General features: G+C 46.8%; 4 protein-coding genes across 6 annotated transcripts; 2 read left to right on the plus strand and 2 right to left on the minus strand.

The window, feature by feature from the left end:
- Positions 1-6,163: 6,163 nt before the first annotated feature.
- pappaa (pregnancy-associated plasma protein A, pappalysin 1a) lies at positions 6,164-66,707 on the plus strand. Of its 2 annotated transcripts, none has more exons than XM_029837690.1 (22): positions 6,164-7,473; positions 11,580-12,687; positions 17,702-17,847; positions 18,015-18,308; positions 18,384-18,576; positions 18,721-18,842; positions 24,650-25,151; positions 31,172-31,300; positions 31,383-31,474; positions 33,337-33,533; positions 40,517-40,627; positions 40,938-41,073; positions 41,168-41,381; positions 43,688-43,862; positions 48,780-48,963; positions 49,437-49,638; positions 49,722-49,956; positions 50,469-50,616; positions 50,803-50,918; positions 53,255-53,326; positions 54,392-54,490; positions 61,082-66,707. In XM_029837690.1, exons 1-22 carry the CDS (start codon positions 7,083-7,085, stop codon positions 61,184-61,186), a joined length of 4,971 nt encoding a protein of 1,656 aa, XP_029693550.1. In that variant the 5' UTR covers positions 6,164-7,082; the 3' UTR covers positions 61,187-66,707. The 2 variants fall into 2 exon arrangements, with proteins under 2 accessions (XP_029693550.1, XP_011602829.2); XM_011604527.2 differs by having other exon boundaries at positions 6,165-7,473; positions 49,722-49,926.
- A 2,519-nt stretch (positions 66,708-69,226) lies between these two features.
- Positions 69,227-222,172, minus strand: LOC101070809 (astrotactin-2). 2 transcript variants are annotated; one of them, XM_029837360.1, is made up of 24 exons: positions 221,585-222,172; positions 198,334-198,521; positions 182,204-182,621; positions 180,430-180,582; positions 166,424-166,576; positions 150,194-150,301; positions 148,580-148,726; positions 145,755-145,922; positions 140,331-140,415; positions 139,843-139,917; positions 138,598-138,735; positions 134,633-134,783; positions 127,360-127,526; positions 125,138-125,326; positions 108,386-108,510; positions 107,422-107,526; positions 107,045-107,224; positions 99,621-99,943; positions 92,842-92,975; positions 90,622-90,770; positions 78,534-78,675; positions 72,956-73,056; positions 72,489-72,672; positions 69,227-69,907 (listed from the first exon to the last, which is right to left on the minus strand). In XM_029837360.1, exons 1-24 carry the CDS (start codon positions 222,003-222,005, stop codon positions 69,673-69,675), a joined length of 4,239 nt encoding a protein of 1,412 aa, XP_029693220.1. In that variant the 5' UTR covers positions 222,006-222,172; the 3' UTR covers positions 69,227-69,672. The 2 variants fall into 2 exon arrangements, with proteins under 2 accessions (XP_029693220.1, XP_029693221.1); XM_029837361.1 differs by lacking the exon at positions 180,430-180,582 and having other exon boundaries at positions 221,585-222,171.
- Positions 101,758-106,685, plus strand: LOC105416529 (E3 ubiquitin-protein ligase TRIM32). Its single transcript, XM_011604528.2, is given in 3 exon segments — positions 101,758-101,871; positions 102,460-103,548; positions 103,550-106,685. Coding segments are annotated over 2 exon segments (2,016 nt in total). The 5' UTR covers positions 101,758-101,871; positions 102,460-102,471; the 3' UTR covers positions 104,489-106,685.
- A 44,605-nt stretch (positions 222,173-266,777) lies between the features above and the next one.
- Positions 266,778-267,789, minus strand: cmlc1 (cardiac myosin light chain-1). Its single transcript, XM_003965158.3, has one exon. It carries the CDS (start codon positions 267,690-267,692, stop codon positions 267,084-267,086), a length of 609 nt encoding a protein of 202 aa, XP_003965207.1. The 5' UTR covers positions 267,693-267,789; the 3' UTR covers positions 266,778-267,083.
- Positions 267,790-288,358: the final 20,569 nt, after the last annotated feature.

A 288,358-nucleotide genomic window follows, 5' to 3' on the forward strand; every position in this document is an offset into this window, starting at 1 on the left:
GTATAACTCTTCCCCACAAAGCGGCAGTGTTAAACCGAGGACAAGCCCCGGTCGCCGCCGGGGAGCCATAATGGCTTATTGTTTACCGCACAGCCCAGAATAGCGGTGAGGATCCAGGATGTGGGGATGATGATGATGAGGAGGAGGAGGAACACACTCCTCGTGCAGACACTGACGTCCCTGCTGCAGGTGCGGAAGCGCTTTGAGCAGCATTTCAAACTGAGTTTGTATCCTATGTTTAGCATCACGCTGCTCCATGTTTGTGGGACAATCTGAGGTTCCAGTGCACCGCCCCGCTAAGACAACTGGGCACCCATATCAAACGCACCCGCGGTTTGCTTGATTTAGAGGTGAAGCTGGATTGGAAAAGAATCTAAATTGCCCAGAGTGGATTCTTGGTAGCGTTCCTGCATTTGCTTTTAAGATGATGATTTCTACCTTCGCTGAGGTGGCAGACGGGTAACTTGGACTGGAGAGAGAGGCAATTAAACTGGTTATAGTGGGACAGAAGGGCCCCTTTGGTTAAATACTACGGTGGAGTACTTATTCTGCAGCATTCCTACTTGTAGTACTTTTTACACCTCTGTCTGATGCTGTTGTGTTTCCTCAGTGTCTGGGAACCATGTGTGAAGGCCGAGGTCGAGGCGGCTGAGAAATGTGATGTTTTTTTGTTCTTTCGTTCTGTCTCTCTCGCTCTCTGTTTTTTTAAATTTGTGGATTTGTTCGACAGAAGCGTTGGATCTGTTGAGAGTTTCTCTGGCTCATCACGTTGGATCAATGTTAAAATGCCAGCCTCGCGATGCAGCGCGGACTGGAAAGTATGAATTTCGTGCCGCGGAGCTTTAGAAAAAAGAAAGAAAGACAGAAAAAAATCCCGACACGCTGGTTTTTCCCAGAAATAGAAAGCGACCAACTTTCTGCCACCTCCAATACTATTATACATTTGCTAATTTGACAGCAGCGAAATCAAGACAAACGAAGGTGACAGAGGAAATAACCTGTAACAGAAATGAGGTAAGCGAAATGCGTCACAGGCCAAGTTTGTCAAATAAATCGACCCATTTAACCACACAGCTTACCAGAAGCTGGCAATAAAGATTCATGGCGTTGTGTTTAATCGAATTGAACTCAAATACAACGAGGAACTGAAGACAAAAAAGGGATTGTTTTGATCTCGAGTACAGGCAGGATCATTTAAAGTAAATCGCATTATGAATTAGTCCGCATAGCTCTCTCATTACGGGTGTGGTTTGCTTTTTATTATCTATGAGTGGAATACACGTTGGCTTGTTTTTTATGGGCTGTTATAATTGGTGCTTTGTGGCATAAGCGCATAGAAAATCCAGCCTGATGCCAAATATTAACTATAGTGATGTGTATGTCATAAAAACTGACAACTTTATGATTATAATGGTGTATTTTTAATCTGCTTCTGGAGGGTTTTGATGCTTTGGGTGACCTGAATTCTGAATCCTAAATCCACATCCTGTAGTTATGGCCTGAAGGTCGAAAGAGTGGGATGTGGGTAAGCTTTTCGACCTTCGGTGGAGGACGGAGCGCTCCGTTTTCCCGTCTTTAATGGGTGCAGCTTATCAAAGCAAGGTGTTTATAAAATGCTCTTGACTCAAGTAAAGGTTACTTTTCTCCAGCGCCATTCATGCCTCTGCAGCTGTGATGATTGCCTGAAAACGACCTGCCATCGTGACACTGCCTAAAGCGATGACGTCTCACGTTTAAGTACTGATGAACTGGTATTTAGAGTAGCTCCCCTGGTGGCCAACTGGAGTAACTGCACCCTCTGCATGATCTGATGCCAACTCTGTTATTGAATTCTGTTCCCTGTACAGTTTCAGCACAACACCAGGCGTCCACTAACCTTCCAGGGGCTTGATCTTCACGCACCGGCGCTGTGTTAACGTCACTGAGGAGAGTCGTGACATCCAGTTAGCAACCGTGGTACATGCGTAACGTTACATGTGGTTTGTGGAATCAACAGCTCTGTTACCCTGGCTGCACGTGTTTTCTTTGCGCCGCAGGGTGCGGAGTTCTCTCGGCCGCCATGGTAACCCCACAGATAATCGGGCTGCGTCACAGATTAAAGGAAGGATCTTGAGAAAGTCGGGACCCACTGACCGCGTCTCGACTGAAGCCTCGCGGCTGTAATCTGGTTTCTCCCTGCTTTAAATACTACACACGTGCTACCACGCTGCTTTGGTGACACAATAACAGCCTATTTTCCAGTTCAACGTATAGCACGGCGCGATCCAGCTGCGCATATGAATGACAGCTGTGATAAGCATTAGGCCAGATTAAGCCTGATTTAGGAGAACATATAGATTTTCCTTAATCTTTGCACGTATTTGCTGGGGGAAAAAATACCAAAAACCTCCATTGCGGGCGAGCCCTGGTTCCGCCTCATGGAAACACTCCAAGTTTAACCTGGGATGAGGTTGTAGGTAGCCTGGGATTATTTTCTTAGGGGTGATTAATGGTGATTCTGTAACAGTATTATGTTTCAAAAGAGCCACTGCTTCTAGAAGTTCCGCCCACCGTGAAAATTCTCTTAAATCTCTTAGCAAAATCCCTCCTTTTGCAAAAACTTCCCCGTATATATTTCCTGTATATATACCCAACACGTAATCGGCATTATTCTCTAATGTCCTGATGTTATTTTTGTTTGTATATATCGTTCTCCTCCTCCAGAGAGGGGAAAAAAAGCATTTAGCTTTTTACTTTAGCAACAGCCACAATCACAGATTAAGCCGGGTGCATTAATGGATTATAGGACATTGTTTTTTTTCCCACTATCTGACTCACGCTGCTCCAGAGTCGCAAAGATAACGCGGCGGGATTATTGCGCTCTGTTCCAAACAGAGATGATGGGGAACAACAATGGTGGCGGCGCCGCGGCCGCATAAAGGGGAGGTTCGAGGATGCGTCCTGTTGGACAAAGACAAACAACGGGGCAGCTCCCATTGCTCAACGCCGAGCTCGTGCGAAACGCGCTGGGGTTTTCAGCCATTCGCACCCAGGTGGTATTTTTAGACGCTGCAGATGTAATCTTTCTGGATCTAACGTGAGTGGTGAGAGATGAAAATAAAAGCCCCAAAACTAAAATGTTTGCATGCATTAAGATGATGAACGCAGATAATCCCGCGTCCTTTATTGGCGCACCCCTGCGTGTTCTCCTCGTGGCCCTGTTCTGCCAGTCCGGGCCTGTTGTTGTGCGTCTCCTGTGTGCGTGGCGAGGGGAAATGTCTGGCGTGACTCACGCCGTGGTTGGTCTCCTGCGTTTTCTAAGACAGATTAGAGATTTTGGCTGCGCGGACATTTTACGCCAACGTCAAAGCTTTTGTGCTTCCGCCACCGACCTCACGGTGCCCTTCTGAACCCGACGCGGAGGGTTCCGCTTACAGGCCCGACCCAGCTTTGGGGTGGGATTTGCAGAATGGCACAGGGGGGCTCTGCCACACGAACCGTCACAGGTCATCGGGTTAAGATGGGATGTTGTCTTCCTGGACCGTCAAATCCAGCAATGGCTGGAAATCTGTTTGGGCAGAAAATAAATGGTGGGGGGGTGGGGCGGGGTGGGGGGTGGGGTTCTGATGCTCCAGGGTAAAGGAAGACGGCTGTGTTACCTTTATGTGAACATGTTTTTGACTGTTTCTTTTTTCAGGCAGCACATAAAGTACCTGAATTCTTCCCATTGTGTGCCAACCTGATCCAGCTTCATCTGTGCGCCGCATTAGCTTCGCTAGCAGAAAAGGACGGAGCGTTCTGATTGTGCTTTGATCTCCCTTTTTATGATATCTGCCCATTTTCTGGACAAAAAACATCCCCTCGGACGTTTTGTTAAAAAATCTCGGACTGAGTGAAAAACAAGCAATCTGGCCGTGAACGGGGTGGGGGTGGGGGGGGTCTTTGAGACAAAGACCCAAACCCCCCAAAAAAAGTGTTGCCGCACAACCGGTCGTGAGAGGAGAATGTGACGTTAACAACCTGTCATGTGAAGGTTCGGACACATAAAGTTCCCCCTGAGGGCTAAACTCAGATGTGTGGTCCATGTGAGACTCCGTTCTCAGGAACTTTCAAGGTCAAACACCTCTCAATGTATTGCCCCCCCCCCCCCTTCCCCCAAACACACACATACACACACACACACACTCACAAACACACACACACACACACTGCTGACACAAAAGGAAATATGCGGCCCGAAGTGGCAACACACTATGAAGAAGGAGGCAAATATTGAATGTTTGTTCTCTCTTCCCTTTATTGTAGGTGGCAGACCCCTTTATTTTGGGGCCTGCCTAAACACACATTTACCACAAACAACCATGGGAGAGTGGGAACGCCGGCATTCCAGCCCGCTCTCTGCGGAGCACCATTAATTGCAAAAATAAAAATAAAAATCAGTCTCCTGTCAAAATACAGAGGGTTAGGGTTAGGGTTAGGGTTAGGGTTAGGGTTAGGGTTAAGCAGCAGAAATGCCGAGAGGAGGACCGTTGCCGTTCCCCTCGGCGGCAGAGGGGATCTCGGGGGGCGTCTCAAACCTGCGAGGGCCACGCGGTTCTGAAATGCATCCATCTGTGGCGACAGGGTCGGCAAACAGCATAATACGGGTGAGTCATCATGAAACTGCCGCCTCCTTCAAAGTTTTTCCCTTTTAAGTCCCTTTTGATGGCAAATGGCTGTGTGGTGACAGCAGGGCCGCCCAGATGCACATCTGGGCCCCGGGAACAGGCCCCGGTGTGGAGGTCTTCCCTCACTAGGACTAGCTGGTGGTGTTGGGGCAGATCCGGCAGTGGGACCCTGTCGGTCATCGGATTGAGCGGGTCTGTGATGTGATCGGACCTGTTGCCAAAGATTTGAATGCTGTTTCCATCAAAAGTTGAAGGGATTCCAGTCATTTCCAGGAAGTCTCATTAACAGGAGCCCGGATCAGCTGCTGCACAGTGAGAACACTTTAAAACACATAATAGGAAGAACAGTGCCACAAAATACCCCCCCCCCCCCCAAGAAAAAAACATTTTTGCTGACTTTTGTTTACCTAAAGACTTTCCAGGAAGACAGGTTCCATTTGTCCCATTACCCTGTTTCAAAACAAAGTCAATACATCAATTTTCAAGACTGCAGGGCATCAAAGACCCTAAATCAAAGCTTCCTGATAACTTTACTGTCATTTGGGTTATTTGGGATATCATGTCTGAATTTCCTCCCACAGTTGAGAAAATTCAAATGACGAGACTCAGTTAGACCTCAGAGGACCCTCAGTATGAAGCTCTTCTTGGCAGTTCATGATAACGTCACGCTAAAGCTGCCCAAAGCGATCTAGCTAACCCTTAGGGCTGTGTTTTAAATAATAATGAAATATTATGATTACTACTACTACTAACAGTATTACTACCATCCAACCCCCCCCCCGGGGAGTTGGCCCCCAGCACGCGTTCTTTATTATGAGCAGCCCTGGGCAACGTCACATTTGAACTTTTGATTTTTTGATTATATTTTGTTGATCTTTTCAGGTTAAATCAAGATTCTCTCGCTTTCGTTACCTCACACGGTCGAGCTGAGTCTTTATTTGGCCTGAAAAGGTCCAATAATATCGATGTTTGATTGAGTAAAGGCAGGATGAGATCAGCTGCTGCTGTCCTGTTACTCTCTTATCTGTCGCTGCCTGAATGTGAATGAGGACTTTGACAGGCCTGTTTCCTGTATTCAATCACGTTAGTCTCACATTAGTCTCTCGCCATGTTAATCGCATTTAAAACGTTTTTATTTCCGCTGCTGACAAACACAAGCTTTGTCTTTACATCCCAGCTTCGGTTGCTTCTGGTAGTGACGGAAGGCAGAATGCAAAAAGCCTAAGTCTCTAAAAACGGGCTGAAGTTTGTTGCACAGCTCTCGGGGTGGATTCTGACGAAGAGCCGCCGGAGCTGGAATCGCTCCGTCCTGGTTTCGGGACGCTTGCTCGCTCTCTGGAAGTGTGGAATTGTTTAAATTGTAGCCACTAGAGGGATACATATGCGCCTTTCCGACTCCGTAAACACCATCCTGCCGGTGTGTGTGTGTGTGTGTGCGCGCCGTGGAGGGAGCCGCCGTCAGTGAGAGTTGCCTACCTGTGCGACTTCCCACTTTGAGCAGCGCATACGCACGCACGCATACGCGCAAATGCACCCACGGCCCCCGAACATTTGAAACATGAGTTGCTCTTTAAAAAAAAAGACTTGGAAAGAAACTGCCTCTAAAGCGGACGGCCAGCTCCGACTCCTCCAACTGTTATCTGCTCCAGGCAATCAATGAAGACCGCGATGCTGACTTCTGCAGCGCTCTGTCCCTCTTCCTCTCACTCGCCTCAGCAGATATTATAGTGCATTTCAACTTTTGTACAGACACGGGGGGAAAAAACGCAAGTTTGGATTCCCTATTTTTTCCTCCTTTTTGCAATTTTTTTTTCTATTTTTATTTTTGTTTTTATTTTTGCACATAAATTCACCTCTGGGTTCCTGTAATAAACATGAGCGGCCGCTTTGTTGTCACTTTACTTTGGGATTGAATATGTGCCATTTTACGGGTAGGGTAAGGAAACAACAAAAAGGTGTGACAGGAGCTTTGCGGACAACTGTGGATTTCTGCGAGTAACTCCAATCGTCCAGAGGAGATGAGGGGGGCATCGGCCGGACCCCCCTCTTGATTGATCACTTATTAGTCATCCCTTTGGCTAAATGGGACCCACTGAAAAGGCACGGTGGAACATATACATGAATCAAATATTCCCGTGTCCCCTGAATGTCTCCAGAGTAGTTTTGCTTAAGAGAGGGGGTCGTGGCTTAGCATTATGAAGAGAGAAAACAGCATAGCTTTATAGGTTTATTTTGCAGTTTCTGCGCTTTGACATTGTATCGCTGTTTTTATTTAATTTATTTTTTTTTTCCCAGAGAGACTGAAGGAAAACTCGAAAGGATTCCACACAGGATTTGGACTTACATTTTCAGTTATTCAGTTGTTTCTTTTATATTTACCCCCCCATTTTTTAAAAAAAAATTTAAAATATTTTTGCCGATTGTTCTTCTGAAAAAATGAAACTTTGGACATCTCCCTGGGTGTTTTGCCTGGTGATTCTGCTCTTGTGTTTTGGATCAGAGTGCGGGACTGTCCAGAGAAAGGGGAGATCCAAGAGGGAGTTGGTGCGCATCAGGGAGGCGAAAGCCACCATCCCTGGGGCTTGTGCCACACGCCTGCCCCGGGGCAAGCGATCTTTGCCCGGCTTGGAGCGACGCGTCCTTCCCCACCGTCGGCGTTCCGCGCAGGCGGTGGAAAACTCATCGGATCGGGGGAAATCTGTCTACTTCACCGGCAGGGGAGACCAGCTGCGTCTGAAACCCGGCGTGGAGATACCAAGAGGAAATTTCACTCTCGAGATGTGGATCAAACCGGAGGGAGGTCAACGATCACCCACCGTGATTGCAGGTAGGCACGGCTCAGTGCTACGCATCCCTGATCCAATTATCACCGAAACTCTTTCATTTGGCTATAAGGACAGTTGGAGTGGGGACATAACCAGTGGGTATGAGGATGTGTGGTGTTTTACCGAACCGCGGTGACTATCTAACAAAGCAACATGCAGTTTCTGCGAGTTGAAAATGAGTTCATCTACCAGACTAGACAATGATGTAATGCTCTTAAAAGTATAGCGGATATTTTTGGTAGTGCAAGATTTTGGGGAGGGGGCGGTGGGGGCTGTTGAAGGTTTGATCATATTGAAGTAAATCACGTTGTGGAGAGGAGGGTAAAACAACGCGATGGCGTTTGAATTGTAAATAATTTGATTTGGCTTAAAATTGTGACTTGGGCATGTTGTCTGTTTTGAAGATATACATTTATTTTATTTGGTAGCAAGTGTTGTTTAAAGGCACATCTAAGATGGGCTACTGCATCATTAGACCCGCAGCTGATGTCACCGCGCGTAAAATGAATTTTCGCTTATGCGCCCCGGCTATTTTAAAACTATGATGTAATGTCCAAAAGTTTGGGAGCGAGCACGTCACGTTAGGCACAGTGCGCGACAGATCTGGTGTGGAGGCGCTCCGAGTGCGCCGCTCCAGCCGCAAAGATGGTGCGTTCCCTGAGAAAAAAAAAAAGTCGACACGCTTGGATTAGGCTACCTGACTTACGAGGCGAGAGACGAAGGGTTTCCCCTTCAGAACGAAAAATCTGCTGCGTCGCTGTGCTTTTTTTTTTGGCGCGGTGTTTTTTTTTTTTTTTCTTCTCCAAAACACATAAAACTACGTCGTATTCGGTGATTGTTTCTTCAACTAAACGCGCAGTCAGATCGTGGTGAGGCGCGATTCCACCCCGTTAGACCTGTGACAGCTCGGCACTTGGCTGTCTGTGCGCAGCCTCCTGTTTTTCGCCTCTGCAGCCGCGCGTAAAGGAGCGGGAGGGCTGTTCCGCTTCGCCCGTTTCGACCAGTACGGATTTCACAGTGGGACTCGTTGCTTTCTCTTGTCGACAGGGAGCGGTGCGCACACTGCTCACCGTCTTCTCCAGCTCTTGCGCAGATGGCTGCGTTTGAACTGAACTGAACTCCTCCTGTGTGCCAGTCTGCACAGTTGGGGATTTTAAGAAACCATATGAGTAAATTTACACCCTCTTTTATTCTCTATCTGTTTATTGGCTCCCTCCAAACTCCCCTCTGTCTCCCCCCTTTACACACACATACAGACACACACTTATGAACGTGTGTTTACTGGGGGGTGCACTTTGTTGGAAGGGGACTTGCTCTACAATAAGTGTGTGTGTGTGTGTTGGGGGGGGGGGGGGGGGGGGTTAAAGGGGACCCCGGAGACTGCGGGACTTTGATGGGATGACAGAAACAGGCGCACTGCATAACACAAATGGCCCCTGCTGGATTCCGACCACCACAGATTGTAGATTGACCCCCATCACCCTGCCAGCAAGGGCACAAATATAAAATGACCAAACAAATTCAATAAAGCCTAATCTTTTAAATCCAATTCAGACCTCAAAAATCCCAGAGCTTCAAAAAAAAAGCTCCATCCCCCTGTTTTGATCTAGGCAGTGTTGTTTGCTGCAGATGTTTTTTTCTGATGTTTTGACCACTGCTCTCTGTCTCTCCCTCTCTTTCTTACTCATTTGTTCCCTGCATTCTTCTTTGTACGTTTTCTTTTTTTTTTTTTTAAACCCACCCCTTTATTTTATTTTTCAGTGTGAGTATTGGGGACTCATCAATTAGGAATCAATTAGGAAATAAATACCTCCCCCCAAACAAATTGTGATACACCTGTACAAATGTTATAAACTTAAACTTAAAATATCTTTATTAATAAGATTTTGCAGCTCATAAAGCCTGTAATCTACTACAAATGGAGACGCCTCATGCGTAATTAACTTTAACCACAAGCGTTCATGCTGTCACTTCCCAAATGCAACAGTTCCATGTGTTCGGAATTGATCCCAGGTTTTAGTGTTTTGGAACGCCTTAGCTCTTGTAGACACGCCCATCTGTGGCCGCAAACAGCCGCAGTGTCAGAACATCCAGTTCTGGGTCCAAACATGATGCAAACTTTGTTGTGCCTTATTCACTCTCGCATCCGGGTTGTGTTGTCCCACATCCCACGGACAAGGAAAACAAGCGGCAAGCAGAACGCAGGCTCTCTTCCATGACCGGGTGAGAAACGGCGGTTTGCAGACGCTGGCAGAAAAGCGGCGTTTTGTGACTGTTGTCACGATGGGATTCTGATATCAGCCCTGAGATTGAGACCAATTTCCCTGAGATATCCTGGAACTCGTGACCTTTCCTGGTACGGGACTGCTGTCTGGGTTCCTCGGGTCATCGGATTCTGATCCGGAGAAGAGTCTGTGAACAAATCTCTGCTTTAGCTGCGGATCATTTATAATCCGGCCTTCATTTGGATCGATTCACAGACGCTTGACGCCCAACTCAAAAGCTAAGTCTTTTGGCGTGGCGCGTTGACATTAATACAATGAATATCAGTGTTGGGCTCGTAAGGTTTGTTTTTAAAATACCTGTGGAAATTTCCATTGTCTCCTTGGGGACGTGGCCGCGGAGGTCACCTCACTATGACTATGTCAAGTGCTTCACTTTGACCTTTCTGAGCCAGAACAGCTCAAAAGTAAACTGAGCCCTCATTGTTCCCTTCCTCCCTGCTTTTTATCAAGGGCTTGTGACATTTTTCTTTGTGTGTTTATGTGCTTTTCCTAACCTTTTCTTTTTCCCATGTGTGTACGCGACTGTGTTTTTTCCTTGGAAGATGACAAATGGCAAATGTGAGAACGGTTCACTTTGAACCTGAGGGTGCCACGCTCTTCACACATGTGTGCAGCGGTCTTTCAGAGAGTATGTGTATTTGTTCGTCAGCATGAATGCTCTTCTGCACGTCTGTGTAGGTGTATCGGTGTGAGCCGGCAGAGGTACAGCTGGGGGTCTGGAAAAGCGTTGTGCGTTAGATTAATTGAGCATGGCAGAATTATGACAGCTGTTTACACGAGGAGTCCTATTAGCATTTTAGCACACCTTTTAGCCTTGAGTGCTCTAGCTGACAGATGGAAGCCTTTTTCCTTCCAATGTAGTGGAAAGTCCGCAGACGTCATCCGCCAAAGTCCTGACCTTGACGCTGAACCCGGCCCTCGCTCTTTGAACATCAGTCTACTGAAATGCCAAGTTAATGACTGCATGCAGAAGTGTGCATCTAATTAGAAACGGGTCAAAGTTAGCAAGATGTCCGCGCAATCACCATTAGCCGGCCACTTAACTGCCGACTCAGGTACCTAATCGATGGGAATAAAAAGCGTCTGAGTGGATGCGATGTATGTTGATGCAACGATATGACGTTAGCAATGCTAAGCAGCTCATAAATCCAAGGCAATAACAAACATGAAGGTTGTTTAGGGCTACACGATCCCTGCAGCTCACTCTTTTTGGTGGATTTAACAATTCACAGAACAGCGCTATTAAGCTCTTTGCGTTGACTTATCCAATTATCTAAACACACAAGCTTTCATTGGCCAGGTGAACCTTGTGTGACACGTCAAGGTACTTTGGAATCTTTGCACATTTTGACTGGCCGACGTGGGTACACGCACGCACTAGCATACACAAACACACAAAGACGTGAACTTGTGCGGCTACGCACATGTACCTCAACAAGCGCTAAACAAACAAACAGTTACCATTCAGAGATCTCCTTAGAAGCAAAAACACATTACCATGCTGACATACACGCTCCAAGTTAAACAGGAAAAAGGTCTACAAAAACAAGACTTTTGCTGAAAACTAACCTTTTCTGGCTACCCCTCCGGCAAGGGACATTTACACCAGCAGAGCTTAAATGTGCTCACTGTTCACGAAACAGTTTATGCAGAGAGATTTCCATGGGGTCTCCCTTTGCTAAATATGCACTTCAACCGAGTTCCAAGGATGACACTCGCTTTCATTTCAGCTGCCTTTTACTCTTGTATCGTTTTCAGTGATCAACATTTCCACCTGGAGTTAAAAGAAGCACGCAATAACTGACCTTTTTCTTCTCCTCCAGGATTATACGACAAATGTTTCTATGCCTCCAGCGACCGGGGCTGGCTGCTGGGCATCGAGGCCGTCAGCGAGCACGGGAATCGTGACCCTCGTTTCTTCTTCTCCCTTAAAACTGACCGCGCACACAAAGCGACCTCCATCCACTCCAACGCCCGTTACGTGCCCAACCAATGGGCACACGTGGCAGTCACTTACGACGGTGTGTACATGAAGCTTTTCGTCAATGGGGCCCAAGTAGGTGTCAGTCGGGAGCAGTCGGGCGATGTCTTCAGCCACCTAACCAAAAAGTGCAAAGTTCTCATGATTGGGGGCAACGCACTCAACCACAATTACAGGGGGGCAGTTGAAAGGGTGGGTCTGTGGAGGCAGGCCCGGGGGCAGAGGCAGATTATCAGGGATATGCAGGGCCACGAGGACCCCCAAGATCTACCTCAGCTGGTGATACGCGAAACATTTGAGCACCCAGGAAGGAAGTGGCTGACTGTAAAAGATGGTAGCTTTCCTCAGCCAGAGCAGGGAGGAGGATGGCGGGTAGGATTTCAGGGCCTTGGTGGCGGGATTGGGAATTCAGAGGGATTACTGGACACAATGCTAGAACCTCCACCATGTGGCCAAACCGTTTGCGACAACATTGAGGTCATCAAAAACTACAACAACCTCTGGAACTTCCGTCGACCCAAGAAAGTGCGGTATCGCGTCATCAATATCTGGGACGACGCCCGGACGAGGCCGACCGTGACAGACCACCAGATCAGCCTGCAGCACCAGCAGTTGAACGATGCCTTTAGCCCCTACAACATCACCTGGGAGCTTAGCATTTACAATGTCACCAATTCCTCCCTGCGGAACCGCTTGATTCTCGCAAACTGTGATATCAGCAAAGTGGGCGATGACGTGTGCGACCCAGAATGCAACCATCCACTTACGGGGTATGACGCAGGCGACTGCATGTCAGGCCATCGCAACCGCTGCCCCGAGAGCAAGCAGGGGAATGGTGTGTGTGACCCCGAATGTAACTGTGAAAACTTCTCCTACGATCTTGGCGACTGCTGTAACCCCAACATAACAGATGTGACCAAGACGTGCTTCAACCGCTCCTCGCCATACAAGTAAGCTTGTTTTCTTCACTTTGTGCCTTTTATCATGTTTTCAACATAAGTAATCCCTTAAGTAGCTGTTTATTAAACACGGGACGTTACCCAAAGCTTTAAATAACCACAACATTCCTTGTTAAACATGATACAGTTTTTAGTTGACATGATTGATTTATCCTTGGTAAACCCACTCTACGCTGTGCTTTGAGTAAATCCCACACTACATTTTCCACGCATGTGTCCCGGGGGAATGATTTTGATGCCTGGTCCTACTGTTTTCTGACCGTTTGGGGCCCAAAATGGTGAAATATAACCTCCAGGCAGTGTGGTTGGGAAATCCACCGGGAGCAACTATTCCAATCTAGTCTTGGCCTGGTTCAATCAGTCTTCCACACTTTAGTCAGAGCAAAACAGATGCAACCGGAGGGCTCTCTGGTAGCCATGGCAGAGGCCTGAATGCTCGTTTTTGTTCAACACCTATTCTTTCCCTCCGTGTCATCTATCCTCAGCGGTCCCAAGAAAGTTAGCTTAGACAACAGGATGAAGAAGTTGGTTTAGAAAAACTTATATTCTGCACAGAGTGTAAGGGTTAATAACTCTTTGGCTTTAGCTTAAGCAATGGAAAATAATCCAAAGACATAATGGTCCATCCAGGAAGCTGCTGAAAAGACATGTTTCCTGGAGAGGCAGGTATGGGTTCCAAACGTGGGTGCCTGAATGCATTTCCCAGGAAAAACCCTGAAGAAAGTTCACGTCACTTGCATATGAATAAGAGATTTACAGAATCCTCCAGGTTTACTTTACATCAAGTGTGACACTGTGTGCTTCATGCTCACAGGAGGATTGGGGGGGGGGGGGTATTCTTCTTTTTTGTGGTGATCTCACTGTGAACAAGCCACAGTGAGTTAAAGCTGGTAGGAGAAATAAATCTTCTGAGGTCACCATAAAAATATAGAAAAGAAAAACTTGACCTCCACCCCCAGACCTCCAATAGCAGAAATGATTGTTTCTTGGCACATGGAAACTCAACACAGTAGACTCAAATATTTCTGTCGACGATCCAAGAGGTTTTGATTCTTGCAGTTGGAAACAGAGCAAAATGTCTGAAATTCATCAGTTTTTCAGCATGTTTTTAGAAGTGTAAAGACAGTCAATAAGATTTCCCCTGATGTGCAGATCGCTTTAGCGTGTTTCATGACTGTCCTGTGCTCAAATTACTGTAATTGTGCAGAAGCATTATTAGAAATTGATAATCACACTGTTACTGGAGCAGTTTAAATGTTTTGCTACTTCCACTTTTCCAGTAAATCAGTAATTATGAGTGAGGTTTTGCTCCGTCATTGTAAAGCAATCTCTAATTTATCTCAACAATATAAATAACAGCTGGAGGCGGGGTTTAAAGCACAGGTTCTACCTGAGTATGTGATTTAGTCCACTACTTCATTTCATACTTGAGTAAAGTGGCATAAATCAGCGTGACAGTTAAGATGAACACCACATCACTTCCTGCAGAGTCATCATTAAAGCTAGCCAAGTGGGCTGCATTCCACTGAGACAGCAGCCAGTTTGAAACCCTTGCAATGTTCCGATCTCCCTGTAGGTGGTCCGAGAACTGGTTTATGAATGGCGGGTTCCCATTAAGAGAGAGGAAAAGAGATACAGACAAGCAATTTCACAGTCATTAGAGTTTTACATTTGATCACCTCAAGCGTTAGCTTATTTAGCTTTGATTATGGTTTGTGTGGACAGCTGCAGTTTGACATTCCTTCTTAATTATGGAATTTGAGTTGGACGAGGCGCTGAGGAACAATGGCTGTTCTGTAGCTTGTTTGAGTTTTGTTCTGTAGCAGCGCTATGTAGTCCTGAAACACGTTTTTCCTTCCATTGCTAGGTGTCTCTCCAATTTGGGAAGTTTTCACGGCTCTTTGTTGCAGATCTTTTTGTTTTAGGCCATTTGATGCAGCCTGTCAGTATTTGTGTAAAATCTGGTGTTAGAGACAGTTAAGTGAGAATTCTACACTAAAATGACAGCGGATGAGTTACGAGGTTGATGCCTGCGTATGTATTTTTAGCAGCCAGGGAGTGATGGATCCGTTGTCTTGAGCATGTGAAAAGAAGATGAAAATAGCCAAGCTCCTTTTTTAAATAAACACCTCGAGGAAAGCAAGATGGATGTGCATAAAAGATACTGAGGGCCATTTCAGCCTCACAATGTTGTGGGGAAAGTTTTGGCTTTAACCGAAGCTCACTCCCAGTGACGGGTTTATGGATGGGCCGCTCTTTTCTCTTTCCTAAGTTGTTGTGCTCTTTCCTAGACCAGAGCAGGGGGGGAATCCCCAAGGCCCTTGACTTGGGTGTTTTACAGTTGGTCGTCTAAACTTAAAGCCCCCATCCCATAAAACATAATGGAGTGTTTGGGTGTAAATACCAGGACTTTGCACTTCCTCTTTAAAGGCAAAGTACACAAATTAAAGCACCTGTTGTCAAGGTTTCACCTGCACTTTAGCGGGGGCTGATGATGTCCTGCTGAAGTGGGGACGGGGGTCCATTAGGTTGATCAACGCCTTACCTTACCTTATCTTACCTGACCTGCCTTTACCTTAGAAGTCAACCCTTCTCTCCAATGTATTCCCAGATTGTGTTTTCTTTTGTTTTCCCTTTCAATCTTTGCCTCCAGCAGGCAGCAGCCACCGCAGCATCTCTGGAATCTAAGGTTTTTGAAATGTTTCCAGTCCATGTGTCCTTTTTGGAAGAGGTAAAAAAAATATTCAGAGTCCAGTGGAAGGTTAAAGAGGAGAGCCCAGACACTGCAATAAAGGCAGGAATGAATGAGCGTTTTAGAGGCTGCGCCGTTGACCGGCTTGATGACAGAAGAGCTAAGGGCTCCCTCCAGTTTAAAAGGGTTCTTGGCCATGAGACCTTCATTACCATGCCAACTCACCCCAGCCTGTGCTTCCCCAGACATGGGGTACAAGGCAGATTTATAGGCTTATATGACTCGTATAATGTTGTAAATGGATCGAGTCATAATCCTGCTTTTAATGTATCAGATATAAAAGCATTAACATGGACCTTTGAGCAACGTTGTGCATGCACCTCTGGATCTCCCATCAAAGGAAAACCTCACAGTGGTGTTTTGATTTAGAGATTCTTCCATTTCTGGCACTTGCGATGCCTTTATTTCTCTGTCACACACATTTTGCAAGTCCTAAAAAGTAATTTTTTTCCCCCAGAACAAGTCCAAAAAGCGGTGCTGTTAAACGCATGGAAAATCCATATCTTTCCCAAGTGGCTCATCTCTGCTGAAAAATCGAGGCAAGAGAGGGTTGACGGGGTGAATGGAAGGAAGTAGAAGGAGAGAGAGAGGTGAATGAAGAACTACTGTCTGAGAGAGTTTAGAATGGAAAGGACCGCTACAGCTGATGTCAGAGGGCAGAAAAGTGGCGTGCGTGCGTCCATTTATGCGACTGATCTCAGCCGGGTCTGTGACCTTGCAGGTTCAGCCACCACATCATCGAGCCCTTCTGATCGCGCACTTCCATGTCCAAACAGTGTGCAAATATTTTCTGAGGAAATAATGAAATTCCAGAAATGATGAGGAAGAGATACCTTATATCATCTCTCCTCCCTCCCTCCGTCTCTTCTTAGCCCTGGCCCCCGTGAGTGCCCCAGTTGTTCTTATGTTGGCTTGAGGAAAGCTCCTGCAACACCGAAGCCTTTATTCAAACCGTCTGTTTCAAGGGAGTGCCGCATCTTCACTGAGCGGCTCCTTATCCAACTTTGGATTTGAAGCCAGGACGTTCGCCTGGAAAAACCTCACACGGATGGTTTGAAACGTTTTCCTGCATTTGTGGTAGCTTTTGCGGGCTGGTCGGCGTTAGGGTATCGCCTCAGTAGTTCACGTAACTTTATTACCACCTGCAACCAAATTTCCAACTGTGATACTGTTGATGGTTCAAAAAGTGTCCTTGCCTGCTCCTGATTCCATTTCTACGGCTTCAAACGTGTTTTTCAAACACAGGGTAGCCGTAAGGGCAGCGGTGTGAAGGTTATTCGCTCCGCTGAGAGATTACTGTATGTTATTGTATCAGTTATGCTCAACACACCCCCAGAAAGAGGGCCAGAGAAATCACTTAGCGAGTGTTTTTCCTGGGAGGTAACTCCCTGCTGCATGGAGCTAGGTGCTTTAAAGCCATGTTGTTTTATCCTGAGTGAAAAATATCAGGCTGGCAATTGGGTTACACAAACTAGGTCAAAACGGCCAAAGAGGATCTAAACAGCCGCAGTCGAGCCGATGTCGTGTTTTTAGTCTGAAAAAATATAGAAGTCAACGGCATTTAGAGATGACTGAACTTGTTGATGCTGTTTTAGGGCTGTGATTCATGGAAGAAAAAACCCTCCATCCATCCATCCATCATCCATCCATCCATCCATCCATCCATCCATCCATCCATCCATCCATCCATCCATCCATCCATCCATCCATTTATATTAGACAATAGATTTAAAGTGTAAAGTTCAGGGATTAACCAAGTAAGACACAAATAGTATCAAAAATCTGAATCTGCCTGGTGACAAAAATCCAAGTTTTTACTGGATTCAATGTAATTTTGACAAACGAATCATTCGGTGCCATGGATGTAATGGTTAATTTGCCATATTTAAGGCCAACAAGAAGAAATAGTATGATGAAAATTAGCTCAGCTTTTGTGATGACAGATGTGTGAAGCTGAGGTAAATCTCACCCTCCTTGTGTGGCAACTTTGTCTTCTTTTAATGGGAGTTAGCGTAGTTTAAACTGGCCATTTTGCAGGGAGTTTTAAACTGAAGCTAAACTTGCATTTAGGGATCTAAGTAATGCATGGAATCACTTAATTGATTGAACGGTGTTTTCCGGGGACAGACCTACAATAGTTAAATTCAAATCAAACCCATTTCGGAGCTTTCTGGAATTTATAAATCACCGAAAATACTAAATTGACGACCAAGTAAATCAATATTGATTTATTGTTCCCTCTTTTTATCATAGAGCCTATTTAGATGTGAAAGAGCTGAAAGAGATCCTGCAGCTGGACGGCTCCACTCACCTTAACGTCTTCTTTGCCAACTCCTCTGATGAAGATCTGGCAGGGGTTGCCACTTGGCCTTGGGACAAAGAGGCCCTCACGCATTTGGGTAGAAGACAAAAACACGCGCACATGCATGCACATACCCGTGCACAGACACTTATGTGCACGCGCCTCTGATGTGGTAGCCAAGGCTGTGTGGAAGGTCGAATGGCCTCTTCAATGTGCCATTTTCTCTATATTAACACATCATGTGTATTTCTTTATGGTCTCCAGGTGGAATTGTGCTGAATCCCTCCTTTTATGGCACGTTTGGTCACACTGACACCATGGTCCACGAGATCGGTCACAGTCTCGGTCTTTACCATGTGTTTCGAGGCATATCGGAGGTCGAATCGTGCAACGACGCGTGTCTGGAGACTGAACCCTCGATGGAAACCGGAGATCTGTGTGCAGACACTAACCCTACTCCAAAGTACAAAGGCTGCCACGATCCTGATCCAGGCAATGAAACTTGTGGGTGCCGGGACTTTACGCACACACCTTTCAACAACTACATGAGTTACGCAGGTGAGCCATAAACGGAAAGTTCACGCCTTTTCTTGAACATCCAGAATCACATTTAACCAGATGTGTTACTTTCAGATGACTCCTGCACGGATTCCTTCACCCTGAACCAGGTGGCGAGGATGCACTGTTACCTGGACCTCATCTACCAGACCTGGCAACCTGCGTCCAAACCTCCTCCGGTACCGATGCCACCACAAGTGGTGGAGCAGCATCATAATTCCATCAGCCTGGAATGGTTTCATCCCATCTCGGGACACTTTTACAACAGGTGAAACGAGCTGCATCTGTTTGAGGGAACGGACCAAGAGAAACCGTCGGCAACTGGCGGCACCTTGAAATTTTGCGCAACCCACCTGACACACATTTGGCCTGTATCTAAGTTGTTTGCTCTGCCTGTCTGTTGGTTTCCTAGAGAAGTGGGATCAGTGTGTGATAAATGCACTGAGGGGAGGGTTCTGCTCCAGTATGCCACCAATTCCTCCTCCCCCCGGCCCTGCGCCCCTTCTGGACACTGGTCCCCTCGAGAGGCTGAAGGTATGATAGTAGACATACTTGCAAATGTTACTTTAATACTGAATTCCAGCCGTCCCCCCCCGTACTGTCTAAACGTATCCAATATTTCCACACTGTTGTAAAATTCAGAAAGCAAAATTTATTGAAAAACAGAAGTAATCTTTTCCCAAACTTCACAACATGTTTTTATCAAACCCAATCTGCTGTTTTGCCTTTTAAAAACATCATTTTTCTCTATTCTCGCGCCAAACAAGCTGGGGTATTAAAAAGGCTGCCTCAAACCATTTTAGCAACGCCATAAATTAAGATTAAAACACCACAATAACAAAAAGAAAATCGAAAACCTTTGTCGCGTGGCAGGCCAGTATGAAAAAAAATGCTCCACAGCCTAGAGCCTAAAGGGCTTCTCTTTATTTATTTTTTTATCTTTGTTATGCCAAAGCAAAAAAAAAAAAGCAAACCAAATTTTTTCAGGCATGCAGTCAATATAGCTGTGAGTAAAATCTGGCTTTATTTGGTCTAAGGACTTCCAGATTTTCCTGTGAGAGCCAAAAAAACAAAAAAAGTCTGCAGCCTTGATAAAGTCCACCGCCCGCTCTCTGATGGCTGCCTCATGAATGAACCACACGGAGAGCAGCATGTGTGCTCACATGTTGCAACAACTTTACTTCTGTAAAGAAAATACCTGAAAAATCTGCAATACACTTGACAACGGTGACAGAAGCGACACGGAACGGCTCCAGGTAAGGATGCATACTGCCCCCGCTGGTCTGGAGGCCTGTCCTGCAGACATGCTCGGTTAGCCTTACTGCTCAGGTGCTGATGTCAGGTCAGTTTCTCAGAAACCAGCTTCAGTTTAAAGTGTTAACACTCAATCAACCATCACTTTCAAAACCACTTGTCAGTTTTCAGCAGCAACACCCCAAATTCCCTTCTGCTCAAAATGATCCTATTTTTTACGGTGCATAACCGATAATAAAGTGGTCCTAAAAAAGAAAACTTTCGATAAGGCCTTTTTTAAAATGTTTTTATGCCTCATACTTTTAGATAAGTTCAGATAACAGGTTTTAAAGTGCCAACAGTTGAATTTCTCAGTGAGTGCTCCAACATGTAAATATCTGTGGCTGACTCAACCTACAAACATGCACATGACTCATTAGATCAACACTCGGGCTGGGGGACAACCCCAAACCATCAAGATGTGCTCGTGAGTTTATGTTCCCTGCAGGCAGCATCGCATTTATGAATTTTAGGCTTTGTTTGGAAATCTGTCGATTTCCGGACTTTAAAACTGTCCTTTAAATTCTGCAGAGAGTCTAATTCCAGACATGATGAGGTCACTTTTTAGTTTTTCAGCACCAGACTGCAACCCACTAGCAAATAACAAAATTTACAGTTTAAAAATAAATATCCTCTTCAGTGGACTAAACAACTCAGCAAAGGATTTAAAGCTTTACCTTTTAGATTTTTGGTTTTCGTAGCTTTCAGTATTTTTTGTTGACATGCAAGACTTTTGTTGAAACATTTTTTTCTAAATTTCTATTTTATTTTATAACTATTATTCTGTCACTTTAAGCCACAGTTTTGACCAATTATCACAAATACAAAACCTCCCTTCTCATACAGGATTAATGTAACACAAACATTGGTTAGCTTGTCTTACTAGCTTGCAAGCTATTCAATGAGACTACTAGTAGATTATTAGTATTTAAGATCCAATTTCTTGCATGTATACTTTAAATGCGAGTAAGTAGTAACAGGATGGAAGAGAATGGGAAATCTACTCTCAGTGCTTTTGTGCTAAAATGCACTTGCCTGGTCCAAAGACAGAGAGTTATGAAGTTGAACAGGAAACGCTGACATCTGTATGGCTGTTTGGGATTCCATGTGTTTGAATAATTTGCACAGTAGTGAACAGTAATGGCAGCGTTGTGTAGACTTTTATATTAATTAGATATTTGATTTACATTTCATTTATGTTTATGTGTTTGGGATAGCTGCCTTTCACACATCTCTTGCTGTAAACCTCCCACAGTGTTTGCAGGTTGAAGTGTTGGACCTCCAGTTTTCACAACAGATTCCAGAAATCTGGAGAGCAGATGTTTTTGTGCTTGTACTAAAGTAAATGCTAACTGGTGCTAACTGAACTTGCTTAGCTGGCTGCCAGTAGGTTCAGCTGGACTGGCACTGGACTGTGGTGAAGACCAGTTTGATAGGAATTTATGCACAAAGGTTCTTTGAAGAACAACACGGAATGTTCCGTGTGATCTATTGTGGCCCTGTGTTACATTGGTGAGGTTTAATCACGCAGATACCAGATAATTGAGCTTGATTAGTTTAAGAAAATGGCTGTTTTCAACTGGATATGGGTAATTAACACCTTGTCAATATTGCACTGAAGGATTCTTTGTCATGGTCAGAGCGAAATGCGTTTAAAGAAATACCACAATCACACAAACAAGCTGCAATCTGTCGAAATCAATCATTAAAGTCAACCCCATCACCATTTCTATTATTATTATTATTATTATTATTATTATTATTATTACAGCTGGAGTTTGTTTTGCCCCTTGTCACATTTAGTGTTTGCTTGCTCAGGCACTTGTGTGTGTTTGTGTGGGTTTGGACCTTGCTTTCACATTGACTATAACGTACTGTACTTACTGCAGGCAAGTCTGGGCTTGTCTGGCTCCGTATGTGTGTGTGTGTGTATGTGTGTGTGTGTGTGTGTGTGTGTATGTTTAAACTCTACCTTATTTTCCGTCTTGGAAAAGGTCGCTGTTCGTGGCAGCTCCCCCTCTTCCCTGTTAACTGTTGTTGGAGCAGCTTCTTCTTAGATATCCCAGCTGCCTTTTTCTTCTGTGACAGTTAATTTGTATTAAAGTAACGAAACACACTCTTGTTCGGTTACTGAATTCCAGTAGATGTCGCAAGTTGCTGACTGAGATTATGTAAAGCACTGGGAAACTCATATCCTTTATACCATCCTAATAATGGAAGAGAATGCGTTCGCACATGACTGCATGCTAACATTTATGAATCGTGGCAGCCTCATTGGCACATTGCAGCGTTTCAAAAAATTGCTGTTTATCAATCATTCATTGATGTAACACACAGACAAATAGTTTCTGTCATGACGGACTGTCACTCTGATGAACATGGCAGCGGCTACCTGGGTTAAATGTTGGAAATTGTGACATATAAATCATTGAAATGCCCAGAGTGCAATGTGATGTGACACCGGTTCCCATCCGGGAGGGTATCGTTTGCCTTAATGCAGTGTGCCTGCGAAGTGTCTCTCTGTTTGTGTGTCGCAGCAGAAGGTTTGGGGGGTTGAGGTCTGCTTTCAGAGTGGGAAAGTGTGTAACGCCGTGTGACAGCGAATCATTGATAGTCAGAGCCAGAGCCAGATGCTTCTTAGAAAGCATAAAGCGTGCATGCCTGGGCATATCCCGCTCTGTTTATCGGTCCAGCATGATGAGCCTTCTGTGGGTATGAAGTGGGAAGATTGCGATGGGACCTGAGCCAAGGACCAGGAACCATCCTATCATGCTGAGGACTTGTCATTCTTCAGCTGATTTTTTTGTGGGGGGATGTGAGCGTATGATGTGGGATCCGGTGGCCCTCTGCGGCCCGTTCAGACACAGAGAAGACCTCTTTTTTCCATCAGAGAGAGCTGCAGAGGGATTGTGTAGCTGTCATGAGTTTCAGATGACTCCAGCAGATGATATAGTGTCATATAGTCCAATAACAGAAGTGCAGGGACTGGTGGGTGTTGGGGTCGAGCCCAGGATCACATGTAAGTTTTTGCTAGAAAGTAGGAGCTTGTATCCCAAATCGTATCCTTTTTGAAGTGTCATCATAAATTTCTGAAATTTTCCAACTGTTTGCACCTTCGTTTAAGAAAATCAACCATACTATTAGCAATTAGTGTTTGTTGTGACCCTTTACGCCACTCGATGATGCCTTAAAAAAGTACAGTCATCATCGAAAGTGTGTTAAAAACAAGATAAATAAATGATGGCAGCAGAAAAAGTCTGATTGGCCAGTAGTAATGGGATCTTGAGGTTGGATTGGAAGGTTTTAAGAGTGATGCGGGTTCTTGGGGTCAACCTCTAAGAAGGTGGGGGGTGGGGGGCGGACTGAAAAAGATCAGGAGAGTTTGCATGAATTTAGCCTCAGAAAAGCAGCCATATTACATACAATACATTTTTAAAATGATAAAGTCAAAGGGGCCTGAGAGGTAAACCATAGAGGATTATGGTAATCCATACAGGAAGTAATGGGCAAACGAGATTGGTGGTGCTCTGGTGTGTGAGTGGCAGGCACAGATCTGGTGCGTGAGGGAGGGACCCACGTGTCAACCTGTGTGTTGACCTCTGATCCTCAAGGGGAGGCTTAGTGTGTCAGCTACAGACACCAAAGGGCCTGTTGTGCTTCAGTGAAGGCTTTGTTCACTCACTCGTGACACCAAAGTCTGGGCTCAGTATCTAGATGTGTTGGGAGGGTGGGTTTGAAGTAGCAACAGCTGACAAGAAGAAAATTCTGAACTTGCCCTGATATCTCAACTGCTAATCCGATCACGGTGCACTCTATCCCTCTTTTTGTTACCCACCAAAGATTATTCTGATAAACTGTATTAAAGGTCCTGATCACATATTTAATCCCATTGTTTCCTCTCATTTTGCTAATCCATACATTTATTCTCCAATGGGATCCGTTCAGCACCAGATAATAAATGTTCAGGTCTTGTAAGGTCTCAACCCAGAAAGTGTCTCTTTACCTTAATTAAATAATACTATAGCATAATTAATGCCACATCTTCACATCTTTGAAATACAGTTTCCGCTGCCTTGGGTTACACAGTGGATGACACCGCTGTTCTCGCTCCGCTTAAATCTCCGACCGCATTAGCAGCGGTGCCAGACCAGAAGTGGAGCCCATCATAACAGCTGACATTACAAAATATTTTCAGTGGCTGCAGCTCCTTTTCCTTGCAAACTCAATGAAAATCTACCCAGAAAGTCAGGTCTACATGAGCCTAGTACATCCCCTACCACACACACACACACACGCTTACAGTACAATAATAAATGTGTTGAGATAATGTGGCTTGGAAACGGTATTCAGTCCTCACTTGATTAAACACTGGAATTTTGCACAGTGCCCAGAAATGAGGTTAGCAAATGGCTTCATTGGTTGCCAGCTTGGAAATGCACAAAAGGAAATCGGGGGAGAACATAGTGTCTGCTGCTCGCTGGCTTCTAAATGTGCTTGATGAATGTTAGTGTACGTCACTCGGGATAATGTGAGTTAGCTGTGTGGACTCCAAATAAGGCTGAAGTGTGACTGTTTGAGGTTGTAATGACTGAGTGAATGAGAACCCTGCATGGGCCCCTGTCAGGATCCGCACACCTCGGCCCCATGGATGGACTCACAAATGAGTCTACCTCAATGGCACCATAAATGCTTGACTAGATGCCGAGTCCAGTTTGTTATCTAATTTTCTTAAACAGAAGTACCTTCGTTTTAACATTTACCATTCCCCAATTTCATTATTTAATCATCTCCAAATTAGTCCATGTGTGAAATCACATATACACTGTCATTACTCGATATCTGTCGCATTTTAGGTATAACTGTAAGTGATATCACCTAAATGGAGTGGCCAGTAAGATGGCTTTGTCACAAAAATGTTTGGGTCTTTCTCCATTTTTGTGAGTCTTCGGTAAAATTAGCCAATATATGTCAACGATGAACTGTTATTGCTCTAGCCCTGACTAAAAAAGACCCTACGCTAAAAATTAAAGCCTTTTGTTATACCACAGGACCTCCAGATGTGGAGCAGGCCTGCGAGCCAAGCGTGCGGACTTGGAGCCCCAACGCAGGGATCGAGCAAGGTGTTGTTGGCCTGTCCGAGTGCCCCCTCCAAGGCTGCATGCTTCAGCTTGAGTTCCCCTACCCGCTAGTGCCGGACTCACTGACCGTCTGGGTCACCTTCTTCAGTCCCGAGGAAACGGCCCTGCCGGCGATCCATAACATTCTGCTGCTGACCGTCAGTGGGAACAACATTTCTTTAGGCCCCAGCAACGTGTTCTGCGACACCCCGCTGACCCTGAAGCTGGACACGGAGGAGGAGGTGTTTGGGGTGCAGTTCTTCACCATGGAGCAACACCTTGAGATTGATGCCACCCTACTGGCATCCAAACCAGACTGCCAGCTTTGTAGACATTGCCAGCCACTTCATTACCGCCTGTTGCGTCACCCACTGTTCACCCATGCCCCCCATGGCCTGATGCTGAAGGAACCCACCCGCCGTTATACAGACAGGTGAGTGACCTGGCCCGTGAGTATTTTTGTAAGATAAAACACCACATAAATCTAACCTGGGATTCCCATGTTGGTAGAAAATCAAATAACATGTTGAACAAGAGGTTGTTTTTATCACTTATCAAGAAAGGCAGGTTTTTCCGACGAGCAGAGAGAAGGAGCGATGATACAGCGAGTGTTCACACTCAAAAACAATGTTTCTTCTGAAAATATTTTCTTTTACAAGATTAGAGCATTGATTGTGGGATTATTCTTGATACTTGACTGTGATGTAATTATTTTTGTGTGGTCAGTGAGAAGGTGTTTATCTGTCTGTGTGGAAACTGTTCACAAAAATACTGTCTGCTCTTGTAATAGCAGATATCCTTTTCAATACCCAGAGGAGCACTAACAAGCCGCCGCTGCTTCTGTAGTTTTAAATCTGCAGCCTGACATTTGTTTCCTGAGTCACAGGTCAACTGTTGCCCCCTTTTGTTTTTTTTCCCCTCATGTTCCATGAAGTCGAAGCAAACACATGGCTTGTTAAAGGTACTATCTGTGCACCTTGGCGTGGGTTACCGCTCTGCTTTTAACGGAATGTGCTGACTCGATAAAGATTGGGCCATACGTGGCGCTACCATGTGGGTTTTGCCATGTTGCTACCATCCTGTCAGCACGGTTCACATGAGAAGGAAACTGCGTGATAAGAGACAAAAGGGTGGCTGTGCATGTTATGCAAGATAGAGCGGTGATACCCACGCTCTGCGGAAGAGCCCAACTTCCTGGTTGAGCTGCAGTGTCTGTGGAAGACGGTCTGCAGTACAGATGTAGTTATTTGGGGGGTTTGGCACGCTCTGGTGATTATTGATGTACTGTGGGTAGTTTCGCTGCTGTGGTATATTTCACTAGCTGCGGTTACATTCCAGTGGTGGTGGTCAGTGGCACCGCCAGACTACTTTCTGTTATGCGAGCATATTGGATTATGCCTCCGTTAGACAGCCAGAGAAGTTTCGTTGCAAATAAGCATTTAGACAAAACAGGCTAAACTTCTCATTTCCAGTCACTCTGTTATTGATCACCGAGCAGACATTAGCCACGCCGAACGACACAAGGCCAGAGAAAACATGCTGATTCAGGAAGAAATACGTGTTTTACTTTGCTTTGGGGTTGGTTTGCATGCAATTTCACTCTGAATAAAAGTGGTTTACAAGGACTACACAGAATATTCCAGCGCATTGCACAAGCATTGCATTCTCTAGAAAGATGATGTGTCAAACCTGAAAACCGAACGTCAGATTTCTTTACGCATTCTCGATGTTGAAGGCAATTCCCCGTCTCTTCCAAACAAACAGTGTTTGACACTACGAAGAACAGAGCCGTCCTCTCAGATGTTTTGGCACATCTCAAATCCACAGTTAAATGCTCTGTTTGATCTCCACGGTCCAGCTGCTGAAATGCTTTTGTTGACCACACAGTAAGCTGATTCAGCTCACAACCTGTTTTCACGGAGCGGAGGGCTTGATGAGGGTGGAGAATGACCCCCCACTGTCAGGCCAGCGGCCTTCTCCTAAGCAGAAGCAAACTGAGTTAAAGGACAACTGACATCTTGGCTTCATCTGTGGGTCGTGGTTTGTTTGGAATGGCAAAGGCCTGGAAGGTCAGTGTGACAGAGTAAATTATGGCGGTAAATTAGAAGGGTGAAGTGAAGAGGAGAACCAGGGGTGGAAGGTGGGACTAGTCGGTGGTAAATCATTGCAAGTCTCCAGGAGGGGCAATAGGTGATGGAGGAGAACATTAGGGGGTCAAAAATGTATGAAGAGAGAGGTTAGGAGATTGGAATGGTTTGACCCCATTCCACTGAGCTGTGCCAGCCCATGGGCTAATCCTCTTCCTGATGTGGACTTCAGAGCTGTCATTCAGTCAAAACCTATCAGAGCCAGTGTGAGGAGACCTCCCAGCATAAAGAGAGAAACAGCAGTTACCCAAGTATCCCACCAACCCCCTCCAGCCACCACCACCACCCCCACCCCTGTAATCTGACCCTACTCTGGTCCTGCACAACTCTAACACATCATATCCATATTTTAGCAATTCTGCTGCCATTTGAGAACACAGGTTTTTTATTTTTTTATTTTTTTTTTTTTTTTTACATTTCTCCCAAGATGTCTGTGTCTGTGTCTGTGTCCCCCCTGTTTTTCCACCACTCGTTCACCCTCTTTTCTATAGGATGCTTGGCTTCAGGTCCCCATTTTTGGTGTGGTAATTTGAACCCAGGCCGAGTGTTTGGACTGCGCAACAAAACCTCTCCAGCCTTTTTATTCCGGGAATGGGGGAAAACATGTTGTAAAGAAAAATGTAAACAGAGACTACTGTAAATCTGTGGTTTGGCACAACTTTAAGATGGATGCTGAGGAAGAATCTTAAGTTTTTTTTATACATATTCTATAGAGTTGAACATTTCTTTTTGTAATATGGCTTAGAAAGTGTTTCTAGAGCTTCTACAAATGTGTATACTGGCTATCGAAACAGCTCTTATGTTGGTCCAAAGCGCTAATGCAAACATATACAAGGTGTAAAATGGTAAGTACCTTTACGGTCCTGACAGCTGCTGCACTGACAGAAGTGTTTCCCTCAATTGTTGATCTTGCAGACTTGATCTAAGATATTGTCTTGCTTGAATTTGTCTGGAATTCTCATAAGGATCTCTCAGCCAAGAATAACAAGCAGTTACAGAATGGAAACACATCCGTGCGCATGCTCGTGCATAGCATCGCGGCAGGGATAACACGCATGAACACAGATGCATACATGCATTCATCCTGGTCTCGGTAGCGGGCGCACATAGGCCATGTTTCCTTGGCAATCACTTGGGACTATCAAACGACCTTTATATCACACATGCTACGCTATGTTGCGGCTACTGCTGACCATAAAGCAATGTGGGAACTTGATAAGAATGTCTGATTGTCTGGATTTTATGATGCGGTGTCTGGTATGTGTGCATCAGTTACTTATATAATTATTTGCAGATGAGACTGTGGTTTTATAGGGAGCCATTGGCAAAGCCCTAAGTCATCACTGGATATTAGCGGTCACATACACACGTGTCAAATAATGTACCACTCCAAGTGACATCTGGAGACAATACAGGCCATCAGACATTGTAAATGTTTTTAATACAGCCACCTCATCAAGATCTTAGCAGGAATAGAGAATCTCCCTAATTAGAACAGGGTGAAATGTTTAAAAGGTTGTTATCAGGCTATTAGGAGTAGCCTTACTTAACCCATGTAGCCAGAGTTCTACTTTGGCTCTGATTCAACATACTTCTACAAACAGCCTCCCAGTCTGCATTGCTGCTGCACTACATTTGAGCCAGAAGCCTCTCAACTGCAGGAAATTCATCCACTTCCTCAAAGATAACGTCTGCTGGTGCTTGAATTTCTGCCTGGATATGCTAACTCAACCTGATGGGGCAGTTTAAAGTTTACCGCGCAGCTGTGCCATGCAACATAACACAAGAAAAGGTTACGCTGGATGATAAAGGAGGCTCTGCCAGCAGAAAAAATGCTCCATCCTCATTTTATGACTCCAACTTTAAGTCTGTTTTATTTTCGGGAAGGCACAGTCTCGGACCATAAATGGGAAATGGGGTCATCAGAGTACTTAACACCCGCTCATTGATGGGAGAAAGAATTATCTGAGGTGTCTCCAATTCATCAGGAGCGATGTGCAGTAACTGTTGTTATGCCCTTGGGAGTAATTTAGGTTCACCAACTCTCCAACTGCTTGAGCCCCAGTCCTCCATCAGCAGACATCTCTTCAGTCACACACACTGTCCTCTGTTGTAATCAGCGGTTTGAGTCTCTGTCAATATATTCATAGTTTAAATAAGTTTCTCTTTCCATGTTGAGGAGCAGCTGATCAAGCAGTATGGATTTTTCAACACGCTTGGCCACTTTAGCATTGGCATTGGGAACAACAAATGCTGCTGAACTCAAGGCAGTTACGATGTGGGTGGTAGGAATAATGGCTCTTGGCTGTGCAGTTCATGTTTAAGTTGAATCTATAGCTGGCTGGCAGCACGTTACTAATAAGAAAATGATTATGTGTGTGTGTGTGTGTGTGTGTGTGCGTGTGTGTGTGTGTGTGTGCACAGGCGCCCTCCATGCCTATCACTTAAATCACTGCTGAAGGCATTTAAAAATTAAGTTTATGGTACTTGATGGTCGACATAAAATGATCTATGGCTCGAGTCCAATTTACACTAAAATTTTGTCTTGCACTTAACCAATAGGATTCCATACAGCACTTATTGTTCCAACACACTTAATATTTAAATAACACATTGAATCAATCACGCGCACTCAAATTCACAATGGTGCCAACAGCCATATATTTTAACTTTACAAGTCATCAAGAGTTGCTCGAAATGAGTTTTTTTTAAAAATGAAATAACCACTAATGTTCAGATAATATTAAAGTGCTAATGCAGCACACAAATTCAAAAAGCAAACAGTTAAAACTGCAAATTTTAAAGTCATTTTAGGAATAAATTGGAAATTAACACCATTTAGTTTTAAAAGGAAGTTAAACTTTCATATTCCAAAACAACAATTCAGTTTATTTTCCTAAAAAAATTAACAACAACATGCACGCACACACTCAAAATAACACAGAAAGACTACAGAGAATAATTAAAGAAGACTGAAGAGGACTTTGGATGATGAAGGACCACAGCGAAGAACGAGTCCAGGAAGCAAGTTCGGATCACACCGACGGAACCAAAAGAAAGTCAGAGAAGTCACGGAAAACACCCATAAGTGCCCAACATCTCCAAATAGATCCGAGACATCTCCATCAACTCTTGACCCTAAGGACATATTTGTTACTAAGGCAGTTTGTCAAAATTTTCAGATACAGGCAAAATTGAACCCCTCCCCCCAACACAAACGAGTAGTTATGGACCTGAATGCATCACGCAGAATTCTCAAATCCACAGAGCAACTCCAAAGCATGATTAAAGAGTGTGCGCCAGAATCATTAAACATCTGTATATAATGTAAAGAAATACATTAAAATCTGCAGTGGTGGAGATTGAAAAAATCGGGAGAGGAAGGCCTCGAAACCTAACCTACAATCAGAAGACAGGGGGACGTCAACATGGAAAGAAACCAGTGGACAGTAGAACTGCATGAGAAATTTCTGATTAGTTAGAGTGCGTGAGCATTAAATCCAGTCTTCCCTCCGAAGTGCTGTTTTCAGTTACGTTTCGGGGCTTTTTTTTTTTGTTCTACATGAAACGGGACGTAATGAGGATTCATAAAACCGGCTACTTTCCGCCGCTCCACTTTTCTTCCTGGTCCGAGCAATTAAAACAGATTTGTTTGACGGTTCTGAAGAGAGCCATGATGTCATTTGCTTGAACAGTGGTTTACAGGAACCAGTAATCCTGCCCATTAAAGCAGGGCCGGCATCCAGCAGAAACTATTAAGTCTGCCGGTAATTAATGTAAAGGCAAACAGGCGAGCGCGAGAGAGAAGTAAGAAAAACAATAAAAACGGAATCGCTAATGTAATGACAGCGCCCTCACCCACACTTTTGATTTCCTATCCTTTTTTTCTCCCTTGCTTATGGCTTTGGTTTCTCATTTGTAGCTCTGAGTTTTTTTCTTTTCTTTATGGTTTTGGTTTTCTCATTCATCTTTTTTTTCCTTTCAGACTTTTATTTCAGACTTCCTTATCATGGTGACTCAAGAAACCATCATGGCGACTTAACACCGGCAAAGTGAGTAGTCCCAACAATATTTCTGCTGTCCACTGTGTATTCATCATGATGGTTCCTTGAATCGCAATGATAAGGAAACACAAGAAACCTGGACCCTAACCGGGTAAACGCGGCCGCGATAGACCCATGTTTTCCTTCTCCCATGACTGCAGCGTGCGTCACTGACATGTCTCCGCAGAAAAGGCCTTTTTAAGAGTCTTGATTGCAATAGCATCAAAAATTCATGCAGGTCCTTCCTTTGTCTGCTGATACAGGGATGTGGTGCCACATGTTGCGTACACCTACCAGGTCCAAACGGTCTCTGGCCGGAGCGATAGCGAACCTTCTCCGCCTCTGATTCACGAATTGGGGGCCCCCTACTGTGGCGACGGGCGCATACAGAGGTGAGATGAGACGACGATGCTAGCATGCGCAGTCATTTTGAGAAACAAAGGGTTAAATCTTCCCAACGACCCCCACCAACAGCTCCAAAGGTGAGGAGTGCGATGATATGAACACTGTGAACGGGGATGGCTGCTCCAGTCGGTGCAAGAAGGAGCCCTTCTTCAACTGCGTAGGTGAGTTTTGGGGCTGGTTTATTTACCTTACGAGCACCATTCAACTGTAAATGAATCCTTCGCGGGATTTAGGTTTTTCTGGCGCCGTTGCAGCAGTGGTTTTACATCTGCACATTGATGTGTTCGCACTCATTCCCATGAATGGATGAAATCGACATCAGACACATAAATCAGCAAACAATCTGGAAATCATTGCGCTTAAAGAAGTGACTGGCATCTTCTTTGTAGTTTATTATTTTGAAATTTGGGAATAGATGGTTTCCTGCCCCTGCTCCGACATCCATCTCTCCTGCTGCGATAATGCGTGTGTGCGCTCGCACAGGCTCGCTCACATGTGCGAGCCTCTGTGAAGTGGCCACTTAATCCCTGTCAGACTGCTGGATGACTGCATTGTCCGTGCTGTTTTTCCACCAACTGCAACCCTCAGGAGCGCGCATAAATCCCCCCCCCCCACCCCCCCTGTCTAAGTTGCAAAGAAATCCAACACTGGAACTATTAGGTCTACGCTGCAATAATGGGAACTTCTTTCCATCTGTATGTGTGAGAGAGTTCCCGCCTGTCAGGGTGTTGGATGGAGACAGAGAGAATTGGATGGAGAATTGACACTAAGTATACAACAGGGTCTGGTCGGGACATTCTGGATTAGCTTTAATGGGCTGTTCACACGATTGAGCCGAATTATTGCGGGAATTTATGAAATCAACAAGTTCTTTTCACATGACCCGGCCTGGCATGGCCACCCCGGCAGATTTTTCTCAATAGTACGGGGGGGGGGGGGCGGAGAATCATGAATGAAATACAATATTGTTTTAAATGTTCTGTAGTAATCACATGTGGTCCTGCTTTCAGGAGTGTAAAACGAACTGGGAGTTCATATTTTTGCCATCAGTGGACCCTGACAAGCTCTGTTCACCCGTTTCTCTCTCTTTATTCACCACCAAACCACCTTAACCCTCCTGCTACCTGCCGGTTCTGTTCCTTTTTAGATTTTCTCTTCCTTCTTTTATTGTTTTAGCTTGCTACTGTTCTCTGTGGCCACCGCCTGAGCTTCCTCCCACCTCAGACCTGCTCTTTTCCCTTCTTCTTCGTATCTGTTGCCTGAGTGAGTGGTGGGAGTGTTTCCCTCGTGCCCCCTCAGTAGCCCCTCGTTTCTGCCTTGCCAGAGCACAGAACTGACTTGAGATCTTGGCTGCGCTGGTTGAGGGCTGGAATTTCAAGGAGGACGTCTCGGCCAACTTGGCACACAGTGCCGCCTACCCCTCCCCAACTGGAACCCCCCTGGCTGACACTGCTTTAACTGAGAGCAGTGAGGCCCAGACAACCTCCCAGCCTCTCCCTGCTCTTCCACTCCATAGGTTCCAGTTCCAGACCTTAGGTCCAGCTGGGACGTCTGTAAAAGTTCGGCTTCTTTCTTCTCTTGCCTCTTGACATTGTCTGGCTTCTCCCCAACCTGTTTTCATTCCTGTTGCTCTCCTCTTATCTCTCTCTCAATATTTATCCTATTCCCATGTGTTATTGATAATTTCACTGTCTGCAAATGGAAACTCCTCATTGAGTTTATCCACATCTTCACCCACCTACAGTGACATTTCCCTGTCTTATATTGCAAATTGAAGAGTTATTTTTGGTCCAGAGCTGTGTTTCTCCTCCATTTCCCAGCCGGCCATCATCAAGAGCGCCCCCCCCACCCCCACCCCCCACCCCCCATCCTAAACCTGGTTTTGCTCAAGATTTTTCCCTGTTAAAGCGAGTTTTGCGAGTTATTTGTTTAGGGAGCTTCTGTAAAGCAGAGACAATTCGTACTTTAACAACCTCTGTATAAATAAAGTTTTGTTTTCCTTCCTCTGGCTCTTCACCTGCAGAGGAGCCAAGCATGTGCTACTACTACGATGGGGATGGCGTGTGTGAAGACTTCGAGCGGGAGACGGGAGTGAGAGACTGTGGCCTTTACACCCCCAATGGCTTTCTTGATCAGTGGGCCGCCACCGTTGAGGTGTCCCACGAGCAGAAGCCCTACTGCTCTGGTGAAGTGGCTGCTGGGTACCCGGCTGTTACAAAGGTAAGCTTCAGCCATCATGAATGAAGCTCCCAAACGCCCCATTTAATGCTTTACCCCATAAGAATAAGTTACTTAATTGCAATTAATTGTTAATTACATCATTACTGATGATTCCTGCGACAATCCATGATGCTCCACCTCAATAGATGTTTCCTTACTGATTATTTGAGCCATTCTGGATGTGATTTGAATGATGCTTCCCTTTTTTGGGGAACCCTTGCAACACCTTTTCTTTGGCTTCTTTGTCACTCAAGTCATTCCATAAATTGGGATATGTAATTAGACGTCCTCCGTGCTGGCAGGGAAGTTCTCTCCTCTCATTAAAGTAATGCTGATTGTAGTCCGACGAGGAAGCCATTGATTCCAAATAAGCTGCTTGCCGGCATCGATCGCTGAGTCACAAAGGGAACAGTTGCCCAAAACATTAGCAGGAGACTTACGTCCATGTTCAAACACAAATCTTGAGATGCAGATTAGTGCATTATGCTTAATCTGCTCGCTCTTATGTTGGCAGTCAAACCTAAGGAAAGTTGAACTTTTCCCGTAAAGCTATTGTGGCAGTGTCAATTTGTTGATGCCATTTGTGGAGCATTTTAAAACAAATATCAGTTCCTTACTAAACTCTGAAGTACTCTGACGCTGCATATCTTAAACATTTCTAATATTCTTCTTAGCGCTTACCTAATAGAATTGAACGAGTCAATTTTAGATGGAGAAAATGCAATTTGTTTTGTGGTTTTAGCCACTTTAATTACCTATTGCAAGATCACGCAGTGGCAGAAAACAGTGTGGGTGGATGAACTTGAACCACTTGACAATTAATTGTGACCACTTCAGAACAAATCCCACAGTGGACGATCAGTAGCAAAACTACGTTATTAATCTTAAAAAGGCTAATGATGATGGTCGGAACTGCTATTTATTTATTTATTTTTGTCTGTGAGCTCTCTGCTTTGATGCAGACAACGAACCGAATGCTAAATGACCACTAAATGATCCATCTGGGTCGCATTTTATGAAACGAGTCTTGTTTTTCATGGTCTGTAGGTGTTTGCATGCATGAGTTGGCACCACCTAATGATCATTTTTGGTGATTATTGATACACTATCAGAGATGCTGACTTTGAGATCATCCATGTCATGTTGTTCTCTAACTTGGCTGCAATTTCTGTGGACTTTTTAATAACGTCAGTGGTGCTTAGTGGGTCCACACTAACAAAATGTCTTAGACACTAAAGTAGAATTCCATTGGGCCAACAAATAGCATAAGATCTTTGTAATGACATTCAATCAAGGACTTCTTTCGTTTTGGACAGACAAAACTAAATACTGTTATAACATAATTCCTTTGGTGAATTTGCTGTTTTTTTTACAGTAGAAAGTTCAGATTTGTAGCAGCAAGACCTGGATGAGCAATAATTTCTACTAATCCAAATGTACAGAATGATTGACTGATCAAATCTGTGTGTTTTGGTCCCTAAAAATAACTTTGTGTATGTTAGAAACCCTGTGAACTGCATTAGACATGTGCCTGTCCTTTTGCTTCTTAAGTTGACTGTCCTGGTTTTGATTTACATTCAGTACGTTAGCAGCTTGTCTCGTTTCCCACCTCATGTTCTTTTATGTGTTGGTTAAATGAGTCCTAAATCTAAACGCATGTTAAAACCTGTTGCAACAAAGAAATCAGCTCAACAGAACTCATAAAAGAAAACACACCATTTGAAGTCTTTTATCAGTCCCTCTTTGCTAAGTTTGTAGCTCACATCCCATGTAATCCTGTTTGATCAAGTTGGGCCAAAGATGACTTTCCTGATAGAGTTTGAAAGTGTTTGTGAGCGCTTTGTGTCGTGAATGCGTTGGCAGTGGGATGGTGGATCGTCATTTCCTCTAAACTAGCAAACAAGGCACGCACTGGATTTGTGTATCAGTTCTGTTTGATGTCTAAAGAGAGCCTTGATTTTCTGCTGGCGTGCCTTTGTGTCTGGGAGAAGTGGGCATCGGTGATATGGATCTCTGCGGATTCAAGGAGGCAACGACGGCACGAGAAAGAGGCTTTAGCCAAAGACGGCTAAACCCTGCGCTAGCTGCTCTTACATCTGTGGGGGGAGGGGAGGGGGAATCTCTGTCCCTGCTGAAAACAACAGCCATCAAAGCAAAAAAAAAAACCAAACAGTAAAAACATTTTGCGATCATGGAGGAAAGGTTGAATCACGCAGTGCACCGTCAAGACAATCTGATTTGCAGGCAAATACGGAGTATTGAATCCATGCAGGATTAGACGGCAGCTCCACAGGGGACAGAAGTGTTCTGCTGCCATCTTAGCAAAAGAGAACATAATGTTCCCCAACTCAACACTATGGAATATGGTGAACCTGCTCCACCTGCTCTGGGGACATTAAATTGGAGTACCGGCCCTAGCAACTAACCTACGTTAGGGTTTGTGTGTGTGTGTAAGCTGTTGAATACATGTGTAGGTGAGTGTAGTGAGTGCGTGTGGATTCAAACTTTAGGATCAAACAGTAAACCAGGTGATTTCTCCAGAGAACCCTGCTGCCCTGGCAATCTCTGATGCAACCCCTGGGCACCCCTGGAGAACACTCCTCTTAATTATACATAAGCAACAGAAGGGAAAACACTTTACTCCTCTCATGCTGCAAAGATTGCCTGTAGATGTGTGTGTGTGCGTGTGTGTGTGGGCATATGTTTTAACACACGTGACAACGAATATCGCAGAAAGGAGAGGGAAAAGAAATTATTGTGAAAGAAAAGGGCCAGTTGATGAGGCTAAGCCTTAAACCAAACCAATGGCTGAACCTGAACCGGTTTGACCTCAACATAAACCAGACCATCAGAGGCGGCGTACGTTAGGTTTACGGGACTCTTTTTCCACTTGCGTGGTGTATATGCCCGCATAACTACAGCAACACACACACACACACACACACTCGGAGTTCATACGGTAGCTGAGAAGAGCCAGAATTTTTGCCTCTCTGGTGACGTCCCTCTCACCATTTCTCCAAACCACACAGCCCCTCCCCTCAGCCCCAACAACACTTTTCCGTTTCCTGCGTCCTGTATTCTACTTTCTGGGATTATCCACCCCTCGTGTTTGTGGTCCCTGTCTTGTTCCACCCATTCTGGGATAGGTAAACTGCATAATTGCACCACTCACTTGACTTTTATTGCCCCATTATCACCAGGTCATTTTAGTGGTCTAACGTTACCAACCGGAGACCAATGGGATGCTGAGTTTGAGTGTTTTTCGGGGAGGAGCTGGGTGACAGGACATTACCTCACACACCCGGCTCTCACCAACATTCCAGTAAACCACAGGATGCTTGGAAATTCCAACTGCTTTTTCTCTCTTTCTTTCTATCCAAACATGCCTCGCAGATGCTCGTTCCTGCGTCCCGTGCTCAGGTTTCCAGTTTGCATGTTGGTTTTGCAGCCCCCAAGACAGGTACATAGTGGAACTCCATCAGAGCGATGAAAACTGGTCTGGTTGAAGGGTCGAAGAAAGCTAAAGAAGATCTACACTCAAGGACCCTTGTCCCGGAGCCTGGGTTAGGGAAAGTACTCAAGTAGTTTATGGTCACCCGTTGGATCATGGATCGATGGTGCCAAGTCTTTAACATCCAGGGCCATGAGGTGGTGGTTGGAGTACATTACGCTCATTAATGTCACTATGCCTCCCATCCCCTTCTTTCAGGTTTATGCCCACCTTTATGCCACCTTTCATAACAAACAGTGCACCACATATTTTCAGGGCAGAGAGCAGGCAGTTGTGCCTTTATCTTCCACCCCTCTGTTCCACCTTTGGTTTCCACTTGGCTCTGCTTTTATCTGAGGTGGTGAGTTACAAAACCGGTTTCTGTCTGCAGATCAGGGTTTGGCCGCCGTCTGGCCAGGGTCGCTTGCACCGGCGAGGAGCGCCTCAGCTGCCGTTTCTGCTCTTTTAAGCCGAGTGAAAAATGATTTTCAACGCGCACTGGCTTCCCACTGATGATATTTACACATGCCCACTTGATCGGGCAAAGGCAAACTCATTGAAAAAGCATCAAAGCATTAGAACATCAAATATTATTGACTCATAGCAAATAATTTTTTTATTATTATGTGGAAAAAATCGTTAAAAACCTGTTTTTACTGATCAGCACAGATGTCAGACTTAGCAAAAAAAAGGATTATACATAAAAAGGAAAAACACAGTCGGAAAAATTATTGGCTTACATAATATTCTGTTCAAATATGTCTTTTTTTATGAGACAAAAAAGCTGGCAAAGAAATAGAGAAATCTGTGGAATGTGCCGTTGGAGCACACCTATCTTAAAATCTGAAATGACGGTGCTGTTTTATTAGCACTTGTGTTTCAGATTTAGCTAAAATGAGGAAGCTCTAAAACTGAAAATGATGTTCGGAGTTCAAAGTATCACAGAAAATAAAAATTTATCTGCAGAAGCACTGCGGTTGGATGTCCGGCGGTCTTGGCTGACAGCAAAAGGTCTTGTTTCTGTTGGAACGCCCGGAGCTTTTCATCAGCTTCCACCAACTTTGCTGCTTTTCTGCTGAGGACTTTGTTTTTCTCCAACTGTCCAGGTTCTCCTCGCTGCAGGTGTAGACGCAGATACCTCATTCGACACACATTGCTTAGCATCTTTTGCATGTGGACTGGGGCTAATTTAAGCATTAAGAAGTGCACACTTGTTTTAAAGAGTATGGACAGTTTTACTTTTGTATCACCTATTAGAGTGGCGGGTGTTGTATTTCGTTATATGTACACATGCGTTTATCCCCTAAGGTATTTTTTAAACTGCATTCAATGTTTTTTGGCTAAATCCCCCCTCTTTCAGCGGCTTTAAAGAGAATAAACGAGCACTAAATGACAAAATTACGCGTTCTTGCGCGGGGCTTTGAATAGGCCCTCACATGCGCTACCTTCACCACCCTCACACTTTTAACGACTAAATCAAATCAATAACAAGTCTATTAGAGGGCTTTGACTCTTGCCTGGAACTGGGAGGAGGTTGGAGGAAGTGTAATGAGCCATGGGAGACTTGTGAATTGCATCCTACTTGTGTGATGGTTTATGAGGATAGAGGTGGGGGGGAGGGTTTTGTGTGTGTGTGTGGGGGGGGGGGGGGGGGGTGTAATTGCCCCAGCAGAAGGGCTTTGGCATGCCAAGCAGTGTTTGTCTGTCTTGAACTGTGGTTTAAGTCACCTCAATGCCGCAGCGGGAGATAGGGAGCACATGGGAAGAGGAGGGGGTGTTGATTATGGCGTCCGCTCGTGCCACCTGTGTTCCATGAATAAATCATCAGTTTGCACCTGGAAAGTGTTATGTCACCTGTATAAAGGACAGAACCCCCCCCCCCCCCCCCCCCCCCCCTCCACCCCCCCATTTAAGATGAGCTGTTATCTGACTTATTAAAACATGCATCAGCAGTGAGATTTGAGGGTTTTCTGGTCGAAGCGCCGACCCACGTAGGACAGAAAGAAAGAATATTGGTTGAAATTAAGCTTCTGCATTTATTTATTCCGCGTTTAACATTGACTGGCGAAGGGTGAAGCGCGATCTCAAGTGCTTCTCACCTGCGTTCCTGATTTCTGCCGCTTCAGCTGGGAGCAGAAAGGTCACATCGACAGATCCAGGGGACAGATACGCAGACAAATAGCTGCTCTGGCCTCTTTTCCATGGTGGCAGGCTTTTACAGTAGCTTCTCCAGCAGATCTCTCAGGTTACTGGTGTCTGATTTCACCAGCTCAGGGCAGCGGGTGAAACTTGCTGCCCTTGTGCCTGTGCCCTCTCTCCCCTTTGTCCGGGTTCTAGCTGTTACTCAGTGGTATTTCACCATCACTTCTCCCTCTGTTAGATTATTTTAACCATTCGCACCATCTTATCCGGGTTGTTTCCGCAGCCTGTCGTGATGTGAGATGACACATCTAATGGGGGGACGGGGTCCTCACTTTGATCTTTTGTGTGTCAGTAAAGCTAACGTAATGAGGAGACTTTGTCACTGGGGAATTTATGGGGGCTGGACACCACCGACTGCATTCCTGGTTCTTTTAAAGATCTCTCTTTATTTATCCCTCTGACAGAATGATAGAGCCGTAAAACTGAAACCTTGAGCCGCTCATTCGTGCCGGTTTGGGCTCGGGCGTTCTCCAGGCTCTGGCGCAGGTGGCCTGCAAGAAATATCGTCTGTGGTTGAAGCGAGACTGTGGTTGGGCGTCTGCGCGTATGCTGAGAGTAACGCGCCTCCGATAAAGATCGTCTGTACTTTTACAACTGGGCGCAGAGGAATCGGAGTGGTCAAGGGCTGCAGCCGGTGGTCTGAAGGGATCGGTAGGCCCCTTCTCTGAGCAACTTCCACTCAGCAAAATGTGCCTCCCGAATGTGATATCCTCCCTTTTCAGCCTGTTGTATTTTAGCCGCACGGTTTGCAGTTACACGTAAAAATGCAACCGTCCCACAAGCCATCGCTTCAAAATTCGTTCCAGAGACACGGCGAGTAGCTGGGGCAGCTCCTGGTCCGTTCGTTTTGCTGCAAGAGGTGGAATTCATTGCAGTTTTGTGTACGTTACGCAACATGACAGCGCTGTCAGCTTTGAGGTGAATTAGATGGGTACTGTATCGCACATCCTGTTTCTCCAGCTAACTGAAGAATAATGTCAAGATGCGACGGCTGCAGTGAAGCGTGCAGACCGGCAAAAGCAAAGAGGACAGAACTTACGCGAGCATCCGCCAGTTCTTTGTCTTTAACCGATGCCGTGCACACACCACACAAGCCTAAAGTCTTCTAAGGCTTTTAACGGAATAGCTCGGACCTGCGGTTAAGTGCACACGTCACGTAAAGCTTGGCCGCAACTTGGATTTTTTATCACGCGCTAAAAATAGGAGGTATCGGAGGCATGAAACAGAAGTTTAACAACAAAATGGGAGAAATGCATTAGAAAATCCACCATTTCTCCCCTTGTTTCCACAGACCTGTCAATCCAAGGTGTTTGATCTGTCCGATGGGGTGTCCCAGTATGCCTGGTTCCCGTGCCAGGAGGCTCACGCGACCACCATGGGTTATGCAAACTACTGGCTGAAGGTAACACCTTTTGAATAAAGTAGAACCAGCCTGTCATTTCCACTCTATCAGCTTTGTTTACTCCTTTTACGGGCAGTTTCCGTGATTTATGAACCTTTTTGTTTTTCTGCTTGGGGTGATTAATTCTTTAAGCAGCCCGAATTTACTGGAAATTCACTTATGCATATCAACAGCATTTAATCAAGAACAAGTGCACTCAAACGCTGCAGTTTACAGCCGAGAATTACAGAAGACCAGCTGTCAACGCATCGTTTCTCACAGATTTCAGCGGATTGAGACTCGGTACCGGATGGCTTTCTTTCGTTTTCAGGCCCACTTTTCTCATCCCATGGTGGCAGCAGCGGTGATTATCCACCTCGCCACGGATGGGACGACGTACATAGACCAGACCCAGTGCAACATCACTGTCCGGCTTGTGGACACCAAAGAGGGTATCCACAGTTTGGGTGAGAACTAAATGATGCAGAAAGCGGTGCGGCACCCCGAGTACGCTGCTCTCTGTGCAAGCTGGCCGGTTGTCCTTTACCCCCCCCCCTACAGGTGAGTGGCGCCTCAGCTGCCGCAACAACCCCCTGGTGATTCCCGTGACTCACGACCTGTCAGTGGCCTTCTACCACACCAAGGCCATCCTGGTCACGTTCGTGTCTCGCCTGGTGGCCATCTCCGGCGTCGGTCTGCGCTCCTTCCAGTCCTTTGACCCTATTACAATAAGCGGTTGCCAGAGCAACGAGATCTACAACCCCACTGGCCAGAGGTGAGGCAGATTGTCACCCAGGCACCTCATCACCGGCAAAAATCTGCACACAAATGCATATTTTGCAACATATGTTTGATTATCTAAGTCAAACTTGTTGATTTGGAAAACATTTTAGAAAAAAATGCTCATTATTTGCACATCTTTATCCTAATGGGATCAGTTTTATGTTACCAAAACCAAAGTGGACGTACGTTCGGGACATGGTTTTGTATTTTATTCAGCCATTTCCTGAGACATTGAACACATGGCCCAGAGCAGAGCTGCACTGCATATTTTGGCAATGTTCTCTGCATGGTGAAACATTTAGCTGCAAATACAGAGGAAAAACTCTGAAACATTAAAAACCGAACCCCCTTACTCAACAGAGTTCCCCGAGCCAAAAAGCAATTACATATTTAGCTGCAAATGTTCAAATTTCTACCATTTCTGAGCCTTTGGAACGTTTCATTTCAACTACCAAATGTGCAATTTCAAATCGCTGCCCACAAACGTGGCTGAAGCGGACCGCATAGGCCCGAAGGGTCCCAATCTCCCAATTACCACGCCACTGTCACACATGAGACGCCCCTCGCTCATGAGGCTCCCGCAACACTTTCAACACAAAAGGCACCAATAAACAACGGAACGCACACAGTCAAGGGGTCTGTGCACGGAGATAGAGCTTTCTGTGGCTTTTGTTGCGTGCCAGCGAGACGTCCATGAGAAATGGAGGAGATTAAGACTCCCGAGTATCTGCAGAAGCCGGGAATCTGTTACCTACCACACAGACTTCCTCTCCCTTCATTCCCTTCACACCTCACCTCTTTATTACACTTTTTTGGGCATTATCCAGTCTATCATTTGATGTTTTCTCATTGCCAGAAGCGTGCACGTCTAAATAAGTCATCATTTATTCAGATTTTTGGGGGGAGTCATTGCGGAGGAAACGATTTTGCAAAATTGGTTTCAGCCTTTAACTTTTGTTGAAGAGCAGTTTCTGTTTCTAATCCTCACTAATAGAGCAACAGTTTCTTTTTTTAAAAAACAAATCTGAGAACTCCTTTGTCGCTGTAATCTTTTTCCTTTCAAACTTGAGTTTGTCTTCTGCGTCATCAGTCGCTCACCCTCCAACTTTATTCCTGTGTTTTTTTAATTTTAACCCTCCCCAGCTCTCCTCGTTCCTCTTTCCCATCCCTCCTCTCTCCCCCTTCAGCAGGCCTTATCCCGAGCTGTCCAGTCATCTTCCTCTCCCTCCTCAGAGTTTGCCATCTTCCCCTTTCTGTGCCTCCTGGTTCTCCTTTCCTTCTCCTTCTCCTGGGCTGAGCAGCACATTTCCCGTAAGATACGTCTGCCTCCCCAAAACACCACGTCCCCTTTTTCCCTCTCACTTGTTAACAATGGGAGCTGCTAACATGGCTAACTTTCAATGTTGCGTGCAAGGCTGCAAATGCATGCGCCTCTTTCATTCTCCCTTGGTTCTGGTCCACTTAAACTGCTTTAAATTTCGATCCCAGTTTTGTTATGTTCATCCTTTCCTATTATTTCTGTTTTATTTAACTCTATTTTCTTCTCATTGTCACAGCAGGACGATAGTTTTCCAGGTAATTAAATAGACGAGTGGAAAACCACAAGGATTTTTTTCCCCCTTCCTAAATGTCCACAGAGGCTTCTAGATTTTCTAATTTGTCTCCAAAACAGACTGCAGATACTGAAGGACAACACTTGTGCTTTATAAACAGTCGTTACCCGTTTGGCTCAAAAGCTTTTTAGGATGAGCTGAGAGGAATTACAGTCAGATGAAGAAACAAGGAGAAGGACGGTTCGGATTATGAACAATTTCAGGGAAAAGCTTATGGCTGATGTAGAAATGGGAAACCAAATGGATGAAACAGAGCAAAAGCCAGATCCAGCCGCAGAAGAGAGTGTAACAGGGGCTCATTTGACCTGTGTTTCCTTTCATTTTTCCCTCCCTCCCTGTGCTCCCAGACCTCCCCTCTCCTCCGCCGTCGGCTTCAGACGGGAAATGTCAGATGTAAAGGGGTGCCTCTGCTGCTTCAGGACAATCTTGCGCTTTCAATTCGTAAATTACACTGGTTCAGCCAGGAAGGGAGTGCGGAGACCCTTCCTTGATACGGTTTATTGATTGGTTATGTTAAGCAGCCATTGATGGATGGACGCGCCTGCGTGTACCTTCACCCTCCACTAATTAATGCTTTCAGATTCAGCATTTGTGTTGTGTTCCAACTTTAAAAGGGATTTTTGGTTTCTTTCTTCCTGTCTCTTTCCCTGTCCCCCCCCCCCATCCCACACACGCTCACTGGTAGTTGTGTACATTATTCGTGTGAAGCCATCGACTGCCCGGAACCCTTAATCCGCAATGCAGATCTGAGTTGCAGCAGCCCCGGACGCCACTTCTACAACGGAGACCGCTGCACCATCTCGTGCCACTCTGGCTACGTCCTGCAAATCCACCAGGACGATGACCTCATCAAGAGCCAGGTAAACACGCCGCTGCCATACGTGCACGTGCACAAACACCTGAAGTGCGACACGCGCTCGGTGAGACGCAGGCGATGGGTGTCGGTGAGGGGGGGGGCTTCTCTCGGCTCGCTGTCCCTGCATTTATTTTGCCACCTGCAAACAGGAGGGGAGGAGAGGCGAAGCCTCTGGGGAGAATGACATCATCAGCATCCAGGTAGATGAGTGCAGCAGTCCCGGGCTGGTGCACGCCTGCTGCAAGCGTGCTCCACGTATGACGCACATTTATATTCACACAAGTCTGCAGGACTGCTCACACACACACACACACACACACACACACACCTGCACACACACATGGACTCACCATTTTCCCTACATGCAGACATAATACCGATGGGTCTCAGGCTGCACCAGCACCTCAAACAGTCACTTTGTAGCGCTACTCCACAGGGACGATGACATCATCGCATAGTGTCTGCTCCCTCGCCCCTCTCCTCCCTCCCTCTCCTCCGTCTCTGCTCCTTTTCACACACATTGAAGTCTCTGTGAAAGGCCAGAGATTTGCTACCGCTCCCTCACACAGCCGAATATGTTAAACGCTTCCATACCGATGGACGGACAGCGAGGCAGGAACACGGGACACGGGTGCAGACGCACACAGAATAGAAACAAACAAACACGGGGCCGGATTGTAAACCTTTTGGACCGGGGCCACATTGCTCCGAAAGGCCACATAAACACTTTATTCTTCTCCGTGGCTCTGTAAAGCAGTCCACAAGACAATCTATTAATGCTCTCGCAGAGCGACGGCGGATCAAAGATCAAGCTAAATTTGTTTTACGTGCGTGTCTTTCTGGAACCGGCTGTGTTTGAGAGTAACAGACAAACACATTTACGAAAGAGAGGCTGGGACGGCGCCTGTGTGTGTGTGCGTGTTCTCTGTTATCTCTCACATTGCTGTTGCTAGCTCTGTAATTGTCATGACTGAAGCCGTCCTAGTACACCTAATTCAGTTAGCTGTACTGTCTGCACGGGAAAATAAAGGCACAGACTGTGCTTTTGCATGCACAAAACCTTACATATATATGTATCGCTGCACGCTGCCTGCACAGCTAGCGTCGGAGCAGGTCTAGCCTTGAGTCAGTACATACTTCTAATTGCATTAGGCTGTGACAGAGCACTATAGGGCTGTTCGTCAATGTGACATCATTTAGTGATAAATCATGCTTTTGAGCGAGGATGTTAGCCGAGAGTATGTGAGGAAGCGCGGACAAAAGAAAGTGAACCGGCTGCTGCCAAAACATTTTGGAAAGTTTGCCAGTCTTTTTGGCCACCTTTTTTTGCATCCAGCTGCTTCACTACAGGCTTGATGATGAAGATGCAGGTTTTTCAAGGTGCGCGGCTTGTTTTCCAGGCTGCGATCCTCCCCCCCAACCCCTCCCGGTGAGCGCTGAAAGTGGCGGCCTAATGCGGCCAACAGGACCGCATTATCTGTGAAATCCACAGATGTAATTTCACGGTTTCCAAGCTGAACTGTCTCCTGATTCAGATTCGTTCTATGAATATCACTAACAGGATTAGAACCAAAAGCCAAACCTGGGCAGAACCCAAACCCAAACCCTGAAAATGTGCGCTGAGTTTATGCAGGTCATTCTGGTTATACATGGACCAGATGGCTCACGCTGTAATGGACCTGGTACAATTATTTGGGAAATTGTTTCACCAGCGGATCCCTCCGGGGGCAGGAGACGTCTCCTCCCCGAGCCTTTGTACGATGTAATGCTGAAAACTCCCACAGGGGCAGCGTTCGCCATTAGCCTTTTTTTTAATGCGAGCGCTGCAATCCATCATTTTCAACATCAAGTTTTCTTGAGAGTTGAATACAAGATTAAACTCCATCAGGAAACAGCCTCAGATTACATCATAGGCTGCAATAACAGGGCAGCCGTGACTGACTGCTGGTTTTAACGAGGGTTATGCTAATATTTTTTATAATAATAATCCTAATAATCCTGTGTGGCAGTTTTCTGGTTGGAGGTGCAGGAGGACGTGAGATCTTGTCTGCTTTAATTAGCTGACTGCAGTTGCTTTTCAGGGGTTGTCAAGGTGGTTCTGGAACGCCCGAGTCTGGGCTTCAGATAATGCTATCTTTGGGGGGGAAAAAAGAAAAAAGTTTTCCCCATCGGCTTGATTTATATACTGTATGTGTGTTCTATTACAGACTGTTTCCCTGAGAGAACACTGTCTTCTGGCACTGGAAAAGGCTCTGCTTTATTTCACACAGCTTTATTTTAGCCAACCTGCCACCATTACCTGGCCGTGCCATCAAAGCGGCAGCAGTAAACCCTCAGACGTTGATAAATTATGTCCAATTAAGACCATTAAGAGCCAATATTGGTTTGAATTTAGGACTTCTCTAAGGAAAAGCTTTTAACACCAGCTGATCTCCGCTCCGGGGTGGTTTTAGACGGACTGGATGGTGTAATCGTTTGGTGAGTCCCCCGATCGCCTTCATGCCCAGATCAGAAAGCATCGGCCATGTGCCGTGACTGCATTCCCTGCCGGTTTCCTTTTGATGCCAGGTGTAAAATGGCTTCAGAACCAAGACCTTTTGGCGTTAAGGTCTATATGCTGTAGCTCTGGTCCCAGGTCAGATGCTGCACCCAAAAGTCAGCCTTTCATATCTCTTCTCATCCAGATTACCTGGTGGTATTTACGTTTCTGTGGTTGCGAACTCTGGTGGCTGCAGCTGAGGAAGCAGCATGGTCCCCCGGTGGGTCCCGCGATGCTGGCTACTCTTCCTGCTAACGGGACGGCACGCAGCCAGATAAAAGGATCATCCTGTACTCCGCGCGTTTGTGAGCTCTATCTGGAAGTCGAATCTATCCGAGACAATGGGATCCGACCCTCCTGGAGTTCGTGCTCACAAACATGTCACGACGAGGACCGAGTGAAGCTGATTATAAATTAAAACAGCAATAACTGTCATTATTTCTTGGCAAAATAAGCCGAGCCCTGAGGCCCTCAGCCTGTCGCTACCTTCGTCTCTTCTTCTGCCTGCTTCGAATTAGCTAAAGTCCCCCCCCCCCCCAAAAAAAAGTGCTCCTGAAAGTTGTTTTTAAATGAAGGGAAAATTTCCATACGTTTACTCACACTCACACAGCCGTATACACACTCACTCAGGCTGGGGAATACATGCATGATTAAATATAAAAACACAGATGTGCATGAAAGTAAATGAGCGCGAGCCTCCTCCGACCTCCTACTTTTTTGGACCGGGCAGAACTTGACACAGGCATCGAGTATTTCACAAACGTACTTAACAGTTTATTTGCGGACATACCTGCATTTACTGTCAGCCACTTTCCACCGGAGAGACCTTCCATATTTCTTCCAGGCAGATGTTGCTCCTAGCCCTGCACAACTGACGCATTTAACTCCATTTTTCAGCAGGCACACACATGTTACGCATATGTTACTTTGTAGGATATCCAAAATATGAATAGAGCTTATTTATTTTGCAGGAACCCGATACTGTTTGCAGTTTGGTATAATGGGATCAAGATGAATAGCAATGCATGGGAGTCAGGGAGCAGCTTATAAAGCATATGTAGCGCTAACGGGGTCCAGTTTAGCCATGGGGTAATATGGTAAAACACAGGTTTGCCTTTTTCTTTTATTTTGAGAGGGAAGAATCAAAACGGTTCAGCTGTCACAGCTGCGCAACATGATTTCGTAGCGCTGCTATTAATTTGAACATTCTTGTTGAGTTACACGCTTTTATGGCAAAGCATGAAAACAGTTGGGGTTTGGAGAGTGGTGGCGGCTTGCGCGCACGCCAAAATAATTTGCTAGAATCAGAGCTAATCGGAAATGCGATCGATTGTTTTTTTGGGTTTCTTTTTGAACCTTCTTATGGGAAGGAAACCCTTTTCTTTTCGGAACTTTCTGGAAGTTGGCACAGCAGCGCCAGCACTTGAGTAACAGTGCGTGTTTGGGTGTATATGCAGGATGTGCGCGTGCTGAGGGAGCCTCGCTCGCAAGGTCGTAGCTCCTTCAGCAGGAACCTGGATGACTGCTGTTTCTAATCAAAGGGGTGTGTTGGGGGGGTGTGGGGGTTCCACTGGGTCCCCGACGGCACTGGGCGGATGTTAATCCGTTATACTGGGCCTTTTATCTACTGTAAGAGCCCTGCTTGTGTCATCATGAATGAATGGTGTTGCCACCGTAACGTCTGACTCCCGAATCTGTTTCTTGTGGACTTTTCGTGTTCTCTTCAAATGTGGATTTCCTCTGGGTTCTCCAGTTTCCTCTCACATTCCAACCACTTGTAATGAGCCAGTGGCGGAGGACGCAAGGCGGGCTTGAAATTATTTTCTTTCTTTCTTTCTTTCTTTATTTCACAAGCCCGCATTGCAGCCGTTGGAAAGGTCTCCCTGTCAGAAATCGGGAATCACATTTAGGGGCTTGGGGGACTCGTCACTTTTCCCCGAGCCTCTGCGGAAAGCCCACCTGCATATTGATCTGCTCACAGAAAGGCCCGGTTTGGAGGGATAAACGAACAAAAGGCTCCAGCAAAGGATACCGATCCAGATGTTGGAGATGCTGTCGGTATTCCAGATGTCCTCTCCTCATGTGTGCAAGCGTGCGCGCTTCTCAGGCGTTGTCACATTTCCACCAGAGTCAATCTGTTTTGTGTTAGGGCTGATTGTGCAGTGGGTGGATATCAGTTGTCTGGCTGGTAAATGCCATCAGCCGTTACTTGAGCTGCCGGGTATCCTACAGTATAGATTTTACCGACCTGCATTAGACGAGGCCCGATGGAGCTCTGTTATCATCCTCGCTGATTGGGGCTGATTTGCATGGAACATCTCATCTCGCGATCATACAGTAGTGATGTGCAGAATCCTACGTAACCCTTGTCTTGTTTTCCAGTCGGACTCTTCGGTGACAATAACATGTGCAAATGGGAAGTGGAACAAACAGATATCGTGTGAGCCCGTCGACTGCGGCCTGCCTGACAAATACCACGTTCACCCTGCCCATTTCACGTTCCCCGAGGGCACGACCTACGGCAAAAAGAGCACTTTTCAGTGTCGGGAACCTGCACAGCTCGTAGGTGAGTTCCGTATTCACATATGTGCGTCTGCAGTGGGTCGCAGGTTTCAGGAGAAGGAAATAAACGAATCTGCATCTGCCAAAGAATTTTTGCCCTACTTGGCTCCTGTGTTTGTCAACAGGATTATATGAAAAATTTACACAATCCCTAAATCAGATTTTCACGACAGCTACTAGCATAGCACCGGCGAATAATAATAATAATACTGAAAAATCCATTAAATCGATGATTCTGAATGTGATTTATCCAAATTGCCAACCATATCTAGAAATATTAATACAATAATTCTACGCTTCTGTTTAGATTCAGTATTAAAATAAGTGTCGAAATTATTAATTGTGTAGGGTTTTACCAAGAGTTCATGCTGAAGTTCACTAAAAGCAACTTTGTCTAATGTTGCAGCCAGACTGTGCACAAGGACTATCTTTTATTAATTGATTTTGTCCTTTCCATCGCCATCCCTTTTCCCACAGGTAAAAATAATACCCTGACCTGCATGGAAGACGGTCTCTGGTCTTTCCCAGAAGCCCTCTGCGAGCTCCGCTGTCTGGCCCCACCCCCGGTACCGAATGCTGTGCTGCAAACGAAGCGCTGCAATGAGACGGACCTCAAGGTGGGAACGCTCTGCAAATACAAGTGCAGGCCGGGTTACCACGTCACCAACAAATCCAAGAGGTAAATGGAGAAGCGAACAGGTGCTCCGACTGAATGTGTGCAAATTAGAAACCGTAGGTATAAACGCTGCCGCTCCCCTTCAGGCGGGCGTTCAAACGCCAGTGCACTGAGGACGGCAGCTGGCTGGAGGGGGCATGTGAGCCGGTGACCTGTGATCCCCCGCCTCCCATCTTCCACGGGTCCTACCACTGCACCGACGGCTTCCGCTTCGACAGCATCTGCAGACTCAACTGTTCTGATCCTGCCGGTAATACCGCTAACACCGCCGCAGGAGGCTCTGCCCATACGGTGAGGCTGCTGCACGCTCCATGCAAGCAGGTCTGTCCATCTCTTTCCTGTCTTCCTATTCTTGCTTTGCCTATGTGTTTATCTCTTTTTTGGTGTTGTGCGTTGAAAGTTTTTCCCTCTTTCTTCCTCTCACTTTTCAGCTTAACTTGTCAAAAAAACAGTGGATAGCTTAGTGTATTGTGATATATCCAGCATCCAGTTGATACTGATAATACAAAGCGAGCTAAAATATTGATGTCATATACCTGTGATAGCTGAGGAAGACTTCCCTCTCACTGCCTGTCTCTCTGTCTCTCTCTGTCCTACTCAATTAGCTGTCGTGCTAATAAGGTTGACATTGATTTCCAGAATAGTCCACCTCCTTCAGACTTTAAAATGTATACACCTTTTAATCCATTCTGCCTCTCAGGGATTGTAGGCGGGATACCTGAGTAAAATTAGATCATATCCTCTCCCTTTCGCAGCAGTATACCGCTCTCTTGTCCTTGGACTGCTGGTATCTGTGCACGTGTTAATGCTGTTGACGTGTGCCTTGTTTTCAGGCTGCGGTGTCCAACGTGATCCGTTGTAGGAAGGATGGAAACTGGACAGGGTCCTTCCATCTGTGCCCACACATCACTGGCCAGTGTTCTTTACCTCAGAACCTCCATTACAGCCTTCAGTACTTCTGCCACCGAGGACACGGCATAGGTACGTGTGCACAGACACATTTATCTGAACTTTGTGCGTATTAACTTGTTCTTAACTGCGCTCCAATGCTGTTTTTTCATACTAATACACTCTGAATAGAGGGAATGATTACACCCAACATTTTTTTGAAAATATCACCCTGCTTTTAATTTTCTCCTCTGTGGTTCGACACACAACGGCCTCTAGGCGAGGAGTGTGAGCTGACGTGCAGAGAGAATAGCAACGAAGTTGTGATCCTGCCTAGCAACATGACAGTTGACGGTGTCCTCAAGGAGCACTGGAGGAACCCGCACAAAGTCAAGGTAGGTTTGCACGTGTGTTTGCGTCCACACCAAAGCTCTTCACTTCGCGACGCTCTGCCACCCACGATTTCCCTCGGTGGAATTTCACGCTTGGCGTCGACATCCAGGTTAGGCTGCCCACAATGCAAAAGTCCGGCTTGTGCCTGCCAAAGGTCATTCAAATGTTTGTCTTCGAAGCATGGCAACGCTTCCAACATCTTCTATTTTTGGTTTGTTAGCAAGAAAACAGGCCGGTGAACCTTTCTGTCGCAGTCACCAACAAAATGTTTGAAATTAGCAAGCGAACCTGCAGGAATGCTATTGCAGATTAATAATTTAGGATATTAAGGATGGGGAAAATAATGGGATTAAGGTTGCTTTGTGTACACCGTCTCCTTGTAACTTTACTCTCTCTGTTTATCTCGAGAAATGTCACCCAAGCGCAATTTGCTTGAAATGTTTTTATCATCTTAATGTGCTTTTATCTGTGACGGTCGGCAAGTGATCCTACTAAACAGCATCAAGTTTTGTAACCAGAGAAGGAGAAAAGCGAAGCAGGGGCCAAGTGAAGGAACAGAGTGTGTTTTTCCCCCCCTACAACTCTTTATTTTTGTTTCATCGTCACACTGAGTCAGCAGCTCTCTGTGGTGGAAGCCAGGACAAAAGGGTGGCTTGGGTCGTGTGGACGTGAAATGATCTGTTTTCCATGGATCTGAGTAATTGATATGATTTGCGCTTTGCAGTAATTTGAGAGGTGAAGATATGCACTTGGAGGCAGTGGGAGGGAGAGGCGACTGTGCTGGAATGTGTTTTTGGAGGTACCGTCGCATGTGCTCCTGCCTCCATTAGCAAATAATAAGAAACATTAAGTAATGAGAGACAATATAACAAGAATAAGGAATATAACAAGATGAAAGCAAATAAGAGATAACTTTAATATAATGGATCTAACAGTTAGCATGGCTGGAGGATGTAGTAACAGTGTGGAGTAGACCTGAGTAGGAGAACAGGGTGCAGTATTTGGAGTATTAAGGGTCCTGGATCTGTTTTCCACTTTTTGTGACTTCCGCTGAGTTGCAGGTTAACGTTTCCCATCCTAATAAGCAATGTTGATTTATTACCTTTAAACTAGATGCATTTCAGGTCTTAGTCTGACCCACTTAGAATCCTCCCCTGACTAGCTACCTCTACCTCCTCTCCTCCCTCCCATCCCTCCATCTCTAATGATTCTGCACCCCCAGCGCCTTCCTCCCCCTTTATCAGCAAAATTACCCTGTCGGCCTCGCTGTGGAATTAGTCATTTTCTACATGACATAACCTTCGTCTGTGGTGGCGCTGAGATAGGGATCTATTTTTATGTGGCATCAGCGCCCCAGAGGGTGAGGATCCTATACGTAGTGAAGGGTGAGACCAGGCTACGATCATGGATTATCATGATTTACGGCCCTGCAGAGAGAAGGGAGAGGGAGTGAGGGTGACAGAAAGGGGTTTCTGGATGACATCATCATCACAGTGGAGCATGGGAAAACGAGTCTGCAAGTACAGAGGCTGCAAAAAGTTTCCCCCTCTAAGCAAAACAACAATCATTTTCGACCTGGAAGGAATAACCACGGTCACCCTCGGGGTGCCCATGTGCGTGCGCAGGAGCAGAGCAGAGCCTCCTGCACCGCCCTTGTTCCCTTATTTATTAAAGGCTTCATTCTGACCACCATCAGAACTCCGGCCTTCGTATTCAGTATTGATTTGCTGACGGTGGCGAAATGAAAAACCTCAGTTTGCAGCACCAAAAGAAAAGTTGCGTTCACGTTGTGAGATGCTGGGAGGCAATGGAGGGGTTTGGAGAGTGTGTGTGTGTGTGCGTGTGGGGGGGGGGGGGGGGGTTCTGGGGTCAGCCCTGCTCACTGAAGAATGAAGTTTAGGCTCATTCCAAAGCTTCAAACAGTATATTTTTCTGCAGGTGCAACCAGGTCACCTTTGTGTGCCACACAGGCCCCCTGAATGAATGGTCTCCGTCCCCTGGATGGACCTGCCCGTCTTCAAATAGATTCCTTACACCTTAGTCCTGAATGTTGCTACTCTTGTGATGTTTCACTTCAGTTTCTAACCCTGCTCCACCTTTATCCAAACTCACGGACTTATTTGTAGCAACTGGAGGTTAGCAGGCTACAGTTGACCTCATAATTCTGTTATCTGATCGATCATAAAATTGGTTAAAGATGTGTAAAAGATGAGGGATTCTGCAGTAAAAAAGGCCTTAAGGTGTGTGTTATCTTGCCAGATCTGTGAAGACTGACACACATACGCAACCTGAACCAATAGCCTGAGCGGTTATGGATTTATTACATGTTCTCTTCCAGAGTATAGTATGTACCATGGGGCTGAAGTGGTATCCACATCCCGAATTGCTCCACTGCATCAAAGGTTGTGAGGTGAGTACATTTTTATTTTTGTTCCTCTTATTCTGAGTGAAATATGTTTGAACAACAACACACGCCCTCAGTGAATATGTAACATAAAGGTTGAAACGATTCCAAATACCTTGCTTGTACCTCAGAAGGGTACAGCGCGCAGCACATCCTGTCTGGTGGATGAATCTGTGTGGATCTTTCTAAATTTACATCCCCTGAGGGCCAAAATGTCGGGTTTTTGAGCAGTATTCTTGATGCCAGGTTAAAGAAACCATTAAAATTCCAACATGATGATAAAAAGTTTGATGGAGCGAGTTAACAACCGCACGCGTTGATAGCAGATCTTTCTGTCCAAAAAATGTTGGTTTTGAACCTTCTCAAGTCCCACCGGTAGACAAAGGAACTATAAAGCTGCTTCCTGTTTTCCTGCTCAGCTGTGGCTGCAGTGCCAGGAATCATTTTCCATGAATATTCTTTGTTGGTGGTAAAATGGCGAGAGGCAAGTATGAGACTTCATCTGATCTGCTCGAGACTCTACGAATAAAAGTTGCTCAGGTTACGCTACAGGTTGCAGGACCTGAATACATGCGTAAATACTACAAAAATGGGTCCTAGCCGATGGAGATTCCTTAAAAAAAATGCGAAGGTTTATGAGATGAAGGCCTCAACAATATCAAGAAACACTATAAGAAAGTGCACATTTGCATTAAATAGTTCAGCCACTATAACCCAAATATTACGTATACGTATTCGCAAGTATGTAATTCAACTTCGTATCACGAAAGAAGCCTTCGATAAACCTGATTGGTGGTCCAATATATATGCGGTGGTTGGGGTCAGCCCAGTAAATCAGCACGCTGGGGTGTTTTGCGCAATGCATAGTTTATATAATCCTGGCTTTGATTTACAGTTTGGGGGTTTTAAAAGTCACTCTGAAAGATGAGGGAGAATGAATTCCCATGATTCACTGGCTCGTTTCGCCAGAAAACCCCAAAGCGCTCCAGTCGGGCTCATTTGGTGACCCTAATTTTATCCATTCCCGAGCGGAGGAACGGTCCCACTGAAGTGAATGTGTCTTCTGTGCAGCCGTTCATGGGGGACAACTACTGCGACGCGGTCAACAACAGAGCCTTCTGCAACTACGACGGAGGAGACTGCTGTCAATCCACCGTCAAGACCAAGAAGGTAAGTGGTGCTGCTCCAGGGATCACGCTGGCTTGGGTCTGATGTGGAGTCTGTGTTAGCTCCCCGAACGTGGAGCTGGGAAAGAATTCCGCGGGGTGTGTTTTCTTCACGCTTTCTCGCCGCTGCACGTCCATCCCGGGTTGAACCCCGACTCATAAATGATCGTCTCAATCTTCGCGAGGTTAGCGCAGTAAGCTGGAAACCACAACTGAATATACTGTTGAAGACAGCTGGATTTCACCTCTTGGAACATCTCTAAAGGGATTCTTCAAGTCTTTGCTTTTAGTCCAGGTTTAAATTACTTGTGGACAGATTACTGATTCTACATCCAAGACAGTGGGTGTTTTTATCCTTCATCAATAGGCTTTGTTTTTCTACAGTATTCAGTTTCCTAATGTGTCAGACGTCTACGCCTGGCTCGGTGTGCCTGAAATTGCCCACCAATCAGAAAGTCAAATATAATTTTTTGCTAAAGTTTCAGCTTTAAGGTAAGCGTGACCAAAAAAAGAGTGCAGCGATAGCTGACTCTACCGCGCTTGGTCTGGGGGGTTCCTTCCAACTGCTGGCGCGGCCCTCCTGCAGGTCCTAAACTGCAGCATCTGGCCGGGTCCTGAAAATCCGCCGAGGGTGATTTTTGAAATTCACATCTGACTGCATTAAATGTGTGACTGCTGCCGTGCAGAAATGTCCCAGTGCGTCCCCTTCCATCAGGATCTGACAGGCCGGCTCCTCTGCACTAAGCTCCTTTGGCCTGCATGCTCTTACTTAGGCTGGCAGCACACTCAACGACTAAAAGCCCGATTTTGGGCCCCGATTTGGGGCAGATTCGAGGCTTGTCGCCGCCGATTATCTGTCCCCTTATATAAATACCAAATGTCTTTGATATTCATAATTCTGGAGTGAACAGACTGGTGGTGCTTACGTTATATGACTGTACCAACCACCTATATGATATCAATTCAACTTTTCCCAGTTGTCTTTCAAAACTCTTGGTTTGCCCCATATAAAGTAAAATCCTCTCATTACTGATGACCTAAACATATATGAGAAAGGTTTTTCACACTGAAACACACTTATGAGTGTCGGACGTCTGTTGATCCCTGAATCCTTTGGGAAGAATAACACATCGTTACACATGGATTTTACATCGGCTGGGTGTTGTTGCCCATAGAGAGTTTGCATCATTTAACTTGGAAGCTTCGTCCCATTTGAAGGATTGCAAATGTGAGTGGATTCACAACAAATGAGGTCTTTTAGTTCTTCTTTCTGACTGGTTTTGTGAACATTTGAGTCTACACTAAAACACTATTCAGTCAGTGGGGGTAAATATGGATTCAGCTCTTGCGTGAATCATAAATATTAACAATTTCTGCACCAGATCTGTGACCAAACTTCTCAAGTCAAACACGCACACACACACACACACCTTTCCCTCACACCTTGAATCAAACTAATGTGCCTGTTTTTGTGACGTGTGAGGAAACCAAATAAAATCTGACTCGGGCGGGACAAGCAAACCCGACACAGAAACAGTCCCGAGCCGGAATCAAACCCAGAACCTCCTCGGTCTGACGCGACTGCTCCAACCACAGCCTGCCTGTCTTCGTTTAAACCGCTCTTATTTATTTGCTCTAATCCTCAAGAACTTCCTTTTTCATGACTCCCGATGAACACATCCCCCGCAAACGAGGCACAACAGCTTCTGTTTTCCTTAAAAAACAAAACCAGGCGTTGGGCATCTGCTTCTCTGAGACCACCTACATGTCTCCTCCTCTACCTTGCTGTTTATTCCGAGCTATTCTTCTTATAAAGGAACCAATAAAGGTTTGTTTGGAATCCTTTTCTCCTTTGCAGTTGTGTTGCGGGGTGGATGAAACAGCCCTGCAGGCTCCAGACGGCCGGACGTTCCCTACCTCTTCTGGAGAGGAATCTGACCTGGGTTTACATGCCCATGGTCAATAGTAGTGTCAGCAGAACAGGTGTCACCACTTCAGTGAAATCATCAGTGCACACAAATGGAGGCTCGCATTACCTCCCTTGTCAGCAGAGACGAACTGAGTGAGGAGCAGTCATGACAGACAAGAGCTGCTACTGTGCGATATCATACGGAGGTCCCAGGGGCCCAGGTCCGGGTCCGGGTCCAGGTCTGGGTCGCCAGTCCATATTCCCCCTGGCTTTTTTGAGGGGGAACCACGAGATGATTCTCTGGAAAGTATTTAAGAAGGCTGATTTGGAATAACGCACGCACACACAGAGGGATGAAAGTGATATGTGTAATTGCCAGATGTCTTTTTCGCTTTGTTTGTGAGTCAGATGCTGATTTCCTGCATACTCACGATCTTTAATTGTGTGGCCAGCAGAGTCTTTTGCGTTGCATGAAATCCAAATGATCTTGTCAGTGTTGAGTAAGTCGTCGACCTTCCTGCAGACTTCTCATCCTGGTATTGCTTTATACATGATTTATCTCCGTGTTTATTATTGTTTTAGCGCTCGTGTTTAGCTCAGCTTATGGGGTTTTCGTTGTTTACTCCTTGAGGGGAAAGCTCAGCCTTGCGGTCATCTCCATTTGATCAGCAGAGGGAGAAGCCCAGAATTTTGCACCTGATTCTGATTTTCGGCAAACGGAACACATGCGCGCCAGACGACCAAGGAAGGAGACGCACAAAACATTCGGCAAACAAAACACAGTGACACAAAAACAGAAGGAATCTGTAACTAATTTTTGCCCCTCGTTTCTTCGAGCTGCAGGATGACACGCTTGCTCTCAATCAGCTATGTTCTCCAGACAAAACCAAATGAAGACTTTGTCCCAGCTTGTTATACGCATCCAAACAAGCTGCTTTCTTGTTTGGTCCATTTGCAGAAAGTCCGTATCTGTTTGTGAAGCTTAAAAAATGAGCTCTTTAAACATCGTATCGCATCGTGTACAGTGTTATTGATAGGGTTAGCGATTTGCTATCCACCGCTATGTGGGATTGATGATTTCGAAAGATGTCTGCTGAACTGACTCTTGGGAAGTGCGTCGTGGGGCCTTTCCAGGTAGGTCCACGGAAGGTCAGAAAGGGTTCTCATATACGTGGAATGGCGGAACGTTTTCCAGTTGGCAGAAAGAAAAGCAGGCATCCAGAAAGTATGCAGAGTATTTAATAAGAAGAGGCAGAGGTTGATTTTAACAGTATGAAAGATCTTATCTTGTATTCATCATTATTCCCTCCAAAACCAATATATCAGCGCAGAAACACTCATCCACTCCACTCTATCGGTTGTGACTGCTTACGTCTCCCTTTTTTAAATTCCATGGGGGCAGCTTGATGTCCCTACTGGATGCTACTGTAAGAATGCAGCTATGGGGGAGGGATGGTGAATCACAGTGGAGCAGACCTGCATATTTACTTTTACCCCTCTCCCCAGCACACGCGCCTCTTGTCCTTTATTTTGGTAGACGTTTGCGTATTAGGGAGTTCTGGATGACTTGCTGTGTATTATTCCACCCCGGGAGCCTTGAAGGTGCAAGGACTGGCTGCACGTAAGGTCACCGCAGGATCTCCCCTTAATAGTTGCAAGCTGTCGGCTGGATTTCGGAGAGGCGGGGGGTTGGGGGGTGGGGGTTGGGAGTGCGGCTCATGGCTTTGGGAGGATCGCCTGCACGGGGCTCTTTTTGTAAATACCCCCCTCCACCCCCAGTTTGGAAGGAATTCTTTTCTTGGATGCGGGAAGCGGTAGAGGGCAACGATTATATAGTTATACGGCCTGGCCTCTGTAAAACAGCTCGCCTGTTGGTTTTTCTGCTCGCGTTAGTGGCGGGGTGGTAAAGAGCTCAAACCCCTTCCAGTCCTCGCAGTCTGGCACAAACACGCTTGATACGTGACCAGCTGCGTGTTGCAAAGCCTGTTTGTATGCAGGCTGGTTATTAGAACGTGTTGGACATTAAGGAGGAAGGGGGGGGGGGTACATTCACATTAAAAAATATGACTTTGAAATTGGCTTTGAATCCCGTGAAGTCTGACTTTCGGATCATCACTAGTTACAACACAGTCTAACAGTTGGTACAGTGTGTTTTACATTCAGAGACTCCCCCCCCCCCCACCCTCCTTTCTTCAGACTCGCAACCCCTCTTACGGTTCATGCACAGTCTGACGTGCGCACTCCGAAATGAGAGGACCTCTGTGTTATTTTGACCTGTTCTTGGGATGGAAGGATGGGGCTCCAACAAGGTCTGTGTTTTTCAGAGGGGCTTTCATGTTGGTGTTAGTGGGTGTCCTCCCTCCCCCCTGACCCTCCTCCTGCCCTGGGACATGGGGCGGCGTGAGGGCCTCATAGGCCCACAAGACCAGCCAAGTCCCATTTCCAAGCCACCCTGAGAGAACCTCAACTCGGGGCCAGATGTGACAGCTGGGCCAGCCACCCTTGAGGTCAAGGTCAAAGGAAACCATGTCAGATTTGCCACCCACCATCATCTTTCCTGCTAGGCAGATGAACAGAAGTGGCCTTGGAGGGGGAACGAGGTACTGTAAGGGAGGGGGAGTATTCCAGGTGAGACTCTGAAGAGATAAGAGAAGGTGACAGCGTAATTAAGCTACAAAGAGTCAAACAGGAGCGAGGAGTTTTCATGCTCTCCAAACACAGAGGAAACAGTGTCCATGCGGCCCACAGCTGTTCCAAAGTGTGTCCGGCCCAGCGCTTGTAAAGTCATTGCATGCAGGCCTCATTTTCTCAAAGGAGTCTGGGCACTACCTGGCCCTCGCCATATTAACACCCCCTGTGCACAAACAGCTCACTTTATACTCCTTTTCAAAGGGGAGTTTGCGTCACTGCTCCTCGGCGACTGTGCTCCCCTGTGTCATTTCAAAGACCCGCTGCCTACAAATGAGCGGCTCTCACACGCTGTTGGCAGCGTTTCCTGTGCTTTGCAAGTCCACCACCTATAACATTTTACGCAGTATCACAAGGGGCTCAAGCCATGAGCTTATTATTGATCTGGTCCATTTGAAATAAACACTTAAAATAAGAGATGCCGTCATGGCGACGGTGTTTTTTGCAGGTCAGATTTCGACTTCAGTTGGGCGGTTTGGTAGAAAACACCTTGTTGTTAATTGAAGTCCTCTTTTCTGCCTCTTTTTCATTTTTTTTGCTAATGCATTTACCAACTATATAAAAAAGCACTCGGACAGTGCAGACCTCAGCCAAACAGCTCATTTCCCTGCACATTGTGACTTACATCATCGTATAGTTTATAGCTAGGCGGTAGCAATACAAGGTTACATAACATGCTAGGTTGTATTATGATCAATGGACAAACTCCCTCCGGAATCTGGAACATTGCCAAAATCGAATGAGCTCTTCCTTGGTCCATTATCAACATCTACTGAAAATTTCATTAAAATCCATTCATAACTTTTTGAGTTACTTTGCTAACAACAAACAGACAAACAAACAAACATCGGCTGTCACATACCCTCCTTGGCAGAGGTAATTTCCTAGCTAACCCTCCCTTTAAGCACTAGCTCAATTCCCTTTGTTTGATGGCATTTCTCTAATTCAGCTGCAGACACTCCATTTTCAGATAACAGCGCCGCACCTCCCCCTTCCCCTTCCCAGGCTTCCAAACAGCTTTCATTAATAGCACTGAGCTAGAAGCTGCTCGGTGACATCTGTATCTGTGGCTTTTGCAGTGGCGCTGTAGTGCAATTTACTGTGTACACACACATCCATTGTTTGGAGGAGGCATCGCCGCTGAACCTTGACAAGGAGAAGTAAAATTACACCCCTCAGATTAATCTGATAAGCTACCAGGACACAGATGCACACAGGCCCCTGGCTCGGACCTCATGTGTTCCTTGTTTGGCCTGGAGAATGGGGACACATCTTTGTGTACCCAGACAGCTGAAGCCGGCCCCTGAGAGGCGAGCAGGCTGGGCCGCGACAGCTGGTGCTGATGACGCAGTGCTAACGTTATTCAGTGGCGTCAAAAGCCAGGGGCAATGACTGCTAATCATCCTGTTCTGCTCGAGCTGCTAATATTTAACATCATACTCTCAGAATAACACTACCATCGGTGTCTGCGGTCTCTGGGGGCACTCTATAAATGCCAGATGCACCCGGACTTCTCCTTGGATGACAGGTGTCTTTTATTTATGCTAGCATCTGCACAGACTAAATCAATTTCTTGTATTATTGAGATAGCACCCTGTTGTACCCTTTAAGGTGTTTGTTGCTGAGTCCAGGTACATTTTGTACGCTGGGTTCTTCTACCTCTTACAGGACGGCCTAATGAAAACCAGCCTCCCATATTCACAAATCTGTTTGATATTTGAAAACGTCTGGTGCGTGTAGACCACGAGGAGAGGGAGGCGGGCGAGCGCGCCCGTGCATGTGTGTGTTTTGGGCACATCTGGCAGAGAGGCAGACAGGGAAGGCCAAGTCGTGCAGGTGTCCGTTGAATTATCATCATATCAAACACAAAAAGAGCAACATCAAATGGAACAGAAACGTCTCCTTTCTTGGCCATTCGCTCCCCATCTGCGTGATCTTGAAATATACGTCAACCCATGAGTGTGTTTCCATGCTGACGCTTCTCTTTTCTTCTCTCAGGTGATTCCTTTCCCCATGTCATGTGACATACGCGATGAGTGCTCGTGCCGGGACCCCAACGCGTTCGAGAACAGAAAGGACGACCACGTCCACTCCCTGGGGTGACCAGACAGACCTCTCTCCTCCCTACAGTGTCCCTGGACGCTTCGCTCCTGCATGACACAGCCAGTGTGACAGGAGCGGACTCCTCCCATCCTCCCTCTTGGCCTCCAATTTCCTGCACATGCTGCTTAACAGGCATACCTCTCCATCTGTACCGCGACCCCGACAAGCTGAAAAGCCTGCTCCTCTTCCTCCTCCGCATCACATAAAGATCTAGAGAGGCCGGGACTCATGAGACACCACAGAAACCCTCATTTCTCAGCTACAAGGAAAGTAATCCTGCAATATCGTAAAATATATATACACATAGCAATGGGGAGGGGGCACAAATCAGACTATTTCGAAGGATACATGTAAAAAAAATCTGAGAAGAAAAAAAAAACCCAAGCAAAAACCTAACCAAGCTTCGGTAGCATGCCTTTAGTTCGGTTTTGTGACTTCAGTGTCTATTTTAGTGACCTTGCTCTACAATCACATTATTGAACCAAAGGTAAACCAAAAGAGATTGTGTTAACGTTTGCAAATACGAAGGAAAATCAGACAAATGTACAAAAAAAAAAGAAGATTCCTCAGACATTTGGAAGGCATGTTCAACTTTTTTCTTTGCATTTTCTGAAGAGGTTTCCGCTCCGATCATTTTCGGTTTTCCGACCGGTCCGACGTTCCGTGTCTGTCCTTTCCTTTTCAGTAAAGTGTGTTTCTTTATCGGCACATCAGAGGCTGGAGAGGTAATTCTCGGCTGGTAGGGAACGAGACAGCCATATTAGCCAGATTCAGAAAGCCAAAATAGAACGCACAAACACACAAGATAAACGTCAACTAACTGTTGGCCAATTACAGACACAATTTCCTGAGATGATTTTATACTTAGCGCAAAATCCTCACTGCATAATTGAACCATTTTTAGCACGGCTTCTGCTACTGTGTTTGCTGCTATTCACATCACCCTCTCTGCCGGGCCGGGGCAGCTTTGCCTGCCTGGCTGCTTACAGTACCTCTTCACAGCAGCCGTACAGAACATCTCCAGAGAATACCAGGACACAACGTAACCCAGAACCTCGTTCGACATTCCCGTTCAAACCAGCTGCCCGAGAAAAGTACTCCATTGACCACGACTTAAAGAATGTCAGCGATATCACCTCACTACGGGTTTGGGGAGATGTGGTTTCAGTTTCAGTTTGAACTCGGTCCCTCACGGCGCTGGATTAGAACTCAGCTGATGGCGCTGATTTTGAAAAGGTTTCAACTGGAAGTAAAACAACCCTGGCCCTGTTCAGAATGTAGGCAATGCCCCCCCCCCCCTTATTATTATTTGATTGCTCGAGTTCCGTCAAAGCACGCTCACAGAAAAGTACAGAAATAAAGGGCTTGGATGTACGTTCGTGAGAACGAGCGTAGGCGTGAGGGGACCACATCTGACACACACGTATGAACAAATGCATCCACTTTACTCTGGGCTGTTAACTCCGCGGGCTACAAGAAAATGACATTTGGATGTATACGCCGGCGCATTTGCAGTCGATCTTAACAAAAACGGTCCCCGAGACTCTCAGCCAGCTCCAGTGTTGAAGGAATGAGTTCAAATGTTTGTGTCTGCAGTAAAAATCGAAAAAGAAAAAAAAAAGTGCACTTGGTCGTTGTAATCCGCACTTTTCAGTATCGTCAGTATTGGGAGTCTGTCTGTGCGTACGAACTTTACCCGTTCGTACGGCTGCTACAGTAGTTTTGTCTTGTGTTAGTCGTCATTCCGGACACTCAGATTGTCCTTTGGCTTCTTTTCGGACTGCAACCATACAGCGCTCATGATTATGCCTTTAGATTTCATTGGAGCGGATGGCGCAGTCCCTCTGGCTCGGTCTCAGCTGCTATAGCATCCTACATCCTCTCACCACAGTTTCAGTAGTCGTTTCACCAGTTTCACGTCTTAAAAACACAGCATAAAGGTATTATTTTCCACCAAATACAACGGAAGTAAAATGTAAATATTGCTTGATGTCCCTGATGGTTTTGGAAATGTTTTGTTCTTTGTGTTTATCCTTTTTTTTTAACCAGACGTCATATTTAATCAGTGTTTGTAATATTGACCTCAGTTACTGCACTTTTGACTTTCTGTGTAAGAAGGAGGATCTTTCAAAGATGTGTAGAAGCTGCTATTATCACAAGCAAAATTTGATGCTCAGTCGATACCCTGTGTTGCCGTCAGCTTTTCCTCTAGATCTAAGGAATATATCTCCACACATATTTAATTATTCATCAGCCTACATACATCACCGGTGAAAGCTGTAAGTTATGGCAGATAAACCCAGGAAGAAAGGTATTGATTCTGTCTTTTTTTTTTTATCCTGGACCCTATATTCTAATGGAAATGACACATTAGCATCCGAATTATTGACAAAATGTAACTGCAATTAAACATTTCATTCTAATTTTCCTTAATTTGAATGTTTTGCTCACGGGTGGGGGGAGGGGTCATTCTCACGAGAAAGGATCAAAACTGTTTTCATTTGCAAAAGCTTCAGCCAAGTAGTAGTTTTAAGGGTTCAACCTTTGACCTTTCCCAGCCTGGAAAAAAGGGGCCTGGAATCTGTCAGCGTGCAGGACGTGTCCGTAGCGCATGTGTAACACATGCACACTACTAAAATGCTAGCACATGTACACGTGTAAATATACTGACTAGCTATCAGTTGGGCTTCCTGTTACCTCTGTAGGGTTAAGTTGTATCTGCAGCAGCAACAACAAACACAAGCTACTCTTCTTCCGTACTTAAAATCAAAACTGATTGGGGCTCCAACAACAAACACTGACAAAAACATTAGAAAATAATGTCCAGGTATAAAAAAAAAAGGTTCAAAATGTTAATCAAAATGATCCCATTCGACACATTATATCTATAAAATGTCACAACCTCAAAAAAATGCTTTATATTTGCTCCCCGTGGAAAAACCCGAGCCGTTGAGACCATTTCAGCCGCAGAACACGCTGCGGTTCGCTCATCTGCCACTTTCACTTGAAATCCCTTTTTCCTCCCCATCTTTCCTCTGCAAACTCCACCTGCTGTTGCTTCCTCGACATTTAGCCACAACAGAAATCTTCCGCACGCGTGCTATCAGCCAACGTCTGGACGCTAGAAGACTCTCAGAAAGGCTGCAGAATCGCGTTAGATGATGTGACATTGCAGATGGTACCTACATGCTATAGCGAGCATATATATTCACAGACAGAAGTATGGAATTATGCATTAGATGACGACACCGTTCTACTGTAGTCATCACAGGATCCCTCGCTGTACCTCATGCCTGTAATGTTTGCTGCTTCTATATTTTTGGTATTTTAGTGAAATTTCTGCGTCTCATAACAATGGTGTAAATAGTAGAACTATTTATTGAGAGTGTTATACTTTTTTAAGTTATATTTAATGTCCATGTAAGTTATTTTTTACATTGTTCTTATATATATATATATATATATATATATACATATATATATATGTGTGTGTGTGTGTGTGTGTGTGTCAGTTGTGAGGAGAAGCTGGCGTTTTGTTGTCATCACCTTCTGCTCTGGTCTGTGGCGGCGAGCAGAAGTACAGTAACACACGCTGATGGGTGCGGGGGTGGGGGGGGGTGGATCTGGGTTAGCGTTGATGGACCCTGCTCGCATCCAAAGAGAGTATCTTCTCTTTTCCGTACCAGAATGTAAACTCTTTTCTTCTTCTTCCTTTTTTATTCCATTTATAATGCACACTTTTAAAGAGTTGTGAAGATGGAACCGAGCGCACGAAGGCGTCCGTGCGTGGCAGAGAGCAGCGCGAGGCTCTCGGAGGGCTGAGCGGAAAAGGTCAGGAGGCAGCCGATGGCGCCCCAGATAGCGTGTTTTTTTGGACTGGGGGAGGAGGAGGGGTGAAGAAGGTGGGTAGAGATGGGTGGGCTGCTTTCCCTGGCGTGTCTCGCTATTTGTCCAGGTGTGAAAGTGTGTACTCACAGAGGCCCCCCCCTCCTTGTGCCCTGGCCAGGGGGTGCCTCCCCCTGACTGGCAGAGAGCCGAGTCCCCAGTGAGTCAGAGTTTCTCAGAGTTTGGGTTGATGGCCACCCCTCGCTCGGGACTCCCCTCCCTCCCCCCGGCCTCCCCACTCCTCGACACACTGCCTCATCTGTCACTGTCAGGTACGCCTGTGCGGGGGCTGCCAGGGTCATGTTGGTTTGGTGCAAATGAGCGGCGGTTTGCCCAGCCTTGAGAGTCAGGCTGAGGGAACAGAGTTCACCCGGAGCCCACGCTCATCACGTCCCATCATTTCTGCAGCTTCTGAGGAGCCTCCCTCGGTTGCTCGGGAGACTTTGTAGCATCCAGCTCATTGTGCAGCGACTAGGTGTGTCAGGAAAGAGTCTGATATCTTCTGCTCAGATGTTTGTGGAGGAAAAAAAACAAACCAACTGATGTGCCATCTTATTGTAAACCTTTTCTTTGTGTATTGTAACACATGAAGTACTTCTCACAGACCTCCTGGATATAGAACGGTCCACCTCTGTCTCAGTCCCTCAAAAAATTATAAAAAAAAAACAATAAAAAAAAGATGTGTCGTCCTTTTTCTTTTTTTTCCAAGTGGGAAGTACATTAAAAAGTGTATTTACATATTACATGGATATCTAGTGGTATTACTGCGATGTTTCGTACCCAACTGCTCAACAAATATATTTTAAGATGTAAATAATATATGATGATTGTATTTGCAAAACCATGTACTAACTGTTTGAGAGTAGCTCTTGGATTGATTTTTCTCATAACTATTATACAAAGATGAACCGTGAAAAATGTTGTGCATTGTGTCAAAGTATCACCTGCAAGGCATAAAAAACAAAAAAAAAAGAACAAAAACATCCCTGCGACGCTTCACCACGCCACTTCGCCGACAGCGTTTCACGTGTCCGTCACGGCTCGGTCCGGGCGCTGTCTTCAGAAGTCTCGGACCGCCCCGCGATGAGTTCTTTAGTGGTCATCAAAGGCAAAATGAGGTCGTGACCTCCGGGTCCAGAAGTTCAGACTTGAGTGGCACCACAACTGCTTTCCCTCCATACCGTTCAATGTTGACACGATCCCGATGCCTTTGTTTTTGGTTTTGGTTCTTTTTATTTTGCTGGAATCTTCACCGACACTGTAAAGGTCGCCATTGGACCCCCTCTCTCCCTCCGGTGGCTGCCTCTCTTTTTGGTTTTTTACACAGTACGCACTTTTTCAGGCACATATACAACTTCTGTTACAGTTGATGTCTCTCTGTTCTTCACAGTTGCAATTATATATATTTTTGGTGCTCTAGTACATGGCAAACATGTCTGATGTGTACTATATTTTCATAAGGAAGAATCATAAATATGAGTATCATGTTCATTTTGCTGTCATTTATTGTGTAGAAATAAAACACTGGTTAAAGTGAACAGAAGCCTGGGAAGTGTGGTCAGTTCTTTGCGCTCCAAAAACCGTCCCTGGAAGTGGCCGAGGCTCAGACACTCCATGGTGATCCTCCTGCAAACAAAGAACAAGAGTGGTTTCAGGAGAGGAACTCATTCCTTATGCCCTCATTGATAAATTGGCATCAAAATGCAAGGGCTGTTCCTGGCACAGCGGCGACACTAATGGCCTAATTTGTGAGAATAAGCATCAAACTACTGATTTTTAAAGTACAGTTAATGTTGCATGACTGGAAAGAAACTGGATCTGAGCTTAAAGGAATAGTTTGTTGAGGGAGATGGAAAAAGAAAATGCTTCCCAGCCGCTCACATGCAGAGAGGCATAGCCACCTTCAGCTAATGATATAAATTAGAGTAATTCATAGGGAATAGATCTGTTATTTTGGTATTACTGAATTTCCCCACATTCGTGCTCGGTGTTTTCAGCTGAGTCATGTGGTTAATTGGGCAAAAAAAATATTGCCAATCTGAGGATTGCCCTTACCTTACGCTTTAGGCATTGCGTTAGCGCTATAATATTTTGTCATATTCTAGTATTTTACAAAATATATACTAGCTTTCGTTCATACTGCATCATGAGTTTTACCTGTGATGACCCGAGCAGCGTTTAGATGAAGTACTGTCCTTAAAAACCACCAATAAGCTAGGAAAAAATGGGATAGCAAGCTAGCACATTGGTGCTTTGAGCTGTTTCTGTTGGGAAGGACGGCACATCTCCGGCTCCCCCTGTTGGCTGACTTCGGCAGGAAAACAAGCTCCGCCCCCAGCATTATTTTAGCTGACGCTAGAAGTAATGTTTTTTTGACTTATGAAACCTGACCTGAAATTTCACAACTAAAATATTTTACAAGCAACATTGATGTAATGTATAAAACTGTTGTCAGACTTCATGGAAATGCGTTTTTGTGAGGTGTTTTATTGTTTAGAAAACTCTGAAGTAAAGTTGTTTGACTTTCAAGCACTTAACTAGAACCTTTCATCTAAAACAGTTGCTATTACGATGTTCTTTATGGTCAATTTACTAATTTTTTTTTATATATTTAAAAAAATATATTGGTATCAAAAAATGTTTTCAGCTTTACCACAGTGGTTGTGGAAATTATCATTAATAAAAGGTAATTCAATGTTTATGAAATAAAATATATGCAAAAAATAGAGAAAACAAACTTGTAGTTATGAATGTCTGACTTCTGACGGTTAGGAACATATTTAATTTTGACGTTCTTCAGGAAAAGAAAATCAGTGCTACATCAAAGTACATCTCTTTTTACAGTTCAATATTTACAATACAATTTACAACTACAATACCTGTATACTAGGATTAAAAACATCCTTAAATCCATGATTTAATGACACATAAAGGGTTTACAATGTGAAATAAAATCATAAATTCTTTATAATGTAGTAAGGTTTCCTCAGGTTTACAGCTGACTGAGTGGATGAAACGATCATTCATATCATAGTTAGATGTGCATTAATAGACTGTACGTAGATTATGTTTGTCCAAACAGCTTCTCCCTACCCAAAGCTGGCTAAGGTTCATACATGAACATAAACAAACATTTGTTTTTCTAGCTTTGGGAGGACTTTCCTAGCCCTAACCCAACCCCAAACCTAACTAACTACAAAGCTCAACCCTAACAGATAAGCACAGGACAAGCCTCGCCTTGCCCTAACCCCAACAGCTATAACCCTAAACCCTGACATAAACCCTAGCCTATTAACCATAAACTGAAACCCCAGTCATAACCCTTCAATAAGCCTACCGCTGTGCACTTTAAACGTTGGCCCAACCCTAGCTGTAAGCCTAAAATGATTTGGTTGAACCCCTAACCCTAACTAACCCTAATATTCACTAAAAATGTCCAACCCTAGACAGAACCCTAACCCCAAGCCCAGCCCTAACTCAACCCTTCCTAGGCTAACCCTAGCCTACCCCTAACCCTGGCCACTCAATAGCTAACCCTACTGTTAAGGGACAGCCAAAATATCCTCCCTTTGCAACTAACATCCTGATTATGAGCTATGTATGCACACACACTTTTAAATAGTCAAGGTAATTCTTTAAACAATGGAGCCCAATAATATCAAAAACAGTTGCCTTTCCTCCATATTCTTCTTGGTCCTTCTGTTCTCCTGCTCTAGTTCTCTTCCAATTTTTTATCAAGTTCGCATCAAATGTGACTTGTGTGGACTTGGGAGAGCTAGGTATCCCACAATGCATTTCAGAATGCACAAAAATTCAAGATTCTGGATCAAATCGCTAAGGTGTGGTGTGTGAATGTTAGCTTTTATTTTCCTGTAACTTTAAAAAAGAAATAAGACAAAATGACTGCACCTCCAGTAATAAGCACTGTTTGCATAAGGGCGTCGCATTTGTCGTTTCTCTTCCCCATAAAGCTCCACGGCGCCCAGCTGGTTCGGCTTCAGGGAGGGCAGTCGGTCCGGCCAGGAGGCAGAGGTGATCGGGAACCGACGTCACCAAATCCAAGTGCAACAGGGAGGCAAAAAGTTGACGCTTCCACCAAAACAGGCACACGAAGTCAGGGTTCATTTCAGCGGAGCCAAATGGAAATAAAGAATGTTTACTGAGATTACATTGTCACTTTAATGGTATTTAGAGAGCAAACATGAGTTTCAAATGGCTTGAACACATTTCAAAATGTCCTTAAACAACGGTAGTAAAGGCAAATGATTGATACTGTTTTTATTCTTTTAGTTAAGCACCAAAGCACCAAAAAGGAACTAAAATATTACATTCAAAAGTACTTAAGCCAACCGTTTCTCCTCTCGTGGCAGAATAATATCTTACATATGTTTACTGTTGATATGTGCAGTCACTGGTATGTTGCATTTGGGAAACAACTTCCATTTGTTCCCATCTTTTGTGTTCTAATAAAAGTCAGTCGCACAAAAATACGCTTTCTCGACGTCCAGCAAGTTCTGAGGGCCACAGGCTCTCTGGTGCGGTACATCAATCACCGGCGCCAGGGGAAATAAGAGAGCATCGCCAGTCTCCGAACTCCTGTCTCACCGGAGTTTGGTGTTGCTGTACGTGTTGCGCTGGACGGAAATGAGCTTTTCCATGCAGGTGGTGCGACTCTGGTGTAGCGAGCCCTGCCTGTTGCTAGGGGGCCGGCCCTCGTCGCTGCGGCAGTAGACGTAGGCCATGGTGTCGGTGCGGCTCTGGATGTGGGTGCTGTGCAGGAGGGACCGGCAGTAGTGGCTGATCTTCTCCGCTCTGTGCAGTATCAGGTTGGCTTTTCTACAGTGGGACAAGAAGAGAGAGGGAAGAAAAAAAAAAATCCTCAACGCCAACCTCACATTTACACAACGCTGCAAACCACATCATTTCCGGGCCGCATGGCCTGTACTGCTGTAGCGGTGCCCCACTTTTCTGTTTCCACACGCTGCATTTCTAACTGCAAGTGCAGGTGTGTCGCTAATGGCTTTTTCCGCCATGCTTGTGCCAGGTTGCTACTGGCAACCGTGGCACAACAAACTGCGCACTGGCAAAGATTTGCTGATGCGGGGCAATTTTGGCCACATTCTTCCACCTCCATCAAGACAAATATACCCTAAGCCCAGCGCCGTTTCGGGTATGACCACAAAAAGTCCAAATTAATCCATCTGTTTGATGAAAGATGAAACATTTATGCCATTCCAGAAGGTACTTAGATCTATTTGATTGACACTTATTGGGATACGCCTTCTTATTTGCTGCCACACTTACTTCCACTAGGGGAAAGAATCAACAGCCAAAACAGTTTAGCAATGTGTTAGAGGCAAAATAAGTGCAATGTTTAGTCATTACTTTGCACGATTGATGGCGTAAATTAGCCAAGAGGATAAAGCACGCAACGATAGGAGTCCAAAGAGGAGACCACTCAGCTTCCCCAAACAGCAACAACTTTATTTTCTCCTCATGAGCGGATTCTTTTTTTTTTTTAAGCAGAATTTGGATTAAAGATAATAACACGCTGGGCATAAACAGGGGCAGGGGGGTTTATTTGGCCCAAAAAACCACCAGAAAACTGCGGTTTCTCTTTTGTTCATCCCTAAATCAACAGAAACGTGAGCAGAATCAAAAGAAGCCTAATTGCGCCCCCCCCCCCCCCCCAGTCACTCTGACGGGAATGTCGGGCCTGGGTGAAAAACCTCAACACAGGACTAAAGGGCAGCTGTCTGGGGCAGGAGTTTGGTTCCCAGGTCTGCCGTCGGCGCTGCCGTCCCTGACAAAAGGACGCCTGGCGAAAAACGCGTGTAAAGCGGCGTGTTCTGGAATCACACCAGCAGAAACGCTCCCGAGGTACGAGCGCTAAAGGTCGATAAGGTCATACGGATACTAAAATGAGGAAAACACACACGGAGAAGGGCAAAATTCCATTTGTTTTGAGAAGCAGTGTCTGCAGAGCATCAACATCTGTCTTTAGTTAAGCGCGGAGTACAGACATCCTTTTCACTTATTTGCCGAAAAAAAAAAAAAAAGACTGTGTGAGACAGTGTGTGTGGTGGTGGTGGTGGTGGGGGGGGGTTGCATTTTCTCATTTCCCTTAAATTCTTACATCTGAAACAACAGAACACCAAACACGGTCAGGGAGGCCAGTTAGATGGGGCAAATGAAATGTGCTAAATATCACCGAGGATGACAAAGGCAGAAACACCTTCCAGCCCTTTAAAGTCGAAAAACAGCCACATTTCTGCCCCTAATGTGATTTAATGACGCAGATTCTTGAACAGAAAAGCAGCCCTGAATTAAAAACAACATCGGCGAAATAGAATTAGGATCATTTATCAGAACCTGTCCAAGATATCAATAAGAAATGGGAGCGTTTGCAGTCGCGGTGCCAAAGGATATTTGGGGGCTCCTGGGATCCTCGGCTCTTGGGGGAGTGCTGATTGTGCTTACGTTTAACTTGGCCATTCTGCTACCTTTTAAAAAGGCAACACCAATAGAGCCTGCTTGTAAATTACCCCAAAGACGCTCGACCCTGCCAACTTTAGGCAGTAAATAATCAGCGCTCAGCCCTCCCACAGTACACACACACGCACACACACAGCTGCCCACACACAATGGCCAACCCATGTCTCCCACACCCGCTCGCCAATCAGAAACAGGCACAATCATCCTACAAACCAAAGTTATTACGTTATTAATGGCTCGAAAGCGCTGCTTCCAGACAAACCAAAACATGTTGGCGGTAACAGCGGGACGCGTGTTGCTCTCCTCGCCGCTACTGCCTTGTCACAATTTACGCTTCTGTCTGCGCCGCGCTTCCTGTCACAAGTGACCTGCTCGCTCAGGTCGCCCGTCCGCGCTGGGCCGTCGCAGGTGAGGGGACGCAGGGGCGGCGGACTGCGGACGCAGCACAAACCTATTTTACGACGGAGAAAAAGGAAGCGGAGCTGAAAGTCGAGCTAGTGTTAGCATACAATTAAAACTAGTGTTTGGCTTGGCTCGCCATCGCCATGGTTATGTGAGGAGCAGCTTTAACCCCGCAGGGTTCACAGCGACGTTGCACACTTGGTCGCTAGCAGAAGCAGTTTTGGGGGGGGGGATTGCGCAACGGAGGTCTTTCTTAGAGGGGGTGCAGACAACATTAGAGCTGGCTTAACAGTCTGAATCTGGCAGCTGCAGCTCAGACTTTGGTTATGTAAGAAACCTCAGGAAGACCCTAATTGATCCTAAACAAGACAACAACGTCATCAAACAGCATGACACGCATACTTGAATAAATCGTGGCCGGCCGGGGAAAGAAAAGACTCCTTTTCCTCCAAATTTATAACATTAGTTATGTAAAATCTGGAAATATTTCAAAGCTGAAAAGCTGCGTTACGGGTCTCACCTCGGGCCCAGCTCGTCCTCGCTGCGCCAGACAAAGTCTCCAAACTTGTCGTAGAGGGAATTGTAGTGGTGCTGGACTCTGTATAGCAGCGGAGGAGGTATTTCCATCAGGATGTTGTAGGCCATCTGCTGCTCCTTGCCACTGGTATAACCATTGTACAGGCTGTAGAGTTTGTCTGCTATTTCTGTGAGGTGGGGAGAGACGGAGATGAGACAGAAACCTCGCAGCTCTTTTGGTAGAAAGACCCCCCGAACATGAGCATGACGGGGGCACAACCGCACCCGCTTTTCATTCATTTCTGAATTAATATATCCTGTTTTGCCTTCACGATCCATGTTTTTGGGACTTTGGCACACTAAAAAAAATGGTTTCGGTTTGAGGCCAAATGACAGTAGCTCGATGATCCCAGATGAAGCACAGATGAGACGCTTTTGTGTTCATATTTACAGTAAAACTCGAGAAAGTACCTTCGGCTCGGCTGTCATCCACCATCGGACAGGACGTCCGCACGGAGACCTGGCTGGACTCAGAGTGGCTGCCTCGGCTGTCCACTGCATGCAGAGTAAACCTGAATACGAACAAAGAAAAACAACGGAGGCATTTCATTAATTTACTGCCATCCCATCACCAAGTAAGAGTCGCAGCATTTATTAATAAATATGCTGACGCGGCTTTTCAAAAGGTCGTAATTTAATAGCACCTCTTTCAGCTACGGTATATATTTTATTTGGCTGCGAATACATGAAATATTGTAAATGTCGTAAGTTTATAGAGCAGCGCGCTTGATGGGCCGGTGGTCTTTCTTAGGGAGATTATGTTTCATAATATATAACCACATGCTGACATCACTGTTTCAGGAAATGTGAGCAAGGAGCCAAGGTTTGTGGTTTTTAATTATATCTGAAAATAATTTGCCAGGACCACAACAGCAGAGAAGCAAGGGCCCATTTGACCTGACTCCAAGGACAAACATTCCTCTCTCAGAAAATGTCAAACATCTTTTCTCCCCCCTTTAACTTTCCACAACAGGGTGTGTGATACTATGGCCAAGAGCAGACGCTGCGGTGGACGAGACCCTCTCTGGAAACGGAACGCACGGCGGCTAGCGGAGGGCCGCGCGGCGTTGACAAGACGACGAACGCCCTTTGCGTGTCCTTTTCAAATGCCACTCTGCGTAGCGTTGAGGACGAAGGCGAAACGGTCAATCTGAAAGAGGATCAAGGGCAGCGCAGATGAGGGCACCGGTGTCCTCGCCGAGGAAGTCGGGGGAAGGGCAGCGATAGCTCCCGTGAACGTGCACCTCTGTCATCTCCGTGATGGCTGAACTTTTAACTGGGGGCTGCGGCTCTCGCGTGACCATGGCAACCGCCAAATCCTCACCGTGTGGCACATATGCGCAACTTTGGCTGGCGCCTGAATGGCAGAGATCATTCCCAAGCGGTTAGGCTGGATAAAAACGGGAAAGCTGAATTAGGGCCAAAAAAAATGTAGCATTTTATCGAAAGTGAAATCAGAATATCTGCAATTTCATTCATGTAAAACGGTGCCGCTGTTGGTGTCACCTAATATTCCAAACGTCAATATTAGTCCTGGTCCACCGTTGTTTTTAAAATACGTCCGATAAACGAAGAATGCTAAGAAAAATGCACACGTCTCCCTCCCTGGCCCGCATGCACTGTTTTCTCTTCCTGCGGGGAAAGTTTTGAAGACAGCAAATTTAGTATTGAGAAATGTTTGCAGCGAGTTATGAATAGCTGCGCGCTTGTATTTCGACAGCATCACCACTGTAAAAACAACTGACAACAGGGAGACCACAAGACACAGCGAGACGAAAGCATCGGCCGCTATGGCATTCCAGCGCTAAGCACGTTAAGGGATACGGCAAAATTAGGATGTTATTGTTTTTGCAAAATTTGGTTTAGACCCATTTGCCCTTTTCATAGATTGCCCCCTGGGAGGTGTCCCGATGTTGTCGAGTGATTCTTTTGTTTGTAACGTGACCTGTTTGAACATTGCTCGCATACTTTGTCTGGTCTTGTTATTCAGCGGGTGGATGCGGTACTCCACGGACCCCACCGGCTCCCCTGACAACCAAAACAATGTCAGCATGGAGTGGGTAGGGTTGGATTTATATCAGGACCATTTGTTAATGGTCCCGTTTGGACCTGGCGGCGCGATGACGTCGGGCTTTTCCTGCTGCTGTCGGTTGTTTCATCGATTAGCATCGATGACAGGTACCGTTTTCCATCACACGACTCGGTTACAAGGCTCAGATGCTGCAGTGGGACTGTTGCTGCCAAGGCGACAGAGCCCGTCGGAGTTGAGGTCTGGAGATCTGCGTTGCATTTGGGCCGGCGAGGGATAGCGTGCCTGTTGACGTGAGGGAACCCGACGCAGTTTGCAGAAAACGTTAGTGATTTTCATCCTCTACTGGGCGATGATAACGATCGCCTGGAAGAACAAAGGAACCACCCATGGTCTGGCATGCCTTGGGAATGTCAAAACACCAAGGAAGAGAACTGGCAAGGCACACAACCGCCGCGGCCACCCGCCCACCCACGCACACAGGATACACTTTCCATTGTCTCCCTATTTTCCTATTTACATTGCTTGCATATAGACCGGCTCGGCGCGTCTCTCTCTCCCCAACTCCTCGTGTCTCACGTCCATCCCAAAGCTGCACGCTGCTGCCTTGGATGCGGCTCGGTTTTGTCCGCCCACCACAGTCCTGAAAGCTCAGCAAACAATGGAGCGGACAAATGGCAGATTAATGTTTGGGGAAATTAACAATGTTGCCATTAAAGTAACCATTGTTGTCTAATTTAATGAGACAGCGGAGAGACGGCCGAACAAGAGATGACAAGACGGACGTGGCGAGGGGGGGTTACAGAAAGTGAGAGTGATGGAGGATCAATTAGGGTAGTATTTCTGGCATGCTAAGATGAGCCAGGGCTGTACGGGGATGCCTTTTCCATGATGTCAGCATTTGGACGCACATCAGTTGAGCCAGTCCACAAATCAATCAAGGCCACATGCGATCATTCCTGAGCGCCCAAAAGAATCTCTGGCAGCTTCCAGCATCTCATGACTGAAAATCCTCAGATGTAAGCGGCATTACGCCGGAACGACGGCGCTAAATAAAATCCAAGCCGGTGCGATGACCAGTCATTCAGCAGATGGAGGTGTTTTCTGGGAAGAAAATTAGCGTCGAAAAATGTGTTCTATTTCGAAGGGAATCAAAGGAAAAATGGCAGCCGTTGTGCTAAGCTAACCGCATATTATTGTTACAAAAGCATTTGCCTCAAATGAAGACTGCAAGAAAAAGCAATATTTAGCAAATAAGCATGTCAAGTTCTTTCTTCCTTTTACATTAAGGAGCCCTGAATCCCTCGAAGGAAATAAAACCAGGAATTCCATGTTTATAAGCTCCTTCCACATGACCTCCAAGCTGGTAACAATTTGCTTTAGCTCACTTTATCATATAAAGCACGGGATCCGAGTGCCTTCTGTCAGCTATGGATGGAATAAGCTAATTCATATTGTTGTCCAGGACCTCCTGGAAACACACTCAAGGCTTTGGAAGCATCCTGTTTTTTGTAAATGTTTAAGAACTTGTGCAGCATTAGATTATAGAAGATCCTGAGAACTTTAGCACCCCTGCTAATGATCCCCTGGTAGGGCAGAGGCCTTATCGGTCTCCCCATTGAGAGCTGCAAACAGGTGTCCCCTCGGACGTAAGTCTGACGTAGATTCGGCCTTATCAGGAAAATATAACAAGAGTGGAGAATGCTTAAACAAAGATAACGCCGATACAAAGTAGGAAATCAGGCTTGTGTTTCAGGTCTTTGTTGGTGGAAGTTAATCTTCTTACTCTCCCACTGAGTTCCAGTGACGAAATGTCCAAGTTCTGCCTCATTTGTTGGCTTTTGACGGCGGCTTTAATCACTTATTGTCCATTTAGATCCAGAGAAGCTTCAACATTCACTTCCTCTGGTATCCATCATCTCGCGAATGTGTTTTATTCGATTTACTTACAAAAACACAATTTCCTCGCAACATTCTTTTTTTTTTTGCGACCTTGGCTGGATTCCCGTAAATCTTCCCTTTGTTCTTTACGATGGTCAGCTTTCAAGTTCCCAAAACAAACCAAGGCCACAAAATCACAAGCACTACAAACACGAGACACGTGCGCCAAACTTGAGAAGAAGGAAAAAACAAAACAAAACAGTGTGGTGCTGATTCAGTCTGTGACACACACGGTTTTGCAGATGTCGCACCTTCTGTACGACACAGACAAATATTATGCAATTACTGAGCAGAGTACAATAAAGAAAAACCCACCAGTGAATACAATATAAAATTATGACAAACATTCCTTCAAATGGCCAAACATAAACAGATAAAAGGAGAATGTGGGCCTTTGATGCACACAAAGAGACATTCCTGATTAGGACTGCAAGACAATGACGCTTCCTTATAAATACCTTAAATCCGAGACGACCACAAAAGCCATACTGATATCTGTTATAACCCAGAAGATTTTCTACAGACCATTACAGTAGCTTTCCAAGTGTTAGCAACCTCTGTAGCCTGCTTCCTTTCCACAGCAGTGCATTGTGGGTTAGATTACATTGCATTACATACATTACATTGTGTCAAATGGGCCCAAGCATCACGGGACCCGGGACCGCCAATATGCATACAGCCACTAGAAGGCACTCTACTGAAAAATCCAAATTGACCAATTAAATGGAATAATGGAAGCCCCCCCCCAGCATGCCCCAGGTTACCTTGACCCTACTGTTGTCCAGCGAAAGCGCTGGAAGAGCAGCTGGACCAGCGGACACTCGGGGGAGGCTGCGGTTCTGAAACCTCGGTCACAAACTCAGGAAATATGCAAACATGGCCGCAACATATTGTTTAATGAAAGGTCTCGATACGCAGTACAAAGGGGAAATACTGAACTCATAAAAATGTGGTCAGAGAAAGGAGTCAGCCGGGTTGCAGGAAACTGTGAGCTGGGACCGGCAGCATACTGGGCCTAAACTGGGACTGGAGCGTGCGCTGCACTTGCAATAGCAGAAAGTGGTCAGAAACAGAGGACGTTGATACGGGGACATATTAAGCTTGTTATAATCTAAAGGACTGGACTAAGATTCCCACCACCTCAGGTCTACAACAGCTCTGGGAACCTCCGAGGGTCCCGTGGTACCGCATCATTGGCCCCTGCTCTATTCACGGTTCTGTCACATCTGCACAAATGGATTGGGATCATGTTCAGTGACCCATTCCTGAATGTTACTCGTGGTGCAGACGGGCAAATTATCCTGCTGAGCGGGTGGAGGCGGCGTTGTGAGGGGGGTGTATTTGTTCTACACTAAGGTTTAGGTGGGTGGTATGTGTCAGACTGAAGTCCATGTGAGTGCCGGGACCCGGAGTCTCACAGCAGACAATTGTGTTATGAGAGTTAGCAGCCCACAAGACCGCAGGGCACAAGAATGAAAATCAACGGCGGACACTCGGGTGGGGGGGGGGGGGGTCTTGGAGCCACAAGTATGTAAAGGGCCGAGCAACGGCGAGTTCCAACCTGCACACGCAACCCAAAAGAAGGACGCTCAAGGGTCAGCTCGGACGGTCTGATATCTGGTCATGATCCCTTCAGGTCAACTACCTATGGAGGTCTTCTGATGACGCCCACCACGAAAGATGTAAAGATGCATGTATGGATGTTTCGAGACGCCACGACTTCCAAGCACAAGAGTCCCAGAAGAGGGACGAGATGGAAAGTACACACAACCCACCGCAAACCATGTACATGGAAGCTGCAGCGACTATATACAGCCCATGTTCATAGTTTCCCCGTACGTGTAACATTTGTATTTTACGTGCATTAACTTCTGTAACTAATCAGGAACTTTCCAGACTCTCCCGTCCTGCACAGGAACTTTAAATTTATACCCAAACCTCAACAAAACACAATTTTAAAATCCTGTTTATGCTTAAAGTGAAGGGGGGGAAATAAGCAGCCCGCAGCAGCAGACTTACTTATAGAGACTGTCGGGTTCCAGGCACTTGAAGACCACCGAGTACATCACGGAGTGAGGACGGTCCCCTGTCCTCTTCCCGGCAACGATGCAAGACGAGCCCAGACCGGAGAACAGGTCGTCCATCAGGCTGAGGACCTCACCTGGTGGACACGCAGAGGAAGAGAAGGGGAAGAAAAAAAATTAGCTTTGCACATTTTATCTGTTGTTTTTCCTGTTCAACAAATCGAAGCCACGTGCGTTCGCTCCACGACACCGTAAACACGTTGACAACCAGAAGTAAACTTGGACTTTCTAACCTTCTAACTTGGGAGCATCAATGCAAAGTATTGATTTACTCAAAATCCCGCGTTTCCAAGGTGATGAGGGCTGTTTTAAAACCGTTGGGTGTTTTGACTTCGCCTTATATTGTTTACCCAACCAAACGCCAACAGGAGTGGACGTTCCGTCCGACAATCGGCGCCGTCCACCCAGAAAAGCTGAAATCTGTTCGCATTTTGGATTCAGATGTAAAAGCAGGCCAGAGGAATTTGATCAAACTCACGCTGTGCGGAGGCTTTACGAGCAATGTTAAAATATCTTTCGTCTCCACTTTAGTCAAGCTGTGTGCTTGTCCAGAAGATAAAAGAGTCTGTGGCTGTCTTCACCTGGGAGGAATCAGGCATGGAACCCGGCGCCGCAAAAGGTGAAAACACGTGATGTTTGCGAGCTATTTTCGGCGAGGTCGATAGGTTCTAAACCCAAACTGGTATTGTCGAACGTCACAAATCCAACATTTACTATTGAAGCAGCGCCTAATAACATTCAGTCATTACAGAAGCGAGTATCTCATTTGGACATATGAGGACAGTCCCGCTCAAGGTTTCTCCCTGTTAAAAGGGAGCACTTTCCTGGCCCAGTTTTTCAGGCTCCGGGATTCTCTAAAGGTTCTAGAGACAATCTTGACTGTAGCAGAAGCTGTAGGAATCAAGTCGATTTGATTGGAGTCTTTCTGAGCATCCTGGGATCTGCTGCTCCACCAGTCGCGAAGTGAACTTCGTGTCAACTTTACTGGAAAGACAAGCAACGCACACTTGTTCATTTAGACACGTTCATACACAACACGGGTTTCCAGTGCTCGAGGGGGTGACGGAAAAAAAAAGAGGGAGCTGTCAAAACAGTTTGAAAGCTCTCAAACGGTTGGATTTCCAACTATTTCTACCCGAGGTTAAGGGCAGATTAGTTTAAGCTTATGATACACGGGCCAACTTATAAACAGAGGGAGTAAGTCTGGCTGGTGGGGCATGAGGGGATGGTAAGAAAAGGTTGCTGAAGAGAGGAAAAAGAGCTGCTCGAATGAATGATCTGACCTTTTCACAGAAAGAGCTCTGTGTGGACAAGGTTTCCCCTTAAAACACATTCCTGCCGTAGCGCGGGATGGCTCTTTTGGCGGTTTTGGTTCATAAACACGGCGCTGAACCTGGATTCATTTATTCTGTTGCTCTGACCTGCTGAGGGCTGTAAAAAGACGAAGTCAGACAGGGATATTATCTTAGGCGGTCAACAAGAAGGCGGCGCCTTTTCCCATTTTCTTTCGGCAAAGATATCGCTTCAAAATTTAAGACTATCAATGAGCACCAATAAATAGAGGAGGGACTTTGTGCACCTTTTGAACGATAAAAGAGATTTCTCACAACCCTCAGGGCTGATATTTGTCTCCAGGGTCTATATATAAAGCTGTGGTGGGACGGCAGGGGTGGTTTGCAGGCGTGTTGCTAATATTTTGCCACCCAAACCGTTGAGCTGATTGTGGTCAGAGGAAAGGATGCAGGAAGGATGGAGAATATTATCCTGCGGGATCAGTAACACCGCTGATTACTGTAAGGAATTCATTGCCCAGATGAAAAAAAAAAGTTGGGAATGGCAACTTCAATTAAAAAAAACCAAAATCCGTCTGACAAGCATGGGAAATGCAGAGGTGTCTAATGGCGTCCTTGGGCTAAGTGTGTTAACACAACAAAATTAGGTGCAATAGTAAATTGTCCCTGGCAGACCACTTAATCTTCTGCAGGAATAATTCATAATGATCTATTGGCATGATCTGGCCTGGGTTCACTCTGCATTTAAGTCCATTCCCTACCTTTTTATAGTGAGGAACCATGAGAGGAATGCCGACGGAACGCCAGATTTCTGCTGCTTCGTGAGGGCTTAAAGATGAAAGGGAACGGCCCCTGAACGCAACGTGGACCAAAGGGTGGAGAAAAGGAGTGGAAGAATTGGGACAATGGTGAGAGAAGGAGACAAACAAGCAGCGAGTGAAAGAAGCGCTCTGGCATTTCGTGATTTGGGACGTGGTCGGAGATGAATGATGATGTCAGTGACGTTTTCGCAGAACATATCTAAAGTTACACGTACTTACTCATGCTTGCAGCATTGGGCGTGTGCTCGCCAGTGACTGTCCGTGAATTCTTCCTGACATTCTGAGGTGGCCACTGACAATTGGTAGGTCGTAATTTTTGTTTCCCCTCACAGACGCCATTAGAAATGTATTTCCGACACACCTAAAGAAGAGTGCGCTAGCTCCATAACACCGAGCACTAGCAACAACAAATAAAAGGGCAAAACTAGCCAAAAGGAAGGGCAGGAGCCATAAAGGCTCTCATACTTGGGGAAAGTATCAGTTAGTATAAGATAAGACTGGGATGAGGAACCCATTTCAACAGCTGCAAAGACAGAAGTAGCAGAGGAAAATAAAGTGACACTGTGAAGTGTTTTTACAAACTATGGCCACTTATACGGTTAGCTCTCAACTCAGGACTCTCAATCATCTGCTTCCTCCAAGATGGAAGCTTTTAAGCACTTGCATACCAATCTAGAATTAGTTAATCATACTAAAAATTGAATCCATTAACTGCTGAAAAAAAGAAGAGAAAGTTAAACCCACCCAGAAGCAGCATTTATAGCTTGGCCCTTCTGAGGGTTTCCTCTGTGGTCCGTCAACATTTTTGCCAATACCAAAGTCAACGCAGCACACAGCTGGCAAAAATTAAGGCCCCTGAAATTCTATTACGGTAAAAGCCATTTTGCATGTTCTCCAGCTTACATGGCGATTAAAACCTCATGTTAGGTGCCAGGTGACCTTTTTCGTAAGCTGAGAAAGGAACAAATAATACAGATATGTCAATAGGGACAGTGGCTTATTCACAAAATAAGGTTAGCTTAAGCAAGTACAAGGTTCTTTGCGTGGAGGGACAAACTATTTGATCTTATTTGGCCTTTGCGGTGTTGATGATTGCAACTTTGGACTCACGCTCGGTGGACTAAGTGTCTGCTGTGCAAGATAAGAGCACAGAGTGACATTCAACTGGTAACACACTGCGCGACAAAAACACGTGGTCCGTCTGCGTCTGGGTACGGAGAAAGGTGTGTGTACGGCATGTTGTCCAGTGTTAAGCTGCACACCTCCTCTACTCTCTTTTTCCACATAGGGATCCAAACAGCTACTGTATTCAGTCGGCGTAATTACCTCAGCCATCAGCACTGTGTGTGTGTGTGTGTGTGTGTGTGTGTGTGGGAATTGCATAGGTCAACAGGTTTACGCAGCTGTGCTCTTTTCTTCTTAAAAAAGAAAAAACAAATAACAGAGAAAAATACTCAAGGTTCCATCACTTCATACTCCAAATTTAATTATGAAAAGTTATCGTAGTGATTCCAGGTCAGCGCCAGGACAAATTCTCGGACGTAGCCACATATGCGGCGGCTTCTTTCCTGAGTGAAGTATTCCGAGCTCCTCTATCTTTCTTGTTCTCCAGTTACATTCGTGCGTGTCCTCAGATGACCTTCTTTCCTCCTTTTGTTTCAGTGTTTCTCTCTCGGTATGTCAACCATCAGGATGGGCAATTGCACTTTTTTTTTTTCAAACCAAACAAAACACAAACTTTATATTAACAAACAAATCTCAAGCTTTATATTTCCTGTGGGCTGCCAAACCTGCCAGGGGCCCCTTCTGTTAAACTGTCAGCACTCAACCCTCCACTCTCCAAACTGAGCTTACATGTCACCTTCCTTCCTCTCTCTCTCTCCCTCACACACACACACACACACACGCAAGCACGCACACAGCACTACACAGGTATACACAAACTATCACAGACTGTTTATGTGACAGAGGTGACTGTGGTTGTGTGAATTAACTAATGCCTTCCAATGCAGCGAGTTAGCATCGGGAACAAAGCAGCGAGGGAAATAATATTCTCTAGGAAGGTTGAGACGCGCACTGTTGTCCAAGTTTTTCTAATCAGGTGGAGGGACAACCCTGCTGGGGCATTGTGCTGGCAGAAAGATATATCATTTATTCATGGAAACAGAGCGGAGGCTAAAATAGCCCGGGAATTGAATTATGTGCATGTTCTTTGATGTACTTTGATGCTGGGCCGTGTTGTCGCCCATATGCAGACTCTTTTTTTAGCCTCATCTGCAGGGTGCTTTATTTATTTTCTCTTTTTTTGGCAATTATCAAGCTAAATGTCAGACAAAATGTTAGCGTAAAAGTGAAGCAATCGTGCACTAATGAGAGCCGGACACGATACGCTGATCTCTCAAGTTAAAATGCAACTTTTTATTTGGATTTTTTGACAGGTATAACGACACATCATCTGCATAACAGCAGATAAGAGCAGATAGGACTCAGGCCAATCACCTTTAACATGGGTGCTTGAACATCTGTAATAACCTTTGTAATAACGCACCCAACAAAATGCGACGTGCATAAATCATCCACTCCCAAATAGCTCCATGTTCTTCTGCACGTGCTCCATGGTTCCGTCACCCAGAGCAGGACTGCAACAAACAGGGAAGGTGAGGTGGTTCACAATGGTCTAATGACCCCTTGAGTGCACGTTTACCATGTGTGACCCATGTTTTGGTCCGTCTTTACGGCCTCTGGCTGCTTTTACTGCAGCTCCATCTCCACATGGGTCTATCCTGAACCTGCAGCTGCGGATAAGCCGCTGACCTGCGGCTGATTGATATGAAGTATCTCCTACCAAGTTTAGAGGGTGGGCTGTGGTGGGTCTAGCCGGGTTTGTAGGGCAAGTAAACGTTGCTTTGAGTCCAAACAACGACCCTCAGGTGTCCCCTAAATCTTCAAAGGACTTTACATAAGGCACAACTAAAAGGTGGTTTACGTTGATAATCTACCTTTACTTGACCAAAAATCCTGAAACAACAGCCGCATGTTTCTTTGTTCATGATGGGGAAGGTGAATGGAAACATAAAAAAGCCAAAAAGAGGAAAATGTTTGTGCATCCACGCGTCAGACGAGCACGATTCCACCACATTGCGCTCAAAGCCCTGAATTAGGACATGAGACCGATCGATCTCAATTTAACGCCTAAATGCATTTTAGATTGATTCCTCCTCCTTTGTTTTTGCACGTAGCAAATTCACAAAGTTGAGGTTCGCCTCACGCAAATGTCTTATTAACACGTCGACCGATGGATACCAAAAACACGGCAAACAATGATAAATGCGGAGCGGCAGCGTGCTTGTCTTGTCTTCATCAGGATTCAGAATGTGCGTTCCGCTTCCATAAGGGTGCGTTGGTGGGATTGAGGGAGATGGATTGCTGAAAATGAAAGCAGGAAAGTCTAGACTGGCAACGACGTGTGTGTGACGAGGCAAAATGGGAAATGAAGCAAAAAAATAAATAAAAAGGGAATGCAGAAAGCCCTTGGCCACCTGCCTGCAATCTGCAATCTGCTGATGGCGAGGCTCGTGACGAGGAGGTGCACAGCATCCATTTTTAGCGATGAGGTCATCTTTAATTAACAAAACAAAGAGAGTCAGCTGTGTCACTCCAATCTGTTATCTGCACCCAAGCTCAAGGACACCGTTTATCTCCGTATAATTCAATCTCTTTGAATGAGGGCTTATTGACGCATCGGGGGGGCATTCTTGGTCACAGCCAATAACCAAACAGTTCCAAAACTGGGGAGGGGGATGCCGCTGACCCTGACAGCTGGAGAAAAGGGGACGGAGAGGTGAGTGAAGGGGGTATGTGACAAAAGACGACAGTCGGCGTGTGATGAATCCCGCCATGGTGCCCGCGTGAGTTCTGTGAAGCAAACAGTAATAAAAAAGGGGGGGTAAAGATCAAACGGCTAAGCAGTGTCTCGGTCTAATAGGACCGGCGTGAGGTGACATCACCCTTGGTGATACTACCGCCCGCACCTCACTCCCATCGATCTCTCCTTTCTGTGCGCCTTCTTTTCTCTGCCGTTTGTCGCTCTTCCGGGCTTTCCACGGACCCATTTTTGGCAATTCTGCCACCCTGCCCCCACCCACCCTGTCAGGTGTTACACAGCAATGACGCAACCGTGGGGGCGCACGGGTGTTTAATTAGCATCAGGCGTTTGCGGAAGCGTTGTGGGAAATCGCATCGTGACACTGATGATTGCATTCACGAGGAAAGTGTCACCTCAGCACAACTGCGATTTAAGGACAAGCCCCAATTAGCAGCTCGTGGGACAATGGATGGATTGTGATAAATGTGACAATGGGACCCAGAAAGCATCCTAAGCCTTTTATTAGATCTAGGTTTGGGGTCGTTTGGTGCATAAACCTTCCAGCTTCTGGAGTTTTATATCTGAATCATACAAAATCCCTGACATCATTTAAGCATGTTTATTGCACAAAGTTGTCAAAATTATACTTTTAATCATACTATATTTATATGATATACAATGACAGTCACTTAAATGCCTTATTTTACTTTGTGATACCTGAGTGATGAATAAAATTTATTACAAGCAAATGCTGTGTCCAGGATTTCAATCAGTTTTTTGTTTTTTTTTCTTAATTTGTTGTTTCAGATCTCTCAGCATCACCTGGGATCATCTGTATTTCCTCACATACACCTGGTTTGACCTATTGCTGCAGGAATGCCGAGCCCTGCACACAGCCCTGCCTTTGTGGCTGGCAGTAGTGCGTAGGCTGTCTCTGCCTTGGTGTGCCATCTAGAGGCCTGAGCGGGGCCCCGGTGAATGCAAATCCCTCCCTGATGGAGCTGTCATGTTAAATAAAACACAGCCCTTTCCAAAACCTGGGGGAAAAATGCCTCTGTAGCTCAAAATATTCCTTCTAATTGACAAAACCAGTCTAGTTGTAAAATTAGTAGTTATATATGCAGCTATATATGTGACACTTAATGTAGACAATCCATCCACTTAACTAAAAATGGATGAAATATTACCATGGAATGCACTGCAGTCATCAAATCAACCGTAAACCCTTTCTAATATTTTTAAGAGCCCTCCAAATTTGCCGACCAAAACTTTTCTACAAATCAATCCGGAACAAATAGAATCATGTGTCCCCAAGTTTCTGAACATGAGGTCCAAAAGGACCTCGAGGGAAATGAATGTTTTTAGAGAGACTGAATGCTGCCGAGGAGCAGGGTTTCCTATAATTATAATTGTTTTACACACTCGGTTCCCCCCCCTTGACATGTTAATCAATGCTCTCAGCAATGCAGGGCACCGACATTTGCATTAAACATCTCTTAGCCAACTGGAAGGACTTATATTATATACGTGGCTCTGGATATTCTTCTTCAGCTGTCGAGTGCACCATATTGAGATGATTAAGTGTAACCTGTGATAATTGGAATGAACTCATTTTCACCTCTGTGCGTCATCTGGGTGAGTCAGTCCCCCCCCCCCCCCTTCCCCCGCGCCTCGCTGCCCTTGCAGGAACAGGTGATCCCTCTCTGTCTGCTCCATCTGCACATCACTTTTTCCCTCTGGTGCCGAGCCGAAGGAGCCGCAGAGGCGTCTCGACTGCCCTTGTTCTCGCCGTCAGTCGTGCGAAATAGCTGTAAACAAGACATCCTACACATACGTGGCGTCTAATCTGGGTTGCTGACCCGTCCCTAAGAGTTAATGGTGAGTATTTATGGTGAGTGGATTACTTGGTAAAAGGGAGGTGGATTGTGATTGCAGCTCTGGGCAACCGAAGCAGACCAACCTCTTCATCCTGGCTCAAACCTGAGCAGGATCGATTTTTCCACATAATCCTAAAACAAAAGATAATTTGCTCTAATACTAATTAAAAAAGGAGATCTGAGGAGGGCTCTGTTTGTTTGTCTCATCCAAATGATTGAAGAGCGCGACCATCATGTCACCAGGCCTAACGCACATTACTCATTAGGTGAGGGGAGGTCCGGGCAGAACATATACACACGTATAACAAATGGTGTAAACATAGACACAGCAGCGGATGTTACAATATTTGAAGTTTTGATGAGTTAAAGGACCCCCTCAGAGGTTTTGTAAACCTGTTTTAGGGTCACCAATGGACTCGGTTCTCTCCGAGTCATTAAAACGTCTCCATTATCACATCTCTGTGTGAATACCAGCGAAAAAAAGAAAAAGTCGATCACCAATGGCCCCTGAATAACACTCAAAAATCCACCATCTTTATAAAGAATTGTCTACTTCACCTTTACGTGCACTGTTGGAAATGTCCTGTCCTCGCCGGACCACTGTGACTTCCACAAAATCAAATGATGGCTTCATTGCGCTTTAACGGCTTTGTTTTATCTATTCAGTAGAGTGTTTAATGTCACAGTGCCCCCACCTTCAACTCTTCCCCAAGGATGAGTCAATTGTTCTGAACTGAGGCGATTACTGCCTCTCACATCTTGGATGTGTGTGGTCTACCGCCGTCCCGAGGTCTCACGCGATAGAGGTGCTGCCACGTTGCGGCGTTGCCGCGGTACGGTTCGGGTCGCGGGTAACCTGATGGCGAGTGCGGAACGGCGCTCTGGTTTCTACGGCGATCAGTGGAACTGGTTAGAACATACCTACAGAGTGTTCAATAGTGTAAAGCTTGTGTGTTCAAATTTACACCTCTCTATTGCGTAACTTTACATCTATTGTCAAAGGTATACTCTGGTTACTATGGTGACTTTGGTGGATTCCTCTGAAATAGCTTTAGCCGCACTACCACTTGTTCAAGGTGGGGATGACCCATCGGATTCCCTCTCCCACGCCACATGGCCTTGAACAGAGCCCTGTGGTCTGCCAGCAGAGGATCGCAGCCATATAAACATCAAGATATATGAAGGAAGACCTCAGCTGCTCCCCAGCAAATCAAAGCAACAAAGCCATCTTCCTGTCGCTGCTGACCTTACAGGGATGATTTGTGGATGTCCAGGGAGAGACCCCGAGGATTTTTTTTTCTTTCCTGCACAGCACTGATGAGAAGAGTTCTGTAAACTGGAGCCTTATTGCTGATGGTTTGGGCAGATGTGAACGTGCGATACCCCCCCAAAAAACAAAAAAAATCCCCTGCCTGATCCCTCTAGAGTTGTTTGCAGTCGCAGCACTGGACCAACTACAGGATGTAAATGGAGTCCGCGCTAGCAAGACTCGGTAAGCTCAGAAACGGCGATGCCATCCACTGTTTTCCCAAGCGCCCTGATTGCTTCCATTCATACGAAAAGCCGACGCTGCAGAAGAAAAACCCGGAGCCAAAGGAGCCGATGTGGCCTATTAGCTCGCTTCAAACAGCCAATTAACAGGGATAAAAGTGTCACCCAGCTTTTTGGAAACACTCCCCAAATGACACCCTGACTGCAGTAATAACCCAAGTGAGAAAAGCCTTGTAGAAGAATGTGGGTCAATTAACTCAACCAAGGCACGTATCAAGGGGCAACTATCGATGATTGTCTCATTACGATGGTATTTTCACACTGGGAGATTTCCACTGGCTATTGCAGGCACGCTATAAAACAAAAAGACGTGTCTTTGGTTACCTAACCTGGCTTCTCCGTGTTTCCTCCAGGTTTGTCGTGAACTCATGCCTCGTGTCGAGTGAAGGAACGCACATTTGTTTCTATTTTAGAATGACTGACAGCACGAGGGGTACAGTGCCATCTCCTCTCTAAGTCTAGACAGCCTTGACATAGAATGATGGCACTGGGAACCCAGCGAGTGTGTGCATCACTGTCTGTCTGCCATCTGTATGAGCACGCACAAGGCTGTGTGTGTGTGTGTGTGTGACTCATGCTCAGCGGGGCTTGTGTGTGCCTGTTTATTTATCTTTCCTGCCTCTCAGACACAAGCCCGGAGCAGCGATCCAATTGGGCTGAGGTGACGACGCGGACGGATCAGCCCCTCAGACGCAGGTGCTGCTTTGTACTCGGCGATATCGGCAATCAAAGTGTCATCTGTGCTCCCGGCCTTCCTGCTTTTAGACTTCCGGACAATTGATGTGGATGTCCTTCAAATGTTTAAATCACTGCATTTTAGCTTATTTGTGGAATTGAAGTGACAATAAACTGGGTATAACTGAGGTCCACCGTGGGAAGGAAGGGAAGCTCCTTGCCTTTCCACGTGCAGAAGAAAGAATGCGTCTGCAATCCCATAATGGGGGTTTGACTCGAGCTCGCAGGAGTTAGCCACTAAACCAAGAACGGACCAAAAGCAAGCGCAAATGCCAATGAAATCAGACGGTAAATCCTCGCAATTGTTCAGAACGCTCGCTAAAACCCACACAACGGGGCGACGATACGAAATTAACGTGAAATTAACAGACAGGTCGTCACTGGAGTGCTATCGCTAACAGCATTTAAGAGCGGCAAATATGTCAGAATGTGTGCTTTGGATCGGAGTTTCCCTATAATCATCTAGCTTTTAACCATTTTTTGTGTGTTTTTTAAGGTTTGCACCTACTGTCAGATGGCAGAGGAGACGACATGACGCTGAGCTTACTGGTTCAAACTGTCAAACAGTTGTGGAAAATATGAACAGGGAAAGTGAAGGAGAAATAATTGCTTTCCAGAAAACCACCAAGATGCCCTTGAGCAAAGTATTTATCCAAGTATTTATCCACAAACTGCGCCATTAGTGCGGCTCGGTGGCCAACTGTGGAAGCCTGGTTCCACTGGAGGCTTTAACGGGGGAAAACATGCGTCTGTGTGTTTATCTGTGCGTAATGAAGGTCAGCCGGAGCGCTGCTGACAGAGGTGCACAGAAGGCTGAAGGGATGCTGGACGCAAGGTGAACTCACAACGCGCTGGCTCTTCTAATGCCACTTGGATTTTTCTTTCATTTTCCTGGAAAGTACCTCAAATTTGATCTATAAATAAGAAGCCAGCGGCGGGCAGAGGGGAGTAACAAATCCAATAATTTCAAAACAAGCCAGTGTACGTGTAAGAAAGTGACACTCCTTAAACACTATGGCTCTTATGTATTTGCTGACTCTGGGGAAGAGGATCTCATCATTTTAAGGGGCCCCTGTTATTTCAGAAATCGACCCCTGCAACGCTTTCCAAGTTTGTATCAGCAGTCTTGATTCCCAGTATTTTGGAGAACAGTAAAAGTTTTTTGCAACTACAGCTTTCAGTAAGGGGGGGTGGGGGGGGTGGGGTGGGGGATAACCGTCCAGATGCTTAGTAATATATTGCCCGACACTGCCCCCGTGATGTGCGTTGGCACCGTGATGTTTGGGCCGCTTTATTAAGCCGCTAGAGATAAAGCGACAAGAAAAAGACAAAAGATGAAGACAATTACTTCTAATGTTCCATGGTGATGTGATTTATAACGCTGACTGGAGCGGAGCAGAGTGAGTCAGCCGTACCATCTGCCCCTTCCCACCTCACCTCTGCCAGCGCGCCTGCGTCTGTCTGTCTGTCTGTCTGTCTGTCTGTCGGCCTGTCTGTGCCTTCTCTTCCCTCACCGGTGCCCACGCTTCATCAGCACTCCTCCCAGGGGGTGATCAATGGCCTGTCCCTACTTCCCGATGAGTAAAGCCAGCTTGTTTCAGACCATCTCATTTCTCCCGTGTTATTAAATTCCCTCCCATCACCCTTCCTCTGACTCACGCCGGCCCCTTCGTCACAACCGCGACCGCTTCCCTCGGCCCCCGGAGGCGCGACGCTCGCGGCCATTATGGCGACTGATGAATGACTCCGTCTCATCCTCTCTTATTCTCAGTCCGAAACTTTCGCCTCGTCCTCTCATCAGATGCTGAACACTCCTTTGAGGCAAACGGATGAACTCGAGAAGGAACAGGAGAATGGAGTTGCTATTAGTCGTTGGAGATACCTGTGTAGACTTCGGCCTCGGAGGGATCCTCCACTCTTTTGTGCTGGATGATGTAGTCAGAAACCTTGCAGCCGATCAGAGGCTCCACGTCCGTCCACTCCAGGGCCACCATGGTGCTCGAAGGTTCCAGGAAAGGGGACAGGCGCAAACTAAACGGACCAACACGGAGGGGGAAAGTATGAGAGATTTCAAAGAAAAAGAAGACGGCAATGTTGCCACATTTGCTTCAGCTTGCAGATGACCTTGACGGTCATCGTTGAGCATTTTACCGCGCTACGATTCTGACCTATAGATCCCATATGTGCACGCCCCTGCCATTGTTCCCATTCAAAAGAAACAGATTTCCTGAGGGGTGATTTCATCCAGTATTGACGGGTTTAGCCAAGCTTTGGCCTGGCATCCAAAAATAATAATTAATTAATGATTTATAATACCTTCACTCTGATCAGAGCAATGAGCTCGCAACGTCTTCCTGGATCCTTCCAGGCTCATGAGCTATAGAGAATCTTCAGAAGAGCTTTGAAAATCTCTCTAAATGCCGGCGCGGTTATGAACCCAATCCGAATTAGGAATCCCATGAGGTCATTGTTGTCTCTGTCGCACCTCTGTCTTCTTGGACAACAAGATGGGAAACAGCTGCAACCAGCAAAACAGAATTCCGATGTCACCTGTTCTCCAGCAGTGTTTCCCGGGCAGCTTTTCCTTCTTTCATCCCTCAGCAGAGATAAAAAGAACAATATTTCCATTTACTCTCCCTCCAGCTGCCTGTGTGAGAAGGACTGGCGGAGATAGGTTATCCCTCTTCCATAAGGCGCGACCAACTCGGTTTCATCTTCAAAGGCAACAATAACAGGTAGTGCTGGCTTTTACTGCCAGGTCTTCCGCATTTGGCCGCCGCAGTCGCTGCTTACTGGAAGTTTCGTGCCATTCAGCACTGGTCCCAAGAAGCCAGAGCAAAACAATAATTGTAGAGTGATGTCTTCCACAATCTTGAAACGCACACACACACACACACACACACATACACACACACACACACTGCAACTTTCTGTAGACCTGCAGATGTTAGGTTATATCAGAGCTCTTTCCAAATGTTTTGACCCAACTGCTGATTAAATGTGCATTCTAGACCTGCAAGAGTCCAGAACTGGAGCTTACCTTTGCACTTGTGTTAATTGTATCATGGTTTAAAGCAGCTGGGATTGATTGTGCGCTTTGTTTCTGCATTAGAACATGTCTGCTACGATAAACCTCCAATAATTGAAGCAAAAAGCTTCTTCGGGGAGGATCAAAATTGACTGGCTGCGTTCGGCAGGCGTCACCATGCCCCTCTTGGAGGATTTCGCCCATAAACTGGAGTTGATCCGTCTGTGGCGTGGCCCCCTGAGAGGATCGGTCTGGTTAAACTGGTCATGGAAATGCAAATCGTCACAGTGCGGCTCTGCCAGTAGAAACGCTCCGTTTGTATTCAAGCTCCCAGTGCCAGCGTTGGGCACGTCAGCAATGCACTGCGTGACCGCGAATCACACGTTGTACATAATCCCAAGTTATAGTAAAGTTAATGAGTCCCGATCAAGAATCTGGAGCCAGATCTGCATCAGTCCGTGGGTGGATTCACACCCAAAAACAGGGTTAGTTCACCCAAAACATAATCTCCTCCAACTTTGTTGTTCAAGTTTAAAATAAAACTGCTTGCATATCAACAAAATGCGATAGAACTGAAATGCAGAAAACAAGAATGATAAATTGCTCCCAAATCTCATTAGGTCTTGGCTTCTCTTGCAGTTACATCATATTTACCCCTATTTTTCTTTCATTTTTAATGTAGAGGGATGCCAATAAATATATCAAGTGCTCATTCTTGAATATAATAAGCCTGATTTATTTCCATTTTGTGATTAAATGGGTTCATTAGAGCCCTGTCCTCTCGAATTGTCGCCCTTTCAACTCTCTAAAGTTCTCACAATAGCTCAGGAGGATGACTCACAAAGGGCACCATGTTCTCTTTGGTGGGGTGTAAGGGCTGACTGACAGCTATTAAAAGTTCGGGAACTGTGCTTGTGTTAACTTTTTAGAGTAGCCCAGACGTCAGTGGACAGTGTGTGTGTGTGTGTGTGTATGCATGGTCATGTGCATATGTGAGTGTGCACCAGTGCATGCATCCATGAAATCTGACTTGTACCTGAATTTCTAGGTGTCGTGGTGTCACCTCACACTTACATTGGCTGCCTGAGGGGGCTGCAGTTAGGCAGGCCGTCTTTGTCGAAGGCACTCAGGTCACAGCGACACCAGTTGTCAATGACATCGCCCTTTCCGCCGCACCAGTATGAGCTCATTGTGGCGCTCTTTAAGGCCTGTAAAGGGTAACAGGTGAGGTGAGAGAAAAGCAATTATCTCTCAGAACATGTTCTTCCTGTCCATCTCTGCTTACCCCACCCCCATCCTAGCCCACATTCTCCACCGACCATATGAGAGAACACACAGAGACACATATCTTTGTACTCCTGCCATGAGGTCACTTCTTTAATGTGCTTTTCCTCATTTCCCCACCTCCAAAGAATAGACAGTCCTCACTTTACAAAAAAAAAAGCCTGACAAGAGAGCTCACAAAGATAGGAATACAAGTACACATACACACACCCACACACAGAGTGACCTTTTCATACCAACCATTCCCAATTACCGGAAGGCAAGAACATCTCACTAACATCTGCGAGCTTACGACGCGATATCATGGATGCACTGTGACTTTTATGATGGAGGCGTGAAAGCTGCGACGCTCCCCGCCTCCTGTGTTCGTCGTGTGTGTGTGTGTGTTTGTGTGTGTGTGTGTGTGTGTGTGTGTGTGTGCAAGCATCAGCAGCGCTGTCTGTCTGTCTACAGAGCGGATGGAGGAGGGGATGTTAGGGGATGACATCACCTCGTAACATCTATTGTGCGGCTTCATTAAAGGCTGAAAGAAAAATCAAAGACAGCCGCTCAGTCATCATCTAAGAGGCAGCAAAACGCCAATATAACCCCCGACGCAGTAAAATCTAATGTCAGGGCTTTCCCTAACGCCGCAGGCATGATAGAGAGTTCAGGAGAGTTCGCTAGCACTTTGGCTCCCCCACCTCCCGTCATACGATGGATCAATGGAGCGCTCAGCTATTTATGTGCTCTGACTGGTTGACGGCGCTGCCTCGCGCAGACAACTTTGGAGATGTAATTGATCATGGTCAAAAAAGTAGGACACTGGAACCGTGCAGAAACATTATCGCCGGGAAGCAGGCATCCAACAAAAAGAGGAGCGAAGCCGTCCGCTTTTGTTCCGATCCACCATGACATTGCTTTCATCGGAAGGAAAACCGACGGGACCACACACGTCTTTAAGGCGACCGCTTGTGCCGCGGCGCGCTCGTGCAACGACAGGCCCGCGCAAGCACGCGCAATTAAAAATTGATTTCCAAAGTTGGCCGTTTCATTTCGTTGGGCTAACGCCAGGGACGATTTCAGCAGCGCGCTGATTAGTGAAAGTGATATTTGAGATGACTGTGGGCATAGTCCTGACCAGAAAGGCAGGGGGCCTGGCCAAAAAACAGAGTCAGGGTATGCGTTCAGGAGCTGATGTTAGCATTTCCACAACACTGCATTGTTAGCTGCGGAGGAGGCTCGACCGTCTTTTCATGGGAACTGACTTTGTCCAATACCGCCCGCGTTCGCTTAAGGCAAATAATCTCGGGAGTGAAAAGTGGCCTTAACGAGCGGCGAGGGTGGGAAAGAAACCAGGGCGAGCCTGGAGAAAATAAACCCCTCACTAAAGAAAGATCGACGACATGAGCGAGGAAGCAAAGGTGCAAACCAGGGAAACTCCCAAATCCCAAAGCATTCCTCGCTGCGAGATGGGATCAAGATTCCCCAGCAGTCGAGGCTTTCCCATTATTTAGCCTTCAATACTAGCCCCGCTAAATGAGCGTGGTGAACGAGCAGTTATTATAGGGGGTCGCCAACCACTGTAATCCATGGCCATATAATAACCCTTTGGAAAACCAAAAAGGGGAAAAAGGTAATTACATTTCTCCCCCCACTTGGCTGAGCCCATGTGGCTAACTGCTGCCAGAAAACAGCAGCAGGGGTCTCGCCACCTTGTGTCAATTGGAAGCAGGCCACAGAGAAAGGCAACAAGAAAAACATAGAACCAACATCTAAGCATGCACGCAGGCTGCACAAATAACAGAGAAGAGAAATGACCTCCGCCGCGGCGCGGGATGGGGGGGGGAACCACAGGGCTGCCACGCATTTACTACCAGCACCAGATTTCACCATGTTTATGTTTGAACAGTAATGCAAGCCAGTCTCCACCGGGTAAACAGAGAATCTAATTGTGGTTTAGAGATGGAGGTGGAAGAGAGGAGGGGGGGGGGGGGGGGTCATGGGAGATAAAGCAGAGATTTAAGGAAACGCAAGACATCGCCTGGCAGCCTAAACAGAGGAGGCCAGAGGAGCGGCGGGTGCGTCCTGCTGGTGCGAGGCTGGGGTCAGGAAGGTATCGGAGGGATGAATAGACACTTTCCAAAAGGCCCCGGAGAGGCAGATGGTGCGTCTGTGTTCAATAGAGCTGCGAGATAAGGAGAAGGATACCCTACACGTTATTGATCGGCCACACATCAGGCATTTCCCAGAACACTATAGATCCATACATATTTTGTGCTGCCCACACAGGGATGAAAGAGGACCTTAAGCGCTCCGCTTTTTCAGATATGCAAATGTTTGGACAAAGTTACCCCCCCACCCCCTCCTCTGTAGACAAAGGCACCCTGCCTGATTTGCTTTCAGGTAACCGCGGTGTTTAAATAACCCACAGCCCCGCCCCCCCACTTTTTTTTTTTTTTTTTTTACGTACACGCCGGCATTTATCTCCATTGACCTTATCGATACTGAACAAATGGAGCTGAAATGTAATCACCCCTGGCTTGGAACAGAGGACAAGATCATCGAACATCGAGGCCGCTGGACGTCAGCAACAAGTCCCTCCGCAAATTCCAAGCCTTGACATCATCGAGACTCTGCAGACTCGCTGGCACCGAAACACTATTTGGACCCTTCACTTTCGTAGAAGCCTGTCATGACTTACAAGAAGGCAGGGGAGGCCATCCTGACCTCTTTAATGTATTAATCTGTTTGTCTAGTCTAAGCTGACCGTATTACTGTCCGTCTCCAAAGGCTAATACATGAAAACACTGACCAGCTGGCCCGCAGTATTGATTTATAAGATGATCGCCAGTGGTGGTAAAGAGTCTAAGTCACACACAGGACATCATCAATAGTGACCTAAGTGCGCCTGTGTGTGTGTGTGCGCACACAAAATGTGTTTACGTATCCTTTCCAATCCTTCAGGGCTAATGGTGTTAACAAAGGAAGCCAATAGGATGGTTCTAGGAACCTTGTTAGAAGTCCTTCCAAGAAACTGGACACCAGGGAAAGCTGGAGGGTTAGTTCAGCTCGGGGTTGATAGGGGACCCACATGTCATCGCTGCTATTTAAGCCTGACAACTTTGGGAACGTGGAGGCACGTGGATCCCTGATTATGGAGGATTGAAACTGGATTGAAATTGGAAATATCTTCTGGCGCTCTCTCCGGGTATTCGCCATGATCCCTAACCCAAACCAGGCCTCTTCCCTGTATAAATTGCCGTGATTGCACAAGAAACGGATTTTAAAATTGCTAAAAATGAGTTCAACTCAACTTCTCCTGACTGAATTATTCGCTCCACATAAATCTGTTTAACGACCTATCAGTTGCACTCAGCGCTGAAGTGAGGTTTTAAGGACTTGCATCTTGCTTTTTTTATGTGTTCATTAATTTATGGCCTGTGTGACGGGCAGTTGCTTCAAAGTTCATGGCAACATCCTGGATGTCTACCTTCTGCAGGCATGTTGAGATGTGATAATTATTATGCTCGCTCCACCAGGAGCCGGCGTTTTCATGTTTAAGGCACTTGTTCAAAGCCTGTTTTTTCGGACTCATTCCAAATACACTGTTAATTTGGGTGAAATATGTTGTTGCTGCTCCCCCGCCTCACTGGAAACGGTCTACGAACACCCCTGCAAACGGCTGCAGCAGGAGTGCGTTATGGTAGGAGCGTGACGGCACACTTGGAAAGATATAGAGCGTTTTAGACTCTCTCAGCCAATTTGTTCAAAAGGTTTGCCGTAATTCAGTCCCAGTAACACAGATATTGGACCGTTGCGTCCACCTTTTTCTTTCTGCTGAGGACTGAACTTTCTGCAGGAAGCTTTTGCTAATTTAGCCGCACGTGCGACGGATGAATGTGCAGGTCCAGTTTCAAACTCTTCATTCTCGTGCGTAAATCAGTTTTTATTTTGATTGTATAAGACGCTATATAAATAAAGATTGACTTGATTTGATTTGATTGATTGCAGGAAATCACAACTAACTAATGTCCGGTATCCACGTTTGTCGCCTTGGTAACGGTCATGCTGCAGCCTAGAGGCCTAGAGGGCAGCAAAGCATGGTTAAGGTTGAGGGAAACATTGAGAATTTAGCATAAAAGCTAAAGATGTGTGCATAACTGTGGCACTCTGTTACTTCCAGGTCGATCTAAAATCATTGAAGGAAACCAGATTCTGAATTCTTAAAAGATGCTGCAGAGTGTTCCACTCATTAACAATCATGCCACGGTAAGGCAATAAATGTCCTCGCTGATGCAAAAATGATGGATTTTCCCTTTTTTTTCCGAATCCTATTTATCGGGGTAAATATTAAACGAGTGGTTGCGGACGAAACTGGAGCGCTCTGAAAGAACCCACAGAGGACTGGGAAGAACACACAAACCCCACACATTAAGGCCACAAGCTGGGCTTTTGAACCCAGAACCCCGTAGCTCTGAGGCAGCAGTGCTAACCACCAATCCGCTCAACACCAAAAGCACATCGTTGACGGCAAGAATGAGACAGAGGGCAGGCCGGTGTCCACATGGTGCACGCTTCTGAGTAATTAAAGGGGAGGTCTGAAGGCTTTCTGCTGAACCTGTCATTTATTACAGGCTATTGTCAAAAGCCCCCAAAATGGGACCAAGAACTGACCTCTGGGGTACTCCACATTGTATCTCAGAAGCTGATATGAGATGTGGGTAATTTTGTGACCCAAAATGGCCACCTTCTGGACAGCTGTCACATTTGAACAACCTATTTTAATGCTAAGAGCTCCAGAAACTCATTTCTGTTGAGGAGAAAAGAAAAGGATCCTTTAATATCTTTTAAGGCACACTTGGATAACTATCCAAGATAAAAATCTGTCTTTCGGATATGATTCCCCCCTCCCCACCGAGCCTCAATAATTTGTAATGTCACTGGTCACAAGAACAAAGAAAGACTTTATTCTTCTTTCTCCTCTTTGACAGAACTGCTCAGCGAGAGCTCAGAAGGAGGAAGATAAGGCTGTCCATTACTTCAAACATGTAATTCCACTTCCTTTCAGTGCTGCCGGTGGTCTTCTTAAGTCCGAGATAATTTCACATTGTAAAAAAAAAAAAAGAAGATGGCCCCCCGGCTTAATAATAAACGATAAGACATGTCCTGCGGGGGCAGCGGGGAGAAAGTCAGGTAGCCAAGAAAGTGCCAAGGAAAGAAAAGGAAAAGTGACACTTTGTGTCCGAACCCTGATCTGACGTATGGTTTCAAGTCAACGTATCAGAGGACAAGCGAGCTTCAAGGTAAGTAAATAAATAAATGAATAAATGGATGAGAGACTCCTCATCTCTAGGAAAGCTTTTGCAACATGGCATCTGTCTTCCCCGATAGAGGCGCCTCGGTGGGAGGACAGCAAAATGAGCGGCAGGCTGGCTCTCGTGTCACTCCTCTAATGCAATATGTGACTGTGAGGCCGGCGGCGGTTACAGCCATGAGAGGACGGGGGTGGGGAGGGCGGGAGCAGAGTGATGGCCTACCCCTCCCTCTCCGGCACCCCCCCCCCCTCCCCAAGAAGTCGATGACATCAATAAGAAGCTAATAATCCTGCCTCCAGCTTCCTCGCGAGGGCTCGCCAGAGCGATCCACTGCAGTGCCCATTCTCCTCCTCCCTCCTCATACATCTCACTCTCCACATCCCCACAAGATCATGGGCTGGGCGGTGGGAGAGAGGACGGCGGACGGCGAGGTGTGTGAAAGAGAGGGGGGGGGAGATAGACATTTTGCTCTCCCTCACGTTTAGATATCGATGAGTACCGCCAGGGATCGTCTACTATCGATCGCAGCCTCCTTTTCTTTGGGCCTTTGGCGCTTGTTATGGGCGGCACGTACAGGGTGTTTTGTTTCCTCTGTGTGTGCATATACTGTACAATATATTTACGTCCCGGTGTGTGTCTTTGTGCCTGTCCTTACTGTTCCCCGCAGTCATTTCAGACGCTGAGATAATTAGACTCCTGATTGGTGGGAGTGTGAATCAGCCATGTGTCATGACAAGATGAAAAGCCAGCAGTGGAAGCTAAAAGCAGAGGCCCTCTCTTAAATCACCTTAAGCCAAGGAAACCTGATAGGATGAACTATGACGCCGCGGATTCCTGAGAATATTCATAAATGATGAGTCGTGACCTCGGCGTGCATCCATTAGGCCGATATTACATTCAGCTGTGTTTGCTTGTTTGGCGGCAGGCACGCACGTACACCACACACACGCACACACACGCTCGCTTCCCCACATGAGCAGAAAACTATGATGTCATCTTTTCTGTGCCCTCTGTATTACGGCGCACGTTCGCGGTGGTCAAACTTAACCGACTAGTGACACCCAAAGGCGACTGGTGCAAACTGCATCGGTTGGGGACAATGGGCACGACCGCCACCCCTGCCACCATCACTGGGAGAGCGAAGAGAAACGTTCCAACATCTGGAACAGAGTGGTTCTTGTCCCCGGCGAACAATACATAGAGCACAGGTGGTAAATTGGCTATGACCTTTGACCTTTGCATATAGAAAACGGACCCCCCCGGCTTTCTCACCTCCTTGGTGACGTTGTCTTGTACCAGACTGTAGAGGGGCACAACCCGGCTGACTTCCAGCAGCACAGGAATGGGGGACGGCTGCTCGCCTCTCTTACCGCCACCGCTGGCGTGGCCCCTGCCCGACGCTCCGCCCATCGGCGTCAGGTGATGGCACAGGTGGCACCCGGCCGGACAGCTGCCTTTCTCCTCGCAGCGGATCTCCACGCCGCTCACCATGTCGTCCGTCAGCAGCTGGGTCTTCTGCAGAGCTGACAGGTAGCTGATGAAGGGAACCGACTTGAGCTCGCGCCTGGCTGGGCCGGCCCCCTGATCCGTGGCCTCTGCAGGAAATTACAGGAGGAAATGAAGAAAGCACCGAAAACCGCCCTGTATTCCATCACCCAAACGCTCGCTCTCGTTGTTTATTCGCTGATGACAGTGGGAATAAAATAGAGGCGAGGACGAAGGCGAATGGTCTTCTTAGAGACTTTTGATTGATGCGCTTTTATACTTTCAGGATTGAAAACAAAAAAAAAGGGGCACTGAAACAGTTGAGGCAGGAATGTGACATGTTGATGATGTCGAGTGTTTCACTTGGAGGGAAAGCGAGGTGCGAAAGCTCGGTTTGAGTGATTTAAAACTTGGATCCCAGTTGGATTTGTGCTGGCTCGTACCGGCAGAATCATCAGTCATCGCCCTCGGAAATCTGTGTTAGCCTGATAAAAGTCTCAGTGCCAACATACGGCGAATGTGGGCGCCGTCCGAGCAGGTACCACCCAAGCAAATAAAGCTTTCAAAGGCCAACCTTCCTTTTTTCTCTGACTATCTGTCTCCACATAGCACCGTGGCCTCATCCACGCAGTACTGGATGGGGTAATTGGGTTCACACTAGATTGAATTGTTTAATATTTTGTGCTGAATATTTCTTCTGTGTTTTGTGGTTCCGTTAATAATGGAGCTGAGCACGTCTCTCACTGGGTCCGACTCCCTGCAGAATCTTCGGTATTAGTCATCTTTCACAACGCTGTTCCTCGTCTTTGCTGCGGGTCTTGTTTTCAGGCTGGAACTAAGTTGTTGTGACATATAATTCCCATTTGAGATTTTCTCCGTTAAGCTGTCTTTAAGCAATGCAGAGTTTGACTGTCATCTGATCAATGACAGCATCCGTCTCAAGGACAGATTAAGTCAGACCACATGTTTTTTATCAATATTCATGTTTCTCTGTTGTGTTGGAAGGAATGTCGCAGTCCTTCGGAGGTTACCGCAGCACTAAAGTTTCAAGAGTATTTGCTACCCATTGATCTCATGATGCCGCTGTTCATTAAAATATCTTTACAGCTTGATTAAAAATTACTCAATCGCGGCTCTTCTGGCAGAAATGACAGTATTTTAGCCAGGGCAACGCAAGCTGAATTACGTCAGATATCCATAACTGAAATTGATCCAGGTATGGCTACAATTCCTGCACACACTACATCTGGTTTTAATAGAATTATGCTTCCCGCAGCATTGCTATACAATATAGAAAAACATTTCCCTCGTTTACAGAGATCAATTTCAATTAAAGTGTGTATTTTGGCTCGCTTTAATTAATTGATTTACCAGGCATTTTTTAAAAGCCAGTCATAGAAAGGTCAGTGATGCATTTAAAGACGCTGATAAACGACTGAAGAAAGTAATTCCCTCTATATTTCTAATAAACTCACTTGGTGCAGAAGCGGTGACATCTTAAAGAGGGCGTTTGCTGACATCTAGTGGCCACAGTCTATAACTACACATATTAAGCAAAGCTGCAATAAACTGGGGTATTATTGATTATTCAGATTTTCTTCATTCCGCCTGTTCATCAAGTGAAATCACCTCTACGTATATATATTAGCGGTATTTAAAACACGATAAGTTTAGGTTGTGCTGCCTTTGAGTTTATTTAAAGTCTCTTTCCACGTCACTACCGACTCTTCCCTGCAACTATGCGTGTGCGAAAAAACAACTACACATTACTGTGATACTTTTTTCCTGAAATAAAAAGTAAATACTCCTCTCAAACCAGTTCAGAGTCGAGGCGACGCCGAGAGAACCCGGAAGTGCTTTTCCAAGCGCGCAGCCAATCAAAACCAGCGTTACAGACGCACCTCCCGCGTGATGCCGAACGTGCTCGGCGTGCATGACGTCACCCAGACTGCAGTCTGACTAGCAGCAGGCTGCAGCAGAAGCACAGCACGCCCATCACAGCCGCTGTGCCCCCAACGGCAAAAACTGAAGGAGAAAGGTAACGATTTCACGCAGTAATGTCAACCAAGCATCATTGCTGCGCGATGCATCCGCGTCCGCGCGCGTGTTCGTTGAAGCAAACGTGTTCTGCAGTAATCTTATCGCGCAGTTTCTGATAGCAGTTGGTGGTCGCCGGGCCTTCAAATTACTTGAGAGAAACGAAAAGATCCCGTAATTTAATTTGCAAACAAGTCGGGCTCGTCGGTGGCGTCTGCTAGAGCTGAACATTTACATCTCCATCTGCCACGGTGCTTTACAAATGAGAAGAAAAGCCCGGTTAGCAAGCTAACCTGCCAGAATCAGCACCGCCTTGGCTTTATTTTGTCCCAGCTGGCACCAAAGTCAAAGTAGTGACTGCTAACTATTATTAGTTTTGTCTTCTCTTATGTAGTTACTGCCCGCAAATGCTTCTCTGTCAGCTAAATACCTGGTAGTATTATTAAAAAGCTGGACGTTAACATGTTTTTAATTTATAGATGTCTGTGTGGCCAATAATAAGGCTTGACATCGGCTACTATTTAGCACGCTAACACAAAGTTATTGTGGCAAAATCTCTTTTTTTCCCCCCTTTCCCTTCTTACTCAAGGAAAGAATCACAATGGCAGCAGCCACGTTGGACCCAGATCTAATGAGAGAGGTCCTCGAGTGCCCCATCTGCTTTGAGACCTACAACCAAAGCCAGCTGAGACCCAAACTACTGCAGTGTGGCCACACGGTCTGCCAAACCTGTCTGGAGAAGCTCCTGGCCAACACCATCAATGGCGTCCGCTGCCCCTTCTGCAGCAAGGTCTCCCGGATGAGTAGCATCTCGCAGCTGGCTGATAATCTCACCGTGCTCAAGATCCTAGACTGCACCACATCCTGCAGTGCCACTGCTGCCTTCCTAATGTGCACGTCCTGCTGCAACCGCCTGCCGCGGCAGTACTGCCACAACTGCGCCACGGTGCTCTGCGAGCTCTGCAAAGGGGAAGGCCACTTGCTTCAAGGCCATTCGGTCCAGCCGATCAGGGCGGCCGCCGAACAGCGGCGCAAAGAGCTGGGCGCGAAGTTGGCCGCGCTGCGCGAGGTCATGGGTCACATCCAGAAGAAAAAGGCGGCCATCGACAACATGAGCAAATCCATGAGATTGAAATATCAGGCGGTGCAGCAGGAGTACGCCGCAGCTGAGCAGCACCTCCAAGAGGAGCTCCGAAGGTCCCGGAGAGCGTTCACGGCCTCCATGGCCGAGGTGGAAAAGCTGAACGGCCAAGTCCTGGAGGAACAGACTTACCACCTCAACATAGCGGAGGTGCGGGTGCTGTCCCGCTGCGACTACCTGACGATGCTGGCGAGGCAGAGCGACATCGCTCTGCTGAAGGACGACGGCACGGTCGTCGAGGACGAGGAGCTGGACCTGCGGAGCGGCTTGCCCGCTGCCTTTAAGCTGCATGAGCCCGAACTGGTCAAGACGGAGCGTTCCCAACCTGTGGAAGTGGGTCAGGTGGCCACCAGCGGTTTCACCGTCAGTACGGACGACGGTGAGCTGGACGTGGCGCCGGAGGGCGACGCAGCGGGCGCGGCGGGGGCTCCTGGAGACCTGTACCGGGACGTCGACATGGACGCGGCCGCGGAGGTGGTCTGCACGGGCTCGCCAGGCAGCTTTAAGTCCAAGTCCATGGATGCCGGCGGGGGGGCCGGCCGGAGATGCCGGGGCCAGCGCGGGGCCCCCGGTCTGCCAGTTTGTAAAGAAGCTGGGCTGCAAAGGAACCCTGCCCGGCATGTTCAACATCCCCGTGGGCCTCTGCGTGACGGCCCAAGGCGAGGTGTTGGTGGCCGACCGCGGCAACAACCGCATCCAGATCTTCAATCGCAAAGGTTTCCATCGGGAGATCCGGCGCAACGCCAGCAGCATCGACAACTTCGTCCTGAGCTTCCTCGGGGCCGACCTGCCCACCCTCGTCCCCTTATCCATCGCCATCAGCCCTCAAGGACTCATCGGGGTCACCGACAACTACGACAACTCGGTCAAAATCTACACCATGGACGGACACTGCGTGGCCTGTCACAAGAACCAGCTGATCAAGCCCTGGGGCATCGCCGCCATGCCCTCGGGGCAGTTCGTGGTGTCGGATGTGGAGGGCGGCAAGCTGTGGTGTCTGACGGTCGACCGCAGCGTGGGCGTGGTCAGCTACAACCGGCTGTGCTCCGCGGTCAGGCCAAAGTTCGTGACGTGCGACGCCGCCGGGACGGTCTACTTCACGCAGGGCCTGGCGCTGAACTTTGAGAAGCACCAGAGCGAGCCCCAGCTGGAGGGGGGCTTCTCCATCGGCTCGGTGGACGTCCACGGACAACTGGGCAAGCAGTTCAGCCACTTCTTCTCCGAGAAGGAGGACTTCCTCTGCATCACCGGCATGTGCGTGGACGCCGGCGGCGACCTGCTGGTGACGGACAGCGGGAGGAAGGAGATCCTCCAGTTTCCCAAAGAGGGGGGGTTCAAAGTCCTCATCCAGGACGGACTGTCCTGCCCTGTAGGAGTGACCACCACCCAGAAGGGACAGCTGCTGGTGTTGGACTGCTGGGACAACTGCATCAAGGTCTACACGTACATTCAGAGGAGGCACTCGTCCACGTCCTAGAGGAGCGGGTGGGCGTGTTTAGGGAGAGGTGAACCAATGGGGTTTTTTGGAGGGGGGGGCAAATCCTTTTTTTGTTACTGTCATTAGTTTATTTAATTAATATCCCGTCAGTCGGGTTCAGTTTAGGCCCGACGGACTTTTATTAAAGACGAAACCTCAGAGCTGCATGTTTCCTGATTGTTGTAATGGATCCACAGATATTCCAGCAGCTATACCTCAGAGAATACCGGCACAAATAGTCCCGCTAAATTCAAAAGAAGCCATTAATGTCGACGCTAATGCAGCCACCGCCGCGCGCCTCTTTTGGTTTGGTTTTTTATTTTCAGTTTTCTGCATTCGCAACCGCACAATCCCAAAATTCAGCCTGGCGCCGGCTTCGCTGAGCCGAAAGTGAATATTTGCATATAAAATGAGGCTCTCGGGGCCTGTGTAGCACTTTATTATTATCCACACTAAAAAAAGACAGTGTTCAGGAGCACAGAGTGACGTCGCTGTTGCTGAACGCACCAGATGCACCGGCCAGTCGGCGTCTCCCCCGGATCAGCACGCATTGAATTCTCTGCACTGTTCAGGGAAAATGCAGGGAAGAGGGCGGCTGCTAACGACCCTGGCTGGCTTTGTGTTCTCAGACTTAGCTAAAGTATTTTTGTACAGCTAGAAGGATGATCCCGATGATCCGTTACTGCTTTTCTTTTTTTTTAAACTAAAGCAGGGTTGATGTGATTGAAGACATCCATTTTCATTTGTAGACAATGGTAGATGTTTGGCATTTCCCCTCAAGCCTGTAATCATATTTTATATTGGCAGTTTATTTTTGGAGCCGTTTGGGGTCAATCCAAATGCTGTCTGATTTATTTTTAGTTAGTTGCTCGCTTCCGCCACTAGGGGGCACGTTCACTTAAGGCGAGGTGCATTTCCTGGCGCGGGTCCTGTTCCTGCTTCCTCCCTTAATACTCTGTGATTTCACTCCTCTTCATCTCCTCCTTCTGGTCCAACGTGCAGCTTTATTTTCAGCCGAGCTCTCTCCAGGCGCGAGCGTGACGCCTCAGATCAGTTCATCTAAACCAGATCGCACGTCTGAATAATGTTTACAAATGTTCCCCGAACATTTTTTTTTTTTTTCACACCAGGTTCCCTTTTCATTCTGCGTCCTCGTTTCTTCGGATCCCTGCAGGAGTAGCGACGCCCCACCTGGGTTTGTTTACACTGTGAACCCGAACCCTCGTATTCTTAGATAGATGGTGAAGACAACAGCCATACACGTCTATTGTGTGAGTGTGAGTCGACCTTCAATCTCTATGTGCATGTGTATGTTTTAACGTGTAGATTCATTTCTTTTCCGCGTTCTGAAGAGGATTTCGGTTGAATAAGAGAAGCTTTTGCATATGAGGAATCAAGTGAATCACTGGAACTTTGCAATCAGTGTCATATAAGCATTCGACATTAAGGAAACCTTTAAAAATGCTCCAGGAAGACTCACACTAACATGGTTTTAGCCTTAAAATGAGTTTTTCCAAAGCCAAATCAAACTATCCTTACTTGCTAAATACAAAGAGGCAACGATGAACATAAACTAGCTGTGTTAGCTTAGCACTGCAGTAATTTAAGACACGTCCAAAGCATCCCGTTAAAGAGTTTCTGACAGCTGGATTAGCCGCCATGACGCATGATAAATATGTTTGCACGCCGCGCTAATACTGGAGGCGCACAGTTATCGCAGCGGAGCAGCACTGTTTTCCTCTCTGCGGCCCGTTTAGCGAGCTAGCACCAGAACAGTAAATCATTTTGGACGGAAGTCTGACCTAAAGCAATAAGTGATATCCAATCAGAGGGCGGCCTGTCCTGTGTCCTCGCGACTCTTTCCAGGTGGACAAATGGCTGATTTCTAGTCTCAATATGGGGATTTGGATGTAAGCGGGGTGTCAGACACACGTCCAACGTCTCTTAAGAGTCCCTTTCCTTCACTCTAACTCTGAAATAGACAATGTTCATTTCAAAAAAATCACATGCTAATAAATCAAAGTGTCCTTGTGTTAGTTTCCCGAACATCAGTATCACTTTCTTTTGTTACCTTTTGAGGCTCACGATAATAATGTGTTGAACACATTTCTGATGTCCGTGCGTGAATAAATCCATGTTTGTACTGTTGACTCTCCGAGTGCAATAAAGACTTAGGAAACTTTCCCTCGCGTGTCCATTTAATGAAAGGTAGCATTGAAGCTAGCGCACAATAAGCTCAAAGGTATGAGAGTGCTAAACTATCGTGTGTGTGTGTGTGTGTGTGTAAGATGTGTGTAGAACGAGATTTCCAGGTGTCGTTTGCTTTTTTTTTTTGAGGATTGCAAATGTGGGTGATATTAAAACCTGGAATTGGAACAGCACTAAGGGGATGCTTTTGGGATCCCAGAAAGTTTAATTCAATTCATGCGGCTTATGCAGTTTTTAATCCAGGAGGTAAATTAAGTAAGGCTGAGGTCTTTAAACATAACCCAGTTTAGTCTTGCTCTACTTTCCCCCCACTGGGTGTTTAACTGGATGTTCATTGGGTTCGCTCACCTTTCTGGTACTGCAGCCAGAGTTGCTGCTGGACCTTCTTGCTGGGGAAGTAGATGCTGCAGCTCAGCTCGGAGCCGTACAGAGCCTCCGACACGTAGTGGCTCCCGTACTGCTGGAGGAAGGCCAGCAGCTCCTCGCGCGTGCTCCCCGCCGACAGGGTCTTCAGCACCTTGGAGAAGCCTGGCGGGTCAGGGAGGAGGCGTGTTGTCAATGCGGGACCCGTTTGGTTAGGAGCATAAATGTGAGATTAATGCAGATTCAAGATAAAGTTTAAATGGTGCCCAGCGAGGTAAAAGCAGCGTAATGACGGTTCTGGGGATTGATGAGAGCTCCATTACGCTTCTGCAGTTTGGGGGGGGGGCGGTTCTGGCACTGACCCGTCGATAAGGTGATGGAGCTGAGTTTGACTCTGTACAGGTTGCTCCGCACTCTCCAGCGTTGCACCATGGGATACCCGACGGCCTCGCTGAACTGGGCGTCGCCTTGGAAGGAAAAAACCACAGAATTCAAGCAACACGGAGGGAAAATATACATCCATAAAACTCATTTCAGCACCCCCCCCCCCCCAGCCTGCCGCCTTAACGTGGTTTATTATCCGAGCTAGCATCCCAGCTGCTGCGGGATCGATGACAGATATGCGGCGAGCTTGAACTCAAATCGGATTGCTGACATTAGAAGGGGGAGCAATCTCGCCTTTGGCTGTGATTCAATTACCCAAACCTCCGAATGTTTTAGACCCCCCCTGCAAAACAAAAAGACAAGCGGAGGTGAAAAAAGCTTACGGGAACCTTGAGCCCTCGCCTCGGTGACGCAGCCTCCACCTCAGGCTCCCGCGCGTGGTCGACGTGAAGCGGACGGCGCGCCAATTTAGCTAATGGAGGGGATTATGGGATAGAGGCAGAAGTTTCAAGCCAAGTCTGGGTGACTCTGGACCCCACGGGATGGGGTGGAACAGTCAGGAAAAGGATAAAAGGATGAAGCGGGAGGTTAAGCGTGGGGGTCGGTGGCGCGTGTGCGTGTGCATAATACTCGGCGCTTATGGTCCGTCGTCAACAGAGGAGCGGCTGCGGCCTTGACCGCGTCCCGACCCTCCCTAGTTTAGAAGATTCTGGGTGAAATGGGCGAAAGGTCGACGAGAGCAGCTCGCGTCTTCAATCGAGAACCTGACCCTCGCGAAGGACGCGGGATCAGAGCTTCTGAATGGAAACCAGCAGGTCTCGGCGTGTCACGGCGAAGCGGCGAGCACTTTCTTTCTCTCAAACTCGGAGAATTCGCTCAATTTTAGCTGTCAACCTGGATGGAGCAGGAGAATAACAACGCGACCGGAGCCTGCCGACGTACCTGTGAGGAGCTGCAGGTTGGGGAGGGGCTCCGACAACACCCCTCGACACTGTTCCTCCACCGGCAGGGGGATCACCATGAGACCGTCTGCCAGCTGTGGAAAGTCCTTAATGTAGTTGTTGTCCCTGAGGAGGGAGAGAAGCATGGAGAGATGACCGGGCTGTTTTCTACTGACGCTTCTACCTTTTTTTTCCCTTCTTTTTGGAGCTGGAGCGCTTTCAAGCTGCTTTCCAGCGCTCAGTCACCCACGCCTCAAATAGCTGTTTTAAATTACACGGCGAGGTCACGGGCGATCGGGCTGCTGACACCAGCTGGCCCGAGTGAAAAAGCCTCAAAAACATCCACCACCATTGGAAACGTTTTTATTCGGTTTATAAAAGTCAAATCAAACGGGCCTCGCAGGGCTTTCTTTTTAGTTTTTCTGCATTTATTGTCTTTTAAATCTCTGAGAACATAAACCCGGCCGTGATGTAATACACGTGTTTTCAGGGCAACCTGGGCAACCAGACTGTTTGAGGAGCTGTTATGAGCTTTGGGTCCTTTGTGAGATACAAAAGCACCTTCAAGCCAGCAAAAAAGGTTTTCAAACACTACAAAAAGAATCCAGATCCGGCCGTACATCAAAGCCGGTAATGAAAAATGATGGCTGAATGGTGAAGCAGAGGCACCACCTATGGAAGCGGCGTGCACCGGCTTGATTTACTCTTGAAAGGACATTTGAGTTCAAAACCTTAGTTTCATCAAAGACATCAAAGGAAAAGACGGGAAAAAAGGACAGAACGCCGCCTATCACCTGTAATCCAGGAGCTGTTCTGTCCTACGGTAATAAGGACCATAAACGTGTCGTTTCGTGCCCGAGTAAACGCGCCGAACTCCAAACGTTACCATTTCACATACTGGCCTTTGATGTCAGGTAAGATGGATGACGAGCCGCCACTGGCGAAGCCGGCGAAGCCAAGATGATTTCATTCAGGACCAAAGTCTGTTCAGCTGTGACGGGAGACGGGCCGCTTTGGAGAGCTCGCTCATACGGCGGGAACTCTTTAACCACGAGCCTCCAACTGATCCGAGCCGTCAATCATAATGTTCAGTTTCTCCGGGGAAGAAAAACCCCGTACGATGAGGAAACGTTTGGCGGGCTACAATAATGTGGGAGGGGCCACGGTCGCAGGAGGCCGAGACCCAAAACCTGGTTTTGCTTTTTGTTGGCTCGACGGAAACGACACAATAGTTTATCGCTAGCAATTCAGCTGCTGGAGAAGGAATCGCACTGCGGCAGGTTCAAGTTCAACTTGTGCTTTTAAAGTGTGACGCTGGAGCGTGGGGATGGATGGGGGGGGGGGGGCATATGGTGCTCCAGGAGGACACCTATAAATGTACACTGAGCCGAGAGGGGAATTAGCTGTAAATATCTTCTGCAGGCAGTTTCACATTACTATCTGCTCGCTCCCGACTGGGCAGGGGGGGGGGGATGGGGGGTCAAATCGGCTCCCAAAGAAACGGCCGCCCTCCTCTGAGCGCCGAGATAAGAGCGCGCGGCCCCATTTTGCCCAGCAGATAGACCGTTTGGGTTGAACCAAAGCAGCAGCGGTTCATTTCCTGTCAAAAAGATGAGTTGTCTCGGTGCATTCTGGGAGCATGGCAAGCAGTGGCAATTCCCATAATCCACTTTTATGGGAGCGAGTCTCGGAGCGCCGACCTTGTGCCACAGAGACCGGAGAGAAGCGGGGGCGGTGGGGGGGGGGGGAGCTTCAATCTTCTTGATATCAATTTTTCATCCTGTTTTCCCTCTTTCCGTCCCTCCCTTGGTTCCTCTAACCACAAAAGCCTGTTAGGCGCAATCACAGCGGCGGCGTTACAATGGGCGGGTGGAAGGATCGACTCAAGGGTGGAGGATGAGAGGAGAGAGGGAGAGAGCGAGGAGAGAAGAGGTGCTGTAAAAAGATTACCAAGGCTTATGCTCACAGAAAACATATTGATTGCTAAATGAAATCAGCCAGCTTCGCGCTGAGGCCCACAGAACCTTCAGAGGCGTGTGGACCCAGGCGATATGTAGCTTTATGGATTTCCAAGCCCAAACGTGGGCTGTCCTTGACATTCTGCTTTGCTGCTTACATCCGTTCATGTTCTGGAGTTAAACGACATCCAGCCGTTGAGCACAGACTCGTGCGAGGACGAGACTGAGGGAAGCCAGCAAGAAAAAAACACACCTTACCTCATAAACACTCTTCTGGATGCAACGTCAGGAAATCAACAACATCCTTTTCTTTTTTATTTTCCCCTTTTCTCTGTTCAGCTCTGTTCTGGATAGCAAAGCGAGTGACTCGCTCATGCTAACCTGCTAACCCGCGTTAAGAAAATAAGCTGAAATGGAGCTCAGCTTTCAAGATAGTTTCTTTCTTTCTCTCTGTTACCTTCATTTCTTATGGTGTGAATCCAATCTGCTGCTTTTACGTTTGGATTTATTTTTATTTTTCTATGGGATTTTCTAGATTTGTTTTCCTTTTTTTGCTCGGGTGGGATTTGGTTCCATCTAGCGGTGGAACTGGGGACTGCAAGGATGGAATTCCTAAATTTTGAAGCCTATTGGAGAACTCACGGTAGCTGCCACAGAAGTGAGAACAAACGTTTCCACCCTTGCACCTTTCCAGCTGATTTCTATTCTATAGGAGGATGTTTTCTAATTAAATTTTAAATATATAGTGCCATAAAAAGGTTATTTTAGCTGCTCATGATTAATAGAATTTGCACCCAAGATGTTACAGCAGCATCACACCTCAAAGTGTGTAAGGATGTCAGTGAAATGTTCCACTAGGTGAAGGCGCGGGTTAAACTGTTTACTTTCAGCTGACACGAAGGTGAAAAAAGCTGAATATTAAGGCTATTTTCATTTGAATGTGACTAAACTCTTATTAACGCTAGGTCTTATTAACGCTGCAGGACTACTTAGTAACTGAGGGAAATTGAGCATGTGTGGGAGTCACATAGGCATTAAATCAATTGTTTTTCTGCATAGTTATTCAGCATTTAAAGGTATTTTTACTCCTGCTATGTTCGTGAATACATAGTCTTGTATACAGGTACACTATAGAGGTGCCTGGAGGCAGATTTTTAATGCAGCAGATGAACTCCCCTGTTTCAGCTCTTTCCGCAGCCTTTGAATCTATATTTACTCTTTAAAGTGGCATCAATCACGGCATAGACGGCACAGAAATGCATTTGTCAAATAGCAAAACATTCCTTTAATGGTGGCTACGCTCTCTGTTCCTATAAGCCATGCTAATATAAGCCAGCACGATAGGGGGCAAAGTAGACCTAATTACAAAGAAATAACATATTCATGAGCTTTTGCGAGCCGTTCCAGCTTGAAGCTCGTGTCAGAGTTATGTGTGCATAATGCTGCTAATGAAGGCAACACAGGTGGTTACGATTCATTAACTTTAATGCACCCGGCCTCCTGAATCTGACATGTTTCCAGCTCTTTTGTAATAAACATATTTCACTGGAATGATCAGCTCTAGAGTCTACTCACCATAAATAATTCAATGTTCACCCTCTTTATGTACAGCGTAGCTCTTATGTACACAGCTTTACACTACAATAAGCCCCCAGAGCGCAGCCTCGCTCTCTCCGTGGTCCAGTGGTTTCACAGCTTCGAATTTCACTAAGAAATAAAGGGAGTGTGGTAAAGTGCCGCTCTGACACGTCCTAAAAGTTAACGCCAGCAACCACCACCACCACCAACAATGGCTGGAGGAAGCATCCTTCTCCAGGGGAGCACAGGTAGATACAGCAGATAGTCAATAATGTGGACACCGCAGACACGTGTTCACATGAGCTTCCTGAGTTCCTGCAGGAACTGTTTCAGCAAAGTAGATCATGCAGGATACTCGGTTCCCCTCTATCCTTAACGATGTCTTTTTTAGACCGATGAAAGCACTAACAAAAAGACCCCAACTCCCCTCATCTAAGGCGTATTGAACGTACATACAAACCGCTGTTAGCGAGCTTACGAGGGCAATATTGGAACCACTGACCTCAGATGCTAATTGACCTTTAGTCTGATGCGATTCAACTCTGTCCAGCTGCAGCGGGAAAGTAAAGGCTCTGTGGCTCCTCTGAGTGCAGAGGAAATGATAAGTGTGTCTGTTTGCAAATCTTTCACTTTGTAATAAAGTGAGTGGAGGTGGGAAAGGGGCGCAGTTGTAAAGTTGGCCGCTAGAGGCTGCTCTTTCTCTGCAATACGGACGAGTCAACCAGCGTCGTTATCAGCATCAGTCAGGGAACATTTGTGTGTCCGCGGTGCTGCATGTGACGAAGCACAATCTGCTGAATGTAAATAAAATATGTTAAACCGCAGACGAGGGCTCGGATCACGTACCAATTACATTTATTTAATACACAGACGTGCATATGACACCCGTGCTGGAAAGCAAAGCGCAAAAATGTTCAGCTGATCTGGGTGTGTGTGTCTGTGTGACAGGATATAAACTCCTGGAGGTCAGAGGGGAGCTGGACACACGCGGAGGGAGGAGTTCTGAGAACGTGTCAAGCAGAGAGTGACTCAGACGGAGAGATTACCTCTCCACCGAGGTGCTGGAGTCAGGACAGGGCATTTTACCACAGAGAAAGGTGTGACCGCGGGGCCGACTGCAGGGTTTAATCACCATCCAGTGAGGCTGTTCATTCTGAAGACTGGAAATTGTCTTGACAACTGACTTTCAAGAGCCTTGTTTAAGAGATTTATAAATACTGTATAGAGCACACCAGAATGGTCAGCTTCCAGCTGATGGGAACCTTCTCCGATGGCACACCTGAACCTAAAGCGCTGTTTCAAGATCATGAAACGCCTTAACAGCGAGACACATACGTCATAATCAGATTAGAATTACTGCGGAGGTTGTTTGTTGTTCAGGATTTTAAATGGGTGTGTGTAAAGAAAACCATGACCTTATTAAAGGACTATGTAGTGGTTGAAAAATAACAAAAGTTCTGCTGAAAACAACATTACACTTTGTGTTTTTGCTGCATTTTTTTTTATAGCAATTCTCCATGCTTTTGTTAGATGAGAATTAATTCCTGCTTATTGTTGGAATTTGTAAGTCTTTACGCCGCCTTTATTTGCACGGAACAATATCATCTGCGTAGAGACAGATTTTTTTGATGAACCTTTATCAAAAGCAAATTGATCAGTTCAGGGTCAACATGCTCATTCTGTTCACCCCAAGATACTCTCCCAGCCTTTTTACTAAACAGTTGTTTCAGGGTGTCGTCAACGGCAAATAGCACTTTGGTGGAGAGGAGGGGCACATTAGTGACACCAGGACTCACATTAAGTCAGGCGCAGCATATTAAGGAGATGGGTTACAAAGTGGCAGGAGCAACGGGCACGTCAAAGCAGCTTATCCACACAGCAATGACGTTTACCAATTAGACACGAAGAAGAAGAACGTTTGAGCCTTCGGATAATTAAGCCCAAAGTCCCGAACTCGGTTGGCATCCTGTGGTCTGTCGGTGCCGAGCTGAGGCTCGCCTCGTGTCTTCATAAAAACACGTCCTGAGCAACAATTAGGGGGAAATCAAACCTCCAGTAACCAAAGCAAGAAGGAGAAAGAAGGAAACAGATCAGTTATGTCACATTATCAATAAACCGCAGCAGCTCTGGAAGTGTCGTCTTCCATTTGAGGGACGCGCACTAGTTTGTTGGACCGTACAATCACAGATTGGACAGCCGGGGTGGGGGCACCTTCCCCGTGCTATGTGATATTCTTAGTTGCCATGAGATGTGTCATTTGAATAAGCATTTGGTGCAACCAGGGCCCGTCGGATGGCTCATAACAAAGATAAAGTACCCAGTGTCACCCTGGGCAGTGTGCACAGATGATGGATTAAGTAGTTATTAAAGAACAGCATCTGCAAACAGGCTAATTCGTGGCGTAATAAAACAATCAGAGATGTTTACCCCGAGTCTCCCGTTGCCATATTTTATCTTAACTGCAGCCACATTTCACTTGATGAATGACCCCACTGGGACCAACTTTCCAAGGCCGATATTAAACAGGATCTGAGGTGATGCGTCAACGAAGCGGTCTCCAGTGGAACGTGTATGCTAAGGGCGTAGCGGGGTTCTAGTGTGGTGGTTATTGCTAAATGTTGCTAAATGACGAGCAGCTGAGGTTGCGCAGTCGTCATAGCAGGATGGCGGTGGAGTTAAATCTTCGATCGGAGGTTTCATTTATGAGGTTGGCGTGTTTTCAGGTGCACTGGATTCGGATTTGCTCTCTCCGTCCACAAACGCGCACGTTACGTCAACTGCTAACTGGAAACTGCCTCAAGGTGTGAGAATGTGACCCTGCTGGGTGGGTGGGTGGGTGGATGGATGGATGGGTGGGTGGATGGATGGATGGGTGGATGGATGATGGATGAGTGGATGGGTGGGTGGGTGGGTGGATGGATGGATGGATGGATGATGGATGAGTGGATGGGTGGATGGATGGATGGATGGATGGATGGATGGATGATGGATGAGTGGATGGGTGGGTGGATGGATGGATGTATGGATGGATGGATGGGTGGATGGATGGATGGGTGGATGGATGGATGGATGATGGATGGATGAATGGGTGGGTGGATGGATGGATGGATGGATGGGTGGGTGGGTGGATGGATGGATGGATGAATGGGTGGATGGATGGATGGATGGATGGGTGGATGGATGGGTGGATGGATGGATGGATGATGGATGGATGGAGGGGTGGAGTGGATGGATGGAGGATGGATGGATGGATGGGTGGATGGATGGATGGATGGATGGATGGATGGATGGATGGATGGGTGGATGGATGGTGGATGTGATGGATGGATGTATGGATGGATGGATGGGTTGGATGGATGGATGTGTGGATGGATGGATGGATGGGGATGGATGGATGGATGATGGTGGATGGGATGGATGGATGGATGGATGGATGGTGGATGGTGGATGGATGGATGGATGGGTGGATGGATGGATGGATGGATGGGTGGATGGATGGATGGATGGGTGGATGGATGGATGGATGGATGGATGGATGGATGGATGGATGGGTGGATGGATGGATGGGTGGATGGATGGTGGATGGGTGGATGGATGGATGGATGGATGGATGGATGGATGAGGATGGTGGATGGGTGGATGGGGTGGATGGATGGATGGATGGAGTATGGGTGGATGGATGGATGGGTGGGTGGATGGATGGATGGGTGGATGGATGGGTGGATGGATGGGTGGATGGGTGGGTGGATGGGTGGATGGATGGGTGGGTGGGGTGGATGGGTGGGTGGATGGGTGGATGGGATGGATGGATGGATGGGTGGATGGGTGGATGGATGGGTGGTGGATGGATGGATGGGTGGATGGATGGGTGGATTGGTGGAGGATGGATGGGTGGATGGATGGATGGATGGATGGGTGGATGGATGGGTGGATGGGTGGATGGGATGGATGGATGGGTGGATGGATGGATGGATGGACTGGATGGATGGATGGATGGATGGATGGGTGGACAGAGCCCATCCTGAGGGTCATTGACGTCATTAACGTGATACACACAATCTTCTCTGCTCTGAGGAGCAGCTGTACTCCAGTCCTGGTAACAGGATCATCGCCATGGAGATGTAGCTTGGTGACGCAGTAAAAGGGCACGCTGATTGTGGAACTAATTATCTCAATTGCATTTCCATTTTTTCCATTATTGCTGTCCCGTCTTTTTAATTCTGCAGTCTCTCCAAGCCCCCCCTGCCGCCCAGTCTCTCCGCCGCCTCGTCACCTGTCTCTCAGACTGACAGCGGCGTGTTACGGAGCACCGTAACCGGCTGTTAAAAACTCCTTTCCTGACAGCCTCTTTTGCCTTCGCCCTGAATGTGAAACAGCACTTGTGAGGACAGATGAGGGGTTATCTTGCCTCGGCACAACAAGCAGGAGACAGAAATGTGTTGGTATCTTCAGTTTTCAGGCCTGAGGTGCGCTGTGGTAGACAGGCCTACCTTTAGAAATTCTGTATTTATGCTGCAAAAATGACAATTATGGGGGTGAATATGCTTCAGGTGGACACAGCAGGTACAAACTGCTTTTCATGCAAAAGTTAATTATGGGATTGAGTTTTCTGACTTGAAAATAACAACTCAAACACGCACGCTTCCATGGTTATTTTACGTCCAGAGATTTCTTCGAAATTCAAACATAAGTAGGAAGGCTCGCTGTCTGGTTCAAATTCCGATGACATCATTGGTTGTGCTGTATCACATGACTCTGGGGGCTCCCTTCCACAGGAAGACAGCTGAGAAAAGTGCGTCTAAAATCAGTTTTAAAGCTGGATTTTTCTCCGCTTTAGATGTTGTGAATTTGCAATTGTGAAATAGAGGTTATCAATAAAAATACGTGTGACAAACGTTGCAGTTTTATACCAAACTTAAGGCTTGTTCCTAAAGCTTTTTTCACCTGTCATTCATAGCCTGATCAACCCATTTGAAGGATAAAAACAGGTTTAGTGATGAAATGATGAAAGACATTGAAAATTCCCAAGATATAAACATTATATAGCAACAAGTAGGCTTAAGCAATATACACATGACAGGCTGTGGTATACACTCAAACTAGGGGGTCTAAGAACGCCCCTTAGCTGTGGTGTAATGAGCGTATCGCACAATGAAGTGAAGCATTCCTTTTAAAAAAATGATTAGCAGCAGTTTAAATATTAATTAAGCTATTCGGAACCTTCTGTATTCTTCACATTGGCTTCCAGGGATTGTGCGCCAAATAAAACGGTCAGTTTCTGGGGAGGCACCAGGAGTAGCCGGGGTGGAGACTGATGAGGAAGCTAGGTCCATATAGCCGAGCTGACCGGAGCATTCCCGACAGGACCGTCTCTTGGAAAATTGCTGTCTTAACGTCCATCGGCACGCTTATTTACCACGACTAAGGACCAATCAGATTGGGTGAATTCACCTTTCCTTTTTAAAATAACCTATTATACACTATGAAAACTCGCACCCGTATATTATATTACATTACTTAGAAAATCACACGTAGATTTGTTTGGCATACAAAAAATAAGCAGTGGAGTAATAAATAAGAGTGGAGCGAGTGCTGAACATCATCTGATGTTTCAATGAACAGCTAATCAAAGCTGAGCCTTTTTTTCCTCTTAAAAGGCCATTCACAGGAATCGTCAATGAATAAGACAGAAAATGGCTGTCAGAGGTCTTAATACACAAATAGATGTTTATGAATATTTATGGCTGCAAAGAGATAGTGACGGGCCGAGGAGGAGAAGGGTAAAGAAGAGTAAAGAACTTACTCCAGAGGGGGATAAAACAAGAGCTGCACTTCATTAATCAATAAAAAAAAAATCCCCCCCCCACCCCCAATTTAGGATTGAACCCGCCTCCGTTCCTCCATGAGCGGAATTATGACTCTTTGTGAAAGTCTGCCATTGTTAACCTCCCCCCGCGAGGCACCTCCGTCTGCTGTCGGAGGGTTCGATGCGCGACTCTGTGGAGTCTCAATTTTCGCCCCCCGGCCTTCTATTGATTCACTGCCTGCTGCACATGCGAGTGGTTTTATCAGCCCAGCCTGAGTGCGCCGCCGCATCACAAGCTCAGCTAATTAAATACACAAAATCATTGTCCTTGTCTCAGGCTGCTCCCCGAGTGTAATTTATGTGAAGGAAAAAAAAAGGTAAGGGTTTCAGAGAACAGCTTGAGTGATTTGTGCGAAAGGAGGGGGAAAAAAAAGAACACGGACGGGGATAAAAATGACTCTGCTGCGAAAATTTCCAAGGTAATTGCAAAGTCTCGGAGTGAAGAAGCAATCTATAAAAATCCACTTTAATTTTAATGACGAATTAGCCTTTTTGGTTGAGCGAGGCGCTGCCAAAAACGCGCAGGCGGCTCACGGCGACGCCGCGAAAAGATTTACGTGTTGATGCAGCGGAATGGGAACCGTGCGCTCTAGAATCGGACGGGCCGGAGCAACTTCCCGACGAGACCCAAACTCAGCGAGAGACGGTGAGAAGCGCTTAAATTATCATAAAATCCAAACAGGAATGGAAAAAGAGGATTCTCGGCTGACCCAGTGATGCATGCAGCTGTGGAGACACTTTTAAAATATGGAGATGTAGCTAGGTGCAATGTAGAGGCTCCAATCAACCCCCGGTTCAAGGAGTACCTGGAGTAAACCAACACTCGGAACCTTCTCGCCATAGCTACCACTTCTGCGTCTGTAAGGTGAGAGAAACCCGCATCAGAAATCCTTCACGTAAAAAAAAAGAGCAAGCCTCGGTCCAAATGCCAGGTAGGCGAGCCTGTTTCAATCGCTACATGAGTTTTTCTGTTGCAGAAACAGCCAATTCCCTCTGGAAAGCCAGCGTGGCCCTCACGTGTTCCTGCTCTCCGTGGCAACCGGAGAGTCGTTTGTTATTTGAAACTCAGGATTGCTGATTTGTTGCTTGAGGAGCGACAGTGGCCAGCAGGGGGTCCGTATCTCACGGGCTGGTGTGCCGTCATCACAGACAAGGTGGTAATTATGGGCTGTAGCAGACTGCTCTGCTGCACCAGCGTTTGATGGAGGCCTGCTCTGATGTCCTGTTGAGACATGTGTGCTGCCATGACTGCTACCTCGCACTCCCCGCTCTAGTTTTCTTGCTAGAATCCCGCGTCCGCCACTGATCCTCCTCTGAATTTCATTTATTTCTCCCGTGGCTGCCCCTGCCGCTCCGTCTGTCCCCGTCTCACACGTGCGCTCCGGTGAAACAGCAGGTAGCCATCCAAAAGCCTCTCTGAAATAAGCCAATATTAGGCCGGCGTCTATCAGGCCCCTAAAGTGCGGCGAGACCGAGTGGAGAGCTTCCTTTACATAAATATGGCTGACAAACGCAGAACCACAGGTACACGCGACCCTGTCGCTTCCCTACACGTGCACGGGCAAAGCCTCGGCAATCTCCCCGACATGATCACGCTAAGTCGCTCATGCGGAGCGATCACGCAGCTTTAGGGACGTCCCACTCATCTTGTTTGCCGGATTCAGCTACAGTCAAATATTGGTGGACACATACCGATTTTAGCATCAGACTGCACTGTCGTCTTGTGTTAGCAGCGTGGATGCAACAAGAAAAAGCACTGGGGTAAAGTAGAGCCTGGCAGGGGCGGAGCTAGGGGTGGTTACTGGTAAATTTTAAACTAATAACGTCTTCAGTGCGAGCAGGCCAGCCTCTAACGTTAAAAAGGGCTAACATAACATTTGCTCCAAGCTACGCAGCAAGATATGAATCTTGTGCGTCATCATTAAGTGTGTTTGGGATTTGGATTCAAATTAGCTCACAAGAATGTTGTAGTTGAGCTAAAAATAAAGTGAGATGAATGTAGGGTAGTTCCTCTTAGACCCTCCCAGCGCCCTTCGTCTCAGCTAATGGAGTTGATCATATAAAGGAAATCACGAGTCAGCAGTTTAGCCCGTGTCCCGACACTGAGAACTGAGAACTCGTATTTAGGCGTTTCCGCGCATGTGCGACACTGACGAGTGATCCCAAGGCGGTGCTGTTACATCCGCGAAGGCTCTACTTTTTTACTTTGACAATGGGGGGATTAGCTTTAACTGGGGCTGGCTACAGATAATAGGATGATGCTATCTGGAAAGATCTATCCACCAAAATGGGGTTCCTACTGCTGCACAGTGTGTGTGTACATCGAAAGCTGCCTTAAAAGGCTTTCTTTTTTTAAAAGATTATGTCCACATGCTGCTGTGTCAGTGTGCATCTATAAATACCAAAATCTCTGAAAGCTGCAGATTGTGATTAAGGAAAATTGGAGGAAGTTTAAGAACATGCAGATGGCGTCGCTGGAGATTAGACAATTAATGCACTGCTTATACCTGTACTGTAGTAGCTCTGCTAATAAATACATATGTAGACTATGCACATTGCCCTAATGATAATTAGTGAAACTGTGGCTCTGATTGAATAATTTATTACTTTTACCTTCACTCTAAAAGCGCACAGCTCAGCCACACAAGCACACATGAAATGTGGCATAAATAATACACTCATATTAAAGGCTAAAAGGGAGCAAACAAACTGCTTTTCTAAAGTTCCTCATTAACCTGGAGCAGCTTAGTCTTTAAGCACGATGGTTCTTGTGATTAATAACGTTGGGAAAAATACATTTTTAATGCTTTTAGACTCCCACTTTGCACCAGCGAGCTCCTCAGCGTGAGAGATAATTACTGAGAAATCCCAGTTGGGAGAGCAAATGTGTGTGTTTGTGTTTGTGGGCCTCCGGGGCTGCGGCGTTTGCCAGCTATTCACGCTCTGACGTCGCCTCAGCTCGAGGGCCGCGGCTCTGGGGTGCTTCTCTCACTGTATCCGTGTGTTTTTGTGAGGGAGAAACACCTTTTGAGAGGCTGTGGGCAGATAAGGTTCATTTTTACTATCCCGCAGGTACAGATCGGGGGTAGGAGGGTGTGTGTGTGTCTGTGTGTGTGGGGTGGCAGGCACACGTGCCCTATTCGTGTGTTTCACCTGCTATTTTCCCTGCATCTCGTGGATTCGGACTGATTTCCTCATGGATTCCGCTCGAGTGTTCTGACCGATTTACCTGGATCAGATCTGAGCCTGCTTCCACACCTCCTAAGCCCCCTGCATTTAATATTAAACTGCCAAGCTCATTACTGCCTCTCAAGTGTCGCGCCTGTACGTGGGTTCTGTCCCACGTGTTGCCACCGGCACCACCATGATGAGATAATACCGAAGGTAATGAAATTTTCAATGTTTTCATGCACTTTAAAGATCGAGTAGGAACGAGTCGGCTGAATTGGCGTGCACTCCTTCCTAATCTGTGCTGCAGGTTTGGATGTAGGACGGGTGTAATATCAAGGCCGCATTATGATTCCGCGATGCACCAGCTCCGGAAGGGGGTGGGGGGGTACACAGACACCTCCACCAAAAAATAGAAACTTATTGATGCTTCGATTGTTCTGCTCGTTCAGGATTGTGGTTCCTCCAAAGCTCTGCTCTACACACCGCCACGAGTGAACCAATTTGAGATCAATCTATCAAATTAGACGGCAACTACAAACATTTAATTCATTGAAAACTGCAAAATGCTGAAAACCAGATGCAGCTTAGTGGAAAGAAATGCCCAAAACGCACATTAACGCTTCGCTGGGTCTGTCTCCTTGCAGGTCTGGCATTTTCCCTGGATCTAATTTAGCTGATCATGCTCATATAGCATATTCTGCTGTATATGATGGTACGAATCATGTAATGGGGCTTATCACATACTTTTAAAATGCGTGTGTGTGTGTCTACATTCACCTTGATGGTTGCACTTCTTTTTCATGAATAGTTGGGACCGGTTCTTTAATCATGCGGGTAAGTTGAAGAGATTTCTATACTATTGTCATTTTCTGGGCCCCTTTGAGAGCAAGAAAATATGATTATGGTTCCGTCGCTGTCAATATGTCGCGTAAATAAAGCCTTTGTGTTGCAATTCAGATCCTGCAACTCAGCTTAAACACGCGCCTGTTCGCTGTGCTGCCGGAGAGACGCAGAAAATTGGTACTAGACCGGAGTAAAAACAACAAAGGTGCGTGGAATCAGATCTGAATTTCAAAGCAAACACGGAGGAACACGGAGAAAATGAGAACGGCAGATCCTCACAGTGCCCCCCCCCCCCCCACACACACACACACACACACACTTCCAATCCAGTTTGCAGCATGTAGGGGGGGGGGACTTATTCAGAAGACATTCTTCTGATAAAAACAGGGTTTAATGAGCGGCGTGAGCTCACTGGTGATGTGGTGTGACTAATACATGTAATTAAAGGCGCTGGGCGACGAGCCTTGTATTTGTCAGATTTTTACTAGTTTGCCTTTACAGTAATGCTGTTTTACCCTCGTAGCAGAGTCACCTATAGGGGAACGAACGTCTGTCTGGAAGTGCATTATTCTTGTCTAATCAGTAAAGCGTGCCGGGAGCTTAAGTGCCCCTGACAATTTCTCGCATACTCGCAATTAGCATGGAAATTTTTCTTGCTTGCAGGAGCAGGTGCAAATTGAGCAGGTGTAATGAAATGAAGATAGAGGCAGGGCGAAGTCACTCCACTGCAGGAGCAGATGTGCTGAACCCGATGTGCCGAGCTTTTCTCCTGCAGAAGATCCGACTGATGCACAGGGGTGAAGAGCTGCAGTTAGCAGTTATCTTCTCAGTCAGAGGATGCAGAGCAGTTTGACACTGAATACATTTGACTGCGATGACTTTGAGACTGGAGGCAGTGTCAGAGTTTCAAACCTCAGCACCTCGAAAGAAAAAGGCTGAGCTCCGGCTGGAGCGCCGTGCTAATTGCTAGGGGTGGGATGAGATATCGAGCCACGGGATGTTACGATAATTAAACATCATGAGATGTCTCTCCGAGCCTCCAAGCTGCATCGTTTAAGTGTGGGGTTAAAAAACATCCGTGATGACACCCACTGGTTTGGCTTACAGGCTGTCAAAATCATTTCAGGAGCCATAAGTAACCATATATGGACAAGAGGGCGGAGCTAGAATATTGTTTGTTAACTGTACGAACAATCTGAGTATTGTATTGTTCGTCAGGCCTCCAGTTTAAAGCATTAAATAGTTATCGATAGACCATCTGATTATTTTTCGAGCTGTTTATAGATTGTAAAAAAATATATTTTGAATGGGTATTTCATGTGTGGATTGCAGCCTCACTTCAAAAAGCTCTGGCTGCCCAAAGAAAACGTCCATCTTTTATTCACACCCTTCCTCTGTAGTCCTGTGGGGGCAGCAACGCACCATTATTGTATCCAGTCTATCAAAAGCAGAAGAAGAGCAACACAACATATGGGGCACGAGACAGACAGCATGTTGGTATCTGAAGGGAAAACATTGTCAAGGTGCCCCTGCCATGTATAAGTTTGACTTGTTGTCGTATTTTGGGGTAAAATAGATATTTTTAATGGGACAGACATGCAAGAATGAAGAGAATTCTGCCATACGCGGTAGTAGAGTCCGACAACCATAAATCGTCCGTCTGTTTTTGCACACTAATTCATGGGTGGATTTTTGTATTTTTAAAATCAAAATTTGGTCACATTTATTTTATTGTTCATTGGAAAGCCTGTCGAGTTCAAATATGTACAGCTAATGTTAAATGTGAAAACAAAACACTCATAATGTACAGGCATCGTTGATAACTATTTTTCCAGTAGTCATTTTTTTCTAATTGTTGTAACTATGATGACTATTGATGGAGCCGCGCCTCCATTCAGCCCACAGCTGAGACCTCGTTGCAGCTACTGTTTGTTTTAAAAAATCCGTTATCCGCACTTCTGTCTGAACTGTTTGGGCCAAAATAAAGACGGATGCGAGAGTGCGTCCCAAAGCACAGTGCAGATTAGATGGGAAGGATCTGTAATTTATGTCTTTTTAATGCAGTGGTATCTTCTTTTTTTTAAATTGTGTGATGGCGTTTGGTTTGAAGCTGTCATGCAGCAGCAGAAACGTGTATCCCATCATGTTTAAGGCCCAGCAGAACTGTGGCAAACGTCTTTAGCTGCTGCGGATTGGTGTAAACCTGCGAGTTCAGTGGAACACTGAAGGTGGACTAGTTCCTGTGCAGCTTTAGACCAAAGCGATTCAGAGCGTTTGATTCCTCCTGGCATCAAAGAAGCGCTCCCGCTTTTTGATCCGTCAGCCTGCTGGTTACGTTTGATGTTTCAGGGGCGTCCCCAAATGATTTCAGTTTGGGGAAACGGAACTTCGTGTCAGTCTTTTCGACAAAACGGCCTGAGATGGACTCTAAGCCTCCTTCAGCTCACGGCTCCTTAGGAGATCGAAGGTAGTAATCCTCATCTAAATACCGCAGCCTTTTATTTCAGCCTTTAAACCCTCGACCGTTTCATTCCTCACTGACGACCACAGCTGCATCTGCAAGGAGCAGACGTTTCGTTGACTGTTTTCCATTTCTAATAAAGTTTCACCTCAGGGATGAAACTTTAGAATCTTTCTGATGAGAAATGATGTGAAAGGAACTTCCCTGAATCATCTGAGAGTCTTCCAGGAAGCATCTTTTTAATGGACAAATGCGTCATTTCAGCGTTTAAATCCAATAAAGGACAATTTCTTTTCTCTTTCCTCATTCAAAACACCCATCTGATATCCTGACGCATAGTTTACTCCACATACGTGCGTCTAAGTAGAACTGAAATAGAGGCAAAACAGCTGAAAATATGATATCATCTGTATATTTGTTTTCTCATCTGCGGTGGCAGAACACAACAGAAAAAATAGTGTTTACAGCTGAAACCTGTCAAACTACAATCTGTGCGAGTAAACGCACATCACAGATGATTATATTTGGAGTATTTTACCCCCTTTGTGCATTTGTTTCCGTGCAAAAAATAGACTGCCGTCATCGCTTTGAGATTACAGAAGCGTTTCACCACAAACAGCTTGCGACTTATCAGAGTGAGCCAGGTTTTTCAGAAGGTTGACGCTTTTCGGCAGAAACGCCGCTGGCGGAGTCTCAATCCTCGCTCAAACAGCCATCCTTCACCGCACGCCGCCTGCCGCGCACGCGCGCATCTGTTTGAGACGCACGTGCGCGTGCGCCGATCCCCGACCGAGATCTCAGACGCCTCTAATCTCTCCCGACACTCGGCGCTGATAAATGCCGCAAAGTTTCTGTGTGTCGCTGCGCGGTAGTTACCGGAAGGTCATCTGGAAGATCTGTCCCAGGTTGACCTGCTGGGTTTTGTTGTCGTAGCCGTGCAGCATCTCGCCAAACAGGGTGTCGTTGAAGTGGACGCCCTGCCTCGGGCACTTGGGTCCCTCACAGTTGTCTGACTGCAGGAGGCAGGAGCGTCCGTCCTGCGCTAGCTTGTACTCCTGCACGCACCTGAGGAGGAGGAGGAGGAGGAGGAGGAGGAGGAGGAGGAGGAGAGGAGAGGAGGAGGAGGAGAGGAGAGGAGAGCTGTCAGCAGGACGTTTAGGATTTGTTCTTTCTGATCCCGAAGCCAAGCTACAAGCTGACTGTAGGACAACATCTATACTTGATGCAAACCCCCATATACACAAACATAAATTAACAATGCATAAAGAGAGGCCTCTTAAGCATCGGGTGGAACTCCCGCACGCCAAAGTAATGAGGTCTTAAGAGACTGAAGGCGCCTTAAAGCAGGAGTGTTTATTGGAGCTTCAAGGAGAATCTAGAGGAATGATCCCTCTGCAACTGGCGCAGGTCGTTTAGGATGCGGCTCCCGTCACCGAGGGAGGAAAAATATCACCCCGACGCGATAAGGTGGGCGTAGACCGGATGGACCAAAGGCAGGCTAATGGAAGGAGACGCGAAGATGAGATGTTTCTCACATTAGAGAGGCCGAGCAAGTGTAATTGAAAGTACCGCACGTGTTCTCTCCGCCGGGAGAAACAGATTCCAAGCGAAAGCGCGTGTGAACCGGCGGTCACAGCTATCCCGTCTCCGTTATTCATCTCCGCAGTTTTCCCTGACAGGCGCGGCCGAGCATCTGCTGCTTTTGGCTGGAGACAACGTTTCGGGCCCGGGCAGCCAATGAGGGCTCGGTGCGAAGGGAGGGCTTCCTGGCAAATCTGTGCGGCAACGGCGGCCGTCTCGCTGCCATTTTACTCTGCCTCAAAGCTGTTAGCTCAAGCAGGCAACGTGGCCAACGCTAAAAGTCAACAGCCGACTGTGTCGAGAGGCGATTCCACACGTTTGGGTTGACACTTCGTATTTATGCCAAACCTTTGAATCATTTAAACAATCAACTCCCTATTCTCATTAAACCGATGAGCCTGTTTACACGACTACAACAATCTGATCCGCGCTGTTTATCTGGAATTTTCTGGTCATGTGATCTGCTTTGTCAGATAACCGTCGCTTGGATTTTGTCCGGTTTCTTCATTGTAGGCATTAATTGGATTTATTCTCTCGTGGCTCTGAGATCTGACGCGACAGAAGGGGACAGGAGTGGAAGGTGGGGTTATAACGCTCAGACCGGAGGTGACATCACCAGATGTTATAAATGGAAGAGGAAGTGACATCACTCCTTATGTACATATTCTGAAAGGAATCTGATAATTGGACTGAAAGATGGAAATGGTTCAATTATTCACTGAACAGCCCCAACTGTGTCTTTAGGTTTCATTTCCTTGTTTTCAATTTGGAATAAAGTTGGACCGGAAAGATCAACCTTTCTGCTGGGTGTTTCGATGTGAAACCAACACCCCTGAATCATCTCTCAGCCTTCCAGGAAACATCTTTTTAATGGACTCAGAACAATTATCTCTCCTCAGCTTTTAACTCTTCCTATAAAGTTCATTTCTTTTCCCCCTTTACCATGCCAACTGGATATCCACATATACATTTAACTGTTATTCAAATTGAAAACTGCAGAAAAGGTAATAGCTTCTGTACATTTCCCCACTGAATGCATCAGATATGATTATTACAATTGAGCAATTATGTCAGACATTTATGGAAATGTAAACGGGCTCAGAAATGTATCGGCCTTGAGTTTATCTGGACAGTTTTATAAGGTTTGTGTCCAGAACTAAGTGCATATCTGGAACATCTACACTGCTGTGTGCTTGTCTATACTTGTGCTTGTCCAAGTACGCTACAAAGAATCTGCCCTATTTTTTTAATCAAGAATGCATCATGCTGTGGACAGCTAGGTATCCCACAACGGCCCAAAGTGTTCAAGTGTGTACTCCACAACTTCCCAAGGTTCTGCCCGTGTACCAAGTATTCAGAGATGACCCACATCTTCCAGCGTACTTGGCAGATTGTACTTAGAACTGGAGCAGAACTCGCGAGGTCTCGCAAGTACGGGAGAACGCAAGCAGGCATATTGAGAAACGGCTTGGATGCGGCTCATTTTATTAGCTTTGAGTGTTAATTATGATTCTCACCCGCAAAACATGAGCATGTTGCTGGAACCGGGGTCGTCTTCCAGGGGCACGAGCTGCTGGAGACACAGCTGCTCGCACCCTCCGTTGAAGCCATCTGTACAGTCGATGCCCCTGGAGTAGTCATAGCAACCTGAGCCATCCTTCATTGGCCTCAGCCCTGCAGGACACTGCAGAGAGAGAGGAAGAGGAAGGTTTAAATCAGGGAGTCAAATCGTGGGGTCAGCACCAGCGATCCAATCAGTATCATACAGATCTGAAGGGGCAATTATCTCCCTGATCCTGAGGAGAAAACCCGGAGGACTCGTCCTCGTAAAGAGGAGCAGAAATCTCATCTTTGCGACCGGTCAGTTTGTGAGAACTGCACTTCAAAACAGCTGAACAGGCTCCTTATCAATATACTGTACAGGATTTAATTTATGAAGTGTTTTGTTTTAATGAATTATATTTCCTCCAGCATTAGAAGTACTAATTGGGCATGAATGCAACAACAGCAGATGGATTTTACAGCAGGACCGGACTCATTAAAAATTAATTTCACTTACTGTTAATAACTTGTCGACTTAACAGCATACTAATCATGATTTAGGCTGTATCTCTCTCTCTCACACACACACACACCCCTCAAAACAAGGGTGTACTTGATTAACTTTTCTGCTTATCAAGCGAGAGAAGCGCTAATGCTAACGCTTTTGTGCTCAGCGCAGAGTTCAAGGTTAAATACGCTGCCATCACTAACAGAAATATCAGCATATACATTAGGAACCGTTATTATGATACAGCGGACGATGTATGACTGATGTGAACGGCCTGAAGGGAACTTCAGCAAAAAAAAAGAGCAATCGATTGAATTAGCGAGCTTCGCGCTCGCTACGACGTGGCGACGCCGCACACATCAGATCCTTTCCTGACAGACAAGAGCGTCGGAATAATTAAACTCATCACTGCTGATGTTCTGTCCCAAGCAGACAGACTTCAGAGGCGGCGGCAGCATTTATTTCCCCTTTAATTGAACGGTTAAGATGCAGCATAGAGTAATTGATACACTGAATAATTTATTGTAATCATGGAGGAAAATGGTAATTTTTAATGAAATGAAACATGTCTCGCCTGCTGGGCTTGGAAAGCAACAATTAATTAACAGACATGCTGGGAATGTGGCAGATTTCGCACTTCTCTCGGAGCTGCTATTTCTTCTTAGCGAGTGTCGACATGTTCCGTTCACACTGGTGAAGGTTCAGGAGAACGATGACGTGTCAAAGTTTCCAAAGTCAGTCAGACAGTTTCAAAAGTCTTTTGTTTTTGACTTAACTCGAGTTAAGGAAGTTTTTTTAAGTGAAGCTAACGGACGGATGGATGGCTACAGTATGAAGCAAACCGGACCATCGGGCAGCATCCAGCGGCGAGAGGTTCATTTTCACGAACAGTCTCTATTTCTGATAAATAATGAGGAACATAATGGCAGGAGACGCAGGTTTGACTGGGAATCAGGGCAGATAAATATGACATTTCAGCAAAATCAGCTACTGTGGCTAAAGAATGGGGCAAAGTTCAACGACGGTCCACGTTTGTGAGACAATCTCATCCATGTCAGACTTTACTTCCTGGTCAGAATCAGAACCCTCCTCCCGCCGGGGCGGAGCTGCAGCAACGCCGCGCTGCATCTCCTGGCGGGAGCGAACCGTCTCGCCGTCTCAATGAAAGGTTTTCACGACGTCATTTCTTTTGCAACAACTGCGCAGCGCCGGAGCGGCGAACTGAGGCGCCGATTGTGAGTTTGTTACTGTAATTACCAGCCCTGGCAACTGATCAATAATTGAAAATGCATTAAAAAAGAATTAGCTTTTGACAACTGACTAATTACTTATCACTGAAGAACATTAAAGATCGAGAAGCAACAACAGAAGAGCCGTCAGGATGTGAGTCTGTGCTTACAAATCCACTGGTTCAATTAAATATGAGGAGAAAGGGGGGGGGGGGGTATCATCTGGAATATTATAGATTAGATGCCACAATGTATTTATAACACTGTGAAAAGGGGAGGATGGAGTTGGCAGCGGGGCAGCAGAAGCACAGCCTGTTCCTGACATGCACAGATATATAGAGGCATCAGTCAAAAGTTCCAAATCACATCTCCAACTGGAGTTTCTGACATTGTTGTTCCCATTTTTACAGGCAGCCACCATTTATTTCTCCACCTGTAGCCATTTAACATGAAGAATGAGCCGGAGATTGGTGCAGGGTGTGTGTGTGTGTGTGTGTGTGAGTGTGTGTGTGTGTGTGAGTGTGTGTGTGTGTGTAGGGGATCCTCCTGTTGGTCCTCGAGCATCTGGACGGTGGGGAGCGGCGGCGTGTTTCTCCCGCTCAAACCGAGCTGCAGCGACTCCTGAAAGGACTGAACTAAAGGACTGCGCAGCGATGCCATGGCCGGGGGCTCTCAGGAGCTCGGAAGGCTTTCAAGCGCTTCGGGAGAAAGAAAAAAAACAGGTGAAAGTAGAAGAAAGTCTGAGCGTTAATTGGAAGGAAAGCTACAGAAAAGCCGCTCGCGCTGCACATCCAGCCGGCTCCATACCGAGGCGGAGGCTGGTAAAGGCATATTTGTGTATCAAAGAAAAGGAGGAAGCGGCGGTTACGCGAGGTCGGTTGCCACGGTGACCTTTAATGGGAAATAATGAGCGTGCGTGCGTGCGAGATATCTGGGAGCTAACGCACGTCTGAGTCACGGCTAACAGGTGCAAAGGAGACAACAAAAAAGAAAACAGGTTTTAATGCGAATGTAGCTGACGGCTCAGGTCGAGACACACACACACACACACACACACACACACACACACACACAGTGTGAAATACATTCATCAGGGCCCCCGGTGAGAGTTCCACACCACAGACCTCCACACACACCTGTTTTTCCTCCTATTCATGCTAATTTCTGCTTCATATTTAAACTTCCTACTTCCGCTGCAGGGAATAATGTTGCCCAAAGGTGCTTTTTTCTTTTTTGGCTGCTGCAATCGTTGTTTTTCCTGTGAATAAAAAGCGAGAGATGGTTTGTTTGAGTTGGTTTGTTTTTGTAGATAACAGAAATCCTTCACGGCATCACGGATAAAAGGCTGCCGGTGTTCAGCCGCATTAACAGCCGAAGCTTTGGCCTCTCTGCCGTCGCAAATCAGACGTCTGGTGAACAGGAAGTCGCTTAACAGCGGCGTGAGAAGGCGAAACCTTAATGCTGCCGGCGTGACAGTGATGGTCAGGTGGTCTGTTCCTCTTTCCTGTCAGGTTTGTAGTTGTTGCTGCGACAACCGAGCCGGTCTAATGTGAAATTCCTGGAATTCCCTGAATAACCTGGAATTCTCAGCCTCTGGAGTACAATGATACATAAATGAAGATCAAACCCTTAGAAGCAGGATCCGAATGCGGGCCTATTTTTTTGGACAGAAAACCCGAGTCATGGTTTATTGATGATGCTTATTTTGCATTTTCACTGTCTTGCACGATCAGAGAGACATAGATTATTAAACGGACACGCCGCTCGAGCCTTTTCTCACCCCCGATTAATAATGTAGCTCGCCGAGGTGCTGACTTTTCCGGATTTCCATCTTTCATGTCCGTAAAACGGTTTGTTTCTTAGCATCTGGGAGTGCTGGGAAAACTAGCTAGCTAGTTTTGATGCAGCGTCCTGCCCTTTGAGATATAATATTCAGGCTGGTTTGTTCATAAATTTGCCCTTTAAGGATTTTATTGCATATCGGAAGAGTGAAATCCCCCCACGTCAGGATGTGTAGGCCGTGAGGTTAGCGAACGTGCGCTGCAGCTTCGGCGATGCCGCCGCCATCATTTCCCTCTTAAGGGCCGCAGAGGCGGGTAAATGAACGCTCGTCCCCGCCTTCGCCGACAGCGAGAGCTTCCGGCGACAATGGGGATTATAGTAATTTTCCTCTGGACAAGGACGAGTGTTGGAAGTCAGCGGTAATGAACGCGCGGGAGGGGCGGCGATGAGGAGGGAGACGGGCAGAGGGAGGAAGTCTGCGCTGAACTTTTGTCCGAGAAAACTGCTTTTTTCCTTCCCAGCTGACGCATTTTTGCAAGCGAAAGGCAGCCGAGTGGAAATCTGCCTCCACGCTGACGCCTCATTATTTAATTCCTTTTGGAGCGTGCAACATATTTAATAAACTCCTGAGTGCTGGGGGATTATAGATGACATTTACAATGGAATTGGAGCCCGAGGTCTGTTTCTTTAAAGCAGTCTTCTGAACTCCAGAAGGTCCGACAAGTTAAGCTCTTATATAAAATACAAGTTTTGGAGTTTCTGCCAGAGCTGCATCCCAACTGCTTCATCAGATACACATCCCGAAAGGGGCATCAACGGATGAAGGATACGCCATTAATATCCTCCCATCTGCTTCTGAGGACCTCCATTATGGAGATGGATGCCCACTCTGGATACAGCCATACGCAAAAGAGCCGCAATTTCCTAAAAGCACGGCGACCTCGGCGGCGGCGATCAAAACCGAGAGTCAGAGAAACGGCAGACGATTGCTGTTTACAGACGTCTGGACTCACCCGAGCAGTCCCGCTGGGGGGGGTGGGGGGGGGGTGGACAGAGTGCATCAGTGACAGTGGAACATTGAAGACAGGTCCCACCGGAATGGGGTCATTCCCTCCACCGCTGGATTGATGCTCCCATATCGCTGCTGTGTTCCACCCCCCCCCCCCACCCCCACCCCCAGGTTCCCGTTTCTCCGTCTGGTGTCCACAGATGGAGCTAAAGCTACAGTCAACAATAATTAACTTAATTGTTAATTGTTTATATTTAGTTAAGCGTTGCTTTAGCTTCAGATGAAAGACGGCTGAAACTGCCAACTCCCCTAAAACTGGGAGTTTTCCTATTACCTTGATGAACCTGGATTCCAAAGACACACAAGCTAAGTTGACTCTTGGGACGGCCCTCGGGTGGGTTAACGTGTGAGTAAATGTGCACGTGAATATTAAGATGGACGGAGGACCATCAGCTGCCATCCTTCACCGATTCACGTGCTGTCGCTACGCTAACTGAACGAAAGGGTGGATGATAAATAGCTTTCCTGACAGATGTTTATAGATGTTTCAGGGGCAAGAGCTGCCTGGGTTAGCGAGATTTCACCCCTTATTAACACCCATCAACAATCTGTCGATGTGAAGTGAGCACAGAAGCGACGCGAGGCAGCGAAGATCATGTTGCTTCAGCCACAACAGCTGCAGGAGCTAACACTAGCAACCGGAAGAGCTCAGAAGTGCCAGAGACAGGACGAAAAAAATAAATCAATACGTCGAGGTTACCAAAAACCTAAATCTTCCCGGAATTTGCTTTTCAGAATGTCATTTTACCTGTCCCGAGAGTAGCAGGCGGCCTTGAGGGACACGTCTGCTAATGGAGCAGCGACGCTCAGACGGCTGAAATAACAGCAGCCCGAAAAGACCAACTTTGAAGACGCGACGGCTTCAACGTTGTGTATAGTTGATGCTCCAGCTTTCAGGAATCTTCTCCTGAATTCCAGAGGGAGGCTGACAGCATATGGATTCAGCGGGAACATCAGCTAAATGTGCCACATGTCCAGGGACGCGCGTGGAGTTTGAAGTCTTATACCGAGGAATTCCCCCCGTTGCCGATTACCTTGCTGAGTTCAGCTAAAGTTCCTCGGTTCTGAACGATACAAACTGCGCTGTTATTTAACACACAAACAGGGTAACTCGTACTAGCCAAACATACCCGTCCAATAACGAGACAAACAGGTTATTTAGCTTAGCAATGCTAAAACTGTATACAACAACACCGCAGCACTGATGGTCTCCAAAAGAAAACACTTACATCATGGAAGAAAAAGGTACCAAACCCAACAATCTGTCTTCCTTCTGAATAAATGATTGGAAGATATGACAGAAATGTGTTAATGTGGCACAGTCGCCATGGCAACACAGACAGAAACTCAAAGAAAAAGTTGCAGATGGCTGGATTAATGCATCTATTTAAAAAGCTGTAGAAGCAGCACGTCGATCATTAGTACCAGAGGCCTGCGCGCACCGCTCCAGCCCCTGCAACAGGGGGGTGCACGGCATGATAACGATAGCACGTCCCATTTTAAGGCCACGAGGAGACGCAAACGCAGCCACGTCCTCGCAAAACCGACGGAAGGCAGAGGTCGATTTACGTCTTCTCTCGGAACCGTTAATGACTCGCAGAGCTGCCCTACAGCCGCTGAGACGGCTCATCAATTTAATTACTTTACGGCCCGGCCCCGCCCACTTCTGTCAGGACCTCTGGCACAGGAAGCTGGGCCTGAATATATGCCAGGGAAAAACTTTTACATCGCTGTCTCATTTTAAAGTGGCAGCACCATTAAAAAAAACACACCTTTTAATAGGTCGTGTTGTTGATGCGTCTAAATGAGTGAGCAGTTTAGCACCGACTGGCTTTCCCAGTTAAATAATGCGGTATCGCAGCGTCGCTACGCTAATAGCGGAGGATACCGAGACAGACTCATTTGGTTATTAAGGACAGATTTCAATGGTCCTGCGAGTGTACAGTACAGTTGTGCAGAGCAGGACATTAGCAGGTGCTTGGCGACGATGAAAAGTGCATCAAATGGTGCCAAAGTTCATGAGTGCACCATCGATCTGCTGCTTCCTGCTGTCGCTAAAAGAAACACTTCACCCTGAACCTCGCACGGCTCACTTAATGAGACGCTGTTGAACAGTCAAAGGTAACCGGGGGCAAAAGCCCATCACCGGTGGCTATAAAATGTGACTTATTAGAGGCTTCAAACTGCACGTGTGTCTTTAAACAAGCAATATCAGATTGTTGGGAAACCTTGGGAAAGTGCCGCTAAACAACAGATGGCGTGTGGTTTTAATGAGTGGCATCATCTTGGGAAGGAGCCATTAAAAAGCACGCGCAATTATGTAAATAGGGGGGGTTTATGCCATTTATCACACGATACCCTTTCAGTTGTGAAAGTTCTCCAACTGTCAAGAGTTGCTCCCCGTCTACCCCGCAGGGCTCACCTCTCAGCCCCAGCCTCTCAGCGCAATCGCTAGTTAGCTGTGTCTCAACCTCGGTGCAGCTTGACAACCCAGCTCCTAAGTTCAGATACCCGGCATCCTATCAGAGAGGGTGTTATTGGCACACACACATCTGCGGCGCAGAGGTGCAACACAAACTCTCCAACCCCTAATAATTACGCAGACTGAATTTAAGGAATTAGCGCCTCTGCGCTGGGCGCTTCTGGGTAACTTTACCCACCAGGCAGCCAGAGGACTCCAGCTGTCGGTCAGAAACACACTTGAAGTTCTTCTTGCAGCCGCCGTTGTCTTTGGAGCAGTCGCGCACGGGTCCGAAGGACGCCAGGAGGTCCTCCACCGTTTCAAAGTAAGTGGACATCATGGCTTCTTCTCTAGTGGAGACAAAGATAAAAACACACACAGTGAGGACATCATGATCATCTTCTTGGTTTGAGCTTTATTCATGGAATGATTTGGCGCCCCCTGGAGGCCACTGGATGGAAACCTCCCTTTATTTGCGCTGGTATAGCCTACTCTACTATTTCTGTGCTTGTTTTCCTGTCACGTCAGGTTCTTTACATGGTTTCTCCACAGCGCCGACTGCTACGTCTGCACGCTAACACGCGAGCAGCTATCTCTAGTGCCAAACTGGAGAGCAGGCAATGTTCCCTTTTTAAAAGACAGACAGGGGAAGAGGAAATAAAAGGGGAGTTTTCTGTGCGCCGTCTCGAGAAATGACAGCTCCATCAACTCCTGCGGCCCAAACAGGCAGCGCAGAACGCTGCGGCGCCACAGTGAAGGATGGGCTTTTTCTTTGCAGACTCACAAAACTGCAGCCTCTCACCATAAAACGCCAGTGCTGAAAGGGATTTTACCCTCCGCAAGACTGGAAAAGACCATATTAGATGATGGATGAGCTGGTTAGCATTGTGGCCGGTCAGTGTCTCTTTGCGGACCACCAACTTTAAATCATCGTAATGTGATTACAAGTCTCCGCCCGACCGCTCCAACGGGCAACTGCGACCAAAAAGTAAACGTGCTGTTCATGGAGAAGGTGGTGAAGTCAACTTGCTCTCGGTTCGAGCTGCTGGATGAAAATGTGAAAAAAATTAAACGCATTTCGAGCTGGCCGTTTGCGTCAGAAAAAGACGGAGAGCACCGCGGTCACTTTATATTTTAAAATCCAGGCGTTATCAAAGTACGCCTTTTATTCCTCAACAAGGTCTGACCCTTTGCTGCCCTACTGGGCCTGTTGTCCTTTGTGCTATTTCAAGTGCTAAAATTGCTCAGTTAGCTTTGTGGGCCAAAGGCAAAGGCATCGCCATGGCAACTGTTTTAAGTTGGAAAAGCTCCATTGTTTGGTAATTCGGAGCTGAACAAAGCACTAGCCTAGCTGCTATAGTCAGACGAAGGACAGTTCAAATGTGTTTCAGCACATTATCAGGAGAGGAACCTTTGGACATAAAGGGTTTGAGGACAGTTCATTTGGACACTCCGATGTTGTTATTCTCCACAGCCGCCGTCGGCTGATGGATGAAAACGGGGACAGATTAGCTGAGATTATGCTGCAGCTACGGCTCCATCAACACCCCTCAGCGGCGCCTCCGAGACGCTTTGTGCACCTCTTTTATTTCACCGGAAAGCAACAGCTTGCTCGGCGTCTGTCGCCTGGCTTCCCGTTTTTTGCTGTTTTTAGGGGGGGGGGGGGGGGGGTTTCTTTATTTGGTAACTCCATTTTTTTCTGAATTAGACAGACAACAAATGGCATTCTGTGCATCAGTTCCTTTTGGCAGCCACTCAAAACATTGACAAATGACTCCTTAATTCAGAGGAAAACACAGGGTGGGGAAGGTGAGACAGACAAAAATAATGGGTTGCCTGAGCCGCGAGGCGCATACTAACCAGCTGAGCTCCTGGACGTGGGGAAGAGTGACTCAAAGATGGAGGGAAACAATCAATTCAGAAATGCAGCGCAAGACAGTCCAAAAAGAGGAAAAATGGGGACGCGGAGGCTGGAGGAAATGCAGAGAGACCTTTGGAATGCCTCTTAAATTGGTGTGCAACACATGGAATCAGGGCAGAGTCAGCCTCCCGGTTTAATTAATCCAGCTGGTCCGAACAGGGCAGAGGAGTAAAAAGGTGCTGTGTTACAAACCGACTCCTCCAGCTTTCATTCAGCTCCAATAAATGAGACAAAGCTAATCAGGATCATCTCCTCTAGCTCTCTTATTCGGTTGCCTGACCCAGAAGCTCACTGGCTGCATCTAAACGCCAGCTAATGCAGTTGTTATTAATCTCCTTTCTTGCCTTTTGCTTTTCTACATGATGAATGACCAGCCTGGCCGGGCCTAGAGTCAGACTTCTGCTCCAGCGTGATTACCCGGCCCCTTCTCCAGCCCCCGATCCTGCCCTTGATTAATGCTCTTGTTCCAGCGCCTACAAATATGCTGACTTTCATCAAGCAATTTGGTCATTAAACAGAGTGCATGTGCTGCGAACAGGCCGTAATCAGAGAGGAAAACCTGCCCGCTGCAGGAGGAAAGTGGCGCCGATGCTAGCAGGATTGTTCGGACTATGCCGATGTTGTAAATAAAAGATATTTAGCGCCAGCTAGCATAGCGAAATGGATCCAGGCGCAGATTAAATATCAAAAAAAGGTGGCAGATGACGAGCGTTGGTGCAGTTCTCTGTTCTGCTGCAGAACTTTGCCACATTTACCACCCACCTACATGTCGTTGAAACCGACTACATCCCCTGAAGGCAACACCGCTAAAGCCGGGACCACCCTGCGACACGTAATATTCCCCGCCAGGCTGTGACTACCTGTCAGCGACACCCAAGTAACATGACAAAGAGGCCGAGCTTTCTTAGATTACCAACCACAGAGGACCGTATAACACAGGGTGCCGGTCTGGGTCGACCCGGAAAAAAATAAAGTAGCATAGCTGATCAACTAGCCTCTCAAGGGAGAGCTATCGCTCCCTGGACCGACTTCCACGGACACGTTGGTCTATTTTTAGGGAAAGAGAGACACTTGTCCATCACGGGGTGCGCAGACGTTAGAAAGGGGCGCTCAAATAGCAGCGCCACAACGCCTCAACGTGTCTAGAATCAGCATCTGCTTCAAGGCTGTGGGAAAGTGCATCAACCAGAAGCTCCGTCAGGTCCCGGAGGGCTTTGTTCCACAAAAATGCTTCGGATAATGAGCTCTTTGCATTATTTATGACAATCTGACAGATTGCAGAACTAATCATTAACCAAATACAGAACATTACGTTACAATTTCAGCAAAAGTGGGCTTTTGATTAGCCATACAATGGGCTCCCGCGCATATCAAAGGTCTTGTTTACTTGGTGCGTTGTCAACGGTGACTAGTGTTCCAGCTGCTGAAGGGATGGAAATAAAGCAGGAGAAAAGGGAAAGTCTATCCCAGGCGGTGTGTGATATCTCACTTGCTGTTATTAACAATAGCAAATTAAATATTCTAATATGAGGCTCACACACTGAGGATGAAAACCTGCTTTTAATTGGGCCGTGGAAGGTCTGCTCATGTGCTGATTAGCAGCTAAACCCGGCCGCCGCCTGGCTGCAGACGTGGTGCATTCGCGGCGCGTTTTGGACGATTTATCCCGGCAGAAGTAACCTGGCGAGCTCCATTAGTCACACGGGGAGCGCAGGGCGAGGGGAGAATAAGAATGACTCCGGCTGTGAAGACGCAGCTCAGTTGCTGTAAGTTGTCCTAAATTGGACACATTGATTAACGCAATTGTGACACAAACCCGTCGTTCCCTGTAAAAGACGCACAACTCCTTCCACCTTTTAAGGCTTCGTTAGCGCAGCTTAGGAAAACTTGCCAAAATGGCGCTCCAGAATAAGAATCGTGGGAAAAAAGGCTTTACTCTCATTCATTTTGCCACTGATGTACATCCACCTCCATCACGACCTTCACGGAGCCTTTAAACAGGTGCAGGGATCCGAGTTTCCAGCTACGGTTCTGATCTGGAAATGTGATTTTATGTCGATTTGACAACAGTCGGCGCCTCGCGGCTCTAATCTCATGTGGTTCTGTTCTGGTTCTTTGACCCGTCACACCGGGCGGAGGGGGACCCGGCCGCCGACGGGCACGCCGCTCCCTTTGCCGATGCGTTCTGCTGCGGGAGCGTCGGGCGGAGGATGAGAGGACACCCCGCGGGGGGTCTGACTGACCTGACCTCCCCTGGATCTTCGGTAACCAGCACGTCCGTCTTGCAGCTGGCGATGGGGTTGATGGACAGCTCCACCGGCGGCACCACGAAGCTCTTGCTGACGGGCAGCCACAACCCCTGGCCCAGACTGTAGAAGGACCTGTGTTGGTGCCACCACAAGGAGAAGAATGTCAATGAAAGTGTGTGTGTGTGTGTGTGTGTGTGTGTGCGGGGGGGGCAGCTGTTGGTGGATGGAGGAAGATTCAAACTGTGAAATAAATGACCTGTTTTCAGTTGTGTTTATCAACCTGTGGCTCCGCCCCTCCTGGAAACTCTTTTAATTGCTATTCACAGGTGGCGCATCACTTGCACGGCGTGAGAGGGAATGAGGACGCCGGTCCCGCCCGCTCTTTGCGTCGCGGGTTTCTCGGGTTTCTCCGACAACAACAAGGCGGCCGCTCCTCTGATCGAAGATCCGGATCGCCGGCGCTCCTCCCTCCGACACGCTAAAGGAACCGGCTTTTCCATCCCGCTGCTGCGGCTTCACTCAATTTGGCTGCTGTCTCCCGGAGTGTGCGCGTGACAGAGAGGACACGCCGACGTGTCGTCCGCGTGCACGTGGTCGACAGCTGAAAGATGACACATGAGCACGGCCGGAGCTGAAAGGATTCGGGAACAGGCATCAGCCTGCCGTGACAACGTCGGTCTGGTTGTCGCCAAAGCTCGATATTAAACTGCAATTTTGTCCACCTGTTCCGAACGTCACGCGTCCGCCGTCAGCGACTTGAATGAACGAGATCGACACGTCGCGTCTGCTGGCGCCATCGGAAGCAGATGGCGCGGAATGTGGAGGGCTGCGTCCAGCGCCCGCAGGAGAAACAAACTCCATCTACGGGATATGGCGTTCGTCGGTGGTCCCGGGGACTTGGCACAGTGTCCCGGCCGTTCATGGGAACACGCCTTTTCCAATGATTCTGCCAAACCATTGGAAAAGGACAGCGAAGCGATACTTGAGGGGCCTTCGGAACGTCGTGGACTCCACAAAAAAAAGGTCAAGTCCATTGACCTCGTCTCAAAGGAGAGGCGGAACCACGCGCCAGTGAAGGCCTGACCACCGGGGGTCAACGAGGTCGGTCTTGCCTGTCCTAGCGGACCTGTGGTGTGTGTTCTGTCACACACACACGCGCCACAAAACAACCGACAGCCTCCAACTGGGCGCCGACTGAATCCACATACTTTGGAGGAAGAGCAGAAACGTGAGGCTCACCTGAAGATCCTCTCTGGGGCCTGCTCCCCTGTGACCAGGTCGTAGCCCTTCTCCAGGTTGGTGTATGGCCAGGGGCTACAGGAGGAAGAAGCAGGACACATCTCAAACCAGTAAGCAAGTTTGCCAAAAATGCTAATTGACCGCGAACGTCGAACATTGGATAAATGAGAAAATGCGGGGGTCGGAGGTCAGGGGAGCCAGTTCTGGGTGGCTCTCATAACCATTTGCTGCAGGAGAGGAGGAACATGTGAAGGCATCTGCAGCAGAGGCCGCCGCAGCAGCGCAGTGAGGAGCAATTTCTGTTAGCTAAGAGCAGGAAAGTCAGGCCGCGGCTAATTCCTGCGGGAAGGAGTGGGGGGGGGGGGCAATATGGTTGCAACAGTTTGACGTCTCCCTGAGTTATCGGTGGCCATAAAAGGACCAATGTGGTGGCTGTCAGGCGGTTACGCTAGCTGCGAGGTCCGGTGGACGCCGCGGACGGGACTCACCCTTCATTCCGACCCCAGTCGCTGCGGACACAGAGGTGTTTGTGGACCGGATCCGGGGAATAGCCCTCGTGACAGCTGCATTGTCCTGCGGCAGAGGGGACAAGGAAAAGCACATTTATTCACCCGCAGAAGCAAGGAGGTGATCCCCCCCCCCCGGCCTGCTCGTGCCACAATCATCCCAATGTGCATCTGTGATGAAAGCCTCGCGACGAGCTAAAGCAGAGGCCTCAACGACGCTTCAAAGACAGCGCACGTCCTCTCCTTGGCAAGGGAGATGTGACTTCACCGTCTGACGGTAATAACAACAGAAACAAGGCTGTAATAGCTGTTTATTTGCTGTCAGGCGGAGGGAGGGAGCAGAAAGCAGGTCCGATTCAACCATTTTATAGAGACACAATAGCTCGATGGCGCCATTATTAGCTCAATAAACTCCCCGTCCTGTGAAACCTGATATCACTGAGCTCAACAGCGTCCCTAAAATAAAGATTCCCGACCTCTGACCGGCTGATACCGGCTTCTGAATCGAGCCGCGAGGAGGCACAACCCCGCAAAACACGAACACAGGCAACATCATTCACATTTTATCAGCGCGGTTAATAATGCAGCACTTGGAGTGAGGCTCCACCTGGGAAACGGGGCGCCGCCTGTAGTCGAGTCCACAGGTGAAGGATTCAAGAAGCGTACAAATAAAGAATGAAGGAAAGATGTTTATGCAGTGGGGGAGGGGCGGGGGGGGGGGGGGGGGTTGCAGTCAGGTGTAAGATCATTAAAGAGGTTTCGCGGGACCCACCTCCTCAGAGCCCACCCAGTACCCATAATTCCAACCGCTGCTGCGGGGCTTTGTGACTTGAAAACACATGAACCTCCATTTTGGAGGAAACACCAGATGCTGTCATTTTTCTTTCATTACTTTCCACCCGGGAACATCCAGACTCTGGCGTCTCTGTCTTTGGCCCCGGCCGCTCCCACGATATTGTGTTTAATTCACACAAATCTGTCATGCTCATGAACAGTCGGGTCACATGTTCCAGGCGGAGAGGAAATTACAATAACCTATCTCGTCTCCCGCACTCCTCCACCCGCGCGGCGGAATTACCATTTTCATTAGCGGCCTGCCGGCTGAGCCGCCCGGGCTGACAAAAGTGCCGTCGCTGTACATTTATTCTCCTTAAACGTCCAAAGCAGAAGGATTTCCACAGCAAACTGTGATTTGCAGGCAGCCCTGGCTGGCTGCACCTGTGAGTGACAGACGGGGGGAGACGAGAGGAGGCTGCACACAGGAGCCGCTCTGACAGCTACATTTCTGCCATGTTCAGACAGAAACAACCAACACAACACAGACAGTCGTTCCAGGAATCCTGTCTGTACGGGAGGATTCTCCTCATATTACCAACAAACGCTAAATGTGCTGCTAGCGCTGAGGCTTTGCTAGCAGCTGGTACGGTGTTTTTCTTCATTTCTTTCTTACGTTTGTCTGACATTCTCCTGATTGAAGAAGTTTTGCATGAAAGGAAAGGGGGGGGGGGGGGGGGGGGGGGGTAAAGGTGGAGATTGGAAGCTCAGTCACCTGGAAGCTTTAATCCCGGTGTCTGCTTTGATCTCATCTTCGCTTTGACCTCTAGTGGCTCTGTTGTTCTCATTTCTGCCCCCCAGGTGAAATTCCGTCTCACCTGATTTTCAATTCCTGATTTTCAACCTGAAATCTGGTTCATGTGGATCATGGAGACGGTTTGCAAATGTATTCAGATGTAAACATGAAAGTAAACAGTCCACAGCAGTCACGGATAACCGATTCCAGCACATGCTAACATGCTGTACACATACAAAACAGCCTGAGGAAGGTTGTGCTGTGTTTAGATGCACCTTCACCAGAACGATCAAACGTAGCTCTATGCAAAGTCCTTTAAGGTAGATTCAAGCAATTAACTGGGAGCTATACGGCCGGTTGATTAGCGATTTGGCCAGATTAGCTAACAGTTACACAGCTTGACAGACTCAGCTTTCCCTTCCGCCTACAAAGAGTTGGTTCAGACGCAGCCCAGGCAGCCGCGCTGGGTCCGGAGAGGAAACTTGAAACTTGCTTAAAGATCAATGGCGGGGGAGGGGGAGACGGCCCGCGGTGGGAAAATCAAAGCAAAATCGCAATGGCGTCGACGGCAGCGCGCGGGAGGGGATGTTTTTGACTTTCTGGTCATTAAACTTCAGCCTGGATCATTCCCCATGTGTGGAAGCCGTATGGCATTGATCTGAAATGGCTGCACTTCTGATGCATCCATTTACGACCTCAACGTTCCATGTTTGGTTTTGAAGGAAACGTTTTGTTTTGGTTCTGGAAACCATTTCTCACAGTCTTTGATTTAAAACCTCATGACTGGATGCAAGCGAGTTCGTCTAGGGTGGAGGGTTCAGCCAGGATGTCGCAAATCAAAAGAGATGCGCCGAACAGAAGGTGCTCTCATGTCTAGCTGCTTGCTAACACAAGACCTTCTGACAGAAAGAGCCAACTCAGCAGCTTTTGAGGGACGTTTAGCCTAACCGTGCAGGACTGGGGAAGGTTTCCAGCAAGGACTTGCTCAGCATCAGTGTTGAATGTCTGACTGGATGCATTCAAACAGAGCAGAGGCCAGACTGCCAGACAGGACAAACTCTCATCTCATACACTCATCATTTAGCTTGTGGCTCAGCGTAAGAAGACTGGTAGCACAGTTAGCACAGTTAGCATAACTGAGAGCTCATCTAAAAGGACAGCTGGAGACTCATAATGGCTATTATTGAGGTTATGGCCAACTGAGCAGTGCCTGTTGGCTTAATTATGAACTAATCACTTGTGATTAGAATTAGCTGTTTGCTAACAATTATCCCACTGTGCAAATGTTTCTTTTGCCAAAGACTTCCTTTTTTAAAAATCATAGATTAACTTCCTGTTTATACACCTTTGCAGATATATTAAGCTTCAATATCAATATCACAGCAACATGATAATTGGCTAGCATTAGGATGACATGGACATGTAGCATGAGGGCCCATTCCGTGAGCCCCAGCACCTGAATTTAAAATTTCCCACCTTTTTTTTTGTCGTTAAACATAACAGTCCAAAGATTCACCAGGAAGCTGCAGCTGATGTTTTGTGGATGTTTTGACGAACCGTTCAGTCTCAATCGTATGCAGGGTCAAAACGGCGTTCCCTGATGCTGCCAAATCCTTCCTCTGCTATCCCAACCCTAAGTTAGAATCAACCTCTCTCATTTGAGCTTTAGCAAGCTGGAGCAATTTAGCATTCATGTCACGACCGCTATAACTGTTCTCGGTGCAGAATAACGCAAGGCCGTTTGCTAACGTTTGAATAATTCCGTCTCACAGAGGTCAAGACGGAGGGATCGTCCCTCTAAATTGGGTGAGCAAAAGCGGGCGATGGGGTTCAGAGATCTTTGGGGGTTACCATGACAACACGTATGGATAAATTCTGGATGTAATGTGCTGTGAAACCGCTCCTGGCAACAACCACCGCTGCAACCTTCATGTGAGCAGCAGCTGCAGGGAGTGAAGGTGAAGAGGGATTATAATCCAGGCACAATAAGCAGCGTGGCAGCCGACCAATGATGATTAGCCGTGTCGCCGCGTCCTGAGCCTCCTTTTATCTGAATGGAGGACCCCCCCGAGGGCAGATGTTCAGAGTCTGAAGATCCTTATCTCTGTCTTCCGATCACGCAACCTTTTTTCTGCAGCTTTACTGCCATTTTCACGTCCAATTCTAAAGGAGCCGACCCTGAAGTTGACTCACGTTAGCAAAAGTTAGCGTTGAGCGCAACTGTGACGGAAATGAAAAGAAAGAAACACCTTTAATTTGACTTCTGGATCGATGTGACTTCCTCCAGAAGACAGAACGCTCTTCAGGGTTTGAGTAATCTCGTGGCTGGAGGATGGATGAACGAGCTGGGGGGTGGAAGTAGGAGAGGATGAAAGGCCTGAAGTGGGAGTGTAGGATGAACCGGAGACTGGGTGAAGAAACAACTCGCTTTGAATTGCAGCTAGTACTGATTTTGCATGCGTGGTGACTGATGTGAACAAATGTAATCGGCCCCAGCGCGAGAATCCACAAACAAAAAGGCGTCTCCGCCACCTAAGTGTCCAGGCTCCTGATACATTATGCATCAGCCCTTAACGTGCCCTTGACCTCGGGTGACATAAAGCTCACATACATTACAGATGTAATCCAGGATAATGAGCTTAGACTTCATCATGCTGGCAGGAAACACACGGAGGAGTGGCAGCGCTCGCGGGGAAGATAAACATCACCTTCCCTCGTGCTTTGGCACCTTTAGCGTCAGCGCTAACGAGCAGAAATGCATCCTAAAGAGCCGAATCCTGCCGCGGCGGCAGAAACGTCGTCTGTGCACGCAGTAGTGTTGTTGACAACCTTGCTGGGATTCAAGTCTGATGTTTGTATGTTTACACATACGGATTTCAGAGGCGGCTCATGACTCTCAGCCATCATTCTGTTTTTGTCTCCTCTCTTCTCTTTCTGCCCCCCCTCTTCTGCCCCTCTAGACCACCACAACAGTGTGCAAACTTCTTGACTCTCCTGCCATGCTAAATTCTAAGATTTTATTTTATTTTTTTGGGTGGGGGGTGAGGAACAGATGGACAATCATTTTTTGTACAAATTATTCAACAAATGCATTTATTTCATCACAGGAGAGAAACATTTAATTCCTTGCCTGCTAGCATAATTAGCATCCTTTGTTACAACGTGGCAGCTGATGCTCTAAAAAAAGCTGATGCTCTTTTGTGGTCCGCTCCTTGTGAGACACTCAGTCGCTGTCTAGCTTTTCTTTTCATTTCTTTTCATTTCCTTCATCTACTCATCTACTTTTTTACAGATGGGAAGAACTACTCAGTGTGCAACGATAGCAATGCTGCATTCGTCTACATTTGGAAAACTTGGAGAGGTTTGGAGATGACCCAAGCTGGATCAGTATCCAAATGAATGCCATTTAGGAGGAATTAAATAGTTTGGACTAGCTAGGCCGGCCGGATTAAAAATCCCGGTGGGCTGCAAATGGCCCCCGCGCCGTAGATTGCTCATCTACATGGTTCTACGAGGTTTTTCCTTGCCTTGGTTGCTGGGGGGATCTAGCTTCTGGGATCTATATTGCACTTAAGCTCCATGGTTCCACCCTCAAAAGTGATGTGATCTTTATTATTAGCATTAACAATGTATCCCATGATGCTCAATTCCACAACTACACGCAGACATTGACACACAATTGTGCCAATAAAACACGTTACCCAGCTAATCTGCTTTAGCACTCAGTCTAAAATTTAAAAGAAGACTGAGCAACATGAGCGCTCTGAACCTGGGACATCGTGTTTCATCCCACATGAAACAGAGCAGCTGGTGCACAGACATGACGGTGAACTCACCTGTGTCCTGCTCACAGATCTGCTCGCAGGGTTCCGTCGTCCTCTGGCCGCAGAAGTCCTGGATCCACTGCGTGGAGGAGTTGGTCTGGTAGTAGAGGGTGAGCTTGGCCGGATTCAGCCAGTTGGAGACGTCCAGGAAGCTGCCCATGCTCACCACAAAACTGCTTCCTGAAAAATCAAGACCAATTAGCATTGCAAGTAGAATCAAGGAGGACAGGACTTTAATGGCTTTTGTGCTGGTTCTACTCAAAAATCAATGGGATTGTGGCGGACTCTCCTCGCTGATACAGTAACCTTTATTCCCGGTCCGCGTTTAAACGAGAAAATTAAGACCTGTAATCTGTGGACTGGTGGGATTTTGGCGCTAATTGCAGTCGTGGGGCTAAAAGAGTTCCAGGAGTCAATCAGCCAACGCTAGGCTCACTGACGCTGCCTTACCTTCCTTTCTTTAGTGCTCCCAGACGGATCGTTAAACTCTGATCAGAGAGCCAGATTATTGCTAATTGATGCCAACGACTTCCAGGGGGAAATGTGGGAAAGCTTTAGCGTTACGACGAGCGCAAAGATTCCTGTCCGGCCGCGCTGCTGCTGCTCCTGGGAGGGAAGGTAGTGATGAATGGAGATAAACTCAGGCCATCGATGGCTTCCTCTCACCCACATCGCTAGTGGTTCTAATCGAACACGTTGCCATTTGTCGCCACTGACATCAAAACCTGGATTTACATGAAATGAAGTCGACCTGCTTGTGTGGCTGGGGCTGCTCCAAACACCACTTCAATGTTTTGACGCTAATAAGGTGGACATTTTAGGCAAAAAATGCACTTTCGTTTAGCTAGCTGCTGCCCATTTAGTTACAGACGACCCCTTTGCTTCAAAATACCACACAAAAACCAACAGAAACTGACGGTTTTAAACTGGCTATTTAAAAACTGGCTATTTTCTTGACTCCAAATCCACTCCGGTTCCCCTACAGCATATTTCTGGATAACCTGAGCGTTCGGAGCCCTCCTTTTCCCAGCGGCGGTGCATTCAAGTGCCACCAGCTCTCATTTACAGTTAGAGCAGGAAAAACTTAATGTCTCCAGCTCAGCATGGAGCCCATTGCTCCATTATGGGCTGTTGTTTTTACAGACCTATGAAGAAAACTCCTCCTGAGCAGCGGGAACGTCGCTGATTGCTGGTAATGTTTCCTTGTGTAGTGAAATGTGGACCAGAGACGAGGGAGAATAAGTATCTCCTTAAATTCATCTGCTTTCAGACAGTGTTGTATTTTAAGGTTGCGTGCTGGCGTCATGGCGACAGCACAAAGCAAAGCCTTGTTTTCCTGCCGAAGCTCACAGCCGCTCTACAAACGTATTTATTATTCATTATTTTATTTAATACAAGGTGCAATGAACTGCCTGTCATACTTTAAACTCTTCGACCTGTTATTCCCACACGTTTGCAAAATTGTACAGAATAACAGTTTTTAGCTGCCAGCGTCTCTAAAGCAAAACAACACGTATAAATCTAATTACACGCCCCAAACTTCCGAGTGCTCGGACAGAAACGTCTTCAGCGTTAAAGCCGCACAAAGGCACCGCGCAGTTTAATCTCATTAAACTCAAAAAGAAAACCTTCCCCTGCTCCCGTTTTTAGATTTAAAAGGCATTTATCGCCAGCAGACATCAGCCGGCCACCGCTTCGGATTCCTGATGAGCGCTAACGGGACGGTGGGAAGTTTTTCCATTGTCTGTTAAACTCCCCCCAAAGTGGGGAGTGGGGGGGGACTCTCAACCATCCCTGCGTCCACACTTGCTGATGGTCTTCCTCTCGATTCAGAAGAGACACGTCTGCTTTGGGAAGGAACCAAAACACCCAAACGCAGGTTCAAATCCCCCAGATTTTCAATCATCCTGAGAGCTCCTGCTTTAACTCTGGTTTTAACTTTATTACAACTAAACGAATAAAATAGCATGCAATTATTTCCAAAAGTTCCCCAGCCGAAGAGTTTGTTAGCCGCCACTTCCTGAGAGTCGGGGTGCTGTAGTGTGGAGCGTGCTTGGAAAAAGACTCCTGATTTTATCTGATTTTATTGGGCGAGAATAAAATGCAACCTGGTTATCATATTTCTGCCATGGCAACAGAAAAAGTCAGGAGTTACAGCCTCCACAGGCACAAAAATGTACTATTTCTCAGCGACGGAGCCCCGAGTTTGCTGCTTTAATGGCCCTGATTTATGCGCATCGTGCGTTTTTTCCCCGTTTTTTTGTATTTGTTGTGTTTTTCCAAACAGGATGATTTGTGTCGAGGGGTCAGCGGTGAGACTGAAAATCGTAGTCATTACAAAAAGAAAGACAGGGAAAATAGAGAGGGGGTGGGGGGGTGGGGGGGGTGCTGGCGGAGCTGCTCTATTGTGACATCGCGCTTGGAGTGACAGGAAAATACGACTTTTCATTACTCAATGACAACATGTATCGGTAGTCGCACTCTTTGAAGGACAATTATATCCAGTGGGAAGGAAAAAAGAGAAAAATAGAGGACTGGCTGTGATAAAATATTCCATAAATATTTACCCTTTATTTAATCAAACACGAAGCTCGACGCCGCTTGAAGGAGCGGTGCGCTAGCTGACGGATATTTGTGGAATTTCTGTCAGCGATCAGCCTTTTAATGTCAACCGTGCAGCTATTTTCAGAGGCCATGAGAGGAAAAATAAACTTTTCATGTCCTCAGATTAAATGAATTTTGGGGGGGGGGGGGGTTAAATAGCGGTACATTACTGCCATTGGTTGAAGCGGATGCTAAACGTTAGCTCTGTTGGACAGTGTCTGCGATGCTCTCACCATCTGCCACGAAGTGTTCCGGCACGTGGAGGGTGACCTTGACGGTGAGAGGGCAGGAGTCCTGCGCGGCGTAGACGATGGCCATGACGCACGTGCTGATGGTGATCAGCGTCAGGGTGACCTTGCTCAGAGGACTGTTCCGGTGGCCTGAGGGTGGAGGGAGAGAGGGAGGTCAAAGGTCACACAGAGCATCCGCAACAGGAGGGGATCTTTTCCTACTTCCTAGGAATCTAATCCTGAACAAACCAGCGTCTCGCTCAATCCGGAGAAATCCGTTTAATTTATCTTCTGATTTATGACCCAGGTTCAATTTGGCTGGAGCGTTTCACGAGACTACTCCGCCCATCCAAACCTCCGCAGCCTTCCAGACACACTTCCCTCTCTAAATACATGATCTTATGGCCACCGACGGCGTTATGGATTGGTTGTTTTGGTTGCCCTTTAGATCCGGCTGGACTCCAATTTCCAAGCCAGGATATGCAGAATAAAATTACCCACTTAACCTCCGTCTCTGGGTATTTATCAGGAAATAGAAGTCGGCACGCTGTAAGAATTCTCTGGAAGCGAGCACTGGGCTGGTCTGGAAACACTGCTGTTCAGGTCCTGCTGACCTTGTGTAGGCATCGGAACACTGGTGCCTTCAGGGACAGCAGCAATTCTGTGAGTTAACAATGAAGGTCGTACTATATTTATACGCCAGAATGCTACTTAAAGAACAATAATAATAACTAGAATTAAGACGTCTGTGGCAGAAATAGCCACCGCAACAGGAAATCCAGACGTTGGTGGACATACTTTACTGTCTTTTACGTGGTTTTTGTCAGTAGGTAAACAGAGAAACACAATCGCGTTGCACCTTCCCAGAGAGTTCAAATCAATGCTAACCTAATGCTAATGCGGAGGGAACAGATGCCGCGCGCCAAATGGGAGCAGAAAGCCTTCAGAGTGGCGGTGATTTGACAGATTAACCAATCCAGCCAGCAGATAGATGCTGCTCAAGGTCAGAACCAAAACCAGTGAAGTCAGAACATGGACTGATTTATGGATTCATGGCATTTGCTAACGGGCAGGTTTACACGTGCCCATTGTGTCCGATGTTTTCACTAGTTAATTGTATAAATCCTACATTCATAACACAATGTGTGCCGCTGCGTTTGTTCCGAATGAGATCTGAACTCGATTGTAATTCCAGCCTCACAGTTACCATTACGAGCTCCAGCTCACGTACACACAAACTCTACATCTCCTCACAGTTGACACTATCAAATTCCATTTTATGGTAAGGAAATTCAGAATCATGCTTCCCATCACGGTAATTCGACGCAGCTCTCCCCGTCCCCGGGACTCCATTTACAGCAGCTCATATTCTGTATCTTGGTGTCATTGAGCGGCACTTTAAAGCTCACGGTAAATGTGGACGACTCCCTTCTGCTTCCAGCTACATTAACGCTCGCAAAAATGCCTGGCCTCATTTCACCCAGACGTTCTGCAGGTTTCCCCTCCATTATTTCTGTTCATCAGCCCACATTCCGCTAAAGGTGGGCAGAAATTCCTTTGCTTCATGCCCCCTCCCGCCAAACTCTACATCAACAACACAGGTGCCTTTTCTCTCACCCTTGTTCCGTCTTCGTCCTCTGTGTTGCTCGGTGTAAAACTTCATCTGGCCGTCGTCTTCGGGCTCGGAACCCGACTCCACTTGGGGGCCGAACACACCTCCGGTCGCTGAAATTGAAAGCAACTAATCTTAGGAATATTTTAGGACAATCATCAAGCTCATGGCCTGTTATAGGCAAACGTAGGGTTGTTCTATACAACATGGAAGAGGTCAGGTTAAGGTTTTATGTACGTGTAAATGAGTGTGTGTGTCTCTTGACTCCCCAATCGTGTGAAAGGTAAGATGCCAGCGGCTTCATTTCCGGGTCTTTAGTAGGCTCAGGCTAATCACAAAATAAAGGCTCGGGATAACCTGGAGGCCCATGTGATGCAGTCTGAGCTCAGCAGCCATTTAATTCACTTTTACACTTCACATTCAAAGCACATCGGTTGGATTCACTTAACAGGATAAATGATGCAGGATGGAAACGTTAATATTGAATCGCAATAAAACGACGGGATTTTCTCCAATCTGAGCAGGAAGGCGTTAGAAATTCAAGGTTGCATTCCAGGATGATTTAAAGTTGGAGATTGTTTTAACTGCTAGCAAGAATTGAAAGTAGCCTGACTTCACTAATCCCCCCCCCCCCAGTCTCTTTCCAAAGTCACATCCCTCAGTTGCAAGTGTGAATCTCGAGCACCGCTAGCTGCCTTCCAGATATACCAAGGTCATCTATTGTAGCAGCAACAACTTTGCCAATTTCATCATGTCTCATCCACCAGAAGGTATAAATCAGATAATAATATAACAAGTATAGTACGATGTACCGAGCTAGCTAACTCGCGCCATTATAGCTAGAAAGATATCTGCTCTAGGGGGCTGAGAAGCAGGGGGTTCCTGGTTCAAGCCCCGGTGCGGTCAAAACATGGGTTCTGCTATAATAGCAGGTGGAGGTGCCAGGACACCTTCAGAGCACCGCCGTGGTACCCATGAGCAAGGCCCAAATGCCTACATAGGGCCCTGCAATGAGCTGGTAGATCATTCAGGGGTGTCACCTGCCTTCACCCATATGCAGCTGAGAAAGGTCCCAGCAGCCTCCCCATGAACCCGAAAGGGATTTAGCAGAAAAAGCAAAAAATAAATAAAACTAGCCTCAGTAAAAGCTTTAAATCGTGACAGTTTTAACACCACAACCAAAAGGTGATGTTTACTGTCCAACACGTGATCTCTGATTAATAAGGTGAATAATTCCACACCTTTATTTCTTCCATTTGAGAGACATATTTCCATTAGGAGTGCTTCCTGCCTGCTGCTGGGACGACTCCAGAGCAGCGTACTCACCGGGACATGGGGGAGGCAGCCTTAAGCCCCTCTGCGTCCCTGTTGTTTAAAATGAGTCATTGGATCAATAAGGGCATTGAACTTTTGAATAAAAAGCATCAGACGGCGTTGTGTTCTCGGGTCCGGGGCTGATTAGGAACTCTACTTCACTGACTCCCTTCTGACATCTCACAGAAAAACCCAACTCCAGCACCGCCGCCCCTCCCGTCCTCACGAGCCGCTTTGCTTTTCTTGCCAGCGTCACACAGTCTCTGGAGCTCAATTTGCTCATCAAACTGGGTCACATCCCCGGGGTGTGTGCATGTCTGGCGTGGGGCTGTGAGAGTTGAGAGGCTTTGTTTGTACTGAAATACGGGCACGTCACCTAAAGATCCGGTCGCAGTAGCGGCCCCCCGGCAATACAGGAAACGGCACATTTGGCACAATTGACCTGACATAATCAATATTTTACCGCGATTACGTTTGTCTCTGTCTCTGAATTGAGCTAAAACCTACCTGGACTGTCACGAAGACGCCGAATCTGAAGTCCTTACATCTTCACCTGCTGGTGGGATTCGGTAATTGCAGCCCACATACGGAGAATGCTGCTAAATCTGATGGTGTGAAGAGCTTGGAACGGATTCCAAATGTCTTACCGGTATTTATTTTATCCGAGCTGGATTCATTTATCGGGAGTTTAGGTGGGTCAAAAAGTTAATTTTTACAGCAAAAATGAAATTATGACTGCGCGCGTGAACCGATAGCCTTCGCCCCAAATTTTGCAATTCAGTCGAGGGCTTGACCTGAGGTCTCGCTGCACGTCTGCGTCAATCAAGGTCGAGAACGTCATGGATAAAACGTGCCCTGATTTCTGCATTTTGCTTTTATCCATTTCGCTTTCATCTATTCGACCTTTTCCCTATATCCGCTTTTAATAGACAATATCGGATGAAAGAGGGAGAGGCGGAAAAAAAGGCTGCATATGAAAGAAAGATCATTTTCATAATAAATCGAGAGAAGGCTGTTTTAGTTTCTAAAGATCAAGCTGTTTGGCTCTGGTGCAAAGTATCAGGGAGGAATAAAGAAGGTTTTTGCAAAGGGCAGACCTTTGTCGGAGCTGCAGACGCAAGGAGCCACGGATGTGGGTGAGACTGAAGGTCAGCTGTGAATAAAAAGCCAAAAAAACCCTGGAAACTTTTTGAATTTTTTTCTGCGAGATGCACTTCTAATGGTGAGTACATAAAACTGAAAAAAAGCGCCCAATTGTTGGATGGGAGAGGTAAGTGCCGTTCGAGATTACGCAACACGTATTACAGGCCAATAAAATGTATTAAACTGACATTTTATTAAAGGTTCGGCTAAATGAAAAAGGGAGTTGCTGAAAGTTTGATTTAATTTGGGGACGGGAGGCTGTGGTGGAAGTGGAAGTCGGGGTAATGTGGTGTAAAATTGGTTCAGAATTCATTCCTCGTGAACACGCTCGGAAAAGTGTCCGATGGAGGCGGAGACATCGGGAAGAGCGACAGGCGGAGGCAGAACCAGCCGACAGCGATCGCGGCCGGGGCCCCGAATTAAACACCAGATTTATTTTTCCATTTACGCGGCAACAGAGCAGCAGGCTGCCCTCAAACTGAGCAAATCAGAGTCAAGTGAAAGATTCTCCGGCATCGTCCATCGGCCCTCCACCACTTCAAAGGCATTCGCTTCTTTCACCTAAAACATATGACCTTCGTTAGCATTTAACGTCAGTATAAACGCCACACGTTCCAGTTCTCTCCGAGCAGGTTTGTGCTAATTAATTTTCTCATCCTCATCGCATCCGGAAGCCCTCAAACCGTTTCACACAGCCTTCCCGTTTGATTGAAGCCTTCAAACTGGAGCAGGTGCCTTGAATTAAAACACCGCGACTTCGACATATTCCCTCCGCGGCTAGCGAAGGCACGAGGTTCATCCAGGCGCTCATCTGGACTGACTCACATGAAAGAGCCCCAAACAGGCCGCCATTAAATTTATAACCTGAATCCGATTAGCTCCCCTCGTCACGAGCTAATTGCGCCGTCAAAGATGCCCCGAGAGAATTTGCTCGCGAATAAAAAGTCAGACTTTCCAAATTCAAGCCAGCACGTTCGACGTAAATATGGAGATGTCAACAGGAATGGGAAGGAAGTAATAAACAAACAAATCATCCCCAAAAATATATAAATGAATGATCAAAGGGGGGAGAGTGTCATGGTGCGTTAGCAGCTCAGCGAACAGCAAAATCAATTTCAAGTTTTAGAACGACGCAGTCGTAACTCGGCCGCCTCGCGATGGCGGCGCCTCTGCTGTGGATTCTGCTGGGGGACTCAATTTTCTTACAGCGCCAAGACTGTTGCAAACCACTGTTCATATTCAACATTCCTACATGAGTAATATTTGCATTAGTGCCAAAATGGAGGTTAAAGAAATGACTTTGACGGACAACAAACCTGCTGTGTAAGACAGAGGAAGACATCTGTCCTGGTGGGATCAGGGATCCTGGAAGGCCTTTAAAAATGACCTTGTTACGGGCAGCCGGTGCTCATCTTTTTATAGGCTGGCATCGTCGTGGCAACGGCGACATGGAAAAACTACCAGCTAATTGAAAGAGAGATGCAAAATAGCATAAAAAATGGACTTTATGGGAGCTGAACTTCCCATTTGAAGCTATAAAGTGACAGTGATGCCTTTGTGTGTCCAGGACAGCCTCTCTTTGATGACACAGATGACATCAAAGACTTGTTTTGGAAAGAACAAAGACAATACAGTAGCATCATTGTCTGATTTGAAGAAGGTCTTAGGTGTGGGTGTCGCCTATCAGATGAACGTCTCTTCGTACACGTGGGCCCGAACTTGCGTTGACGTGACCTTGGTGACTTTGGCGACTGCCAGAGAGACGAAACGCCCTGACTAATGACCGCTAAACCCCAAAGCTAAATGTCAGCTCACGTCTGTCTACGTCACAGTGCGCGTCCGCGCTTTTGTGATACACTTTCGACTGCGTTGGGGACTAAATTATGTTGACAGCAACACGGGTCCGCACACGGCTCGCTAGCTCGTAATCACATTAAGACGCAGCTGCACTCAGCAGTCGGGTGTCTTAGACACCGGCAGGCTAAATATCCCCGACGCGGCCTCGATGCAAACTGACATCCACGCTCGCACAAAATGGAGAATATGTAAATTTGACATTTATAATGCACGAGACCGCGTCTGAGAGTCTGCGGAGCAAATTAGAGGAGTCACAACCGCTGAGCTGTGCTTGTTCAGAAAGGCATCCAACAGGTGCCAGGGTTCAAAGGAGTCGGAGAACACTCTCTCGCTTCCTGTGATTGTGATTTAGCGTGTTAAAGTGACCCGGAAACGGGAGCGCAGTTCAGACGGGCTTCAAGATCAGACGGCAAGGCCCGAGGGCGTCTCTGGAACCTTGCGCAGGCAGACAAACGGATTCAACTGTGAACACACGCACAGAAAAAGGAAAAACAAAGACCCGATCCACAATCTGTTATTCGCTCGCCGCTTTGTACAGGCTCTGACAGCATGTTGTTACCAGTTGCCCGCAGGAATGTCACGCGTGTCTGCCTCCTCTTGCCTCCTGCAGCTCTGTTTGCTTATCCCAAACAGCCCTAATCAATACGGCTTTACTCGGCTGCAGCGCTGTGTACTATTAAAACACCTTTCACTCGCGCGTGCAGCCTTGCTAAACACAAACATCCCGCTCAGGAGAATTATTAGAGCCGCACAAAGGTGCAATATGAAGTACTTGGAGGAGAAATGACATGGGAAGGAAGAGGGGGCGATTATGAAGGTGACACTCACCGCAGTAGCGGTAGTGTCACTGCTGCCCTGAGGATATGCATGCTAATTTAGATGAGTCACATAAATACTGCTTGGAAAGGTGTGACAGGTCCGTGCGCGGCTCTATCAAAGATCACATATGCAGCCTTCCATTCCTCTGTGGCTGTGTTTGACATGTTTTAAGGATGGAGAAACAGACCCCCCCCCCCCCGTGAAGAAGGGATCGCACTCTTTGAAACACAGGAAAATGAAAGCGCGACTGGATCGGTTGTTTTTATGCATTTTTTAGCCACCGGTCAAACGATAAAGCGGTAAAAGACCTGAGCTCCGGCAAAAAGAGTTAACAAACCACGGGAATAAAAATAGGAGCATGTGCGCACAAAAGTGTTTTTATGAGTCCCCGATGAAGGCTGCATATATTTGCATTTTGATGAAAGTAACAATTGTGGAGCAGCAGGCTCTGCCTTCAGTCACATTAGCTTTGGTGTGAAGCTAAGGTCATTCTGCAGGAGGCGTCCTCCTTCCATTCCAGAACTGGATAAGCAGTTTCAACTTAAGGCATCATCTGCAGCTCCGCATTGATGGAGCTCAATAAGAAATAATAAAACAATGATGAAACCTTTTTCACTTTGTGCTTTGGATTTAAAAATAAAACCCTATTGAATCATTAAAACATTTGTATATGATATACACATTTACATTTACAATCCCTTTCTCTTGCTTTGATCTGCGTAAAAGTGGAACTTCCTGAAATGAAAGAAAGCTTGTTTTTGTTTACTTCTGTGAAGCCGGGTAAATAAACAGAGGATTGATTAAGAGTTATTTTTATGATGAAATGAGTCCCAGGCTGTGCTGACTCTGCAGAAACCCGCCCGTGGCTGCGGACACACATCTGTAATCACACTGTTTCGGCGGCGGCGGAGATTGAACACTGCTGAAAGTGAACCCACGGATTGAATCGGAGCGCCACGGAGTGTGCGCGCACGGCCGACAGGCTCTTTCAAGTCTTACTTCAAAGCGCCAATTAAACAGAAGAAAGGCTGGTTAATCACCATAAGGTTATCCTCGTCGTAATGAGCCAAACTATTCGTTGTGACACATCAAAAACGCCAGTGCGGCTCCTAGCCAACACGTGCAGCTGCATTAATGTGCACAGCAGGGGGGCGGGAGGCGGGGATCTGTGGACAGCAGCAGCGCCGTGTCCCATATCAGGATTTAGATTCAAGACGATGGTTGTGCAGAGCTGTGCTTTTAGATGGGTTAGCACGTTTAGCCAGCTCAAGTGTGGAGTGGAGTTTGGCTCAGTTTGGTTCGGTACAGCTCGGTCTGTTTCCACAGGGGGGAGTGTACCGTATAGTCAATGGGAAGGTGTATTTTTGTAAGATTCTTTTCCCGATAATCACTTCTCCGATGTTTCGGCCAGTGATGGATGATGGGAACCAATTAATGTCGCATCTTTCCCAACTGTTGACAGTGAACATGCAGATTAGAATGTAGAGTAGTGAGCTGAACCCCAGTGTGGAACCCAGGCGACGCCCATCTTAAGTTTACTTTAAACCAAATCTCTAACCTTTGTTTGATATTTTTCCTCCTCTGTGGGATGGAAGGTCATCCCTTGCATGTAGCATCCGAATACGTCCGTGCCAGCACCATTATCCCTCAGAAATGACCTCTGGGAAGGTTGCATTGAGCAGAACGAGCCCGGGGTTCCCTGCGTGTCCTACACAACTCAAGTTGTAGCTCCCGTGAACACAATGGGGATCTGAACTAGAAGACTGGACTTTGTAATTCAGCTGAAGGGGTATCGGCACGGTCCCTGGTACATAAAAATGAAAAATCAAAGAGATGATTGAGGAATCAGAGATTAAAGAAGGAGAAGTTTAGAATGAGGAGTCACCCTGATCAAACAGCAACTCAGAGCATGTCAAGCGCTCAACTTCAGGGCTCATGGAGACAGGAAGAAGCACATCCACGGGGTGTTCCAGGACTACAAACGAACCGGAGTGCGCCGCATTGTAATGACTGCTTCGCTATGAAAAGCAACGACTCTCCGACACGAGGCCACGACTTTCACAGACAAAGATGCCGTCAAATGCTCACCAGGATCCGCTTCCACATCAGAGGCAGTTGCTTTAGGCATGACATTCTAACCAGTAGGAAGGTACCTCCAGGGTAGCACCGCCCCCAGTGCGCTGTCTGCCGGAATCACCGTGGCCCCTGAGCCACATTTTCCTGCATCACAACCTCATCCACAGCGGAAGCATCCCGTGAGATCCTGTGAAAGCAGGCTAACAATATGTGCTACAGCTATGGAGGCGAGAAACTGCCATTCTGGAAGCAAGTGAGTGTGAAGGACTGACACTGACGAAAATACACCTAAAGTGGTGGGGAGGCGGCCGCGAAAAAAAAAAACACATCCTGCTGGATGGTTCACAACATTCTCATGCTAGTTGGATCTTTGAAGAGCTTTTATATGGTTTTATATGCCTGATGTCACCTGAGCTGAGCTGGAAGCAGGAAAACAACGTCAACGTCAACAACGTCAACGTCAACAACGTCAGCGACTAGCGAATATGAGCTGACTGTGAGACGGCCAATTAGCATGAATGGCTCACGGACAGAGGATGCCAAGAGGTGCAAATGTTGGCATTTCACGTTGGAGCAGCAGTAGTCAGCTGTAGTTCAGCGTATGTTACAGGGGAGAAACTAGTCAGTCACCCCGGGTGGCTGTTTGATAGGACGTTGAAGAAGTGAAACAGCCTGTTGGTTTCAGACTGAACTGGAGAGTCGGTGCGCTGAGACCAAATGAGCCCAATTCAAACAGCATTAAAAGTCCACCAACCAGAACAAATGACAAAGAAAAACCTGCTCCTAGCTGTCATCCATTTTCCTTTTAGATGTCGCCTTGTGCACTTTTTAAAGAGCACCTGTCAGGCTTTCAATTCATGTAAGTGCTTCTCTTTTAACCCCCTTCTTTCAATAGATGTTGAAGCGTTTCTCATTTTTATTAACAGGCTGTGTTTTCTTCCTTCTTTTGCCTCTTTTTTTCTTCAAAAAGCCTTCATGATATTGAACTAAATTCGGAAGGGTGATTTGCTTCTAGAGCGGCCAGAGGAACATCTCGGATCGCAAAGTTATAACTCAGAGGTAGAATATGCGGCGCAAGGTGAAGGCTGTTAGAAAGGAAGGAGGGTGGGGGCACAGGGAATTAGGGAAGGTGGAGAAGGAGCAGGAACAAATAATTACAGATGGGGTGGTGGAGGAAAAGAGGAGGAAGAGGAGACATATCAGGAAAGAGGTAGAACTAAGGAAAATAAAAAAGGTGGAAGACAATAGTAATGATAGATAGATAGATAGATAGATAGATAGATAGTGTAGTATCTGACCCGTTCTATGCAGGTTTTACATCTGTAAGGCCGTAATGTGTTTAACACCCAGCCTAAGCACCATATTAGGACATGCTCCACATGTGTGTCCTGTGTCTTCCTCCTTTATGTAAAAGGAGCTCCTAAAAGATGACACTGGAGCCTGTGGGCCCCTGGTTGTTCTGCATATGAGGATGTGTCGCATGAAGCATCTTCAAGTATTCCCTTTTTTGGTAATAACTGAACGCTATACCATTGGGTTGGCCATATTGTACAGTGTGAGGTCATCAGTAAAGAATGTGTTTACTCGACTGTATAAGAAGGAGGTGACGATGAAGACACCTCGGAGTTCTTCACCATCGGGACCGCGGAACCTCCCTCGGACAAACTGCAGTGTTCGATTGATGCCTGACTGTTCTCTCCAATAAACATCTTTGATAACCAAGTCGGTGTCTGCGAAGTTTCCTTCCTCATCAACACATCTCGGCAACCACCAGAAGAAGATTCACAACAAAATTGGCGTCACGAACAGGATCGGTTGTGGCTGTCGTCTTCTCCATCTGCCTCCTCGGACCAACTTCCGCTCCAAGCTGGCAAGTAAAGTGCACACCTTCCACACATTGGGGTGATAGTTGGTTCAATTAAGCTTTTGGGGAGTAATTTAGACACACCGTAAAGATAATTAGTGTGGATGTACATTTTTGTGTTGATGTTGGGGAATACTTCTTCTAAATTTTTCAATTTGACCGTTTGTTTTATGTTTTGTGAAAGACTGAAGTAGTGGCTCTGGAGGAGAGACAGGCCATGAGGTTTATTACACGGCTCATTTCAGCTAAAAAGGACAGCTGATTCTGAATTTATTTTATTCGGTCTGTACACTGTGTTATGTACAGGATTGGCAACTGAGCGTGTGGACACTAGGAATGTGTCGGGTTACGGCCAGGAAATGATGTTAAAGTGTTAAAAAGCCGCGGGTTCAGGACCATTTGCCCTAAGTCCTGTGTTTCCTTTCGGAGCACACAGGCCGGTCTCTCTCTTTTGAGTGATTGGAAAACTGGGGTTATCTCCGGGTCGGGGGTGTCCTCTCTGACGTGGCTGACGAGTGCGTTTGAAGACACTCTTTTACGGTCAGGGGCCCACTTTTCAGGGTGGTAAATTTAGTGCGGACAGTCGCGAGAAACAAACTGTGGTTTACGGCAGCGGCGCCGGGGCATGCTTAAATAGGTATAAATCTGCATGGACAGATTGTATGTGTGTGTGGGGCCTGTGTGTGCATGATTTGATTCTGTGTTCTGTTCGTCTCTCTCTCTCTCTCTCTCCTTGTTTGAAGTGACTTTTGGGGGATGTTACCATAGTTGTGGTCAAAAATTGGGTAATTGATTGAAACTTTAAGAAATAAAGGAAAAATCTTTTTGTACCTCAGATAGATTGATTGAGATTTTATCTGAAGCTTGAGGAGGACCTAAGGGTGGTCCTGGTAGTGAAGAATATCATATAATTCTGTGCGGAGACAAGGAAACTGGGTGTGATCCAGCAGGACCGCAAGGTCCACATACATACACACACACACACACACACACACACACACTCACATATACATATATGCTGAAGTAGTGGTGAACAAAGAAAAGTTGAGAAATATAGAAGTTGGTCTTGCGGATTTCTATGTTTGTGTAATATCTCTGAAGAACTTTACTTATATTGATTTTGAAAATTATTCATATTCGCTGTTGGTTGATTTGGGTCCTTTGGATCTCAGGGTGTGGCTCACAGTCCGTGGCTGTGTGTTGGGCCTGCAACCAGTGGCTAGCTTGGAGCTGGCGAGAACGGATGTTCACTCTCCGACTATCGGAAGTGAACAGGAAGTGGTTCTCGACTTCAAGGGGTGGAGCTAGTTGGCTCCCCCTAGGGGTGATGCGGAGAGTCCCTCCCCACTCAACCCTCTCTCACTTTCTGAAGTGACAGCTTTCATCAGGAGAAGAAAATGGAGTGCACATTTTCTCTCTCCTTTATTGATCAGAGTCTGATTGTTTAATGTGTGTTGGAATTTAAGAAGAGATATGCTGGGGCATAAATGCAACATTATGCCAACATTAAAAATAACAATAATTTGATAAAAACAATGATAATAACACATTAATTAGAAGTTTGTTGACAATTTATGATAGTGTTCAAGAATTGTGCACTTTTTATTTTGTTGAAGGAGTTTTGACAGTTCATGAATTATTGAATTTTTTCTGTTTCCTTTTTACACTTTTGATGCACCTGAACATGACTCCAGTAGGGACAGACGAGAGGAGGAATTGATCTGCTGGTGGCGACGTAACGGTCTTGCACTAAGGCCAGTGAAATTTTATATGTACACACAACATAATTGTTTGGACAAACATTTACAGCGATTGTTTTGCAGATCATTTGGACAGGTTTAGAGTCAGATCAGATTTGTTTGAAAGTTATAAGGAATTTATAAATTTCTTCAACCTTTTAATTTTATTTACACACTCTTCTTTATTAATTCTTTACTATAATTCTGCTTTGCTGTTTCCTTTCATGTTTTTATATTTCTAGATTCCTATATTAATTGAATTTATTTCTTTTTGTATTTTTCAGTTAAACAATTAATAGTTTTGCATTTAAATTAAACATTAAAGTGAAATAAACAAAGCATTTACATATTAAGGTTTGAAATTGATATACCGTACTTTCCAAAGACAACTGCTACAGCAAAATGTCAAAAGTGGAGAGTAAAGCGGTTAAACGCATGACCCCAATTGAGGTGGTGCAGAAAAACAATCCCCTTATTAAAGGCCTACCAGAGGCCTCAAAGAAATGGATCAAGCGTTGGCCAGATATTGAACAACCTTGGCCGGTTGAAGGTACCCTCAACCCTGATGTGATTCAAGCAATCTGTACACTTGTTACCGCTTATAAAGCAAATGAGAAAAAAGGAAAAAGGGGGAAGTCTCGTGTAGAAAAAAGACAGACTGAACTCGCAATGTTGCAACTTTTTGAACAGGAGGGACAGAAGTTGAGATTGGCTGCAAAAAAGAAAAACAGAATAGCTAAAGAAATTATTGAAAGAACCGCAAAACAAACAGCGGCGCTAGTGGAAAAGATTAACACTCCTTTCTCTCATACGGCTCCTGTAACAACCCCTCCACCGTATGAGACAGAAACTGAATACACTGACATCTATCCACAACTTCCCGTACTCAGCCAGAAAGGCAAGTACAACATTAAAGATGATCACAACCAAACTGTTGAAAAGGGAAAGGCAAAAACAGTCATACACATTTATCCGACAACTCCAAAATCTAAATCAAGAAAAACACGAGATGATGTTTACAACACACTGCTTCTGGAGGATGATGATGAGAGCGGTACGGATGAAGCCATAGGTGGCTATGATCCCGCCATTAAGCGTGTGTTGGCTAAAGCTGAAAAGAGGGGTAATGAATCTAAAAAGAAAGCTAAGTCTGGTCAAGATCTGACCGATGACAGCTCAGGGTCAGACACTGATGAAGACTCAGACGGCAATTGTTCTTCCTCTGAGGAAAGACAACGTGCTTTGAGAAATCTCGAAAGGGGTATCGAACAGTGTCGTTTAGACATTAGCTTGACGGGATCTCCAGAAGCTCAAAAGATGCTAGAAAGAAAAGTGGAAGATATGGAAAAACGGCGTAAGTCGTTAAAGAAGGGAAGGCTTTCAAGGCTGATCACTTCTGACTACGCCTTGCGTTCAAAGAAAGACAGCTTTGCTAACAAAATGTTCCCTGTTGTTGTTCGTGGTCAAAATTTTGAGTATAAACCTTGGCAGAATTCCGATATGTCAGATTTGTTAGAGAAGCTACCTATCCTTCAGGAAGGGGCACACCCCTGGATTTCAAAACTGGAGGAACTTTTGATTGGAACACAACCTGCTGTTGGAGACATTAAAAGGCTCCTAGCTAATCTCATTGGTGTGTCTGCCATGGAAGACCTTTTGCAGAAGGCTGGCATGCCTCGGTTCATGGCAACTGCAGTAAATGATGCTGAACTGTTTTCTGCTCACAGAGGTCAGTTTTGGGGGGCGCTGAAAGACGCGTTTCCAACTAACATACATCCTGATAATATCCTCATTGAACCATTGGGTGAACAAGAAAATCCGAGAGCCTACGTTTCAAGAGCTCTACAAACTTGGCGTAATGTCACAGGCAATGATCCCGATGCTAATCAAATGGAGCAGTCTATCATTCGAGCTAAAATTCAGAAGGGTTTGCCACTGCCGGTGCGTAGTAAAATAGCAGAGGTGGTTGGTCTTGGGAACATGATTAAGAGTGTTTACATTGATCACATTGCTCACCAGGTTGAACTATATCGTAGAAAAGAGCAAGAGCTGAAAAACCAAGATCATGAAACTCTCAGAAAACTTACTCAACTGCAGCTGGTGGATAACAAACGCAAAGAGAAAAAGCAAGCAGTAGTGATGGAAAGTCAACCTGATCAGACATCACATATGCAATCAAACCAAACATCATGCCAATCGTATCAATTTCCATCTGTGACATCTGTTCCACCAGTACCTCAGCAATATTACTTACACTCTGCAGGGTTTTGCTAATGAAACCATAAAAGGCTTTGAACATCTTTCAAACACTCAGAGGAGTCACAGACTTACGTTGTTGAAACATGACATGGCGCTAGATTACATCTTGGCCAGAGAAGGAGGTTTGTGCGTGTCGTTGAACTTGACAGGAGATGCTTGTTACACTCTGATTCCAGACAATGGTGGTAACATAACAAGTGTGATTGACGCTTTGAAGAAGATAAGAGATGCGTTTGGTCCTTCTGAAAGCGCAGGAACTTCAGCGACGGCTTGGCTTCAGGACAAATTTGGTCCAATGGGAGCTATGTTGGTACAGGTTCTCAGTGCTGTCGTAGTGTCACTAAGTGTGATGTTTTGTTTTTGTACTTTGTCATTAACTTGTGCCAAGGCGATGATATTGCGTTGGATTGGTGTAGTGATGCCTACCGACCAGGTCCAGATGCCACTCTTAAGTGACAAAGCTTTGGCTGATTCAGATGAGGAGGACATTTCTGATGAGATGGTTGATAAATATCCATCCATCCATCCATCCATTCTCTGCCGCTTATCCGGGGTCGGGTCGCGGGGGCAGCAGCCTAAGGAGAGAATCCCAGACTTCCCTCTCCCCAGCTACTTCCTCTAGCTCATCCGGAGGGATCCCCAGGCGTTCCCAGGCCAGTCGAGAGACATAGTCTCTCCAACGTGTCCTGGGTCTCCCCGGGGGTCTCTTACCGGAGGGACATGCCCTGAACACCTCACCAGGGAGGCGTCCAGGGGGCATCCTGACTAGATGCCCAAGCCACCCCATCTGGCTCCTCTCAACGCGGAGGAGCAGCGACTCTACTCCGAGCTCCTCCCGGATGGCAGAGCTTCTCACCCTATCTCTAAGGGAGAGCCCAGCCACCCTACGGAGGAAGCTCATTTCAGCCGCTTGTACCCGGGATCTTGTTCTTTCGGTCATGACCCAAAGCTCATGACCATAGGTGAGGGTAGGAACGAAGATCGACCGGTAAATCGAGAGCTTCGCCTTTCGGCTCAGCTCTCTCTTCACCACAACGGACCGGTGCAGAGCCCGCATTACTGTGGACGCCGCACCGATCCGCCTGTCGATCTCCCGCTCCATTCTTCCCCCACTCGTGAACAAGACCCCGAGGTACTTAAACTCCTCCACTTGGGGCAGGATCTCCTCCTTTACCCGGAGAAGGCACTCCACCTTTTTCCGGTTGAGAACCATGGCCTCGGATTTGGAGGTGCTGATTCTCATCCCAGCCGCTTCACAGGCGGCGGCGAACCGATAAATATCCAGTATAATCAATAATTCAGTATCTAGTGTGACCTTCGAGTCATATCCTTATGTTACTTTTTGCATTTAACGGTGTTTATGTTTTCCTTTCCTCCGTTGTAGTTCCGGTGACAAAGGGGGGAAATGGTTACATAAGTTACTTAATCGTGATAATCATGTTTTGATATGTTTGTATTGTATTCTCTCTAATGAAACCAATGTTTTTTTGCAAAGATACTGGCACCTCTGTTTTCTGTTTCTAGGACAGTAGTTGGGGAGCTACGTTGGGGTGACAACTATGTTGGAATGGACTCAGAAATTCAAAATGAACTGTGAAAGACGCTGGAGGACCCTGAATGAAGATGGGGAACAATTGAAGATCCTTCATCAGGGGACTGTGAACTACAGATTCGAAATTACTGTTGATGTGTTTAATGCATATATTTGAAGTTGGTGTTAATAAAGTTACTAGGGAGATTTCATCAGTAGGCAGATGATATGAGAACTCAGTTTTTTCCTTGTTTTGGTATAGGGAAAGGGGTCATTAGGCAGGGAAAGGTCCAAGATAAGGTCCGATGGGACGACCAGCCTGATCGTGGACATTTTTTGATTTTTTTCTGAGTATCTTGTATGTGTTTGCCAAACTCTTCCCTAATATAACCTTTTTGCAAATTGGATTGGAGTACCATAGGTGGTCGCCGTCGACAGAGGGACCGTGAGAGAATTTTCCCGTCTAAAGTGTTTTGATGGTTGTAGACTGAAAGAGGTCTGTCGGATGGGTTTTTCACTCTCGCACTTCACTAAATTTCACATATTGTTCATGTTTAATTAATCAATCTTTTCCAAACTATACCACTTAATTAGTCACCGTCACTTTTATTAAAACTTGGTTATTCTTTATTTTTCGAGACTATGTAGTCTCGAAGGGGGGAAATATGTAGTATCTGACCCGTTCTATGCAGGTTTTACATCTGTAAGGCCGTAATGTGTTTAACACCCAGCCTAAGCACCATATTAGGACATGCTCCACATGTGTGTCCTGTGTCTTCCTCCTTTATGTAAAAGGAGCTCCTAAAAGATGACACTGGAGCCTGTGGGCCCCTGGTTGTTCTGCATATGAGGATGTGTCGCATGAAGCATCTTCAAGTATTCCCTTTTTTGGTAATAACTGAACGCTATACCATTGGGTTGGCCATATTGTACAGTGTGAGGTCATCAGTAAAGAATGTGTTTACTCGACTGTATAAGAAGGAGGTGACGATGAAGACACCTCGGAGTTCTTCACCATCGGGACCGCGGAACCTCCCTCGGACAAACTGCAGTGTTCGATTGATGCCTGACTGTTCTCTCCAATAAACATCTTTGATAACCAAGTCGGTGTCTGCGAAGTTTCCTTCCTCATCAACACATCTCGGCAACCACCAGAAGAAGATTCACAACAATAGATAGATAGATAGATAGATAGATAGATAGATAGATAGATAGATAGATAGATAGATAGATAGATAGATAGATAGATAGATAGATAGATAGATAGATAGATAGATAGATAGATAGATAGATAGAGAGAGAGAGAGAGAGAGAGAGAGAGAGAGAACAGGTGCTCAGCGCCGGGCGGCCGATTCTCGGGCCTCTGATCCAAAATGCTCCGTTACGCTCTCCATCATACGGAACTCGGGATATTAGGTCTCAAATCCTTGAAGGAAATTGGGAAATGAAGTGTGAAATATTGTCTTTAAAGGCCGCTCGGCAATTCCCCGACATCATATCTCTCAATCTGAGCGGCGTTTTACACTCCCGGTGACACGTTTCCGCTCTTGTGATACAAAGATGACAGAACATTTGAGTTGCTTTAATAAAGCATACTCGTCCCTGCCGCTCCTCCGATGGGACTGGGGCTCACCTCTGGTGTGAGCCGGGACCCTCCGGCGGCCCGTCAGTGAGCTGTGCATGACGTGCTCGTAGTGAGAGATCTCCGTTGGCGTGTTGGGGGCGCGGAAACTGTCCTGGAAACGCTGCATCAAATCCTCCACTGACTCCTCGTGTGGGTCGATAGCTGTGAAAGAGAGATGCAAAGTAAAAATGTCAGATGGGGCACGACAACATTACAGACGGCAGCAGACGCTCGACAGAAAAGCTCTCTCTCTCTCTCTCTCTTTCTTTGTCTCTCTCTCTGAAAGATAAAGAGATTGGATGATCCCCCAGGCTGTCCCATTGAGACAGTGGAACGCAGGCAGACAATGCAAAAGAGAAGCTCTGAATTGTTTGTTCTTTTCCCCTTTTCTGCCCTTTAAACGATCAATTCAGTATTCCTCCATCTCTGCGGGGATGCTACCAATCATTCCCCTGATGGCTGCGCTTCCATCTTCGTGATAAATCGCCCCAAAACAACCGAGGGAACGGAGGAGATCGTCTCCACCTCACAATCCAAACTGATGCGTTCGGGTGGAGTAAAAAATGGATCCGAACGCATCAGTCTGGATCTGTGGAAATGACTCTTGCTGCAGTTGTGTTAAAATAACAAACTATAAAGAGTTAATGTAGTTCACCATTGTTCTCGTTGGCATGCTGGGAAATTGGAAATCATGTTCCATTTTCTTAGCTTCTCGATTACCCCTGCTGTTTAAATGTTATTAGTATGCTAACGTGGGACGTTTTACTCCTCAACGGCGTGGACTTTCGCCACTAGGGGGTGGTGTTGTCACCAGGAAATGCAATCTTCCCAGCAGAGGCTCCTCAGTTGTCTGATTTATGTACTGATTTATTTTTAAGTATATGTTTTAGAAAATAGTCTTGGGTGGACAAAACAAAATCAGAGCCTGCTGGGGGGAAAAACTCTGCTGAGTCGCCAAACTTCCAGCGGGAGGCTAAAGCGATACCCAGGCGACAGGGAGCATTTATCACCCCAACCACCGCGGCCCCACCTATCAACAACATCTTTTGATCTGTCAGCCCGGCTTTGAGGTGTCCTCTTCCCATAAATAATGGTGACGTGTCGCTCCCTTCGAGGCTCATCGCGCATGCCAATGAGCGCTCGGGAGCCGAGGGGAGGAGGGAGATAGAGGTTGGAAACGAGGAGGCATAAAAGTACACATCGTTTCTGATGTCAGGAATAGAAGTCTAATAATACCAAAGCAGTTATCGCCTCAGGCCAAATATTATCCTCGCAAAGATACATATTTGTTCTGATTCGCTTGTGGTTAAACCCCCGCCGCTGCTGGCCCCGACAGCCAAAACCACAATGATATTTGGGAGAGAGATGTTGGCTTATACCTGCAGCTGTCCGTGTCGGTGTTCTCCTCTATCTACACAGATCCACTGACACTACAAAGACCGATTTATGCTTCGGCTTTATCCGGGCTCGGATCCACAGAGCTTAACCGCTGGTTATCACAGTGATAACCAGACAGCAACAGCCGGGACTGATGGACATTGCTATTTGTTTTCTCTTAATCTCCTCCTGCCCACCGTGGAGTACACACGGACCTTCTACGGACACAAACGGGAAAACTGATGTGACATTCAATGACGTCAAGAAATTTCCTGAACCACCATCTGTCACACCTGTGGGTTAAGTTGGCTTTTTTGTCCTGTCTCCATGTTGGTTTTGTGACTTCCTTAACTCTCCTCTTGTTTCAGGCCACTTACTTTTCCTTATGTGTCACCAGTCCAATTGTCTTCCCTGATTCCTGATTGTTTCCAGCCGTCCCCCATTACCCCCCATGTGCTTATAGTCTGCGTCTCCCTTGGTCCTGTGCCAGTGTATCGGGTCCCTCGTCATGATCACCAGCTTGTCCTTCATTGTCATGAGAATCTTTGAGACTATCAGAACCTTTGTTTGTCTGATCCTCGTAAGAGAGTGTATTTTGTTTGGCTTTGCCCCTTTTTTTGGATTTCTTTAGTTTAGTTGGTTTTTTTGTTTCATCCCTCCTTGGAGGCGTTTTGAGTCTGAATAAAGACTGTTACTTCCTGAAAGCTCTGCGCTCGAGTCCTCTGAGTGAGTATTGTCACCATCAGCATTAAAGGCACGATGCAGGAACACACACCAACGTATGCGCTGCCTTCCTTTTGAATTCAAAAGTCAGAGTTTGGAATTCCCAACTTTCAGAAGTGTCAACTGAAGCGCCCTCTTGAGGTTGGATTTCCTACTCGGAATGTCGGCGGATCCCCACAACCCCCGAGGCGCCGTTTGAAGATGGCTGCCCCAATGCTTGTTTTAGCACTTCTCACTAGTTGTGCCCCTCAAAATCAGTCGTATACACAGAATTGCACAATGTTCAGTACTGAAATGCTGCTGAAGTGTAATACACATTTGTACTTTACAGTTTACACAACATGTGTATGACACGGGCTGCTTCTCACTTTGTAACTGTCTCTTCGTATTTGGTGGTATGGCTGAAATGGCAGCAGTCGCCGCCCAAGCACTGCTTTCATTTCAAGTCCGGGGGATGGCTCAGCATCCCATAATGCATTTTCCCTGACCCATTGACATCAGTGGCCGTGGTGGAGCTGCGGTTGCGTTAACCTGCGTGCGTTGGAGGGAGATCAAACCTTTTAAAGTTGCGTTAACGCGCACATGATGCTGTTGCATTGGGATGTCCACAATCTATATCCTTCAGTACGACTGAAAGGATATGTCCATTTTATTATTAATGAAAAGCAAACATATTTTTGACCCCAGAAATGTGACTTATTAAGGAAGCGAGAATCGGCGTGATTAAAGGCACTGCGGGGTAAATACGCTGCATACCATCCATCCAAAATGGCAGCAGATTGATTTCCCTGGAATGTGCGAGAGGAGAGGAAGCACAATTACACATAATCAGGCCCAAAAAATAAAAAATCTAGTTGTACGCATGTAAATAAATGAATGAAGATATCATGGCTTGCATACCGGTGTGAAAGGGAACAAATGTAAGAGGATATAACGCTGTGGGAGCTGTGTCAACGCTCTCAGTTTAAAGGATAAAGTCCCGCCGCCATTTTTGCCTTCTAGCAGCACTTGCTGCTGTTGTGGGAACGCTGCAAGTGTCATTAGAGGGAGAGGTTAGCGGTGGGTGGGAGGGTGCAGTGTGGGCTACAGCCCGACCACGAATGAACTCTGTCGAGAAGTCCTCACGTCCCATCGAAGCTGCTGGCGAAACGCAGGAGTCGGCGAGGGCAGCGCGCCATTGTGGGGTGCAGATACAGCTCTGATCTTTTATTTCGCCTTCAACTTTACTTTTTAAATATGACGATAGTTGGAAAAACTATCTCCAAGGTTAGCGCTGAACCACTAATCCTTTGGAAAACATAAGCAGATGTTGGATATATAAAATATGAAGTTTGGGGGAGTATTTACCAAAAAGTAGAAAACGACACGACAGCTGGAGGATATTTGCATGACTCATGAATCCGACAGACGAGCCGTTTCACGTTTTTTAGCTTTATTACCAGTTTATCGTTTCAGTCAGGAGATGTATTATTCCTTTCCCGTGCTTCCTGTGCCGAGTTAAACGTCGACTGAGGCTCCGGTGCCTTTATTTTCCTCTTTTCATCTTATCTGCAGTGGCTCTCTTATCAGCGTTGAGCGTGTTAACAACGTCTCATAAGCTCTGGATGTCAACACAGCTCTGCTCCAGTCGTCTCCCTGCCGGTGGTCTCACAGAGACCTGAATGGGATGATAACCCTTCTCAGTTTTCACCCTTCGACCTGGCGCGTGTTTATGGCAGGCTTATGCGCGAGTGTGTGTGTGTGTGTGTGTGTGTGTGTGTGTGTGATTGCTAATAACAGTTTTTCTAAATCTCCTCTTTTCTCTCTTTTCTTTTTGTGCCAAACGTTTAAGTTCCTCATCGCTGCGCGGCGGCACGGTGGTCCAAACCCATTTCCAGGTTTTCGCGCTCCCACAGAAGACCAAAATGGCCGCCAAAGCGTGCAGTCCTCCGCGCGAACACGGTCGAATAAACAGGATGTTGGGGAAGTGTCCACTCCAATTACTCGACAGCCTATCTGCTCTTCCTTCTACCTCCCCCAAGACCTCATTTGAGGACACCCTTACGGAGCCAGAGAGGTGGATCGTTGTGCCCTTTGCTGTATGCTGAGGGGTCCTATTAGGGGTTTGATAAGGTGTCAGGGAAGGGTTAGGTTAGGGAAAACACCAAAAATCCATTGCATTACAAATCTCCCCACTGTCAGGGAAACCGCAGCACCAATCCAGCTAGCTGCCCCCTCCCCGTGGTAGGGGCTGTGCCCCCGTCAGATCCAGGGGCATGAGAGAGGCCGAGCACGTGCCGTTGGGCCATAAACACACCTCTGCCGACACTCGGCTGTGCATTAAAATATACATGGCTGAAACGGAGTAAAATGCTATAATTGAAAGGAGGTTTGGGTTGAATTCAGCAGAGAAAATATCAGTTTGAAAGTGGGATTTGAGCAGATAATCGGGGCGGAGGGAGGCCCAATCAACAGCTTAGACGGCTGAAGATCACCTCACTTGGGAGAAGCAGGGGATCTGACCTCGATGACCTCTGGGAACGCAGCAGCATTTGATGAAATCAGTAAAGAGGCATCAGCATCATGTTCTGGAGCCTCCTCCAGCTAAATAATTACTAAAAAGCATTCAAGGAAGGCCTCTCTCAGAAATAAAGAGTGCACGGCTGGAGGTTTTATGTGACACATCACCCATAAAACGTCATAGCAACCGCTGGGTTAAGGAATGCTTCATTCTGTGATGCCTTTCCTTGGCACTTCCTTCCTGCACAATGCTCTAAATTACTTTAAAACAGGAACCTGTCCATCAAAACTAACAATATTAAGGCTATGATCGACCTCTTATGAAGAGGGCTTTGTTTTTCCCAAATTGAAGCCAAATAAAACTGATCTCCAGTCAAGTTGCACCATTAACGGGCACAAAGGGACGGACTTAGATACATATTTGGCAGCTTATATGCATGTGTCACAGATTTAGGAGAATATCTGCAAAAGCAGACATTTCTAAAAGGATGTTTCTGGATGGTAAAACAAAGCCTGAGTCAGTGACCCCCGTGTGTGGATGCCTTTAGAGAAAATGATGCTGCACGCCAGAAGGGCAGTGGCTGTTCTGTCAGCAAAAATCCACTGATATATAAAAAGCTGCTCCCAAAAGCAAACAGAACCAGGCTGGGCCCATTGCTAGCAAATTGCTGATGTTGCCTCAGGGAGTCACTGTCTCTCAGAAAGGCAGACCTTTGACCTTGACTCTTTCCACGGTGCTCGACCCTCGTCTCTCTTAGGCTTCAGACGGCCGACTCCGTCAAATGAAAGTTAGCGGAATGAGCAGGCAAACATTTCCAGGGCTCCTCGACAAAGGTTATGCAGCAGTTTGCAGTCGGTCAATACGATCGCCGGCTATTTGGTGATGGAGACGAGAATGTAGGGTCAAAAAAGCGAGGACAGGAGGAGGAACGAGAGCTGAAGCTCCATTTCCGATGCTAGCTTTGCGCTACACTATTACAGCGGCAGAAGGTGGGCCAGCTCATTCTGTGTGAAATATTAAAAGTCCCTCCTTGAGGTAGTCTTTCAGGAGGACAGGCCAGCAAAGCCGACTCCTTCTAAAAGCTGCTGTCACCATCTGTCAACCCCTCTTGTCAGCATTTTCTTTTTCCGTTCACTTATTTCCACAGGCTAAATTGGCACCCGTGCACAATTATGGAGAAACATCATTAGGTATCTGCCACAGACTATGATAGGCTGGGGGGGGGTTAGCTTCTTAACATTCTCTGCTGATAACCTGAAGCTACACGTTTCTTCCCCTTCTGTCCTACAGTCTGAAGAAGCTCACGTGTAACCGCGCACTTGCCTAACCTCTTTTTCCTTTCAGAAATTATTTTAATGGATTCATAAATTCCGATCTTACCTTCACATCTTAGTGGAGATTATGAATATGGATTACTGACGCGGACGTTCAACGCTGGAGGTTACCGATGAAACCACGTAAAAGAGAAACATCGGCTAATTAGCGTCACAACTCACATGTGGCCGCCGTCAAAGGTACAAATTGAGGAGTGGTGGTTTTTGTCCACTCTTTGGAAGCTTTCACCTTCATCTGAAAGCTGGGGCTACTGGCGGAACCGTCTTCTAGTCCGAGCCCAGATGGGGTTTTTCGGTGTCACAGTTTGGTGGTTCACAAATGAAACCGGCCAGATGTGATTGGAAAATAGCATCTTATGTGTTTAACCAGTGTAGAAAACTGCCTGGAGCAAAGAGTTATGTTAATATTAGTGACCTGAAGGGATCCGCCCTGCCTCCAAGGCTTGTAAACACTAAAAACAAGGACTTTCTTCTGTTTATTTTGTTCTAAAGTTTCAAAACAAATGCAGCCTAACAAATTATTCTGAATTATTACATGCACTATTTAACACAATGATAAATATGAATCGATTATTTTGGTAAGGGATCTAGAACTAATGAGCTCTGTTGAAAGCTGTGACATCACTTTAGGGTTTAAAACATCCCACATGTGTGTTCAGAGCTCAGATTCTCTTCCCGGCAGCCCGGCAACATTCACATTCATGGGAGGAAGATGGAGCCACGAGGGAAATAAATGAATATTTCTGCAGATCCTTCGGACCCTTAAAACCCCGACTGTTTTAATTTCAGGTATATTGGAAAGGAGAGCCCAAGAAATCCGATTTGGATGCATTTATTTCCAGGCGCTGCGTTTGTCACACCTCTCCAGCTGTTGTGCCGACCCACGCACGGCACAGATGCTAAAAACTGAGGCTTTCTGAAGGAATTAATGAATAAAATCATGAACGCATTCCAGTAAATTATCGCTGCCGCCATTAATTCAAGCCAGAACTGATGGATTGGGATGCTTGTGCCATGCTGCCGTTTTGGAAATTTACAGCTTTTTTGGCAGCAGCTCGGTTAGATGAGCTCGGCTAATTAGTTTAGTTGATGCTGAGCACTTCATCAGAATGTGACAAAAGTCTGTCAACAACACCAATAATATATCTATTATACAGCTATTATTAACACATATGAGGTGATGTTACGAAGGCCTTTGACTTCATTCCTGGCTAAATTTAACACAAACAAAGGCAGGTTAATGCACAACATCCATTGTTTGCAGCCTGTTTACAGACGGATGCTTTCTTCTTCTTTCTTTTTATCATATAACATTCTCTGCTCTGGCTTTTTATCCTTTATTCTTGGACTGTTTCTTTAGAAATGTTGTGTTGTGCACTGGTGCTCTAACAATCCCACACACAGCAACTGTTTACCTAAAAAATGCAGCAGCAGGAATTCTGTTTTTCCCTGGACATAAAATAACCAAATCTTTATTTTGGCTCCCGTTTTCAGCTTCTTTTGGTCTGTACTTGTGTGCTTGGAAAGTTGGGGGTTGAAATGTGAGTCCGGTTTCCCTGCTGTGGGTCCTTGTTTCTTCTACATCTTCGCCGATCCCTGCAGTGACCTCTGGAGGTCACTGCAGGGATCGCAGAAGACAGCGCAGAAGACAGCGCAGAAGATGGAGGGTAGGAATGGGGGGGTCCTGGTGAGGAATGTCACTATTCCAGGGTAATTTTACAGGGCCTGTTGAGTCACAACGCTATAGGAACCTCCTCCAAAGGGCCATTGGGGATCTTTTATGGAGCCTACCTGATTCCCTGTCCAGGGTACCTAGATCGGCCAAGAATGGGGAGCTGGGTGGAGCCTGAGGTTTATTCGGCACCGATTGGCTAAACTCAGAGCAGAAGGGGAGCATTAGCCTAGCCTTCTCCTCATTCATGACCTCTACCAACATTTACACGAACACACAACCCAGAAACTAAGTCTCACAAACCAACACGTGCTGTTTAGTTCATATTTAGAACCACACAAGCACCGCCTCAGCTCCTCTCATATCCACCTCCGTCTCTGATGCTTTCTTTGCTCTGATTTTTAGCTTGGGCGGCGTCACAGTCAAGACTGTCGTACAACAATTCCACGGCAATCGAATCCCTTCCCCTTGCTGGAGACACAGCCATTGAGAGGGCCGGGTTAGATTCCTACCCCCGTAGTTACCAGTAGAAACGCCTCTATTAAAAATGACTGTCAAACCTCCAAGAAGAATGCGGGTGAAAACACCAGCTATCGTAATTTCTCCTGTCTCAAAATAATAAAAATAACTACTTAAAGATCAGCTGGTTTTCCTCGATTTGCTTTGTTGATTTATGGCTGAAAGCAGAAGGCGAGTTTCTGGCAACCCTCCGACAACGCGGCTCCGGAATTTGAAGAGGTTTGACGGAACAAGACAAGTGTCAGGTGAAGAAGAGCTGTTCGACGAGCGGGGGAAGAGTCGAAAGCGCAGCGGAGCGAGACAGCCGGAGAAATGAGAGATGGGTAAACAATGGATGGCGCAGAAAGAGAAAGGTGATTATGTCGGGAATGAGATCCATAAATTCGAGGCAAAAGAAATGGGGACAACAGTACGATTGCACGCTGAAAAGAACAATAACCTAGAACCAGGAGTAAATATACGGCAGAGAAAAATGACAATAAAGGAGAGTCGCGGAGAAGGAAAGTGAAACTCTGAAGCCATCTGTCTTGCAGAGGTAGAAGGAAATAGACAGCACTCCATTTTTCTCTCTGCCAAGAGAGGCCGGCATTTAAATGCCTTATGAGAAAGCAAAGAGGGCGTTTTCTGCAGGTTTTTCCTCTCTTAAACATCTCTCTTGCCGGGGGCCAGGATGAAATATGCATGGGTCCCCCTGTGCTGCGGCCAGCCCAACACTGGAGGCCACACTTTGACCCCGAGCTGGTCCCACCAGGCTGGAAATCAGGTCGGAAAATTTAGGAACACGCTCCAAATTATGAGAATATCTGAAATAAAATGTATTCGGTGGGACAGCGCAGAAGATGGAGGGTAGGAATTCACGGCCACGACCGTTCCGAGCCTACATTTTTCATGAGTGTCAATGCCACAGTGGCATGCAAACTATTTCCAGCACAGGAACCACGTGAACGACTGTCTGTCGTTCCACTACTGAAGCCTTCCCAGGATAAACTCTCAATCAGTTATAAACTCTTTTGTTTACATAAAACTTTGAGGTTATTTCAAATCGACCAAAGCTGCATCAGACGGTACGACATCTCACTCCCAGCAGTCTTTCTTGAACCGCTGCACCTGGCGTTCAGATTTAGTTTGCTCAAAAATATGGGCGGGAATATAATCAGGTGTTCTCACTTCCAGTTTCAATCAAACAAGATCTCTGCCTGTGAGTGTGCAGGAACAAACTAACTCTGTGATGTGGAAATCAGTATTTTGTTGGGAATTATTCCCATGTTCCACTCGCAGTTACTGTGCAGTCATGGTTTTGCTGTGTGTTTTTGACTCATCTGTGCTGTTTCTCTGCCTGAATTGGAAGTTCCTTTAATCTCTTAGATCTTGTTCATGCTCCAGCTGTGCCTCATCACCTCGTCCTTCTTTTCACCCCCCCGCTGGCACCCTCGATATGACCTGCATATGATCCCGGTTTGTCTTTTCCACTCTTGTTTTGTCTCATTTCATGAAAAAAACCCAACATAGCAGATGTGCTGTGGCTCCAAAAAAGAACCATTTTGTTCACAAAAGTCGACAACAAGTCATTGGAGGTCATGGCGGAGCCTCCACCAGACGGCCCAGCTGGACACCAGCTGGAAAACCCTTTGACAGGTTCAGGTCCTGATCCAGGTTTACTTTAGTGGCCACCACATCTCATCTGCTCCGTGATGTTCTACAGGCTCAGCCCTCAGACCATCAGGAGGTCCTGTGCTGCAGCAGCTCAGAATCATGGAAATCATGGAAACAGAGCCCCGCAGCAAGAGGGCTTCTGTCCTTGCATACAGAGAGTCTTGTGTTGTTTATTTAAATCTTTGCTAACTTGAAGCTAGCTTGGAGGTTCCAGGGCTGCATTTACACACTCCAGGCTGTTACCTGCAGGTTTGGACGTCTGCCCAAGCTTTGATCTGAGCGTCTATACATTTTTGCCTCTGACAACCAGATCTGTTGATTTATTTCGACTAAGTCATGTTCATGTACACTTTCCAGCTGGTCCTTGAAGAGTTGAACGGTCCACAATATAAAGTAATCAAGAACGTAGGACGCTTTTGAAATGCTTCTCGTGTTTCTCGTCCCTTGACATCAACCCGGTGAAAGCGTGTAACTTCTGTTAAAACGTTATTATTTCTGCATCCCAGCAGCCTTGAGGGCAACATTTGCAACGCACGTGTGAGATGAAGCGGAAAAGACATTCAGCAAATATGATGAGGTTAGGGGACCAATTTATCACACACTGAGAAACTTCATCACACTCGGAAACTTTCCCATTAATTTACACCAGTAATGCTTTTTTTTTCCTTCTTTTTTCTTACAATTACCTACTGACCAAAGGCACCGTGAGGGAACGATGCATTCATTTGCTGGTGAGCGGGCCCCAAAACGAATGTAAATGTATTCACTGGTGTGGTAAATTAGACAGAGATCTAGATTTCCTGTAATTCAAGGCGCCCATATGCTGGATTCTAGCCTTTATCTGGGACGCTTTTGCATTTATAACCAGCAAACATGCATCCGTGGCCGATATGAGTCCACGGATGACGCCGTCAGGTCAGAAGTAAAGGTCACGGTGGCGCGTCCATTTATTTTTCATACTCACATCAAATTTAAGCGTGGACTGGCAATTGCGCTTCTATTTTTATGATTTGATTCCCATTTTCTCTCCTTTATTGAATTACAGAGACGTAATTATTCACCAGCTTCTGTGCCTGATAACTTATTTAAAAGTTGTTCCGTCTCTCTCCGATTTAGACACATTAGCTCTCTCCGAAGTCGGCCTGGGAGAAGTTTATTTAAGTTATATTACAAGCTCAATTAAGACTCTGGCTGCACATTGATGCCACGCGTTCACAAGCAGCCAAAGTCTTCAAGCGGCGGCTTGTGAGGCGCGCCGATCCACGGTGAGCTGGAATTAATGCGCCACGATGACTGAGTGAATCACATATCAGGGGATTTTTATTCGCTGGCGTCTCTTGCTTGCCAGCAATCATCAATTATTAGAATAAATCATGTTTCTTTCTCTGATTTGACCAGTTTTGACATTTGCACATTTCTCCCTCGCGTTCGTCCAAGTGAAGCGACCTCGGCGCGACACGGATGCACCTATGAACGATAGCCCCGGCGACAGAATTGCCCCCACTGACGTGCAGCCTTAATGCCTTCTGCTGATTTCACGGTCTTTGTAATTAACCCCCGTGTATTTATCATTGAGAAGGATAATGGGCCTGATTGGGTATTAATCAAAACATTACTGCGAGCTGGTCTGATTGTGCCAAGCTGGCGGCCTTGCCTCATCAATGATGTCACATTAGCCATCTGAAGCTTGACACAGGATTATTTCTCTCCAGTCTTCAGTTCAATTAGAGCCGAGTAAACAGTAGATAAGCGCGGTAATGACAGCGGCGTTGGGGGTGACGGAATAATGTCTTTTTCCCCTCTTTCTTCCGAGGCCATTACCATGATCAAGCCTCAGATTATTTTCTGGGATCCAGGATTGTATCTATTGAGCGGATGATGACCTACAGTCGTTTCAGTCGTACTCGGGAGTGGGAATTCAGGAATTCCCCACTTCCAAGTCGGGCGTTTCAACTGGAACGCCCCCAGAGGTCACGTTTCCCACTCCTAAACTGGTAGGATCCTCCTAACCTCTGGTTTGACTCTAAAAGCTCCTGTAAAAGTCTCTTAAATCACAAATTGAACTAGTCAGATCATTCATATACATAATATTGTTTCATACTTTTCTACTTTTCGTGTGGTATGTGTGAATTCTAGTGCAGGCTGTAATAACAAGGGCAAATAACAACTACATGCATGGAAATATCTTTTCTGAAATGCTTAAAATTCAGGGGGCACAGGTCATGTGGAGTGGTAGAGCCTTTAACAGCCAGACAAATGCAAGGCTGCATCTATGTTTTCTGTGTTTAAACACTTCCTTTAGTCCTGTATCATTATTCTACACTGGATAATAAAAATGATGAGGCAGGATGGGGGTCCATATTCCAACGCTAAAAGCATCATTATTTCTCTTTTTTACCTCATATAAAAAGACTAAAAGAAGCAGGAAAGGGAAATAAGCAAAAGCGTCACTGATCACAGACGGACAGCTACAGGATTTGTGTTGATATTCACCCTGCGTGAGGTGCTGCGACCCCCACCGAGGAGGCCCTCGGCACCGCGGCGACAGCCTGTCCAACGCTACGCTGCCCAATTAAACAACGTTCTGTCTGCCGAGGCGCTGTTGACGGATCCACAAACTTGTTTGGTCTCGAGGGAGAAAACACAAGACCACCGTGAAATCTATTATTCATCGTGAAATGAACCGTTAGCGTCCAGTTCGTAAAACCTTCCCGGTCCTGTTTCCCATCTCCCCTGGAGGGGGCAGCAGCAGTCACATAAGCGGAATGTTCTGGGCTTCACATTGCAGGAACTTGATTTTTCCTTTGTAATTAAGTGGAAAATTAGGGTCCTTTACATTAGAAGTAAACTAATCAAATTTATAGTATAATCAAATAACCTGAGTTCTATATTCTGCTGCATAAAAGTGCTTTAATGAGCCTTTTAACCACCTACCTCTGTCAACTTAATTGCTGCCTTCAAGAAAAATGCTCGTTCCCGTCTGTCGTTTGATCTTTAATAAAGCACATAAGGCAGTGTGTGCATTTTTTCATTAACATATAAATACGAAGGTTCTGTTGTCAAGGATTACGGGGAATTCATTCTGCTGGCAGAGCCACTTTTTTCCGTCTGTCTTCAGTTGGTTTAAGCGGCAGGCGTGACGTGCCGCGCTGCTCCACAGGCCGGTGGATCTCTGGCTGCGTCACATGTCACAGAACAGCTTTTTCCACCATGTAAATTGCACATTTTTAAATGTTGTTGCCAGAGTTTGTGTGCGGAAATGTAAGAACCGGCCTGCGGAGTGTTTGTTCCGGCAGTGGTAAGTCACCTAGATCAGCGCAAGGACCTCCGAAGGAGGAAATATTGCCTGGATTATTTTTTCCATTAGCGGTCGTGATTCAATCTTTTCAGAGCACCGTGCAGAATGTGCAGCTCACATTCCATTGTGTGTGTGTGTGTGTGTGTGTGTGACATGGAAAGGGCTTTTTAATAGTTACATCTGTTTTAAATGGGTTTAATTTCACCAGGCTGTGGCTGAAACATTAGGGTTTTTTTTGCCACAAAAGCTAAAAGCACCATGTGAATTAAAGTGATTTCAGTTTTATTAAAATAAAATAAAATTCTTAAAGTTCTTCTACTGAAGGAACTGGCCACATTTAAATGTTTTATAGCTGCGGGAAAAGGGATGAAGTCTCTTTCTGTTCACGCCTTCACAGCAATGGCATCTTCTTCCATATTTTATTCCATATCTGATATTTTTATGCTTCCTGCATGCTCATTTTGTCAGCAGTGATGTGCGAGTATGTGAAAACGTGGCCAAAATGTTCTGGAATTGCCTAAAATTAACCTGACTGGGGAAATAAAGCAGGAGAACCAGGAGCTGCGACTGTCCACCATCCGGAGCTTCGCCTGCTTTCTTTCTGATTTTCATCACTCCGCTTTACGTTGTCTCGTTGCCGATTCACCGGCCGCACCACTGAGCTGCTGTAATCGGGCTGAATATGGAAATTGACGGGCATCCTTTGTTTGGTTATCTGAGGAGGAAAAGCTGAGTGTGTAAGAGCCATAATCCAGGGGGAGAAGATTATTAAATCCGGTTCAATTGGGTTAAAGGACAGACGGATAAATTGTGACTGTTTGGAGACTATTTTCCCTCAGAGATGGACCCTGTGTTAATTCCAGCCCGCTGCTGCTTTATTCAAAGATTGCAGGGCAGAAATGAAGGCCAGCCTGGAAAAAGAACATTGTGCCAGCTCACCTGACATTAATAAAGTTGTATTCAGGGCTGATTTCCAATTACACTGTTGGTACAGGTCTATTGTGTGTGGATTCTGCTTGTCATTGCTCACGATCGGTGTGCTCTGCTCTTTCCTCGGGGCCATTTGGAGACTGCAGTCACCTCTCTGCTCTCCTGCAATGATGGCATTATGTGGTGATTAGTCAAACAGAGAAGCTACACGGGTTCTGACCTCTCTGCCCTCTCTCGTCGCGGTTCTTGTCGTCTAATCCCAACAATCTGCCTCCACCTCCAGGGAGTAGAGCAGAAATGAACTTCCATCCATCCTTTGAACTGGCCGCTCAATGCTTCCTTTTTTAAACGAGGCCGCCTTAATTGAAACATCGACAGACACGAGGGGACTTTGGATTTTGACGCGAGGCATCGTGGCCCTCTGCTTGCAGCTGTGTTGATCTTCTGTTTATCCTGCAGTAAAGCAGCATGTTTGACTTGGAAAGTCTCAGGGATTTACAGCTGTAGAGTGCAGAAAATGAAAGTGGTGCATGAAACAGCTCCTTGGCGTCTGAGGTGCATCCCCTACTGTAACCTAGCCCCAGTTTAAGAGCAAAATAAGATGTCAAGCTATTCAATCTGGAGCTTTATTCATTTTTCTTAATATTTCAAAAGACTCTGGGCCACAGCTGATCGCGTGACTGTCTGAGATGTGGCCTGTGATTGGCTGGGAAAAATCAGGTTTCTGCCACCTTACGGCTCGGAGGGGGAGCTTTACACATGTGGAAGATACCAGATATGATGACTTGCTCTGATACACAGCAGTTGTGATTTCAGACACGAACTGAGTCGGAGTACTATGAAACCAAATACTCTGGTTTGATGTGGGTCAGCAGGGCTTGGTGTTCCTGAGACCTCTTCAGCACACAGCTTGTGCAAATACAGCCTTGTTGCATTGCAAATATTCCCGAGACAAGAGGGCATTTCCTCAAACGTCATCCCTGCATTATTTAGAATGACTTGAATAACCCGGGCACCGTCCAGACTCGGTCAACTCCCTTCAATTATTTAAGTCTGACTTTGTGGTGGGGCTCAGTGGGTTGGCATATCAACAAATCCTCCACCGTTAAGTGGATTTGTTACAGAGTTACAGCTCTTATAATTCCATAAAAATCTCTGGAGCAGACAATTTTCAAGCGCCAATTATGGCAAGACTTTTTTTTTTTTTTTTGCCCTCTTAGTGTCCGGACCCCCTACTTTGCTTAGCAGTGGTTATCCGGCTTCCCGCTGACACGTGTCAGCATCTAATCAACCACGCTGTTGCCCTCTGTCACTTGACCTTTACGCATGAAGCTACATAACGCCTCACGGCAGTAGCGCCCGCCACGGAGCCAGCGAGTGGGTTTACCGAGAAACACCAGTGGGCATGAAAGATCGCTGTTCGCTGCTAATAGGAATAAAAACCACTCCACAATGCCCCCACAAAAGGTCACGCATCTCTTGCCTTCACAATGCTGCAAATATATGAATCACACACAAAAATGCTTCTTTTGGACAACATCTAAGCTATCTAAGCCGCTCACGCTGCGTTATGGAGAACGTGGGCCGGTTCGAGGCAAAGAGGACTGTCCGTGGTCCATCTGCTGAGCTGGCACCAGGAGCAGCCATGGATGTACAAATCACGCTCGAAAAAGCAGCAGTAGCACCGCTGAGCACGAGGCTGCTCCGCGAGCAAAAACGCTGCCGCCCGCGGCTGAAGTCGGTGTGTTGCTACGCGTCGAGCGAACAAAGGAGAAGAGCTCACCTCCTTTCTCAAAACTGTGCTTCAGCTCGTTGTCCTTGCACATGTCCGTATGTCCAACATTAACCCCGTAGTCCTCGTGGAGCTTCCCATCGTTCAGCTTGTTATGCAGCTGGTTGGGGGTGGAGTTGAGCGAGTGCCCGCCGTGCTCATCCTCGTCGCAGTCGTAATCGTCCAGAATGGGGGTCTCGCGGATGGGCATCCCGATGACGGAGCTGCCGTGCTGGTGCGTGCCGCGGGGGCCGCGGTAGCTGTCGCGGCCCTGCGGCCCCAGCAGGACGGAGGGGATGTAGTGGATCTCGTGGGTGGCCTCCGTGCTGGCGCTCTTCTGGGGGATGCGGCGGCGCTTACACCATCGGTGGCGGGTGTACAAGACGAGGGTGAAGAGAAGGATCAGGAGGAGGAGCGCGATGAGGCCTCCCTGGAGGAAGCAGCGAGAGAAACAGCAACATTAGAAACCGAGGAGGTACTCAAGGCCATCGATTGTGCTCTGACCGGAGCGTTAATACTTTGCAAGAGTACAAAGAAGATAAAAGAAAAAGCAGCTGAGCTGGAGAACCATTCATGCCACGGGAAAAGCTATTTTGCCCAGTTATTATAGGTTGAACACCAATTATTAGAATTTGCGATTTCAACAGAAGTGGGTTGGTAATAAGCACTTGAGCAGAAAATACCACGGAAAAATATTCTCTATAGCTTGGCTGCACGTATAAGAAGGAAAAGTGCGTTTTACCAAACCAATAAAATGATAGCAGCTCACAGCTCGGGTGATTTTGTACAAGCACAGCCATTAAAGGAGCTTCCTAACCCATCTAGAAGGCGCGTGTCTCTGGAGAGCCATTTAAACATTAAAACCCACTACAATACATCGAATCTTAGGTGGCTTTTTCATCCATTTTTAGTGTTTACGGTCCCACTTTTATGGTCAAGTGACAACATTGCAGCACAAATACCCAACTAGACCATTATGTCAAAGCCAGAATTCATAGCTTGACAAGCGAGACAATAAATGGTCCAAACTTGAACTTTTCTAGAGAAAAGGAGAGCAGGTGAGGTTCCCAATAACAGGCCGAGACGAGATAAAACTGCAGCAAAGCACAGTGGAGACTTCAAGGCTCGTGGTCAGCACTTTGTTGGCATCACAGCGGACTTTTTTTTTATGGACAGACAGCATCCGACACAAAATGTAAAAAAAAAAAGAAAGAAAAGAGAGACAGTTCTCAAGTCCCGATAAAATTCTTTCATCTACCTAACCGAGCATTTGTCAACAACGATGCCAAGATACATGATTGTTGTGCTTCTCTCATCTCCTCTGGGAGCCCACAGAAAAAACACATTCGCAGTGGCGTGTTTGGTCTGCTATCTGTAGCGTTTCTCTCTCTCGCTCTCACACACACACACACACACACACACACACACACACACACACACACACACTGGCAGCCCTCAGGTTATTAGTCTACATTCCGCCTCCTGGAAATTCACCTACAAGCGTGATATTTCTCCTGATCCGAGCTGATCCGATATCTCAGCATCTCAGGAACCCAACGACAAACGGCAGCGTGCACTGCGGCCGGATGATAAAGGGAATGTATGCGTGGACAGAATGTACTTTGATTTCCTCACTCCGACACCGAGTCGGTCGCGTGTTTGATCTGGTGAGAATGCAATAAAAATAAACCTATGCGGCGTCTTCCGCCTCACGCCGCCGCAGCACTTCTGAGAGCACGATATTGACAGGACGGCACGTTTATACGAACTTCAGCGCCGCGGCGTCGCGGGGATCGGGCCCGCGTGCAGACGGACGTGGACGCCCGCGCACAGGCCCAAACTCAATCACCGCCGAATAATAAATGGAATCCACGCGGGGGTCATTCATCACAACATTTAAAATTCCATCTTCACCAGGAAAAACAAACCCTTTTGAAATTACAGCTCGTGCGCTGCTGGGTGTCCATAAATCAAAGCACGCTGAGAAGAGAGGCGGCACAGAGAGGACGGCCGTGGACACACTCCTTCATTAATCTCCAATAGGATGTCAGCTTTGCAGAGGCGCAGTCCGCCAAACTCCCCTTCGCTTGCACTTCCACATTAATTCCTGCTGAGGAATAACAACAACACACAAAGGCCGATGCTTCATCGCAGCAGCCGCGATAATGGAGCGACGCGCTGGCGCTCAGTAGCCCCTCGCTGAAAAATGCCAATGCGAACCTGCCACGAAAAGTCCCGCTTTAAAATAATCTTCCTCTTGGCATCCCAAAGCAGAACGCTTTCCATCCCTCCGTGACGCCTTTATCTCGACGCGGGCGCAACACATCATTCGATTGTCACCGGGCGACCGCTCGGGCCGAGCCTTTGGCGTCGGGCGCGGTCGTCTCGGAGCCGGATCGTGCCACGAATTTAAAGGTGTCTGCGCTGTCTTGCAGCTTTTTTGGGATAAACAGCCTGCATCAAAAGGACGGACGCTTCGAAACGTTCCTTCTTTACTCTCAGTGACTTGAACCAGGAGCCTGAGTTTGCAGATGATGCTCCTTTATTCACTTAAAGAACAGTGTGTGTTTACAATCCTGCCTGGAACAGTGTGCAAGTCTTCCAGAGGCCAAACGCTGGAGCTATTGTCCTCCACGCGGTGCTTTGTCTTCTCTGAACTATTTGCCACATCAGTGCTCTTCACATCATCTCCAATTCCTCTCCCAGCATAATCACAAACTCTTTTCCACTGCTGTCCCTGCTGTTACTGATAGCTTTGTCTCTCCGTCTCCTCAGCGTGTGAGCGCGTCTGCCTTCCACTCTTCAGGACAACAGCCGTATAAATTCACAGTGGCAGACAGAGCCGAGAGGGAAAATGGGGTCTTGTGTTCATCTTTGGACCCTACAAATCCCGCCTGCCTCAGCCCTAAGTGATTTCACACAGACAGAATTGACTTGAAGCCTATTTTAGTATAGAATTGCCTTTTGTGTGTGATTGTTTTCCCCCTTTTTCCCGTCTGTATCACGCCGCATGAGCTTATTTCTTCCGGCACTTTGTACAATTTGCCTGGCTTGGGTTTCTCCTTAGAGCATGTAGGCATCGGGGTGGCCGCACAATGAGCTACAGCCATATTTACAAGCTACCCACGGTTGAAAGTGTGCCTAAATCAAATTTCAGTTTGCCCCGTCAGAAGCGTTTCGGCTTTGGGCCAAATGAAAGTGAAAGCAGAAGCAGCTAATGCAGCATAAATGAGTCAATACGTCACATCTGTGCCAAAAACATCGCTGTGAAACACGTGCAAACATCAAAGCGGAGGTCACGCTAAGAGAGCCTGGTCCGCAAGAGTGCAGCCCCAGCTGCTTTCTGCTCAGTTAGATTGGATACCAGTTAGTTATGCTGGCAAATATTGGATAAACAACAGACTCTTGAGATATGGAGTTTTGTTCAGCGTTGTTTCAGGAGATTGTGGGAAACCTTACCGATGTACTTGGGCTGGATTGTGCTAGCTGCTATGGCTACGTTTCCTGGATGATAAAGCTGAACGTGCCAGACTGGAGAGCATTTTCAAATTAAACTTCAGTTTCCTTTGGCAAAACTAGATATGTTAAAGATAGAATATGTTCTGACGGTCCGTCTTGGTTTAAGCAACGGAAAGAAAATAGACCCCGAGAGGCTGAGGCAAAACCTCATTAGAGTCGATCATTAGGCCTGATTAAAGCGAATAAAAACAAAAGATCTTTACTGGCTGATTAATCGTAGCCTATCGCAAATGTGTTAATGAAGGAAGTGGTACCATCCAAGGTTGAAGCTTTAGTACACATTAAATAAGCTATCTGATGCTGAAGGAACTCAGTTGTCATAGGAAAAATCAGTCGAGGGTACGATGCAATTTTGCTTTTGTCATTTTCAAATGCAATTTCCTGCTTAGTATTAAAACATTATATTGGTTGCCGGGTTCTCGGAAAGTTGATTTTTCCTCTTTTATCGTAAAGTTTGTGGGAGGGGAGCGTTATCTATGGTTATATGCAGTTTATCTGAAGTCAGCAGGATAAATGATCGATGTTAGCTTTGCAAATATGTAGGAGCACTGCGACAGAATGAAGGCGACATATACCATAGCAAAGATTTTCATTTAGCCTTTAATAATGACTTTTTCCTTTCTACCTTTCAACAGGAATGACAGGAAGTGGAGAGGTTTGAAAGAAGTTGAATGATGAGCGGCGATAAGTCACAATTATACTTGTCCGCTCTTTGTGTTGGTGTTAACGAGTCCCCTCGGATCGTAAAGATGAAGGGAAGCTGCGCAATATCGTTTACTTCCAAACCTGCTCGCCTCCCTTATTGTCCCAATCAGCTTCTTGTGCTCAGAATCAACAGGACGCTGGGCCAACACAACCAACACATGCTCCGCGGTTTAGCCACCATCTGTGCACAGGAGAGGCCGCAGCTCGCTCAGTCCAAATAACCATCCTGCTCCAAGGAAGGACGGCACTGCCGGGCGTTAGGCACGCTCCTAATGTCACTGGTGGGGGGGGGGGCATGTTCAGCACAGCAGCTTCCAGCACTGAAGATGGGGCTTCAGCCTGGTTCGGACTAAATGATAGCATTCCTGGATGTATCAAATCCGCATATGTTCCTGTAATTCAGCTCTAGCACTGCAATGTTGACACGTAGAAGATGGTTAAGTTAGTAGTTTAGGTTCACAACTAACCAATTTTCTTGAAGGAGTTTAAGTCCTATCTGGTGTGTTGTATATCATCCAAAATGGGGCCCAGTGAGTGTCAGACAAAGCGCTCATCTCTCTCCTCTGTTACCATCTTTTACTCGTCAGCCTCCCCCTCCTCCGGCTTACTCTCATATCCGTTTCTCCTCTCACTCTCTCCCAGCGGGAAGTTTAAGTGGCATGTGCTTTAGCATCTGCTCTATCCTCTCCGTCCAGCACGGAACTTGGCTCCCTGGTCGGTCTTTTCACTTGGCTAACTCACCTCAGTTGAAACCAGCCTCCTGAAATTCCGCAGGGAGGCAGAAAAGGAAGAAAAATATCAAAATATGCCTTTCAAAATGGTAGAAGAGAACGCACACTTACATTTTGGTTCTTTTAAGAAGAAAAGTGTGTTGAAGGCACACTTGTCCCTTTTTGGGGGCAGCGTTTGGTTGACGCTTCTAATCCAATTTCACCCGCACTTCACGGCAGGTGACATCACTCCACCGATGATGGAAATCAGCAGAGAGAGCCCAAACCTAATCACAATATCTGATTACACTGTGATTGAAGACTGGGAGGAATCTCCGGCGGCCTAATGAGAATGCGTCCTGACCCTTCCGGTCCCGCCCCTCTTCACTGTGAGAGCTAATACATGTTTCCATCTCCCACTCCTCCATCGGCTTGAGTCCCATCCCTTCATTACCCTCCGTTCCTTCAGCCTTTGGCAGGCCGCAATTCTTCATTACAGGGAAATGAGGGTGGACAGCGCTGTCTTGAGCTTTGCTCTTTCGAAATGGAACAGAGAATTAGGCTTGATTGGCGACCTAATGCCCCCCCTGCATAGATTCAACCTGAGATAAACACCCACCACTTTCTTCTCTGAGAAGAAATATCAGGATCTCCACATTAAGACTTCTTCTCCTTAAAGGAACCAGCAAAGTTCTGATCAAAGAACCGTTGTGTGTTGATGGGAATCATCATTTGGACAAGATTTGGATTCCACCCTACAAAAAATTAAAAGGCATAAAATTTTGCCAACTTTTCATCATGACCATTTTACTTCCAAATAAATCAGCAATCAACAGCAACAAAATAAAATCCCCATCAATGGATATCCCTTTCAAAAAGTTGCATGAAAAATAACAAATAAATACTTCAAGCATGCAACAATTAAACACTTTTGAGCTCAATTGAAAATGGAACCAATTTATTTTGTGTGATGCAGCGACGGCGACAAAAGTGGAAATCGATCATCGCTAAAATGGGACTTTGGGTTAAATGTAACACGCTGAAGCATTCCGAGCGTGTTTTCAAGAATAACAAACAAACATTCATCTTTTCTGTCCCTTCGGACAAGGACAGACGCGTCCTGAAAAGAAGGGCCTTCTAACAATCTCCTGGCTTTGTTTTGTATTTTTCCCACCATTGTAACAGACCTTAATTGCCAGCATAATGACATCCCATGATGCTTGCGGTTTGCATGGAAACCAGCTGTAATTGCCCGATGACCATGCATCAGTGCATGCTCATTACTGTGGTAAATTAGCACTGCGGGAAGAGAAGAAAAGAGGACGCCACCCGCTCGTCCTTGCGGCAGGACGTCACGCCAAAGTCGCTTGATTAAGAAATAACAGTTTTTTTCACGGCGAGGCGGCGTGGGCTAGCTGCTAGCGCACGCGCGCCCTGCTGACGGTTCAGGAGACGGGGTGCGATTGGAAAGGCAACGCCAATAATTGTTAGCGTATCACAGGGGGGCAATACATCCCTGCAACAGCTGCTGATAACAGGGCAATAAGAGGAGCTGGACAGTAAGGCCCTGGGGTGGGTCTGATGCAGAGGCGGGGGAGGCGAGGGTGGGGGGGGGGGGGGGCAGTGATGGATTGTTTGCCTTTGTAAAGATACAGGTATTGTAGTGAGGAGAATGGCGCCGAACGAGCATTTGGTTTTCTGCAGCAGCCACATTTGAGACCTACATTACAAAAGAGACGAAGAAACATATAAAATAGGAAGTGAACGGAAGTGCGGACGTATTCCTGAAAGCTTCTGGGTGGAGCTCTTCCCTACAAGTACGCGTGAGCTGCGTCATCCACTGTGCTGTGCCCCCCCACCCACCCACCTGTTTGGGCTTGAAGTGACACTTTTATTTGTATCTGCAGCTACAACAGCAGCTCCTGAGAGCCGGGTGGAGGCAGCTTAAGGCAAAGGTAGCCTTTGTCCATTTCTGCCAGATGCAATCAAAACCTCACTCCTCTACCCCCCCATCCCCCCCAGCACAGCAACATCTCGTCACTTCGCCTTTTGGCATTTTCTGTTACCGCGTCTTGGTGGCTTATGGGTAATATTTCTGCTGGCTTCGGAAATCAGCTGAAGGGAGGAGCTACCAAATTGCGGCGCCCTGATAATAATAGATAACTGCCCAAAATAGCGGAGATGTTCCCAGATGATGCTAGAGTCGTTAGCTGCTGCTAGCAACACAGCTTTCTGCAACCATTAGCACAGAGGGGAGACAGGATGAGCAGTTCAAGTGTACGTTAATGCCAATTTTCCCTGAGAATTTAATCATTATACTTCCAAAGGTCATTAAAAGTACTGGGCCAGTGGAATTGATCAATACTGAGATGTGGAAGGAGATGAGAAGAAGAGATTGCTGTTAGCAGAGTTTGTTACTTTTATCTGAGTTCAGAGGGGTCAATAAGATATCCAGCAGGGTAGTACTAATGTGTAACGGCGGTAAAGTTGTGAGATTACACATGAAAAGCAGCTCATCTATATTCATCCACGTGCGAGCGTCTGTGTCTGCCTCTTTCAACAGTTAAAGATTTGCACGGCTTCCATTGCAGTTCTGCACCCGACAGGGAACAGATTGGTATAAAAGCTGTGAAACGCGTTCAAACGCTTCAATAATAGCAGTTAAGCTGAGACCACACACATACACGACTTTCCTGGAACGTAATCAACAATAGGAATAAACGCCATGCAAACCGACACTGCGACAATTTAATCCCTCCTGGAAATGCTAACGCTTTCGGCGCAGCTAACTCCATGAATATGACACTTTTTAAAAATTTTCATTTAGATTTACCTTCATTTCCACCTGCTTTTGCTGACCAAGAGCTTGATGTGCTCGACGTGTGACGGGTTTAGGGGACCTGGGATTTCTTTTGATGCCGAATTCGACAGCTACAGCAGGTAAAAATGTAATTAATTCACTTTTTTGTATCATTCAGACCCAGAAGAATCCCGGTGAAAAGGAGGGAGTGATTCTAAAAATGTTTTAGTGAAATGTAAAATGGTTCCTGGTTCAGATGCCACCTCTGGTAAGGTGGCATTTATATGCAGACCTCTTAATTTTCTTAATTACCTAATTTATTTATTTATTCAACCATTGGAATTGGCATTTTTCAGGACAATAGCCAGTGCATTTTCCAGGGAGACTTTTATATTGTTTCATTTCCCTGAATAATGCATCGTTCAGCCCACGCAGGACTAAAGTTATTTCAGGGACAGGAAGTGGGGTTTTTAGTGAATATACACATAACTCTCAGTTCGACAAAAACAACCAGAATCACTGATGGGGGGCTGAGATCTTTCCTGTGGCCCTGGAATTGCGCTGCCATCGCATATGCAGTCAGAAACACAGTTCAGGTTGATAATTTGCTCTTGTTTAGCCTTTTTTTACCCTAAACTGTGGCTACCATCAGTAAGAGTTGCTGAGGCAACAGAGGAGCAGCGCTCCTCCACCAGGGGAGGTGAAGGGTCCAGCTCTGTCACCTGGTAGACAATTACATAACCTGCACATACATCAATAACCTTTAACACAGGCGTGTATTTACACATGCCATCAGAACCTGCCACATGCCCTTACACACATTGCTAATTAGCTCATTTGCCTTTTGAACCACAGTAAGAAAATTTTAAAGTTTGAACTGAAAATAGAAAAAAAACACATTTCTGGCCTTAACACATCACCATGGCGACATGAGCGTTGTCACAAGAATATCTCTCACATTTTTGCACTGCAGCTGTTACAGTCTCATAAAACTCCACACAAACCGACAGGAAGTTCCAATTCTTGACTGATGTTTCTTTAGATTCTCTTCTCCTCTGTCAGGTTACGTGACTGAGGATATAACCCCCCCCCCACACACACACACAAAAACCCCAAACTGGAGAATTCTGATGCCGTCCCAGAAATTTGCAAACATTCCCAGCCGCCGCTGATCTCCGAGAGCATCTCGGCAGCTCGCTCTGTTTGTTCGAGGGCCGCTGCTAGCTCCCCCACCATCTCAGAGGTGGATCGACTTTAACCCCCATTATGCTTCTGTGACATTTATACAGAGATGCAAACGCTCTGCTCATGTCGGGCCCCCCGACATGTCACTTGACGCCAGAGCCGTTTTTGAAAGCAGACCTCGATCCAGCATCACAGCGAGGTGGCGTTAAATCACCATTGTTTTAGTCCAGAGGAGAAGCAAAGGCAGTGGGAAGGACAGTGTCTCTCCGTTTCTGTCTTTCTTTCTCCAACCCACGCTCTCCTTCAGGCTCCGTGGTTTTATCTGAAACACTGACATTTATTTCTTACAAAACGCAGAGATGGTACCTTCGGCTAACGGTACCGGAACGATATTAAGGGTTTGTGAACTGAAACATGTCGAAAATAAAATTGTGTGTAAAAGCTGACCGTGCCCAGACTTCCTATATTAATCGGGACCGCGCTGTGTGAATCATCATCAGGAGAGATGGAGGAAAGATGGGATTATGTTATGGTGACGTTGCCGTCGTTTGTTAGCGGTGGCGCGTTTCTAGCGAACCCACGAGGCTTCAGCGCCGTCCGTGCATCGCAGCGAAGCCCACAGAGACGGACTGGGCGAGGAACAAAGCGGCCATGTTTGACGTATTTGGAAGAGGATGAATCTCTGGATATCAGGCAAGATGATGACACATCTGGATTTGAAAAAAGAAATATTACGCCGTTCGTTTGTATAAAAATGATGAGCGCGTACACTATTCCCAAGTGTTCCTGAGATACTGCGTTCAGAAGAATGGGACAGATGGATGGACACACGGAAAGAATAATGCAAATGAGCCGAGAAACGCTTTGTGCATGTAAACCGCAGCTGGTGACAAATCAGTGTGCAGAGAGTTATCGCCAAAGGACGTGCAAATACCCGACGCAGGACCACCTCGCAAAGAACACAAAGAACGATTCAATGACGGGATGTGCAAATCGTTCCGTATGGTTTTCCGCCGCTCCGCTCATGTAGCAAACCAGCGAGTCCTTGAAGAGGCGGTGCAGTACTTCACCGCGTGTCTATGGCGCCGCTAAAACCTGGGAGCGGAGCAGACAACGAAGGAGAACGTGTGGGAAGCGCGCCAGAGTGCCTCCATGAAGAAGTGCTTGTGTGGTTCTCGAGTTTGAGGCCGAGCCAGGCACAATGAGAACACCTCGTCCTTCTGCGCGGCGCCACTCACTGCAGAAGATTATATTGAACAGTTGTCTGCAAGACGGCTCATGTCCTCCTTATGGACTAATTAAATCAAATTACCCTTTTAACACTTGCCCCAAGTGTCCCGTTGGCCTCAAATCTGCGCCTGGAGCGAGAGGAAAATGTCTGTGTCGTGCATTAGAAGCATTAAAGCATACAGACTTACGATAATCTCTCATTTATTACAGAAGAAAAGTCCATTACAATCAGAATTTCCCATGGAAACAGTGTTTATTTGCAGCACGAGAGTCTAATTATTGCCTGATTTAATGGCCACGGAGGAGCAACTAGGCCTCCAACTTCCACCAGCAGCACCAGAGCCGGTAGCCAACCGGTCCACGTGACGCTTGGGCCTCCTCTGGGAGCGCAGTGCCGCCTTTCTGGGCGTCCTGGGAGGGAGAGGATGCCTCCCTCCGTGGAGAGTCGACAGTGGGTCTATTTCTGACTGAAGATACATCAAACTACACTGAACAGATTGAACAGGAAGCAGAAATCTTCTACCAAAGCTGATAATAAGGAGACCCAGTGGCTACTGTGTCCCCTATTTGTCTTTTTTTCCATCTGCTATATCCCCTTGGGGGTCAAAGGGAGGGTACCTTGCTCAAGGGTACGTTAGCTGTGTTCTAACGGTGTCCTGGCAGCTCAGCCTACTACCAGGACACCTTCCAGGTTTTGTCCGTACTTGAACCAAGACCCCTCTTCTTCTCAGTCCAGTCCCCTACAGACTGCGCCACCACACTCCTCTCATTCCTTTATCTAAAAAGATAGGAGCCCCCTCTTCTCCTGACTCTTTGTTCCAGCCGCCAAGTACATTCTGATGGCCCATCCACGCACGCAAGCTCAGATAATTTCATACAGAAGGACACTCAGTTGTTCAAAGTGACCCCTGAAGTCCCCTAACAACTGTCAAGAGCTCTGCCCAAAATAGAGACACGAGAGTCTCCCTCTGTCCCAGAAGAAGGGTGGGTCAGCCCAGTGTAACTGCGCGCCTCAGAGAGGGGTGGATGACGAGCGCCTCCCTGAAACGGGCCCTTCAGAACAAGCTGAAGTACGTCTCCTTCAGTGTCCCGAATCACATCAGTAGTTTGGTGGTGAAGCTGCACAAATTCTGCAAAGAAAAGTCTGTAGAATCCCAATCTGCACCGCCTGCTGCCTCCTATCTGAAGTCCACCCAGACGGGCTGGGCCGGACGAAGGGGGTTATCTGGGGAATTACCATGAGTCGACTTTCAAAGGACCTCGGTTGCCAGAACAGCCGGAATACAGCAGAGAACCCGTTAAAGCTAATAAATAAGCAGCTCAGATGTTACGGAAGGAAAGAGATTCAACAAGAGAGGTGGCGGAGAAGGGCTGGGCACAGCAGGGGTCTGCGAGGAGGGCCCCCCCACAGCATCCATGGGTCAGCCTACAGCTGGAGCACCTTGATATTGTTGTCAAGGATTTATGCCTCAACAACAGAGTCAACTCGAGACCGGCGCCTTGGCGAACAACAGCTGTCAGACAGGCTAAGCTAACTGTGACAGCTACGCCACAGAGTGCATCCTGACTAAATGCCAGAGCGGCCACATGTCCCGGTCCCAGACAAGCAAACCCCCCCCCCCTCAAAAAACAGCTTCAGCGATGACGAAGGTGATCGCGCTACACCACTTAGTCTGTTGGAAGCTAAGAAGAAAACGAACAAATTCATAAATTCAGTGATCAATTCAAAGTGGCTCCTTGCAAATTAAATCTCGCTTTCATTTCACGAATTCGTGCTCAGCAGACGCTGGCGCCGCCTTTTATGGTCAACCTGCCGAAACGTGTCGGAACGTCTCTCCTTTGGCGTCGCAGACGGCTCGTTGAGAGCGTTCCCGACATCAGAGACTTAAACAGATGCCCGATGCAGGAAGACAGCACGTTCCTCTGGTCTGGAACATCCTGGAACGCGATCATTTGGGTCCCATAATGGGAATCCCTGCAAAAGTTTCCGTCGGGCGACCTCCGTAAGTGAGCGACTTCCTGGAGAAAGAAACGTGGGTGGGGAGTTGGTGTTTGACTTAAAATATGCTGAAGCATGAACAATGTGTGCTTGGGGGCGACGGTGGAGGAGTGCTGCTTGACTCGCTGTGAGGATGAACGGTGATACTGTTTTAATTCTCACTTTGAGTCTGGGTCGGGGGTTAATCAAAGGTTTCTGACTGTGAAGCCTTTCACGTTTCCGCTCAAACGACTAAAGAGGCTGACAGACAGAGGGGTCATTCCCATTATTACGCCGGCGTCGCTCGGCTGGTGCGGCGAACGACGAGCGAAGCAAAAATGAACAGCCGATTTAGTTTTTGAGAGCCGCCGCCACTCAACATCGCATTTCCCATTGACACTCTTGCTAATCGCTTGCTAATTGTTGAAGATAATAGTGATTTATGTGTCTTCAAATTCAAATGACTCAATCAAAAGCAAAGGCGCATTCATTGCGCAGTTAATCGCAGTTTATCGATCGCATCGACGCTCGCTGTTATTACGAAAGAAGGGCCTCAGAACCCTCAAATCCCTTAAAGAGAACCTTCAGCTGACCGTTAGAGCTAAAAGCCTCAGTTATCCGTAGCCATTTTGATAGTGCATCACCCTCGACCCTCGCGAGGAGCTAACTTAGCGCTGTTGTAGCAATTAAAAAGCAATTAGCTGCTTGTGTAAAATGACACAAACTTAAAGATGCAGAAACAATTAAAGCCCAAAGCGGAGGCGTTGCCACCTTCCCTGCCAGGGTTTGGGCCCGATCCAAATTAATTTCCAAGACCTGCGATTCCAAAGAAGCTGTGGCGATCCACCGCACCGATGATCGTACATCACCGGTGACTGTTTTATTAGAAAAGCACAGCTCGCCCGTGTCAGGCTAGCTGAATCTGGGAGGACGGCCCATGGCTCTGTCACACTGGGCGAGATTGGGAATTCCAAATGAAAACAGCAGACAAAGGTGCTACCAGCCCGTCGGAGGGAAAACATTTCTCTTGTGTTTGCTGGACAGCTAACCGATGTCCAGAAAATTCAATGGAATGTTTCTGATCCCGCTTCGGTGTCGTCAACATCTCCATCTCCGGGAGCGGGTGATTATGTCCTGTAACGTGACACATGAAAGGCTCGGAATCGCCGGCCTTCATTGCATCTCATTTTTGTAAAATAGTACCTGTCCTCCCGCTGAACTCCAAGGTACCATTTGTTTGAAATATCCTTCACAGAGTGACACACATTGTGACTGATTACCGTTTCCTCTGAACTCCATGTTCCCTGCACATTATTTCATTTCACAGTAACTCACGAGGAAGGAGAACAATCCCGGCTCAACCATAATTCCGTCCTCTTTCTACACTGCATTATTCTCCGTATAATGAACAATTTCTACCACTGAGGTCTGTAATGAGCAGAGGAAAAGATGGCTTTTCTCTGTGATCTTTGGTCAGGGCAGTTTTGTTGTTGTCGTTGTTGTTTTAAGGGCTGAGAGCTCAAAGATTTGATCAAACTAATAAATAATTCCATTAATCAATTTCTCTATTTAATATCCCCCCCCCCCCCCCCCCAACCCGTAAAAACCCCTATAAATCATGTTGTGTTCTCTGATTTATGACTGTGTCTGCTAAGGGCTTTCACCTCTGATGCGTAACGCTAATGATACCGCCGTGTATTTTAAATGAATGTTTAAAAAAAGAATCTTGTAGCACAAGAATCTTCCTACAGGCAGAGCACAGCGGTGCTGAGGTAGTGAATTCCTTCCAGAGAGCGAAAAAAGTGCAAACCAAAGCCAGACGTAGCTGCAAAGTCTCTGCTAAAGTAGAGACGATTGTTTCGCGTGTGCCAAGGATGCTAACGTGGTTAGCTAAATTATGGATGTTATCTTATTCTGGATATGATTTGCAAATAAATGTTCTCTTCCCACGACCCCGTAAAGCAACAGACAATGGATGACCCTGAACGCATCACATATGACAATAATCTTGTAGCGCCGCATCTGACTGGCAGTGAATGCAACACACACATATAACTAATAGGTAACATTTATGCTGCATTCAAGGTGCCTCCGCATTTGAAATGTAGCATAAGAGAAACAAAACTTTTAAAATGGAAAGGAAACGCGTAAAATAAGGTGCTTATACAAATCTGTGGGATGGCTCTATTATTCCCAACAGCTCTCTGCTGTCATGTGAGGCCAACCTGAGAAAGGACGCAGAAAGAGGGAAAAAAAAGTTTTTCTAACTCTGTGATGTTGTAAATAAACAAAAAAAGGGATAAAGCTGCATTCAAGGAATGGCAGACTTCCAGAAATCCGGGTGAGCAAAACTGGAGGAAGAATCGGAAAAACATTCCGATTAACTGATGTAATACCAGCCCCAACTCCAGGCACAGCGACGCAGTGAAAGCATTTATTCTCCTTCCTCCTCCACCACAGGATTCTCCAAGGTTAAAATACAGCCGGCACATTTTTACACACCGATTGTCGGGACTTTTAGCTGAGTGGAAAAAGAAAAAAAAATCATTTTCTTATAGGGTGGAATTGGGAAGCAGGAGGAAACTGCGGCCTTTTTTTTTTTTTTTTTTAATATTAACAGTAATAAAATGGCGGCAGACACACAAACTGGTTTATCTGTAGTTTGTAAACTGTGCTTTCATTGAAAATTCCAACTGTACTTGAATGCATCATTCAGACATGCCAAAATGCTTGGTCACATGATGCTCGGCTGTGGACCTACAGTGGACCCAAGGAATTCCTCTGATGGCGTCGCTGCGTTTGGATCGCTCTGAGGTACCGGAGTTGCCAAACTCACAAAGCAGCAGAGCGCGGGTGGGAGCCCGTTACCCATAATCCAATTCTCCAAATCCTGGCCGCTTTTTGTTCTCCTGACCACACCAGAGCGGCTCCACGTGATGAAACCCACCACCAGAGAGCCAGGAAGAGTGGAAGGAGGGAAAGAACAGTTGTTTCCAAGGCCGAAAAAAGAGCGCTAGATGACGGAAGTGACGGCGAAACGGAGGCGGCGTCTACGATGAGTGAAGATCGAGACGACCGGCGCCTCCTCCGGCACCCGGGCGCACGTGAGCGCACAGGAGGCAATAAAGCAGGTAAAAAAAAGACACGCCGCCTGTTTGAACAACGTCAGGAGAAATCGGGGAAGTCTCCCATCTGCTCGCCGTCTGAACGGATCGCTTATCCCAATCTTCAAAGGAGGTGCAGCAGGAACGCCGGAGCGGCTTCAAGGGTCGGATTTCCCCACATTTCAATCATTTCTCCCAAAACACAAACAAACGCCGACGCAAGGAGCTGAACTACGGATGGTTAGTCCCTAAATTACGGAGCGTGAGTGCAGGCTGGAAGCATCTGGATAGAGTCCAGCAGGGGGTGGAGATGCTCCGCCCCCGCCCCCGCCCATTTTAAGTGCTGCTGATCCTCCTCCGGGCTTCCAAGAGCTCAGACCTCACGATCAGAACGCAGCTAATGCAAATGTCACTCGCCCTCATTGGCGACGCCTAATTCAAGGTCGTGGCATCCCTGAAAAAATAAGGGAGGGGCGCGGGCAGCAGAAGGAGCCCGGTGGGGGGGGGTGAGATGGTGGTGAGGTGAGAAGTGACAGAAACAAGGACGCGAGGAGGCGCTGGAGGAGGAGGAGGCTCGACGGCGGTCTGGAGTCTGACAGTCCAGATGAAAACAAGACGGGAGCCGGTTTAGGGGCAGCGGCGGCGCCGTCAGTGGCGACGGCGGAGCAGCACGGACTCGCAGCGGTAATAAAGTGACGGCGGAGCAACGGGAACGGCCTCGATCATCATAAAACGGGACGGCGGCTTAACCCTGGAAGTAGCAGAGGCTCTTTAATTCCAGGCAGCTCGAAGAGCAACAATAAAGAAGGTGACACTGGGTCAAAGGTCAAGCGTGTGTCAAAGGCACGTTAAAATCAACCAAGGTTGACCAGGTCGCTGCCTGGATTAAAACAGGACCCGAGGAAACTCACCATGACTGAAATGTGGAGCAGGTGCATGTGTTCGTGCAGGACGTGGGCGGGCTCGCGGGGCGCCGCCGGCGTCGTCTGGGCCAGAAGCTCCGACTCCGTCATGGACACGTGGAAGTAAAGGGTCCCGTTTTCCAGCCACTGCTGCTTCCAGTGGACCTGCGAGATGTCCTCACCGGTTCCCGACATCTCTGCAAAATAGCAGGGAAAGAGGAGAGGATGACATCAGCGTTTACCCCAGGTCACCTGACACCAGACCAGGAAGCAAACCTCAAAACCAGGAAGCAAACCTCAAAACCAGGAAGCAAACCTCAAAACCAGGAAGCAAACCTCAAAAATCAGGAAGCAAACCTCAAAAACCAGGAAGCAAACCTCAAAACCAGGAAGCAAACCTCAAAACCAGGAAGCAAACCTCAAAACCAGGAAGCAAACCTCAAAACCAGGAAGCAAACCTCAAATAAAGCAACGCCGCGCTACCGGCGAACCCGCTGAGCATCGATTCGCGGCTCGATAAGATTTACTGCTAAGCTACTGCCCTCCCGAGCTGAACTCCATATGATGACAACTGATTCTGCCATCCAGGGATTAATCAGGGGCCTGAATAATAAACACGATGGATTAGCGCCAAGTGGCGCCGTTTCACCGCCAGATTTAATCAAAGCAACAATTAAAGTCAAAATAAATCACAGGTATTGGAGATGAATCGTGCTATTGCGCAACAGCACAATAAAATAACCGCGATTCCGACCCACCGGTTAAGGTTCACTTATTGAACATCAAAGGCACGGAATTTACGATCAAAGCACATCAATGGAACGCTATCAAGAGGAGCTCTGGAAAGCCCTCAGAGGCGCCTGGATTTGCCCCCTACAGCGGGGGGTGACAGCGGCGGGACCGTCCACTGACACCACCTGACAGCGGAGGGTAGCGAATGACAAATAGGTTTCAGGGCCGCTGGTTATTAACCCGCAGGCCTGCAGTCAGAGGGCAAGAAGGGGTAACTAGGGTGAGACCAGGTCTGCCCGGTGGCGCCGCGCCGCTGCGGCTGCTGACGGACGGCACGCACGTCTGTGAAACAGGACGAATTAGCTAACGTAGCTCTGAGACGGGTTATATCCACGAGAAGGGAACTGAACCACGAGGAAACTTCCTGCTTTACCAAAGGTCAATGACCTTTGCTCGAGCACCTTAAAGTGTTTGATTTTGCACCAAGAAGGCAGGTTTCCCACTCTGCCTAATATTGACGTACGCTAGTACGAATTAAGCTCCTCCGGTCGCGCTGCTGCCCAAACCTCAACACAGGAGACGTTGGCTTTAAGTTAAACCCTGCAGCCCGTGGAGGTGCACGTTAAATCCCTGCCTCTCGTTCAGCGGGGCAGATCTATCCTTTTGCTGACTCCAGCTTATGATAAAATTTTGTGGGCTGTGAAATTCCTAAATGCTACAACTGCTGGCGTTACGGCTCTTTATGTTTAATCCGCGGGCAGAAGGAGCGCCGCTTGACCTTCCGCCTCGATCAGAGATAACATTTTGTCTGCTCGGCCGGCAGCAAGGTGCCTCCTGCCATCTGTTACTGTCTTTAAACACGGGCTCCTGTCAAAGCCGCTCTCTTTCGTAGGGCACGATAATATTTCCGATAGATCGAAATAGCCACGATCGCGCAGCGACACTTCATAGGGTCCAAATTAGGAGCAAATATGAGCCGTACAAATGTGTCAGAGGGAGCCACGCGTGAGATGGAAACAGGGTAATAGAGTTACTGTGGATGTTACCTGCCTCCAGGCTGTTGTTATGTAGATGAGGAAGGTTAGCAAACATGCTCTTGAAGACAAAGGGACGGTGTGAATGAGTGTCCTTGTCTTTTGTGCTGGGAGCCACTTGTCACCGGGCTGCAAGCCAGACGCACCCGGGACAAAGGTGGACGGCCTCAAGGTCTGCTTGTAATTCATTAGCAGCAGCATCATTGTTTCCGAAACGCCCGCGGTCGAGTGCGTTACCGCGCGACTCCAATGGCGACAATGATGGCGATACCTGGAGGTGTCCAAGGGCGACACAACGGAAGGACCCGAACGGAAAAACTAGAACCTTTCAACAATGCTGTTTACACGCAGGTCATATTTCATGCTAATATCTCTTCCTGCGCGTATTTGCTGTGTCTGTTCTCCAGCTTGCAAATAAAAATTTTAATAATGCTAAATAAGCGCGCAGCCGTGCTGCCCAGTACGCCCACACTGGAACTCTACCCAGCACCAGATCTAGTTTTTGAGGGAGGGACTGAAGGAGGACAATGTTTCATCAAAGAATGTTGGCTAACAGCAGCTAGCAACAGCCAGAATCTGCTAAAAGGCCACTGAGGGACTCTGAACACAGACGTGATTTCAGAAGGACTTGTGTGTCTTTATTTCCTAAAACTGTCCCGTCCTCCTCGGGGTGCTTCTCCGCATCGGATTTTGGTGTTTTGCGAGCGAGGACGGATCAAAGGGTGGATTTTGTGGCCTCCATCTCCAGATTTTCCACTTCAAAACCTCTTTTTTCCTAGCTAACTGAAGCTCTCCCGCTTGTTCCTCCACCTCTTCCTGCTCGGTCGCCTCAGAACTGGCGCTCTCTCTCTTGGAGCTGCCTTCTGTCTCCTTCCTGGAAGCCTCCTCTCCGTCTACGAGCTCCCGCTGACTGATCTCAGACAGCTTCCCCTTCATCCGCTCTTCTTTTTCCTCCAGCTCTCTCGGCTGGATCTGATCTTTTTCCAGGAGCTGCTTCTGTAGACGTTCCTCCGGAGTGTCTCTCTCGCCCTCCTCCAGAGTTGCCGGAGCTAAAGTCGGATACGGGCCAGGATCCACATTCAAGCTGCCTCGACCTCAGGCCTGAACTTCTTCTTCTCTTGCTCCACCTCTTAGCTTTCAATTACTGAGTTTGCTAAGCCGGAGAACAACATTTGTGTCTCAACGTGGACTTAAACCACATCTGGGCTTGAAGTTTCTTCGTTATTCTTATGTGAGGTAAAACTTCACCGCTTTCATTCTTTACCTTCAGTTCTCGGGCAAAGACCCTGAGAGGACATCACAACCTCCACGTGCTCACAAACAGTTGCTCCTGTTCCTGAGGTCGTGAGAAAGAACAACGTTCGCTCAATCATTTCACTCCTCTTAGGCTCCTCCCACTCCCATCGTTAGGAAACTTTTTCTTAATTTTCAGACCGATCACGTTACAGTTCTCAGACACAAGGTGGGAAAAAGGCTCTTTAAGAGTGCAGGGAAGGAGAACACACCCAAGAGCTCTAAATTCTGGTTTTAGCCGTAGCACCAACTATTACTGGACTTTATTTGAGGCTGTTCTGCTTCCAGTAACCATAGAAACCATTATACATCAGCATGGCTGTATAGTTTTTATTATTTTCAACCACTTCTCGCATCAAAACGTACAATTTGTCATCTCACATAGGGAACAAAAAAATGCTAGCTGACATTTTGACCTGCCGTACTGTCCTCCAAGATTTCGTGTGACTGAACACAACACACACAGGAAACGAGGCTGACAGCAAAATAATCCATCACAATTTAATTCCCTCTGGTGATTTTACCGGCACGTTTGCAGAGTCGATATCTAATTCTGCGTCAATGGACCATCTCTCAAAGCGATTATCTCACTAATGTCTTCAGCCGAGCTGCTCTGCTCGGCGTTCCAGATACGGGGGCACGGTTTGGAAATGGGGGCGGAGCCTAGGCAGATACATAAACACCGCAGGTGCTGACGTAGACGTTGGCGGAGGGTAGCTTGTAAGTGCAACAAGCCAGGTTTAACTTTATTTGATGGAAGCTGGATGACACGTAGCGCTCCCGCACGCCACGCGTCATCGCCGAGGCCGCACAAAGCTCGGATCTCCGGTGTCAACACAGGAGGCAGATGAATATTTAATTATTCATCTGACAGAGTGAGGACGGATCCAAATGTCTCAGCCCAAAATGAAGGAAGCGAGAAGGAGAAGTTAGCTTGCGCAGGCGGAGAGGAAAAGACAGGGAAGGGATTTATCTGGCCGACAGTCGTCAGAAGTGTCGGGAGAATATTAGCATAGCACCTAGACGGAAAAAAAAACCTGTCAGCTGTGAGAAACATTTTCACTTTTTGGATTTCACACCGACGTCAGGTGACGATGGCGACTTTGTGTCGTCAGGCAAACAAATTGGAGAAATTTAGCAGCGACTAAATGGCCTCCATGTCACGTCTGCGGAGCAGCATTGTTGTTGCAGCGTTATCATAGCGCTAAATTCCGAATTAGCCTGATTTGGGAGGAAGCTGCTCTTGCTATGCTAAACTCACAAATGCGGGGAAGACGGAAAAACAACTCTTGACATTTGTGTTCCTCCTGGGGGTCCTGTGAAGGCTCACCCGCTAACCAGGGGCCCCGCCAGTACCGACTCAGGTCTTATCACTCCTGCCCACAGCCGCCGCGGCTCCTGCCGGGCTCAATCACAGCGGCGTTCCGCTGGACCGTGCACCGGCCGCCTCCTGCAGAAAAACCAATCATACTTTCAGAGACACTCGCCGGCGAGCCTGGCAGCATGAGGAACTGGGGGGGGGGGGGGGGGATGATTGTCTGGTGACTTCACAGTGCACAGCCGGGGCGAGACGCTAACAGGATCTCAGCAGTTAAAGAAAGCAGTTTATATCCCTCCTCCTTCCACCGATGTAAAATATCGCAGGAGTTAAGTGGAAATTAGCCGCCGGGCTCAGCAGCACAAACGTGCCGTGCTTGTGTGTTTCTGTCTTTGCGTGCTTGTGTGTTTCTGTGTTTGCGTGCTTGTGTGTTTCTGTGTTTGCGTGCTTGTGTGTTTGCGTGTTTGCTCAAGGTCATCTCTGTTTATTTAGCCGGGAATTTTTGCAATTCAGTGGAAGTCCAATTCTAATTTGGAGCCATTAACCCACTAACGGGAGAATCAGTTAGCGAAAGCGAGGGCGTTGGGAGGCATTGTCCCTCGTGCTCGGCCAGATTAGCGAGGCAGCACGCCAAATAAAGAAAGAAAGAACGCCAAGGGGCCCCTCCCACTGCTAATGTATTTAAAATGACACATTAACAGGATAAACAGGGTCCTTGTCTGCTGAGCATGCTGGTGTCTTCTAAAACAATCCCATTAGACCAATCTGGTTTGATTTCACATCTCTCAATCTTGTTTGCTTCAATTTAACGCTGGTCCAGCGGCGGCGGGCTCACCTGCCCGAGCCAAAGCCACGTGGAGCATCCATTAAGTCATGACACTGGTTCCGATGTTCGCTGGAAAAGGCCCCTGGATAACATGTGAAAGAATGTTCTTCTAATGGGTTTTGCTAATGGGATAGAGTTAAAACCTTGGAGCGGCAGGCTATAGGTCAGCAATGGAAATTAAGCTTCACGCTAATTGGGCGCCGTATCGATTCTTCCGTGATAAAGTTTGGACTGTTGTTGGTTTTCATCTTCATTCATCTGTTCCCAGTTGATTTAAACAGCTTCTGTTGTTTGTATTAAGAGCGCCGCTCAGCTGCAGACGCCAATAACGTGATTAAGCCACAACAACGCGGCGGCCTGCTGGGACTGCTCGGCTAATCTTAGATAGCCCTTCCACGGCATGTCCATAAACATCCCAGAAAGCCGAAAAATACCTTTTATTTTCAAAACCTAATAACCTTATTGCTTTTAATCTGCCCCTCCAGGAAATTGCTATCACAACTGTTAGTGCAAATCCACTAAATTAGATGTCGGCATGCCAAAAAATAGATACCAGTGGCTAATATAGCATGTTGGGCTAATTCCATTTAATCTAATTAATGGTTTATTAGCATCAACCATCTCTTTTTATTCAGCGTTAAGCTGGAATGCAGCCAGACGTGTGCGGGCTAACAACCCATTTGCTGCTACAAACAATGCAGATTTTCAGGAGTTCATTAATTTCCTGCGGCCGTGGCAGCGGCAGGCTTGATTAATGGCACTGATGTCTTTGGCATGCTGAGTTAGCTCCTCTGTCACTGGAATGAATCACACTCGCGCTGCGAGGCGTCACGCCCCAGCTGTGTCCGCCGTGTTCGCTTTAACCAGCTCGCTGACCTACGACACGGCTAGTGACCACGAATGTGCCCGATTTTCAACTCGAGTACATCGTTTCACTGCAGACAGCAACAGAGGGAGACTTTAATCACAGTAAATATCAGCTAAAGTCCCTTAAGCTACGCTTTTGTGTGATCGGCTTGTTTCCAGCAACAGAACTGATCGAACAGGTCGGTAGCCAGTGCTAACATGATATTATTGTGATTTTTCAATGATTTAACTGCTTTTTCCTTGTACAAAAAAATGTTTCATTCCACAAGTCCAAACAACCTCATGACATTAAGCTAGCATGTTTTTGCTAATGGTAGGAAAAGCTCTGTAGCTCCACTATATGTTTGTACTCATGCTAGTCCCCTCAGCACTCAACAAAAGTCACGAAAAAAGCAGATTCTAATTACAAATCTTGAAAGAAAAAAAAACATTTTTCAAACATTAGCTTCAAATCATCTACCTGGTGAGAAAATCTGAAATTCTAATCACCTTGATCCTGCCTAATCCCTCTTTTTTGTTTTAAATTCCTGTCTAGGTGAATAAATCAGTTGGGAATCAGACTCAACTTGACAAGCTAGAGTTTATTAGGGTTAAGAGGCTTATCATCAGCATATGAACGCAGTTCCAGCAAGACACACTCCTTTATAATCTTCCAGCCCAGGATCCCAATGACACCAAACAATGAAATAAGAAAGAAGATTAAGAGATGAGCGGGAGGACTGGTGTCACGTGGCTGGGAGGAGGAAGCGCTTGTGACTGGCGCAACAAGTGCCTGAAAAATGAGGAAAAATGATCAAAAAGACGTCAATGCTCAGGAAATGAAGGGCCTGGAAACGAAATAGAGGAGAAAGGACTGGCTCTTGTTTCCCGCCTCCAACGGTGGAGCTAATTCACCTTCCGATACCTGTATCGTTAGCCGCGGCTCGGCTAACTACAGACATGGTTCCCCCTTAGTTTAAAGGTGGAATGGAAACATGGAGCAACAACTCACAGCAGCTCCACTCATCCTCCCCAGGACCACCTGCTACTCTCCGTCGGCCCGCGTTAGCTCCTGGCTACAACCCCGCGCGCTCTTTCTGGAGCAGAGCTGGCGCCCCCGTGGAGTCTGAGATGTAATCGCCTCTGCTCTCCCGTTCAGCGCCTGTCCCCCATTGTGCCGCCGCCCCCGCATCCCACGGACCAGCGCTAAACCCGCGTCGGCGCCACCTGTTTGGGATCACAGCTCCGTAAGTGGATTTCTATCCCACCTGGATTTACTCGACCAGTACGTTGATCCACTTCAGATCCGAGATGGTCTTAGAGGAGAACGTGGGGGCCACAGTTGGCTTTATAAAACAGGGTGGGGGGGCATCAAAGATGGTGCTCGAGCAGACTCATTAAAAATGTAAGATAGAGCCGTAAAAAAAATCGATAAATGATGTGATTTTACTTCTATTATGGGATTCCAATAATGAAAATCCCTTCACTAAACTGCTAAAGCGTTAGCACACATACCCAGAGGAGAAGATTGCCCCCCCCCCCCTTCCCACCAAGAGGTGTCAATAAGTTTGTTCTGCATCTTTGTTACAGATAAATTTACTTGAGATCCAAGCAAGCAAACAAGCTACCAGCTTGATGCTAGCCTCGCCCGTCACTTATCTGTGACGTAGCACCATCAGGTCCAGGCTGACACCTTCATCACGCAGAATCACTCATCATTCGGATTCTTCTTCGCTTCCGTTAAACAGCCGAGTGGAGCGGGAACTGCGAGGCCGGAGACGGACAGGCGCTAAATTGGAACAGCACCCTCCGGATTAAACGCATTTATGACGCCGAGATGAACGATGAGCTGCAGTGAGAATTCCCGATGTCTTGTCGCGCACGTTTCAACGATTTGGGAATGCGAGTCATGATGAGTGGCTCCCCGGAAACGACATCCCAGCTGTTAGTAGTACAGCTTTAAAGCCATATCCAAGTTTACACGCTGGGTTTTTCCTGAAGAAGAAGTGGATTATTCTGTCACAATAAGCCAAAATTGTCCCATCTTTCACTGCTGGTGGGAAATATACTCCCAAATGTCCCCCCGCCAATTAAAACATCATTCAATTAGACTGAATTAGGGTCTCTATAATCACGTAATAACCTTTCTGCTCCTTTTCATGCTAAAAATCGTTACCTGAGCAGAACAGGGAGCTAATTTCCAGGCTGCACAGCGAGCTAACAGCCATTAAATATGCATGATCCCTAATGCCGCTCAATGTTTTCAGATGGCAGAGGTGGAGAAGCACAAAAACCTCTCCGCATCCGAACCGTAGGCGCTCACTGAAGCCCCGCCCACTGGCGCCCCGCCCACCACAGCCAGCTCTCTGGCTATTTAAGAGCGAGTGTTTTTCCTTTGAGCTGCATGTTTTTTAATTAAAAGGCTAAAATGACAGCGGGGGGGGGCTCCGCAGCGCTTAAACAGCGTCCAGAATAAATAGAAGTTGGACCGGAGGCGCTGGAATTGTGCTGGCAGGGTTACAAAAACTGAAGCTGATATTCTGGACAACATATAGCTGCTGGCTTTTCCATCACTTCCTTTTTTCTCCCCCCATCAAACTTTGGCAGCCGGCGTTGCCTATATGGCAGCAACGTCCCTGAAGTATCCTTTCATAAAAGTGGACTCAAGTAACTACATTATCCACCGGAAAACTCTCCTCCGGGAGGTCTTCAGATCTCAGGGGGATGAACGGAAAATAACCCCTGGAATCTTTTTCTTTTTGGCTGCTGAAGTCCGAGCTGCTGAAAATCCGGCTTGGCTTGAAACGACGACGCACCACCACATAATCGCTGTCTGCCCATTCAACGTGTAATTGAACTCCCAGAATTCCCAAAAGGAACTTTGTTCCTCTATGTTTCACAAGTTTTGCGGAGGTTAGGTTGGTCATACCGGAACGTCTCGGATCTTCAGAGTCGGCTGCAGGGTTTCCAGTTCAGTGTGAAAGACAGTGAAGGCATCGCGCTGGGAGAGACAGCACTCCCACAAAGCTTTTGGCTCGTAGGCAAACGCGTCTGATGCAAGCGGGAGGAGAAAAGTGAGCAGGGACAGGCAGCACCCCCCCCCCACACACACACACACACACACACACACACCGGACCGATTGGGAAACGGGAACGCACAAGTATGGCGAGTGGATTCCTAAACCTCTATGAAGCTTTTAGCACCTGGTTTCTGATTTATCCATCACACACCTCAGCCAACAATCTTGTAGGTATCGGTTCGATGCTAATGTAACTCATGGATGGGATTCCCATTCCCTGTCCAACCTGCAGAAGTTTCCCATCGGTGAGTTGTCTCTATAACGTTATCCGCTGAAATGACTCCACAGGTGATCCCCGCTGTCCAGCCTGCTAGCTGGCCACTGGGGGTAGCGAGCTACTCCGTGCAACACGCCCGCTGTGTGCGCAGTTGAAACACCGGAAAGCCGTTATTCCGAGAGGAGGAAACTCTGTGGTGACACATGGCGGCATTATCATAATCAAACATTTGAAAAGCACAACGGGAGAGAAGGAGGAATATTTAGCCGGGGGGCAAAAAGAGGCAAAGAGTTCGAGTCCTACCGACTGATGCCGGCGGTCGAAAACGGCAAAGTTGCAGCCCAAAATTCAGGGGTACCGTTTGAGTGCGTACTAAACATGGAGACTTCCTGCAGGGAGCGCTGCTCCGTCTTTAGGATCCAGTCCGATGAAGCCTGGCAGATCTTTAATTTTCCGTCAGCAGGCCCCCGCTAAAGGCGAAAGAAACCCACAAAACTGCATTGCCTAATGAGATAAATGGCACGGTTGCCATTAGAAACACATTTACTTTAGGCTGAAGCACGTATTTGATTTGCAGTGAGTCCACCCGGCCAATAACAGGATCAAATAACAGCGTTTGGCTGCACTTCGGAACATTTCAGACGTGTTTCATATCCATTTCTCCTTTATTTGCCAAGTAATAACTGCACTCCGCAGTAAAAACCCAAGTATGTCACATGTGGTTCCTGTAAGTAGAGCCGGAATGATCTGGTTGTCTGTTCGGTTAGCCTCACACAGTAAGCGTAACCTGGCATTTATTCGCTAATGTAGCTAAAGGTTTGCTGCGATCTACAGGCTGTTCCTGCTTTGATGCTATCACAGGAATCCAGGGAAATTCCCTGTCCCCCCAAAAGGAACTGGAAAGTCCACCTGCTTCAGGCTGGTAAGGTCATCATGACAGCACAGCCTCGCTTAGATGGGTGGGAGATGCATCGGTGCGCGGTGACTGAGACAACCACTAAAGATCTTTTCTTCCCTAAGATGAAAGCGCCATGAGGTGGCTAAAGAGCAATCACACGCAAAAACCTGCGAGTGTTGGTGCAAATTCTCAACTCTAACAATTAAACCATCCAAACTCTTCACACGTCGCGCCGAGAGCTTTATTTCAATGCTAAAATCTTCATTTAAATGCGCTGTAGCTTTAAAACTCAGGCCGAACTGACAAAAGAGCTAACTGCTCGCTGAAGACTGTGACGCGACAAGAGCACACGCTCAAAAACACGCAGACATTTACCAGAGGCTTCTAATCGGTGACTGAGGCTTATTACGGCGGCCCGTCTAACACTCATGGGAAGAGTCTATAAAAGCTCACAACGCATCATTAGAAACCCTTCTCAGCGAGAATACGGCCCTGTCGCTAATCCAACGACTTCTGCTCGCCATTCCAACGGAGCATTAGCGATGTGACGGCCATTTTGAACGGCAGAGCGAGCGATTAGAATCGACGAAGTGCGTTTGGACAAATCAAGTGGATTTTAAGCGAATAAATGAAATAAAATTTCCATATAAACTACAGCGAAGACGACGCTAATGCCGTCCTGTAACCATTTAGAATCATTTACTGCCACGATCGTCACCGAGACCTAGCGGATACTTTCAGCTAGCACGTTTAGCCGCTGAGGACTGGCTGCAGTGAAAAGGAAATCAATACCCTAAAAATATGTTTGTTTTGATCCCTGTATATTAGATGTTGACTTTCTTAAGCCGTGTAACCTTTAGCAGCCCCGATCAATAGGTTGGAAACTAAGAAGGCCGCTGAAATCTACTGACAAACAGCATTAAGTAATCGAAGGGAGGACTTTTTTTAAAAAAACAACTTCTTTTTATAGAGACACAAGGAAAGGCAGTTGCAGGAAGCATTAAAAGGGGAGGAACACTGACCCAAACTCAATTAGGTAAAGGGAAAGAGAGCAGCGAGCAGCTATCATCCATTAGGAGGCTGTAATAATGACACAGAAATGCAATTAATATGACTGATGAGTGGCAACATCCTGACAATCCCCGGCCTCTTCCATCATAACAGGGAGGCCAGAAAATCCCATTAGACGGCTGCATGGAATAGTGGGAACGCTGAGGCAAAAATCCATCACAGGATTATGAGCTAGTTTATTGAGATTGGATGGTCTGGCACTGACAAGCTAACAAGGCTAAGGTGTGGACATCAAGGCCGCATATAGTGGGATTTAAAGCCATCTCCATCCAGAAACAACTCCTAACGGTTCCGTTCCGTTCAGATGCCGTATATGGTCGTTGTCCACCATTGTTGACCCCTGTGGAGTAAAAATGCTTCAAAGCTTATCAGCCCAAATCACGACCCAAAGCCACCCGACACCCCCACGTTGCGTAAAAAAGGTGAGCTAAGCTTTGTTTCTCGCGCATCGTCAATTCAACCCCAGCAAAATCCAGGGGAACCGACTCGACGAGACACCAAAGAACGCGAATATAAAAGGAGCGAAGCTGATAGCAGAAGTGTATGATGGGAAAGGAGTTAGCTCACAAAACTAGCAGTGAGCAGCGATTTGATTGCTTGTGTTTGATTTTGATTTTTTTTCCCTGGTTCATTATGTTCGATGTAATTTTAGGAGAGCGGCGTCCTTCTACGCTGGCTGCCTCAAGGTAACAGAGCAGCGGTTAGAAGGCAAAGTGCCTCCTTTCCTTGTGGAAGAAAGGAGTTCTTTCAGTTTCAGCTTCTCTCCATCTGCTCCAAAGGCTTCAGGAGCCATCTCGTCGGTGCACGTTAGCGTTTGTGGCGCGCCGTAGGTGTCAGAGCGGCCTTTGTCTTTACGCTTCGCCTCTCAGACTTCACACCTCCACCAGCGATCGAATGATTCGTTCTGACGATTGAGCTTTGCGGGAGTAGAACATATCATCTTCTATCCATAATAGAAAAAAATAAGCTTCAGTCTCTTGTATCCCCCCCCCCCCACGACTATGACAAACATCCACGTTCCTCAGGATCAAAAACAATCCCGCCGTTGTTCAGGTGAGACGTGCGTGCGTGTCGGGTTTTAGATTAGGTGGCGGGGGGGGGGGGGGGGGCGGGGAGATGGAGCACCCTCGCAGTGGAAACAGTCAGCAAACAGTCAGCGAGTGGGGAGCAGCCTTGCTGCATTAGCATCGCCTGCGCTTATTCCCACATTCAATCTCACCACCGAAACAGGTTTGTTTACTTTTTGGATTGTTTTTTAACGCAGTGAAGGTGAGATCTCTGTAAAGCTCCAACGTGAAAGCTCGCAGGAGGCAGACATGTGATTTAAGACCAAAAAGAACAAATAAATATCTAAAAATCGGCCAAGACGTATTTCACATTAATGAATAACACATTCTCCGTGGCAACGGTTGCAGGGCTTTGGTAAATATTTCAAATTATTCCAGGCCTCGGGGTACACGCTTCAAAGGTACCTGAAAGCACCACGTACCTAAGTCTTTCCAAATCCATCTGAGGCCTCATCTCTTGGAAACCCGAGTCCAACGGTGGCGGCAGTTTCAAGCCGGACTAAGTGTTGAGTGGCGTTTACAAAGTGGCGTTTACAAAGTGGCGTTTACAAAGTGGCGTTTACAAAGTGGCGTTTACAGAGTGGCGTTTACAACGGGGCCATCAATTATGTTTGTTGAGCTCCCTCATTAGCGAGTTAATAGCGCATTTGTTCTGATTGCAGGCATGTTATGGAACAGTGATCACATTGTTAAGCTTATAGGCAGAGGACGCACCGCACACACGCCACCGGCTACCAGCCTCAACCCCCCGCATATTTCTGTAGCTGAAAAGGATAGAACAAACTCTAAATTGGGAATTTCATAAATGATCTGCTTGGATTAATTCAATGTTTATCCAATTTTGTTTTGTATAATTACAGAATATTTATTTGAATTTCATCACAGAAGTGGAACTTCCCTGTAGCTTTATTATGCTAATCATATGTAAATGTGCATTCAGACCTTTCTGATTTCAATTATGTTTCCAAGTCCTTCAAAAACCTCTTAGCTTATTCCCCAAGATTCCCGCTTGTAATTACGCCACATCTTCCTCCCCAAGAGTTTTTGTTTATTACCTTTCCCGTCTGAATATCCGCAGCAAATATACCGCAGGGAGAGCGAACTTCAAATCCAATCTAAATTTGGTCAGGAGATTTTATAAAGTTTAAATTTGTGAGCTCAGAGGGAAAATCCGAGGACAGCAACGAGGACAGTGCGGACACAACGTCTTTAGGCTTTGGCTGTGGGTATCAGAGGCTATCAAGGACCTGACCATCACACAGAAGCACGCCGCCGCCTTTACGGATCGTGTACACACGGAAAGGTGAAAACATTTCCCAAAAAGATGAGGCAGCATCCACCCGTTCTCCCTGTTGAATTCAAAGCGTCACATCTGGCTAGCTTTGCCACACGTACGATGGCGGTAATAAACCACCTGCCCCTCACCTTCAGCCGGCACACTGGCCTGGTAGCAAAAAGGTTCAGTTCCGAATGGCGTTCCCTTTTACCTTCACTGCTTCCCCCTTCTGATGGACCGCTGATATATAAATAAAAGGTTCTCTCACACGGAGGGTTTTTCATCTACCCAATCTCCACGGTCACAACCAACTCAGGATTAGTGTCCCCGGCTCAATTTGTTCAAATATGAAATACGATCAGGCCGCCATCTGCTCCGAAGCCGTGCCAATAAATAACGTGTTCTTGCGGAACATTATGATATCGCTGCCGAGCTGACCTTTGACATTCCTGAAATTAAATGTCATCACTTCATCATTTCAACCTTTAAAACTTTACACGTATTCTTTTTTTTTTTTTTGCCCTCAACTGGAGCATTAAGTAAAGATTAAATAAAGAAAACCTCCCGGAGAGAAACCTCAAAGGCTTCCTCTGGACTGCCACGTTGGCCTTATTTTCTTCCCGTGTTTGCGCAAAGTCCCTTAGAAGATGACGTGCGCTAGCTTTAAAAACTGACACGCTACACATGTTTGGGATCCTCCCTGTGAATGTTGAATCCTGAGAAACAGACGGGGGGAGAATGCTTCTGCCTTTGTGGGAGCGACTGACACTTGTTATATCACCACTGGCTGAATGCACGACTGAGCCGCTTAATAGGAGCGCTGCGGAATACCAGTCGGAGCGGGTTTCTTCCTATACGATAGCGCACTAGGTGCAGATCATTGAAACATCATTACTGGTACTCGGCATTTTTAAGGGGATTTGCCCGACTCAAACCTCAGATGTTTGGTTGGGTTTCACTGAGTTGCTGTAGCAGCGTGCGTCTGCTAATGGATTCAAGAAGATCTCAAAAGAATTTCAAATCAGCCATTTCAAATCCTACTGTCTGGAAAATAGGCTACACGTGGTGGATGTTCCAACACGTCCAGGTCTGGCCGCCCAGGCAGGTTTACCCCCGAGAGCAGGACGCAAGATTCTTAAAGCCGCGTTTATGCGCGACAACGCGACGCTCCGTTTGAAACTCGTGGCAAGCTGCGCCTGTGTCGCTGGGTTCCAGATGGAGGAATTCGAGTAAAGACTGTCCGTGTTGACACGAAGCGAGATAGAAAAGCCTCTTTTGCGGCGCCGCCAGTAACACAACAATTCTGACTCCTCCATCTGTACGTTTCCTGCCGCTGTCAGTTTAGCAATATGTCGCTAGAGGTCTTGGTTGGCCCTACGCAGCGCCGTTTTTATAAAAGTCAGACAATGAAAGTATTAAATAAGAAAACACGATTGAAAGTTGCATTTATTTGAGTGATCTGAACAGCGTAGTTGCGCCCTGATAAAGATTAATGTTTCTGCCCGTTTCTTAAACACAAAGCTTAAACACATTTGTGTTCTGCTGTGTGCAAAATCCGGAGCCAGGCCAAAGTATAACCAGAAACATCAAGGCTACTGGGTCTAAGACTGAGCTACCGGACCAGAGGACCTGTTTGACCCCTAAGGCAGCAGAACCTCACCCCAACCGTGACCATTGTAGACGTTTCAGGGTTTGGGCTCCCGGAGGAGCCCGTCTGCCCTCCATCATGGAAATCCCAACGAGTTCTACTGGATCAGAGGGTGCTTGAGGAACAGAACTGATGATGTCATGTGACTGAACATGCCAGGGCTACAGCAAACATCTTACCGAACCCCACTCGGGTTACCAGAGTACCCACTTTTGTTCATGAGCAAAAACAAGGTCAGCTTTTGTGCTTTACCGGCATTTAATCCCATTCTCCTTTCCCGGAGATGAATAAAAACACAATCAGACGTTAATAAAGAATTGAGGTTGTTCTACATTCTTGACATGACTGTGGATCCCCTCCCCAGGGCCAGGCACCCTGTCAGAAGCATCTATGATTTATCCAAATTCAACGGTTTGATTTCACCCTACAAGAGGCTTCAAGAACGAGTACCAGCACGCAGATGAAGGAGCCTCCACTGGGATGGCGGATGGGCGAACTATGCGAAGGAACATGAAAAATAGCTGTGGGAGGGGAAGCATCACTGGAGAGGAGATTAGTGGTGCACTTTCTTCAACCGGGGGAAGTCTGGGAGATTGTAAATCTTGGAGGGAAGCAAATAGGTACAAACACACAAGCAGAGATAAGAGGGTTAGACTTCAGAACCTCCTCTGTGTGGGGATGGGGGGGGTCGCCGGCTGCGGGGGCCGGTCTGTTTCCAAGGTGCAGAGAAAATTTCTGAAGGAAATCCCATTTTACGCGTCTTAAGCATCGCCGTGAGCAGCTTATATGAACAATGGCTAAAATCACACACAACGCACGCTGGTCATGTCTGCAACATGTGACGATGTCCTGCTAATGGAAGGCTCCACCAATGCACCCGACACGGGGAACGGGTCATGATTGGTCAGATTTTTCCCTCAATAATGAAAGACAGAAAGGGTTATCAAAAAGAAGAGTTCATTTTATTGTGCAAAAAAACGGCCTTGACAGAAAGGAGAGAGAGATGGAGAGAGAGAGAGGGAGAGGGATGGAGAGAGAGAGGGTGAGAGAGAGGGAGAGGGATGGAGAGAGAGAGAGGGAGAGGGATGGAGAGAGAGATGGAGAGAGAGAGAGGGAGAGGGATGGAGAGAGAGAGGGTGAGAGAGAGGGATGGAGAGAGAGAGAGGGAGAGGGATGGAGAGAGAGAGAGGGAGAGGGATGGAGAGAGAGATGGAGAGAGAGAGAGGGAGAGGGATGGAGAGAGAGAGGGTGAGAGAGGGAGAGGGATGGAGAGAGAGAGGGTGAGAGAGCAGCTGGAGACTGGCGAAAAGGAAAAGAAGGCTTTTCATCCTGCCCGATGATCTGAAAGTCTCACCTGTCAACAAGGTGGAAGACATTTACAGGCCGTTTGCTTTGTTTGAAGACTGGAGTGAGCTGCAAGTGAATTCCAGAAGGTTCAGGCTCAGGAGATGAGGGGGTACTTTATTAATACTTTGATGCCTCTCTGACTTGCCGCCTGTTCCTCCGCGGCCTTGCGGAACGCCGCCGAGCCGCTCTGAAGAGCGCAGGTCTGGGAGATGTCTCCAACAATACAAATCATTTACACTTATTCATCTCACACCATCTTGCAACAAATAAAGCCTCGGCACCACAGCTAAACACCGGTGAGTGAATTATAAATCAGACTATAAATACAGCGATGACACAGAACACGTCAGACAAAGGCCAACGACGCTAACGAGTAAATATAGCTTCAGCACTGCCCTTTAAATCCAGTCACTGCTATTTCTTGGTGAAGAGGTGAGAGCGCTTCTCCTTTGTGATATATTTTTTTTTTTTTTAAAAAGAAGAAGATTATGCATCCAAGTTTGCTTAAATCGTATTTTTCAGCGCGGCAGCTTCACCAATGGCTTCAAGACATAAACGGTGGAGGAGCTCGTCCAGAGAGCGGCCCGAAACCAGCCAAAACAGGATTTCAATTACAACTCTGGCGAGATAAGTCGCAAACACTCACACACGCACTGACACACACACTCCCCAAGCACAGGAAATTCCACTTGCTCTTGCATGCCCTGAGAATTCTCACATGATTCTTGTGCTAACTTCAGAAATGCTGCAAAACCGCCAGCGCTCGCCGCCTCTGGGAGGAAAACAACCTCTACTCTGTGTTCAAAACCTACAGCCGGCATCTGTGTTCTCTCCTCCGCTCGGCTTTAAACCCTCAACACAAGCGTTTGGATTTCTATAGGTGCCAACACGGCAAGAACAAACCAATCAATTTCAATGATAGAAGAGAATCAGAACCAACAGGCAAACCGGAAAACCAAACAGGCGATTCCCTTTCATTCCCAACAGGAGCCATTTTCTCCATCGTCGGCGTAAAGGGACCCGGACCCGGCTCAAACACGCGCTGACTTCGGCGAGTACCCACACCGCAAAGTTTTTACAGCGGGATTGATCCCCGGAATGAAATGCCAGGCTCCTCTGCATCGGTATTGATCCGCCAGCAACAGCAGATCCCAAAAGAAAAAAGAATATGTATCACATTCTGACAGGGAGGGAGGAAAAAAAAGAGATATTCAAATTTGCGGCTCGGCTGCGAACCTCACAAAATCAATCAAGCCATATAACAGAGTAGCGGCAAGCGAGTTCATCCATTCGAAGCTTGTTTGGGCTCCTCGTATCCAACGCGGCTCCAACAGAGCGACAGACGAAACCCTCGGTCTCGCCGCGTTCAAACATGAATCCACTGATGTGTCTTTATCCAATTAACCTTTCATGGAGACCTGACCTTCTGCCTCTTGTCTGTTATCCCATCAACTTGCTGCTTCGTTTGAAAGGTTATGCATGCTCCTCCTCCAGGCGCTGAATGCATTACGGCCCCCAGAGGGCCTCGGCGATCCGTACGCAAACTTGAACTTTGTGAAATATCCAACGCGTCTACATATCATGCTTGCGTTCAAGAGATTTGTCCTTTTTTTTAAGGTTTGTTGATGGATTTTGGCCAGGCTCCCAGAGCCCCAGATGTCTGCCCAGCCTTATAAAGAGTATTTTATGGAGAGGCCAAATGCATTACACAGTTTTTGTCACATGGGATCTTCTATTATGTGGTGGGGGGACACGCTAGGAGAGCCTGAGAAGTGAAGAGAGCAGCTAAATTGAATTGCTTTTATAAATCAGTGTCACATTATGCATTCAGGGTACAGATTAGAATGGCACTCTCTGGTAGGACAAGGAGTACATTTATAAATCTTTTGAAATGCTCCATCCAGGCGCTAGCGTTTCCCTCCATCGCTGCAGAGACGCTTAGCGGCATCATAGATAAGATTATAATGCTACAATAAAGAAATTACAGGCCCAAAGGTCCACAATGGCGGAGGAAGACACGCCTGTTTAGTTTGGACAGACGGAGCACCGAGAGAACCCACTTGTCACTTAACCCACAAAAGCTTTCAAAGAGGCCGCCGAGGTCCCGCTTCCACGTGCTAATGGCTAAGGCGCCTGTCAGGTTGGTAACCCGAGGTGTTTTTGCAAGTGCGCAAACAGCATCGGCAGATTTCAGGAGCTCGCATTTGGAGTTCGGCTCCCAACCAAACGGGAGGATCGCGTCAGACATCTTATCCTGTCCAGCACATACCAACTTTGATCCGCTCCGCCAATTAAGGGAAAACGGGAGAAGAAGATACGGCAACACTGCAGGTTGTTAAATCAAAGAAAATACACAAGGAGGAAGTGGGCCCCTGCATTCATTAGAGGCATTACCATAAAACTCTTTATTCGGTCCGTCAGAGATTACAAGAGCGTGCCTCTCAGCAATGGTAATAATGAAATGATTATCTCAGGATCAGAGCTTCGCACCAGTGCAACCACACAGGACTTCCCTCAAAGCAGAGGAGACCGCCTGACCACGTCGCACATGCATTGGTTTTTGTAAAGGAGAAAATGGGAAATCTGGTTGCACTCTTCTAACATTTACTGTGAATTATGGTTATTGGTTAAAAAAGTTAGGAACATGTTAATCAAATGGACAAAGTGATTGCTCTCAAACATTAAATTCTCTTTGGAAGCTCTTTTCATGCTACTATTTCTTTTTTTTTTTCTTGGCTGACATATTCCTTTGGGGGTCAAAAGGAGCCTATCCCAGCTACATATGGGCAGGGTCCACCCCTGAACGAGTCCCCGAGCTCATCCTGGGCTCTCGTTGAGCATTTGGGGGTGCATTGGTAGCTCAATCATTTGGGAACTGGGTTAAGAAGCGGAGGGTTCTCGGTTTGAGCCCCATTGTAGCCAAAACACGGAAGGTGTTCTGGTAGTAGGGGAAGGTGCCAAAACACCTTCAGTGCTCATATAGGGCCCTGTGATGAACTAGTGACTCACCCAGGGGTGGACCTGCCTTCACCCACTGCCTTCACCTTTGACCCTGAAAGGAGGACCTTTCTCAAGGGTACTTTGGCACGGTGTCCTGCCACCTGCTACCTGAACACCTTCCAAGTTTTGCCCGCACCGGGACTTGAACTGAGAACCCTTCACTTCTCAGCACTACCGTCCACCTCTTCATGCTGCGTTCAAGTGTAAACATGATGCGTTTGGTTTTAATTAATAAAGTGGGCAAATGATTGACAGTTCCACCCTTCTCGCAGCTGTAAGGACAACATAGCAGCTCACATCCTGGTCGTTGACATGCCCCCTTCCCAAAAAACAACCCAACTTTTATTTATCTAAAATGGCAAAAAATCAGCTTTCCTGTGAAAACTCCTCACACCCCCATGTTGGTTTAACACTTGTAATAACTCCCGGTCTCTCCTCTTGACCTGCCCCCCCTCCTTCATCGTCTGCCCCTCAGTTCAATCAACCTCTCACAAACGATGGAGCTGTAGTGCAGCACGCACATGTTCTGAGCCAGGGAACACGGCGCTGCCATGCTGCATCCATCATGGAGCCAGCGATGGTCTCCTCTGACTCCTGCTAGGAATGATGGAGAAAAGAGAGGGAGGGACAGAGAGAGATGAAAGGGCTGCTGACACGCATTTGTTTGATCGGGAGTGGGTGAAAATAGGCTGCAAGGAAGGAAAAGTGTAAAAATATAGCCCAAAACGACGGGCCGAGGTAATGCAAGGTAGCGGAATTTGAATCTCTTTGAGGGTTTCAGAACATTTGAACTATTAGTTGGGCTTGCTTGAGTCGGCCATCTTGGCTAACACCCTGATTTTTTATAAAAAGGCTGAAGAGATCAGGCTAGAAAATATGATAGTCTCAAAACGCCAGTGTCTTGTGGGAGATGTAGCACCACCTACTGGTGGAAGCACAGGATGAATGAACTGAACACTTGCAGCCCACAGGGTCATAGGATTGCTGTGGGGCACTAGGCTCAAACATGGAGGGGCAGCCCATAGACGCTGGGGAAGAGTTATCACAACTGGAGACGCAAACACATGAACAGACAGTCTGTATAATATATTCAAATTGTGAAAGACTGGACCTTTAAATGACTCATTAGATTTTATTTAACAGAACTGGAGCTATATTCAGAGGTTGTGGTTCTAATTCTTGAAAAGGGTCAAAGCTACATGAAAATAACTGCACAATTAGAGTGAATCTTCACCTCGTCATTGATATTCAAGGGTATCTCATTGATCTAATGAATAACTTTTTTTTAAAACAGTCTTTCAGGGAATGTGACGGTCTTTCAGGGAATGTGACGGTCTTTCAGGGAATGTGCCAGCTGATCTGATGCACAAAGAACAACAATAAAGAAGGAACCACTGCATATTGCATACTGACACTCCGTGGACGAACCTTTCCAGGGGAGGGGATTTAAATATGACTTTGGTCTGAAAGCAAAAGCGTTGTTGCAGGGTTTTTTATCATGATTGTTTGTGCTGGGCTTCTTAATTATTCAACACCAAAAAAAGGCTCAAAATTAGAAAGAGGGGAGAGCCGCGTGTGTTTCCTCTGCTGTGCCCTTTCCTGCTCATCCATTCTCCATGACACATGAGGTAATAAATCAAAGGTGAGAAGGCAGACCACAGCAGGAGGAGGACTCTTTGTCCTTCCCCACCGCTGCCCCCCCAACCGCCGAGGCTGCCTCCACAGCGCGGTCGGACATTTCATCGTATCACAGAGGCCGACACGAGGCTGACATTTGGAAAATAATTGGAAATCTGTGCAAGACCTAGCAAAAACGCTGCTGGGATGAAACGGCTCCTTCGCCATGAAGTTACAGAATTACAATGCTAACTCGTCGCCCTGTTTACCCGACGCCCCCTCGGTGAAAATTCACCAGTTTGAAAGTGGCGGGCAGGTAGATTTCGATGCAGTTGCAGCGCCTTCCTGAGCTCAGGTCAACATAAGAAGGCGACATTTGCTGCTTTGCCTCTGATAATGTATAAATCCATCTGTAAGAGAGGACGTTGCTGGCTTTGGACTGGATCCACACGGTCCTTCATAAACTCATGTGCACATTAAACATATCAAAAGACAAGAAATCAAACAAATACATGGAGAAAAGTGGGGGAAGATTGATAATATTGATGCATGGTGAAAGCAGGTGCTATAAAAAAGACTCTCCAACTCAACTAGCTTATTTTATATGACTAAAATGGACCAAAGGTTTTCTTCCTCGGCTTTTTAAGGGTTTGAGCCTTTCATATGCAGACCACTAATGCATCCATCAGGGAAAAAGCTGTGAGGAAAGCCGAATGCATTATTGTGGTAAACACTGAAGATGCATGCAAAACCTCCCGCTTGGCTCAGCTCCAGACTCCAATTAGAACATTATAAGGTTTCCACGTCTTCGTCTCTCCCCCAGCCGCTTGGTCTTCTTGACAGTGGTTTGTTTTAATCTCGCTAAAATCGGCAGCAGCAGCAGATCGGGCTGTTCAGATTTGCTGCAAATTCATCAGGGGCGCAGTTACACAGCGCGGTCAAAGGGCAAGCGGGGACGCGCTTAAGGTCATTTTTCCTCCTCTTCGTCTTCCTCCTCTCTGCAAACATGCACCGGAAGGGGTGAAGCAGCACATTTGCTGGCTGGCTGGTGGACTGGGAGGACAGAGGGGCCTTTCTCGCCAGTCAACAGCTGTCCTTAATGAGAATAGAAAGTGATTTACTAGCTTCACGCTCCGGCTCTCCGCCCGCCTGCCTTTGCCTGGCACAGGCAGCAATAACAAAGACCAGAGGAAGGAGAGTCGGAGGAAATATGTAGCAACGAGTAACAGATTCTCCCTCGACGTCCACGCCGCCGACCTCCGCAGGGGCCGTGCCGCTTTGTGTTTGCAGTAGAACAGGCTTCCTTTCACAGGGAGCCAGCTCTGACTCCCTGACGAGATTGCAAAGTGCAAAAGAGAAGGAAGAACATGAAGGGCTGTGTGCAATTATGGCCCGCCGTGTGTGGCTGATTACATTAAACAAACATTACTGTGAGCTTTGCACTTGGTGCACAGCTACAGTGTTCCAGGATGGCTCGTGTAAAGAATGGGACTGAGTTTACTTCCTGCTTAGACCGCCAACCTCAACGCCACCCCGAACCCCTCAAAGCCAGCGGTATTGAAAGTGAGACCAAAACAATAAAAACCCCAAAAAACAGCACACATCAACAGCAGTCCAGGATTTAGCCCATCATTCAGTCCCATCATTCAGAGTGCTGGACGCCTGCTGCGAGACTAAAATACCAATTTCATGCACATTTGCAGGAGTGAATTGTGCGCCTTGATTGCAGGGTCGGCATGAAATCCCCCCTCATAATCACATTTAAGCGCAGATCGGGGAAGTTTGTGGGAGTTTCTGGTCCCCAGAGCTGCTGCAGCCGTCATTTAAACATCGCATTCGAGTTGCTGTTGCAACACTGAGCTGTGCCACTTCCTCCACAGCCCAGTTTTAGTTTGAAATGGAAGGAAAACAGGACGAGTGTGACAGCATGTGCAGCCCCCCCTTCCCACTCCTCCTCCTCCTCCTCCCCCCGTGAAGGAGCAGCTCTTACCGAGAGTGAAGTAGGGGAGCGCGGTGTTGTCAAGATCATCCATGACGGAAATTCTCCCAGGTAGGTCGGTCCGAACGAACAGCAGGAGCCGGGATTCCCCTCCTCCTCCTCCTGCTACTCCTCCTCCGGCAACGCCACCTGCCTCGGCAGTACCCCCTCCTCCTCCTGCTCCTCCACCGCCGCCGCCACCGACCACGCTCCCGGAGGCAGCGCCGGTGAAGCTGAACTCGTTCTCCCGGAGCACGGGCAGGGTGGACACGGTGACGGTTTTCACCTCACACGGCGCGTCCGCGTCGCGCTCTCCCTCCCTCTCGTCGTCGGCCGCCGTCGCCCCCCTGCTCGCTCGGACGGTCCAGGTTTGCGCCAGCAGCAGGAGCAGCAGCGGAAGGAGGTGCAGCGGCAGTCGGATGCTCCTCGCCATCCCGCTCCCTGTGTGTGCTTCTCTCGCTTTGAGTGCGGCTCATAAGCTGTCCGTTCACTTATAGTACAGTCGCTGCGAAGGAGTCACGTCCGTCCAGGAGGCGGCAGCACAGGTGGAGTGAAGATGACATCCCATCTGCTCCGCGCACAGCCAACCGCGCTGCCACATGACGCGCGCAAATGTGCCCTTTACGCAAACGCTGAGAGTCAAAAAAAACACAACATTATTGATCACAGTTCTGAAAGCCCCCAAAGAGCAACGGAAATAACTTGTTTTCACATTCTTTCTTGTCCCGTGACATCATTGTTGCGCGCACACGCGCATAACAACGCCAAGGAATCGCGGAAAAGTACCATTTTAATGAGGACTGTTTAGTTTGGGAAGCCAAGAGGGGGCGGGGTCAGACTCCTCAGAGTTCCTGCGGGGGGGCAAAAGGTGAAGGGGGGAAAACCTGCTTCCAGGACTGAGTCTGGGAGGGATGCATGGTTAAAATAATATGATCACATAATACGATCAACCATAAATAAGCACATGCTTAACTCCAGTTGTACATAAATTAGAATTTTACATCCCGAAATCGGATTAAAAGTAAGGATACTTAAACAGACAAAACCAAATAATTGATTTTTCTTTCTCATGAGCTCCCCACAAGCTGCCAACTCTCCATCTGTCCGGCGTGGACCATATTCCAGGATTTGCTCCTAATGCTGCTATAGTTTCTCTTTTGTCATATGAATTTAGGGGGAGAGAGAGAGCCGGAGATCTAACAACTACTAAAATAAATAAATAAATAAGACGGAAACTCTGCAGCAGAATAAATAATAGGATGGGAGCTTCTTTCACTGTCCTTGGTGGAAGCTTTGTTTTTTGCCTTTGTCTGTTTTGCTTTAAATATGAGTTGAAAAGGATAGCAACAACAATAATAATAAGACCTCCCACAGGTACATTTGCAAAATACAAACTCTCTGCTGCCGGAAACAAAACAAAGGAAACAAAAGTGAAACCACAATCTGGTCTCATGTGGAGCTTCTGTGATTGACAGCATGAACTTCTAAGCGCAGATGAGCGCCTCAACAGAAATGACTGCAGAAGAACAACCTTAGGAATCCTCTCACACATAAGCAGCATGCTAAAGCAGCGGAAAAGAAACAGTAAAACGCTGTAATGCGGCAGAATCGTGCGGATCAATCCTCCGATTCCCTGTGCTTTTAACCCTTTTGTTGCTGGAGTAAAGGCCGAGCCGCCGCCAGAGAACGCCGGTGACCTTGAGCCCAGCTGTAAACACGAGCGCCCGTCCATTCATCTTCTGCTGCTAATCAGACCTGCTGGCGGATACGCAGGACGGCTCTCTGCTCCGCCACAGCGCACGCTCACACATTTAGAGTTTAGAAATTAACCTATTGAATCGAACGCACGGCCTTGTTGCTATGAAACGACCGTGACAGTGCTGCCCATGTAAACACAGATAAGACTTCAAACTCCGGCTTTGATGCTCGGCTTTGATCATAAGTGGATGGAATCAGAACCAACTCGAATGCGTGTATGCACCCAAAAGCAGTTGAAACAGTGTCTGATGTTATTTCTTTATTTTCATGCTAAACAGAGAGAAAGGCTTAAGGAAGAGTCAGAGATTAATGGTTGCTGGACCTGGAGCAGTGGGCAGCGGGTGCTGTTGGAGATTTCTCCATCCACTGTTAGAACCTCCCTGTACTTGGAAGAATAAGCCAGGTGAGCACATGGTTTCACCTGAAAGAGCGGCGCGACGCTGCAGGACCACCCCACAATCATCTGCACAGCCACGGTCCGCTGCGCCAGGAATAAGAGTCGGGGGGGGATTTTCAAGAAAATCACCAGCTACTTGACAAAGAAACACCGCTGAAGCTGCTTAAAGAATATAAAGAATAATTCCGATAGCCAGCAGTCACCGAAGCGTTGGGAGTCCGTGCACGAACATCAGTTATCATTAGCAAATGTCACGGCTCGAATGCCATTTTATTTTCTTTTTGTTCAAGTTGTCAAACGGTGCACTGGTCCTCCTTCAGCCACCCTGAGGTGCCCTCCTGCTCCATTTCCACCCGACCGTGACCTCGGAAGGTATTATTAAACTTGCAGAAGGCTTCCCCGAACACTCCCTCCCCTGATAATCCGGGCACTTCACTGTCGCTCTCCGCCTGCATCGCCTTGTGGGACACCAGTGTTTAATAACAGCACCAAATACAATACGAGCATGCAACAGCGGCGTCTTTGAGGGCGGCGGTTTTCTGTCACGCCGGCCCAGATTGAATGAAAAAGGGCCACGAGCGGGCCGCCTCTATGTCGCCCTCCGCGGTGCTGAAATATTCAAACACACACTCGCTCTTTTTCCCTCCACAGTGCTGATGAAACATTCAGTCGGAGTCTGTCCCAGGCACCACCTACAGCTGCATCCCCGAGCACCGGGGCTATGATTCACATTCCAGCTGCTTCCTCGGAAAAGAAAAAAAAAAACTGATTCGGCATGCTGTTTCCTTCCCTGTAACTCACCGTGGCTCCTCGTGACCAAGTGTGTGGGCATGTCGGTAGTCCGGAAGGTCGATAGGTCACGTTCATTCTCATAGGGAAAAGAATACTTTTTTTTTCTTAAATCCCGATACTGTGAAGCATTTTCCCATAATTCCCTTAATTCCTTCCTGGTCATATGGTAGTAGTAGTAGTCACTCGTGTCAAATCTAGCAGTAAAGCCGCTCTTTTGGGGAAGAACCTCGAGCTTTCTTCGTGAAAGTAAAAGCAGAACAAATCTGCGACGATTCGATGTTACACAACTGAACCAAACATTGGCTGAATTATAAAGGTTGTGTTTTGATCCAAGACACAAAAGCCCTGAAAGGTTTTCCCACAGACCAGCACTTAACGTGAGCAGCAGAACGGCGGGGTGTTGAGACTCTGACGCTTTCAACATTTTATGTATATATATAATTATTCCTCCCTCAAATGAAACCAATTAATTTGTTTGCCTTTTCAATAAGCTCCATCAACAGGGTGAAAGCCTCCAATCAGGCCCTCACATCTTTCAGGAGGAGCTGAGACAGGAATGAAAAAGGAAGCTGCAAAGAAAGTGAATAGCGATGAAGCAGGCGAGGCCCTCGTGGAGCTGCTTGCAAACTCCATTCCCAATCTGCCGGGAACAAACTCTGTCACGCAGAGAAACATCAAAGCCCACAACTTCTCTTCCTGTTTTTGTTGCAGGTTGAATCTTGTTCATTTATCTGATCCACACCTACAGATAGAGGGGCCATTCAATTGGGTTTGAATATTAACGCACTGTTTAATTCTAAAGGCTTTGAAAAAGATCAAAGACATCAAAGGGATTCACCCCAAATCCATTTTTCTTTCTCCTTTCAGAGTTAATCAATGTGTCGTAACGCCCACCTGATAGAACTGTTGGCAGGGCAGATCTGCCAAGCAGGTGCTGACTCGGTGGAGACATCTAGTGTCAGTCTGCGGAAAATGCAAACGCTGCCTCTTTTCCTGACGGGTTTCATCGAACGCCCGCCGTCTGTAATGGGCAGACACTAACGAGGCATCAGGCGGGATTGATTGATGTTGGCTTGTTTAGAGAGAAGCTAAAGGTGGAGGCTAAAATAAGGCAGGAAAAACTAGATCGGGGTCGGTTTGATGGAGAGCTGCGACTGATTTCGTGAGATTTATTGCTCAGGAAATTACTTCTGCCTCGAACCGAAGAGTCGCTGACTCTTTCAAAAATTGAATTTGATAAACAGGGAGCTAACGTCCGCCACCGCCGCCGGAGATGGAGATGGTTAAAGAGATTTCTCCGGCGTAATGAGCGGAGGAGCCGAGCAGCGAAGTTCAGGTTTTCCTCAGTGGGACTGACAACGTTATTTCATGTCAACACACGGCCAGAAAGTCAGTCAGACAGAACATAAGCGTGTTTGTGAGCTTTGTGGCGCTGCTGGTTCCATATTTTATTGGGCCAGAATATACGACAGATCTTTCTCAGATAGTTGAGGAGGAAAAGTGGACGTTCCTTATGGCAGATCGACTCGTACTCTGCTCCTACTGTAGAAGCAGCCCAGCCAAGCAGTTTTTGCTTTAAGGCTGTAGCTGGTGGACTTGTCTTGTTTAGATCACCCAAGTCTGTGCTGAGGCCTTTTTTGTCCTGGCTAATCAGATTTTCTAGCTACACAAAGTCGATACCAACTTATAAAGGCTCATTACTTATGGTGTTGATGGAAATCCATTTGGGTTTGATGGTATTGACAACGGGGCCAGTTTTCGGGCATTCTGGGGGAGTTGATCAGTCTTTTCCTGTAGAGGTGTTATAGCAGATGACACAGCTAGGTCCTCAACAGCTAGGTCCTCAGCGGCTAGGTCCTCAGCGGCTAGGTCCTCAGCGGCTAGGTCCTCAGCGGCTGGGTCCTCAGCAGCTGGGTCCTCAGCAGATGTTTTTGGAAGTAGTTTTTTGTGAACCCAATTGTTGAGCGTGAGGAATGGATGTGGGGGAATGGGGGCGGGGGGGCACAGCTCTGAGGCGGTATTAATGCGTATGATGCTGCTGTGAAAGTGTTTCTAGAACTTTCCCTTTACTGTGGTTGTATGAAGATCGTATGAAGCATTCTGTGCAACGCTCTTTGATGTTGCAAGTGTAAATGTCTGGTGTGGCCCCCCCGTGCCCCCTCTGGTTCATTAGGCTTAGGTCGGTTATGCACAACTCAAAAAGTCAGCAGGCTCCCTGGTGTTGGTCATTATTTTCCTGCCAGATTTAGACCAAACAGGGACACTGGAGATTTGTGATCTTTATAAAGGGTGCTCAGATTTCCCAGATGATGTATTTTCTGCCTCTCTTGCTGGTCCATCCATGAGAGACACCGTATCTCTCCTTACCTCTTTCCTTTTGGATCTGAACAGAGCTCTGCTTGATGGCTCCCACGTGGTTCAGACCTTCCTTGTGCTGAGTTTGGTGTTGCCCTTAGCCCAAGCAGACCCTTCCACACCCGTGGCTTCCAGTCAGCTTTCACCAGGACTGATCATTCTACTTCCATGGAAGCTTGGGTCTGTTCCAGGTTTTCAGTCTTTTTACAGGGTGGAGGTTGTTATCCCCACGTGCTGCTTTTTTTCCTGGTTGAACCTGATTGGTCCAGGAAGCGTCCCTGCCACAACAAAGGAGCGTCCATTTATCTATTCCTCTCATAAAGACGGCACCAACGTGGTGCCCTTGGATCTTTGTGGCTGAGCAAATGTTATATTACAATGCTGATGATGCTGAGAAGGTCACATCCTGAATTTACCGCTCGTGTGTTGAGCAAACCTGACATTCTAGCTAAATATTCACATCCCTGCGCCCCCGAAAGAGGTTTCCGTCGATACAACTCCAAGTTGTAGAATTTGAGGCTCCCAGTCATGTTCGTTATATTTCATGCGTTGGTTTGTGCAGCGGTCCCCCGGTGCTGCTGAACAGTGCTGGTAGCGCCTTCCTCGGTGCTCGCTGTTCATTTATAGTCTTGAGACTGGCCCAGTTCTGCAGGTGTAAACAACAGGATCCGCCATTAGGAAGTGGGTTGCACCTGGAGGGTGGAGGAGATGACCGCAGACTCCCACAGAAGACCCTGTGTAGGAGAGCTGGTGCTGAGCGTGCACTCCGAGCTCTGGGATTTTCAACCTTCATTCCTCGGTTGTGCGGCTCTTCGGGGCAGGTTATCGGTTTTTCCGCCGACGTCTGCAACACAACTGCGTTTTATTTTGACATTCGTCCACCATTTTGACCTTCTCTAACGCGTTACCCTTCCGTCGTCTTGGCCTGGATGAGCCCGTCCCGAGTAACGGCTCCGGTAGTCCAAACCGGCTCAGTCGCTACTTACCGATGTTTTGGGTGGACTTTCCCTTTAAAGTGAGCCGTTTGATGAGCCAGGGATTCACGCCCGGGCCATACTGGAGCCGTTCAGTCATTCAGGGCCGAGTTCCACCGCGCTGACAAGTCCGAGGCTTCCTGACGGACTCTAAGTGCAGGGAAATCTACCTCTGGATGACCCCCCACTCCCGCTTACATCGTCTTCCATCACGGCTGTTGGGAGCTGCCAGGTCAGCTGTCACCTAAGCTCACCGTCGGCCGCGGTCCTGGCCATTGTCTCACCCATCCGTTAGTCCCGCCGGCGACAGATGAGGTGGGTGAGACAGTCAGGCAAGGTTAGAAGCACAGTCTTCCTCTCATTACTCTGGCCTTGTGCCCTGTCATTACTTTCAGCTCCCCCCTGCCTCCACGTCCCACACCCCCTCATCCATCTGTCAGCAGCGCTCAGATCAGTTCAGTACAACCTCACACCCACAGCCACAGGCATGTTTGATTTCAGCATTTAAGCTGTTGCACTTGGCCTGCGCTTCAAAAAGTTTAAAGGGAGTTTAAAGTTTTACTCCTTTTAAAACGCAGCCTGTGTTGCCGAGCAAGTCATGAAAAAAGTCACCACATACTTGCATATTTGCCACCGCGCCGCCGGTGGCAAATGTGTCCGGGGGGGTGTATTAGCATCACTCTGAAGCATTTCACTGGATTCGTTCTTCTATTTTTAGCTCTAACCTTTGGATCTGATGCCATTTGTTGCGCCTGTGAAAGTGTGCAGATAAAACAAACAGATGAAAATGATCAGGCTGCTGGTTTTGCCTCAGTGACCTTATTTAATGCCCTGGTTCAAGAAACTTTTCACATCAAATAGAGCTTGGACTGCCTAAAACACTGGGGCCTGGGCTTGTTTTACACACCTATTGCTTGGAGAAACACCAGGAAACAGTAGTTGGATGTAAAAGTTGCAGTTTATAGTCTAGAAATCATCACTTTGTGCCTGTGTGGAGGTTTTGACAGTGTTATTATTGCTTTTGTTATCATTGTTGCCCCCTCTCTATGATAGCATCTGCTGGCTAAATTAGCTATTCAATTCAGCAATTCCTTTATCCAACATGTAGGACAGAGAACATCTTAAACCATAAAGGTAGAAGATGGACCTATGTGAGTGCGGGGAATAAAAACCAGACACAGCACACATGGTTTTACACATGCTAATGCTAACAATGGAGTGACTGAAGCCTGGATCAATTTGTTTAAAACACAAAATGTTGAATGCTGGGATTCTCTGTTGCTGGGCAGGAAAACAGAGAAAATCTCATACACCCTTTGAAGAACATGGCCATTGTGAAAAGGTAATGTCCTTGAACCTTATCAAACTCAGACGTTGCATGGCTAAACGCTCCAACATATGACAGAATTAAATGACAAATACCCTCAAATGTGAAGAGCGTCGCCTGAAAGCTGCATCTCACCGCAGTGCTAGTCAGATCCGGTACTTCCTCCCTATGCCGCAGCATTTGCATAACCGCTCTTGACCCTGGCGAAGGAACAAAAGTACAGGATTGGAAACAGGAAGAGTGGAAAGACCTGAGTCACTTACTCCTGCAAAAAGAGATAATTAGAGCGGGTGTATCTCTTTCATCTGGTCACGGTGCACTCTGGTAACGACTGCGGCGCCCCCGGCTCATCAGCAAGACCCCAGACCTAATTTGCAGTTCCTGATATGACCCTCCTATGCACTCATGTCTGTGAAATCTGTGCTCCCAAACTAATTAAACAGAAACACAACACTGAAGCAGCAAATTCTAATTATTACCACTCCAAAATATGAGCTTTTTTTTTATCAGTTTATGGACACTTAGAAGCCCACCAGCGGTGCTTTTTAGGATTTTAAGACTGATGATTAAGGCATGACCATGAATTAGCAACTTTGTCTACTGTCCTTTTTAAGACTGGATGTGGTGCTGATGAGGGGTCGTACCACTTTTTCTGCAGAATGTTTTTTTTTATTGGACATTGCACATGACAAAATGAAAAATAAAGCAATAACAATAATGGATTCTGACAGCGGGGCTGCATCCAGGCTGTGTGTGACACCACAACCAAATAGCCTGTGTTGGGTTAAAAGGTACCCCCGATGTTTTTAATATATTTAATGACTCATAAAATATAGAGAGGATGTTGGAAGGGACCTGGCACGGATGCTCGTTATTTATTCCAAGCACTCTGCATTTGCAAATTTAATTTTGCCTTCCATTTTATATAGTGGGCCAATGCAAATGTGTAGTATGCAGAGCCATGGCAGCACGTCAGCAGGGGCTCAAGGTTGTGCTTATACAACTAACAGGGTAAGGGGAAACTGTGTCGAGGAGTGTGTAACATTGTGGCTCTTCTGCATGGTTATCTTGGAAAAGACAGAGGGGATAAACAGCCTGAGAAACAAAGTGGCACCCACTGTAATGTCTTCTCTGCGGGACGCTCCTCGGCATCAGCTCCACGCCGCGGCATTAGCATCTCAAACCCATTGATCAAGAGGCTGAGAAGCAGGGTGAGACGCTGGAAATGCTTATATCCCTGTAGGTGAAATGGCATCTGTTGAATTCATGCATGAGCATATAAGCCCTCGACATTATAGATGGACTTTTCTACAGACTGCAGAAGTAAATTCATCCAACAAAGTGATGTTTATGGGTGCAACAGAGGGGATGCTTCTTCTCTTGACCTTTCTCCACCTCCTGAAAAGCTACAGGCCTCGAGCCGTCACAAAATCTTGTAAAACTTTGCACATAATTCATTGTAACATTTGTTAACAGGCTGTTATCGAACTGCCTCCCTCCGAGTTCTGTGTGCAGCTCTGCCGGGTTTTCTCATTTACGGCCGAAAGGGGGCAGTGTTGCTCCGCGGTTGGCCGCCTGGTTTTGGTGAGTTTTTAAAAAAATATATTCTTATTTTTTTTTAGTGCAGAAGAATCTTCTGTTTATGGATCACATACAGCGGGAAGCTTGACAAAAAAGGGAGGAAAAAATATTGCAAAACAAATGAATGAAACCACCGGGGGAGATACCTCTTGGTCGGAGCCAAATGACTTCAGGCGGCTTCATTTAAAGAGCTAAATCAGATTTTATGCTAAAATTGTTTCATAATTAGAGAATACAGTAGCGCCACAAGGGGTGTTGCACAACAATATATCAGGACAAGCCGCGGGGGCAGCAGGTATACAGACCATCCAAGGAGTTTACTGTAGCATGAAAGGTTCCCACTTGGTCTCCTCAGATGCACCACAGCCCTCAACTTGAGTGTGCGTTAACTCCAAAGCTGAAGGTGAAATATTCAATCACAAGCTGTTACCTTTGTGCAACAACCCCCCCATCACCACCTTTATCTTTTAAAAGTGAAAACGGCATTAATAAAAGATGAGGTCACGCTTCCTTTTATAGGCACCACAATATCTGTGACATGGCTTGCATCACTAACAGAGAGCCAAAGGAGAGATTCAGCCGGGATCCACTTTCTTTGGATCCAGCGTCTTTGAAAAGGAGCTGATGCGGCGGCGGGGCGCCGAGTCAAGCGTTCCCGTTTCAATGTGCTCTGCTAAATGGAAAGTGGACTTAAGTTGTCATCTGGGGGGGCGAGAGCGCTGAGGTTGTTTTGCACGTCAACGCTCCCAAAGTGGCCGCACAATAACGAGCCCGGCTGTGTTAAAAGCTCCCAGATGGGCGATGCCAGCAATGACTTTCTCAGTGTTGGGTTTTGTCGCCGATTCAGCTCCGGCCAGAACTCACCCCCAGGTAGGTTCTGAAGGGATTTGTGCAAAACCAAAAGAAATCAATACAGCCGCCTGGTGTCATTTTGTGGTTTTCATACACAAGTGGCGACCCGAGGGCGGCCGAGCGGCGGGGTCGCATCCCGAGATCAACAGGTGACAGAAATCTAATATGGAACCCAGAGTTGAATTAGCACACGTCAGCGGACAGCGAGGAACCCCCCCGCCAAGGGAGACAAACATGCACGTTCCCCTATTTGTCTGGGAAGAGTGTTGAAGCTGGAATATGAAGGCCAAATCTGATTTTCAGGTTTTGTTGATGGTGTTGTTGACGCGGAGAGGCAACAACAACAACAACAAGGCACAAGAGCGCGGGGAGGCGTCGCGGGCGGCGGGCGAGAAGATTGACTCGGGCCCGTCTGAAATGAGGCCGTGCACTCACTGTTTCACCACGGCTGTGGACGGACCCTGAATTAGGGAGGAAAAATGACATGAGGAATAAAAAATCCCCCGCGCGCTCCTGTTGACAGACCTGGCTCCTCCAAAGTTTAGTGAGGAATTCTGAAGTCATTTTTAAAGCTACGGTGCAAAAACCGGAGGTCAAAGTGGATGCGGCCACGCTTTTTCTCACCAGTAAGTCCGTTTTCTGGAGGGTCTCGTTTGAAAACCACCCAAAAGGACGGTTCACCACTGCCTCCCACGCCTACGGACACCAGGGGAACGAGCAAGATGATGGCAGGTCCCGGATCAGCAGAGACGCGGCCAAATGTCTGGTTTAAACCCAAGTTAATCTGCCCCCCACCCCGGAGGCCGCCGGCATACAGGCTGGACAAAGGAGACGTTTTCCAGCAGATTTTGCTCAGGAAAACCGGCAGCTGTGGCGTCAGCTGTTGTTGTCTAGCAACAGTCGTCCATCTTGCTGTCCTTGCTTTTTTCCCTTCCCCTCCTTCCATGAAGAAATGCTGATGTTTTTTTTCCCTTGCTGTGCCTCCGAAACTCCGGGTTTAGTGCAAATCTGCAATTCAAATGCAATTACGGCCCCTCCTGTCTGTCACTGGGAGCTCCGCTGGTCACTCCAGGTATTTTTATTAGATTTCTCCCCCTGTATTTTCCAAACTTGGCACTAAACGACAGCATAAAACCTTCTTACACACGTAGTTGAACGTTTGGCCTCATCTCAATGGGGTCAGACGGTCTGAAATAAAAAGGAAAAATCTCTTCTGCCAGACCACAAACTCACTTATACTGGGTATTGATCCCAACACCTTTGTCACCAGCAGCAAGAGGCCATACCTGCATCCCATAATAACCCTTTCTGTCTCTGTCAAAAGACATGATGTGTTTACCTTGTTGCACCAGCAACTCTTTAGCCCGGAAGAGAGGGCGACGGATAGCGAGATAAGGCTAACTCTGTGTGTGTGTGTGTGTGTGTGTGTGTGTGTGTGTGTGTGTGTGTGTGTGTGATGCGTGGGTGGCCAGAAAAGCGACTGTAGTTCATCAGCGAGTGCCTGGCAGTGAGAAACACCAAATCAGAGGACAAGTACTCCTTCAGCTGGAGACTATCGATCCGGTTTCAACAGGCCGTCCAGAGAGCATTGATCCGTCTCATATCCCCCCTCCATGGTCGTCCTCACGGCACGTTTGGCTTTCAATAAGACCCACTTCTCATCTCATATTCGGCCTATAAAAATGATTATTTTGGTTTGGGGAAAAAAAAGAGAAAATTGCGTCATCTTCTGAGGCAGAAGGCGACACGGGGGGGCGTGAAGGGTGGCCCCCCGGATTGGGCGCCGAGCACTTGGAAGTGGTTCAGACGGCAGCGTCGCCACTCACCAGCAGCACATTCCGCTTTAGTCTCACCAGTGCTCCACATTGTTGTCTGAAATTGGATTTTCTGGCCCCAGTAACTTAAAATGATAGCAGCGGGTTGTAAATCCGCAGCAGTCAGTCCGGAGCTGCTCGGTGGCCCCCCGGGCCAGAAATCTGAGGGGGGGGGGGGCGACGTGGGCGGAGGAGGTGGTTCTCCAGCCAACATTCATCACCGTGTTATAGCTAACCTGACATTTTTTAATGGGTGGGGGGGTGTTGTTCCTGGCCCAGACATGACATCTAGTGTAAAGTAGACGATTGTTGCTAGATTTACACTCCAAACGTCACATCTCATATATGTAAATGTGTGTTGCTATGACAATGACATCACCTAGAAGAGGGGTCACAGGGTTCACTGGAGCCCTTCCGCTTCAACCAGTGTCAGCCCGGGTTCTGTTGAGCCTGTTTTTACCCATAATTCCTTTGGTCTTCCTGTATTGGAGACATGAAACTGGAGTTTGTCACAAGTGAGATCCCGTTCGTGGCCGGGGGGGCGGCATGTGGCATCGGTCCGGTCATGGAAGAGGAGGCAAAAAGGCCGACTTGTTTGTACAGCTGATGTGTGGACGATCTCGTAAAAGCTGCAGGGATGATAATGGGGGGCCGCCGTTCGCCCTGATCCCTGCTCGGCACCATTTTACTGCACTACACCCCATTTTTATAATGCCATTTGTTATAACATTAACAGCTGTAAATACTGGAGAGTCTCTTTACGTCCCAGATCAATGCGAGCGCCTCGGCCCCCCGTCATTAATCATGGAAGAAACCTTTTATGAAGCAATCTCACTTTATTCATAAAGGATAACAGCAGAGCTCCATTAAAATGTCACACTATTTATCTTTTGTGTAACCTGCCTGCGGTCTTACAAACTGCCCCCTCCCCCCTCTGTCTCTCCCCCTCCTCTCTCCCTCTCTCCACCCCTCCTTCTCCCTTCTCTCTCTCTCTCTCTCCCCCTCCTCTCTCCCTCTCTCCACTCCTCCTTCTCCCTTCTCTCTCTCTCTCTCTCTCCCCCTCCTCTCTCCCTCTCTCCACTCCTCCTTCTCCCTTCTCTCTCTCTCTCTCTCTCCCTCTCTCCACTCCTCCTTCTCCCTTCTCTCTCTCTCTGTCCCCCTCCTCTCCATCTCTCCCCCTCTTTTCCTCCCACCTCCTCTCCATCTCTCCCCCTCTTTTCCTCCCACCTCCTCTCTCCCTCTCTCCACCCATCCCTCTCTACTTCTGTCCCCCTCTTTCCCTCCCACCTCCTCTCTCCCTCTCTCCACCCCTCCTTCTCCCTTCTCTCTCTCCCCCTCCTCTCCCTCTCTCCCCCTCTTTTCCTCCCACCCCTCTGTCTCTCCCCTCCTTCTCTTCCCCCTCTCTCTCCTCCCCTGTCTCTCCATCTCCCTCTCTCCCCCTCTTTCCCTCCCACCTCCTCTCTCCCTCTCTCCACCCCTCCTTCTCCCTTCTCTCTCTCCCCCTCCTCTCCATCTCTCCCCCTCTTTCCCTCCCACCTCCTCTCTCCTTCTCTCCACCCCTCCTCCTTTCTCTCTCTCCCACCTTGCCCACCTTCGCATAAAATAACATGGCGGCAGTAACAAGGGGGTAGTTTACAGTGATAACAAAGAGGCCATAAAAGGAGCAGGGGGCCATTAAATTAAGAACTTAAAGACAACTTATAACAATTAAAACACCAGAAAACAAAGTAATCAAGTCAGATCAACCAGAGCCTTTGAATCCACTGTCCTCTGTATCCAAGGCAACTTAACGCCAGAGTGGTTCGGTCATAAAATATACAGCATGTGATTTATTACATCTGAGTCAATGCCAGCAGCCAGATGGGGAAAGCATGTTTTATGAATGTCCGGCTCGGACTTCTTGATGAACTGCTGGGTGGCTGATCCTTGGCAAAGGCCGGGCCCGACACATCAGAGCGTGTCAGAGGAGCCCTGGAGGAGCCGACCCGCTTTGGGCTCCTATAGAAGGCAGCTATTTTAGCTTTCCTTTATGCCTTCAGAGAGGACGCTCATTAGAATTTCCACGTGTCCTAGCCAGCGTCATTTACCCCAAAATGGCTTTACTCTTAATTATCTTTCAGATCTAATACCAAACCAACTTTTGGATGAAAAATTGCAATCTTTAACAGAATGAATGTGATATCCTAGAAGGTGACTGCATTAGCCTAATAGTAACTACTAGCACGGAAAAAGATGTAGGTTCCTCAAAAAGTCCACCAGGTCCTGGTGAAAAGGTTCAAGAAGAGGACTCCTGCTTCCTGGAGGATCTGCTCCCTGTGGAACCTCGTCTCGTCTCGTCTCGTCTCGTCTCGTCTCGTCTCCTCTCCCCTCCCCTCCTCTCCCAGGAGGAAAGTTGAGGTTCTCATTTTCTTTTAATAACACTGATAAAGTAATAGGCTGCTCTACCGTTGTGAAGCACCTTCCTATATGTTCCGAGGGCATCTCGCCAGACTAAATGAGATCCTTCCACATTTCTATATAATAAGGATAATTCCCTTTGTTCTGAAGACTTTTGTTTTGAAGAGACAAAACAGTCTGAGGCATCATAACTATCCATTTGTGAAATTGAACCAGCAAGAGGGAGCTCTATTATGGTTCAAACATGCATTTACGGATTGCCCTCTACTGGCTGAAGCCAGGCTGTAATTGTAATTTTATCCTGGCAGGCAATGAAGTGAACATGGAGGCAGTCCTTCATCACCAACCACCCGCTTTCATCGGGCTGCCTCCAACATTCGCCCGGCTACAACGGAGTCTCTCAGGGCTGCAAGCTCAGCCACAAGACAGCTACATAAACATTCACATCTGACTGCCAAAGCAGCGCTGCATTTACAGACAGGGCAGCGGAATCTGGGGCAATTTCTTCAGGAAAATGTCCATCACCTGTTCCTGCTGTACTAATGGTCCCCTCCTGCTCTCAGACTAGCCCATGCAGGCTAATGAGCTGGTCCATCGGCGGATTTGAGGGTGTTCATCCTGACCTCAGTCAGGGTCTGGATGTCCTTAGCTACTAGCTTACTGTTGTTAGCGTGGGGCTAATGCAAGTGCTTGGTGGCATGTGTATGGTGTATGTTGCCCAACTGTGGAACACGTTTCCCTCAACACTGGTTTCATGATTGAAAACGGACCAAACTCCATTCCCTTTTTGACAGTGTCTCAACATTTGACGACTTGGGACAAGAATGGGCTCAAGTTGACATCAGTTGGTCATGCCAGCACCACCTTTACCCCCTCACCTTTATTACATCTCCTATCTGACCCACTTACCTGGTCTCATCTGTACACTCCAACACCTGCATCTGTGCACCCCTGGCAGCCCGGTGGATCTTTAAACGCAGCCATTCCCACTCATTTCCCTCCAGTCCATTATTTTCCTTTGATAATTGCCAGCAGAACACTTATTTATACCCACTCTGCCTTCCTCTACAGGCGAGTCTCGCCCGCTGTGAATCTAGCTACTGCAGGATCCTGCTGCAGAAATGTATTAGCAGCGAGGTGTTGACTCAATTATTTTTGGATATGGCGCAAAGTAAAGCTACGAAACTGGCACGCACAGGGCCGCCTGACACTTTTAGAACTTAATTAATTTGACATTTAATTCATACATCATTACTGTTGCAATGTTAGGCACACCTTAGAATGCAGAAAGACAGAAATAGGACGCGGTAAAACTAGCACAACGACTCCTCCCGCAGAGAGAGGAGTCATACAGCAGAGGGTGAAAACGCTCAGCTGATGATGTTTGGATTACTACGTCCAAAATATCACATTTGACCCTATAACATTCAGATTTCTTCAAAGAACTCTTCAAAACAGCTGCTCACATGGAAACAACTCCACCTCCTAGACACATTTTCCCTTCAGGGATGTGATCCTTCACACCGGACAGTATTTTGCAAACATGGACGCCTCCTCCTCTGCAGAGGTCTCTGTGGTTTCCACGCTGGATCTGCGTATAAATAGTCCAATTTGCCGTATTTTCCTAATGTAAACATTCGAGCTATCTTTGAGTAACCTCAGAGTGAAAGCGGTTTCCGAACCCCAGTCAAATCTTTGACTGAAGGCAGGTTCCTTTCAGATAGTTGGAGCACAAAGAGCGCACCTTCAAGGCTGTCACCCTCGCATTTTTGATGTCAGAATTCAGAAGTATTTATCTTAATTGGGCCTCTCCACGCTGCCTGGCTCTCTCCCTGCAACATCTGAGAGTGCTTAGCAACAAGGAGTTATTCATTCACCACAGTCATATCTGCTTGGCTGCGATTGCGCTGTGATAGTGACTCGGGGTTAAGTAAGACCAACCCCCCACACTCAAAGGCACCCGCCCCCCTCTGCGTCGAGATTATCGTGGTGATCGTTGTCTCCCTGCACATCTTGGGTGATTCTCTAATCTTAAAGTTCTTATATCAGATGAAGCGGTTTCTCCAGGTTGTGGATTATTCCAGAACGCTTTATGTACCCACAGGTTCCCAGCTGTCAAAACAAAGAACGGCTAAATAAATAAAGGGATTTAAACCTATGACCTAAGGACAGACTTTGTGAATTGAGCGTCCCCAAACCCCCTGATTCTTAAGCCTCGGAAGCTCTTAAGAATTGTTCAAATAGTTTATCAGTCAAGAACTGTGTTGAGATCATTAATTATTAATAAATTAATAAATTAAGTCCCTGTGCGAGAGACATTGTCAAGATTTCCCTAAACAGCATTGTTTTAAGCTGTGAGCCGCAGGAATGTTGCCCTTGTTGGACCAAAACAATAGCTGCATCCAGCTCATGCTGCAGAAGGAAAATGGCTCTGGCAGACATAATTGAAACACGCAGCAGAGATAGTGGACAAAAAGAGACTCTCCTGGACACCAGTGTTAGATGAATACCGGTTTTTCTGTTTGTTCTCCCTGTTGAAAAGGTGCAAATAAATACAGATCGGAGATGCGTGATGAAGATCTACATTTAGATGAAGAGCTGCCTGCATCTGGTAAGACCTTAGGGTGACTTTGATGCATATGATGAGAAATGAAAGTGCTCAACTGTATGTCTGGTACTGGTGCATCCATAGAGGAGGAGCAGGAGGAAGAGGAGGAGGAGATCCTCTCAGTCGTTGCTGTTGCTGCTGTGAATCATGGATCTCTGCGCAGGAAGTCAGCCTAAGACTCCATTTTGCACCATACAAAGGGCTCCGTCTCATCTTAGATGGTAAGAAATACACCGTATCCAAGGAAGGATTGAGATTAATCCCCGCTGTTAGCCTCTGCCTCCAGGGCATCTCCGCTCTGCCCCCTCAGTGATCTACAGAGGTGGTCCACTGCTGTTCTTTGGCCTCGTCCAGCCGCGTCTTGTCTGATATCAAACCGTAAAGTTTGATGATGTCTGTGACTCTGAAACTACGAAACCCCCCACACACACACACACACAAACAGACGCACACACACACACACACTGTTGCGCGTGGATGTGAACTTCTCCCCAGGCGGGGAGATGCTTGAACTTTTAAAAGCACAGGCACAATCAAAGAACGGCCATGGATTTCTCCTCTTTTCATTTCACCGAAGCTAGCGGGGATTTGACGGCGGAGGGGTGGCGTCTGCGGCTGTGAAACCTTATCTGTCAGAAGGTTCCTCACTTAGACGACTTTGACGAGGAAGATAAAAATAATGAGTTAAACGCGGCGGCTGCATGTTGTGACGATCGGTGGTGAAATATTGGATTAAACAACGTCTCATCCCTCACAGCTTTCAATCTAGACCCCCCCCCCCCCATTAAACGTGACTCTCCACAGCTGCAGCCAGGACCTCTAGGTGGTAGCAGAGATCCACCTGGATCCCAGCTCTGCTGGGAGGCGCTCCGGATGGACTCGGCATCCACAGACGGTAGACAAAAGGATGAAAAAGGTTGACGAAAGACGCAGAGGCCTTTGATTTGGCCTTCTTTTCTTTTACGCCCGCTCTTTTGGTCTTTGTCTCATCTATCCTCTCCGCCTCTCCGCTTGTGCCCTCATTGTGCGGATCAGAGAAAGTCGGACCCTGACTTTTGAAGAGGGACCAAATTTACCTTTATTGTGAGGCTTTTTTAAAAGGGAACATTAGATACTGGGGTTAAGGAGGTGTAGCTTCCTGTCCCTGCCAAAAAAGCAGCCTCCTGCTGGGGAAAAAACATTAAACAAATGACATTTTAGCCTCAAGCTGAAACATTTTGGGCTACCATCGGTGAACTATTAACCCGGAGAACAGAGTGACTTTGTTCTTCAGTCCCTTCGCTCCTCTGGGCACTTTCTATTCCTGCATTTCAATGTGGATTTTCGTGTCAAAGCTACAGATATCTGACTTTATATAGAGTATAGATAAGGACACCATTCCTCAAATTATGAAGCTCACATCGGCTCTGGAGGAGGAGTAACGCTAATGCGAAGGCATTTTTCTCTTCAAGCACGACGCCTCCTTGCTTGTCATTACAAATTCGCGCCTTGTTTCATCTCGGAAATATCCTGCGCATCCCAACTAATCGGGAGAATGACAGAATAAACACAACCGAATGTATTTATACAGGCCCCGCGTTTATCAAAGTTTCCTCACGGTGTGAGACGTTTTCCCGCGAAGAAGTTTTGTAGCGGCGGAAGGCGGCGTCAGCAGAAACAGACCCACGCATACGGGTAATAAATCACAGCAGATGTAATTGGTCGGCGGTAATCACCCTATCGCTTTCATCTCAGCTCAAAATGTGTTCGCTCCGAGCGGGAAAACAAACACATTAATTTCTAATCACTCCAACAGAGGAACATTTTATATTCTCTTAGTTTTAACAGGAAAAAAAAGACAATTTTTACATCAAGGCGAAGTGCTTGAAGCTGAAGTCGTGCACGGCTAATACATGATCATAATGTTGCTTCTGAGCAGCAAATGAACTTTGAATATTCCAGGAATCCATTTTCAAAGGGGAAAATTTTCTTTTTTTTTCCAAATCAAATTGGAGATCCACCATTAGCGGCAGCCAAACGTATCTAATGACTTTCCCGTTGGAGCGTCAAGAACTCCGAAAGTCGAGCCACAATCGCTCTTTTCCGCAGCCTCGTTAGAAATGTAATTTCAGGCGGGCCGAATGTCTTTTATCCCACAGCCATGTTTTCAGAGGCAAAAGGTGATAATTCCGCTTCATAGGTTGCTGCTGCTCTTCCATTATATCAGGAGTTCACAAAGTTCAGGGCGACACGTTGCGGTGCAAATTCCGGGCAAAGGTGTGACCGAAGTCAGGGGAATCGATTATAACACGTGTGGCACGGATCAAAAGCAGGACGGCAGCGAGCCGCCTGGCCGTTGCTGCGGTTTACCCATTCTTGCTTCTGACAAGGAAGAAATTCCTGGTGTAAATAATTTCATTTGTTTGTCTTCCTGTTTGTCTTCACACACCATTTACTGACATATGCAGTTTTAATTTGTCATTGGAGGAAACAGAGCCCTCGGAGGAACCTCTGCAGACCACAAGATCACGCAAACCTCAGACTGAAAAGCCTCAAAACGGGATTAGAACCTAGAACTGTGTTTCTATGAACTAGCCACGGCTATTAGCGCTGAAATCAGATAACAACAAAGTGGCAATTCCCCAGTCCCCCAAGAATTAGCCCTCTGCAGGTCTTTGAAGCTTTTCTTAGCTAATTCCTGACAATGCTAATAAATGTCTTGAAACTAAGACACATTCAAAGTAATTGACAAGCTACAGAAATAGGAGGCAGGAGGGTTGAGACGTGACAGGTTTCTGTTTGTTTTGGCCTTTAAACAGCCTAATTCACAGTGTTGGCACTATCACTTATGGTTTCAGACTCACTGGTCGCCACATTAACCGTACAACGTGAGACATTCCCCCCGGGAGACCCAGTTCGGATGTACCAGACCGGTTCCTCTGTGGCTCGGGGCCTGAAGGGACTGATGAGGAAACCACACAGCTCATTTGCTGCTTGTTCACCTCCAGACAGGAAAAGGATGAGACAAAACAACGCGCAAGCGAGGACCGACCACCGCGCCCACGGAGTCGGGGACACGGTACACGTGGCTCCCTCCTGGACCGCACCAGCTGGGACCTCCTCGCCGTACCCCCGCCGACTTCACTCATGCGGAGCGTATCCAGAGCTCGGCACAACAATATATTCTGCAGGGAATGAGCGACTGTTTTGTTCAGCATCCTGTTCATATAAGGTGTTCGCATTTAGAATTTGAAAACACATTCACAGTTACACAAATAAAAATTAAAGCTTTTTTTAAAATGTATAATAGATCTGATGGCTACACAGACTGCCAAAGGGACCAGCTTGATTGGAAAAGGACTGAAGAAAGCAGAATATGTTTTGAATTACAGTCCCTTCCGTTGCTGGTAAAATATTTTGGCTTTGCAGTTGTGTCCTCTACAATTGTGTCCTTAACCGATTCCAAGAAGGCGCTTTACTGATGTGATTAATAGTTCTGGTGTGGGAAGAGTGTGCCTCTGAGTTCATTCTCACCAAATTGTTTCTGAGAAATACTGTTTTCCCTGAAACCGGAATAACTGAACACAGGGAATAAAACCTGAAGGAAGAAGACAAAGGTTACCCGAGCTAAAGTTCCGTCTTCGCTGCAGTAGAACGGCGACAATAGCAGCCAGTGTAAATGTTAAGCGTAAATATGGGAGACTGGAATAGTCAGGAGGTAAACTCTATTAAGTAGACTTTTTCCTGATAAATCTCCAGTTAATAGTAAGCCAAACAATCTCTGGCTCATTATAAAATGAACAGATGAAATATATGAACAAAAATATTAAAAATACAAACAAAAGCTTTGAAAATGCTTTGGCTAATTGACATAAACCCACCCTGGAACCCTCGCTGACCAGGTGAAGGTGCTCCTGTCTAACATCTCCTGCGTAATATTATATTTTTCCCACCAAAAGGTCACGTTCGTGTCTCATCAAGTCAAATTTATAGTCCTATGGGGGCTGGGAACTTTATACCTTTGACCTGAGGGTAGAGGAGCGAACTCTATGGAGAGGGCGGTCATCACAGTCCAAAATGGGCAGAGCCCTCCTGAGGACATGAGGGTCAAATAAATCAGAAAGGAGACTGATCCCCACCCCATGACCTCGTCAGCAACACTGACAAGCCGACCCAGCTCGTTTCGACTGGCAAAGATTAAGAATAAAGCTCCATAACAATAAGTGACGCGGCAAACAGTCATGACAGGCAAACACCTGCTGGTCTCCCAAAGAGGTCCCCTCTGCTGCTTCTGAAGGCCGGAGGTTAATAGAAAGGGTTGAACATCCGCCATGAAAGCTGATATTTGAGGACAAAATGGGGCAATTGCCCAAGCTGTGAAGATTATGGCAGCTGCTAGGCTCTTACTGTCCGATGGAAGTTCATTTAGGCTCCATGGTGACCTTTAACATGTGGTAAAATAGTTCATGCCTGTTAATGTGCATATGGGCCTGGTCCTGCTCAAGGTTTCTTCCTGTTAAAAGGGAGTTTTTTCCTACTCCTATTTAAAAATGATGAATTTTTATCTTCATTCATAACAATCAAAAGTTATCTTGAGGTGCTTAATAGAATCCCAGGGCCTGACCCCAGACAAGCAACAGTGGCAAGGAACAACTCTCCTTTAACAGGAAGAAACCTTGAACAGGGCCAGGCTCATGTAGGGGGACCCTCCTGCTGATGGCCGTCTGGGAAGAGAGAGGAAAAGGGGGGAGGAGAGGAGAGGAGAGGAGAGGAGAGGAGAGGAGAGGAGAGGAGAGGAGAGGAGAGGAGAGGAGAGGAGAGGAGAGGAGAGAATGGACACGTATCATAAATACAAGTTCATTAATTACATAGGATTCAAATCAAAGCTAAATCTGAGCAGGTCAGTGGGGTCAGAGGTCAGCAGGTCAGTGCGCAGCTATGGGGTCGGCGATACCTGCAGATGGATACGGAAAGGGGGGAAGACGCCCGTGTTTGCCTGCAGCTATTGTGCAGATCTTTGACTATCAGTCTCGATCTCAAAGGGAAGACACTGACAAACAGATGGTGACATTACGTTTCTGCCAAACGATGCGGCTGAATAACGAGCTTGTGGGGAAGATGAATAACTGTGTCGGATATGACATTGAAACATCAAACCGAGCGCTTTAATCTAACCTGATGTGTGCCCTTTGAATTGATTTGTCTGACCAAAAAAAAAAAGGAAAAAAAGCCATCTCAGGGAAATTCAATGCTTTGTCAGGGCGTACGTCCAGACCGCAGCATCAGGACTGATCAGTCACGCTGCTCCAAGAAAATATCTGGTCCGAGTGACAGGCCGGTTTGTCGCGGCGTCTCCCTGATGGAATGAGACACATCAGTTAAGGAAAGTAAAGTGTCAGCGTCCGCCTCTGTGAGCGGGGAGGGATGAGAGCCATTCCTGTGACGCTCTGCAACTTGTTTGTTGAGTTGCATTTGCGGTCGAAGAAAAGAATCCGAAAACACTTATCTCGTGCACCAGCTTCTAAACACCGCTTTTACGGCCCTGGCCCGACGCTCCGCCGCGTTCTGCTGACTCCAACGCTTCATTCGCCAAGAGGTGGACCGAGCGGATCGGAGTCAGAGCTGAGCGGCTTCAAGTTAATTCCGAGGCTTCAAACTGTAGGACTGTAGCGTGATAAAATTAAGTAAAAAGGCGACGATTCGACAGAAAATCCACCCACACACGAGGTGGCTGCTGGAACTGTGGGGGCGAGGGGGGGGCATTGCTTATTTGGCAGAAAACTCACAATATTTGGATGGTTATGGCCGTTGTTTCCTGTTGAAGTTCGACATTTCAGTACTTAGCTCCACTCTTCAGTGTTGCTAAGATGCACAAATGTTCCACCGACTCGACATGGTTCCACGTTCCAAACATTTTGTTGTGCAAGTGTCCTGCGTGATTTAGAAAACAGTGGGCCCAGTTCCAAATTACCCACTGGGAACGGAGCGACAAAACAAGCTGTGCTCTGGAGAGAGCTTGTAATAGATTGCAGCGATTCCCTTTGGACATGCTGTTGAGCAGGTGGCGTCTTAGCTGGTGCAACACACAGCAATGAATTCGCCATTTCCTACCCCGCCATCTGACAATAAATCATGCAGTTGGGAGAGGCCTTTTTGATAACTGGAGATGCAATTAAATTTAAAGCTATGAGTGGCAGACCCAGGACTCTTAGAATCTCACTACCGCCACATAAGCCCGTGTGAAGAGAAACGAGAGGTTTGGATTTGTGGTTTTTACAAATTCAATTGCGCAACCGGCTGATTTAATGATACTGTCTTTTATTACATCATGTAATTTAGAGTTATACATCAGCATATTGTGGATGACAGCATGCCCACATCTGTGGAAGCACATGAATGTGGCACTTCACAAAATAAAAGTTCTGTTGCTTTAAAAATATTCTAAACAGCCCCCAGCAGGGGCAACATGTTCAGGTCATCTTTCTGCAACGCCAAACTATTGCTTCTGGTTGTTTCCCAGCAGAAACCGGACGATCACACGCTGCTGTTATTGATATTTTGCATTTTACTGGCCTCATGTCGCTTCATTATGGCAAGAGTTCAGTCAAATGTGACCATTTAAAACAGTAAATTGTGCGTCAAATTGATCATGTTGCATTCCGATTGTTAGCATGAACTTGGCCTTGAAAACAATAAACGTTCACGTGGTTTTATCGCAAAATGTAATTTCTTACTCAATGATTGTGCTGCTGCTTTCAGGGGATATCGCTGCGCAAACACCGATTCGATTCCAGGGATGCAACTGGGCTCGTCTTGGACGGAATCCACTGTAATTAGTTTTTTAACAGAGCCGCTGCATCCCGAGGCTTACTGGGCACCAGTCAATGCCAACACAAACAGCGTGTCCTGCCGAGTGTGTTGCTCCAACTGTGTGTTCCAAAGTATTGAACAGTCTCAAAGTTTGAGTTTACCATGAAGCTTCTTGGAAATTAGTAAATATATCTCACTTCTGGTTTCAGGCGCGCGCGCGCGCACACACACACACACACACTCTCTCTCTCACTTATATTTTTATCTTTCGTTGACATACTTCCTTACCTCGCTCCGCAGCCTAACCACTCTAACCATTATTACTAACCCCTAACCTGAACCTAAATCAAGTTCTAAACTCAACCTTAAAACCAAGACTAACACAGTCCTTTGATGCTGGGACCAGCCAAAATGGCCCCACTTTGCTAGTAAAATAAGTGCACCATAGTGCACTATATGTAATAAATGTGAGGACGCACACACACACACACACACACACACACACACACACACACACACGCACGCACGCACGCACGCACACAAACACGCACGCATGCATGCATGCACGCACACACACAGTGTGGAACGCACGCACACAAAGTGGAAAATGATATATGCAAACATTATTGCCATCTCTGTCCCTCAACCTGCTGTCAGGGGTTAGGGGCATAATTGTGTTTATTGCGCCGCACATCGACGCAAAAATATTCCACCTACTCACACTTTGAAAAATCTCATTTATTTTCCGCGGCCATCTGCACGCACTCCACACTCAACCAGATGAACTGGAGCGAATGAATCACTCCGTTTTCAGGCGGCAGCACATCACTTCCCGCTGAACTTCCTGTCTTTAAAACTGAGAAACGTTCTTACTTACGTGCGCCTTCACGCTCTCCATAACACACGAGCATTTCTAAAAAATTTAATTAAAGAGCAAAGAATGAAAACAGGTCCGGAACTATATAGAGTTTTTATAGATTCATTTCTAAAAAGCATAAAAAACACAACTTCACCCTCTGCAGATTCGCGGGTGCGTTGTCAAGGTGATGAATGAACCTTTTTGACGTGCTCTCGGGCCACTTCGAGGAGGTCACGGACGCATTATCTCGGAATTGACCAGAATCTCCCGCTCATAAATGCTAACTCTCCTGCTTTTGTCCGATTTTCCAGCTTGAGTACTTTAATCAAGGTTTTCTGACTCGTGCAGCGTCCTCCCTGCTGACTGTATTAAAGAATTCACTCGTCCTTCTCAGGGAAAAAAGCAGCCGTAGCCTCAGGCACTGTGACCCTCGAGAAAGGAGCCTGACAGGAAGGTTTATTGTGTTTCCTGCCACCCGTGATCACGCCGCTGCTTTCACTTTGACACACTGATTTCAGCATGCAAGTATTGAAGGGTCATTTCTGCATGAGTCCAGTGAAATAACATCCTGTTGTTTTGTGGAGGCTTTGAATGGAATTCAGGATTCTGGAAGTGGAAACCCGTAATCATCAGTTAAATGCTCTTTGCAATCCATTCTGCAGCAGACAGCGTCTCATTCATTTTTCTTGATGTTTGACGCACAGGAACGACCATGGAAACATTTATCTTCTGAGTCAACTGTGATCTGTTCCCTGCAAATACAAACGCAGATCGCTGGCGAAAATCCTCAAATAAGGGCTCCAAACCTACGATGGCGCTCATGTAGAACTCTGACTGATTTTAACAAACACAAGTGGAACGTGTGTCTTTCATGGCTAATTGGGCCCTTATTATTAAATGGAGTTGCAATAGGGCGCTCATTAATTCCTGTGAGACCGGCTCCCTAATTTGTGTCCTTTTCATGCAGCCAAGTCAGGCTGCAGTGCCAAAGATGCTCAGACCAACAATTTCCACACTCCAACACCCAACACCGAGCGTAAGCCTCATTAAAATGCGTGGCCCCTCGCACATTTGCACCTTGTGTGTGCACAAATTAACATGAATGATTTGGCCGTGTTATCCCGGCGCGAGGCTCTGCATGAATCTAATGTCAACAGACGGAACGCGAGGGCTTGTTTTCATTGCGTTCTGAGCAAGTGTCCCTGCTTCTTAAATATTTGCCTATAAATCCAAAGGGAACGAAGGGGAATCTGCATCCTTAACTTCGCTTTAAATAACGCGGCCATCCCTTAAGCCAAGCGCAATTTACTCCTCATCTTTAAAGGTGAAAAATGTTGTGACAGACGCAGCGAACGCCACTCTTTCATTGCTGAAATGCAAATGTTCTCCATGCAGATCTTGGGGATATTTTGCCCGTTCCACATTAATCAACCGGGAACTTTTTCAGATACATCACTAGATTTGCCGTCAGACAGACAAGAGGACACGGCCACTGTCTGGCTCTGGCTAATTTGTCTCTGGAGGACCTCATTTGCATTGCAATTACCTGAGAAGAACTTGTAAGTGGATCCTGCTGCCTTTGACAATTGAGATAGAGTGTGGGCATTTCAAACCACAAAAAAATCAATCGATGGTGGGTGGACACCAAGATTTAGAGCCCTTTTTTCATATCGCATAATTAACTGGCACGAGATCCTTCGAGGAAACAGTCTGTTAAACACTCTTTTTAATCAAACAGTTTGTGCTGGTACGTCTCAATACATCAAAGCATATAAGGGCTGGCTCCTCTGTAAAGAGGTCTGTTTTACAAATGCTGGCTGTAAAGGAGAAACTGCTGCTGTGACCTGCAAAAGTAGGATTTAAAGATTGTCAAAACTTTCAACCCAACCATGTATTAATGATCCATTCATGCTTGTTGTTCCTTAGACGTCATGATCAAACCCACCATGATACTCTTAGTGGACCTGTATCGATGAGTGTTCCTCTCTAACAGCTCCACGGGACTATTTTACTCGTTAATTACAGTAGAAACAGTCAGACTTGAGTCGAAATGGCAGAAAAGCACCGCCAGGTTTGCACTTAAAGACCACTTGATATCATGGGAGGCTTTCTTCCCTCCTCTGTTCAGAAGGTACCACGGAATAAAAACAAGAAGAGCTCAATTGTAAAATCTTTTGATGACCTCAGAGCGGTCGGAGGTTGGAGCAACGTGAACGTTCCCTCCGCCTTTTGGTCAGTGAGTTGCACAGCAACCAGTCGAGCGTTAGCTGGAGCATCAGTGACGAAGCCCATCAGCATCTGAAACGTGCTGCCGGGCTCGCCTGTATTTATATTGTTTACATTAAAGAGACAGGGAACAGATTTAGATCACCTTTGCCAAGACAATAAAAGTCACAATACAATAAAGTAAAGTGAAGATCGAGAAGCGACAACCCGATCAGGCAATCTCTACACAACCTCCTGGTGAGCAGGGCAGCTGAAGAAGATGAAGTCTTCAGAGTGTTTTGTTTTATTACTGAGACATTTGTATTCTGCAGTGTCCAATTGTGTTGTCTTTCATGGCAGTCGTTTTATTTTATTCATGTCATACTGGTAATGGAGCTTTGCTGGTGAACAGTATCCAGACAATCATCAGTAACACATTTATTTAGATGTTTCAAATTCACACCCCCCGCCCCCAACTTATTCTTGTTATCACTTTAGCTTCTGTGGCAAAGTCATTTTATCTTTTCACATTTTCTTGGGGAGCTAATTACACTGCTTTTATGTGATAGGTTGATGAGGTGGTGGACACTTGGGTTGTTAAAACTCAGCAGCTGTCTGCCAGTTCCACCTTATTTCACAGCATGTGTGCAAATCACAGCTGGATCATGTGACCACGCAAAGTTCCTTATTTCTGCTCATCAGGTATCTTCTAGCTATCATGATGATGAGTCCTAATGTGGACCATCTTTCATTTTCCCTGCAGTTCCTGCAGTTTGTTGCCTCAGGATAATACCGATACCCTGAAAACCAGTGAACCCAACCACTCTCACGCCCATAATCCTCTTCGTGGGCTTCATTTCTGCCATCAATCCCATCCAAAAGTGCCCGAAGATCCAGGAATTACATCAAGTTCCATCTGATTCTTCATAACTTACATCCCCGGAGAGACGCAAGGCCATGTCCTGAGCCCCTTTCTATACCCTAATGTCCTTACTAGTCCGTCAGCACGGACCTGAAATACTCCTGTCCTCGTGTTGGAAGGTTCATTGTCAAGGAAACCTTCAACATTTCAGTTTTCCTCACACATTTTCTCAGTTTTTGAGCTGCCTCCAGATTTCACTGCAAAGACAAAGTCATACAAACGTGGGAAGTGTGGGAATAAAAGGTGGGCGGAATCGCTGTGAAGAAAATGAAGTTCGAGCACAACTGCACTAGCACAAGAAGCAAAAATCTTTGAATGTGCAAGTGATAAGGCCAGGGTGGTGTTAGTCTAGAAGTTAAAAAAAGGAGTTAATAAGAATAATCATGGGTACTAACGAACCTGCTGCCATCCCTCCGGAATTCTCCGCAGCTGTTTCCGCCTGCGGAGTAAACCTGCTTCGCTTTGTCTGCTTCTGTTTGATTTCAAGAACATTCGGACGCTATAATTAGATCTGTCATTCTGCACTTTGCTGTAAGTAAAATTGTAATTAATTCCTCTGTACTTCAGGTAGCACCGCTCAGCGCGAGCTCCAGGAGCTGTTTTAAATCCTCACCGTCTAACTTCTATCACAGCCCTCTTTTATTTGACTTCTCATCGCATCTTCCCATTAACTGTCATTTGCCTGTGTCGCTCCGTCAGTGCCCCCCCACCCCACCCTCCCCGTGATGATAAAAAGAAGTCAGATTGGTGTTTGAACAGGTAATGACAGTAATCACAGGAGCGCCGGCCTCTTCCATACTGGAAGCCTCGCTTGGATTCCGAGCAGCCAGATGGGCTCCTGCCCAAGGAAACATTATTCATGTAGGAAAAGTTCACAATGGATGGAATGTGCATGGAAATGGGGAGGAGAGCTTTATTATTATTATTTTTTATCGTACCGCGTTTGATTACTGTGACACTGAATGTCAAATTAAGCGCCCACACGCGCGCGGATCCATGTCAGATTTGTTCCCATAGCAGCACTGTGCTAGTTTCTTTTTATTCATTTGTGCTGTTCTGTCTTCTGCTGCAACTGCAAGTCTGCTGCATACGGACGGCTTCTAGTTTTCCTGTCGAACTTTCCGAAATTCTTCAGCTTTTTCAGACAAGGCTCTCGTATTTGTGTCATCGCTCACAGGCTGGCGAGCGCACGAGCCTTGGTGACGACTCTGGCTAAAGCTAATTTTAGCTAAAGAAAGACAATGTTTCTTTCGAAAAAAAAAAAAAAAGGTTCCCTGTAATGTGAGGCGTTCCGTGTGTATCACAGCCACTGTCTGCCTGATGCAATATTTTCCGTTTCTCTTCTCTTATCCATATTTTAGCGGACTCCTCGGTTCCATGCACGCAGCAGCTGGATTCAAACGGACCTCTGCGGTGCTGATGTAAAACCAAACTCTGATATCTTATTCATCACCGCTGCACTCGGCCATCGTGGCGCCTCCACGCTCGTCACATCAAACCTGGCCCATCCTCACGGCCCTCTCTTTGGAGTTCGGTTCTCCATCTGCCTTTTGTGTTCCTTCCAATGACAGTTTCCCTGGGAACGTCCCTTTGCAAGGTTCCGCACTGAAACAGAGCTCTGACATTTAAAACGGGGACTCGCGTTGACCGGGAAGCAAACAGATTTGAGGATTTACACGGTTATGAGCTGGAATCTTCCGCTAAGCTCAACACACTAACCCCATGATTACAAGGGATGCTGAAAATGCTTGTTTAGATGATAAACTAATGAGGCTTTGTTTACATAAGACCTTTAATTACGAGGACTGGTCAAAAAAGCAAAATAAACCCAAAACGGCTAAATAGGTAAACCCATAAAAGCCTCGTTCACTCTGCTGTACATCGTCTGTAAAAATCGGACTTTTTCCCTCCAAAGACGGGGAATGATCATTACTCATCTGCTTGTATATGCCAATTGATGTCTTTGTGTGAAGCAGCCCATAAAAACACTCTAGACACAACAATCTATGGAACTGCGATTTCCGCTCCCATAGCTCCTCGCCATAAAGTGAAAGCAATTTACTTAGGTAAATCAGATTAAATTGTGGCTGCATCACTGCACAGGCGGCCTGTGATTGCATTATTTAAGTACCCTCATGTACCATTTATTTTATTTCTCCTTCCAAAATTGAGACTCGCAGAGGTATTCCTTGGCGCCCAAATCAAGTTGGGCTTTTCGCAAAACAGAACAGAGGAGCCGTTCTTTTTGGGCAGCTGTTTAGAGCGACTCTTATCGTCATGGCGAAGAGCACCCGGTTGGCGTCCCACCGGAGCAGAATACTCAAGCCTGATTGCCAACAGCTGTGCGATGAAAATTGGGACCCAACTGACACAGATCTCACGCTCTCAAACCACCCGTGCCTCTCCTCGTTTTGCCTTTGTCACCAGCTAGCCCTTAAGCTAATGTTTGCATAACAGCTAATTCAGCTCAGTGATACGACATAAAGGGCCCCTGCACAAGTGTCAGTGCGCACGATGAGTTGTGTTTAGTGAGCCCACAGCTGGTGTTAGCCATGATACTACAGGAACACGCTACCCAGATATTTTATATCATTCTACATTTACAGTATAGTATTTTCTGTTGTCTATATTAATGACATTTAACATTTAAGGCAGGAGAGAAACATAAAAAGATATAATTCAGACACAGGAACATCACTTCATTAATCAGTATTCCCGTGTCTGTTACATCAAATCAAATCATCTTTATTTATATATCATCTGTGACAGCCAAAATTGTCTCAAGGCACTTTTCTGAACCCCAGGGCCGGATCTTCAACCAGCAACAGTGGCAAGGAAAAACTTCCCTTTAACAGGAAGAAACCTGGAGCAGGACCTGGCTCATATTGTTGTACATCACACAGTTTCTGCCAAATACGTGCTTGTAAGGTGAAAAATTTCATTTCAAACACACCAAATTACCAACTTGGTCATTAATTAATATCTTGCTTTGTAGCAACGCTAGTATGCTAGCAAGGGAGTAGTTTGGCTCAAAAACAACTATCAGAATTATTGGAAAAAATGATAATTATTCCAAATGTGGTGGGTGTTTCTGTGTCTGAATGCAGTTTAGTCTACATTCAATAGAAGACGGTATTAAAGAAAACTTGGCGGTTGGTGTGAAGTCAAGCAGAAATTGTATTTCCAGATACCAGCAGTGGATCAGTGAGAGGAAACAGAAATGGTACGTAAGGAGATGTGACAAAGACATGGAGGAGCCCAGAGGCTTTCATCTATGGGGAGGGAGGAGATCACTAGACATGCAGGTGAAACACACGAGGAAACACAATCCTGAGAATTGAAACAGGAAGTGCTGGAAAACAGAAGGTTGCAAACACAATCATGACAATGTCACCATTTTATTGTGTGTTGACTTTTGTTGCTACATTGTGCCCATCTGATCTAACCACACAATGCTGGGCTGCTCCTCCACTGCCACATCTATATGTACGCTAACCGCTAAAGTGGGTTTATTCAAAACGTTACAAAGAAAGCTAACTGGACCGTTCATAGGGAATATATAGAACCACTGAAGAAGTAGTGAGGAAGCACCTGAGAAGAACTGCAGCTCTGTGACAGCACAAGTACTCAAGTACTCAGAACAATAATAGAACGTCTTTTTATTTCCTTTTAAAAGCCGAGGAAGCGGCCCACAGGGGTAGACGACAGCGGCGAGGGGAAACTAATGCCGCAGCCTGAAAACGGTGCGGGATGATGGACGACGTGCGCGGGCCCAAACATCACATTAATCCTCCAGCCCAGCGTGACTACCCCAAGGTCGCAGCAGCAGTTTCTCCTTCACCGCCAGCGCGGGCCAGAAGAGAACGAGGCGGACGACGGAGAGGAGGACACGCTAGTTATGGAGCCGGGGAGAGCCGGGCTAGTGCATCTCCAGGAAATGGAGTGGAGAGAGGAGGAGAGCACTGGAGCGAGAGATGAAGGAGAGACGAGTGGGCAGCTCGGCCCGCTGGAGAATGAATAAAGGAACTGATGGAGAGTGCAGCCAGAGAAGACGGACTGATGGCTGTTTTATAATGGCTGTAAACATGCCAGCGCAGACGCAGCAGAGTTGGTCACCGTTCCTAATGATCGCAATGTTTCTGCGTAAGGAATGCTAATCTGAGCACCAGCAAAACACCTAAAAGAGCTGCTCAAGAAAAGAGGAGCCGGAGTCAAAGATCAGGCCATCCATTTGTCATTGACACCAGCCAAACGGGCGGCTTTCATCCTCCTCTTCCTCAATTAATGTTTTCAAAAAATACAGAAAACTACTTCAAACTTAAAATTTGACATCGTGACACGTTTAGAATTAGATTTATATCAGGATTCCAGAGAAGACAAAGGGAATTATGGAAATCAGCTCCTGCTGAGGGTCATCAGTACCTGCCATGGTAGATGGCTAATGCTCCTCTTCCTCTTCCCTTTGTGAGCAATTTGCTCTCATCTGCTTTATATAACTCCAAAACAGCCAGAGGCACGGGCATTTATTACTCCCCACCAATATCCGTGTGTGTATGCGTGTGTGTGTGTCTGTGTTCTCACATTTACTACATACTGAGTACTAAAACCTTCTATTAGCAAAGTGGGGCCATTTTTCTGGGCCCAACATCTTCAAAGGACCATTTAAGGGTTAAGACATGATTTTAAGGTCCAGGTTGGAATTGGGTTTAGGTTAGAGCCAGAGTCAGGGAGTCAGTTGTTGTGGTTACGGTCAAGTTAGGAACCGGGTAATGCATTATGTCTGTAAAGAAGGTAGACAAAGATAGAAATGTAAGGTTGTGTGTGTGTGTGTGTGTGTGTGTGTGTGTGTCCAGTGCTCCAAGATGCTTCTGTGTCCTGGTGGAACTGTGGAGCTCCTGGGCTCCTATTTAAAAGTGGCACGTGGGAGTATTTTCTGCTCCGTGATGTCACAGCCAAAAGGGGCGATGTCGGACTCAGGAGAGCTCCGCTAACGGCGGAGCTGCTTTTAGTTTTGCAGCCTCGGTGAATTTAGAGGGCGGCTTGGTTTTAGATCTCCGCTTTCCCTCCTCCTTTGTCGGGAACACAAACAGCCCGGTCCATTCCCAGCATTACTCTCGGCCGTCCAGATGAACTTTTTTTTTCTTAAAAAGTGTTCATGTTGATTAATTCCAATGACATTAGCGTCCCTATAATGGCGCTGAAGGTTGGAGGTCAGGTTTCATGGCTCATTATCCTGCTACCATTTATCCCGGACGCCTGCTTTTGTGTGTCGGACACACTAGACCGAAGAGAGCTGCTCACTTCCAAACACCCACGTTGGAAACATTCAGAGGCCTGGTCATGGTTTCTGTGGGTAACCTTGTCGGCTGAAGTTAAACAGCCCACAGTCCTTGTCCTCTTGGGTTGTTCTCAAACTGAACTTTGTGTTCTGTGTTTTGATGCGGCAGGAAAATAAAGCCCGGCTGTTTTTTTTTATTACAGTTACACAACCTGATCCCCTGTAGCCGAGGAGCTTCGGTGAGCTCGTACCTGTTGCGAAATCAAGTCAAGTGCGGCCGACATCCCGCAGCTGAACACGCAGTCCGTGTTTAGAAATCTAGTCTGTCCGACATGTTTAGCTCCTGTCCCCTCCCACCAGGAACGCCACCCCAGGAAGACGTTAGCTGCTGCTTTCGATTTGGCTTTTAAAGGTCTCTGTCACACATATCGGAAAGAAAATCATCAGAGGTTTGTGTCGAGCACCTTCTCACATTCAGGTTGGGGCCTGCGCAGTGCCCCCCCCCCCCCATTAAAATGCAGAGCGGCTCCCGCTACACTAACCTTCATTTTCCATTTCATTTACCACATTCATTAGCATCATAACATCTAGCTCTTTATTGCAAAATGTAATTACTAAAAAAGTGGGTTTAATCCAGATGGATCGATGTTGTTCACCTGCGCAGAACTTTAAACAAAAGCAAACTTTATCATATTTCCAGGTGTGCTCTGCCTGAACGTTCGACGCAGAGTCGTTGATTAAACAGAGCGGCCAAGCTAGCATGTCAGAGGCTGACATTGTCATTAAATGTAAGGTTCAAGGGAGATCCCTGCAGCAATAACAATACTTTAGCTGAAACCAAGCAGCCCCGTGACCTCACCTGAGGCGTGATGGACGGTCCTGAGTAGCTTTGATGTTGCGCAACCGGCGTCAATCAGCCGCGAGCCCGAAAAGGAGAACACGGACAAAAACTATATTCAATGAGTAGCTTTCCTCGTGGCATTGACTTTTCCCAATGATATTTAACAAAAAAAAACTAATAAATTTGGAGGGGAAAATGTGGTTGGGAATAAATATGGAAGAAAATATAGATTTATGCTCCACCGGCTCAATGCAACATGGAATGACAGTGGAAAAGTCACTGAATGCATCTCAGCTATGAGCTCTGGGTTAAAAATACGACAGAGACACACTTAACAGCATCACTGCTGCGAATCACACCTGCACCACGTCTCACCGATCATCCCTGGATAAGGTAATGAGCAAAATCTGTGAATTTCTTACTTGTAAACAGGCAGCTGCGACAATCCTCATTGTTCTGGCCAAATCGGGGCTTTGCAGGCTCAGTGCTTCTTAGTTTCATTACGCTCTAAAAGCCATCAAATCATTTTGGCCACTTTATCATGACATAATGAAGCTGAGATGCTACAGTTCCATTTAGCTGCAGCCAAAAAGGGGAAAAAAATCAATCCTGCTCTGGTTAATTAAAGGCCAAACTCAGGTTATGGTGCTGAAGCTACGCTGAGCTCTCGCCGTGTTCGGGGCACTGTTTTTCTTGTTTTCTTTTTTTTCCTCCAGTGTTTTTACATGAAAATATGTTGGCATTGTTGGCATTTATTCTGATGTGTGACCTTTTTAACGTGCTTTCATTTAGGGGGGGCATCGTGTTCCCTCTGCAGAGCAAAGGTTTGGTGAAAATGCCACCGAGTGGCGCCGCATAATGGGGGAGCAATGGAGACGTCGTTAGATATGTCTACCGCAGACAGAGGAGGCACGCGTTTAAAGAGATTCTGACTTTTTTCCCCCTCTCTTCTCTTTTATACTCGGTTACAGTGACGTGCAGAAACTCTCATGATAAAACTCCGCTTTAACTAATAAGCTTAGGAAATAATCTGCAGTTTATATTATAGCTACATTAAAAATTAATCAGCGAGCGGCCCGGCACGTACCGTAGTGGCTGATACTCGCTAAATGTAGCCTTAATCACCGTGAAAAATGATTCTGTCGTGTTGCATTCAATGTCAGAGCAGGAAAATGGCCCCTGTAGTGCAACTTGAGGGCTCATTTATGGTCAGTGTTTTTCCAGCCGTTCTCTCGCTAGCAAAAAAGAGGAGACGTGCATTTATGTTAGCAGGGGCAGTGGAAATCCAAGCGATCCAGTCATGGGGGAGCAGACGTGCCCTCTGCAGGCAGAGCGTATTTAGCAAAGTGCACTGCCAAGCACTCTTGTTTACGCGGTCCCAGGGTCAACGCATGAGAACAAACGCTTGGATATAGAGTCGGTTACCTTGAAATAAGTTCTTGGGCATAATGGGCTGCCTGGTCCCCCCCCCCCCCCCCCCCCATGTTCACCAGTACAGTAGTTGGGGCTCTTTTTGATGTACCTCCACTGTTTTTATGTCCTAACTTAACCACTCGTGTCCAAACTTGGCAAACTGTGTAATAGTCAAGGGAGGGGGAGATTCAGTCATTTCAGTGGGTAATCTTAGATAATGTGCTGATTCCGTGACTTAAATACTGTATAAAATTGGCCCGTTCCAAACAACACCTCATTAAAGCTGTTCAATTTGCACCGTCTCGCTACAAGAGTCTAAATGGAGCGAAAAGTCGCAGCTTCGTCAAGTTTTTTTTGTTCCCGCAGGCGGCTCATGGCGCCCAGAGGAGTCACCAGCGCCGCCCGTGTGTCACACGTGTTGAGCGTTTACTGCTGACACTGTCAGACTGCAGTCGCACGTAAGGACGGATCGCAAGGGGGAAAACATCACAAATCTCAACCCTCCGAGAGTCATGGGGCGCTCCAGACTGTGTTTTCACTCTCACCTCTTCAGTTTCTATGTTGAGACGGGGAAAGCACATATATAATAAAGTTGTGTGTAATAAATCATAACAAGTTCTGATCCAGAGCTTCCCAGCAAACAGAGGTTCTCAGGAGGTCCGAACCCGCTCTTTGCATTAAATATGTACGTGTGACTCGTGTTTGGCTCGTTTCAGATATAAAAACACGTTTCAGCCCTGTTGGCATGTTGAAACATCGCGCGTCGGCAGGTGTCAAAGTCTGTGTGTCTCCGGTCGTTGCGAAATTCTGTGTCAAGGTTGTCACCGCGTCGGATCGATCCGCCATGTGGGGTTCTGTAAGAAGAGCATTCGTGCTTTTCCATCAATTTCTGCCTGCATTTTACAATTAGCAGCATCTAGTGAAAAACCCTCCATTGATTCTGAAAGCCGTGCGGCGGAGAGCAAAGCTCGCCTCATCGCAGTGTTTGTTTCATCACCGCAGGGCCGCCGAGTCTTGAATCAATAGCGATGCGCACTCAAAAATACTTAAAATCCATAAAGCGTTACTTATTTATTAAATTAGGACTCCTCCCGCCCTCGTTTAAGAGCCCAGCATTGACAGATGTGGGGGTTATGAACATAGAATGTTTAATCACGGGCCGGAGACGTAGCAGTGATGGGTTTAAACCCCACCGGGCACCAGGTCTGACGTACCCTTCATATAGTAGCTCGACCGAGGCGTCGGTGTTGCCGCAAAACACGTTTGTAATGGCTGCGGCTAATGAAATCTGCAGGTTTTGTTTCAATCAGGGAGGAAGAAGCTCAGTTAGCGACGGAAATGAAACGGTATCGACTCCCTGTTTGTCAGGAGGTAGGCGCTATTGATCGGAGATGGGGAAAAAGGTGAAGTCAGTAGGAATCTGGAGCAAAGCTCTTAGTTATACCCAGTCAGACCTCCATTTCTTCAAGCCCCCACATAGCAGGGGGCGGTGTCGATATCAACTACAGAGGGCCTGACTGCAGGGTTCCCTTTAACGTTAGAGACCAGGAGGACCCTCATTCTGGGTTCATCTGGAGTCAAAAACTCCACTAGGTAGCCACAAGTGCTTTCAACGTGATCTCACTTTTAAAACCAATTATCACTAGTCTAATTCTGCCTGGCCCTAATCAAGGTTTCTTCCTGTTAAAGGAACAGATTTTTTTTTAATGAGATGATCTCAATTGTAACAGGATAAAGTTGAATAAACAGAAGGCCAGAATGGGGGGACTTGACGACATCTGGAAAAACCTGTGTTTTGGAGCCTAGAAGAAGGTGTGGACCACCATCTCCAGTCAGGCTGTGAGGGGGGCAGGTTTTCTTGTGATTTGTTTTACCTGCCAATTTATCAAAACTCTGATTTCCGGCCCTCGCCAGATTTCTATTTTGGAGTTGTAGAAAGTTTTGAGCTTTCTGACGATTCTCAGCAAGGCTTGTCGGGTCACCGGGTCCTGGAAGAAGGCGCAGATCAAGAAAAGGCAACGCAGGCAAGTGCAATAAAAGCCGTCCCCGTAATCCTCACCCTTAAAGGCTCTTCTTTACCCTAACTATCTTGCCAAGGACGACGACAACCACCCTGCTCCTAATTGGGGATTTGCAACTGACAGCTAGTGTCAAGATGTCCGCTCTTTAACTGGGAGGTCATGATTTCCAACAAGATCAGACAAAATTCGCTGACATGTCTGCCCCCCTCCGCAAAGGTGAACGCACTTACATGCAATTAAGGCCAAGCCGATGGGCACCTGTCAGGCTGCGTGGGCATGCTAACATCAGGTCCAGCTAACTGAAACTCTGTTGGATTTATTGTTTCCACAAAGGACAACAATAGATCTCTTCCGTAGAAAATATATATTACACACTCCACGTGTGCTGTCATAACCTGTTGTGCCGGGGGGGATATCTTCACTATTTTGACAAGAACCTACTGCAAATTACAGATAACCAGCATGTCACTCCACGACATTATGAACCGTTTAGGGCATGCCCTGTATCCACTCGACAGCAGGCAGTTCCCGGCGGTGCTCCACCCTAATGAGTTCATTAAAGCCCACATCATGTCTGGGATTTTCTACATTTAGGGTCTAGTGCAGATCAAAGCAAAAAAAAAAAAAAAAAGGCTGACGTGAATACACAGCGGTGTGGTCTGAGCTAATGGCTCACTGGGAAGGTTTGATACAACATTTTAAAGGCAACGTGTGAGTGTATACAAGCCTCAGTCAACACTCCATGTGTTCTGAATGTTCTGAACAACTGTGTGTGTGTGTGTGTGTGTGTGTGTGTGTGTGTGTGTGTGTGTGTGTGTGGAAGAGGGGGGGCACAGTGAAGAACAAAGCAATGAACAAAGCAAAATGAGCTATAACATCAGAACTTTCCAAACAATGAAGAATTTCATGGCGTATTGATGCAAATGTTGGCTAGCCTGCAGGTGGTTTGACAGCATCTGTGGCATCAAACCAGAACTGAGTGGGAAACATTCTAATCGCCGCTAAACCCTCGCCTCAGGAATAATGCAACAATCAATTAGCAGAATGGGACTGTTTCATCATTTAATGGACAAACCTAAACAGATCCTTGAAACCCCAGACAGGAAGTGAGCAGGGCCCGTCTGACCTGTCTTTAACAAGGACTCCCTGTTTTCACCTCCTACTGAAGAGGTTTGTCTTTGGCAGCAGGTCTAAAATTAGACGAGCAAATGAAGAAATGAGTTTTAATAAGGATTTTCATTAAAGTGGACTCTTTTCCCCACCAGGTCAGACAGTCCATAATTTTTGTGGTGATAATCGAGCTGCCATACTTGTTATTCTTAAGAGATGAATTATTCACCATGGTGGAAGCCATCCTTTTATCATTTTTGAGCTTAATTGCTGTCATATCTCTTAGTTATGAGGATGCAGCCAGACAGTTTTAAAGTGCAGATATTATATTTTGATAATAATAACCTATCAGTGATAAAATCCAATGATTCTATATCAAATGCGGCCCTTTTTACTATAATTTAGTAAATGTGCATCGTTTGTGGCATTTAGTCATTCAGGTTTTTTTACTTGTGAGCTAGCATAGCAGCTAACACCAGGATTACTTCAATTTTGTTTTGAAATGTCTGTGCATGGTAGAATATAGAATAAAGAATTCTTTCTTAACTTTTGGTACTTTCAAATGGATCCGATCGGCTAAATTTGAGTGACATTTCAGGTGAATGATGGTCGCTCTGATCCCCAGTTTGCTGGGGAAAAGACATCGACTGTAATTCGGTGCATTCAAACAGGAATGGCGTGATAGCATCTGTGAATGTCAACATTAGCAAAAAGCCATAGTAGCACGGTGGCTGAAGGAAAGGTCAGGCTTTAATTTCAGTGGAGATAAGCAGGTGACACCGCATTACTTCTGGTGGGCATATAAGGAATACGTTTGGAGCATTGGACAACAGATACGGCGATCAGGTGACCCATTTCTTGGTGACCTTGTTACTCTGATTTGCATCTGTGCTTAATTCCGGCCAAGTTTGTCTTCTGAATTAAAAGCCATCGAGAACACGGTGGCAATTTTTTATGTCTAATCAGCCCTCGGCCGAGATAGCCCACATCAATTAATGTATTTGTAGTCAACCATTTTCTCCTCGCGTGTGCTGAAGGAGCACAAAACCTCGGCAGCGATCCTCAGTTAAAGGAGAGAAGAAGAGCAGGGTGTCAGGCGGTGGAAGTATAATGGCCATTATGTGGGCCATGCATTATAGCCCTTCACGTTTAATGGAAGGACACGAGGCGCGATTATCAACTGTTAGAGCCGACCTCTGATGAGATGGGAGCACCAAGGTCACGACAGCTTCACTCATTACTGCTCTTCGGAGCTGTGGAGGGAGTGATGGTGAAGCGCCATCTTCTTGAAAGATCTGGAAAAACAACCCAAATAAATGTGGTTTATTTCAGCTCAAGAGCGGCGCCTCCCGTACGATGACGGCAGCTTTGTCCTGACTGTAGTGTCAGGGTTTTTTTTTACTTCACAGGTGGAAGTTGACTTTTTAATGCCTCTCAGCTGTGTTTGATGCCGACGTTTTCCCCCGTTTTTGCCGAAAAACTCACAGATCAGGAGAAATTAATTCGACACACAAACCGAGGGGCACAGAGTTCGACTTCAGACGATTAATTTTACTCCCCCAAAAGGACCGCTTCGCTTCTCCCTCCTCTTATTTGCCTGAGTTGTGGGACCAGTTGCCTGTTTCTGGTTAATTACTGGGTGTCACATTTACAACCGGTCCCTGATAATCTGCACCTGAGAGAGGGTGGGCGGCGGCGGGGGGGGGGACCAGTGAGAGAAAATTAGAAAGTGAGCATTTAGTCAGTTACACAATGAATTTAAAGCCGACTTGGAGCAAATTCAATTTGCAATTTTTAATGAGAAATGTAAGAAGCTGTTTTCTCTTAGTGCTCCTTAGATGTTTTGGCCAGAGGCCGCGTCTGTAATCCCTGCAGTGGTCTCTCAGCTCCGGTGGGGGTGGAGAAAAAAAAAAGATAAACAGTGTCGAGAACTTGATTAGGATTAAACCTCAGGCCATAGATTTACATTAAGTGTTCCCTGGTAGAACAGCACAACAACATCCAACATAAATCTGGGTGACTGATGCAAGTGAAGGTGCAGAGAATCCACTTCAGAAGCAGCGATGCTGATTAACATTCACATCCATCAGGTTCCCTAAACACACTGCTTTCATTCTCATATAATCCCTTTTATGTTGAAGGCTCTCCGGAGACGTCGATCAGCCACATTTCTCAAAACTCATCGGCCTATTAATTAACTTTAAAGTGGTGTGTTGATAATTATGCCTTAATTTTATAGCAACCTAGCACACAAACGATTGCCTGCTAATGGGAAAACAACAAAACAGCTCGGAATCGATGCCACAAACTGTATGTTTACGTGTCACATCTCATAATAAATCACCTTAATATTAATTATCACTATTTTGTAACGATTTGCTCAATTATCACTTTGTTTCCTGGCGTTCGGAGTGAAAATAGGCAGGCTAAACACCTGAGAAGGCAAAGGGGACGTCTCTGGAGGTATGAGCCTGTTCTTAGCTTCCCTATAGGCATCATCGTCATCATCATTTAGAAAGAAAAAAATAGATTTCGAAGCAGACAAAATGTCAAATGAAGGACAGTTTTAGGTGAAACAAGTTTGATGCATGGCATAACACATTTAGTTGACTTAAAAATAATCTATGATGAAGAGGAAGACCCAATCAGGACGTAAGTAGAGGACATCATTATTTTTAATGAGGTTTAAGTTCGGTTTATGCTTTTTATGCTAGAGCAGCAGATCTATGCATCCAGAATGTAAATACATTATTACAATTTATGGAACTCGAGCTGTAAAGAGAATCAAACGTGCCTGTATGAGTGAAACGACTGGAGGCTGAGGGAGGATATTTGTGCTGTGCAACAGCAACTGCTAAGAACATATGGAGAAACATCTCACACACATTTTTCCAGAGAATAAAGGTGAAACCTAAAATCCAGATTCTGTGGCCTGGCTACGATCTTAGTCAGGTTATAATCCAAATTAAAGCAGTTATAGTGCTCAAACACACATATATTGTGTGTGTGTTTGCCTTTCTGTGATGTGATACAAATAAAACAATGAGAAGTGATACAGGAGAGCCCAAGTTAGTCCGTGTGTTGAACTGCCTCTTAATATTCTTGATACACCCCTGAGTCGGCCTTTTGTGATGCTGCAGACGGGCCGTCCTCCAGCTCTGGTGTTCCAGCTTCAACGGCCCCCAAACCACAGGCCAGCGAGGAAAAATTACTTGATTATCATTGTTGGAAAGAAACCAAGCTTTCCACAAAAACAGCTGGCAGGGCTGCTGCTAGAGTATGCTGGGGCTCCAAGCAAAGATAAATAAATAAATATATATATATATATATATATATATATATATATATATATATATATATATACACATATAGGAGGGCGGTGTTGCCTCAGAATTGCATCATTTGGATGCGGTGGTCGCTCCTAAAAATTGTAGCTATGCAGACAGAGAGGGACCAGCGACCTCACACCGACCGTGAGCCGTGATTGGGTCTTCAGAATTTCCGGTTGTTGCTTTTCCCGACTTCCCTTCATATTGTGTCCTAAGTCTTATCATTTTGGTCAATTTACCAGTAGTTCAGAGTAAACAAAGTCATGTAGCCTCATAGAGACCCATTAGATCTGAAGGACAAATGGAAAATCTGGTCTTTTTTTTGTTATTGCTTCCTATTATTGTGTTTTCTGCCCATTAGGATTCCAAATCAGGAAGTTGCATCCCAGATCCGCCGACCGTCCGCAGAAGCATAAACGACGGACCCATCTGAGGATTTAAGAAATAATTTCAGGTGCTTAAACTCTTACTCCTACACGCTTGCTGCTTCTTAGCTGCTGACTCTGAGAGCACCTCGATGGCTCTTGATCGATCAGTTTAATTACCGCGGACGAAATTATGACTGAGAGGCAAGATCAAGTGCTGCTTAATGTTGCTGTCCGCTGCGGCTTAAAACGCCACCAAAGGTGCGTCAGCATCGATCTCTGGACACACTATATGTTGAACGAGCGGTAATGAGAGCAGCCAGAGTTTGTGCACCCATTAGACAGGATTTATTTTAGCCGAACCCAGACCAAAAAAAACACAGAAACATTTGGAAACGGTGTATCGACTGTTCGGTTGATCTTTATTTTCCCATCGTCCGTATCCAGACGACGGGATGCCGATTTTGTGTTTTGCTGTAATTTATTTCCAGTTGCATCAGACGCACGTTAAATTCATTAGCGCTAACAAGCTGGTTGGCGTGCATAAGAATGACAATATCAAGAGGATGAGACGACCGTCCTTGAAGACATACGCAGGAACATGATGTTTAAAGACCAAATGGAATTTAATTCAATGCTATCTCATTGCAGACCAGTACAGGCCACTACACTGTCATGGTTATTTCTAGCTGCACCTTGTTATGCTGTAAAAGGAGCGACGTGTAGAAACAAATTTTGTTTAAGAATGGAAAAAGGTTCCAGATGTTGACGACATTAACGATTAGCGTGCACTTGTCAGGACGCGTTAAAGAGGATAACCGGTGTCAGCTGAATGTGAAACCTCGCAGGAGTTACCTGCGATCACATCACTGACCAGGTCAACCTGTCACATGCAGGGGTCAGATGAGTCGGGGCAGGTTCCCCCTGCTGGCCATGCTCAGCGTTGCACTCTCATTATGTAGACGTCCACATTCAGGCTAACTTCAGCAGGCAGGAGCCGTCCTGGTTTGTACAAGACAGAGACAAACTCCAGGCACTGTCCTTCATAACAGCGAGCCGACCTGGTATTTCCACCCACGCTGGCTCCTGAGCTGTTTTGACATTTTAACAAAGCTGACTTTAAACCAGCACTGCAGAAACCACAGGACACGTTCGTGTCCACCTTTAGTGCAGGATTCACCTCAGATCAGGCACAAACTGCTGGATCCTCTCAGCCAAGAGTGTCCTATATTGACAAAAGACTTTAAAGCCACCAGCTGCTGATTAATCAGGATGGCTCTAAATTACTGGCCGCCTTTCAAACGGTTATGGAGCCGCTTGCCCAGTGTACTAAAAACCCTCCTTTACATGGACGTGACAGCTGCATACATTAAGTGCCACTTCTGCCTATTTAGCTCCATCTCCGTGCTCAATCTGAGCTAAAAATAACCGACCCAAAAGATAACTGATGAATTCAAAATGCCATAATTACACATTTTATTGTAATTGCAAATTCAGAGGAATGTCGTACAGTTGGGTTTTTCTTTATGGGGTTACAACAACCATCTAATTTACAGCTAAACAAAACCCGAAGCTGCATTTAATGGGAAAAAAAGTGAAAAAGAAAATCAATGTTTGCAGAATTCTTTTTGTCTAACTGAGATTTAACTGCACAATCCATCTTCCTGATGTCCTAATTCCTGATTTATTTTTTTCTGAAGCGCACCGAACCTGCATATCTGCTGCAGAGGGCGCATAAATTCATATTCTCCATCCTAAACGCGGTCGACGTCGGTTTGCACTGAAGTGACTTCTTCAGATGTCTGAAATTCTCTCGGAACAGAGAGCAAATAAAGCGAAAATGACTGGTGAAAGTAAACGCCTATTAGGCAAACACTGCGGCGCCGCGCAGCTGCTGCCAAACATATTAAAAAATTGAATATATTCCAGGAAAGGGAACAGCTCGGTTGCAAATATTAAGGCTGCCGCTCAAAACAAGGCTAATGAGCAACCATTCAATCTCTTTGAGATGATTCGACTTAAGAGTTGTTGCAGGACTATAAGTTATTCTGCTCAGATGGGTCGGGTTTGCCCCGTGGCGTGTTCAGGAACCAGTGAACTGAGACTCTGATGCAGACAGTTTGATTAAGGCCTTTTTAAAATTGATTTACTGGAGAAAAAAGGAGGGAAGGATTCGCTGTTTCACTTTGATGCAGCAGATGTCTGGGAGCTGGGTTTGTTTTCAAGCAGATAAATTTCTAATTTTCCTTTTTTTTAACTCCTCCTCCGGCTATGAACAATTCTGTCATTGTCTAGTCAGCCTGTGTGGGTTTTATCCACATCAAATCTCATTAAATGATTGATTAGGGATAACTTCATCATCAAATCAAACCATCTCAGCAAATGTGACTCCAAAACTTAGGTCCACTTCTAAAATCGCTCTCCTCCTGAAACAGTATTTGGCATTTTTCCCTATAACATCCCATCATATATAGTAGCTTCACGCTCCTGATTCCCACAATGACTATAAAGAAAGACCATCTGGATGTTTGACATAGTTTTAATACCCTTCATGGCTGAATGCAGTATTCATGCATTCTAAACCTGGCTCCAAGGCCTTGCAGTCAGATTTAAAGTTCAGTTCTGGTTTAGCTGTTATTAAGTTGTATATCAACGGCCGTGATGTTTTCAGCAGTGTGAGTCCATCTGAAATTTGTTGTAAGAAAGAGAGATGACACAGATGAGCAGGGCTGGGTTTCTGAAACTGGGAAGCAGAGATGCTCTAAATCTCGCTGAACCTTCCTCCTGTGATGCTTTCATGGACTGTAGGAGAAACAGGTACCTTGTGCAAACATGACGTAAGGCTCGGAAGGTTCAAATATTTAAAACTGTGCCTGTTTTCACAGCGTAATCAATGTGAGCTAACCATATTTGACCTTTCTGGCATCGGCACCTGTCTCCCATCAGTCAAAGTGGACGCCGTGCACGCGTGTGTGCATGTGCCAGGAATGCGGGTACATATCTGGCGTCGCAGCAGCTGTCCCTCCCATACAATAATAACAAGCACGTCCGCTCAAAGGGCCTTTGTCTTCAGCAGAAAAGAGTGCGATCTGTTCCGTTCTCTGACGCATCCAAATCCCAGTTGTTTTCTTTCTGTTGTTGTTTTGTCTCACTGTCCACACAATACTTTTCCCTAATCACATTAGCACGGTTGATGTGAAAAGTTGAATAGACATAAAATAAGCTGTTTTATCAGCAATCCGGCATACATTTGCATATTTTCCCCCTATATTCAAATTAGCAGTGTACTGAAATGACATTTGTGAGGCAGCTCGTAATCATGTTGCTTTTATTAGTGAAGGTTTTCTTTTTGGATGTCCATATTCTTATCTTACTGACACAATAATTATTTTACTAATCGAAGGTCTTTGGGTCATTATGGTCAGAACTTCTGGCATCAAAAGAATGGAGCATTCTCTCCTCCAGCGCGCAAATCCAGAAGGTGATGGAGGTCAGATGAATGTCTTTAGGGTCAAACATCCTGTTCACCCAGACAGAATGTGCTTTACAAAGGAGGCGTAGTTGATGCAGCCATTGGCGTCCTCCTGTCCGGCCATCAGTCTGTCCACCTCGTCTTCCGTCATCCTCTCTCCCAGAGTGGCCAGAACATGACGAAGCTCCGCCCCCATGATGGTGCCGTTGCCCTCCTTGTCGAAAACCCTGAGCCCCTCCACAAAATCCTCAAAGTTGCCCTGGTCTTTTTTGCGGGAGATGTGCTGCAGCATGGGCAAAAATGTCTCAAAGTCCACCATTTTGGTACTCATGTCCTCCGGCCGAGGCTTCCCAAGCACTTTGAGCACGTCCGCATTGGTCGGGTTCTGGCCCAGAGCTCGCATCACGTCTCCACATTGGGCGTAGGTGATCTTCATCTCCCCGGTGGGTGTGCGGTCGAACAGGGTGAAAGCCTCCTTGAACTCCTCGATCTGGTCGGAGGAGAACTCGAGGGTGATGCTCTTGGGGTCAAAGTCAGGCTCCTTGGGCTGCTCGGGGAGTGGCTCCGGAGGAGGGGCCGGCTTGGCAGCCGGGGCCACATCTTTCTTGAGCTCGGGTTTTTTGGGCTCCGGTTTCTTCGGCTCGATCTTTTTTGGCGGCATGTTGGAGTCACGGGAGGTGGCGGAACTCGCTGAGGAACAAGCAGAGGTCGGAAGTGATTCCTGAGCACGGGTGGTCGCTTCACCCTCCCCAGGTTTTATACCCACTTTGACCAGGGAACACGATAGCAAATTCTACCAGCACACCTATAAAAGGAAGAAACCTAATATAGCCTCCCACAGCAAGTGATGTCAACATTAAATATTGTTCTCAGCTGCTGTCATCTAGCCGACGGGGCCATTTGCTGTCATTAGCGAGGGTCCAGTTGCATTAGTCTGGAAATTCTCTGTCTCTCTGATGGACAAAGGGATCAGAGCACAGCCAGAGACAAAGCCCGCAAGGGACAAGGACCAAAATAGCTTTTGGCTCTTAACCGCTGGAAAGTCTGGGAATCGCGGCTTTTATTGAACAATGCTTTGTTGTAGCTGATGCTTCAGAATTCCATGCAGGATGGATCGATTCATTTGATGCTATTAGGGGATATTTTAAGTGTTGCATATTCCCATTTGAAAAGGAGGGCGAGCCCGTGCAGCAGGTTGGATTTGATTTGATTTTTCTCTTTCGAACGGGGTCATTTTTCAGTGATGGATGTGTTTGGATGGTCTCAGTGCCCAACGACGCATAAAGGTTCTTTTTCCAATCATTTCACAGATAAATGATATTTATCAATTTCGCTGCCACCATCAAGCAGCTGAACACGATGGGCCACACTTTCCGGGGGGCTGGCAGACTCTCCCGATCCTGAAATGACTGCTTTATTAAAGGTGATGTACTGGAGTGTAGCGAGAAGGTCGGCCATGCCAGCCTATAAATGCTAAAGAAATACCAATAAAAACAGCCAATAATAATCCGGACCACAGAGATCCCGTAGGGTCATGACGGCCGTGCACGTGTCGGAGTTTTCACACACAACATGGGACAGTGAAACTTGCATAGTTACAAGGTGAATGCGACCAAGGCAATTCCATTATGTGTCTACTTTATAAATAGGTAATATGTCACTTGGCTTTATGTAGATGGCTGCTCGGTAATACCCTTCACTGAATGATAAATGAACCAACAAAACATTCATTTCATTTATGGGAGGCTGTTCTTATATAGGAAGTGCAGCTCCGCGCCACAATTTTAATCACAGCGATTTTAATTTTATGCCGGCATCACCCTTTATCAACTCGGTTTGAGACAGCTAAAGCCCGTCGCGCCATAATCGCATTTGCTCTCCTCCGTCCCCTCGCCGGCCCCCTCTTGATCTGTCAGTCTCTAGTTTGACGTCCTTGGACAGGGCCGTTTCAGTGTGTGCATCTGTGTGTGTGCCTTTAAAGTTGTCCTTAGTCTAAGATCATTATCTCCCTTCTTTGCTTTTAAGGTCACACGGCTAGTAAAATTGACAGCTAATTTGTCATCCATCGGTGTGCACACGCGCACATGCGGTGGCGAGAGACTTAGACCTGCAAGACTAAATGGACTGAACTACCATATTTTCTATTTAAGACCCCCAGTTTTCCCCTAATGGCCATTCCTGAATAAAAGGCGAATGATGAAAGGGCTCCATCTTAGCCTTTTCACTTCAGCGGCTCACTTAGCGGCCTTGATGACCAGTGTTCCGGCTGCCAAAATGGTTCAAATTCATCTCCATCCCATACGTGCAACAAATGCATCATACCTCTGAGAGCCCCTCATGTTCAAATCTGTCCCAAAACGACCCCCGAACCACTGTGTCTCAGCCTAACTGTGGCGGTCCCGAAGACGGGAGGAAAAGTAAACATTGCAGTCTGTTTTGCAGCTTAAACATCTTTGCAAACTCTGAGGCAGAAGCTTTGTCAAGCTGTCGCCGGGGTGCACAGATGCGACGCTGGCTGGCCGCGGCGGAGCAGATTTCTCTCTCTTCGGCTGAAATCAGGCCCCTCTTTTGGCCATGATTGAGCCGTTCCATCGCTGCTCTCAACATCTGCAGTCAATTCCACCGGTAGCCTCTTTTAAGGGCCGTCAGTTGTCGTGTTGCTTATCTCCACGTCTCTCGCTTCCTCACACTCATTTTCTAAGGGTTTTAATCCCCCCCCCCCCACACACACACACACTACTACTCGACAAGAGTGCGTTGCATTGATTAACAGCTTGTTTCTGATCAGCGTCTCTGCGTCTTCTACCTGATGAAATGTGACACACGGGAAATGAAACAGCAAATATGTCAAAAGTGAATGATGGCGTCGGAGGTGAGAGGCAGGAGTCTTCGGACGCGGACGCCGGCGAGGGTCTTATAAAATGACAGTGCAAATAATCAGGGTAGCACAACGTTTCCACACTTTCAGTGATTGACTGTTTCGTCGAGCATAAAAGAATATTATTAAGAGTCAGAAATGGGTCAGTTTAACTATAAAATCGGTGTCCGTTGTCTCAGTCTACCAGAAACCAGTTTCCATGTGAAGAAACCATTTTTAAAATGGATCCAGTGGTTTGGAAGAGCTCTTCATTAGCAGTTATTCTGAGATTCCCGAGTGAAAGTGGGGGGAAAAACGAGTATGGGCCTAATCCCCGCTTTTATTCTGGGTCAGATCCCTCCAACTCCAGGGGCCGGCTGATGAGGGGGTCCAGGCGTGGCTGTTTCTGGTGGTCTTCAGCGTGTTTGTTTTTATCTGTGTGGCCAGGCGAGCAGAAGGCTGTCAAAGACGGCAAGCTTTTAATCCCAGGAGATAACGCTGGGAATGACGGAGGCAGGCCGCTCCGGGCTAATAAAGGAGAGCATTTGTGAATTTGCGACAGTGGTTGCGTCCTCCCCCCTGTGGCCATGACCCCATGTGACTCAGACTGTAGCGAGTCGATGGTAACCAGCTAAAAAGGGAAGCAGTGCTGGACCCTCTCCTGGTGCTCTCGTGACTGTGGGGAACAATTCCATTTAAATTGCACATGGGATAGAAATTCCCATTATTGTCAGGGAACAGAAATATAGTCTGAAGTGCTTCATTCTGTGTTGTGGATGGAACCGCTAGCATCTGGCATTTGTTCTGGAGTAAATTATGTGTTGACAGCCAGGTATGCACCCCCCACGTCAGTGCTGCCCCTGGGATGACTCTTTAAGCTAGGTGAATGGAAGCCCCTCTCTGAAAATACCACCAATGATCCCCTAACTTTGATTACATTGTGCTCTGTGAGGAATCCACCCCAGCGCCAGGTCACCTCTGAATTTCTGTAAGCGGGCCCACTGCACGTCTCACTTCCAGAGAGGAAGATCCCCCGCCATCACATTCAGAGAAGATTATGATTATTTTTAACGCTGAAGTGGGTCCAGGATGGCGCCCTTGGTGGAACCACAGGACTCTCAGAGTGTCCACCCAAGGAACACTTTGCAAAGTTCACCTTTTCGGTTCCTCAAATGATGGAAGACGGCATCAGTGTGCGTCTGTGAGACGCGATGTGAAAAGAACCACAACATTAAATAAATACAGGCTCCATATTTTCACATATTTGTCACGCCGCTTTGTTTACGGCCATTAACAACCATGGCCAGACCACTTCCTCTTTGTCTCTGCTCAGATGGGAGGAAGAGTGAGTGCCTGCCTGGTGTCGGTGGGAGAGCGCAGTAAAAGGGATCCATTTCTACATTTGGAAATACCCCTAAAGTGCTCTAGAAGTAACATAAATGTATGTGATTGAGGTAATAATGGCAATTTCTTATAGAATAAATGAATGTAGCAGCATCCAGCTTGCAGACATCTGTGTAAACAGTTTAATTAAGACCATGTTTGATGAATTATCACTGTTGAAGGCACTGCCTGTTCTAATACTTCACTCGCTTAATTACAGCAGACATCCGTGTGTTCCTTCACCATGTTTGCCCCGCACTCCTCCTCACAATCAGAGAAATTGAAAAACGGCAAAAAAAAGAAGAAGAAAAAAAGAAGGACAAGTGCATTTCACACTCTACTGAAGCACGGCGTGCAATTTGAAATTAATCAAAACACAATAAGTTTACAGCACGATAAAGAGGTTCCTCCAGTGGAACGGGGAAGTCAATTTGCGGCACTGTGTGATGTTCTTAAACACAACATTTAAAAGTTGCTGCTGAAAACTTGTATCCATTTGCATCTGAGGTGAGGCGTTTGAACGTCTTTCTATTAAAAGGCGCGTCTGCGGTGGATGATGCGCTTGCTCTTTGAGTGCTCTCTTCACATCGATTCTTTATTTTCGGGATGGGGGGGCTTTGCAGAGACAATATTGTCTTTTATGGAGCCAGTTGTGGAGCTGACCTTTGTCAGTTAAATAAGGACACGTCAGCACGTGTGGAGCAGGTTCACTCAGACTCAGACCAGGGTCCCGTCACTTTGATCCCCACCAAACCGTCATCCTGTTTACCCTAAATTTAGATGCCGCTTGGTTCCCCTCTGTCATCGTTACGTTTGTCTGCAGCAAACAATAGCCCAGGGATCAGTAGCCCCCCCCCTCCTCTCCACTCGCGAAGAATGATCGCTACGCAACCTTCTTTCCAGGCCAGTTTGGAATTTCGACGGGGAGATTAGGGAAGTTTCCAGGCCATGCATCCCTCCACCACCCCCACCCCCTATTCCCCCCTATTATCTGCAGCACTTGGCGTGGTGGTAGAATCCTCTCAGCTGGACCGCTCTATTCCTGACGTGCCTCCGACACCGTGTTTGGAGCGTGTCTCAGAATGGCTTGTACCTGTTTATCCCAGCAGCACACCGGCTTATGAGATGTTTTCCTCGAAGCTTACCAGGTGCTTTTCTCAGCTGGAGCGTCTGTATGTTTAATTCAAGCCCCTAATCCCGGCGAAAGTGGACCAAACATGCCTTCGAAGTCCTTTCATTATCTGCCTGAGAAACTCTAAACTTTATTTTTTTCTTGTTTTTTCATAAAATGAGCTACTGAATTTTACTCTGATCCAGATGACAAGCTAGTGGAGGTAAATGCAGGCCACACCCAGGAACTAATGCAGAAAAAGCTGAAGCGAGGAGAGAGGGAGCCCCCCCCCGCCCCCCCCCCCCCACTGTCTTCATCCTGATTAAAATCCATTTTCCTGGGAACTTTGAGATGCAGTGGAAACACAAACCAAACAGATTACAGGATGTTTGTTTGTACCAGGAAAATAATTACCAGGAAATGTTGGTGGAAAAGGGACAGTAGAGGAAGCCAAAACAGCTAGTGGGCAGTTCTTGTTGATGCAAAGGTGGATCAAAACAATGCTGTTAGCAGGATAACATATTAACATTTAACAGAACATTTAAGGAAAAAGCAGTCACATGGAGCATTGTGAATATTTTAGGATTAGTGGTTAGCTTTTGGACTCATCATTGAACCATGCTGGGTTTGGAAACAGTGACATTTGGTGCAGCGTTGCACTACAGATGCACCAAACACAAGACAAATAAACTCTAATTCACCCCAGACGTGTCCCGCTGGCAAAGTTCTGCTATATTTTCTGGCGACAATATTTGACTGATGGTGTCACTGGAGCAAGACGGCAGCGTTCCTCTTTATTTTGTCATTGCAGAAATATGGATTCTGTGATTTATCGCATGTAAATGAGATGGATTAGTTGTTCGATGACTTAAATAATGATATTGTTGGATATAAATGGAGTCTGGAGCAGACGGGAACTTTTCTTGTCATAAATAAATTATGAACTGTAAAAAGGCAAAGCAGATCGCATCCAAAATGATCCAGTTGCAGGATTTTATTACATTGATGATAGATTTTATAATTCTGTCGTCAATCTTTCATGCTTACACTATCTTTGAGGAGTGAGAGTCATAAATTTAATGGAAACTAATCAGTCCTCCTGCCCTTTACCAAGAAGGAGATGGACATTAAAAATGTCACATAAGATAAAACACTTTAATTATCCAACAAGTAAATGAATTGCTTCATCTGTGCCAATGAATTGTATTACCTTCTGCTGGACTGTAGCATGAAATCTGGACTGTAGGTTAATCTAACAGTGTCACATTTCTACCCCCCCACCCCCCTCCCCCGCCGCAAAACCCCTCAGTAATTAAAGTTCTTGTTCATAATTCCTTTTGAAATCAGTTCCCAAATACGGATTTCAAAATGGTAAAACAACCAAATGAAGGTTTATTGGGACATTTTCTTCTTCATTTCCCTCCAAAATCAAACACCTTCCATCTTTTAGCACGTCGGTATTGACACATTTACCTTTCAGGGAAGGATTTCACACGTTTCCGGTGACAGATACGCAGCCCTGATTACGCAAAAGGGAAACAAAGCAAGTGAAACAAATGTGTGTGATGCTGACGAAGCCTTTCAGTTTTGGCAGGTGCTCGCGCTCCATCACCGGCATACGTGCGCTCGTTCTTTATTGAAGTAAATGGTATTCATGAGTAACAGCTGGGCCCACTCCATCAACATGTAATGAGTGCATAAATAAGGACGGGGATGATGATGAAAGATGCAGAGGCCTGCTGGGATTTTACACCTCACCAAGGTAGTGCCGTCGGATGCTAATATCCGCCGTCTGTGGGGGGAAAACTGCGTCGGCGGTTTCTGTCGTGCGCTGCGTCCTTCACTTTGGTGTCCTGAAAACTCTCCAGTGGCGACAGAATCACTTCCGCTGACTCTTAATGTTCGGGATTTATTGTTTGAACGTTGGCATGTGTCTTGGCTAGCATACGCCCAACAGAAGACGTCAGCGTTGCACAAGTCCGCATTTTATCAGGATCTTAAGAGAAAATAATGACAGATGTGTCTTTATATCGTTAAAAATGCATCTTGTGAAGCATCAAACTTACTTTAAATGGTATTCTGTCATGGTCTAATGCTCTTTCATCCATCCCGGGGCCCTTTTTTCTATCACTACAAGCTGCCTGACTTTCTCTATAAGAGCACAAAATGTGATAAAAGTGCCCAAATCCCTCCCTTTTGAAACTGTTGACATTTTTATGTTTTTCCTCAAAAGTCTGCTGGTTTGTTGGGCGGTCTGGCTTCGATCTGGAATAGTTTTATGGGCCGTGCCCTCCGGGGTCTTACCTTTGTAGTAATAACCATTAACACCAACGGGGATGATGGGAAAATGGTCGACCATGTATTCACTCTCAGTCTAACGGTGACTGGAAGGCGGCGCACTAGAAATAAGTTCTTTGGGTAAAAACGAAAAGAACAGGTGTGTCTCGGCAGGAGCGCCGCGCCGTTCACTGTCACGGTCAGTAATCCGCAGCTTCTGCGGCGCACCGCCGAGAGAACGAGCTTCACTTCTGGGAGAGCACTTTCAAATCTCCGGGGATAACAACTCCATCTCCAGAGAACTCCAAAGCCGGTAGGGTCTGACTCCGGCGGCTCGGCCCATTTCAGGATTCCGCAGCAGACCCCGATAATAAATGTCAGCTCCATTAAAGAATACAGCCACGCTGCACCCTGCTGGAAAACACACACCTGCCCCCAGCCCCCCCCCCCCAACCGGCAACAGCCCCTCGAACCCTTTCATGAATACCTAACAGCAAGCGCAACAAGCAGCCCCTCATTTACTACAGGAGCTCTGGCAGCCATCAAACCTCTGCGGATTTTGCTACAACACAAACCTTTGGGCTCAAAAGGTGAAGAAAATGTTGTAAACAAAGTTGTTGTGGCGTATATGTGATGGAAAAGGGACTTTTGATTATACTGCAGCACTTTCTCACAAAATAACACTTCAAGATATGTGGTTTTATGGGGAGCACTGACAGTCTCTGGTCGTGATAGTGGTAAATAAATATGGAAACATACGGAGTTGCTGTCTTGACTTTAATCATCATAGGGAGTGGGAGCTGAATGGTGAATGCAAAAAAAAAAGTGATTATGCACCTTGTTTACATGTGCACACATGAAGACTTCTTTTTTGTTCCAACTGGGATTTTTTTTTTTTTTCTGTCTTAAGAGAACTATTTTCTTCCCACACACACCACACACACACTACGCCATGCAACAATCCCAGTGCTGAACTTATGCCAACGGCGCAGCCGATGGGCTGAACGCTACAACAAATGAGCTGCTCAGACGGTAATTAATGTATACACTTAGCTGCCCCCCCCCTCCCACACACACACACACACACACACAAACACACACTCACAAACATGGGGTTAGCATCCTAACCTCATTTGTATTTATATTTATATCACCGCTGGTGCTAACCATTGGACAGCGTGCTACATTTTTTTAACCCCTCCCCTCCCAAAATCACATAATAATGACATCAACCTCAGCAGTAGCTGGGTCTCATTCTTTATTCAATTCCAGGTCCACTAAAGCCAAAAGTGATCAAAAGCCTCACTGTTTTTATTCTTACAACTTGATTCACGGCTCACCAGAAGGCTGTACACGACAAACGGTGGCGCAATATTAAGCTGCAAATGCACATCTGTCTGAGTTCTGCTAACCAGATGCCCCTTGGACGCGGTCCAAAGAGCACCTGCAGCCCTGCGCAAGCGAGCAACCAGTAGAACCACAACATCACCGTGAAAGCATGTAAAGAAACTCTGGGATGGTTGTGTGAAAGCTGGGAGAAGCAAAGACTTGATATTTTCCTTTTTTAATGATGACTGAACATGTTCCTGTGCTTGGAGCCCACTCATGGACATGAGCTCCCAGTGTTGCATTCAAGTGCAGTAGGTCCCAGGGACATGGGAAAAGCAGGTTCACTTAGGAGATGAAACACATTATAGAGCACACCAGCCTATATTTGATAATGTTTTCATGTATATAAATGGATAGAAATCAATGTTGCCACGGAGACATTATCTGTTTAATCCATCAGCAGAAACGATCGATGGAACTGTCAGAGATTCAAGGTTAGCCAGCCCGGGCGATGTCACCAGGTCAGCGCCGCCGGGTCAAAACATCCGCCAAACACAGCCGCGTGTTTCTGGCGGGGAAAATCCCAGACTGGGAAACCGCCACCTCTCAAGAAATAAACGTAATTGCAACACAGACGAAAAAATACAAAATATGCCTCCTGACCCGAAATGACACGTCCTTTGTTGACAGCGTGTCCCTGCAATCCATTTCTAAGTCAGGCGGCTGCTCTGAATCACTCGCGTCCACTTCAGGTGCCCTAGGATTCTTCACGCTGGAACTGATAATAGAAAGGCAAATCGACAATTCGCGCTCGGACTCGGCGTGGGCAGGAGTGCCGGCGCGGCCCTGTTAGTCACGCGTGCTGCTTTCACATAATGATGTCATCATGCCGGTGATTAGGCATGAATTTAAAGTCCGGCTGACTGGTTACCAGCGCGGCTCTACGAGGCGGCAGCATCCGTTTGTCTGACTTAAAGGGTGATTTAGGTGTCGGTTTCTGTGTTGGCGTGATGCAATTTGCCCTCTGAAAATTGTCACAATGTTGTGACGACGGTTGGCGGAGGGGGAGTGAGCGTAACAGGAAATGGCAGAAACAAAATCTAGGTGGTGGAGCGTTAACTCACAGGAGATTAGTGGTGACAGCAGTAGTGAGAGGTGGACTCCAGTTTAATGGTTTTCACACTTCCACTCCATCATCTGCAGATTGAAGGGAGGCTGTTCTTCAGTTTGCTGCTCCTTTCCTTTCCTTTCATTTCCTTTCCTTTCCTTTCCTTTCCTTTCCTTTCCTTTCCTTTCCTTTCCTTTCCTTTCCTTTCCTTTCCTTTCCCATCCGCGCCGCCTCAAGTGTCACCCCAGATAAAATCCCATAACTGGGAGGACGCGCGATGAACGGAAGATGTCCGGGTTTCAGTCCAGTTATTGGATTCCTTTCAGAGTAGGCCTGAAGAGACGTGTTTGTCCCCTTTTGTCTCCTGACGACGTTGCGACCTCTGCACTTGCCTGATATTGTTGCTCACGCCGGGGCGTTACAGAACCACACAGGCACACATGAAGAGTGGGAAGGAATCTGGATGGGAGAATCCGATTTCTCAGACTCGCCGTATCAATATTTGGCCGTTTACTCGATCACACAAATATCAAACGATCCTCAAACTCCAGGAATCGGATAACTTTACCATTTCTATCAAGCAAACAGGCCTATTGTCATAAAGATGGCAGTTTAACGAGGGCAGTTGCATAATGAAACGGCATCATTCATATTGTGAGGGTATTTTTTTATGGAGGACCTAAAGAGACACTTGTGAGCATGAACATTTGGAACTAAAACGCCGTTAAAAATGAACCATAAAGCTCCGAATTTCAAATGTCCTGTCAGGTCCAAGGACATGGGGGGGGGGGAGGGGGAGCTCAGGGGTGGCAGCCGAACGTAGCTGATGATAATGGCAGCCAGGTACATTTGAAATGTAATGACCTCACACTCTCATCCCTGCTAATCCCCCCCCCACGGGAGAATAACGTGTCAGTGCTTCGACGCGGCTCGCAGGACTGAGGCGTCACCCTCGCTGAGCGCGTACGCTGATGTATTAGCTTGTATCGGGCGTGATTAGAAAATCAATAAACCCTGCACATCCCTTACACATATATATCTGCACTGTTCCGAACACCTGGAACGATCCCAGCAAAGCCGACTTTGGTCTGTTTTTCCTCCCAGAGCTGATTTCCTCTCTGACTCACTCCTGCCTGTGGTGTTTTGTTTTAATGAGGTTGAGTGTGAAGTTCTCCCCGACTCCCACGAATCGCAACAGTCGTCAGAATTTCCTACTTTCCTACTCGATGACACGATGCAACGCTTCACGCTGCGACAGGCGCCGGAGTCAAGCAAAAGGAACGCTTCCAGGCCAAATTAAATGAAGAAAGTCGAGCAGACTGCTCAAAATAAATAACTCAATCAATCAAAAGGCGCCCCCCCTCCCCCATCCCGCCGCCGACGGCCGATGTTGTCTGTCGCTGTCAAACACCGGACTTTTGTGGGGAATTGCAGATCTTTACAGCCAAAGTTGCAAAAGGAATTCCCGGCACAGTCTGGTGGTCAGCTGGGGCGCTCTGGGAAGACGTGTTATTGATATTTGAGCGTGTCTCCATCCCTCCTGTCCTCAAAGGTTACTGTTAAACGCAACAAATGCTGACCCGCATCAAGGCGAAATGGGCGTAACGCTGACATTTGGGCATAAATTCATACCTCTAATATGATTATTTAATCCGGCCTCTGGGATCAGACTCGACAGGTCTGGAACAAATGAAGGCTTAATAATATATCAGTGAATCCTCTGCAGAAGGTGGGCGGGGCTCCACCATTTCTAGGTGATTTCTACAGAAGGTAGCTGTGGCAGGTGGCGGTGTTGCCGCCGACACTTCTATCCTGGAGAGATGACGATCGGAGCTGTTCCAAACATCCGCTGGCCCTAATCTGATTCCTGCTCCTGACCTCAAACATATCTAATCATTGGGTTAGTGCTTATCAGATGCTTTTAACAGGCCAGAAGGACAAAGAATGTCTCCCTCCTTTATTTAATCAAGTGGCCTGTCCCTGAGGTTTGCAAATTCAGCCTCTTGACCTTCAACTAATTGCTTATTGGCTTATAGTTCCTGTCAACAATTGCTGTGTACGCTGCATTCTTTCCAGTCATCTGCCTCCCGAAGCTCGCCGTGACCTTTGGGTGGCATCTAGTAGTTTTGGTTAATAAATATAATATGTGGTTATTTCCATTTCTCTTTTGGGCATAATTCCTCTCTCTTTGCAAAGCCAGACATCCTGCTTTAACCTTTTGCTAAATAACAGTAAATTGCGGCTGCCTCCGCACGTCCTGTGCACTCGCTTCTGCTTAAGTCAACAGCCTGTCCTTAAATAAAGTGCACTAATTAAAACGCTAATGCTAACGTCTATTTAATGCGATCGCTCACTGCTCTGCGTCGATCTTGCCTCCCCCTGCTGTCGGGCTGCAGTGGAGGTGCTTCATAAGCCCCTCCCACTCGGGGATAGCCAATGAAATCGATTCCAGGTGGAACGAAGGGAAAGGGGGCGTGGCTTCAGGTGAAAATAAACATCAGCCATGAATAATGAGGGATTGACTCCTGAGGGGGCAGCAGCCGACTCACCAGGCACGGTTAGGCACCGCCCTCTTCTAGCATGGAGGATCAGGCAGCCGGGATTCTAGGAACTCCTTAGTCATCTGTAATTCTGCGGTGGAGATGTTGACAGCCTCTGCCCGAAGGTAGATTTTGAGCCTGCCATGCAGCTCACGTAGCCGTTCCACTCGCTGCTCCCAGTTCTCTGCAGGGAGATAGTAAAACTGAAATGCTTTTTTTTTTCTTCCTTTCCTGTTGATGTGCACGCAAGGATAGTCAGATTTAACTGGTGAAGTAGCTTAGCCGCTGTAGCGCTCAGGGACATCATTGTGAACAGATACATAACCTATGAAAATGCGCAAGTGTGACCTCAGTTACTTAGCAACCGCTGTAAATGAAATGATAACTGTCTCTCCACAAGCCTGGAACACATCTGCTATTCAGAGCTGCCACAATAATTACTCGTCTGACAAAAACGCAGAGTATAAAACATGTTCTTCTTGAGAGAGAGAACGTTTCAAAACTGGAAAATAGGTGATTTCCAGATTTTGTGAAAAATCTAAAATCAGAGGCAGATATCTGCCCCGTTTCCCCTCTTTCCCCCTCTATCCTCCTGTGCTGCAGGGTGACGCTGACAGTAGAGCACCTCGGTGTCTCTGCTGACAGGATTAACCGTGGTTGGGTGCTGTCTGCCCTCATAGAGCATGAAAACGCCTCCGTATGAGGGCACCTGGCCGCTGTTGTCTTTCAATTCGACGCCATCTGAAATGACTTAAAATGGGACAGGTCGCGGTGCGCGTTCCCGACTTCCTACTTCTTCACCGCCCGATATTTAAAGCCCTGTGTGGGTTGAGGATGTTTGTGTTGGCTTTTGTGCAGCAAGGGTCATAACGTTCCTGATTTTTTATTTTGTTTTTTGGTAGTCAACCAGTGGCCATCTCCAAAATGCAAGCAGGCAGTGGAGGACTCATGCCGGTCCCCGGGAAACCAATCAACCAAGCAGGCTATAAATTATTAATGTTGTTGTAGATGGGAGTTAAAGTGAAAAGCACTGCTCTGAAGAATCAACATTTAAAAATCAGCCCCCCCACCACCTCCCGTGTCTGGTTCAAACGTGTCCGAGTGAATAACTCCAGTGTTTGGACTGTTCATTATGCAGCACAGTAAGCTGGATTAAAGCTAAAGTCAGACTGATAAGAACTTATCAGCTCCCGCGCAGCATCAGCAGCATCGCTGTTCAAAGGTGGGGAATTATAGAAATCAGCACTATTTTAGTGTTTTTAAGGGATTAAATCAGTGGTTGGTCAATCACCGTTTGCCGTTAGCGGTTTGGCTAACGGTGCTGTCTGGTTCAGCTGTTGCGATTAAACAGATTAAACAGGTCTTAATTCTTCTCGGGGATAATCATCATTTACAACGCACAACAAATGTTGTAAGGTATTTCTCAAAAAAGATGAGCTCGTTAGAGCTTAGCTTAGATCTCTACCCACAACCATGTCAGCATGTTGCAAAGGAGAAACACTGCGCTGAAACGTAGGTGGACACTGCTTCCTGTGTTTGGACCCCCCAGACTTGGATAATCCACTCACATAAACATATTTTGCTATTCTTCAACAAACAGATTAATCTTGCCACACTTTGCTGGATCATCAAACCTGTGAAACAAAGGGTTTTGCGCTCTCAGATTATTTTAGTTTTGATAAATGTGAGTGAAGTGGGTATTACGTTAACCCCTCAGAACCCGATTCTCTACTGGACTGGATGAATGGCACTATGCAACCTGTTGGTCTGACCGCTAACAGTTAGCAACAAACAAACTATCATTAAGCATGTTCACAGGCATTTTGAAATTGGGCTACACTTGTCGCCCGATTGGCGTGAATAATTGACACAATTTAGTCGGATCATGGTGGAGTGAAACCACCTCCTCCCCGCTAGGTGGCGACTTCCACTGTTTTACCTTGTTGTTCTTTCGCTACTCTGGTTGACCTTTTACGTCACACCACAACGTAAAGCAGTAAGCCAGCGACGTACCAGCCAAAGCTAGATCAACAGTCGCAATAGACGAGTTTACTGACGTGTTAACTCGAATTAGCATCCGCGTCGATCCAGAAATACTTTGCCAAGGTTCACAAGGTTCCTACGGGTTTCTGGCACACACAACAGACTGTTAGCAAACAACTCGGTGGGACGCTTCTGCCTAAACCAGCAAAATATAAGGCAAATGTAGCGCACGCACTAATTAGGTTTTCTGGCGTGCATGTAAACACACGTAATGTCGTGCATTAGATTTGAGCTTCTCACTGTCAACACAAGGACGTGCACGTCCACGTGCAGTGGCGGCCGTCCATCGCTCGCCGTCTCTGCGCACTGATCTAAAAATGGCCCCTTCATTTGGTGGTGACATGCTCGTTTTGTCTGAGGAGGGAGTTTTCATTGCGCCTGACATGAAATCTGATGGAGCACGTACGTCCTGACGGATCTGAAGTGGCGGGTTTAATTTGCCCACGTTGCAGGGGGCAAGGCCGCCAAGATGGACGCCGAGCACAAGGAAACGCCGATGGAGGGCAAACCTGAAGACTTCAGCTTCAGAATAAATGAAATAAGAAATAATTTAGCATAAAAAATAACTGTCTGGAAAGTCCCCTAAATTATTAGTCTATGACTGAACTGGAATTAGTTCTCTTCAGGCAACCGAGACCGTGTTGGCAGGAGGCAACACCAGCGCCGGTACTGGTGCGTGTCACTTTACTGATGGGAGACCGGAGCTGCTGCCAGAGGAAGAGCTGCGACTTTCACTGGACTGTTTATTTCTTTTTGGATTGGATTTTGGGATTCCGCGCCGGATGGCAGCACCGGGGAGACAAACAGGGGACTTGAAACTCTGTGTTCGTAACACAATGTGATGGTCAGCGCCAGGAGGACACAAGAGGGCTGATTCTGATGGACTGAATGACAGAGGGGAAAAAACAACAGGATCCTTTAAGCACGTTTGAGAAAGCACAGAGGTTCACTACAATATGCAGTGTGTGTGTGTGTGTGTGTGTGAGAGAGAGAGAGAATCATGATTCCACTATAGGAGGGCTAATTGCAATTTGTTAATTATGGTTTGCAGACAGATAGATAATATGCTAGTCATTACATAAAGATCACACTCATATTGAACAAGGGATGGTAGCATTTTTTCACTTTGTTACTGTTAATTTGCTATTAGCATCCACGTGCTAACATGGCTTTGGATGGAGAGGGATGTCGTTATAAAACTAAGTTCATGTCAGTCATTCATATCACAGTTTTAGGGCATTTAGCGCTCATTATTGACAACAAGTGATTTGTCTTGACCCCTTAAGATATAACCTTGCTAGCATGATATGTTTAGTGTTCTGAGGTTACTACTTTTTGGCAGCAGTGAGGTCTGAGACGGGGGTTTTTTTGTGTGATGTCTTTTAAAGAGGGCAGCAACGCATGCTAATCACCCGGTTAATGTGTCTGAGTCGCCAGGGAGCAGCGTCCTTCCAGGCTGAACTTTAACCAGCGCTACACCTGTAATCAACGGGTTTACGCCCCGGCTGACTTATTGGAGAGGAATTAAAAGCCTCGCAGGGCCTCGGCGGCCAGATTGAATGTTTGTGTTGTTACCACTGAACACACACTGTCAATCATGACAGATTGCCCGAGGTGGAAGGGCAGATTAGGAGACACTTTATGGGTTTAAATCAGCTTCTTGTCAGAAACCAGCCGTGTGGGAATTAGTCTCGGCTGTTTTCGTGTGTTTCCTAAGCCCCTTATTAAATAAGCTACATTGATTAGCAGAGCTCCTGCATGGAGGACCGCTACAATTAGGGTTTTAAACTGGCCTTCCTAAATCATAGTAAGAGGTTGCTATGCTGTGGTAAATACAAGGCAACACCGAACACAAGGGAGCCCGATTCTCTCTCTCATAAAACAGTTTTGGGTTTTGACGTATGCTATCAGATTGTCTTAGCATGCAGAGCGTTGACAATTTCATCCCTCCTCTTCTCCGCCGAGTGTTCCTCCTCCGTATTTTTCGTCCATAACTGCCTCCTGTCAGAGCGTCTTGAGTGAGTTGATTGCGGGGAATAGGACAGGCCACGCATGCCCCTCATTAACCCATCAGCGGGCGCAACAGGGTTGTCAGATTGAACGATAGGCCAACATGGCCAAATATCACCTTTGTGGCTTTTCCGCCCTTTCCAGGCTGTCATTATTTTTACACACTATTTGCTTTAATTGGCGCCTTATAGCCGCCGTCTCCAGACTTTCGAAACCGAAATAGCAAATGTTATTGCACATTTTGAGCAAGAGAAACTCTTGTTTGAGGGAATAGAGAGCTGGAAAGTGTACCGACCTCATTAAGGACACACTTTAAATGGGAGTTTCAAGGTTTTTTCCCGTGGTAAGCTAATCAAACATGCGAGTGTGTATTTTATCCTGACAGCAAAGCGGCCAGTACCTATATCTCTGCATATGTGGGATATGGTGTTAAAACCAATGAAAAATAGGCTGATGTGGATTTTATTCAGAGATATTCATGGGATGTGGAGATCCGGGCTAAAACGTAGTATAAATATTATGTTTTTCTATTACTTTTCAATAAATCCTGCTTCTCAGGTATGACTTTCACACTTTTAATATGATCTTATGCTGCTTTTGAATCTTAGACGTTAAAACACAAAGCCCCCCCCCCGTCACAGAGTAAAAAGGCCATCAATATGCCGAACACATCGAATCCCTTTGACATTGGAGTTATAAAAGTTAGAGGAGTACAGGAAGGTTCCTCTAACACAGGAGGACACCCACTCTCTGTCCCTCGCCAGCATTAGTGCAAGTGTCCGGGGAGTGGGCGATGATGCTAATGTTAGCCGTACTGCTTTCTTGTCCTGGATGAGGAGTTATGAGCTGACAGAGATGCCAGTCCATGATGCAGTCGTTTTTCTCAGCTGCCTGTGTTGGCGACACGGACTGGAAATAAACTCAGGGTTGTTCTGACCCTGATGGAGAGGCTCTCTGCCGTGATGGGCCACGCGGTAACGAGCCGCCGTCTCACCGTCGGCATAAACAAACGTACTTGAGTGGCGAGCGCATTCTTGCTCCACTCGTTAAACTCACACACCTCCATTTGGTCCCAGACAAACGAAGCCCACGCTGACTTCGCGCGGCCCCAGCGAACCATCAAAGCCCCAACTTGGACTCTTTGGTGTAGAGCTACAGACCGAACCCTCGAACCCCGCGGCGTCCATACCGCAACGTTAAAGGTTCTGCAAGCGCCACACACTCTCGACAAATCCCAGCTGCCTACTGGGTTCTGTGGAAGAGCATGAGAACTACAAGGAAGGCGGAGAGAAGAACCCAGAGGGCACGTATGGCTGCGATGTTGGATATACATTATGCAGGATGGGGTGGGGGGAAAAGGGGGCAATCATGCTGCAAAGGCAGAATAAATGATCAGAAGTGTTGAGGGTGAGCCTGTAAGCTGGATAGCCTATTAAACCCGTCTTACAGACTTGTTATAAACAGTCAGCGAGTCTTAATCAGCCAACCGTGTGCTTGCCGCCTGAACTCGCGCCGCCTCAGTCAGACGCGTCAAAGGATTTAGAAGACTTTATTGTGCCAAACGACGAGTGATTGCAGTCGGCGTTGGGGGCTCTGGGCCTCTGGGTGCTCCCCAAGTGAAACCTTAGCAGCATGCCAGATTAGGAGGGGGCAAATTAAAAGTCCCAAATCACAATATTGATCTCTTTCTAAGCCGCGTGTCAGCACAGAGGGAGAAAAGCGCTTTAAAAAAAAAAGAAAAAAAGCGAGCCAGGCTATTATCCCGTTAATGTGCGCGCTATGGCAACCGGTGGGTGGAGCAGAACAGAGCAAATAAGTTGCCAGAACTCAGAAGCAGAAAGTCGAAATCTCCTTGGACGCGTTCTCGCATGCTGGCCACCATCTGATCGGGACCGCTAGCAGGTGGCGATCATCTGACAGCTCGGCCCCGTCACTTCGCCCAGGACATAACACCTCCGGGCTAATGAGACGCTGGCGTGGCGAGCCATTGATTTCTGGCCCTCCGGTGCTCTGCCTCTGCCAGCTCAGCGACGGTCACAGACCGCTGGTGTCAGACCAGTGCTATGGAGTCGGGACATTTGGTGCCAACGCCTCACTCTTCATAGAGAAACGCTTAGCGGCTTTTCAGTTAACGAAGGCAAACTCCAAACACCAACTTTGAGGTCTTTTCACAAACAAAAGATGCCAGTTTGCGGTAATCTCCATCAGTCTTGATGCCATTTAAAACCTTCCGACTCAAATTATCTGCACATAAACAACTAAACCGCCTCAGTCAGAGCTGCCACCCCACACCTCAGGGTGCCAGTGGCTCTGTGAGAAACCGGGTGCAATATTGTGAGCTGATGTGTTACGTTGTTGCAGGTTTCGCACCCAGGATCCCTCCCAGCCGTTATTCACACACAGACAGGCCATTGTTAGTTCACATCCAACGAACAAACAGATTTCTCCCGTATATCCAGCATACGTCGAGGTGGTAATAATGGAGATCTGTGCCTTACAGCAGATCATCACTATGCTACAGTATTCCATTTCACAAATCTCCTCTCACCTCTGCGGAGCAGATGGCTTGTAAAGGAAAAAAAAAAAAAAGCCAACCAGCAATCATATGTGCAATAAATGGTGCTGGATATGTTCCTGTGGAGTGACTACAGATGGTGCGCTGATAGTCTTGCGTCTGAACGCACAGTTTGGACACACCTTTTATATCACCCAGAGGGGATTTTCAACGCGGGCCTCGTCACCGCCGAGTGCCAATTAAGGGACGGTTCTAAAAGACCCGTAAATCAACGAAGAAATGACTGGTTTTTTTGTTCTTTAATGTGTTAGAGGGCCAGATGCTAACGAGCGGGCGGGACGTATGGGCTTCTTTAAAGTAAACTGGATTTGTATGTTCCAATCAGATGCGACGCGTGTTTGTTGTGATCAGATCTCTCCACACAGTCGGCGTCACCTCATTTTCCTTCCGTTGTTGTGCTCCGCAGGCCCACTGCGGGTGTCGGCACTCGCTCTCGTTAGCTGCCTCCTCGAAGGAAAACCGCATCACAGCGAGGTGAAATGCAACACATAAAGAATTGAAGCCTGTGACTCGCACAAAAGAAAAAAAAATCACCATCTGCTGCTATTTGTCATGCAAAGAGAATCCGTGCACCGCGAATGAAACACCGGAGCCTTAGTGGATTTCCAAAGCGCGGCCTGATGGCGGAGCAGAATTGTGGCGCTTCCGACACACCTGCGCCTTTATTACGGTTCAGACGGCAGGAGCGCTGCTTTGAGGACAGATTTGAGGCTGGATCGGAGGGAGAGTTTGTTTGCTGACAGCGGGGGTCAGAGACACCTAGCGAAACACAAGGTGGGACAAAATGTTGCGCATGACGAGGAAGCAGAGCTTTAGAAGCTATAGTCTGGAGCCAAATGCAGATAAGAGCGTCTGAATCAGGAGTTTGTGTTGAACTCACAGTTCCTGGGAACTACAGAGGTCAACACTCCAGATCAAAAGTGCTACATAACTTTAAGCACAAGTGCTGCCGAGTGAACCGAAGCGTGACAATGGTTGACCCTGCTGCCAGCCATTATTAGAAGCTGCATATCACAGCGCCACCAGCCTGGGTTCAGCTGGAGACGCTTCTACTGCAGCTCAGGTCTCACGGACGGACGGACGGAGGGACGGACGGGAACATGTCAGACGTGATTGGTTGTTTCCCCCCCCGGCTTTAAGACGTAACGCCGCCGCGAAACTTTCAACATTTATAGTAAAGACTTGATTAAAACGTCCTCCTTTATTCGTTGACATGTTATTTTCTGCATCTGCCAGCAGCTAAATAAATAAAAAATTGCGAATAATACAAAGCGGTCTGCACCAGACATGTGCTTTTGATGCTTTTAGCTTCTATTTTTTCTTCTTTTCTTCCCTCGCGGCGAACAAACTCAAACGTAGACGTAAACCGTGGTTTTTGTTCGCGTATCACTCGTGGGGGAAAAGATAATTGACTTCATGTGTGGGCGCCTGCAGGTTCTGAGAAGGTCAACTCAAGGACCGTTGCCTTCTGCTGCACCACTTTTTACTCGTGTCCTGTTCCTGTTATCTGCTAACCAACAAAGGCAATACTTCCTGCAATGCTTCAGTCAGATAATTACACCTTTTAGATCCGTGCTTATTGTATAAATAAGTTATCATCTCTCTTGTGGACTTTATCGGGACCAGAAGGGCTTCTTGGGGAATTTTATCTTCAGGGAAATCCAACAGTTCTTTAGTTTATTTTTGTCTCCTGAGAATGATGCTGCTGCTCATTAATCCGGTCCATTGTTGCGTCCCCGAGGGCCGAGATGTGTGGTTCCTCTGTGCTGTAGACCGATTAGCGCTGATAAGCAGAGGGTCCTACTCCTGATCTGAATGGTTTCTATAGATGCACAGTGGGATCCCGCAGCCAAGAGACCTGTTATACTGAGAATGGGTAAATGTTTCCCATCAGGGAGCAGACAGAACAATGAAGAGAACATTAGCATTAGCTTCATTGTTTTATTATCCGAACAAATTGTGTTTATGATCTTAAATAGGCCATCATGGTAACCGGTTCCTTTGATTTAGAGCCACAATTTGCCTGATTAAAGTGCAAAATCCAAAGTTTTGGCTCCGTGTGTATTGAACACTCGCTTTAAATCGCATTTTGGA

This window comes from Takifugu rubripes, chromosome 6, assembly GCF_901000725.2.
Source record: "Takifugu rubripes chromosome 6, fTakRub1.2, whole genome shotgun sequence".
Lineage (NCBI taxonomy): Eukaryota > Metazoa > Chordata > Actinopteri > Tetraodontiformes > Tetraodontidae > Takifugu > Takifugu rubripes.

What these genes read in the sequence shown, in the direction of transcription:
- pappaa (XM_029837690.1), top strand. Translation starts at nt 7,083, where the DNA reads ATGAAACTTTGGACATCTCCCTGGGTGTTTTGCCTGGTGATTCTGCTC. An exon ending in ATCACCCACCGTGATTGCAG is followed by an intron (nt 7,474 to 11,579) that starts GTAGGCACGGCT and finishes CTTCTCCTCCAG; the next exon opens with GATTATACGACAAATGTTTC. An exon ending in GTCACCAACAAATCCAAGAG is followed by an intron (nt 49,639 to 49,721) that starts GTAAATGGAGAA and finishes GCTCCCCTTCAG; the next exon opens with GCGGGCGTTCAAACGCCAGT.
- LOC101070809 (XM_029837360.1), bottom strand. Translation starts at nt 222,005, where the DNA reads ATGGCGAGGAGCATCCGACTGCCGCTGCACCTCCTTCCGCTGCTGCTC. An exon ending in TGCTCCACATTTCAGTCATG is followed by an intron (nt 182,622 to 198,333) that starts GTGAGTTTCCTC and finishes TGCTTCCTCCAG; the next exon opens with GGAGGCCTCATCGCGCTCCT. An exon ending in AACATGCTCATGTTTTGCGG is followed by an intron (nt 125,327 to 127,359) that starts GTGAGAATCATA and finishes CCTCCTCCTCAG; the next exon opens with GTGCGTGCAGGAGTACAAGC.
- cmlc1 (XM_003965158.3), bottom strand. Translation starts at nt 267,692, where the DNA reads ATGCCGCCAAAAAAGATCGAGCCGAAGAAACCGGAGCCCAAAAAACCC.